The sequence below is a fragment of the Vicugna pacos genome, chromosome 4 (genome assembly GCF_048564905.1).
Source record: "Vicugna pacos chromosome 4, VicPac4, whole genome shotgun sequence".
NCBI lineage: Eukaryota > Metazoa > Chordata > Mammalia > Artiodactyla > Camelidae > Vicugna > Vicugna pacos.
This window is the reverse complement of record NC_132990.1, coordinates 67,404,865-67,693,222: the sequence shown is the minus strand read 5'-3', so window position 1 is coordinate 67,693,222 and position 288,358 is coordinate 67,404,865. Positions and strand designations below refer to the sequence as shown.

The following is a 288,358-nucleotide window of genomic DNA, read 5'->3' as shown; positions in this document are numbered from 1 at the left end:
TAAAATGGGTGAATATGGTACTGACTTAATGGGGATATTGTGGGGATTAAATAAGGAAATATGCATGATTCTTAGGGCAGTTCCTGGAATATAGTAAGTGTTCAGTAAACATTAGCTATAACATAAAAGTTTCAATTCAGGTAACAATTGTATATAACCTTTCTAGCTAGACACAAGTTCACAGCTGGACAAGTAATGTCCATTGGTTCACAGATTTCTCCTTTATTTGGTACAGGCAAATTTCTTGATTTCAGAGATGTAACTTGTGACCATAAACAAACTATATTTATTGGGATTAAAGAACATAGGAATAGAAGCATAGGCCTATAGGGCTGGAAGGGATTTCAGTATTACCTTATATTATCATGTAATAACCATCCCATGCATGTAATTCTCACATGCCAAGCATTTTGCATGTATTATCTCATTTAATTTTCACAAGGACCCATGTGAGATAGGTACCCTTATTTTTATTTTGCAGGAGGGACTGATGATCTGAGAAATCAAGTGACATGCCTAATGGTATCTTTAGTAAGCTGTAGAGCAGAGATGCACACTCAGGGTTTTCTGAAAATAAGATATTTGTACATTCCCATGTGTTTTTCTATTGAAATCTCACTTGTCCATGGCAGAACCAGCTTATGAAACGTCTTTAATGCCAAAAGCAAGCTTGAACTTCATTTTGGTGGACTGAGGCAGGGCTGTCTTATGCTTTAGTACAGCACGCAGAGTGCCTAGGGCCCACAACACTTTCAGGCGCCTAAAAATGTTTCAAGTTCTTTTAAAATCAGAAGAGAAAAATAAACTTTCAGGTTGAAGAAAATGATTTGCTATATAACATCACTATATTTATATCTATATCAACGCAGTTGCAAAATATGCAATGTAAATAAGTATCATATATTACATAAATACATATATCTACAAGCACAAGGCAAAAGTACTCAGACGAAAGTCAGAATGCAGCTAAACTTTCTGGAAAAGTGATAATAGCAGACCAAGTTGGAAGAGGGGAGGTGGTGGCCAAATTGTGAAAAAAGTGGTCACAATTTCTCCCCTCCTTACAAAGGCACTCCTAAGGGAGGTTATGAGGGACAGAGGTGAAACATAGGGCAGAAGGTGCCACTTCCTAGCTGTATGATCTTGGGCAAGTGACTTGATCAATCTGAGCCTCAGTTTCGCCATCAGTAAGATGGGGATACGTACCTCCTGGGGTTGTTGAACCTAGCGTGCCTTGGACCTTGCCGCTAGGTACGAATCGCTCAATACATACATGTTGAATGAAAGCAGTAAATGTGTGCTTAGCACAGTGGCCGGTGTACGGTAAGAGTACAGTAAGAGGTAGCTGCTGGCATAAAAAACTAGTCAAAAGTCCCCTGAGCAACAACCCTAGTCCTGCAAGAGCCAGAAGTACCTCAGCAATCCCTACGCGAACTTGCGCAGAAACTTCCCCAGGAGGAGAGAATACGGGGTTACGCTTGCGCATAAGCACTTTCCTCCAGCCCTTCGGGCGCGAGAGGCAGTGGGGCGGGCTCGACGGCGGCGCGACGAATCTAGAGGGAAGGACTGCGGAAGGGGCGTGGCCAGCAGGCCGGGCCCAGCCATCCTCTTCCGGGCTCCTCCAGCTGCGCGCGCATCATCCTCCCCCCTTCTTTTGTGGTCCGGCCCATTGCGAGGGTGACAGGAAACCCTGTGCAGGGAGCGCCGCCATCTTGGACCTGCCCGAGGAAGATCTTGAGGGAGCTGCGGGAGCAGTCGCCTCGTCCACCGCCACTGTCGCCAGCCGCCTGCAGCTTCTCGGCCAGCCCGCTACCTGCCGGGGCCTCGGCCGACCGCCCCCGCCCCTCTCCCGCTGCATCCGCCTCTTCTTCCTCGTCCTGACGCCCCCCTCCCGCCCGGAAAGCTGCCCAGCCACCAGCAACCCCCCAGGTAACCTAGGCCTTCCGCAGTGTCCGGCGGGCCGGTGCCTCCTGGTCCCGCTCTCTAAGGGCCGGGGGTGGAGACGATGGCGGACCCGGGCCGCAGGAGGGCGGGCGGCGCCGCAGGGCAGGCAATGTCAGGCCGCGGCAAGCCGGGGGTCGGCGGTGGGCGCCACGGCGCCGGGCCTGACGGGACTCCGTGAGGGGGCGAGGGTGTCCCCGCGCAGCGCGCGCCGAAGCCCCGGGTCCTCCCCGCCCAGCCGAGGGCTCCGGGGCGAGGCGTGCGGGTAAGGGTGTGTTCGGCCTCGCCTTCCTCGCCTCCTCGGCGGGACTGGGCTGACTCGACTCGCACCTCCCGCGGGCTCAGTCTCCTTGCCGCCGCTCTCGGCGGCCACCGACCTCCCCCGCCGCGTTTCTCGGTGCGGGTTGCGCCGCCTTGCAGCCCACGAGCCCCGGACGTGGCATTCTGTGGCCCATAGGCCGCGTCTGGCCCCGAACACAAAAGGCGGCAGCAGCCTGCAGCCTCGCCGGCATCTTGGACCGGCTCCTGTGTCCTTGTCGATGTGGGTAGACTGTCTTGGACTCGGGCTGGTCAGGGGTCTAGGGGTCCGTGCTGGCGAGGTTCTAGTTTGGGTGAAGCCTTGTAAGGTCTGTGGTATCCTTAAGGCCCCGATCCTAGGTAGCATCTAGAAATAACGAAGACAAAAAGTTTTGGTATTTCTAAAATTTAAGAGAAGAAGGCCGAACAAGCGTGTTTCGGTGGTTTGCACTTTGCTGTGTGCCAGACACGGATTTAGGTGTCTTTCTACAAGTTTATCTTGAGCCTATTGGTGTTAAGTAGAGTATCTCCGTCTCACAAGTGAGGAAACTGAGGCTTGAAGGTGTGATGTGGCTGATTAAATGATGGTACATAACAAACTGAAGTTAGGCTAGGGCTACATACATGGCTGTTTAAAACATAGCTACACCTTAATTCCTTTATTCTTATGTCTGCATTGGATGACAGCTGATTACTCCTTTATAACCCAGTCTTGTGTCAGACATAACCCTGCCAGTCCTCATTCTCATAACCCCAGAAGAGCGATGGCAAGACCTCCATTTTATATTTGAAGAAAAAACTGGGATTCCCAGAGGTCAGGTGATTTCGTGGTGGTCCCACAGCAAGTGTCAGGGTCTAGATTTGAACTCTTGTAGTTTACTGCTCACTTCATTATTGTCACATCTGCCTTTTATTTAGATGTGGTTATGGGGGTCATATTTGCCCTCGCAATAATCCAGCTCCCACTCCTCCATTCCCCAAGGCTTTGCAAAAAATTTTTTCAGAGTTCCGCTTACGCCCTTTTGTTTTACTTGGTCATGTCTTGAAACGTGTAGTGGTTAGGAGTTTTGGAGGGTTCCCACTCCAGTACTGCCACTTCCTAGGTAAGTGACCTTAAGCAAGTTACTTAACGTCTCAGACTCTGTCCTTAATTATACAGGGGATAACTGTACCTACGTTTTATAGTTGTGAGAATTAAATGCTGTTTAAAACCCTTAGCACATTGCTTGAAATATAGTAAGTGCCCTATTTTGTGTAGAAGGTATGTAGTGGGTGCTTAATATATGTTGAGTAAGAGGAGCATGGCTTTGGAGAGCTGTAGAGTTAGACCCGGGCTTTAACCTTACCTTTCCCTCTAGTGCTATATGACCGTGGATGTATCTCATCTCTGAGCTGGTTTCCTTATCTGTAAAATGAGTTTTTAGGATTAGAGATTGCTTATAAAGTACTAGCGTATATTAGGCACTCAGTGAACAGCAGTTATTGTAAAGATGTAAAACCTTTAGATTTTAATAACTTTAAAAAAAAATTCCTTGGAATTAAAGCTACATATTTAAAAGTTTTTGTTTTTTATATTTCATATTAAACTTTATAGTTGTTGCATACTTCAGCTGTGCAGCAGAATTTGGAGTGTTCTTAAAACTGATTTTTATCAGTATTAAATGTTTTTGTATAATCTTAGATGATACACATTTAGACGAAAATTTCTTTTTTAGAGGAAACTTTTGGTTAAGGCAAGTAAAATATTTTAAACCTAGGGCTATTGAGAGATGCTTACTTCTTTTGTAAAAGCTTGAAACATTTTATGTGGTTAAAAATGCTGGGCATGGCTGGAGACAGCAGTGTACAAATAAAGATATCAGAAATACTATACTTTTTAAAACCTTTTTATTCTAGACAGTTTTAAACATACACAAAGTAGAGCAGTATATTGAACCTTCATATACCCATCAGCCTGTATCAACAGTGATCAGTCTTGTTTCATCCATATATACCTGTATATTTTTTGAGGCAAATCTCAGACATAATATCATATCATCTGTAAATTTTTCACTATTGCTATACCTTTAAATTCTGGTAGTAAGTGCAGGGGTTTTGTTTTGTTTTGCTCCTAAGTACTTTACTTTATGGACAGAGGGGCAGTATGAGAGTACTTTATTTCTTATTCATAGCATACTATCATAATTAGCTGGAAAATTTTGTCTTTCTCTTGACACATAAAGGAATCCAATTTTTTATTTTACATGTTAATGTATATAAACGTGTGACATTAATACCTTGTCAAATGTGAAGTGATTTTTAAAGCGGATCTCAGAAATGAGTGGATTATTTTCAGTGGTTGCATTATCTGTGAGGAAGGGAAATTGACCACTTGTTTTGATTAAATTAGTATAGTAGATTAACTACCAAGTTTTTGTGTCCACTTAACTGACAAATCAAATAGCATTCCACTTTAGTGGGCTTGTAAGCAAACCAAAACACTTCTGTTCTTGAGTTCCATGAAGGGAAGGACAACATACATACATACATTTGATCATTACTGTATTGTCAGAGCCTAGTGGAAGGCCACCTTTTTAGTAGATAATCAGAAATATTTGCACGTTGGAATCACAGAAGCAGTCTATCTTGGCTTACGTGTTTTTTAAACACTGTTTTGTGTATTAAAAAAATAACAATAAAGATCAGAATTTAAATCACCTGGAATATTTTTATCTGGTGGGTTGCTTTTTTTCCTGTGTTGTTTTGACTCAGTTATATAAAAATTACACAGTAACGTCTTATGTTCTAAGAGTAGAATAAAATAACTATGTAACAGTTGCAAAAGGATTAGTCAGACAGTGCATAAGTTGACAACAGTAAGGAGCCAAATCATTAAAAAACAAAAAACACAGGAAAAATACTCCAGATTATTGGAGTGTTTTATTTTGGTTGTTTTTTGAGGCTGATTACATGAGTGATTTCATATGATGTTCCCCATATTATTGTTAAATGTGGAAGTAATGTTGGAAATATTATGAATAGAAGTTTTTGTTTATTCTTGTTTTATATTAGAATTGTATATAAAATGCTTTAAAATATTTAACAGACCTTTGTTTTCTTTACTTTTAATATTTTGGATTATCAGTGAATACAGTACATGTTTATAGTGTCAGTGCAGGGAGATATATATAAAGAAGGTTAATAATTTTCCCCTTCCTTTTTCCTACTCAACCCATGTATTCATTTTCCACAGTTCGGTGTGTATCTTTCTATATTATATGCATACAGGATTGAGTGTGTGTATGTGTTTAAAAATGGGTATCCTATTTCATAAAACTGCAACATGCTTTTTTCCCCACATAAGATCATGAATTCATTTCCAGGTTAATACATATATCTAAATGGTTTTTAAACTAAATGCGTATTATTTCCTAGTAGGGATGTACTTTATTCAGCCATTTCCTTGGGATGAGTGTGTAGGTTGTTTCTATTTTTTTGCTGTAAAAATGCTACTTAAAGTGCACTTGCACCTGTAACCTTAGGGATTCATGGTTTTATTTCTGTAGGCTACTTCTATGTGGGCTTCTTGGTCAAAAGGAAGTCTGGATTATTTTTAAGATTTTAAAATATACTGATTACTTCCCCAAAATATTGTGGCATTTCAGACTCCCACAAGCAGTGTTTGAAAGTGCCTACCTTCACATCTGCATCTACACATGTCAAAACTAGTCATTTATATTTCTGTATAATTTTATTTGGAAGGGTGATTCAGTCAGTACATGAAGACAGTGTGATTCTGTTTTGGCACAATAATGATTAGTGTTTAATGTGCATTTAATAACCATTTAGATCTATATTTATTGGCCTGGAAATAGATCCACGACATTGTTAAGTGAAAAAAAGCCTGTTGCAGAGTTTCATGCAATAACATACCCCATTTAAAATATATTTTAAAATATATTTCTCACCTCAACAGTGGTATGTTTCATGTTCAAGAGATGAGGTTGAGAAATCCTTTGTTAAAGCATCATTAAGCACAGTTAATATTTAAACAGGGCCACCAACAATTTTTCTTTTTTAATATGCATTTAGTAAACAATTTGCTTGACCAGCCAGAAAGTTTAGAACTAAATTTTACATGGGCTGATAGTAAAACTGTTACCCTAAACTTTTAGTGTTAATTATCCTCCATCTTTCTCTGATTTTTATTTTTTGCTTTTATCAGTCTACATTCATGTGTGTATTATGTAGGTATGTATGCCTTTAATAAGTTACTTTAGATAGAGAAAATCATGTTCTTTGGAATCAGACCTGGGTTCAGGTTCCAGCTCTGCCATTTACTAACTTTGTAAACCAGTCAAATTAATGAATTTCTCCAGACCTCAATTTTTTCCATTTTTACATGGACATAATGGTAATAACTCTGCAGAGTTGTAAGAATTAAGTAAGAATTATATGACAGTATAGGGAAAAGTAGTGCAGATCATCACATGGTTTACTCAACAAATGTTAGTTCTCTTCAGAAACATTTTGTGATAGGTATGATATGAATTATTGTTACTAGTTTTATCATTTATCCATATCTACAAATCCCGATCGCAGTGCATCCTCTGAATGTAATTATTTAATACTGCTTATTCAGATTATTAAATTAGAACTGAGTGAATTGAGAAAGGTTTGTATCCCAAAGTACCAACATAGGGTTTCATGGTACATCTCATAACTGTGGAGGAGGCTAGATAGTATAGTGATGAAGAGGGGGTTCTCTGCAGTTAGAGCACTGTAGACTTGACCACTTAGCTCTGTGATGTGGGCATATTACTTACTTGTTGAGTCTTTCCTTATCTGTAAAATGAGGATAATAGTCACTATTTTATCAGGGTAGTAGTGAGGATTAAATGAGATTGCTTGTAAAGTATTTAGCACATTGCCTGGCATATGTTAAGTGCCCAATAAATGGTAACTATGACAGTTGGGTTTGTTATTAGCTTACAAGTTGTTCATCAGGTATTTTAATGATGCTTGTCTGTGTTGTACTTTTTTTCCTAAAGAAATCAAAGGTATTAAAGGAGGTCTTTATATGTGAATTTTATTCAAATGGTTTTTGTAAAACCTGGGAGAAAGTGCATTTTAATCACACCAGTAGCTGTGCACAAATTACAGAATATCACCAAGGGTTTTTAATTAGTGAATATTGTTGTGTTGAGTGAACTCATGTTTTCAGAGTGTTTGAACTAGACCAATGCTTCTTGTTCTCACCAACTCTTTTTTTTTTTTTTTAAATTCTAAGTTCTCAAAGTAGAGCAGAAGCACCCTTGCACCCTTAAGTGATGGGAGAAAAACATATTTCCCCTTCCAAAGCTAGTTACAAATAAATTCATCACCTTAACGTTGGTATATTTCATGTTCAAGAAATGCTTTGTTAAAGCAATATTAAGCATAGTTAATATTTAAAAGGGGCCACTTGAACATAGTTCTACTGCAGAATATGTAATTTTGAGTGAATGCTATCAATAAACTATGGGAGTCTATTTAAACCTCGTTAGTATTTTACCTTTAATAAAAAAAGAAGGACCTGTTGTGTTAGTGGCTAAAGTGCTAAATATTTTTTGCCTTCCTGTCTACTGAAATTAGTAAGTTTGAGTAGTTTTCCTTTACTCTGCTTTTAGAACTTTTAATTTTTAAGAAATTTGAACCAGAAAATTGTGTGGTGAGATGGACACAGGAGGCTGGTGTTCAATCTGAAATAGTGATCATTCTCTTTTATTTGGAAATAGTTTATACTAATTGATGCTTGGTAATTAAAGAAAAACATTTTGAAAATTAGTCATCTCAGTAGATATTTAATTAATGAGTGCTTATGTGATAATTAGCAAGTACAGAAATTAGTACAACTAGGATTGGATTGTAATTTCATGGTTAGCCTTTAGAGCATTTTGAGTAGAAATTGTTGTTAGACAGCATAGTTTTAACATAATAAAATGAAGGGAAGCAAAGTATGTACAGTTAACAACTTTCAGTTAGAAGTGGGAAAGGAGATAGGAAAATCAAAAGGGGAGGAGCTTGAGATAAATAGTCATTTAAAGATGACTAAATAATTACTTTCCCCCAAGTTTGAATGGGGAAAAAGAAGTTTAAAAGAGGAGTTAAAAATTAATTAGAAGAAAAGAGCCTGGGAGGAATGTAGACCAAGAAGTTAATAAGCTTTAGGTATCATTTTTACTATGAGATTATTTTTTTCCCATGTCTTTAGCATCTGGTTCAGAGATATGGTGAATAAATCTAGACCAGTTTGAACCTCAGGATCAAGCTCATTCTTAAAAGATACGAGTTCCTAGTACCTAGCAAATGGGAATCATATTAGTAAGATGTTCAGAATCAGAGTTACTTCAACTAGAAAAACTCCTTTTTTGAAAGAACTGGTTGAGGGAGTTTTCTGTGATGTTGAAGACTGATTATAAATGTTACAACATGTCCCACTTTGGTTGAATGGATTTCATACAGCTAAGTGAGAAGACTGTGTTTGAAATGATTGTCTAATAATTTGCTGTAGTTAACAACTTCCTCTTCCCTAATAATAATTCACTTATTTAATATATGTATTTTTTTCTACAGGTTAAATTTTATTAGTTTTATAGAAATTTTATTTGAAATATGACATTGAGTAAGGTGTTAATTTCAGTAAATGAATCTCCCCAATCATTAAATGTCTGGCTTGTGTGTGATAGTTGGCCAAAACAGTAAAAACCAAATCAAAAAAAAAAAATACTGGAAATCAAAATTTTAAAAATGGGTTAAACCCTTATACATACAAAGAATTTTTGTCTTTCTTTAAGCTGCAGACTGGTTTGAGAATAGATTTTTTTTCTTTCAGTTTTATTGGGGAATAAATTTTACTGAAACTTAGTATCAGTATTAGAATTCACCTCTTATTCTCTAGCACTTGGCACAGTGTCTGACACATTCAAGGCATTCATTTGAATAAATTGAACAAGTTTTCTTTTTAGGTTATTAAAAGTAGGAGAGAAATTCTTTAGGTTGTCTTATCTGAGGGTAAGGAATGGGCTATGATCTTTTGAAATATCTTCTAATACACAAACTTTCAAATTTTACAACCACAAGTAGTATTTTACACCGTTATTTCTCTTAACTCCTAGCATAATATATATAGCACGCATTTGGTATATTGTTAATCTTCAAATCCTTTGTTGGATTGAGCCACATGAAATCGTCAATAAGTGACTTTTTTTTAATCTATAAGAACAACAGTTTCATGTCGTTCTGACATTCATTTGGTTTAGAAATAGTATGATTGCTTTGGATGCTACGCTAACCTTTGATCTAAAGTAAGGTAAAAACGTTATTTTGTGTTTATAAGTTGATGCTTAATTTTTATTACTTTCAGTTATAAAATCAGAGTTTCAAACAAATAGGCCATCAGTAATTCATTTGATCATTTAACAGATATGGGGACCTTAATAAGAGAGGAGGATTATTTATAATGATATTTAACTTAAATTTATAAAAATTTTCTTGTTTGAAGTTTTCCAGAGTAACATTTCTTATTGGATATTTCCAAAGTGAAGTATTAGAATTGTTTTGATATACATGGTTTCTTACATTTCTATGGATAATACATGAGAATATTAAAGCAGCGTTCATCCGAGAGAATTTGTGTATTTGATCAATTTGGGAAATGCAATTTTGTTCTAACTTACTGTAACCAACATTTTGTTTATAGTCAGTGTGCTTTATTTTATATCTCTTTAAAGGATAGCCGTGATCAGCTTGGATAACTTATGTATATTTTTTTCTGATGTAACAATTTTCTTTGTTTTTAGTGCCACCATGGCAACTGCACCGTACAACTACTCTTACATCTTTAAATATATTATTATTGGTAAGTTTATTTAACTTACACTCTTGTTCTCCAGAGAATGTTAAAATACAAAATATTTATATGCTAATATTTAACATACTACCCCAGAAGAAGTGAATGATTTTCTCATTGCAAAATTAAAACTCCTTTGGGGGAGGGTATAGCTCGAGTGGTAGAGCACATGCTTAGCATGAATGAGGTCCTGGGTTCAATCCTCAATACCTCCTCTAAAAACTAAATAAATAAACCTGATTACCTCCCCTCTATCAGGAAAAAAAGACTCCTTTGATAAGATTTACTTTTGCATTACTGATGTACCTTTTGTTTTGTGGCCTTAAGTACTTCTATTTATCTGCGTACCTTTGAAGTGATGTTGGTTTTTCTTGAGGGCTACCAGAAGGCTTGTTAATACTGGGTATGAGATTAATTTCCTAGGAGTGCAGATACATTCCAAAAATATGAAAACTTTCAGAGCCCACTGGAGTCCAAAAATTGATAAAGAGCATTGATTAATTGTGTCATATACATAAAATATAATGGTGGTTTTTCTGTTTAATTTCAAGATTCTGCTCAAATTAAAAGACAATGCTGTTTATCTAAATACAGTTTTTAAGAGCACAGTTGAAAGCACACATATTTTTCTGTCAATTCTTCACATTAGAAGAGTTTGGTTTAATATTGAGCTTTTGTGGCTTTATTGTAATGATTCCTTCACCAGAGGTTGAATTGCTTTTAGTACAGTCAGATATGACATCTGTTCTGTTATGGTTTTCATTTAATGCCATTCTTTTCTTTTGTAGAATTCTACAAGAAATACAAGAAATATGAGATATGATGGGATCTAGTGAATCAAGCTTCCAAAGCTTATTATTTCTACTTGTTATATGCTGCCCTGTTGGTCACTCCTAGGAGTCTTTGACTTTTATGTGTGGGTTAAGGGGAAAAAAAACTATATAAAATGTTGAAAAAGCTTAAATTAAAAAAATACTGTTAGCAACAGTTCCTCTGTTAAAAAGCTCTTCCCAGCTGGTGCCTATTTATTAACATTGTTCATGACTACATTCTATCACTGCTGAAGGTTGGGAGTAGTTGATTTGTGTATCAGTGAAAACAGACCCTGAGGATCTTTTGAACTCATTACAAATTAGGGAAGTAAAAATTTTTAAGTGTTCTAGAAATTTGTGATGTGATACAGTGAAAGGGGTCTAGCAATCACTGCATATAAGGCTGTAAAATTGAGAAATGTAATTACCACTTGAACCGTTTTTTTATACAGGGGACATGGGAGTAGGAAAATCTTGCTTGCTTCATCAATTTACAGAAAAAAAATGTAAGTTCAATATGTAAGCTAAAAACCTTAGTAAATTCTTTATTGTCACTTTCCTGCCTTTTAAAAAGTGTCATTTTCAGCGTACTCTATGCAATTAAATATAGCCTTTCTATATATGTGCACTTGTGTTTTTAGGGAGTAATTTTTTTTAATAGTAGCAGATAAAATGAAATATACCTGCATGTATAGAATGTTGATTTTTATATGCCATGTATAATTTGATTGACTTGTTTAGGTTTTTTGATAATAAAAATGTAAATTAAAAAAATTATAAAAAATAAAAATGTATGCTATAGTATCAAATTTAAGTAATCTTTTTATTGTTCTCTGACTTTCCAAGCTAAAAATTACCTTAGTGGAAATTTGCTCATATATCACTTGCTAATAACTAAATAATAATGGATTGGAAATATTCAAAATGGAGTTCTTTCTACATTCATGACTGGATGATTAAGATTCAAAGTACTACTCTATCTTGGGTGGTAGGGGAAGGGGGTATCTTATTTTATATAGGCTAAATGTAGTTGAAATTGTTTCCATATAATTTAAATATTCCTATGGCATTTTTTTGCTTAATATAATATTTTATGATGCATCCAGCGGTCTTTGTGTCCTTGTACAGGAAGATAATAGTAGGTGTAGGTTTTCAGTGGCCTAATTTTAAAGAAACGACTAATAAGCTTGTCCTATTGGATTAGACATACATAATTTGCCAATATATAATTGTAAGCATATATTAAATATGATTTTCTTTGAGATATTGATAATGTTTTACAGGGTAAGTATTTGTTTGACTGAAAATGCCTAGAGTCCTAAAACTATTGATTGATTTGTTACATGTAATGATTGTCAGAAGGTTAAATAGTATAATGTTGGTATTATGAAGAGTTTATTAAAATCTTTATTTTTAATTAACAGATTCTTTTAGTCCAGGGGGCAGCAAACAACTTGTGGGCCAAATCCAGTCACTGCCCATTTTTATAAAGTTTTGTTAGAATGCAACCGTGCCCATTCTATGTATTGTCTATGGCTGCTCTTGTGCTTCAGCAGCAAAGTAGAGTTGATTTATTATTTGGTTCATTACAGAGGCTTGCTGACCCCTGTTCTAGTCCAGTCACATCTCTTTGACTTCTTACTTCTGTGTTTTTGCTAACTTTTTTTAGTGCAAGCTTTATTCTGTTTATAGCCTTCAGTATTAATAAATTATAATTAATAAATCATTTGATTATCCAGTGCATTATTTCCCCACTAGTCTTACTTTGAAGCTTTCTGGAAGTTGGAATATTATATTGTATTTCTTTTCTTTCCTAACAGTTATGGCTGACTGTCCTCACACAATTGGTGTTGAATTTGGTACAAGAATAATTGAAGTTAGTGGCCAAAAAATCAAACTGCAGATTTGGGATACAGCAGGACAGGAGAGGTTTAGGGCTGTCACACGAAGCTACTACAGAGGAGCTGCAGGAGCACTTATGGTGTATGATATCACTAGGTAAGAAATTAATAATTTTCAGCCTTCCTACTTGAAAAAAGGAAATCTACTTTAGGCACTGTGGTTTCTTTTTTTAATTGATTTAGGCATTCTTTAGTTTGTAATTGTGTGACTATAAATGAACTTATTTAGGCTTATAGTTTCTTTAAATTGCTGTGTGTAAGACTTGATATGTGATATAATATGTTGATTTCCTTTTCTGAAAATGGGTATGACTGAAGAACTTTAGGAGATGCTGGTGGAGCTAATGGAATAATACTGTTCTGAAAAGCAGTATCAGTTGAATTATTTGAGGTGAAATAGTATTTTACACCAAACTGTTCTTTTGACTTCGGCAGAAAGGAGGCACATCTTGAGGAGTTACTCTATTCAACCTCTAGTGTTAAAGTTTACACCTCTTCAAAATAAGGCCAAGCAAAGAATTAAGTAGTTTTCCTAATCCAACATGGTAGATTACAAGTTCTCAAAATTGCATCTGAAGTATTTGTTCATTTACTTAAATTCTTTTTTGTCCTAAAATGGATTGAAGTAGCTCGTGATATTTCATGCAGCAAGATTAAATTTATTTCAACTCTGTTATTTCTGGAAACTTAAAGCACTTGATACAAAGTAACAAAGCTGCACCTTAAATGTTAGACTTTGGAAAATTGTGTGTCACTTCATTAAACTCTTTGCTGTTTGCCTACTGTAAGCTAGAAAATAAACTGAATCACCTTTCATGTTAATGCAAAGTGCCAGTGTAAAGCAGTGTGACTCTTGTCTCACTTTTTTGGGGTTAGGGATAGCAAGTGGGACCAAGCGATAATTAGACTTCCAAGTGTATTTCCTTTTGGGAAATGCTTTATACTGTTTCTTCTTGAAGGGTCACAGTGCACATTAGCATATTAAGACCTTGAGAAGTTCTGTAGTAAATTAACTCTTTAACTTTGTTTAATTTGATGTTTCCTAAGGTTATTTTATTGAAGACACACTTTGGGAAATGCTGCTTTAGAATAAGGATAGTGGATGATTATAAATATAGTGCTTGAAGTTTTACTAAATTTTAGAATTGGATGGTCTCAGGTAAAACAGAATGAGACAGCTTTAACGCTCTTCACTAGAGCCAGGCAATTAGTAATAACATGACCAGTAAATCGTTTTGTGGGAAGATTATTAAAGAACCTGGCTTTCTGTGCAGGACATCCTTTTTTGAGGGAATGCGTTCCTGAAGACTTTGCACAATTAAAAACTCATGCCTTGTTAATAAAATTTAGATATAGTTAGTGTGCTTAGAGTGTATCTGTCTACAGTGTGGTAGTTTGTTTTGCTCGTTGTATGTGTATTTTTTTATTCTAGCTTTGAGATATAATTTATATAGAACATTGTGTAAATTTAAGATGACTTGATATGTGTGTATATTTTGCTTTTAAATGTACTTTTAAGCATAGTAGGTACTTTTTGGTAAAACTTGTGTCTATCTGAGTCATCAACAGTACTCTGCTGGAAACAGCCCAAATGCCCATCAGCTGATGAATGCATAAGCAGATATGATATATCCATACAGTGGAACATAATTCGACCATTAAAAGAAAAGAAACACTGATACGTGCTATAAAGTAGATGAACCTAGAAAACATTTTGCTAAGTGAAAGGAGCCAGACGTGTAAGGTCATAATGTTGTATGATTCCGTTTAAATGAAATATCCAGAGAGGCCAATGCGTAAAAACAGAAGGTGAATTGCCAGGGAATGAGGAGTAAGTGCTAGCGGGTATGGGGTTTCTTTTTGGGGGTGATGAAATGTTTTAGAATTAGAGTGGTGATCATTGCACAACTTTGTGAATATATTAAAAACCACTACATCATATACTTTAATAAGATGAGCTTTATGGTATGCTTGTTATGTCCCAATACAACTGTTAGTGAGAAAGAAAGTACTTTGGGCTTTAGACAAGTACTTTCTTGCTAGAGTGATACTTCATAGTGACATTGATGTTGCAGCCGTGACTCTGATTTTTTTACTTTTTTTTATTCTACTCTTAATCCTTGACATTTTTCAAACTTAAAAGTCCCTGCTTTAATAATACTTTTTATTCTTGACATTAACTCTGATTGTAACAGGGTACTTTCCTAAACTGGCAGCATAGCGTATCATGACAGTTTGGCTATATCAGCTGTTTGACATAGTGTATCGGACCTCCATGCCAAAGTTAGGGATATTTTAGTGCCCTTTTTTTTTTAAGCGCTAGTACCACCAATTAATGAATATTTGGATAATACTATATTTATAGATTTAAGTTATGATGGTAAATTTTAAATTAGTAGTGAAATAATTACCAAAAGCATTAGCAGAAGTTAAGGTACTTGTAAATAATACAGTTTACACGATCTTGATACTGCTTACAAAGAATGTCTAGGTTTTCCTGTTTACCAAAGTGGTGGCTGTTTGTAATTCACTCTTGCTGTCAGCTTTGACGTTTTAAAATACATCGAAATAAGTACTTCTGGGCTTGTGTAAGATTTTGTGTACAAAGCAAGGTATATCTGCTGTGTAAAAGCAGGGTGTGCTAGTACTACAAATACTGAGGAATGATAAGGCTTGTGCTTTTTAAAATTTATATTTGACTATTGCTTTACTTAGAAAATTTTAAAACATTGGGAAAAAGTAGTTATTTTATGTGACCTTTTTTTGACATTTAGGTGGTGATTTGTGTATAATATGTAAAAAGGGTCTGAGTAAGGAGTTCTTTTCAGTTTTCACTGGAAAAGGATTAGGTATTTGGAATATCAGGTTTTATATGAGCACTGGCTGCTGGAGATCATGGAATATATTCATAAGGCTGAAGTCGAAAACACTTTGAGGACATGATGTGTGTCTACACTTGGCTCTGAAATCATTTAAGTCTTCATGGTTTTCTGTTTTTTCACCTGTTCAATGAGTAAGATTAATGTCCTGTGAGTCTGTATAAATCAAACATTTGTAATCTTCAAACTTTTTAAAATTTTGACCTCTTTGGTAAAGTCTAATTAATATTAATGGTATACTTTGTATATTATTGTAAATTATTTGGGTTTGTCTGCTATCTTAGGTCCTGCTAAGCTAGTGTAAATGAACACATGAGTTTTTAAACTCTTGCTTGTTGAAACTAGAGAAGTAGGGCAGTCTGAATCCTAAAATGACTTAACTGCTGATAAATAAACTCACTTTCTAATATACCTGGGGACTTGAATTTCCAGTCTGATGTATTAAATGTCTTTTTAAAGCCATTTTTAAATGCTGTTGTAGTTAGCTTACTCTTTAAGGAAAGGTGAATTTTATACAGTAGTGTGGCTATCTTGGTTTCTAATTTGAAAAATTTAAAGACAGCTGCAAAAAGTGTTTTCTATTGAATGTGTCATTGGTTAGATATTTTGGTACTATTTTGTCCCTGATTTTGTGATTGAAAATCTGGATGATTTAAAAATAATTTTAATTTTTACTTCAGACTGAACATTCTGAGTTTAGAATTTTAAACAGTTTATTCCTGACATGTAAGTGATTACAGAGTTGTTGCTTATTGAGTTACTTATTTAAAAACAGTAGATTTGGCTAGATTTTTGAGAAGTATGTGTTTACATTCAACAGTTGTTCTTTAGAGTAACAATCTAGTCAAATCAGAAATACTTTTTAAAGGATCTGTTGATTAAAGTGTATATTTAAAATATCTGTTGAAGTTTTTTTTCCTATTGAAATGGCAACTGTATGTGGCAGTCACAAATGTAAACTCTAATTTTTGCAGAAGAAGTACATACAATCACTTAAGCAGCTGGTTGACAGATGCAAGGAATCTCACCAATCCAAATACTGTAAGTTAAATGACATCTGTTATACAGAAAATTTAAGATCTAAGTTGACCCAGAAAGGAAAGCCATTTGCTAATAAGTGAGCTTTTTTATATTTGGGTACTAAGAATGAGAGAATCTATTTTATTCTTAAATTAATTGAAGAAAACTTAAAACTCTTTTTCAGTACTAATTACCCCAGGTTTCACATCTTATACTTGGTTTTTGTTCGTTCGTGGCTAAAAAAAAAGAAAGTAATAAATAGGGTGTCAAGTAAAGACTATGAAATCTGAAACTATTGCTTTTTTCTGCATTAGTTTCATAAAATGTTACCATTGGAGAAAATCGGGCAAAATGTATGAGGGATTTCTGTATTATTTATTACAACTGTATGTGAATCTCAGTAAAATTTCAATTAAAAATAAGGAGTTCTACATGCTTTAAAAAATCTGCTGCTTAGCCAGATGGAGAAGATACTTATTTATTGAGATTTTCAAGGCTGGCTGTCCACCATGCTAGGCTCTGCAGTATACAAGAATAAATGTGGGTCCCTGGCCCACAGAAGGTTGTAGTCTAGCAGGGACATTACCTGAGGGTATACAAGTAACTGTATTGAAAAACAGAGTGAAATAGGGTTAGAAATAGAGTGACTGGTATGGCACTTGGGGAAGAGGGTGCCCAGAATGAGCAGTGCCATGTGGAGAAACCAGCTTGACAGAGGAGGGGGTGTTTGAGCTGGGATTTGAGGGTTGGTAGATAAAGTCTGAGTAAATGCTGTAGAGGGTATTCCAGGAACAAATGAGGAAAGGCACAGTGCTGTGACTGACTCCAAGCTTTTCAAGAGTAAGGCCTGTGTCTCACTTAGGTTTGTACCCAGCACCTGGCAGTGGCCTGGTTTAGTAAATATGTAATTCATGATAAGATTGGCTGTTATCAGGGAACAGCAATGTAATTATTATTGAGAGTCAGTTAACATGGTTTACCTGTTATGCCAGGGACTGTGCCTGGAACTTTCACATCCATTATCATATTAAATCCACTGTAGGTATACGTACAGACCTATAGATAAATGTTCATAGCAGCTTTATTTGCAGTAGCCCAAAACTGGAAACAGACTAGATGGCCATCGATAGGTGAATGGTTAAACAGTCTGGTACATCCATGATTGTGGAACACTCAGCCATACAAAAGAATGAACTGTAGATACGTACAGCAAATTAGCTCTCAAGGGCATTGTGCTGAGTGAAAAAAAGTCTAAAAAGATTACATACTGTATGACTCTATTTATAAAACATTCTCAAAAAGACACAATTACAGAGATGGAGAACAGATTTGTGGTTGCCAGGGTTTGTGATGGGGGTGAAGGGTTTGAGTTGACTATAAAGAGGGCAGCACAAAGCAGTGCCTTTGTGGTGATAGAATAGTTCTGTATCCTGATTATGATGACACAAATCTGTACCTGCAGTAAAATTGCATGGAACTACACAACACTCTTGAGAGTGTATCAAACTGATGAAATCTGATAAGGGCTGTAGATTGTACCAATGTCAAGTTCCTGGGTTCGAGATTGTACAATGAGTATGTAAGACGCTGCTGTTGGGGAAGCTTGGCGGAGGGTATATAAGACCTCTCTACTGTTTCATAAACTTCTGCGATTTGAGTAAAATATTAAAAACAAGAAGAAAAAAACTTACTGTATGAGGGTCCTTAGAGGAGAATAATAAAAAGTTAGCCATGTCCTTCCTGTCTTATTTGTGCCTCTTAAAATCTCACCTGATCTTCAGAAGAAAGAACATCTTTATTTTAAGGTCCAGCTCAAATGTTGCATTTTCTATAACTTTGCCTTTGATTTCTGTGTGGAGGTTACATACTTTCTCATTTCGTTGTTCATATATATTGTACCTCTCTTGTTAGCATGCCACTTGATATCTCCCCTTTCATGATGGGAAGCATGGTTTGGAAATCTTAAGGAACTGGGAGAGTAGGCAGTGTTCCCATTCAGTAAACATTTCCTACTTTGAGTACCTGTCCTGTAATGGCCCTGTACTACTGAGCCATTATGACTTTATCTACTCTGATTTTTTTTAAAAAAATTGATTTCCTTTTTTAAGTGTCATTACCTTATTCTTTAAAAGATTAGTGGACTATGTGTGAAAACTTCTTTCCTCAGCGGGCACTTGTCCACACTGATTGAAGAATGCTCACTTTTGTTGTACTATTTAACTGTCCTTGCTCAAGATTTACATTCAGGTCAAAATGGTTATTCAGTTTAAATGAACATCATTTTTTGAAAGTAGGAGAGCCAGGGGCTGTAATTTCACATGAATAAAAGTTAATGGTGGAAATCCCTTTTAGTTGAAACCACCCATTCCTAAAGTATCTGTATCTGTCTCAAACGGGGAAAGAGGAGGGTGGGTTTGCCAGTTGGTGTCAAATAATATATAGACAGAGACAGTTTATCCCCGGCCCTTTGCCAATAAAGGCCAAAATCCTATTTCCCATGATTACACACTTTTTTCTTAGAACTTTTCAGAGCTGCCTTTAACTTTGGCCTAACTTCACTTGTATAAATGATTCCAAAGAGGATACAGGTGTGTGATACTGTGCCTTGAACTCACTGCATATGTGTCCTCCCACCCCTGCTGCCCCCTATGGATACAGTCATTTGTTAGCAGTAGCTACAGACTTAGTCTGGCCTAAGGATAGTGTAGGGGAGAACAGTATTTGAAGGTCACAGTTTGTGTTTTCTACCTGACTTCTAATGTCCTTCTACCTCTGCCTCACTGAGTGACCTTTCACAAGTCCTTGTTTGTCTTACTTGAGCGTTAATTTCCTTTCCTGTAGCTGAAGAAGTTGAAGTAGTTTTCAAACTTTCTGATGGACCCAGAAACTTTTGAAAACCTGATGAAAACGACAAACCTCTTTCAGGGAATGTCCTTGTGTACAGCATTTTGTGTTTACTTTCAGTGCATTCACAGATACCCTGGAGCTTGTCCATGGACCCTTAGCAGTCTTACTCAAGAGAAATCATAATCTTTGGCCTAGACCAGCTGTGTCTCAGGCACATGAAAACAAAACAAGGCTGTTTTGTTTTTGAATGGCTTGAGAGCTGAGAATGGGTTTTACATTTTTACAGAGTTGTTAAAAAAAAAAAGTCAAAGAAGTACATGCCAAGAGACCACAAACCTAAAATATATACTTTTTGCCCTTTTCAGAAAGTTTGTCAGCCCCTGACCTAGGTGATTGCTGAGATCCCTCTTAATGCTAATCGCTTCATGATTGTGTAGTCCTGTCTGATGGATAATTGCTAGTATTTAGTTTCCTTTTTAGGCTCACATGTTTTTTCTTTCAAGATTTTTGGATTTCAGAATTTCATGTTTGATTTAAATGGTTGCTTTTTGTTTTAAGATATCTTTCTTTTGGTCACAAATTAGGTAATAATTCTCATAGGAAATAAAGCAGATTTGGAGGCACAGAGAGATGTTACATATGAAGAAGCCAAACAGTTTGCTGAAGAAAATGGTGGGTTTCTTTTAAGACTTTTGGCTTTTTTGGGTCGCACATGGGAGAATTTCTAAGGATAGGTGGGATTTTGACACTACAGATTATTCAACAGTTTTTTTTTTTTAAATGCAAACTGCTCAGATCTCAAGAATGAGGAAATAAAATGTGTTTCTATTTGAGATTCATGTTGGGGGTAGTACAGTTATTTAATAACAAATATAAAGATTCCCTCCATCTCAGACTCGTATACTCTGTGATAAACACTGTGGCAGGAGTACTGAAGGCTGAGGGGAAACTTTTATTCACATGTTACTGAAGAGAATGTCCTTGTGAGTTAATTTGAAATGTTCTTACCATAGTCTGAATTTTATTTTTAGGCTTATTGTTCCTTGAAGCAAGTGCAAAAACGTAAGTATGGCTAAAATTAGTAGATCATTTTAATTACATTCAGACTTCTCACAGTAGAACCATATATAAAAATGTGTAATGTATATATTACATGTAATGTGTAATATATAAATGTACAATGCTTGCGGCAGGAAGGACAGTCAGCAGACATTTCTTTGCATCCTGTTTCACATTTCAAAATAATTTTTGTTACTTTACCTAAAATGTTATGCCTTGATCATGCCCATTGGTAATCCAGGTTAGTAAATGAAATTGTGTTAATGTTTCAAAAGTGTTTGACTTTCACAACTGAGGTTGAATTTGGCATCTTGGACTCAAGTTTGGTCAACCTGTTCATTTAATACTTCTGATCATGGTAGAAAGCATGACTTAAGGAAATATACAATGTCTAAGAATAATTAGAAGTATAATTCACATTTTCTAATTGTTACCCCATGTCCGTTAATGAACCCCAGGACTCCTATCATAATTTTTTATTCATTAAGCTAAAAATTCCTTTCGGTGGTGAGAAGCTAGCCCCTTCTTATTTAGCCTCATCTATACTCTTAGACCTAAGAGAACTGAACTAGAGTGTGAACATGCTAAGTGTAATAAGAACAGTACAGTTCACGCGTGGTTAACCGGACCATACAGATCATGGAATACTGTTCTGTATGTATTTGGAGATATCATTTCTGTTTGGAATGCCCACTATAGTTACAGAAATGGCCTGTCTTAATTATTATCTAAACATACAGCATTTTAATGATTAGAAAACATACAGTTATCTGAATAGGGTTGTAGAAACAGCCCTTAGTATTGTGTTTATGTGCTTTCCACAGAAAATATTTTCCCGTGTTCTCTTAGCTCAGTCTTCTGCTAATCCTTTATTAGATGACAGTCGCTAAGTTGAAGACATCATGGCAGTTGACTAAAGGTTAGCAAAAGGTTAGTGTGTAATGTCTTATCTTTCGTAGAAAGCTGTGCTTCTCCACTAAAGTTGTTGATTGCCTCTTAGGGGAGAGAATGTAGAAGATGCTTTCCTTGAGGCTGCCAAGAAAATCTATCAGAACATTCAGGATGGAAGCTTGGATCTGAATGCTGCCGAGTCTGGTGTACAACACAAACCTTCAGCTCCACAGGGAGGCCGGCTAACCAGTGAACCCCAACCCCAGAGAGAAGGCTGTGGCTGCTAGTGACCTCTTTGCCGAGGCTCTCATTTGACCTTTCACCTCTGTCTGTTGGAAGCAGTACTTTTTACTGCCTCATTGTCTCCTGTACATCTTACTGGGTTTAATTAAAAAAAAAGAAGAAAAAACAACTCTGTTGTAAAAACAGTTTAACACAATACTAAACTGCTAAACAACTAGATGTAATCAGGTTATCAAAGGCAAGTAGAGTAATAAATCTCTCCTGCATGGTAAATCTAGACTTTTTTCCCCCCGATTGTCCTCGTGATAGGTATGTCACCAATACATGATTTACACTGAGCACTGATGCTGGACTTGATTTTTACCCTTCCCTCTTTTTGGCAAGGCTTTGTCTCATTGTACGGTTTAGTTTGATGATATCTTAAGCCTTTCTACCCATCTTAAACTGTTCAAGTATGTCTGTTGTAACCCATTAAGTTTATTGCTGTGAAATGACTTCTGATGATAGAGAAGGGGTAGTTCTTCAACTCCTTTTGTTTTGTTTTTGTCGGATAAATTCCCTGTTGTGTGGGTGGCATTTTTTCTTGAGGAGGTTTGCTTCTGTCCTAGCCTTGCACAGGGAAAATATCCAATTATCTTTTCTCTTGTGCTTAATTAATAGCTTTATCTTTTTTTTACACCATTTTATCTTTTTCTTTTTAGCAGAAAGTAAATATGTATAAAATTTGAAGGAACCGAACTAACAATACATTCTGTGTATATTATTTTAATGAAGAAAATAAATTGATTACTGGCATTGGAACAGTATAAAATACCAGTTTGTACAGTATGACCTATATGTGACCATGTTACTCCCTTCCATTTCACACAAGGAAATAGACACAACTGCAGTTCACATGTAATACTGGCTCCACCCTTTGGTGCTGGCAGTGTTTGGGGACATTATGCTGGAACGAGCTCCTGGCGTGAGAGGATTAACACTAGCAGATTCTGTTCCATCTTTGCACTGTGGCTTACCTGCTGATTTTCGTAACTGTTCTTGTGCAATCAACAATGTGCTAACCTGCTTTTCTCTCTTTGTAAACATTTTGCATTACAGGCTGCATTTCTTGCCTTACTGTATAGAAAAAGAAAAAAGGCTGGGTTTATTATTGCACATTTTAAGCTTTTATACCTTTATCTTCTTGGAACGGTGAGATTCTGAACCAGACAGCCAGAACCGCAGGTCTGCTGTTAAGGGATTTTAAATTGTGCATTTTTTAACACTACAGTGAAGTAATTTAAGATATCCCTTGTGTTCTTAGTGTGAGGGGCTGTTTTATGTCATGTTGGCATAAATTGTTTTGTAAAAGGGAAAGTATTTGTAACGGTGTGTCAATGTTTGTGCTGATACAAAGTAAGTTACTACTTTGCACTAGGTGGTTTGGCCACTGACAAAATACTGTATTGCAAGGGAAACAGTCTTATTTCTTTAGACAACAAACTTTGTTTTACCACATTCTTCTGTTGATTGATTTTTAATTGAGTTTGTGGTTCAGGCTGGGAATTGAGAAGTTATTTGAAGTAGGATAGGTAAACCTCAGTATATTATATAAAATGCACTCTCAGCGCAACTGCTGTGTTTAAAATACACATTTTAAATCCCTATTTACAGACACTAAAAAATACAGCTTTCTGGGTTGTAAACATGTGGTAGTACCAGAGTATTGTATAGTCATTGTTAAATAAAAGCCAAAACTGGAATGTGCAGAACATAGGATTTGGTTAATTTGTGGACTCATCTTTATTTCTGTCTTTGTTTAACTTTTTAAAAAAACAAGATACCTGGAGTAGATTGGTGTATTCTGTTACAGAACTACAGTCACCATTTTTTGCTTACACTGTTGCATCACGAGGGACTCACCCGGGGACCATGACCTGCTGGTCTGTGTATATAGTTACAAAAACAAAACCAACCAACCAGCCACGGGGTGTAAGGTAGCAATCACAGACTCAGACTGCGCTTGTTCAGTGCAATAGCCCGACTCCCAGTTAGCTACAGTGGGTCTCATCGTTCCTGTGACAGGATTTACTCAGACTGCTGTACCCTTCATTTGATGTAACAAAATGCTATTAATCGAAATATTTGTAAATAAAGTACCTGTATCTAGATTAAATTAAAATCGTTTGTATTATTTTCTGAACTATAATAGAATTTCATATTTTCTTCAGGCAAACAGTTACTTGGCATTAGTTGCCAGTTTTTATTGCAGAATTGCCCTTATTTGTTGTATAAAGAGAAGTCTACATATGTAGCGTATAAATGCGCATCACTGAGTAAGTTGAACTGGTTTTATCCTTGTGTCTGGATCACACCTGCAGTGTTTTTTAGCCTTTTTCAGTGTGAGATCAGCGTATTTTGATGCCTGATAGTGTTCTCCCTTGACTGTACTTGGGGCCAAATTCTGTTACTTGCATGTGTTATCCCCTATAATAAACTTGGGTGCTCAAAACTAGAGAAGCAAATCGTCATATTGTACCATCTGTGCGCCAGATACTGGGCAAGTGCACTTTGGAGAGAATGTGAAATTCTTTTAATTATTAATCCGTGGAGAGCTTACTGCTTGTGTGATCAGCTGCTTTTCTGGGTTTCTCCTTGCCCTCGCACCTGTATGAAGCCCTCCTCATTAGCACTGGTGCTCAGTACTCGGCGTTAGACATTCCAGTATGATGTTCAAGTATTTTTCATGGATAATAAAGTGATTGATGGAGTAACTTTGATTTTTTTTTTTGGTTGGTGGTGCTTACATAATACTAGTTAGATGCAGTAAAGTATCTTTGGAAAGATGTCTTTCGGACCCAGGTATTTAGCTTCACACATTAATTACCTCACCTAATTCCAGAAGGCCAATTTTTGAGAACATTTTTGCCCTTGCATCCATTGTTTTAAGTGTGATCTTTTCATCTAAATGTGTAGTTTAGTTCACTCCCGTTAAACGACCAAATGGGAACATAGAAAGTGTTCATGTGGTAGTTCAGGACAAAAATAACGTTACCCTCATTCAGCACGTGGACAGAACAGGAAAATAAATGTCCCTGAAGGATTTCAGTAATTGTGGACAGGCCAGGTTTTTAAGCATTTTGCTAAGACTTGGCGAAAATGAAACAATGTAAGTACAAAAGACACTACCGAGTCAATTTTTATTTTGAAAGTAGATGTTTTCTAGAACTTGGTGTATTAATAAATTTTATGCTATTTTCATTGTCTTTAATCATAGTTATCCCAAATCTTAATGGTCCATCTCTAGCCAAATAACTTTTTAGGAATATAAACCGCAGTTGGTGGTGAGGGATTGCTCCCTGCTGTATGTATTGTATGTAGTAGTGTACCTTTCAGGGGCCTGGAAGGTCCTTGGGAGTATTTTAAAACAACCTATTACATGTCATTTCATACGCCACTTACCCATAGGACTAACTATATTGCTACACATCCTACTGTGACAGTAGTTGCTATTCTTGTTTTTAAAGAAATAATTATTCATAGACCATGGAGTTGAGCCATTATGGCAGTTCAAAAAATTTTTAAGTCTTAACACAATTTGAATATATCACTGGGTCAGATACTCCAAAGTACAAAGTTCTAATTTTCCACCAAAGAATTTTTGGTTAAGGAAAAGCACCTGAAGTATAATAGTTCTATAATAGGTATTTCCAAATGATAAATTCATTGATAGGCACAACATACTTCAACCTGCAGGCAAAGATGGAAAACCATTTTCTTGAAGGTAAAAATTTAATGGGTTTACTGTAGACATACGAAGTGTGAAGTTAGACAACAGATCCAAATTTATTTTTATCTTTTATTTTCATATGAAAATAGATTTAAAAAATTCAAGAATAACTTTTGGCATTATAAATGAAGAGACTTAACGTACATTTTCTCCCTTTCTAATTACAGATTTTACCAGCTTAGAGATGCAGATTTGCAGTTTATAGGTTCAAGTCAGCATTGGTTTTATGACAACACCTTTCAAAGATAAGAAACCCTCAGCTATCTAGGACCCTGGTTGAAATTGTATATAACTATTCCCATATGTACAAATGACTTACAAAAACCCTGACGTTAATTGTACAAGTGGAATAAGCTACAGTGGGGTTTCAGCATCTGAATTCGCTGGATCTTGATAAAAACCAACTGGCATTCTAAGTATGAAGTTAGTGAGGTAGTAGGGAAGGTATTTCCTCATTTGCGCAAGAAAGTCGTCCTCATCTGGCTGAGCCATTCTTTTTCTACAGTAAGACAAAAATGTAGAAAGGATGCATTCTTGAAACAGTAAAAACAGGTCTTAACTAAATTAACAGAGCTAAGTCATAGCATGATGGCTAATAGGTAAAATACATATTTGAGCACCTCTTGAAAAATGTTTTAAGATGAACCACTGTACGAAATTATCCAAAAGAAAAGTTAAAAGGTTACTTTCTTTAAGGCTATGTAAGCCAGAATTAGAATCTTCTAATTGAAAGTGCTAGTTAAAAGCTCTTTGTAACACGTACCCTGCAAGCAGGAAGCTGGGAATGGCATCAGTGTCGGTAACTGTCTAGTGGCTGTGACGGACCTTGTAGAACTTGGAAGGCGCTCTGACAAGAAGGAAGATAAAACATTAGGCTCAGAAGCCAGTCCCCTAACTCCAATCTAGTTCACTTTTATCCCACGCAGACCTAGATTATGATCCCAGAATCCAAAGTAATTCTAACAGACTCCTTTTCTTTGTGCCTCATCTAGTCTGGACCGTCTTACTTCCGAAGTCACCTACTCTTCAATGCCCTGACACATACTTCCTTAAGGCCTGCCATGAGACCCATGACAGTTTTGGCCTGTAACCAACTTGGGTCCCACCATAGAAGGCCTTAAGGTAATCATACTCAGTCTCGGCTTTGCTGCTAATGAGCTGTGTGTCTGTTAAAGACGCAACTGGCCTTGAATATTCCTGTTACTCAACAGTACAATATACTGCTTTGAGGTACACAGATTAGCCCCAAAGTCCTGGTTTTGTCTATTGCTGTGACCTTGACATCATTTTTCATTTCATGCAATTTCTTTATCTATATAGAGGGATAATTCTTACCTCCCAGGATGTAAAGATGAAATGAGATAATACATGTAAAGTGTTTAGTGCATGCATATAGTAGGCCCCCTGAAATAGTAGCTCTTACCTGACAGTAATACGGTGTTCCTATTTAGCAATTCCATGAGTATATTTCATGTTTCTCTTGAATAATTATTAACCTTATCTAAGTCTCACACAGAAAACTTTTGTGAAATCCAGGGTTCTTTTTTAATAGACTCCGGGCTAAGAGTTCAAACTCTGTGTTCAAACTTTGCTGAGTCTTCGGCACAGCCAGTCCTCTTTCCCCAAGACACAGGGAGACAGACTAAACTGGGACTTAGGTTGGCCTGAGTCTGAAACTCTTTATACTGACCAAGTAGAGGATAAGGAAATGCAAAAGTGGAAGACATTAATAGAATTACCTACATCCCCGTCTGGGCATCCAGGCTCCAGTTCTATTCTATTTCCTAAGTCATCAGCTTATCCTCCTTACACATCTACCAACCGATGCAAGTTTCCTCAGGGACCATGAAAATACAAGGCTTTCCTGAGACAAGTTTCCAGAGATTTGAAAGTAGCCTTCATGTCCCAAGTCTCCTCTAGACTGGGGACCCCAAAGCTTTCAGGTACTTTCCATGTGTCAATCGGACTCCTTCCTTGTGAAGAGCTTCTTCCTACCTGGCTTGGTCCACGGTGAGAGTCCTCTGCAAGGGAAGATTCCGTCTGAGACACACTGGGTGAGGACGTGGAATCTACAGATGTGCTGGTGACCAACTCCCCCAAGGCGTCGACTTGTCTCCTCAAGCTGTGTAAGGTGCCCTCTGTCTGCCGCTTCCCTTTGCTTAACACTTCCGCCTGCTTGGACATACAGTGTCGAAGTTGGGCCTGAAAGTGTCAGGGTAAAACTTAGGGTGTTACTGAGAATGTGCCAGAACTCACAGCTCCCTCGTGTTTAACGCTGGGAAGGCAAATCTGACCATTAGCAAATGGGAATGGCTGCTGAAAATGCGCGTCCTTGAAAAAAGAGGAAAAGGAAGGAGGGGGCGCCTGACGGCTGCTCTCGGCGTGCGTGAACTCTCAGCACTGTGTGGTCACTTACTGGGCCTTTTCCTCAGCCTGCTCTCTCTGCTGTCACAACGCTTCGGATTTCCGCATCCCTGGCCTCCCCATTAAGTTACTACCTCCTCTCCCTCTTTTCTGCCCAGACTTAGAAGGCTGGCTTATACTTGGTGCCTTCAGAGTCTCTCACAATGTAAGTAATCCTCATCCCCACACTACTTTCTGGCTTCCCTGCTGTGCCTCTGAAGCGATTCTCTTATTCAAGTCGACAGCAAGTGCTGCCCAGCAGACCCTCCTGTGACGGCAATGCTCTGCACCTGCCCTGCCCACTGTAATAGCCACTAGTCACGTGTGGCTTTTGAGCACTTGAGATGTGGTAACCGAGGAACTGAATTTCTAACCTGATTTAATTATGACGAATTTACATTTAAACAGCCACATGTGGCTGGAGGCTATCTGATGTCGAGAGCCTCCACTCACTCAATGCTGCACGTGGCTCCCCCAGCCCACGCTGCATGTGGCCAGTCTCCAAAGGTGCATTCTGTCCTGTCTTATACTACCTCACGTTTTTCAACTCCCAGCTACACTCTTAACCCCCAAATGTTTAGGTCGACATTGACCATTACATCCTAGACACTGACTTTCAGCTGCCCACGGACAGGTATCCTTCCCTTTAAACTCAACATGTTCTGAGCCAAACAACTTCCCGCCTGACACCTAAGCCTGCTTTCCCAGTGTTCCCGATCCTTCCCCCAACGGCTGGCCTGGGAGCTTCTTATCTTTATTATTATACCTCTATTTCCTGTCCCTAATACTAAGGTCCTGTCAGTTTTAGTTGCAGCAAAGCAGCATTACTCACAGTATAGAGAACCAGGCTTAACACCAGAACTCATGGTTTGAAATACTGACCCTGCCATTTACTAACTATGTGAGGCCACCTTCTCTGAGCTTCGAATGTGTCATCTATGGAACTGCCGTGAGAGCGGCAACAGAGCGAATGTGACAGCAGTGTGCGAATGTAAGCGGTCTCCCCCTCCCTCCTCGAGGTGCCAAGTATCTCAGAGTGTATTTTTGTTAAAGGGCAACCTTGAGTCGATCTTCACGGTGACGCAGCTTCTCTCGGAGTGCTTCTCCACGCCAGTGTTCATCCTTTTCCAGAGGGAAAGGGAAACATTAAAGAGTCACCGACCACCCCTACCCGTAATCCACCCACCTTTCCCGCCCTCCCCTTCCCCATCCTCAAGTCCATGTTTAGCTTATCTGGGGGAGCTGGGAACCAGATTATCCTTCTGCGAAGTCCAGAGAATAGCTGGATAAACCCTTACCATTATGTGAACATGAGACAAATTCAGTTTTTCTTCAAAAGGTGATGGTCTCTCACTGATAGTGAATGGGAAGTTCTCTTTCAAGCTTTCCAGCCCTCCTTCTAGGTTTTCGTTCCTTTCCAAAATAGCTTCCAGATCTGCTGGTAGTTCTGGAAGAAACTGGTTAAGATTCTTCAGGCTGGTTCTGATCTCATCTTTCACTTCGGATTTAAGTGCCCTCATCGCTTCACTGATTTCCATTTGTCTTCTTTCCAGATCCTTTTGGTTTGCCATCTAAAGAGTGAGAGTCAAACACCACTGGGTAAAGTTCAAGACTTACTTGGAACTGAACTGTTTTATTATTAATGTTTTAAATGTAATGTTTTAAATATATATGTATTTTAAAACCTACAAATGTTAATTCCTGTGATTAAAATTATAAAAGCTTGTGATTTTTCAACTACTCAAATATCTATAAGCTATCAAATAAATGACTTTACTGGCATTTTGATTGGAGCAGCTCCCACTTAGAAAGCGTGGGCACTGTGTTCCTTGAAGGCGCTTTACTCTATAGAAGCCAGTCTCTCTGCAGCCAGACAGAGCTGGGGTCCAATCTCATCTCCAGCAAACATTACCAGTATGACTGAGGGCAAGTTAGCTAACTTCTCAACCTCTGTTACCTCACTCAGACATGAAGATAATACCCTGCATGCAGACATGCGAGAACCAGGTGGTAATTTACATGAAGCACTTCAGTGGTACCCAAATGAGAAAGGGGCCATTTACTGAAACAAAGCATGAGTGATCTTGTACAGGTAAATGCTGGAAGGGGCCTTAGAAAAGAGCTGGTCAAATGTTTTCATTTTATAGGTGAAGAACTTGGTGGTTTGGGCAGACTAGAGGTTTCCTCAGGAGTTAGGGCCTGTTTCATACCTGAGATGACCCCATGTGGCTCCCTCCGTAAGTGCTTAGTGAAGATATTACAGTCATACCTACTGCCAACTGCCCTTCCAAGTCTGCAGAGGCTTGGGGCCTTTAAATAATTTTTTTTTTTTTTTAACCAAAGGGTGTGTGTGTGTGTCAGGGATGGAGGGCGGTTAAAGGCACAGATGAAACTGAATGGCCACATGGGGTCATCTAAAGGACAAGTGTGGCGGGGTCATCTAAAGGACAAGTGTGGCAGGGTCAACCAGGTGGCCACAGTGGTCGAACTAGAGAGTTCAGGAATGGCCGAGCCACTGACGCTGGCCGAGGGACACCAGGGGCGCCTGGGATGAGACTCTCTGTACTGTGTGAGCTGCTCTCCCTCCCTCCGCCTGGCTGCACACGGGCTAGCCACGGTTTCCCCTGGGGTCATTTCTTCCTTTCCCTGGGGGTTTGGCTCTTACACACCTGCATCTGGCATAAAATCTCGTATTTCCATACAGTTCTTTGGGACATGATAAAATTTTATGCTGAAGAACTGCCAGTTTTTTTTTAAAAATTAACATAAAAAGCTTGTTGAACTGAGAGGAGTTTTAAAAGTAAATAAATCCTTTTTTTTTCTCATGGAGGTGCATTTCTAAATTTCAATACTAGAAAAAAAATGTGGTTAATTAGCTTTTCACAAAGAAATACCCCTTTAAAAAGAGCTATTTAAGAAATAGGAAGTAAGCTCCGCCTGAGCCCCGTGGGGCCGCGGGCGCACCTGTCTCTTGAGCTCCGCGTACTCCTGCTGCATCTGGCTGAGCTCCTTCATCAGGCGCCTGGCCCGCGCGTGGTTGTCCTGGGCCACCTGCTCGATAGTTGCCATTTCCTTCTGCATGCTGCTGTTCTCCTGCTTTTGCTCCTAGCACGGGGCAGAAAAACGACCCTGGGGCCCAGCACGTGGAAGTGTGTGGTGCTCGCTTACACACTCACCAGCCCTGTGACTTCATTTCCCATCGGGGCTACAGCTGTAAAGTGGGAATAATCTACCTGCCTTCCCTAGCAGCTGTGGTTCGGCTGGGAGTAAATACGTGGTCAGTCTGTTAGCCTGAAGCCTGAATCCTGGATCGGCAGCATTACCATTGATACAGGTTACTTTCCCTTTCTGAGCCTCCATTAATTATCCATGAAATGGGAACGATGCTCAGCATCAGTGTTCCTGGGAGGATTAAAATCTAGACATCTATGTACTACCTTTACGATCATGTTGCCTATCACTCTGTGGGAAACACACATGGTTGGAAAGTACCATGTATACAGCAGAGCTACAGAGGGTGTCAATTCCTGAGAGGGTGTAAGAAAAATCCATTCCTGCGACAGTCCCTATTGCTGTCTGTACGTCTCGACCCACCATAAACTTTCTGAACTCATCTGAGCACCACCTCCCAAAATGTATTTCAGGGATAAAAGCATGACAGATTGGGCTTCCTGGTTTTACAATAATGGTTAATTAAAGCCAATTTTGACCGAAAAGGGCAGAATGAGAAAAATCTGTAAGCACAGACTGCAGCTGGGTAACAATGTCTTCAGAAGCTTCCCCTCCCCCACACCCCTCCACCCCGCCAGGGAAGGCGTGAGCAGAGGCTGGCTCGCTCAGGGTGCTCCCTGCTCTGTGCTGACACCGTCTGTGCACAGGCTCACCGTTGCAGCCGCACAGACAGCTCCTCCAGGGCTGCAGCCCAGATTCAGGCAAAATCTACCATCAGCTTCAAGAACAAATTAGGCATAAATGCACCAAAAACAGCAATTGGGTTAGGGACTGCGTTGACAGGTAATTAATTTTCTCTACACTGAAGCAGTGTTTTAGTCTAAAGATTTAAGTGCATCATTTCCTCACAAACTGCCAGGGCAGGAGGTACTCACCAGAAGGTTCTTCTCCAGCTGGCTCCGCTGGATCTTGAGTGCTTCCTTCAGGCTGGCAACCTGCTTCTCGGCTTTCTTTCTTTCTGCCAAGAACTGGTTCCGCAAGAGGCTGAAGTCTGCCCTCACAGAGTCCGTCTCTTTCTGGAGAGCCAGCAGCTCACCTGACTTTTCCACTAACTGCTGCTCCCGTTCTGAAAGCTGTCGTTCTAAAATGAGTATATTTAGTAGTTTAGCCCGAGGCCCTGGGCTGGCGGAGGGGGTCGGGGGCAGACTGCACAACAACAGGGCACCCACTCAGACACTTTTCTCCTTCACACAGTCTTCCTAGTCTCCCCTGACCCACACCAGAGGCCCAGAAAACGGCCCAGGTAAGGGTGCCTCTTGATATAACCGGTTCCTGGAGGGCCCGATTCTAAAGTGACAGACAGCTACTGTCTTCCCCTTCGAGTCTCGGAGACCAAAGAGAGTAAAGGACAGCAGCAATTCTGAGGTGCAGGGAACACAGAACAGACTGATGAAATGTTTTTATAAACCTGATTTGAATAAAGGGAAGTACACCAGTATTTCTTCTTCATGGGGGGCAGCACAGTGCAAAGAACACAGGATTGGGAACGGCATGAGCCCTATTCTCTACAGAAGGAACCTGTCCCCTGGTTCAGTGGGAATCGTGCATGCACACACCTAGTGCAGAGTGAGGACTCAATAAAGAATGCTTATACATAACAGGGACATTTAAAACAGACTTTTCTAATCACTCTCTTTAGAGCAACACCCTGCCCAGATTTCACTCTTCACCCCTCTGGCATGGTGAGTGAGACTCAGAATATTTGTTAAATTTCATTTTCACAATGAATTGGTTGGGTCTGATGTATCAAGAGTTCCCAGGAAAAAAAGGAAAATAACATTTTCAGATCCCAAGTCTACTGGGTTCACTCAGGGGAGAACGACATTTTCTGAGCATTATTAAAACCTGAAGCCTAAGTAAAAGAAAACTCATTTATTGATGTGAAAACATCACTCACCCTGGATTCCCAAGTCAATGTCAGTTATGTGTTGCTCAAGAGAGCAAGCAGACCCAAAGGCCAACATCTGTATCTTAGCACCATTCACTATGTCAGATTTGGGCAAAAGTAGAATTGCTAAAATGTTTTTTTGACTGGCTGAGATGACATGGATCATTGCTCCCAAAGCTCAAAATTAATGCACTTTATAGAAAGCCTTTAGAGCACCTTTTGGCACTTGTCTGCCTGAATGTCCCACTTCCTTGAGACAGCATTCTGGAAGGGAGGAATACAGTAAAGTAAAAAGACCTGACAGTCTCGGGATCAAGTCCCATCTCCAGGCAGACAAATTCCCTTCGTCCCTCTGAGCCTGTGTCCTCACCTCACACAGGCTGGGAGGGTCAGACGAGGGTCTGTTTCCCACTGTGCAGGTCCTGCCTCCTGCCCGGGCTATGGCTGGGGACTGGGGCTCCTTCACACATTTACAAAGACAATCAGCAGATCCCACCCACCCCCGCCCCGCAGAGTTCCAGAATACTCACGGGTTTGGGAGAGCTTCTTCTCCAGGGTCTCGCCCCACCTTTCCTCTTCCTGCAGAGCCCGGATGCGCTCTTCTGCCACCAACACCTTGGTGAGCACCTGGTCTAGTTTGCTTTTCTGGTCTGTTATTTCCTTTTCCAGCTGGTGCTGCTGCTCCTTCAGTGTCACTCTGTTGGCTTCTAATTTTTTTTCTTCACCTTCTCTCTCTTTTTGGAGTCTTTGAAACACCTTAATAGAGAACAACCTCAGTTAATCATAAAATAACCAAGAGTGTCCTGAGCGAATGTTCACCAACACTAAAGAGATTCCAGTTGAAGAGAAAGTAGAAAGCAGCCCACGGTGAGAGAATGCGTTCTCTTTATGAAGGTCATCAAGCAGCGACTGGAGAACTATCTGGCCAGTGTGTGAGGAGGGGATTCAACAGGAAATGACACGTGGCCATCAAGACTCTTTATGGGACCATAAATATTAACACCAAGGGTGTCAAAGAGTTGATGTCAAATCCCCCCTGGTCACCCAGGGCGGTTAAGGGAAGCTAGACCCAAGGAGGACGCTTCTCAGCAGCTTTCTGCCAGGGGGAAAGCACTCGCAGGCGCCACGGCATCTCCTGTTACAGAAAATCATCGATGCGCGGTACCTTTTCTTGCTGGGCCAGTTCGGCCTGGTTTTCTTCAATCTCGCTCTGAAGCACTTGCAGCTGCTGTTGTCTTGCTTCCTCTTCCTTCTGGCAGACTTCCAGCCGCCTTCCCGACTCACTCACGTCCTTCTGGAGCCTGGTCTGCTCACTGAGCAGTGCGGCCTGACGCTCGCTGGTACGGAGCAGGTCCTTCAGGTGAAAAAACAAATTACAACTACTCACAAAACCACCTACACTGAGGTCGCCAGTGCCACACCAGCACCTGCTACGTCTGAAAAATGAGAAGCAGAGAAGTTCCATACCCTTTATTTCAACAAACAAACAAAAGCATTCAGAACTTATTTTAATCACTGGCCTCCCTTTTTTAGTACCTAAAAAAATAAGATGAGAGAAGATGTCAGAACCTCAGGAACAGACTCCGTCCCTCTGAGCTTTAGCTGTTTGTCACTGAGGTGGGAATAAACAACACCCCTCCCCCGCCGCCCTTACAGGATTGCTGATTTTAAGAAAAGCTGTGAATAAGCCTTAATTCTGATTGAAAATGAACCTAAAGTCATGGTTTTTTTAAACTATTTGAAGTATTTATACCGGTTAAAAAACTCAGCAAACAAATAAAGTATTTTTGTACAAGTTAGCATATTTCTAACAACACAAAAAATATTCCTAAGAATCTGTGAAGAACTTTTTAAAGACAGAATACTTTAAGTTTCATGTATCTTAGAAACACAGAATCTTAAAAGTAGAAAAGGAAGAGTTTAGATGTTTAATCCAACCTCCAATTTACACAGTGGAAACCTAAGCTCAGAACTTGCTTGAGGTTCTTTGAAACTCAAACTGCAGCACTGACCTCACAGGGCCACACTGAATTACCTAAGATCATCAGATTTTATAAGGGTAAGGAATCTGCTCTGCTCAACACCTGACAAGATGCAGGCCCAGCTCTGGCCATACTCTGCAGCTCAGTGAGTGATCAAATCAAAGCTCAGCCTCCGTAGGCCGCATCAGTGCCCTGGATGAGAGCTGATCCCTCTGGTCCCTGAAGCCCCACAGCGGCTGCCGAGGGCCTGCTGGGCTCTTCTAGCCACCACCTTACTCATTAGCTTGGAGTAAAATGTTGTTTAAATCAAGAGTTTTAGGGCTAAAATAAACTAGAAAATCACTGCTCTGCATCAAAATCTGTGTGTGTATTATATTTGTGCTATAGAAATGGCTTTAAGGGACCTGGTATGACAAGGAAGTGGCCTGGTTGGTTTATTACTTCAACCACCGGCCTGCACGCCTGCAGGATTCTACCAGAAGACCACACGTGCCAGGCTTACCTGCTTCGCTAGGTTCAGACGGTCTTGGACCTCAGCTAGCTCCCCCTGTGATGAGTTGACTGCTTCTCGCTTTTCTACAGAGATAACATTTACATAAAATAAGAAATACATACATATACGTTTTCTAGATTTCCATCGGCACCCTCCCCAAAGTAGAGTGGAAGTGAACTTATACTTACTTCCCTTAAATGTATGGCTAGACCACCCTACCTTGTTAAAGGCCAGAGGAGAAGCCCATAAACAAGCCAGATCTGGGCTCGGAGACCATGTTTATAAAGACTAACATGTTCAAAACTCACAATAAAAAAATTTACAGATAATACAAAGTGTTGATGAGGTACGTGATTTAAAAGCAGGTACCTTTTACATTGCAAGTAGAAATGGAAATCTGGTACAACCTTTCAGGAAGACAATTTGGGAATAAACTTCACATGTACACTGGTTTTGTCACTTACTAGCTGTGTGAGCTTGAGCAAGTCACTTCTTGCTTAATCAAGTCACAAGGAAACTAAGCTTAAGCTGTCGCCTTATCTGGAAATGGGTGAAATCATAGTTGTTATTTCATAAAAATGTTACAAGGATTAAGTGACAAGATGCATATAAAACATTTGCATCATGCCTAGGACATAGTAAGTGCTCAACAAGTACACTGTTAGCTAGAATTTGTAACTGCTTCTAAATAAACAAACATGAGGGTTTATAAAGACTTTGTAATGAAGATGTTACTTGCATCTTTGTTTTTGTTTTCAAAACTATACACACACCTCCCCCAAGGAAAAGTCTGGAAGGATGTGCACTAAATTGATAACAGAAATTATCTTAAGGACTGAGGTCAACAGTAATTTTTATCTTATTGTTTGGCTATGTTTTAAAATCGTTCTCTAAGGAATATGAATTTTTTTTTAAGTTTTATTGAGATAAAACTCACATGCCATGTATTTCACCCATTTAACATATACAATTTCATGGCTTTTAGTACATTAACAGAGTTGTGCAACCATCACCATGTCTAGTTTTAGAACATTTTTGTCACTTCTAAAAGAAATCCCATGCCCTTTAGCATGAATTATTTCTGTAATGAGAAGGCAAACAGTTTAAAAAAGGAATCCAGCGAAAGGAAGAAAGTCACCCCTCTCCGGCTGTCCCGCCTCATACCGTGGAGCTGCTGCTGCATTGCTGCGATGTCTTTGTGCAGCGAGAGTTTGCTCATGTTTAGCTGGTCTAGTTCCTGCTGCAGTTTTCTGACATCCAATTCCAGCTTCTCTAAGTCTGATTGCTTTGTTTTGCTATTCTCTTCTGTAGCTGCTAAAACCCTACAAAACAGGCAGAGAGTAAGTTATAATCTAATAGAAAATGTCCATGCACACACACCGGACAACGAAGGAACACTTACGCTTTTACAACGTAGACATGGAGCCTGAATGATAAATATTAACAAAATGGAAGGCTCTGCAACTCATTTTTAAAAGAAATCTGATTTTCAGCTTTCCGATTAGAACATTTTTCAAAAAGTGACTCATTAAATTGAAGCTTCATGAAAACCAGGGATAAAAACAGGGATAGCACTTAGAATTTCCAAAATCCGAGTGATTTAAATGGATCACTAACTTCAGATAAGTGAAAAGGCAGGAAACACTACTGTACGTATAATAGGATTTGTCCAAAAACCAGATAGGCATAAGCATGCATTCCTTTATGTGCATGGAGTCATACAGTAAGGACTGGTTTTTGTCTGGCTTCTTTCACGAGCATAATTACTTTGAGACTCATCCATCTGCTGTGTGTATCAACACTCCACTCCTTTTTTTGCTGAGTAGTATTCTATGGTATGGATATTCTGTAATTTGTCAATCCATTCACCAGCTGATGGGCATTCAGATCGTTTCCAGTTTTTGGCTATTGCAAATAAAACTGTCATGAACATCAGTGTACGGTTTTTGCATGGATATATGCTTTCATCTCTAGGTATGGAAAAGCTAGAACTTCTGGGAGATGTATACTTGAATTTTTAAGTAACCATCAAACTATTTTCCAAAGTGGTCTTACTAACATTTTATACTCCCACCAACTGCACATGAAAGTTCCTCACAAGCATTTGGTATGGTCAGTGTTTAATTTTAGCTATTCTGACAGGTGTGTAATGATATCTCACTGTGGGCTTTTTTCCCACTGTGGCTTTCATTTGCATTTCCCTAATGGTTAATGATGTTGAGCATCTCTTCATGCGCTTATTTGCCATCCATATATCTTCTTAGACGTCTGTTCAAATCTTTAGTCCATCTGAAAAATTGGGTTGTTCATTTTATTGAGTTCTGAGAGTTCATTTATCTCTATCTCTATCTTTCTATCTATATATATCTATCTCCTGGGTGGGTACAGGTCCTTTATCAGATACATGGTTGTGAAGATTTCCCCCCAAGTCTGTGAGATGTCTTTTCATGATCTCAACAGTGACTCTAGAGGAGCAGAAGTTTTAAATTTTGATGAAGTCCAATTTTATCCATTTACTCTTTTCAGTGTCTTATCTAAGAAACTTTTGTCTAGCCTCAGGTCACAAACTTTTTCCCCATATTTTTTCCTAGAAGTTTTATATTTTGGTTTTACATTTGTGTTTACGGTCCATTTTAAGTTAATTTTTATGTGTAATGTGAAGCATGGATCGAGAATCTTTTTTGGGGGGGCTGGATATGCAGTGCTTTCAGCAACATTTTTTGGAAAGACCATCTTTTCTCTACTTTCCATCTTCGTCAAAATCAGTTGTATATATATTTGTGAGTTTACTTGTAGACTTTCTGTTCTGTTCTACTGATCTACCTGTCTAGCTTTATAGCAATACCAGTGTTTTGATTACCACAGCTGTACACTGTCTTGAAATCAGGTAGAGTTAGCCCTAAATTTCCGTCTTTCTTCTTCAAAGTTGTTTTGGTGTCATATCTTAGAAGTTTTAGATTCTTTTCTAGGTCCTCTGAATTTCAGTATGAATTTTAGAATCAGACGTTCAGTTTCTATTTTAAAAGCCTATTGGGATTTTGATTGTGATTGTTTTGAATCTATAGATCAACCTGAGGAAAACTGAATCTTAACAATATTGTCTGTCTACTCACAAACAAGGCATCTCTTTCCACTTATTTGTATCTTCCAGCGTGTATTATTTTACTTAAAAAAAAATCACAATAGGGTATTTTAAAACATGCCTGGGGGGAAAAACCTAAAATGAAAAACCTAAAAGGAAACTCCAAAATATTCTTGGTGAACTGTATGATGATACTGAGTTTGTGGGGTATTTTGTATTTTTTTTGCCTTTTCTCAATTTTCTGATTTTTTAAATACTGTGTTTCTAATAACTTAACCTTCCAGAAAGGCTCCTAACAAGCCTACTTGCTCCTGCTCTCACCGTTTGGTTTGTGCCAACTTCTTCTCCCAGCTGTCACACTTCTCTTCCAGATCTTCCTTCTCTTTGCACAAAGACTCAACACACAATTGCAATGCTCGGGTCTCAGCGGTTATTCGCTCTACTTCTCGTTTGTCCCTCTCTAGGAGCTGCTTCTGCCACTCTATCTCCCCTTGCTGTCGCAGGGCTGTCTGCTGCAAATTCTCCAACTCCAGTTTCCCCTAAAGCAGATAAAAGAGGACTCAGGCACGCTAGCAGAAGGCTGCAGCTTGCTGTGGGCAAGAACGGCTTTGCTTGTTACCTCCAACACTTCCACCTGAGTCTTCTCCAACTCAGACACTTTTTGGTCATGTTGTAGCTTCAAACCTTGTAGCTCATTGTTTTCAAGTTGCAACATGTCCAGAATATTCTTTAGTTCTAACAGAAATAAAGCATGGTCCACACTATTAAATGAATGCGGAAACATTTACAAAATGAAACAAAGTAATGCTATTGGCTGATACAAGAAACAACAGATAATCAAAAAATACTTGTTGTGCTGAATTAATGGAACTAATTAATTGTATTTTTAATGAAAAAATCCTTTAAAAGTACTGCGAAACATTAATTTGTTAAAAACATTTAAACAAAACATTTAATGAAGATCTAGTTCTAAAAGCACTTAACCTGCCTAAAATAATTTAAATCAAAATAAACAGGAAAAACTTTAAAATCTATCAGCTGAGATTTATACAATTAGATTAAAAAATATTAACCACTTCTTCTGATTACAAAAATATTTGCTTATTATAGAAAATTTGGAAAAAAGTATCCAAGAAAAAATGAATACCCATCACTGTCCTACCAGCCAAAGACAATCACTATGCAGCAGCATTTTGATGTGTTTCCTTCCAGGAGCTCACACGCGTGTGTGCGTGCGCACGCACACGTGCGTGCACACACACACACTCCTGAAAATAAACTGGGACTATACTCCATATTCAGCTTTTATCTATTTTTCATTCTTCTCTCATCAGCATTTTTGCATGTCATTAAATGTCAAAATATGGTTTTTAAATTGGTCGTGTTTCCAAATTGTCATTATAAATTCTGCTGCAAGTAACTGACTCAGTCAGCTTAATTTGTGAAAAAAGGAAATAAAGGTTTATTTCTTAAAAAAAAAAAAGAAATAAAACAAACATTGCTGCAATGTGCATAAATGCTTGTCCTCTCGAGATAAACAGAAATGGGCTACCTGGTTTAACAGGTGTGAATTTTAAGGGCCCTACAGCACTAGGGGCTGTTCCAATTCATACTTCAATCAACAGCCCCAAGTGCACTTCTTTCATCACACCCAGGGCAGCAATGAATATGATTATTTTGCTTTTAATCGACTTGAATGGCAGAAAATATCATATTCCTTTTACACTCAAAAGCTTTTCTTTGATTAGTAAGTAATAAGGTTAAACTTTAAAAGTTTACTTGACCATTTGTATTTTTTCTGTGATCTGGAATATAGACATTTCCAAACTTTGTATCTTTGTTTTCCTTTAAACTTACCAGTTTTATGTTTAGACATTTGCCCTAAAACTACCTGAAGATTTTCTTCCTCTTTTTCAATTTCCTGCTTTATAAGTGAAAGTTGAGTTTTCTTCTCACTAATTTGGACATTCAGTTCTCCTTTCTGAAAACTGAGTTCTTCCAAAAGAGATTTTACTTCCTGTGCAAAAAAAAAAAAAAGGTCAACCTATCTTCACTAAATTATGAATGGAAATTACTTTAAAATCATTCTGTTACTGTTTCATTTCACAGCAATTTTCATTTGGAAACAAGCTCATTTTTTGTGTTTCATGTCAAGAGCAGCAATATATTTTACACTAACATTTTAGTATAACAGAAGTAAGACAGTAACATACTATCTTCATTTAAAATGTATGTGCAGTGTTTACTATGAGCAAGGCGATGTGTTATAGAGAAAAAAGGCTGATTCAGATCCCTCTCCTGCCCTCAAGGGGCTTAGCACCCTGTGGGGAAGTAAGGTAGGGAACATAAACACGATCACGGAAGGCTAGATGCCCCAGGAAATGTGCAGAGTGCTGCCAACTCAGAAGTGAGAGAAACACATTCTAGGGTAAAGGAAAAATTGAAGAAGTCTTCTTAGTGACATGAAGCTGGACCACGAAAATTGGGTTGCATCTGGACATTCCCAGAAAGAGAATTCCTGGACAAGAAATGGTATGAGAAAGGCACAGAGGCAGAAAACCTTGGGCATGTCCAGAAAACAATATGGGGAAAGAGCTACACATGGCAGCCACAGCATGGATACATAACACAACACCAACCTGATGTTACAGAGGAGTCAAGATTTAGGAATTTATATTTGCATTTTGGGGGGAACCAATGAAAATATCTCAAAACAAATCTATAGCACTATCCCAGGACTCTTAAGAGAAACTACTGAAAAACGTACCCTAATGTGATTGCACTTCTCAGTGACTTCAGTTTCTCCCAGTCTCAACGCTTCCTGGAGGTCAGCTTTGGCCTGGACCATGCTTCCCTGGAGCAGATGCAGCTCCTCCCTTTTTTGCCCTAACTGTCTGTCCAAGACAGCCATCTCCTGCTGCTGACCCGCCACCTGCATTAAAGGAAACGAAAGAATGCAAAGCTTGACAAAGTGCTGAGATGGAGGATAAGAATATTTAGTCCAGCTAAAGGTTGTGTGGGGAAATTAGGAGGTAGTCTAACTCTGATTATCCTAGCTGCAAGAGTCAGGAAGGCCAGGCTGGAGGTGCAGGCATAAAATGCCTAAGAAAGGCCGTGAGCTCACATACGTAAAAACACTCAAATCACAGCAAAAACAACAATGTGATAATAGTGACTATCCCTCAGGTTATGGTTTTCAAAGAACTTTCAGATCTGCACCTTATTCCAACTGACAACTACCTTGGCAATGGAAGTTAGGCAGGGATTTTACAGAATTACTCATTCTGTAAATTTAAAACTTACAATTTTGAGGGCAATACATATTCATTTATAGAAAAGCAGAAAACACAGACGTGCAAAGGAAGAAAACAGAAAGTGCTTAAAACCCCCCTTACCAAATGACCGCTTTTGTACTTTGCTGTAAGACTAAAACTTCAAACACAAATGTTCATAAACACATTTAACGTAAATAATCTAAGTGTATCCTGTTTTGGGACTCACTTGTTTTATTCAATAGCATATCGTACTGAATTGAGATTCAAATTGGGTTGGAGTCTTAACCACTAGGATACATCGCCTCATTTATGCTTTGTAGTTTATTATGTATTTTCCAGTCTTTTCCACAGTCCAACGTGTATTACTTTTTACAACCATAACATGAATGTAGGTTTCAAAGCAGGTGAACTGGTTTTTCAAGGTGTCTGCTGCCATACCTGGCTTTTCAGCTTTTCCAGCTCCGCTCTCTTGGCCTGCAGGAGGGTCTCCGACTCTTGAAGCACCTGCAGGTGGTGATCCTCAGTGCGTTCTGCGGTCTCGATGTCTTTCTGCAGCTTCTGCAGCCTGCAAAGCAGGGGCAGTGCTAGAGCAGGCAGGAAGGGAGACAGAGCTCCGTGAAGCCCTACAGAGGCCATACTTACTCTTCTGTCAGTTTCTCCTTCTTCTTGTTTAGACACTGGAAGTCTGAGTCTTTTGCTGCAACTACTTTGTTTATCTCTTTCAAGATTTCTTCTTGCTCGATTTTGTGCTGTTCCAAATCCTTTGTGTCAGCCTGGAGCAATCTAAAACACATTGTTTTATTTCCCTCAGGCTCCTTAGACTTAACATGCATTACTCACCATAAAGCAATTATCATCCTCTTGGAATCAAACTTCTCATTCATCTCACTGAACACACCGATGGCTGAGGGTTTCCACCCACCTGAGCTGCTGATCAGCCTTGACAAGGTTGACCGCAGTTTCCTGAGCTCTCCTTTCTAGCTCTTCAGCATCTTTCTCAGTTTGCAGTAAGTTTCTCTTGGCATCAGTGAACTTTTCAACAGCATTTTTTGCCTAGAAAAGAAACTGTCATTAAAAGCAATTCAGTTACAATACTCTCTCATAGCTACTGGTAGTGTAAACTGGTACAACTCCTCTGGAAAAACAACAAGGCAATACAGAAAGACTGATAAAGAATGTTCATTCACTTTGAGTCTCCAATTTTCCGAAAAGAATTCAGAAGAATTACTACCCAAGAAATGCTCATTGTATACTGAAATAATATAAGATCTGACAAATAATAGATTCAGTAAGTGAGAATGCATCAACACAACAGAATACTATGTAGCCTTTAAAATAAGATGGCAATGTAGAAACATGGAAGAATGCTAATTACACACTGTTGGCTGAAAAAAATAAATTTAAAGTGGTACAAGCACGGTAAGAACAACTATGTAAAACTGTATCTTGTCAACAAAGACAGAAAGGCTACCAAAAAATTAAAACAGTCATTTGACGGTGGTGAGACAGTAGATGATCTTTTACTTAAAAATGATCTGTAATATTATTACATCATTTTTTCCAATTGAAAATATCTACTCAAGTGTCAAATCAAGTGATTTTATCAATATTCCCTCCACATAGAGATTCTTGCTCTATTCCATATATCATCCTGATAAGTAAAACCCCATTAATCTAAGGATGATTTAACTATGGCTGAGAAACAAATATTACATAGTTTTAAAGTCTTTCAAAATCTTCCTATGCAAAATGTGGCAAAAACATTTAAAAAATCAACTTGGTTTCTTTTTCTGTCTAAAATAAAAGGCTCAGAACAATGTCATGAGGGGTCTGAAAACAGTACACTTTGCACTTGGTTGAGCAGTGACTGACTTTCATCCCAAAAACTCAGTGTTGCAGTTGCGCTCAGGTCAGAGGAGTCTCTACGTGAAACTTGTCCAGTAAATACCCCGTGTGAATGCGAGAGTTTGGCCAGCTCCCAAAGAGCCAGACTAATTTTACCACCCTTCCTTCCACTTCAGATGGCTGGTTTCTACCAGATTCATCAGCAAGCGTTGGACAAAACTCACTACACACTCCAGAAAGCCAGCCACATTTCTAAGTAGTGTTCTGTTAATCTTTTTCTATGACAGGTTTTAACACGTCTGGCACATTCCTTACAAAATGCAGCACTTTCTCCTTCCCTCTTCCTCCTTAGCAAGCTGCCTCCCAGAGTCACTGTGGGAGGATGAAGGGGGAGGAGCTTATTAGCCTCAGCCCACTTCCTGTCTCTGCCTACTGCTGGTCTCAGCGATTTTCTTTTTACACTAGTGATTAATTTTTCTCTAGTCCTGCTCACACCTATTTTTTCTCACAGTAATCCAACATGTGACAGAAGAGGGAACTGATCATCCGAAAAGAGATGAGGACGTTTTCCCATTCTTGTTAAAGCAAAGTCATCACTCACAGAATTTCTTTAATAAATCCTTCCTTTCAGTTCCTGGGTAACAGGTTTCTATTTATTTAAATCAACCCATATTGAAATAACAATACAAAAATAATAGTTCCTGAGGTGCTCCATGTGGATATGGGACTTTTTTCACCCTAGAATTCTCATCTGACTGAAAAAGCTCACTTCATGAGGTAGAACTTCAGCTGTGTGGGCTAGTCACCAGCCTCTATGATCTACATCTGTGAACTGGGCTAACGACCATCTTACAGGGTTGCCAGGAAGGTTAAATGAAGTGGTATTTATAAAACAGCCAATGTGTGGTCATAGCAGGGGCTCCATAAAAGGCCACTCCTCTTTCTCTCCAACTTCCTCTGCCTTTAAGACCGAAACCAAAAAATATTTGATTTTATGTCACCATCAACTTGGGGAACAAAGTGAGACTAAGAGTCTTGTGAGGTCCATTGTTGTTTTATAATAATATAAGACTGACTTATTTAACAAACACAAGTATCAGAGTCCAAATAATTTTAAAAAGAGATACACCCGACAAGGAGATGGGGTGTGTTAGGAACTAAATGACTTTCAGGAGCTTTAAATATGCTACTTCATTTAATGTACACTGAACACCTTAGGTTTTCTTAGCCTGAATTTATAGATACAAGCAAAGCTCAGGGACTTAAGTGACTTGCCCAAAGCTCCTTAACTAGCAGAGCACAGCCTGTCTGACTTGGACCACTGTGCTCTTACCACATTTTCTTTCTAACCCTTCCTGCTGATGACAGTGAAGCCATCTCACCCCAAACCACAACCGCACATACTTTCTCTGCTGTGCATGAAAGTTCACTCTCAGCCTCCGCCAGCAGCCGGTCGGCCTCCCTGAGCTCCGCTCGACGTTTCAGGAGGGTCTTCTCGATGCACTCAATTTCATCTACGATGTTGTCATGGTGTTTGAGTGATTTTTCTACTTCTAATTCATCCATAAGACTCTCAACATCTCCATCAATGAAGTCTCTAAAAAATTATATATGCACACATCAAGAGATTTAAAATGTGATAATATACACACTTGTAGCCTGATAAAAAGATGCAGTGATTTTTCCGATTTTATATGAGAAGGGACAGGACAGACAGCTACCCCTGATAATGTTCAAGATCTATGTTTACCTTCTTATTCAACATGACTATTACTATTAAGTACATAACAAGTTAATGTATGATGCAGTAGGTTTCTCCTATTAAATATAAAGATTACTTATATTTTTTTGTCAGCACTTGGTCAAGATAATGCTGACACTTCCATTCTCATGTGGTATAAAAGTAAGGCAAAATACTGCTACAGTAATCATCTGTTCTCTCAAAACTATCCTTCAAGGCCCAGCTCACTGGCTGCCCTAAAGACTACCTCAGCTGCTGCTAGACTAAATTACGGTGACGATACGTGACAATTCAGAAAGCTTAACACAGGATCTGGTACGTCAAGGCTGAAGTCAAAATTACTTGAAAATGGGACTATCTAGGACAGAAAAACATGAAGACAAATTCATCAGCATATTAACAGATTCTTTCTCTTTAAATGAGGGCATACAGATGATTTTTACTTTCATCTCTGAACACTTTTTGTGTTTTCCAAATTTCCTAAAATGATCATTTCTTATACTTTTATAACTAGGATGTTGTTATCCCACTGCCCTATGTATCCCTTTCAAAAAGCTTCACCTCCTCCCCAACATGCACACCTACAAAAATGATATAAGCGTCCCCCAGACCCTCAAACACCCAGCCCCAGTCTTCTCTCAGTCTAGCCTCCGCTTGCTTTTCTTTGTCTGGTCTATTAGTCTCTCTTGTGTTTGCTTCTAGAAGGCAGAGACCATACCTCACTCACCTGTGTCCTCCACAGGTCTCCCCACAACTCTGGGACCTAAGCCAGTCTGGCTTCAGTGACAAACACTGGGGAACTGTCATAACTCATGGTCCACTGCAGAACATGGGCTTCTCCACAGCACACCCAAGAGCAGATACCACGTTCGTTAATGGCGCCTGTGCCAGATGCTGGAGCAGAGAGAGGGAGGCTCGGCTAACCGCCCTCCTGGGTGTCTTACAATACGGTGTGAACGGCACTGTGCCAAAGTCGCCAACCCCAAATTGTGGGAGCCTGAAAAAGCTTTTGTGTAAGAGGGGACCCCCGACCTTCATCTGGAGACACACTGGAGTCAGGCAGGGGACAGGTCGGGAAGCCATTTCAGACAGGACAGTATGTGCAAAGCTAGGGAGGCAGGAGAAAACGTGGTGCTCGGGGAAACCACAGCAAAGTACACAGGGCTAGAATGAACACTGTGCAGGAGAGAAGGATAAAAAGGAGGGGCAGAGTTACATCTCGGAGGGCAGTATATATTCTGATGGGAATGAAAGTCACACAGCAGAGTGCCACGGTCAGGTCTGTAGCCATGTGGCGGGCAGCATGGACAAAAAGAGACTAGACCTGGAAGGCCAGGGTGGAAGCTATTACAATGACCTAAGATGAGAATGATTCGAGGACAGGGCAGCGGAGACGAAAGAAGAGGGCCAGTGTGAGCACTCTCTGTGTGTAGAGTCAGAAGGACTTGGAGAACAGCTGGGTGCCTGGGGGAGTGAGGGAAGGAAGGAGGTAAGGACACCTGGAGTGTTTTCAGCCAGGGGAGCTGGGCAGGATGGTTGTGCCATTCTCCAAGGAGAGCTGATCTGGATTACCGGTCAAGAACTTAGACTTGCACTGTCCACTCCTGTAATCACCATGTGGCTATTAAATTAATTTAAATTAATTTCTGTTCCTCAGTTCCATCAGCCACATTTCAAGTGCTCAACAGCCACATGTGCACAGGGGCTACTGTTTGGGCAGTACAGGTCTAGAACATTCCAAAGATCACAGAAAGTTCTCCTGGACAACACTGACTTAGGTTACCTTAATGAACTAATATATTCAACCGAATTATTAAAATAAATGGCTAATAATTACTTTTGCTGTTGATGTTTCTGGATGGTTCTATGTAATTCTTCTACTTCATGTTCTAAGTCTCTCTTCTCTTGTAAAAGATCATCAATATTATGACGTAGTTCTTCCATTTCTTTCTCAGACTGCCGCTTGGATACTCTCATCCATGGTTCCCGTTTCTTTGATTTTAAATGCTGCATTATGTCTTCCAATCTAGAAACTTCATTCTCCTAAATCAAGAAAAAAAATGCAATCCTGAAACGTCACGATGTTTCCCCTTTTTCCTGCCAAACACTGAAATTAACTGTGGTTAAAGTGGTATCTATGACCTCAAAGTGGTGGTAGCTTACAAGATTTCAGCAGGAAAAGAAAAATTAAGTCAAGCCAATTTCTTCACATGCCAGAGATGAAACTGACAGACCAAGGGAGCCTATAACCCTTCCATCAGTCCAGCTGTGGTTCAGAAACATTCACTAAGCACCTCTGACGGGTCGCCTCTGGTTCTGGAGCTCAGCACCCAACAGAAGACACAGAGGCCCCTCCCTCCTCTGGGCACATGGGAGGGGAGCTGGCTGAGAAGGCCACCTGAAAGAAGAGGTGTGCTGCCTGGGACTTGAAGAAGAAATGAAACGGGAAAGAACTAAGCGGAAGAAATAACGTGCAGATGTGAGGAGGTATATATACAGGTGCACCTGAGTAACTACAGAAACAGTCGGGGGCTGGTGGAGAGTAAAAGAACCAGCTGCGGAACCAACAGGACCGCTATCAACACAGCGTGCACCGAAAACGGTAAGGTACCGCAACTACCATTGTAACCATTTAAATGTCTGCAGTTCCTGGGCAACCAGTCTGACCTATTAAAACGGGCTGGTGGCTAGACACCCAGGTGTCCTTGCTCTTTATCTTCCTCTCGATCCACTGACAGGAAAAGGAAAAAATAAAGAGCTCCCGGTGTCTTGAGTTTGAAGGAGGTGTTTATAATGCATTTTATTTCTTTAGAACCAAAACTGTAAAGTGAGCCAGTGATTAGGAAGTAATTAATCATTTCTTGGAATCTACACTAGGGGAAAAATATGAATACAATAAAAGTTTACAGTTAAATCAAATACAGCGCCTACAGATAAAGAAATGTTATGCAGTCATTAAAATACTGCTTAAAAATACTTGCAAAGCCCTGGGAGAAATGCTTGTAACATTGAGTGGGAAGAACTGAGTACAAAATTATGTGCACAGTAAGATAAGAACTATGAAAAGAAAGAATCATTAATCTCACCACCCAGAGATAATCCCCATCAAAGCCTTGCTGTGTGCTGCTCAGACATGTGTTTACACATAAGCACATACGTGTGTGTGTGCACACACAAACATAAATATGTATGTGTACAAGAACAAGCACGAGTGTGTGATTACACCTACTCATACACATTAATATAGTACTTGTCAATAGAAAAATAAACAAGCTTTTTGGGATACAATCTACTCATAAGTAGGTCAACTCGTTAAGTGTACAGCCTTATTCAGCCTCCCATGGAAGCAGTGTGGATAGGGGCCTCATGTCTCTCTACTTACTAAGTGGTGGTGTTCTGGAACATTGCAATGCAGCACACCCATAGGGATGAGGGGGATGGAGAAGTTGGGGGGTGGAGGACCATATACGATGGGGGCCCCAGCAGGAGGCGGGCCATAAACGACAGTGCCAGGGGTGAGAGGTCGGCTATTGTTGGGCAGAGGAGGAGGTGGCGCATACAGGGCCATGCCCTGGGGAACAGGAGAGCCGTCGGGGAACACGGTGTACATCATGTATCCAGGAGGAGGCACAAATGGGCGGTCCTCTTGGTCATCCAGCTCGCTCTCTTCCTGGCTGTCTCCTCCACTGTCTGCATCTTGAAAGAAACAGAAGAGCGTTTCAGCCCCATTGCTTACTAGGCAAACAAGTTTAGCAGAGAACAGCAGCATTCAGGACAGGATACCAGAGATGTGAAAATAAAATTCTGTAAATGAGGTCAAAAGCAGTTTGAAAGGGAGATCAAAACAGGGATTCAAATTACTTTCATTAGCTGAACTTGAGTTTTCTCTTGTGCCTATCTGTTGGTTTGGTTTTTTCTATCTTCATTCATTCATTCATTCAGCAAGCCTTTGGGTGCCTGCTTCAGGCTATATAAAGGACCAGCAAAGAAGTGCTGTGAGATCCCACAGCCCCAGCAGTTACCACTATCCTGACACACAGCCTCTCTGGTGTTGGCTCACTGACCTGTTATCACTGACGGCAGAGATCCTAGCACACAGCAGGCACTCAATAGCTCCTGAATGAACAAATTCTCAGAAGGCAATATCCCCATTTTACAGACTAACAGTCTCAGAGCAGCTAAATAATTTGCCTAGGATGACACAGCTATGTAGTGAAGGCGCCAGGACTGACTCGCCCCCATGGGGCTCTGGGAGACAGACGTTTAGCACTTCATTTCAGTTGAGCTAATTAATGCCATGATACAAGGATGGAAGCTGCCATGACCCCGGAGCACAGGCGAAGACGCTGCTCAGTCCACCTGGGTAAGGAAGAAGGGAGGGGAGGGGTCCATAAAAGGAGTGCTGTCTGAGGACCTGGGTCTTGTTGAGTAGGAACAGGTTTGGGCAAGAAAGGAAGAAGCAGGACACTCCAAACAGAGGGTTTAAAACATGGAGGTTTGAGAAACATGGCAAGGGTGTGGCTGACAGGTGGGAGAGTGAGGGAGCTGAGACTAAAGGTCACTGGCCAGGACCAGATCACAGAGGGCCTTGCAGAGCAAGCTAAGGAGTGTGGATGGTGTCTTATGCATTTCAGGGAACCAATAAAAAGCTATTAAATAGGTACGAGAAATACAACTTCCTTTATGTGATTGAACTTACCTCTATTTGAAAATGACTTATGTAACCCACTCCTGATGGGAGAATAAACCCAGTATCCCGAAGCAGGTGGGAGTGCGCTGCCTTCCTTCCCATCCTGCCGTGGTTTTCTAATGGGAGTTGAGGCTGTGCGTTTTAGGCTGACACCAGAGTCCTTGGTGGCCTGGGAACTGTGGCTGGAGACCTAAAATAAATAACAGCAGAGCACACTCTCTCTTGCAAATAAAAAGGCCAATATGGAGAAATGTCAAAGTCTAGAGCAAAGTTGAAAAAGACTGGTTTCTTTTCACACATCATAATTCTCACTGTTCACAGAGTGGGACATGATCACATGGTCATGTAAACTGCACAGGTGCCAGCCTGCCTTCTCCCGTACTCATCTTCCCTTATGGTTTCTCTTCTTCTGCCTTCTCCTTGATGGCCCAGCAACCAAGACCAAGGAAATTAGAAGTCTTCGAGGCAATCTGGGGATATTAGTCTCCTGCTGTCCTGGGAGCCTGGCATGGCTTTAGAGCTCTACTCTGTCAGCCTCCCCCCTTCTTCCCAGTCATAGGTCTATCCTCCAAACCTTGTCCAGCTCAGGCTTACAATGTTTTGCTCTAGCCTACATGGCTTCCACCTGCAGCCTGGGTTGTGCCAAGGACGTCTGGTTTCCTTTAGATTTCTGGGAGGAGGATCTCAGAGTGTGCTCTTGGGGGCTGTGATTAAGTCTACACGGCCCTGGGATCCTAGCATGTCAGGGCTGCTTCTCCTGACTGCTGCTGTCAGCTGATTCTAACAGGATGTCACCTAGCCGCCATCCCCCAACCCCCGCTTTGAATGAGAACCACTTACTCTCCTTCCTTCCCACATTCAGGCTGCAAGCCCCGATCATTTTGCTCCCTGAATATCCCTCAGTCTCATCTCTTCTCCAACTCCACTGCTCCAGCTCCGGCTTCTTCTAACCTTCATCTGAATAAGCTCAAACAACCCACACAGAGTTCACCCACTGCAAGTCTAGCCTTCTCACTCTGCCTGATTATTCTTCCTCAATACAGCTCTGATCATAGTACGTGCAACCACAGTTTCCCAAGACCTGCATAATTAAATGCAAGGGTTTTGGGACCCCTTTTTTAAAAAAAAAAAGCACGACCCCAATCTATGTTTCCAGCTTCACCTGTCATTGTTCCCCTCCAACCCTCCAGCCCCGTAAGGCTACCTGCCATGGGTAAGCCACCTCTCCTCTTCCCTGCAGGCTGCTCCTCCCTCCTGAAAGCCCATCCCTCGAGGCTTGCTAAGTACTGACTTCACGCCCCTGCTTGTGAAAACTTCTTTCCTAAACATCCCCATGAGATGAATCCATAGCACCTCTCTGCGACTAGAGCACACAGGTCTAGTCTGTTGTCACATGCCTGTCACTGTTTTGGGATTACACTGGTGTGCCTGTCTTCCTCACCAGCCCACGAGCTCTCTGAGGTATCATGGTACCCCACCAAAGCCTAGCACTTGACTTAGACCTCAGTAAGCACTGAATGAATGTTTGTTAAGATGAAATAAAATCCAGGTACCTATTTTTCTGTCTGAGCCTCTGTATAATTCAACAGCCATTTTCAACACTCTCTGGGCTCAAATTACTTTATCCCCTTACGGGATCCTCATTCAAGGACCCCACAACATACCACTTGAGCATGAACAAGCAATTGCCACATTTCTTGGGAATGTCCTATTTACATCTCACATAGTACAAATACCTATGAACCTTGACGCATGGCTTAGCCTAGCTATGTGGTTCTTGACACCTGATCACAGATTTGGGGAAGGGAACATTCTCTTCAAGAAAATTCAGTACACATTCCCAGCACTACAGACTTCCTACTTTTGATGATGATGGTGGCGGCATAAAGTACCAATAGCCTCGTCTTCTGAAAGGATCTGCCATGCTGCTGATGTAATCGTTCTGATAAGAAACTTCTCTCCGGAGCTCAGCAATTTCTTCCAAAACATTTTCAAAGCCTCCTTTGTTATCTGTAAAGGAAAGCCATTCTCTGAAGCTGGTATGAAATCATCTCCTTCCTTTCTCTCTCAAAATACAAAAGTAATTCTATGAGAGCCAGTGATTTTTATCAGTTCCTCAAAATTGCCTTTTAGCCTGTTCTTTGGTAAAAAGTTTCGTTAACACTTTTTTTTTTAATTGAAGTATAGTCAGTTTACAATGTTGTGTTAATTTCTGGTATATAGCATAGTGATTCATATATATATATATATATATGTAGGACCTTGTTTATTTTTGCTAACACTTTCTATAAAGAAGACAGACATATCCTATTGCTGTTCATTTACAAAGTGGGCCAGAGAAATAGATTTGTAAACATTATTTTTTTTTGAAAATACAAAAATAAATCTCTTCTCTCTTTAAAATCAAGTCCCTTAATACTGCACTTAGATAAAATGTTTTTTAAATTCTTTGCTTTTACTTATTAAGCTAATTATTATGGCTCTGTAAATCAAGCATGGAATTGCTCTGTTAACAGTTAAATAAGTTTGCTAAAAGTAAAAAACAAACAAGATGATTTGATTTTAGAACAACTACAAAATACCACTACCAAAATCAAAGCGCAATACTTTACCAGCCCCAGTGAGGTCTAGTAAATTCCGCAGTCTTCCGATCTCTGTCCTTTGCCTCTCCATGGTCTCATTCAGTTTCTCAATTTCTAGCACCTGTGAGCTTGCTCCTCTGGTACTTACATCTACTTTCTCCATCTCAATTCGAAACTATTGAAAAATCACATATACAAAGTTGCCACTGAATATTCTTTCCCAGATGCACTTATCCTTGCAACTCGATTGCAGTTTTATGATTTTTACTTTACTAATGAGGAACTGCATTACTCCTTAAATTTAAATCGTACTATGTCTGACACACAGTAGAGGATCAAGTACTGACTACTGATTGCACCTCAAAATTCTTTGAGATGTCACCTAACAGTAATTCAGTCTTTCAGCAACTTACAAGGAGGAGGTCTCAGGGTACCAGAACTGACCTGCTCCTCTTTATCCCTGAGAAGATTCTGCAGGAGTTCAATTTCTGCTTCTGCTCGGGTCAGATCCCTGGCCGCTTGCGCTGCCTTTCTGCTGAACCTCTCCGTTTCCTGCAGCTCCTAGAAGTGACAGAAAGGCATCACTGCATTCGCAGGCCGTTCTCTTCATTTCTTTCTTCTTCTCAGACTGATTCCTGTTTTCGTCAGGTCACCTGCCTGGCTATCCCATGCACGTGTGGTGCCAAGTCCCACCTCACCTGTGCTGTTCCCATCACTTGGCAGCCCACTCCGCCCCTCTGTGGGGGCCAGGTGGCAGGGTGCTGCATCAGAAAGAGCAAGGGATAATTTCTTCCTCCCTGTTTTACAGTGTTCCACGGCTGGTGTCTCTCTGGACTCCCATGATTAGATTTTCCCTCCTGTGATCTACTATCTTAATCTCATTAGCACTTGCATCCTATAGACTGTAACTGACTTACCTCAGTCAGGAGTCATAACAACCCTGTGAAGTAACATATTATCACCTGACTGCACAAGATGAAAAGGTTGAGATCTAGAAGGATTATACAGCAAGACCTGAAGTCAGGTGTGTATTGATAGCTACCTCCCTAAGCAAGTCCCTCCACTTTGAGGTAGGGAGACTATGTTTCACTGGACAGTTCCTTCAGGACTCAGTAGAGTACAGGACCCATGGCAAGGCTGTGGTGGGGGAAATAAAATCTTTCGGTCTGAAGAGAAACAGACAACTTTATGATGGTTTATAAAAGAGACAAAGTCTATAACAAGAGATCAATAATATAGGTTGCTATGTTTTTTGACAGGAGCAGCCCAGGTGGGAAACCTGTTCTGTACATGGGACTCACCTCTGCTCGCTCCTGGTTAATTTTCATAACGGTCCCATGAAGAGACTTTAGCTGGTCTTTGGCCACGGTGAGCTCAGCTGCAGCTAGCTTATCAGAGGCGGCCACAGCTTTCTTTAGTTTCTTCAGTTCTTTATCTAAGCCAAGAAACTGCTCCTGAGATTTGGCATCTTCAAGTTTCTTCTAAAACAAAAGAAACATTAATTAAAGCAATAAATCATGTGGTAGCAATGAATTAAGATGTAAGCTGCACAAGGGCAGGGACTCGGTTCACTGTCACACACTCCCTGCCTAGAACAGTATCTGGTAGATAGCAGGTGCTCCTGAGTCATACATAAATAAAAACATCTCAAAACCGCATGATAAACTTAGAATGAAATCGGGTTTCTTATTCAAGATCCTTAGTGATCATAAAGCCATTCATTAGTTGTAAACACATTTCTTGGCATCATCACCAAGTGATGGACCAGCCCCTTGTGACAGCTGAGTCAGGCACTGGGCATACAGTGGTAAACAAATCAGACTTGGCTGCTGCCCTCAGGGAGCCTATGAGAGACACATATCAAACAGATAACAGACAAATGTATAACTAAAATTGTGATTACTGCTATCAAGGGACAGAACAAGGTATTACGTGAGAGGCTAGCAGGGAAGGTGGAGAGAGGGCAGTCAGGCAGAAGAACAGTGCAGGAACACGGTCCAGGAGAAGAAATGGCTTGTGGGAAGGCCAGGGAAAAGCACAGAACTTGGAAATTCTCAGGAACTGAAAGCAGCAGCATGGTGAGAAAAGGAGACAGCCAAACAGGAAAATCACAGGGGGCCTCATAAGCTTAGGAATTTTTTCTTTATCCCAAAAACAAAAGAAGCTGCTGGAGAGAAAAGGAGATGGGGAGGGCTGATAACCCTATTCGTGTTTTTGGTAGAGCATATTGGCTGCTCTGTGGAGTGGGGTCATGAGTGCAAGTGGGAGATCTGTTAGGTGGCCACAGCAGTTGTCCAGAAGTGAGGGGATGGCTGGATGAGGGTGGTGGCACTGGAGAAGGAAAAAAGTACAAATATTTCAGACAGATTTTGGAGGCAGACTCAGTAAGACTTGGGAACTGATGGGATCTCAGTGAAGCATGAAGCAAGTCATTGGCCGAGGCTGGGAGAAGGGCAAGGGCAGGTGTGCAGAGTGAGAAGGTACGAACACTGTAGCGTGGGAGTGAGCGCACCAGAGAAAAGGGAGTGCTGCCCGTGTGCGCTGGCAAACATTTACAGTGCGACCACTACACCTGGGAGGGCGACTGTTTTCTTCAGGAATACTTAGCCATGAGTGCAGGTCCAAAGAAAGTAGACAGCTGCAGTTTCATCATAGAAGATAAAAGGGCAAAGGATTTGAGGATATTTGGAAAAAAATAATGGTGGTAATAGTAGACCATGGAATTTAAGTTGGACAAGGAAGAAAGTAGAGACAAAAGCGTAACAGACAGAAAAGGTGGGGCTGATGCACTGGAATTATCAGTAAGGTTGAAAAACTATCAGCATGAGGGTGCTGACAGGATATGAGGTTATGATCAGAGTGGGATGTTCCAGTTTGTGACTTCAGAGGTGGTTGGTACAATTTCTGAACTGAACAAAGTCTGGGGCGTGACAATGGGAGTAGATGGCTGAGGGGGCTTGGATAAGTTCAAAGAGGCCTGACATTAGAAAAATGAGGAGTTGAAAGTAATATTCCACAGATGTGTCCAACTGGGCAAGGGGTTCTGAAGGAGGCAAACTCATCCCAATAGCATTTAAGTACCACCTAACCGACTCTGAAGTTACTCCTTACATCCCAATTCTCTGCTTTCCATCTATCATGGCGCCCTTGTCTCGGGCCCTTGATTTGATGACATGGATCCAGGTTTTTCTAGGTCAGGTCCACCTCTGGGCCAGCAATGCAGCCAGAAGTGATTGTGGATCGCACTCCTCTCAGCTGGCCTGACTGCCAGGAGCAGGACTCTGACAGCAGGGACTCACATGTCTCTTTCCTGGTCTTGCCCACCTTTTTCTCTAACTCTTGGAGTTGGGTCAGGATTCTCTCCTTCTCTTCATCAGCTTCCTGAAGCTGGAGATCTGTAAGGCCTTGGATTTCCTCCATACTTTTTAGATTTTCTTGTAAATAGTGAATTTCATTCTCCAACTGCTGAATTCTTGCTTCATGTTGCCTCTTGTCGAAATTAATCTGTGAGCAAATCAAGTTTCAAAGATGATTTTTAAGCAAAATATGTTTTGAGCCAAATAAAAACCTTCTAGGAAATTATATTTCATTTTACTAGAGAGTATGAGGAAATGTTGTACTAATGAGTTACTGGGCATGGTTTTATCACAACTGTTCTCTAGGATGCATTTAAATATTTGCCTCATCATTAAAATAATTACATCAAAAAATCAGAGTCTGGCTCCACATTACACTCTAGCAATGTGGCATTATTTACCTGTTAAGAAACATCTCACTTGCTCCTAAAACAAGGACAACACAGTGTCTCAAAGAAGCCTGACTTTGACATCAGTAATCATATTCAGGGTTGAATTTAAGTCACACCTATTTGACTTGTTAGGAATGAAAATAACAATACACTGTATTTACACGAGAAAGGAAGCACTGTAATTTGCTGGGAAATACGGATATTTTCTAAACACTTCCCTCCAGCTGCCTCTTGCCCTTCTCTTACTCTTGCTTCGAGGGCTCTCTCGCAGGCCTGCCGGAACTCTTCTTGTCCGCTTGCCAGTCTCTCTTGATGCAGAGCCACTTCTTCTTGGAGTTTTCTCTCTCTCCCTTGAGCTTCGTCTCTTTCCCACTGGGAGTGTGCAAGGATTTCACTGAACTGCTTCTGCAAATCAGCAAGACTTTTCCCTAAGACATCTGAAGGACTAGGTATGCTGGTAAGGGGGGAAAAAAAGATGAAAGAAATGTGACTTTTTTAATTAAAACCTTTTTTTTACTTACTCAGTTGTTTTTATCTCACTTCTTATACTTGCACATTCTACCAAAACTTTCTACCTTTGACTTGGCAGGACTGAAAGGAAAAGGAACTGTGACTTGCTCTATCTTCCTTTTCCTTAATGTTGTCACTTTAAGTGTAAGTGGCTGTATAGGGAGTGACATTTTATTTTTGATGCTGGATGTTGGGTGCACACATGCCAGTAACACTGGGGCAGGAGTAAAAATTTTTGAGTTGTGTGGAATGGGACTGGTGTCATCTATAGCAAATTACTGCTCATCTGGGTGTAAATCATTGTTTTATCAAATGACTGACTGTTGCCACTCTAAAAGCACAGGCTCCTATCAGGCTAACAATATGTGTCCAAAGAATAAATGTCCATTTCATATATTGAAATTAGCCTCAATTATCTTTTGGTATTTGTTTTCTGTCTAAAATGCATAATGTGGCTCTACTCCCTGACCATATGCAATAAACTTTCAAGAAAGGGTTACTCTTAAAATGTTTATGGCTTTTAAATTAAATAATACTGAAAAGTATAAAAGATTAAAAAAAATCAGTGACCATTTGAATAAAGCAATCTGTGTCTCAATCATGGTAATATGACAAGGGGAAACCTTATAAAAGAAATCAGCCTTTAACGGTGGTTGGAGGGGGTGGGGGTAGGGCTCAGTGGTAAAATGTGTGCTTAGCACGTGCAAGGTCCTGGGTTCGATCCCTAGTACCTCCATTAAAAATAAAAACTTAAAAAAACAAAAAAAAAACAAAAAAACAAAGAAAACCCAGTCGTTGGAAAGGTGATTTTGTCATTGAACCTCACATTTACAGCTTGGCCCACTCTACACCTGGAAGTCTTGATCTTCTATTACCTCATTTCCCCAGCTCCCAATTTCAGCTTTCTCCTTAGCTCATCCACACGAGCTGCCACTTCTTCTGGACGAATCAAGCCATCAACAACATGGTTAAGGTGATTCTGGAAATCTTTAAGTTGATGTTTTAACAGTTTATTGTCATCCTATGGAATAGGGTAAAATGGAGAGGGGCAAAAGTTACCAAAACAAAATTAAAATTACATCTCCATCCACAGCCTGTATTACTTATCATATGATAGCTCTATTCAACTCCTTTTATCAATTTTTAAAAGACCCTTTCCACTAGAGTTGACAATATCTGAATCTATTGATCAGACCAACCAGGCATTATGATGTTTCCCAATGTGATGCAGAAAGAAGTTCCTATGGACATTACTTATGAATGTCTTCTTGTCAAAAATCTAAATCTAAATCTGAATCTAAATAAGCCTCCATATGTGACATAAGAACATCAACACCATGGGGATGCAACCAGCAAAATCTAAACTATGGGAAACTCTACAGGACAAAGACCTAGTTTTCTTTAATGTGTAACAAAGGGGAAAAAAGCAAACCTATAGACTACCATAGTCTTAAGAATCAGGGGGGAGGGTGTTGCTCAGTGGTAGAGCGCGTGCTTAGCATGCACAAGGTCCTGGGTTCGATCCCCAGTACCTCCTTTAAAATAAAGTAAATAAATACAATAAACCTAATACCGCCCCCCACCGCAAAAAAAAAACCCCAAAGTATCAAGTCAACCAAATGCAATGTGTGCACCTTATTTGGATTCTGATTCCAACAAAACACGTGTAAAAAATTTATGAGGTAATCTGAAAAATTTGTATACTTAAGGTATTTGATATTAGGGAGTTATTATAATTTTAAGCTGTAACAATGGTATCTGCGCTTATGCTTCTTTTTTAAAACCCTTATTTTAGAGACACATACAATATAGTATAGTATTTACAGATAATATCAGATGTTTTGGATTTACTTCAAAATAATTCAGCTTGTGAATAGGTGTGAGGAGTGGGGTGTGGAGGGCATTACAGATGAAATAAGACTGGCCATGTGTTATAGATGAAATAAGAGAGGCCATGTGTTGGTAACTTGAAGATGGGTGAGATATACATGAGGATTCATTTTAGTATTCTATTTTTGTATATACTTGAGATGTACGTAATTCAAAGTTAAAAAAACAAAAAACACCTCATAATACTCAGCTTTGCCAATCAACTGAAAAATGGAGTATCTAATAATGAAGCTTCACTAATAGCTTATAATTCTCTGTGAGAGTATTTCTTATATGCTAGCGTATTTTCACTACTAACAAATTACAAACATATCTTGACCCCAGAATTAAATTCAGACAATGCCTCTTTCAAGTAAAAAGAAACAGCTAAAATTTTTCTAAATTGTATAGAAAAATAGTTCTATATCCTATTGATTTTATTCCCCGTGAATAAAATCTACTTGAGTGATTAATTTTCTTCAAACTCGGTATAACACTGTTAACTAAAATGGAGAATTCAGCACTGCAATGAACATGCCTGCCTCCTCTGAAGTCTTTTATCTGTAAACTGTCCCTGTCCTTTGCCCTGAGGCACCCATATTTGGTCACAGGTGATCCGACCCAAGGACAGCCAATCCAGTGTCTAGCCACAAAACGAGTTCTCACTCTCTCCAAAATTTGAGCCAAGATCCAGTACAGCAAGTTGGTATTATAAGAGCTAGAACTGTAAAGTTAGGTCAGATTGGGGCTGGGGTCAATGCTGTGCCAAACACAACGCCCAGAGAGACAAAGAAGGAGAAATGAGAGCTGAGAAGGCCCTGAAAGATGGACACTAGCAAGCTATCTGTCTCCTTCCTTGAGATAGTGTTAGGTTTCAGTTCACTGCAACTAAATGACTCTGACAAAGACTAATTAGAGTTTAACTTGTACTCCTTATCAGAAGGTTAGTAAGCAAAGGACCTAGCTCTAACTGAGTCTCAAAGCATTCTGGAGAGCTGATCTCAGTTTCTACCTTGGAGAGAAGGCCCCTGAAGAATTTATTTTAGTCATTTTCTTTTAGAGATATATCCTGAAGTATTCATGGTTGAAATAAATATGGATGAGATTTTCTTTAAAATATTCCAGGAAAAAAAATGTGGACTAACTGAAACAAGAATGGCAGAATGGTGATAATTGTTTAAACTGTGTAAACAAAAGGGTTATTTTCTCTGTTTTTGTTACTATTTGAAAATTGCCGTAGGAAAAATAAAAAATAAAAATCCAATGAACACCCAACATACACACACACATACACACACACACACAACTCACACAAGAATGGAAAACATGTATAACTTTTATGATACTTGCTTCAGAAGCTGAAATGATTAAATTCTAGGTTATTAAATTTCCTTCAACTTTGAGGAAAAGATATTCAAGGCATTGGAAGATGAGAGAATTTAGTCCTATTTGTCAGAAGCCCCCCACTACATGACTTTTTGGAGCCTTCCCTCAAATCACAGCAACTCAGCTCCTTTATTCCTGGTGGAGTAGAGCAGCTGTCACCTCAGGCAGCCAAGTGGCCGCTGACCTCACAGATCCGGAGAGCTGCATGTTGATCCAGGTACCTGTTTGTTCAGACATCTGTCCTCTCTAAGAGAGTTTAATTACCTGGAAAATCCTGTCCACCTGCTTCTCCTGCAGTTTACTGGGCAGATTATTGTGATAATAGCTGTAAAAATATTCTGCCAAAGGAAACCCTGACAAATGTAAAATGACTGCATTTTTAATAATCCTTTTGAGAAGAGGATTGTGAAAACTTTACAATTCAGAAGTTCAACTGCAACTCACTCTAGTTAAACTCCTAAATCATTACAAAGATATTTCAGTGGAAGAAGAATGCATCAATCTGATAATTTTAGCTCAAACTGGTGACAAATCAACGTTTAGGGGAAATGCAAGGAATTGCTGTCACCATAAGTTTACACAGTGTTCTCTGTTTATTATGGACACTGCCTCCACCTCTTAGCACCATCATAACAACACAAAGGATGTGTATATTAATACTCTTAAAATGATGGGCTCACAAAGGAACAGGGGCTGCGCTACTGTCCCACCCAGAGTTCCTTTTTTCCAAAACATTCATGTTGCTTACTACTGCATGCAAGAGCAGGTTGTGAAGTGTTTTGACTAATAAGGATGGCAGCATCCTTGGGTGTCCTACGTAACGATGTACTGGGAACCAACAAGTCTCTACCTGCAGCTGTTTCAGTTGGGCGCGGAGCTCACTATTTTCTTGTTCCTTCTCTTCTGAGAGCTCGGCTTTTCCAAGGGCATTCTCGAGGGCTTGCTTTTCCTTCTCAAGTTCTGTTTGAAGAGCTGACTGTTCTAACTATTGCCATAGAAAACAAGGATATGAAAACATAAAACAGCAATGATTTATGATCTAAAAAGGCCTAAATAAATTTACATACACACGCAATCCCATGCTAGCTATGGTTTAACAGTAACTTAGTTTTATGTTATTAGAAGCCCAAGGTAATCTTTTCACATGCCTCCTTAAACAATTAATACTTAAGAAAAAGTAAGCATCAAAATTAGCTCAGCCCAGACACACCAAATCAGAATCTCCAGGGGTGAGCCCTTTAAAAGCTCCGTGAGTGATTTAATAATTACTGCTCTTTTCCCTTAGACCAACATTTCTCACACTGTGGTCCTCAAATACCTGCATCAAAATCACTTGGTGCGCCTGTTAAAAATGCAGATGCCCGGACTCCATCAGACTTGATGGGCTAGGATTTCTAGGATGAGGCCCAGGAATCTGCATTTAACAAGCATTGCAAATGACTTTATGTAACTAAAGTGTACCAATCAGAGATCTATAAATCAGAGAGAAGATTTGTTACGCTCCATACTCTCAATGTGTGGTTTGAAGATCAATCCTGGCAGTCTTGATGTCAAGGAGAATGTCCCTTTCAAGACCACACGAATTTGTGAAAAGGCCAGGTTGTTATAATATTTTTGTCAAGACTTATGAGAAAACAAATAAAAGACAATGGAAATACAAAGGATAATGGGTTTTAAGCTAGTAAGGGCTGGCTTAAAAACTCTTAAAAGAAGAAAAGTTATTTGAAAGGAGATGGCATCCAGATATTTTATTTACCATTATTTAAAAATATGTATTTACTGTTACTTTAATTGTTTTCACCTCAGCCTCCTGTTTCCTGTACTCTGATCATGTCAACTAATTTTATAAAACTTGGTACTCTTGAGAAATATAACCCTGACAATTGGCAAGTGGTCATTTGATATCTGATAAGTAAAGAAAAACGAAGTAACATAACTACTATAATAAGCCAGACCTACTTTTATTTCCTTTTCTAACCATATGAATGCTATTTTACATGAATTCCTGGGATTCAAATTATCTTATTTCACTTGCATCTAATTAGGACATATTGACCTTCCTCATGTGCCCGACATATAAAATCTGGGTATTCACTGTGCTCTGCATCTAGTGGGAGAGACGGACAGTCTAAACAGATGATTATCATATACACAATAAAATGCTTTGACTGAGCAGAGGTCAGCGGAAAACCAAAGAAGAATCCTGAACGTAGATTTTCAGTAGGCAGGAGAGGAAAGTTAGGATGGGCTTCCTGGAGGAGGATGCAGCCTATTTGGCCAATAGTTTAAAAAAAAAAACAACCCTGTATTTTAATGTGATCAAGAATATACTATAATTGGCTTCTGTCTGCCTCTCTGCCCTTATCTCTCACCCTCATTCCTTACTCCTCTCCTTGCTCCTGGCAGATTGGAGGCACACTTCCAGCACTTCAGATGCATTATGCTCTCTCTCCTGGCCTCTCTGCCTAGAACATACCCTTTACCCCTCTGACCCCTGCTCCCTCTGCATGGCCAAATCCTAGTCATTCTTCAAGTCTCAGTTGCAACATCATTCCTGTAGAGCGGTCTTCCTCGACCACTCCTCCCCAGCCATAGAATCCTATCCCTTTCTTTCTCCGACACCTGTTTCACCTACTAGACTGTCGGCTTCACAAAGACAGTAAGCATTCCTGTACAATTTCCCTGTAGCATCCATGACACCTCACCCTCCATGGGCAATCAATAAGGATGTATTGGATGAATAACTATTTCTCTAATTTGCAAGCACAATTTAAACCAGTGGATATTTCATCCAACTAAAATAGGAAGTAGCAAAATAAAATTTAACATCAACTTAAAAGAGGTCTCTCAAAGCTGTTTTGAGAAAGAAAAACTAGAATTTATTGATTATCAACTGCTAGGTGCTTTCAGGACCACTGTCTCACTTACCCTCAACATAACCCACTTTATAAATGAGGAGGCATTTGTCAGAGGCTCAGAGCCACAAAGTGATTTGCCCATATTCACACAGGGGTCATATTTAAGCTCAGAATGTCTGACTCCAAAAATATGCTCTTCTCATTGCTCCACATAAATTACATTAAAGTGTTTAATCTTAGATTAAATTAAAGGAAAGCTGACATGCTAAGGCCCAGGCTACTTGGTTTCTAGATAGCTTTATGCTCTTACTTACCTGGCTGAGCCTTGTTAGTTTTTCCAACTCTTCTTTGAGCTGGCTGGCTTCGGCATCCCTTATTTTTAACTGAGCCTCTAGTTCAGCCTCATAGGCACTGAGATCTCCTTGGGTCTGCTGCAGGGATGCATTCACCTCATGCTGCTCCTGGAGGGCGCTTTCCAGCTCTGCAAGATCCTGGAAGAAGTCAGTGTATGTTTAAGTACAGAATCCTTGCTGTGCTGCTTACACATCTGCAAATCATTATAAGTCACTTGAGCACTGTAAACCAAATGCTGGCCAGCCAGCGCTGGCCTGGCACAGAAAGTCTTCATTAGCCGTACGATGAAGCTGCAGGCTGTGTGAATCCACGTTGCAAAACAAAACTCTGACTAAAGGTAATCAGAAAAATCAGTAGGCTACAACATATTTTCCAAAGTAACCAGTTGTGTGATACTTCAAACGTGTCTGAATACATAAGAAGAAAAAAAGACAGGATAAAATTTAAGGGCTATTTTCCATGAGACATTGGGATAAATGTTTTCACACTCATTATTTCATCGCATTCTCACAGTAATTAACCCCATGTTATAAACAAGGAAATGGAAAATGAACAGCTAAGTAAACAGCACAGGGCTGTGCAGCTAATGTGAGATTTCTGACTCTAAAGCCCACACTCTTTCTACTAAGCCACAGTATGTTTACTCATCAGAAGAAAATGGAATAGCATTCTTTAATATTAAGGATGACAGAGAAACTTAAATGAGTGCTAACAAGAACATAAGTACATAATGATTAGCATACTACAGTTCTTTTTTTTTCTTAACATTTTTTATTGATTTATAATCAGCATACCACAGTTCTGATTCATTCTAGCTCATCTTTTTTTTATTATTAAACATTATAGCTTTCATCTATTTATTTGGTATCTTTCAGAATTAGGGGACACTACTCTGGATTAAAGAGGAGGATCCTGTGATAAGAACTTCTATAGAAGAGTTTCTCAATGGGGGATCCCAAAGACCACCTGGCATCTGAATCATATGGGTTGCGTGTGTGAAATGCAGACTCTACATATAACCAACAGAGAATTAATAAACAGAATGCAACAAGAGTTCTTACAAATTATTAAGAAAAAGATATGTGACCCAATAGAACAAATGGGCAAAGAATATGAATAGGGAATTCACTGAAGAGGAAAACTGAAAGGCAAATAAACAAATGAAAGTTGCTTAACCTCTCCAGTCATCAGGGGAAAATGCAGTCAAAACAAGATAGTATTTTGCACAGAGCATATAGGAACAAGTTAAACAAACCAAGAGGACACAATCAGACAAATCTAGAGTGTAGGACACTCAACAGGACTACCAACTGGACTCTCTACACACACACATTCACACACATTCACACACTCACAAGCTATAAAAGACATTCTTGGCACACACAACTGGGGAAATCTGAATATGATTTAAATAACAGATGATACTAAGGAATTGCTGTTAAATTTCCTAGGTGTAATAATGGTATCATAGTGATGTAGGAAAATGTGCTTATTTTTAATAGATGTGTACTGAACGGATGATGTCATAACATTTGCAACTTCCAAACGACCCAGCAAAAAAACAAATATAGCAAAATATTTGTTGAATCTAGAAGAGCACACAGATGCTCACAGAACCATTCTTTTCAACTTTCCTGAAAATGTAAACATTTTCATAATAAAAGGACATCATTTCAAACTCATTAGCAAACACCAAATCTGATAAAATGTTAAACTTCCTGAATTTGATCATTATTCCATTTTTATGTTAGAAAATGTCCTTGTTCTTAGGAAGCACACGCTGACATATTTAGAAGGTAAAAAGCAGGATGTCTATAACTAATTCTCAAATGATCAGAAAAATTTTATATAAAAATGTATATAAAATCATGTAAAATTACACATGAGAGAGATGAAGCAAATATGGCAAAATATTAATTGATGACTCTAAATGAAGGGTACAGTGACTGTTCTCTAAGCTTGAAATTATTTCAAAACTAAGGCTTACCAAATAAAAGTTAGACAACACTAAGGTGTCAGTAAGGATGTAGTGTAATGGTAGCCCTTATATTGCTGGTGGGAATAGAAATTCATATAATCACTACAGATAGTAATTTGACAATATCTAGTGAAGTTGAGGACTCACATAACACTCTGACTCGCAGTTCCACTGAGAACAAAGTCCCCAAGCTCAAGACGTGTGTTACTCTCAACATCACAATAGCAAAAGACTGTAAACCACCTCAGTGTCCTCCAAGAGGAAAATGAGTAAGCAATAAATCTGTGGTCTATACATATAAAGAAATGATACATACATCAATAAAAATAATCAAAGTAGAGCTACATGTATCAATATGCATAATTCTCAAAAACATAAACATGAAGGAAGGAAGCGGCCAAAGAATACACTATGTACTGTTTATATAAACCCTAAAATTATGCAAAACAATACTGTATGTTTATGGATGGATACATATATAGAAGAGAGATACAGGGAAATAACAATCAAATTCAGGATTTTGCTACTCCTGGAAGGGGATATATTGAAGCTTTCAAGTATATCTGCATGTTTTATTTCTTAAGCTGAGTTGTAAGTACACGGTGTTAAGTATTTTTTGATATTTTTATATGCCTGCTAAATTTCATAATATTAAAGCATATTAATTCAAATTTCCAGAGCCAGCCCTACTGAGGGTGAAGTTTGAGAATCTGGGTTCTCCTATAAGATAAAGTTTGCTGCAAACAACTAAAACAGAGCAAGTGAAATCTCCAAATAAATGGCAACAAACTAGGTATGGAAGGGTATAATTTACAATGCTGTGTCTGTCTTGTTAGCTGTAAAATAATGCTAAAATTACAAAGCAACAGCAGCAAGAATAAGAAAAAATTATGTTTTGCTTAATTTTGCTACACAAATAATAAAAAATATGAACATTCAATACAGCATTTGTAATAGCTACAATTTCATATTCTTTAGAATTATCTGATCACAACATTTTTCAGGATTAGAACTTCAGCTAAAACAATCTCCCTTGTCTTAGTAAAGGAAAAATAATGGTTTCAAGTATGTCAACAACTAAAGCTAAAAAGACCCCAAAGAACAAAACAAAAAAAAAAACCCACTAAATATCCACTAACACTTTTGCCACTTCTAATTGCACCATTGCTAACTTCCTTAACTAACTTAATTTGGACATCAACTACTTCTGAGGCCAAGGAAAACAGGTAAGAAGAAACAAATCATACCTTCCTCATATTTTCTGCATCCAAGGCAACTATTTCCAGTTGGTCCCGCTCCTGCTCAACCTCAGTCAATCTCTGCAGCAGGGTCTCTTTCTCATCTTGTAGCCTTCTGCATTCATTCTGGGCCTGAGCTGCCTGGCCTTTGACAGTCCCCAGGTATTCCTGCAACCCACTGATGACACCTTCTAAGTCCTTCTTCAGGGCTTCATTTGCTGCTATCTGGCCTGAGCAAGACGGAAAAAAGGAAGGTGATAATGTATATGAGAAAATGCTTTCAAGATATATAATTACTGTATCTTGTATTAGCTATTTGTTACTTGTTAAGAATGAAATTCTAAGCTTCCAATTATTTCCTATCTTATTTTTCTTTATCAAGATTTAATAATAGTTTTTCCCCATATTATCCATGGTACAGCAGTATTAAGCAGGTATACAATAAAAATAGTATATTCATGGGCATTGCTTATAAAATGCTTAATTCATGCTTTAAAAAGTTTAAAGGAGTAATTTCTAAACAAAACAATGAAAAACGTGCAGTAAAACTGAGTTCTTGCCACTAGATACACAAAACAAAATCACTCAATATACAAGATTAATCTAAGACTGGCAGCATAAACCAGTAACCTGGAGATTTAAAAGAGCAAACCAACCATATATTGGATACCTGTTATGTCTGGGCACTTTATGAACATGACCTCATTTAATCTTTCCCAAAACTAATGATTGTGATAGAAATAACTTGTCCCAGGTCACACAGCTGATAATGGCAAAACAAGGACTGTGGTCTTTTTACACCAAACCAAGGCTCTCATCACTACGGCCTATTATCTTCCTCTCCCTCTAAGTATGGCAATGTCACAATTTAAATTTGCATTGCAAAAATAAATCCTAACATTCTTTCTACATTTTCCTTATAACCAGACACTAAATGTCTGATCTCAATGCACTCTTTGCTCCTGAAAGGATTTTATGCCTTAGAAAAAGACAACCACATGCCAGAATTCAACATGATCATGTATGGACTTCTGGACTATTGAGTGGAATGACCTGACTCACAGAACATCAATGCAACAAAACTAAAATAAATTTTTCAAAAATTTTATTGAACATTTTTGAGTACTTTGTAAATATTTCCCTGTCAAATACTAGTACTAACAGCTGAAGCATATTCAGCCAATATCTGGATTAATGCCTGTCATTTGTCTTTTGTTAACACTGAAATTGATTTTAAATAATAAATTCTCACCTTCAGTAAGCTGTTGTTCAAGGTCCTTAATCTCTTCAGTCTCTTTAGCAATTCTAGAAAGTATCTCGTCCAAACGGCTTTCAAGTTGCTTGTACTGCTTGTTCATAATGTCAAGCTGTTGTTCTTTACCTCTTTTCTGAGCCTTCATATGGCACTGAATAGAGAAAAAAAATCGACAAAATCCCAGATTCTTTAAACTCTTCTAAAAATATTAATCCTTAATAACATTTCTAAGGAAGAATGGAAAACACAATGTAAAAATTTGCATCTACTTTGTCTCAGACTCTTGTTTTCACGTGAGCAGTTTTCATTTAAACCTCATGATAACCTGATGTGGGAATCATCTCCATTTTACAGATGGATAGATTGAGGATCAGGAAAATTAAGTGATTTTTCCAAGGAAACAGCTAATAGGTAATGTAGCCAAGTTCGGTTTTCTTTGCTCTGCATTAAAATGTGTCATTTTAAAAAGGTTTCCAAAAAGTTAACTGATTATATATACATATATCCATAGAAAAAGACTATATTCCAAAATGTTATCAAGGATTATATTTGGGCAGAAGGATTACAGGAATTTTTTTTCTTTTTTATGTGTTTTCTTATGTTTAAAAATTTTAGAATAGACAAGTAATACCTTTGTAATTAAAAAAAGTTACACGTAATTTTTAAAAAGTTTCCGAGGAAAATGAAACAAATAATTCCTTAGAATTCAAGTTTAATATCAATTCCTTATGCAAAGAAACATTTTACTTTTAAGTTCCATAAACTAGGAGTTGAGAGTACCTCAAAGACCAACAGTGATTCTCAAGATGGAGGCCCCTATGGAGACACATCCCCAACCACTAAATTGCCTCTGGTGGAACACAGCGCTTTTCACACACCCACACACCCTCTCACACCCGGAGAGTCAAAGCACTAGAGTGCTATTGTTATCTGAAAGGACTGGATTGTATTTCTCAGGTCTGCTAAGGGAAGGACTGAGAACCAATGATCTAGTCTAACTCTTGCTTTTACACATGAGAAGACTGAATCTTAGATCCATCAAATGACTTGCCCTGATCTCCTTAGGCAACTGTTCATATGGAGACAAAACAATTCCCCAGAGCACCTGTGCCTTCCCACTCACACTCTCACGGCTGGCTCTCATTTGCCCCCACAGGATCACAGGAATAGTACAATAATAAATTAAAAGAAAGTTATCAGGAGAAAGAACTATCTTACAACCCAAACAAAAAACTCCAAGCTTCTCAAGTCTAAGACTCATTTGATTATAAGAGAATATTCTTCAATTTTACACGTCTACTGCCTCCAAAGACAAGAAAGAAAAGTCTCTTTATTTTTGAAGAATAAATGAGAGGCAGTTTGATTGGAAAGTTTTTATTTTACTATCATAAAACTTGATGGAATTCTCAAAACTCTTCTCCCACTCTCCCAAAATACCTATCTGGAACCTTTCTGAAAAGGCAACTGCAGATAAAAGCTTAAATTCTAAGTCAATTTAGGATTTTTATAGCTCAAGAAAGATTTTTACAATCTTCTGCTTTCACTTCTCCATCAATTAATCTTTAAAATTTACCATTAAAACTTCCACTAAAATCTCTTCACATGCAAGACCAAAAAAAATTAGTTCAATATGCAATAATCTGCATTAAACACATGGGAGCAAAAGTAGATTCAGCGATTTTCACTACCGTAGAGCTCACAAAGAGGTACTGTGAAAACAGGAACTTACATCTCTGACTCCACCTCCTTTTTAAGTCCTTTGTACAGAGAAAGAAATGATCGTACCTTAACTTAGAATTCGTCCTGTTAAAACCGAGCCGTTGAGAACAGAGAACTTATGGGCGGAAGGCTTTCTAATTCTGTCTTCAAACTCATGTGCACTTCCCTCTCTGACAGCCACATTTTCGTAAGCGCCTCCAAGACTCTCTAACTTTCCAGCGCTTCAAACCACATTCCTGGCACAGACAGAGCGGCAGCCTAGCCCGTCCAATCATAAGCAGCCTTTGTAAGCAGGCCCCACCCTCTGCGCTTTAAATCACAACACAGGAAGCGCCCACAGGCCAATCACGCACAGTCTCTGCAACAGATTACTGGAGGCTAATTCCCTCCAGGGTACAGATACCTTTTGCTTCCACACGGCATTGCCAGATAGGGAAGAGGGATAAAAATCTCCCTTTATTATTTTGCTCCTGTAATATCTGTGCTTCTAGCTATGAACACTTTCTATAAAACAGGATTTGATTTTTAAACAGTAACTTTTCATTTTGAAAACTAGTTAAATGCTTGTCTGTTGAGAACTTGATGAGGCCTGGCTCTGGGCTAATTTTAAAAATAATTAATCTCTTTAGACCTTTAATTCCTTTGTGAGAAGAGAGTCATTGTACTAGCATAAATATGGGGTCTGCCTCTTCCTAAAAGGGGGACTTTGGGAAATCATTTAATTTTTCTAAATCATTTTCATCTTATGTAAATTAAATAAAAACAAGTACAATGCATTTGGCACTTAATATATTTGCTTCCCATCATATCTCAGAGTCCGTTTACTGTTTTCTAATCTCTCAAGTTTTTACTTCTAACTTCTATTGCTATTCAGAAAGATACTTCATCCGATTAGATGAGTTAATTAAATGTCTGTATCTACAGAAAAATATGCAGAGATCCCATTCTTGATTCTTTCTCCTTTGCACATTTTGTAGCTTAAAATGGGGGTGCCCAACACTGGCCAATAAGGTGACTTTCTGCAAGTTAGAAAAAGATGTTCCTTCTGGTGAACAAATTAAAGAGACATCATCTGTTGCTCAGACTAAGGCTGTAACCCTGAAAAACCCCGAGCCTTTAGGAGTTTTAACAATATCAAAAAGGAAACTTAAGTCTAGTTTGTATGTTTCAACTTCACTAATTCAAAACTTGAATCTAGTTTGTATGTTTCAACTTCACTAATTCGGACTGATTTGGGCTACCTTCAAAACTTGGATGCCTTTCCCACTTCTCATTTAACTCCTTTCTATATGTAATTCACAGAAATCCAGTAAGCATTACACTCTCTATACACCAAGAATATCATAGTCATTTGCTGAAAGCAAACATGTAATCTAGGTTCCAGTTACACTCGGAGATCACACAACCAGAAGGAGCAGCAAAGACACTTTGGGTGGTGCGGCAGGTTCTTTCCTACCTTCCTCGATGCATGCATTCATAAACATAGTGCTGGCCCCTGGGGATACGGTTCCTGTCCTCAGAGGCCTGACATGGGGTGATAAGACTTCTGAACAAATAAATTCAATCATGTAAGATATTATTGACCATACTACATATTACTTAAAATCTCTAATTTTTATGTAATGAAAATTCTTTAAAATCATCAAGATTACTTTTGGTTTCAATTTTAATACTAAGTCTTGGGCTTTTTGTTAGAAAAGACCTTGCGTCTGTGATAATATGGCCACCCCTTGTCAAAATTAGCTGGCTTGCAAAAAATATCTACGATATTTTACTAAAGTGTTTAAAGGGATAATTAAATAACTTGTCAAGCACCTAAAGCAATACAGGTGTATTGTTCTTACCATTTCAAATTCTATGATTTCTCTTAATCCAGAGAGCTTAAAGTTTTTTTTTCAATCTTATTATTCAAAATATACCAGTAAAATAAGCAGGAAATATTTTTATTTCTATCTTATAAATACTGGCTAAAATATAAGCCATTAGTAAAACTTTTCAGACTCCATCATCTAACCACCTGACCACCTATCGCCACATTTTAGGAAGACATATTCTAGAGAAAGGTTTTCTTTTTAAGGATAAAACAAAACAATACAAAACAACAAATAGCTTTAGTGGAATATTTGCATAAAGGATTAAAAACAAATAGAAAAACGACTCTGAGCCTCCTCCACTCTCCCATGTCGCCACCTTGCTCTCAGGGAAGAAGATGAGGCAAGGAGAGAGAAATAGTAAGAGGTTTGGAGAGTACCTTAGAGCAGGTTTCTCTTGATTTGAAATATAATGAAATTCAATGACTTTAAAAAATAAATGTATCATGTATCCACCATTCTACTGAAAGCTACCTCCTTCAAGACCTGGATTCTTTCATTTTAAACAAACACACATACACACTATATATATATATATGTTGTATGTGTATATACATACATACACATGTATATATATAATACATATACATATACACATATTATATATAATATACACATACACATAAACATTATATCACTCAAACTTGTCCATCAAACTAAAAGAGACTCTCAGAACTCTGAGGCTAAAGATGATGAAACATAGTATCTAGAAAGAATGATATTCTAGTTCCCATAGAACAAGCGAAAATCTCTTCATTTACTTACATGTTTTGGATCTTTGGAATCCAGACTATCTATGACTGTTTGCAGGTCCTTGATCTCCTTCTGCTTTTCAGCAATTTCTTGCCTTTGCTTTTCCATCTGCATTTCTAGATCCAGAGCTTCTTGGCGTAATTTATTCAGAAGTTGTATCCTACCACTCAACTGCTTGAAAAGAAATTCTTTCTCTGCTTCTGAAATCTAATACCCCAAATCCCAACAAACAATTAACAGAGGACAGCAATACTGATTTACAAATTTACAGAAAACAATTGTACAATTTAAAAATGTATTCATGCTCTATCAGTTTTTTCTCTAATAAAAGTAAAATGTAGGAGTTACCTAGGCATTTCATTCATATCTTTTTTCAGTTTTTTTTTTAATGGAGGTACTGGGGATTGAACACAGGACCTTGTGCATGCTAAGCATGTGCTCTATCTCTGAGCTATACCCTTCCCCCATACATATCTTATACTTTTATCCTTCCTATATGTAGAATATCTTATTTTATAAAAGTTTATGAAACATAGTAACAGGTAGAAATGAAGTTGTCATCCAAGTATAAATAACAAATTATTAATAATAACCATAATATTAACAGTAGCTGACTTTATATAGCACTTACCCTTGTATTAGCATATTGAGTCAATAGATAGTGTAATGAAAATTTTAGGCTACATTATATTTACTCATTTAAATTATTACTTTTTCTAAACACATTTTGTAAGCATCCATTTACTTAAAAATTATGTACATTATTTATTTCTATCAATATAAAGCTTTGGCCAGTACTGTTAGGAAACATTCTTACTTAATTACCGAATCATTTTTGATATCTCCCTCCACCTCATCTCCCATTTTCAATTCATCTTTTAAGTCCTATCAGTTCTACTGCCAGGTTTACCTAGAATTAGTCTGCTTTCTCTCCACATCCACCATCACCTCCATAGTCCAGGCTATTACCAATTCCTGCCTGTACTAAACAACAACCTCCTAACCACTGTACACATCTCCATTCTCTCCATTTTTCTCATCCCATTTCAATCTCATCAGTAGCCAGAGTGATCTTATAAAAATACAAACAGGATCAGCCACTCTAGTACCTAAAGTCCTCAAAGTTTTCCCATTACATTCAGAATAAAATTCAAACCCCTTAAAATGGCCTATAATGCCTGGCATGAACTTTAACCTCACCTTCTACTACACTCTCCCTCACTCTGCAGAGGAATCTTTAGTCTGAAGTCTGCACGCACTGTCCCCTCTGGCTGAAATACTCTTTCCCCGAACTCAGCCTCACTGGCTCCTTCTCATCCTTTGGGTCTCAGCCTAAACAACACCTCTTCAGAGAGGCCTTTGTGGGTTCCCATGATCTACATCCTATTTATTGTCTCTCCTAATTTTTTTTTCCCTATAACACTAATGTTGTTTAACTACATTTCTTTTTAACTTATTTTTAATTATTTACTGTCTAGTTCCTGCCCACGAGGGAGGAACACATACGTGTTTTGTTCAGTATTCAGGGCCCAAGCCAGTCAGGGACTGCCATATAGTGAGCTTCCAATAAACCTGAATCAATTTCTAGTTACTAAATATTTTGAAAGTAACAATACAGGATATCATTTTTTAAAAGTATATAATTTGAACTTCACATTCTTGTTCTACCTAGTATGGTATGCATATAGTTACCATCATAATTTTGAAATACTGGTTTTTAAAAGCTGCAAATAACTAATAAAACCTTTACATCCTTAAGAACTAAAATACAAAAAACACATCCTTTTTTTGAATTTTCTCCCTATGCAATTACATCATGGGTATGAGCTACTTACTTCTTCACAACACCATCTTTTTGCATACCATATTTTATATCATTTACATTTTTGCTGCTTGTGTCTGATAATGTTCATGGTAGAGATGTCTTCTGGCTCTTAATCTAGGTCCCAGGATCTTAAAGATGGGGAGTGTTTAATTAAATTAGAAGACACATGTTAGGAAGCAGCTTCCCTGGGTAAAACAGACACTTTCATAATAGAGTAGATGGAATATAATATCTTTTTGTATAAATTGTTAAGTAATGTAAATATCTACATACTCTATAACATGCTAATAGGATGTGATCATAAATGGAAAGAAATGTAACTGGAAAATGCTAGAACCATATCTGACTTTGAAATTTGTTCTTCTATAATTAATTAAGCAGCACTGATTTAAAAGATTGCTTTACATGGTTATGAAGGGGGAAAACATGTTTCGTTTTTGGCATTTCCTCTTAGCAATGCTGCTTTGCTTTTACATACTTTTTTAAGTTGTATAGCTTCTTCAAGTTGTTTAAATTCTTCAGTAGCTCTTAAAATTTGTTGTTCTGCCTTTTCTATTTCATCATGCAGTTCTGATAGTCGAGTTTGTGCTGCAAATTTAAAAACCATGCACACAGACACACACAAGAAAAATCTTGAATTCTAAAATTTCTCTTTTTCTTAGCAATACCATCCCCCCCAATTAAATTGTGCAATTATACATAACAGGAATTTTTAAAAAAAATTTCTTATGATGGTTTTCCTCTGTATTACTTAACCTCTAGAATGGTTTCATGCTATGCTATAGAGCTATAATAGATCCTTTTATCTGTAAAAGTCTTAACATAAAAGGGGCTTTACTTGATACTTCCAACATTGAAGAACTCTTTGGAGAGAATAAGGATTTTATTGGTAAATATGCACTTATATGTCACTAAGTTATAATTAGGTTTAGGGTACTAAACAAAAACCTGTGTTAAAGGCAAATGCTTTATGATGGGACTCATTATCAAGAAATTCACCATTGAACAGTCTCTCCCAGCTGGAAGTGATCTCAAATCAACTACTTTCTACCTCAAATTTCTGACTTCTCTCTCCCTCCCTCCCCACCTCCTATAAAACTATGAGCCCCTTGAAGCTAGTCTGTACATCTGCCTGATTCAGTTTTATTTTCCCCTCCAGAGCCTTGCCTATAGTATATGCGCACATGGACAAGGCAGCCTATTTTCTCCCCTCTCCAAGTCAACCTTGCCTTCTATGTTTTCCATTTAGCTGCCAACCAAGGGAAGATGGGCTGCTGATCTCACTGACTGAGATCCCCACAGCAGGCCACGATTACTAGTAAGAAGCATGAACTCAGGTTTGCTTTCTCCTTCCTCCATGTCCATTCAGCTAAGCGGGTAGTGGATTCAAGTTTGCCACTGGGAGGGTCTCTAAGTGCCCCCTTGGACTGATTTATTCCTCTTCATGATTTGCCAGGAAGTGGCAAAATCTCTTGAATTAAACGTTGGGTTTTGTTTGTTTCTTTTTTTTGGTGGGGGAAGAGGTTGAGGAGGTGGAGTGTGGGACAGGTCAGGAAGAGTCACAGGACAGCCTTAGGCCCAGGCCTAAAGAGAGTGCACTGATCCAGCTTATCCAAAACACTGCTTTAGGTTTTGACTACATGTACGGGAAACAATAAAGTGGTACTTAACTTGCTTCAATTATTACTAATTATGCCTTTGAATGTATAGGTCCACTAGTAAGAAGGACCTGTTGGCAGGATGAAATTTAAGCATTCTTGGATCCCCTGGATGCACTGCAATCAAATTATGGTCAAAAATCTCATTCACCATCATAACAGGAATCATTAAAAAATAACCTGCTCAATGAATCACTACTTTGGTTTTGGACTTCCCATGTAAACAACAATATAATAAATAACTCCAGCATGTTTAATTAGAAGAATTTAAAAACCAAATTTGCTTATATATTCAATCTTTTTATATTTTTAAAGAAAGAATTTAACTTTTTTTTAACCTGCACTTATTTTGTTTTCTTTGTCTTCTAGTTGTACGTCCAGTGGCGTATGGGCTGTCAAGTTCACGTGTTCGTTTCTAAGTTGTTCCCCTTCACCTGGCTCCATCCTCTTGATCTCTACTGCCTGGGCACTATCAGTAATGTAACTCTCTGTGGCGAATTCATTTCTCTTGTATCTGGATTTGCCAATATAAGGGCTTTCATCTGGGGCTTTATCAATGTCGATATACTAAAAGCAAACAGATTTTTGTTTAATAAATAACTTCTAAGCAGTTAGGTGACATTATTCATTTTATTAGTGAAGGATATATCACTGAATTGTCTAAATATTAACACCACGTACATAGAAGTTGAAAAAAATATATCATTCTTTTATCTTAGTCTTAATACATACTAAAAAGGAACTAGAACAAAAATTAATCTCAAAAGAATTCCTCCTTCTATCCCCAAAAAGTGAGTTTGGATTGACTGATTAAGGAACTGCCTACAGTTATATAGTTTTTTTTTTTTACAATACTGCTTAATCTCACAAATCAGAAACCTAGGTGTTTTATTTTGGTTTTTTGGCTGAAATATATGTAAAAATCTCAGTTTAATAAATTTTAACAATTGAATTTTTACTAAATACATGATACTGATTGGAATCACTGGATCTTGGAAGTTTAACTGTTCCTGTTGCCGGTGGCAGTTACGGTATTTGCACAAATAATGTGTGACTAGTAGTGAACCCAGTGATTACTGAACAATGTAGGGAGATGACTATTCTGGTTGCTGAAGCACTTTCCCTGGAAGTCTGGATTTAAGGAAGCTGATCAACCATACCCTAGAGTGAGGTTTCCAACTGAGGATTAGAAGGCTGCTTTGGGTTCAAATAGGACAAATATCCTCTTGGGGCTTTTAAACTCTTTTGGACACTGCTTTACCTCACTGAGCCACATAATTCATGGATTCAATCAAAATACATTTACTCTGTTGATATCCTCATAACCAGAATATGGAGTGATTATTGATAAAATCCTTTGAACATCTCTGCATCCTGCCCTCCCCTGCCCCATTCTACGCTAGCTTTAACTTTGGAGTACTATAAAATTAAAATAACTCACCTCTGATGGATAATAATTTAGTGGCTCAAATTTAGCATCAATTTTATAAAAGGCCAATTCCTGTTCCAGTTCATACTGTTTCTGACATGCTCGAGTTAGTTCCATGGTCTTCTGCCTTAGCTATCAGCCCAATTAGATATGAAATAACATACAGATTCAGTAAGTTAATATAAAGGCAAGTTCTAATCATAACTAATAATTAGATTATTAAAACCCCACAGCAAATAAAGCAACATTCAGCATTTTATCCTAATTCTTAAGTATTATAAAGAATAAAATACAAAATTATCATTTCATAAGAGATCACATAAAAGACCTTTGAAGTTTGTATGTTACTTCAGGATACAATAAAAAAAGTTTTAAAAATCATTTAAGTTTGCTTTATCCAAACATGACAATAACTGTGTATCAATTATTTTTAATTAACCAGTCTACTTAGTACCAGCTTCCTGGTTTCCCAATAATTCGTACTAATTTATTTAACTTACTCATGACGGCTTCAAATCACGGATAGAAACGATATTTGGCATTAATTACAAACAACTTAGAAGGAGAGAGAAGGATGAAAACGGGAGCTTGGTTTTAATTGTTGTACTGCTGTGCTGTAACATTTTGGCTAATGGCATCTCAGTTTTAAGTGTTCAGAACCTTATTGTAACAGAGGATAAGGGATGTAAATAAACTCAATCAGATCCAAATATGTAATATTAAAATTTTAATAAAGTAATCCTACTGTAATTACAACGTTTTAGTTATGATTAGAAATTTTAGGAGCTAGAAGAAAGCAAATCACCTAATCTGATCCTCTGATTATAAATAAAGAAATTGAGTTCCAGATTGGTGAACTGACTTGTCAAAAGTTACACATTAGATTAGTGGCATAAGTTAAACATTTTATCAATTACTAGTACCAGCCCCCTTTCTACTAAATTAATCCTTGAGTTCATTTCAAAGGTCCATTAAGTGATTTCTGCCTTTTTTTTTCCTCCAGTGTCTGACGGTAGATACCAGACAAAAAACATGCAGGAAAACTTCATTAATATAAAAATGCAAGCTGAAGAGAATAAAACATAAACAAACATGAACATTTTACAAGGCCCATGAAATCAAAACCGTGCATGATTTAGCTTACAGTCACCTCCTGATTATCCATCAACATGGAAGTAAGGCTAACCTAGATGGCAGGTAATCCTGCTTGAGTACTCATTGCATGCCACTGTGCTAAGCATTTGACATGTGCTGTCTCACTGAATCTTCCCAACTACCCCTATGTGACATTAAAAGTTGCACAGGAAGGTCAAATAACTTGCTCAATTGCATAGCTGGTAGCAGAAGAGGCAGAGTTCAATGCCAAGCTTCCTGAATTCAATCCCAACACTTTGTAATACGATACTGCCTTCAATGTCCTGCTGCAGGGTGTCAAGCACATTACCTGCACTGATGCTTTCACTGAATGCTCACTAGTCCCCCAGTCTCAGAAAAGCAACACAACCAACAGTGTCAACAATCTTGGGCTTCTCTCCTCAAAGATCATTGGCAATGGGGACAAACAAAGGCAAATGTGACTGAACCATGGAGTACATATGGGCTGGTGGCCTCTGCAGGCAAATACAGTTGACCCATGAATAACGTGGGTTTGAACTGAGCAGGGCCACTTATACAAGAACATTTTTCAATAGTAAATACTGTAGTACTACATAGTCTGAGGTTGGTTGAATCTGTGGATGCCAAGAACAGGGGATACTGAGGGCCACTGTAAGTTACATGTGGACTAACCTCAGTGTTGTTCAAGGGTCAACTTTAGTAATAAATACTCTGTACATCTTAAAGTACCTTTGTGTCTTTTACAGCAGTAGGCTTAGCATATAGTAAGCATTCAATAAATGTCTGTTGAAGAAATGCATAAATGAGAGCAAATCAAGAGTCAATGGCCCTGGAAAGTAGGCTCATTCCAGTATTAGCTATGGATAATCAAGAGCTGACTGTAGTTATATTTACCAATAGGAAAAATGATACAAATTCTTTCCCCACATTTAAATTCACTCTCCTATATATGCATTCATTAAAAAAATTATACATACACAAACACATTTCTCAAAAAGGCAAGCCAGTTTCAAAACTTAAAATGTATATAAACATATTAATACAAATTATCATGCAAATCATGAAAAACATAATGTAAAATTCAGCCCTGAACAAACTACCTTTAAGGAAGAATAAAGAATCGGCAGAAAAGGGTCTGCAAGAAACCAAGATAAGGGCTAAAAGGAGAAAGAAGCAAACAGAGACCATCACCTGGAGAAGTCTAGAGAGTGAGGCTGTAACAACATAAGCCGCTCTTTACTGACAAGTTACCTTAGGTAGATATGGTTATGAACACTTGCATTATTCTTATATGGACATATTTTATCATCATTCTAACTATGCATTTCAGATTTACCATCTTCCATGACTTAGCCTGATTCATTTCAAATTATTTTCACATTCATAACCTCATTCAGTTCTCACAACTCTGTGAGGCTGGCAGGACAGGTAAATCATCCTCATTAAAAAAATGAGGAAACGAGAACAGGAGTTAAATAACTTGCAAAAAGACAATGGGTAATATTAATATTAAAGTTACAATTAATATTTGTTGCTGGCAGTTAAATGGCCACAGAAATTTTTCCTTCAATGTTTCTAAATTTCATTTATAAGTTAACTGGCCTGCTATGTGAGAAATTACTTTATGCAATCGGAAAACATTATATAACTATGGATGATATTATCACCAAACACTCTACATAAGATAATGGAAAATGCTTTTCAAATGTAGGCTCTTAGGATAAGACCTAGAATTATTATTTTTTTAAAATGTAGACTAGTCCTTTGGAATAATAAAAGAACAGGCAAAACAATATGAATTTAAGGAAGAAATACAAAATATCTAACAAGTACCTATGCAGTATTCAGCTCTCCAACAACCAAAGAAATGTGAAATTGAAGCAATGAGATTCCATTTTTTTCTATACTATTTACAAGTTCAAAATAATTATCATGTGAGGAAGAAGTGTAATGCAGTTATTAGATTTCTGAGGGGTGCATTAATATTTATCCAAATTAAAAAATTTTAAACTTACAGTGATTTGTGCTAAGGAATTACTACTATAAATGCATAAGGTAAATATGTAAAAATTTTCTCTGTAGTATTGTTTCCAATAACAAAAAAGTGGAAACAACCTAAATATTCATCAGTCAGAGTAGATTAAATAAATCATGGAAGATCCATACAATGCTACACAATGTAGAGTTTGAAAAGAATTTTAAAAATTTATGTGTGTGCACACATGTACATGTATACGTATTTTTTTTTAACTTGGAGCTCTACCTTATTTTGATAGGAACATGACTATTCTACCATATGGATACCCACTGAGGGACATTTTAGTTATTCTCAATATTTTGCTAATATAAACGATCTTGTAGTGACTGTCCTTATATATATGAGTATATGTGTATTTATATACATATATGCATGTTTGTACATATATAATCTCTTCACACATTCTTGCTACCATTTCTACAGAATATATTATTGGAAATATATATTATATATAGCATAATAATAAATATTATAAATATTATATATAATATTTCCAATATATAGGACATAGGATGTGTCCATTTAAATTTGGATAATTTTGCCAAATTGCTTTCTAAAAGCTTTTGCCGATGTACAGTCTCACTAACAATACTGTTGAAAAAAAATACAAACATTTAGGGACAGTCTGACCAACTCCCCATGGTGTAGGGCTTTACCCTTCTCCCTTGTTCTGGAAACCACACTTCACAGAACCCAGCCCAAGACAGCAGTCGTCTTTTGGGCAGCCGTATCATACAGAGCACAGTAACCGCAGCCTGTAAAACCCTTTGCACATATTTCTGTTACACCACATCTTCCCCATTCTATGGTCGGGAAGTTGTGTTTTCAGACCTAAGAACCAGGAATTCTCTATTTCAAGAGAATATAGTCAAAGCAATGTAAAATACAGACTTACCAGTTCATTTTTCGTGTTTAGGTTACTCTCTAGCTCCTCACAGCTCTGTTTCTGTAACATAGCCTCCTCTTTTAATGATTTGTTCAGTTTATCTTGATTTTTAATTTCCTCAAGGAACCTTGTTTGTTTGCTCTTAAGCTCTTCAGTTTCCATCATCTGCTTTTCCAGGTCTCTTTCCAGTCTTTCTACCTCTTCTGCCAGTACAAAGTTAATAGTTTGTTGATCATTATATTTTCTATTTGAAGAAAGGTAAGACTGTTTCTCAAATAATGGCAAAAGAAGTCTTAGAATAGTATAAATATAATTCTACTTTTTAAATTATTCACTATGGGTTTTGGAAAAAAAGACTACTTTGAGCTAGAAAATGATTTACATTAAGAGGTAAGAAGGCAATATCATTTGGATAACAATTTTAAAAGATAACAGTTTAATTCCAAGTATTTAATTAAATTAATGTATTGATAAATAAGGTTTTTCTCACATCTCCCAGAAAAAACATGCAATATTTTATTTGATATTAGTAATTACACTTCAAAGGATGCTGCAAGCATGTTTGCAAAATAAAATACCATGTTATCTTAAAAATCCTTCAAAGGCTTCCTGTTGAGCTTAGGATAGGATCCAAATAGCTTACGTAAGGAACTGATAAAACTTTTCATGTTTTGATCCCAACTCCCTCACCAGTCTGATTTCCAAGCATATCCCACAGTAGCCGTTCTGAAACGATTCCACTTCTTCAGATGTGTGATGCCTGTTCTCACCTGTAGGCTTTTATTCACACCTTTTGCCTGGAACCATCTTCCTCTATCTCCTACCAGCCTATTTTGCATCCTCCAGGTCTTAGTTTTAAAAAGCACTCTGAGAAGCCTGCCCTGACTCTACCTTCCCCAGGTTAGATGTTTCTCAGGGATGCTCTGATGCCACCCTGTACCTCGCCGTGGCCTTTGTCACAGAGGGAGTTGGAAAATGTGATCAAATAGCTTGGCTGTCTGCCTTCCCCACCAAAGCTTTGCACAAGCGGAAACTGTATCTATTCGTCTTCTGGGTCCCAAGAGCTCAGCACCATTAAAGACTCCTAATTAGCATTCAAAGTTGTAAAAGAATCATAAGTATTTCCCCCAACACTGTATTTGTATAATGACTTCCCTTTGCATTATTTATATTTTTTAATGATTCCAAAACATCAACTTCAGGTTAACAAATGCTGAGTTAGGGCAACCCCAAACTAATAAAAATGTACCATATTTATCAAGTATTGGATCAAACCATATGAAACTGCTGTTTTTCTAAGTCATAGTTTTTCTAAGTCTAACATCAATTTCAAATGGTTGAACATATAGGCTCATACCCTAACACTCTAAAATGGCTAGTCCATATCTTCCTCTTTCCTCAAACCTCCCATACTCCTTCTATTTTCTTTCTCAGCTGATGACCTCATATTTCATTGAGAAAACAGACCCCACCAGTGGGAAGGAACTTCCTCATTTTCCTACCATGAAAGTAACAAAACTGCCCACACCTACACAGATGTACTCTCCCTTCTGATGGAGAAAGTGTCCCATCCCTCTTATCAAGAGACAATCTTTCCTCTTTTTCTCTGATCTCATTTCTTCGTCTTCTCAAGGACCAAAAGAACTGAGCTACAATTTGTCTCCCCACTGCACTCTTGAATATTCTGTTTCTTTGATTACTAGCTTTGAGGTTTATTGCCTTCACTTCTGCCCATTTCCTGGTTTCGAAGCTACTGGTGAAATTTTTATTTTTAACTTTAAAAAAAAAACTCATTTATTAGGTACAAAGGGAAAGAAATTGCAGGAGGAAATTTCAAATCTTCACCCAAATGTCCCCTTCCCATTCAGTCTTCAGTCTATAATCAAGCATTTGTCCCAAACACTCCGTAACTGCTCCTGTCAATATCACCATCATGTGTTGCCAGTCCAGAGCACTTCTCTGAGCTCATCCTTCTTCTTCTTCATGTCTCTGTGACATTCAACACAGCTGACCATTTCCCCTTTTGAAATCTTCTCTGGGCTTTTGCAACCCACTATTTCCTGGTTTTCTCCTACCTTGCTGGCCTCTCTTTCTCAGTTTCCTAACTGGCTACATTTTTTGCTTTTCCCAACCCCTGCCTGAGTGAGCTAGCTTATTCCAGTGGAATTAAGTATCATTTCCATGCTAATGACTTCCAAATTTATATCTCTAGGAAAGACTTCTTTGAACTCCAGACTCATATTTCCAATTCTCTTCTCACAGACATTCAAACTCAGCATTCTGAGTTCTCCTATTTCTATAAACGATATTACCATCTAACCACTTACTCAAGCCACAGCCTGGGAATTAGCCAATGCATTAGATGGTGCTGCTGATTCTACCTCCAAAGCTGATCTGCTATTCCACATCTACCACCTAAATACAGGCCACCAACATTTCTTCTAGCCTAGATTACTGCAATAGCCCCCTAACATGTCCCTTTAACTACATTTCACCCTGCCCCAAATCATTCTCCATCCTGCATCAAAAATAATCCACATCATATATAAGCTGGATCATGTCCCATCCCTGCTTAAAAGTGGTCCATGGCTTCCACTGCACCTGGAATAAAATCCAAAGCGCAAACCCCTGTGCCACCTTGCCCCTCCCCATCTCTCCAAACTTGTACTTGAGCTATCCTCCAGTCAGACCCATCTGTCTTCTCCACTAAAACACAAGCTGCACAAAGGCCATTACTTTATGTCTTACTCACCACTATATCTTTAGGGCCAGATGCAGTGCCTGGCTCACAGTACCTGCTCAATGAACATTGTTGAATTCATTGATTTATGGTGTCATTTTCTATGCAAATTTTAGTAACATTATAAAGTTCATAATAAATATATTTTTCTGGATAACTTCTGAAATAAACTCCTCTCCCTCCCAAATTTAGTTTCTAAAAAAAATGTCATCTTACCTAAACTGAATCTCTCAAAAGCTTCCTGTCTGTCCTGAGTGGTTACTGGCTGGCCTTCCAAACTTTCCAGTGAACGGAGGTGAAAAATGGTAAACTGAAGGTAGTGAGGAAGGGTCACAACTGGATTTTCAGCCAGGATCAGAGAAGTCAAATCTTGAAGTGGTTTCAATTTGCTTACATCTTGGAGCTGAAATGATACATAACATTATCATTGGTATAACTGAATGAAAAAATCATGCCTAAGGGAAGTAATAAATCAAGGAAATTGCTATAAACATGGCATGGAACCTATTCATGAAATTCATTACCCAAAAGTAGTGGTTTGAAGGGAGGAACAGAGTCCTCGAGTGTCTATAATGTATCAGGGCAATAGTAGGCATTTTCCATATGCCATTTCATTTGTGACTCCCTCACAAAAACCTATGATTTAAGTATCATCTCAATTTTACAGATGGTGAAACTGAGGTTCAAAGAATTTAGGTGGCTTGCTCAAAGCTCAAAGGTTATATGTGAATGAAATAGGATTTGAATTCAAGACTGTAACTCTGAACCTATTCTTTTCATTATACTGTTTGAACAAATCAAAAATAAAAAAGGATATAAAAAAAGATTTTGGTAACTCTTCAGACAACAGTTATAATTGATGGTTCAAAGAAATAAGGATACGTGGAGATACTCATGGTTCTGAAGTGAGATTTTTAATTTATTCAAAGAGGGATTTTAAAAGGTTGAAACACCACTACTAATAGCTAGTCTAAGTAAATCACTCCCAAGTGGATGTGCATCACTCTTACTGATGTCAATGTCAAATATGAACTGGGATGAGTAAGGCATATGAAGTTAGAAATAATAATATTTATTGAATGATTTTTCTCTTAACCTTTGCTGATGCTGTGTACTATCTAAGGACCAACTACTTCAGAAATATTTGTGGCAAATTTTAGATTCCTGGCTACCTCATCCCATCACCCCACAAGCTCCAAGAACTCCAAGCTGACACTGCGCAACATGGTGTGGGACTTGCGCTCTGAGGCTCTTGGGCTGTCACGGTGAAATGGTAGTCACCTTTCCAAATCTTTATAAAGATGAACTAAGAAAGTATAGACACTGTTAACTACACAGCATTAAAAAAATGTTATTTATTATTACTGGCTTCCACTGGTAAAAGTTTAAGGAATATAACCTTAGAGTTATTTAGTGTTTTTAAAGCTTTTAAAGTATTTTCACATCTATCATTTCATCTGAGCCCCACAACACTTCTGTAAAGAAGGAAGGGTAGAGACTGTTTTCTCCAACTTAAAACAGTGAGTCTTAGAAAGATGAAAGATTCTCCAAAGGTCACAGAAAGCAAGTCTAGACCCATACTAGAAGTCTTATCTTTTGTTTTCTATTCTAAAATTTTAAGTTCTTTAATCATAGTAGGATTATTTTAGTTTTAATACAGATTTAATAAATTGATGTTTTTACTTTGCAATGCTTGTTGAGCATTTAACTGTATAAAAATCACAAGAAAATTATAAAATATACTCCAGAGAAAAATGTACATCATTATCAGATAATGTGAACCATGATAACAAAGTTGCTCTACTATGAAAAGCTAGTGATTAACCTCCTATAACACCTAACACCATAATCAAGATTAATTCCTAAGTCTGAAGAAAAGAACTCTGCTCTAGGCATTCAGTGACCAAGATTTTGGCACAAGTTGACTGACTTTGGGTAAGAGACTTAATCTCTCTGAAACTTTACTTGAAGATGGGAATAAGACAACGGTACCTAACTCATAGAAATAATCCCTGCACTGCCTCCTTAACAAGAGTGTTCTGAGGCTCAAGTGAAATGAAAGATGGGAAAATGCTAAGAGGCTGACTCTCAGTTACCATGGAACCATGCGAAGCCAGGACTGCCTATATCTAATCACCTTAGAGAATACTAGGGTATGTCTGAACTTGATGTTCAGTCAAAGGATCAAAGATGTTAGAAGAAACCTCATTTTTTAAAAACTTCAATTTTAATCTTTTTATCCAACAAGTCCAAAAATTAAAAAAAATACTCTTGCTACTTTGAACAACTTACCGATGATATCTTGTTGCCTTTCAGATTGAGGACTCGCAAAGATTTTAACTTCTTCCCTAACCATATCGGAATATGTTCAATTTCATTTCCTGCAAGGTTTAGCTTTTGCAGATTATGCATATTTTCTATGCCTTCAATTTTGCTGGAAACCAAAGGGTAAAATCAAACTTAGTAACTTAGTAGGTATAATGATAGTGTCTCTCCACTGTATTTTTAAAATAAACAGCCTTGGCTTTATGTAGAGTTACTTTTCATAATTATAATTTATAAACGAGAAGCAAAAAATAGTGGTTAAAAACAAATGTAACAGAACCGCTCTAGTAAACTCTTCATTACTGTCTTTGTTTAGGGATCCTATCTATCTTACTATCAGACTTTAGGATTCTATAAAACAGAAAAGAAGAGTCTGTCCTTGGCATTCCCACTATAACCTCTGTGAAGAGTACCAGTGGACAGCCAGGGGAGAACTGGAAAATTCAACAGCACAGACTACAGCCCCGCACATGAGATGTCCTTAACTATCACCTTAAGTCATCGCCAAAAGATGAGCTATGCCAGTAAGATATGGCTGCCATTTTGAGCTGGTGGACCCCCAGAATGATACTGTATTTACAAACATAAGTATTTTATTCAGAATATTTAAATTAACAAAACATTTATCAACTGTACTGATGAACTGTCATTGATAAAATATTTTCCCAAATTGATTCCAATTTAATTCCTTGATCAATTCTCTATACTGGGTAAATATTTCCAAGCTTCTTTATTTTCAGCTTCATTTTGTTGAAATTATTTTCATCAGGATCAATTTTTTAATATAAACTTTACATTAAGGATTTGATTCATTAATCAGATTTTTTCCACATTTCATTTTTGCCATATTAGAGCTTCTGCTACTGCTAGTTGTTTTGGTTTTTACCATTATATATACCAAGTCTAACGTGGAGGAAAAGTATATAAACATGAAAATTTTCGAGATTTGATAAGTGCATCATTTCACCTTTAACAAGTTTTCTGTGTGCATTTTTAGCCACTGTCAGTTTTACTATGTTTATTTCTCAGAGTAACATATATTATGAAGTGGAAACAAGGCTGAAGTGTATTTCTTATAGCAATGAGCAAAGAATATCAAGATTAACATATAAGATCAAAACATGATGAAATATTTTTAGGATCAAAATGACAGGGTTAAAACATTCTGCTTCATGTAAACTTTCTTAAGGGCAGTTAATTATAGACTGTATCTGGGAAAATTTCCTGTCAAAAATGGAATTAAGATAAAATTTGGTACTCAAAAATGTATCTCCTTCTTCAATAATGCTGGATATTATTCAGTACTTCAGTAATGCCAAAATATGACAGTTATCCTATGTGAAGGACTGGACTACAAATGAACAATGATCCAAGTACCTGCTCTTTCAAAGGATTCTTTCAGTAATGTGGGCAACATTAATCTACCTCTGTAACAAAGATGATGACCCTGCAGTGCTACCCAAAGAAGAATTTACTTACCAGATTTTGTTATATGATAAGTTGAGTTCACGTAATTTCGACAGCTTGTCCACCTTCTCAATCTTCCCTATTAGATTATGGCTGAGATTCAGTATTTCAAGTTTAACACATTTTTCCAAGTTTTCGATATACTAATTGGAAACAAATGAACAAATACTTTATACAACAGATGCTTCGACATAAGCACAACATGTAAGCATGTGCATCAGGGGCTGTTCCGATGTCACCAGGGAGTAAGCCCTTACTGCCTCCCAGACAAGCCCTTGGTGCAGCTCTCCTTGGCCAGGGGTGGCCACTCTCCTCATACCGCCAAACTCTCCTTGCCCCTTGGTGGATGACACTTTCTAATCACTGAAAAACTGAAGCTTAGCCACCAAGAATTCCCCCATCAATCCCTTCATCCACCTCGACTTTTCTATGCCTCTCCCTTTCTCCCCTACTTCCTTCAAAGCTCAGCTAGGTACTTACGCTCTTGCATAACCTCACCCACCTCCTCTCCCCATGCTCTTGCATCTTCAGTCTCTTTCTCCCTTCTGGATCATCCCCTCAAGTTTAAAAACAGTCACTATTCAACAGACATTACGCACTTACTACAAACCAGATGTGGCACCAAGCAATGGAGACATACCAGTGATCGAGACAATCTCCCTGCTGCAGGGACCTATATTCAACATGCTCAATCTCCTCTGTGTAATACAAACCATCTCACACTGAACTTGTTTCCTATCAGGCTTTCATTTTCTCTCTCTTGTCACCACATTCTCACACAAGTTGTGTACATTTGCTCACTCTGCCGCCTTCCATTCACTCTTATCCTATTGGTAAGGCAATATACCTTCCACCCTGACTATGGATTCAAAAAGTTCCCTCCAAGACCCCCATTCATTCATCCTTACCACAATATTTATCAAACATGGATTATGTGCCAGGAGCTGCTCCAGGCACTGGATACATGGAAATACAGTGGTGAATAAGGAAAACAAGGGTCTTGCTTTCAGTCGCAGAGAAAGCCAATTAACAGAGAAATAAAAATTTTAGGCAGTGAAGTATACCAGCAAGAAAATAAAGATAATGTGGTGCGACAGAACGCAAGGCACCAAAACAGCAGATTCTGTTTGCTGTGTTCACTGCAATAGTGCTGATGTGTGGCACAGATGGATTCTAAATAAATATTTGTTGACTGAAAAACATGAGGAGTAACTGAGGAAAAGGTGGTTAACTGCAATTAGGTGGTAAGAGAAGGCCTCACAGAAAGAGAAAGTATATTGAATTGAGACCCTAATATTGAGAATCCAACTGTGTAAACGTCTGGGTAGAGGGAAAAAAAATGCAAAGCCTCTAAAACAATAAACCTGATAGGTTTGAGAAATAGAAGGAAGGGCTTTTAAATTGCCAAACCAAATAACATCTTCCAAGTTTTCATCCTATTTGATGATTCTGTGACATTTTATATCATCCTTTCCTGCCTGAAGTTCTCCCTCCTCTGGCCGCCGTTCATCACACTCTTGGATCTTCTCTTATTCCAACAGCCCCATCAGATCTTTTCATTGGGTCTGTCTCTCCCATGTGCTCACTCTCTTTTTTTGATGCCCCCTCACTATTTCTCCTCTTAATACTAGGCATTCTCCACACTAAGCTCTAAGTTCCCAGAGATCAGAAAGTAAGCTTATTCACTTCTGTATCTATTCCTACAGCCTCACATAATGCCTGGCATAAAATAATCACACATATTTATTAACTTGTTATTTCATTTTCATAACCTTTAAACTCCAGTATGTCTTTTTTCCTTTTTAATTACACAAGACATAAATATAGTCCAATAAAAATTTCAAAACAAAGCATAAAAAGTTCTCTTCATCAGGTCCCCAGGCACATAAAAAAATCTCACTGCTCAAAGGTAACCACTGTTAAGAGGCTAGTGTAAGTACACCCAGACCTTTCTATTCATTTACATCTATATATATACAGATAGGAAAACAAAACTTTAAAAAAATATTTTGAGAGTTTACTATACAAAATATTTTACAATTTGCTTTTTTCATTAAATATACTGGAACATTTCCCCACATTAATACATAGAGCTTTTTTTTTTTTAAGAAACTTGGTAGTACTTAATGATATATTGCACCATAATTTTTTAAAGCACTCCTCTATTGACAGACATTTGTTTAGTTCCATATTTCTATTTTAAATAAGGCTTTAAAACATGACTATAAAGACATTTTTGGGTATGCATGCAAATATTAGTAGAATAGCCATCAAAGTGTAAAGCTGCTGCATTGGTGAATGTAAACTCAGTAAGTATAAAGTCAATTGCTGGATCAAATAAGCACATTTGAAATTTTGATAAATATTACCAAGCTGTTTTCCTAAAATGCTCTACCAATCTATACATTCTCTAAGACCATATGAGAACACCCATTGCTTACACCTTTCTGAACACTGAAATCATCTTTTAAATTCTTGTCCATTAGACACACAGATGGAAAATGGTATCAAACTATTGTTCTATTTCACATCTTTTTTGATATTAATGAAGTGGAACAGATTTTCATGTTAATATTAGCCATTTATAATACTTTTGAAAAAGGACAGTTCATATCCTTTGCACATATTCCATTTAGTTGTCTCTTTCTATTGAACTGCAGGAACTCTTTATATTATGTGGATATTCTTACATGTGTTGGAAACACTACCTGTCAGCTTGTTTTTCTTTAACTTTTTAAAAGATATCGTTCATTAAATACAACTTTTTAATCTTTATGTAAGCCAAATCTGTCAACATTTTGCTTTGTGGTATTAGGGTTGGTGTTTGCTTAGAAGGCCTTTCCAACTCTAATATTTAAAAATATATTCTCCTATATTCTTTCCTGATACATTTATAGTGCTTTTGTCGGTTGATTTTTGTTTTTTGTTTTCATTAAGATCTTCAATCTTCTGGAATTAATTTTTGTGACTAATATAGTAGGTATCTAAGTTTATATTTTTTCCAATTAAAACATTAACTTGGCTATTACAATGTGCTCCTGTTACATAGTTTATGAATAAAGTGGTAAACACTCTAGAACAGGGATCAACAGACTTTTTCTGTAAAAGACCAGATGTAAGTATTTTTGGCTTTGTGAGCCACATAGTCTCTGTGACAACCACTTACCTCTGTTATTATAGTGCAAAAACCAGCACAGACAATATGTAAACAAATATAATTGTGCTCTAATAAAACTTTATCAACAAAAATAGACAGTAGGCTCAATTTGGCCTGCAGGCTGTGGTTTGCTGACCCCTTCTCAAAAGAGAATCAAAATACAGAATAATAGGAGCTTATGAATTTGAAGATGCCATACTTCTGATGTAGAACTTTCACTGGAAACAATCTGCTACAAATTAGGTGATATTAGGATGAAATAGTACTGTAAATCTAACATAATTCTTTAAAAAATTCTAAAGCACATAAAAAGTAAAAACAATGCCTATATTCAGAAATGTTGTTAACGTACCCTAAATTTCTTGCCACCATCTTTAGAAAGTGAAAGGTTCAGAGATTTTACCAAGGCCAAATTGTCTTGTTTAGTAAGTTTTTTAACCAGGGCCTCTGTAATATATCGAACTCCTACATGTGAATCAGCTTCTGAAATTACACAAACAAATCATTATCAGTAGAGGAAGACGTAACTATTTTGAAAAACAAATTGTTTTGATGTTACATAATAAAAAAAAGTTAAGCCATGCAAATGTAAAAACAGCTGGATAGTTCTAATTGCAATGTTTTAATAATAATATTTTACTTTATGTAGCATTTCATAATAATGACAACAGTTATACTCTATAAATATTGTGTACCAAGCTTTGTGCTAAGTGCTTTACATTTTAAAAATTTAATTTGTATAACAAATCTTTGGGGTAGAAATTATTATTCCCTTTTATTAAAAAATTACAATAATTTGCTCAAGATCTTGTAGCTTGCAATCAATGTGCAAATCTAGGACTTGAACCCAGGCAGATGATTCTAAAACTTAACACTTCTAATCATATGCAGCACTGAAGTTTTTAGCAATATTTTAATGTTAGTTACTTTTTAAAATAAACTGGCAGTATTTAGTTGTTTGTTTTATAAAATTCCAATCCAAAGTTCAAAAACATTGGAATTCCTACAAATTATCTTTTCTTATTTTTTTTATGGTGAGAAACTCAAATTTGTTGCTTTTTTAAATACAGAGGATCACAACATATTTTATAGAGATAAAGTACTAACTTAATGGATCACATATCCTGTCCCAAGACCTTCCTGAATATTGCCATCAAAGCTTATTAAAGCCAAGTTCCATTTTACAAAAGCAGCCATAAAAAGAAAAATACTTCCTGGTTCTTTCTTTATGAATCAAAAAAAAAAAATTAATCCTGGGTTCAGATACAGGCTGCAGGCCAAAGTTTCCCTATGATTACTTATAATAAGTTAATATTACATTTATTTTGGTTCAAAAAAATAATTTTTAAAAATTTGGGCCATTCTGGGAAAGAAAATGACTAATATTCTAAAAATATTGATCAAATTAGAAATAATAATGTACCAGCTGACAGCAAGGATATAGTCTAAACTCAATGCTGATACTGTTTATTAATAAACACTGATTAATACTCATGTCAACAGATTTTAATGACTGTGATTTCATGACTTAGCAAAGAAATCACAAAAAGTTTTCTTTCACAATTAACCACATGAAATAGATCCATTTAAAAAAGAATTTATTTTTGAAAACAGATTCACAGACTAACAGAATGCTTTTAAGAAAAAAAATTAAAACCTTGGTAAAACATATATATGTCCCTTATGTGAAAATCGGTCTATCCACACATAAGGAGTTTTCCAATAAGCAGACTGGAATAACCCAAGGGTGGATAACATTTTTATACTGAATTAAGGTGCTCCATTCTGAATTGAACAGATATGCCCTCCCGCTAACCAAGGATGATGGTAATTTGGCACATGAGCTTTAAGGCACTCCCCCACCACAAGAAATGAAGCTTCCTCTTTTTGGAAACTCCCTCCTGACCCTTTTAGACATCTTCACCCTCACCCAGAAGCCACCATCCTCCACTGTCCTTACACAATTTCTGTCAATAAAAACAAAAGGTCAAGTCCATAGTAGCATATGCACTACATGTGGACCAAAAAAGTTCAATATTTTCCATCTCTACTAAAGAATATGTGGTGAAATTCTTAGATTAAAAGGCAATACCTTTATGGCCTTGGTAGTCCAACAGCATGGTGTTTTCACCTATAATCTTGACTTGCTCACACCACTGTTTTCCAGAATGAAAAGGCACAGTCTCGGATCCACTTAAAGGTGAAAGTGACCTAGATCTCATATTGGACATAAGAGATGATGGACTAGAAGAGTGAGATGATGGTGGCATCTTTGCTTTGGAAATTTTTTGCTGCGGTCCTTTCTTCATTGCAAGAATAAAGCCAGGTATCCATCAAAACCTGTAAGAGTTTTCAGTATATTTAACAAGGTTAATTTTTAGAGCTATCAAAACTCTTAAATTAATCTATTTCTAGAATTTTCAAGACTACAAAGTTACAAACTCAGAGGCTACATACAGATGCTAGAACCCACAGTACCACAAGCAGATGGGAGTAGACACTATTTTAAACACTGCTGATTACCCTGCCAGAGGGAAAAGAGACCTCCAAAGGGTCTTATACTGACACATACTCCAGCCATAAGTCTTACCTGTCATTTTGGTTCTCAATTTATTGGACTGAGCTAGTCACAATGCCTCTTCTACCCACAAGGGGTCCTTGTGGGTAGAAGCTGGAAATATGTGGCACTCAGCAGTACTTCATACTGATAAGCACCCTCTCCTTCCTAAAACAGTTTCTGCCTTTGGTTTCTGGGACACCACACTCTCCTGGTGTCCTGTTGTCTCCCTGGCTACTTCCTTGGCCTCCTTTGCTGGCTAAGGCTCTCCTACTCAATCTTTAAATGTCAAAGTTCCTCAAGTCTCTTCTGGTCTCTCTCTAATCTTATGTTAGACAATCTAATGCACATCCATAGTTCCCAGTGCCACTGTATACTGATATTTATATCTTCAATCAAACCTTTCTCTGAATTCTGGACACCTATTCCCAGCTGCCTACTTGGTATCTCATTGGCATCTGGAATCAACATGCCCAAGCTGAATTTATCATTTTCATTCCTCCCTCATTTTCCTCCCATCTTGTTCTTCCTTCAGTGTTCCCTAACTAGTGAGCAATGCTCATGGGAATAAGCTGGAAACCTGGGAGTCATTCTGGATGCTTCCTTCTCCCTTCTTCCACTACCTAACCACTCACCAAGTTTTGTCAATTCTACCTCATAAATACCTCTCAAATTAGTCTACTTCCCATCTCTACTCTCATCCTCTCTAATCCGTGCCCTCAAGCTGCTATAATAGCTTCTCACTGATCTGTCTACAAGATCTCTTGCCTTCCTCCTCCATCACTACATTGCAGTCAGATAGCCAGAGTGATCTATTTAAAAACTTAATCACTCTGTAATAAATGAAACATTTACCATGGCCTATGAGGTCCCCTGTGATATGGCTCTGTCTCTCTAGCTTCACATCTGTCACTGCTTCCCTCAACTCTGTGGGCTCCAGCTACATGGACCCCTACACATAATTTCTCCTGCCACAAATGCTTGTCCTCAGTCTTTTTCTTTTCTTTTTTAACCTTTTACCTTTAAATTTTTACCACCTTAACCATTTTTAAGCACACAGTTCAGTGGCATTAAATAAAGTCATAATGTTGTACAAGCATCACCATCATCTATCTTCTCATCTTGTAAAACTGAAATTCTATACCTGTTAAACAATTCCTCCCAATTTCTCCTGCCCCAGCTCTTGGCAACCACCACTCTATTTTCCATTTTTATGATTTTGACTACTCTACATATTTCATATAAGTGGAATCATACAATATTTGTTTTTCCATGACTGGCCTATTTCACTTAGCATGTCCCCAAGGTTCATCTGTGTTACAGCAAATGTCAGAATTTACTTCCTTCTTAAGACTGAATAATATTCCATTGTATGCATATACCACATTTTGTTTCATCCATCAATGAACACTTGGGTTGCTTCCATGTTTTAGCTATTGTGAATAATATTGCTTGGCCATGGGTGTACAAATATCTCTTTAAGACTCTGCCTTCAATTCTTTAGGGTATAGACTCAGAAGGGGAATTGCTGGATGATACGGCAATTCAATTTTCAATTGTTTTGAGGAACTGCCACATTGTTTTCTATAGCAGATGTACATTTTATATTCCCACCAACAGTGTATGAGGGTTCCAATTTCACCAAATTCTTGCCAACATTTGTTATTTTTTGTTTTTAACTGTAGCCATCCCAATGGGTATGAGGTGGTATCTCACTGTACTTTTGATTTGCATTTCCCTAGTGTTTAGTGATGTTGAGCATCTTTTCACGTGCTTATTGACCATTTGTACATCTTCTTTGAAGAAATGTCTACCCAAGTCTTTAGCCCAAAATAGGGTTGTTTGATTTTTGTTGTTGTTCAGTTTTAGGAGTTCTCTTTATATACCATCTGGATATTAATCCCTTATCAGATATATAATTTGCAAAAATTTTCTCCTATTCTGTGAATTGACTTTTTATTCTGTGATATTGTCTTTTGACGCTCATTTAAATTTTCTTAAGAAGTTGAATTTATCTATTTTTTCTTTTGTTCCCTGTGCTTTTGGTGTCATATCCAAGAAATCACTGCCAAATCCAATGTCATGAAACTTTTGCTCTGTGGTTTCTTCTAAGAGATTCATAATATGAGGTCTTACATTTAGGTCTTTGATGCATTTTGAGTTAATCTTTGTATATGGTATTAAAGGTCAAACTTCATTCTTTTGCATATGGATATCCAGTTTTCCCAGCACCATTTTTTAAAAAGACTGCCCTTTCCTCACTGAATGGTCTTGTCACTCTTGTCAAAAATCATTTAACCACATACAGGAGGGTTTTTATTTCTGGGCTTTCTATTCTATCCTGCTCTGTGTCTGTCTTTATGTCAGAGCCATGCTGTTTTGTTTACTGTAGCTTTGTAGTAAGTTTTGAAATCAGGAAGTGAGTCCTTTAGCTTTGTTCCTTTTTAAGATTGTTCTGGCTATTTGGTGTCCCCAGTCTTATCATATTCATCCTTAGTCTTTCTTCAGAGATCAGCTAAATTGTTGCTTTCTCAGGAAAGCCTCCTCCATGGGGCAGACTAAGTAAAGTACTCAGTTATATATTCTTAATCAACCTATTTTTCTCTCAGATAGTCATAGTTTGCTATATTTATTTATTATTTGCTTAACATCTGTCTCTCCCCTGGACTGTAAGCTCAATGAGAGCTTGTTTTGTTTACTGTCTCCCTAGTCTAGCAAAGTGCCTGACACCTAGCAAGAACTCAACAAATTACCTGTTGAATATTGAATGAATAAATGAAGTTACTTTCTACTCATCCCTCTCCCTCACCCATCAAGACATTGATTCTAGTTCTGAAATATTTCTAAATTCATTTCTATCTTTATAGCCTCTGGCCTAGATCCAAATTTATCATCTCTTGCTTAGACTATTGTGATACTTTCTTAACCAGCTCCAATCTTCCTTTACCTCACCCTCAAATCAATCTCCACCTTTGACTCACTTAACATCATAAAAATAAACAAGTTTGATGGTTCTCACTGCCTATAAGTCTAAATAAACATTTCAGCATCGTACATAGGACCACCACAATCTGCCCAAATTTCTAGCTAACCTCTTGCTCCTCCTCATCATCCTGCACTCCACTCATCTTTTTATCATTATCTGGACACAGCATGAGTTTCTGCTCATGAATTCCTATCTCCTTAAAATGGTATCCTCTTCTTCCTCTCTACCAACTGAAATGTCACTGTATTTGCAAAGGCCTTCCAGAAATCCACTTCCTTCAGGTAGAATTAATAGTTCCTGCTCATTATCACACTGAATATACCTCTATCAGAGAACTTGTCCTACTATATATATTTTTGCTTGCTCAGCATGTAACATCCACAAGTAGAGGGATAATGCCTTATTCATCTCTGAAGTCCCAACACCTCAATAGTAAGTTATGAATGTACCTAACATTTTACAACTAGAATTCAATCTGTGTGGAAATCTTACTCTCAACAGTGTGCATATTCTCTCTGGATGGTACATGGATGCATGTGTGTTTCTGTTGCAGTATATTATACATATAGATAAGTGCACAAATCATAAGTGTGCAGCTCCATGAATTTTTATACAGTGAGTACAAGCTGTGTAACCAGTATCCAGATCAAGAAACAGAATAATACCAGAACTTCAGAAGCCCTCTTGTATCCTCTTTTAAGTCATTAATCCCCACACATGGGTAATCAATATCCTGACTTCCAACACCAAATTTTTAAACTATTTTTACTTTAAGGAAATGAAATCATAGACTATCTTTTATATCTGCTTTCTTTTGTTAAACATTATGCTTTCTATATCATTCATGTTTGTTTCATGCTATTTGAAAAACATCTGATCACTTCAAACTCCCTTGCCTACTATTGCTTGCCAACAAAATAAATTTCATTGAAGTTTAGGTCTTCCAGAAGGAACTAAAGCATTTTTTAATGAAAAGGAACTTAGCCAACTTCCTTTACTTTTTATATAAGAAAATTAAGGTCCAGACTGGTAAACAATTTGGTCAGACACAGTGCTGGCTGGAATAATGATGAGACTCATTTCTCATCTCAAATGAATTTGTAAGTCGAGTTACATAATTAATTAGTAGAATATAAGTTCTATGAAAGTAGAGATATTGTTCACTGATGTATTCCAGGCCTATAACAGAGCCTAGAAGATAGTAGATAATTAATATTCATTGAATATTTTATTCATAGAAAACATGGAACCAATAAAATGCTATTCAGTACTTCAACAAATGGATATCGTCATCAGCAATATTGGTCGTTAATATGAAGAGTCCTAATTTACAAGGTTACGTTTATGCAAAAAAGATTTTCATGATATACAATTGCTCCTACAAGTACATTTAGTCTAAAAACATTATAAATATTATAAATTTGACAAACTTTTAGACCAAAAAAATCTTGTAAGATGTATAGGTCTTGAGCAAGGCTGCATTAACAGTGATCCTATTTGTGCTCAATATTCATAACGCCTCCTGCTCTTACTACTTAAAATGTGAAGACAAAACACAAATTATTTTTTAGAAAAGTAGTTTTGAATCCAAAGATTTTGGGTAGCTCAAATATTAATGCCATACAATTGGTATTAGATAGAAATATAATGGTTTGAAGTGTGAATATCTTCACATGTAATAAATACCCCTTCACAGGTATGTGTATGGGTATTATTTATATAGGCTGGTATTATAAAGAAATTTATTTTTTAAATGGTTAGAACACATGCAATATAAAGGAGATGCAATGTAAAGGAGAGCTGCCATTAATACAGCGAATCAATCAACCAACACTTAGCAGATGACGATATAGTTATTCTAGGAATGCTGATCTTGCCAAAACGTTTCTGGAATTCCTCTTTGGGTCCTGCTTTCAGAATTAATTTAAAAGTCTCACAAGAAAACTAGGGCCATCACTTCAGCACACTTTGTTTTTATTTTCCTAGTTTGATTCTCAACCTTATCATGTGTCAAACACTGTGATAAGCTCTTACATATATCATCACATTAGAGGATTAAATACAACTCTATGAAATATGTGTTATTATCTCCGATTTTAAAGATTAAGAAGTTTAAAACTTTGTTCAGTCTCATAACTAACTGGTTAAGCTAAGACTTGAATCCTGATCTGATTCCAAAGCTCATGACTTCATTATCATGTCACATCGCTGACTGAGTTTTCTGGAGACCAGACCATGTTCAACTCACTCTCTAGGGCCTACCATGGGTACCTTACACAAAACAGACCATAAACAAATGCCACTAAATGACCTTGACTAATAGATGACATATACTATAAAAACAATTCCTGAAGGAAAAACAAAATTTAATACAACAATAGCATCATGACCTCACAATCTAGCTTCTTAAGATGACTAATTTGAAGGAAACCAAACCTGCTACATTTGTTTTTAGGTGATTATTATTCCACAGTTATACAGTACGACATGTTCCACAAATTTATGTCTTTACTTTCTCTTTCGTTTTTTTCATGTCAAATCACCCACATGGATCAGAAAAGCTTCCCCTCAATTCACATAACAATTTATGCCATAGCCACAAGGCTTTGGGTCCTAATTTCACAAGTGTGCTAAGCAATTTTTGTGTCACCATCCTGCCAAGGCAAAAAGTCTCTTAGTAATAGCATTGATTCTGTGCTAATCTGCACTGGTGTTCTTTCTAAATAATACTACACACGAGTTTGAAAGAGCTAAGAGGTATGTGCTTTAATAGTAAAATTTTATTCATTCCTAAATTAAATATAGTTTTCAAAAAGGCAAGAGATTAAAAAAACAAAAGAGGGAGGTACAGGGCCCAGTTATCACTTCTTTACGTCTATGTCTTTCTCTACCCCACAACATGGCGGAAAATAACAAAATTAGAATGACAGTGTGCTACACGCTACAGAGATATGCTTTATATATTTTTTAGTTTCTTGGTTTAAAAAATGCACATCCTGTACTTTTATGCAATGCAATTATTTGCAACCCGCACCTTAATCTTATTTCTAAATTCTTAAAATACTGAGCCATCCTGAATTCCTCTCAGAACATCCTAAAGACGAAGACTCTTTGGGCCTCACTAGACTATCATGAGGTCCTTTACCTCTCCTGATTAGAAAAACTCTTACTTATAGAGTTAAAAAAAAATTAGAATGGATTCCAGAAATCTAAATCAACTCCTTCCTTTAATGAATGTAACAGGAAAGATTAAGTGGTGGTTCCAAAGTCACAATGCATTCCCAGATCCCCTTCCAGGGTTACCATAGCTCTTGTAAAGCTGGGAAATATGATCTCATAGAAGAGCTAACTCAGTGAAATGGGCTTAGGGATTTACCATGCTGGAGAAAGGCTGGCATTATTTCAGAGACCATCACCTGGTGGTAGTAAAATCCTGAACCACAATTTTAAGGGAGAGATGGGGATGTTATTTGACCTAGGCTGTAGTTTGCAATCATATAAACAAACACCAAGCAATAGAAAAGACAAGACAGAGCTGAGAGGTAGGGCTAGAATGTGTGAACGGACAGGATAAAGAGAAAGCAAAACAAACAAAACAAGTCCAAAGCTGGAGATACATTTTGAAGGCCCAGAGGTGGGCCTTCTGCAGAGCAAGAGAAAGCCACTGGAATGATGTGATAATAACGATCATACAACCGGGCATCCTGTCTTTCTCAGACTCAAGATACCTGCCCTGATCTAACAATCCCTTCCATCATAGCTTAGTAGAGACCACAACTCCATGTCTATCTGGCCTTCCCTAACATTCCTAATTTTCCGTCTTCTTCTCTGATCTTTTCCAAATGAGACAAATCTCAATAATCCCCAAACTTTCCATTTCTCTTCCAGCCACTTCAATATGCAAATGTCCGTCCCCATTTCTTGACCTCCATATCCCTCTCCACTGCATCCCACAGCCCTTTAATCGCATCTCAGTACTTTCCCTGTAATTCTACTTCACACAATACCCTCAGACCCATTTAAATACTCTTACTCTCTAAGTTCTTTCAAATACCCTGATTCCCATTCCTCTCTAAAGGCAATTCTCCCATCCTGTGCTTGTCAATCTCTGCCTCCCAACCTCTGCCTCCCATCCTTCCCACAGATTCTGTTCCAATTCCCTCACACAGTTATTAGTCTCCTCCATTTCTCTACAGTTCTTTCCAGAACCCTGCCTCAACACTTCTAAAATCCATCTTGATTTCCCAAACTGCTCAATGAGCAAATATTCTGACATCCTAATCCATTCCAATACTCTGACTTCTGTTTATTCCCCTCTTCAAACAAAATACTCAAACCTCCACCCAACCCTCTTATCTGAGCCCAATTGCCTATCTACTTGCCTTTCCCTTCTAACAACCCAACATCTGTGTCCTTCTCCATCCTATTGACATCCTAAATTCTCCTCTCACATCTCTCTCCATTCTACTCAGGTATCCGAAAACCCAAGCTTCCTATCCCTTTCCATTATTTTACTTACTCATTCAATTTTATTTAGCAACTTTTATGTGCCAAGAACTGTGCTAGGCTCTAAGAATATGAAAATCCCATCCAAGTTATTTTAAATTCTAAATCAGTTAATACATGCAAAGGACTAAAGGACTTAGAACTGAATCTGGCACAGAACGTACACTCAAAAGTAATTAGCAACTATTTTCACAAATGAGAAAACATTTGCTCAGGAAGATTAAGGAACGTGCCCAAAGTCACAGAGCCGGTAAGTAACACAAGGTGGTAGAATAAAGACTTGAAACCAAGTTTTGATTTCAAAATGCACCTGTCCCTTAACCATTATACAACAAAGTATTTGCTTTTCCCCTCCTTTTAACATTTCTTCCCAAAATCCTAACATTTTTCTCCATGTACTGCATGCTGCCCCATCCTATGACGCCCGTCCGGATACCCAAATCATCCCGTATCCCTCTCATTCCCCACAGACATCTGGCTCACCTCAGCCCCTCCCTCCTCCTCTCGGTGGCGAGACGCCCACCCTTCTCGGCGCCGCACCCCCGCGTCCACACCTCCCCACACTCTCCTCCTCTACCCCAACCGCCCCCGCACCACCCTCACCCCTGACCTCGCTTCTCATCCAAACCTCCCTCCATCATCCTCCCCACGCCCGTTCCGGGCCCTCCCCTCCTTCCCATCCAATCCCAATCCCCAGGCACACGCCCCCGCCCCGAATCCATCCCACACTCTGTCCAGGCCTTCCTGCCTTCGCCGCCGGCCCCCACCACTCGGTCCAGATGCCAGAGAACGGCCTCGACCAGGCCTGGCGCTCACCGCGGAGGAGCCGGGCCGAGTGGGCCCGCGGGACCAAACCGGGCGGAGACGCGCCGGTCGTTCCCTTTAGGCGCCCAGCGGCGCGGCGGCCATTTTGTTGTGTTGTGCCGGTTGCCGTGGGGCGGTGCGCGCGGTATGGGCGGGGGTCTGCAGCGGCCACGCCCCTCCCCGGAGCAGGGGGCGGGGCCTGGCTTCCCGCCACGGGGGCTGCGGGCGCACAAAGGCGCGCGGGAGCCCGGGAACCCGCGAGAGGCGTGGTTTCCTGCTTCAGCCTGTAGGGCGGCTCGTCTTTGTCTGAGGCGAGGCGGCCGTCGCCTCACACCCAGGCTCCGACACGCTCTTCAGAGTCTGGACCACTGGGCGACCTGAGGGACCGACGAAGCGCTGTCGCCAAGCTTCCGCACTTCGGTGCTTGGCCTTGCACTAGTATGCCTCGAAGCAGGCTCCTCCTTGCACGGTCCATTTCTGAGGCGAATTCTCTTCTTCAGGGACCAGAGAGGCCAGACGTGGATGGACCGCGGAGCGAACGCGCTTGGGCGCCAGCTGCCACCGAAGTTAAGGGAATGAGAGCAGCCTGGGAGTCCTGGCGGAGAATATTCCTCTGGTTGTGACAGGGCAGCCGAAGCAAGAAGCAGTTGAGGAAATACGGGTGGGACTTGCCTGAAAGGGCTGCATTTCGCCACGTATGTTCAACAGATAATTTAAGAGAATTTAGCAGAGACTGTGCTGGGTGCTATGGAAATCCAGTGAACTTATTAAAATGTTATCACCAAGGGCATCTTCCTCAACTCCAGTCATTCCAAGCTCGTACCCTGGACATGGACAAGGACAGTGCACCATCTCCAGAAATCGCCACTGTAGGCACTATATCTCGTTTATCATAATTCTCCAATCTTAACAGCGTGCTTGCTCAAAAGACCCCCGCGTCCTGAAACTGTTCACTTCGTTGTGACCTCCAATCCCTAGGTCTCAATCATTTTCTCACAATCAGTTGGTTTCTTCATCAGAGAGTTCGTGGTCCATCTGTGTAACACTATTTTAGGCATTTCCTCTCTCCGTGCCTCAGTTTTCTCAACTATAAAATGGGATAATCCTACCTACTTCCTACAGTTATCCTGATAATTACAAAAGTTAATGCATGTGAAAGAACTTAGAAGTGTTCTTCTAAGTTGTTTCGACATGCCCAGTAATAAGTTCTCAATATGTTTTAGTTATTATTAGGCAACGGTTTCCAAGTGGTGCCTCATCCTAAGGCCTGAAAGAGGCAAAGGATTTAATCAAGGAGTATGGGAATGGGCAAGAATTTGCTTGGCAAAGGGAAAAGCTTGGGCAAACCCCAGGAGAAGAGAGGAAGAAAGAGCTTAGCAATGAGCTGGGCATTAAGTAGATCAGTATGACAGCCAAAAATCGAGTGTAGAAGCTAAAGCTGGAAGAGGGGCCTTATAAACCATATTCGGACTTACAATTTTTCCTAAAGACAGAGGATTCAGGAGTAGGAACTTCAAGTGTCTTCCAACAGAGGGCGTTACTCCCCCTCAGATTTATGTGATGCTCCTCTCTCCCCCACTATGCAACACAGAAGGAAGCCCTTGGAGTTGTAAAAAAGGCAAAATTCATGAAAATCTCCACATTTCAAATTGAAGATGTATCCTTCATTAAAAAAAAATAAGTTTAGATGACATTTATTAGTTTGGAATGTGTACATTGCTGAATTTCAGTTCTATTGTTTGTTTGTTTTGACTCTCATTTCTTTTTCTCTTTTACGCCAGAGAATTGGATTTACTGTGTACCTCACTGCTTTGCCCCTCAAAGTCTGCAGTGATGTTCAGGTGGGATCCACTATCAAATCATGGTATGCTGGTGTGTAATTCATTATCAATCTTATGAGTAGCCGTCAGAAATGTACACAAAATCCAGAGGATGATGCAAAACACTTACTTTTCTCTTAAGTAGTCTTCAGCCCCTTCTTGGCCAATTTTCCTCCTTCATCCAGACACAGTACCTTTTGCTGGTGTCTAGCACGGTGAAGGCCTTGGATAGACCTCAGGCTTTACAGCTGCCTGAGTTGAAACCTTTCTCTAGCTAATTTGAATATTAACTGCCTCTCTTAGCATGCCAAAAGAAACTCTCCCCAAAACAGGAGTGAGGATAGGAAAGGATTGAGGGCAACTCTTTGCACACTAATTTGTATTTATCTGATAATATGAAGAAGTTGTTACTCTTCTGAGTTGCATTTTCAATACAAATACTAGCCATGGCAGAATAACCTATCTATCCCTCAGTTATTTTCTTCAAATGATAGCAAAGCTATTCTGTTTGTTTTAACTTCATGTTTCACAATCCAGTTTAATCATTTTGCAAGTTTGCTCTAGAGGAGAATCAGACTAGGTTGTCTGGCAGGGATGATGGCTTCCATTATTGCCATTTCTTTCTGAGACTTGCAAATGTGAATTTGAAAATTAACTGAATTACAAATATATTTTAAAATAAATGCTTATTTTTAATAGAGTATGGTATTAAAAAATCACGTGCTATATCTAAATCCAAATTCTGCACTGGACACCTATGGATATTGTTATGTGAAAATAATCTGACTCTATGAAAGAATATAGGATGTCCTGCCACTGTCTGCAAAATACCGAATTCCTTGGGCTTGGCTTGCAAAGCCCTTGATAATCTTTTCCTCAGTATACTGGGTTTTCTTTTTGTTTTTGTTGTTGTTGTTCATCTCTCCTTGCTCTCTCTTTATTTGTTTTGTCTAAATATAGTAAAACCCTATTATGTGCCAGGTTTGTGAGAAAGCAGTGGTGAGGGAGACAAAGTTTCTGCTCTCAAAGAGATTGCAATCTAGTGGGAAATACAGAAAAGTAAGACACTTTCATAATGGAATAGAGTTAGAGATTTGGTGTTGTTCTGTGTCAATTCATGTGTGGTTTGGGGTCCAGAGTGGGAGAGGCCTACAATGTCCAGGGATTTATAACAACCCTATTCAGGTTAACCTTGGGCTGTTTCCAGTGCCAAGGTTTGTGGAGACACTGTGACTTGAGGAATTTGGGACCTGATTTGTGAGTTTGGATCTATTCTGAAAAGAGTGAGGATAGGCCTTAGGTACTCAGGTCCAAACCAGACCGACTCAGGCAAACTCTGAACTCCTCTGTCTCTAAACTATACCACCTGAATCCAAACTGTTTATCATTCACCTCCCGCAGGCCAGAATGTTGGTCCCATGTGACCAAAAAATATTTTAAGCTATAAATTCTAATAAGTGCCTTCCTAATTTTACAGCTTTTATACATCAATATTTTGAATTTCTACAAGATGGAAAGCCCCCTTTTTGTCCCAGAAGAATTCCAGCTGATACGTATAGATGAAATGACCTAGTTAGGAAATCTCCATTTTGGTAACATTCAATTTATCTGATTCAGACAAGGATAGTTAATAATTACTAAAACCATCATGTAAAGTATTGTTGGTGAATAAGATATTCACCTGGTCTCAAAATATCACCACATGAATTACTTATTAATTACAAAGGGGAAATTACCTTTACAAAGGGAACTGAGGGAAGGGAAACTAAGTCACTTTTTTTTTTGGCTTCTTTTCCAAATCCCATTATAATGATAGTAAAGATATCATTAAAAGGGAATAAATTCAGGATAGCATCAGAACGGGAAGTGAAATCAAGACAAATTTCTAGAAGAAGGAAAGATGAGTTTGTATTGACAGGTAAATCAGAGATGAAATTGCTATCTACATTGGGAGACAGCTCCAATGGAAGTGGGAGACACAAAAAAGCTTCACTCTGCTGAATATAACCCAGACTACTGAATATCACTACATGGGCTTCCTAGAGGCAACTCAGGTTCAACATGTCCAAACTAAACTTATCTCTGTCCCTCCCTTGCAGACAAACCTGTTCCCCGCCCCAGCAAAAAAGTATCTCATATCACTAACTGCTCAAGCCAGACACCTGAGAGTCATCCCTGACTCTTCTTCTCTTTTACTATTCACAACCAGTCACCAAGTCATGCCCCTCAAATAGGACCACTACTGTCAATTCCTACCACCCCATCCTACCATGGTGTCTGGACATGCTGTCCAGAGGACGTACATCTCAACCCTGTCTAGTCAGGCTTGTTTCCACCACTACATTAAAGTTCTTATCAAGATCACCAATGACTCTAATGGTACCAAAACCAATGAACAGTTTTCTTAGCTCAAAAATTAAAGTTCTGGCCGGAAACAAAATTTACTTTATAAACAAATTCCCTATACACTTGGAAAGCTCAATTCCATAGAAAAGTCCAAATCTTTGTAAACCCCTCCACCAAACTCTTTTCTAGAGCTGGAACAAACTGTAAAACTGTTGGATTTGACTATCCTGTCCTTATTAGGAAAGTGTTCCCAAGAGTGAAACTGAGAGAGCAGCAGAAATAAAATGAATGCTTTATATTTATTCTACTAACATTAATTGAGTTCCTACTGTATACCAGGCATGGTATTAAGCACCTTTGCCCCATTTAAAAAGTATACTTATTAAAGTGTAAGTTAAATACCATACAATTCACTTGCTTTAAGTGTACAATAATTCAATAATTTTTTAGTAAATTCACAAATTTGTGAAACCATCATCGTAATCAGTTCCTTCATGCTCATTTGCATGTAATTCCCATTTCCAGCCCTGACTCCAGGCAACCACTATCTACTCTCCATTTGTATCGATTTGCCTTTTCTGGACATTTATTTAACAAGGTTCAAATTTACCCAAGATAGTTTAGTAAAAGGATCAAAATACCATAATGTGGGCAGGGTTAAAGAATTAAATAAAGGGATGATAAATTGCCCAGAGAGTAGAAACTAGATAAGGAGCCATGATCATCTCTTGGACTACAGAGGCAAGAAGAAAGGGTAACTGCTGTTACAAGATGTCATGAGAATTGGAGGTACCACATATAAATGACCTGACCCATTGTCTGAACTATAGGAATTACTTGAGAAATTGTTGTTAATGCTATTAATGTGAATCTAGTCACCCCAACCATATGGGAAACTCCTTGAAGTCAAGGGATATGTCTTGTATTTCATATAGCACCCAGAAGAAATCCCTCAACTTTGCAGTTTCATAGTAATACCACTTAATATTAATGGCATTTCCTCTTATTTAATCTATCAGAATAACTTCTTGAAAATAGCAAGATTACACAAAACTGGAATGTAGTAATCAGAGACAGGGAAACTAAGGCCTTTAGTAATTCATGAACTAAAAAGCTAAGATCACATGAATCCCCGGGAATAATAGCCAGTCACAAACCAAGGACTGATAGTCCATAAAAACCTTCCCAGATTCTTTTCAACAAATTTGTGTAATGTAAAAGCTAGAGAGAATCCCAGATTCAATTATATCATCCAGCTAAACTCATTTCATTTATAGTTTACATTATCATTTTTCAGTCCTAAAAGATAAAGTTATTTTCTTACATAAAAATGGTCAGGCTCTAGTGTTTAGTCATTGGCTCATGGCTGCTTGGAAAGAGCATGGCCTTAGCTTGAAAACTAAGATGGGTCTTGAAGGCATTACCAGGTGCTGGAGGCTGTCAGCTAACACATCCCTGGTAACTGATGGCAAGTTGTTTCTTCAAGGGTAATCTTAACAGCCCACTTGCATGACTGCCACACTGCTGTTGACCACTGAAGACACTATTCTGTTGCCAAAGTGCATAAGGTATGTGCTGAGGGTGTAGGTTCCTGATGGCAACAGTGCTTTTGTTATTTGAGGGAGGAGTCTCCTGAGTCAGGAGGTCCTGGCCTCTTGTCACTGTTGTTTTCCTTATCCAGTTTTATGAGATGTAATTTAGTCTCTTGTCATTGTTGATGCTAATCATCACTGAAAACAATCAAAATCATACTCCTGAGGTCTTGTCTCTCACTGTCCCATGGAGATTTGAGCATTTTTAACCAGCCTGTTATTAGGGTTTCCTGAGGCTCAAGCATAAGTCTATTGAAGCTGAGCCCAAGAAAAGTCAGAATGGTAGACAATATGCTGTTATCAGAATCATCTTCCCAGCTCCATGTAGCTCAGTGCATGAGGTTGAGTTCATCTTAACTCTCTCTTATAATGATTTCTGAGGATGTCTTTAGTAATTAGGCCTTAGCTGGCCTTCACATAGGGTGACATTTAGGTTCCAGCTTGTACCCTGAAAGGATAAAGTGAAAGAGACCAAACTGAATCTTCGGAAGTGGCCCCTTAGAAGAGAACCTATTTCTAGTTCAGTGGTTCTTAGCCTTGGCTGCATATTTAATCGTCTGAGGAGCTTAAAAATACTGATGTCTGTCCACCCCTCCTCCCCGGGATCTTAATTTAATCGGTACAAGGTATGGCCTAGGACTCAGGATTTTGAAAATCTCCCCAGATTATTCTTTAGTACAGCCGAGACTGAGAACGACTACTCTAAAGAAGCTAAAGAAGCATCATTTGGCAAAATCGGCGAGTGAGTTGCTCATTTCAATATGTTAAACTCATCTATTCAGTAAATAAGGCAAATATAACTCAGCTCTGCCTACCAGGTATGGCTACATTTCAGTAGGGGAATCCAGACAAGTAGAATATAAAAAGAAAATGACAGAATTGTAGGGGAAGTGTTGAAAGTCAGTTAAGAATAGAGTTTTAAAGGCAGACACAAGTTTATTATCCTCTTCAAGGCAGATCAAGGAAGCATTCCTAGAAAATATGGTTTTTAAGCTGAGGCCTGAGGACAACAAGTAGGAATTAGTCACATGAAGAAGCTGGGAATAGCAGCTAAGGCAAAGGGAATAGATAAGTTGTGCAAAGACCAAAGATACTTGAGAGGGTATATCATCAGTAGGGCTAGACCAGAGTTGAGCAATAAAACCTTGAACTAGGTGCCACAGCAGAAGGGGCTGGATAAGCTGTTTTAGGTGTTAAATCTGTAGATCAGTTTGAGGCATATGAATAGCATTGTCTTAACAGTATTAAGTTTTCTGACTCATAAACATGGGATAGCCTTCCATTTAATTAGATTTCTTTAATTTCTTCAACATGTTTTATGATTTTCAAAGTATAAGTTTTGTGCTTCTTTCATTAAGTTTTTTCTCAAGTATTTTATTTTCTTTGATGCTGTGGTAAATGGAAATGTTTTCTTAATTACATTTCAGTTTAGTCATTGCTGCTGTATAGATATATAATTGATTTTTATATACTGATCCTATGTCCTGCAACCTTGCTAAACTTATTCTTTGTTCTAATTGGTTTTTTTTTTTAGTGGGTTCCTTAGGATTTTCTATATGCAAGATCATGTTATCTGTAAATAGATATAGTTTTACTTCTCCCTTTCCAATATTGATGCCTTTTATTTATTTCTCTCACCTAATTATCCAGGTTAGAACCCTCAGCATAATGTTGAACTAAAGTGACAAGGGTGGGCATCCTTACTGAATCAACATGCTGTACACCAGAAACTAACAAAACATTGTAAATCAACTATACTTCAATAAAAAAATTTTTTTAAACTCAGTTATTGGAAGAGGTAGGAAAAAAAAATGGGAAGCAGGCACCCTTGGTTTTTTTTTTTTTTTGGTTTGTTTTTTTTTTCCTGATCTTAGGAGGAAAACATTTAGTCTTTCACCATTTTAGTATGATATTAACTATGGATTTTTCATAGATACTGTTTATCAGATTAAAGAAGTTTTCTTCCATTTAGTTCATTGAGTTTTTTTAATCATGAAAGAGTGTTGAATTTTGTCAAATGCTTTTTCTGTGTTTGTTGAGATGATCATGTGGGTTTTGTTTTTTACTCTATTAATATTGTGTTTTACATTAACTGATTTTGGGATGTTAAACTAACCTTGCATTCCTGAGAGACATTACACTTCATCATGGTATATAATCCTTTCTGTGTGCTGCTGGATTTGGTTTGCTAGTATATTATTGAGGATTTTTATATCTATATTCATAAATGGTATTGTTCTGTAGTTTTCTTGTCTTATGGTGTATTTGGTTTTGGTATCAGGGTAATACTGGCCTCATAGAGTGAGCTGTGAAGTGTTCCTACCTCTTCTATTTTTTGGAAGTGTTTGAGAAGAATTGTTATTAATTCTTCTTTATATGTTTGATAGCAGTTCACCAGTGAAGCTGCTGGGGCCCAGGCTTTTCTTTGTAGGTAGTTTAAAAATTGCTGTTAATTGAACATTTAGGAATACGTTGTTTAATTTCCACAGATTTGTGAATTCCCCAAATTTCTTGTTATTAATGTCTAACTTTGTTCCATTGTGATCAGAAAACATACGTGATTTCAATCCTTATAAATTTATTGAGGCTCGTTTTACAGCCTAGCAGATGAACTATCCTGGAGAATGTTTCATGTGCACTTGAGAAAAATGTGTATTCTACTCTTGTTAGGTAGAGTGTTCTACAGATGTCTGTTAGGCCTAGTTGATGTATGGTGTAGTTCTAGTCCTCTTCTGCATAGTTGTTCTATCCATAATAGAAACTATTATTGTTGAATTATCTATTTCTCCTTTCAACTTTTATTTCTCCCTTCAGTTGTCAGTTTTTGCTTGACATATTTTGGGGTTCTGGTGGTAGGTATACGTCTGTTTATAGTTATTATATCTTTCTGATTTATCTATCATTATAAAATCTCTATCTCTAGTAATATTTTTTGTTTTAAAACCTGTTTTGTCTTACATAGTATAGTCACTCCAGTTTTCTTATGGTTGCTGTTTGCATGATATATCTTTTCCCATCCTTTTACATTCAACCTATTTTTATCTTTGAACCAAAAATGTGTATCCTACAGCAGCATATAGTTGGGTCTTGTTTTTTTATTCAGACTGAGGTGTCTGTCTTTTGATTGTATAATTTAATTTAGTCACATTTAATGTTATAATTGACATCCCTAGATCTATATCAGCCATTTTTTTTTTTGGTTTCTATATGTCTCATGTATTTTTTCTTTCTCTATTCCTCCTTTGGCTTTCTTTTACATTAAGTGAATATTTTCTAGTATTAGCATTTTAATTTACTCTGTTTTTAAAAGTTATTTTCTTAATGAGTGCTCTGTGGCTTACCATATACATCTTAACTTATCCAAATATACTTCATAGTTATACTGATCTAATTCCAGTGATACATAGAAATGTTACTCATGGAAATAGCTGTATTTCCTGTTTTCCACATTTATGCTATTATTATTATATTTATTATCTGTGTATATATTACAAACACACCAATGCTTTGTTATAATTGTTACCTTATACAATTAAAGTTTATTAAAAAGTTGACAAAAGAAAAGAGAGCATTTGTAAAATATGTCATTTAAATTTGATTTATGCCATTTAGATTTGATTATTCCATAAAAAGTCCTGATCAGTCTCAAAATGCAGTATTTAATCGTAATTTTCATGCATTTAATTATTATTTCATTTATCATATATACAGAAGTGGCTGTAAAATATATAAGTAGAGCTTAAAGAATAATAACATAATTAATACTTACATATCTACCACCCAGGTTAAGAAATGGAAGCCTTCTGTGTACCCTTAATATGCCTGTTCCCTGTATCATTTCCCACCCTCTTTCCCAAAGGAGGATGGCTTTTATATTAATAATTCTGACTTTTATACTAATAATTTCCTTGCTTTTATTTATAGTTTTTCCATGTATATGTTTATCCGAAATTAATGTAATGTTTAGTTTTGAGTAACTGAGTAGAAAGCCAAACTTAGCTACTTAAGGAAAGGTCAAGATTGCCATTATTAGATGAAGGACCCCTAGGGTAGATAGGTGTATGGTTTCTGGATCATAACCTGGTTTTATCTCCAGGGTATGTACAAGAGCCATTTCTGAATATGTCAGTATACATGATCATGTAGCAAGTAAGTACATAAATCACTGCTATAGGGCTTTGCTAAGGAATAGTGCAGATCAGGAACAGAGAGCAGGAATTTCATCAGAACACAATAATAGCAAGCCAGATACAGATAAGAATCTGGGTCAGTCTCACGTGGGCATTCTGACCTCAAATTAGAAAGATGCTATAAGAGCAGTCTGAATCTGGATAATCCTCAACATATCTGTCCCTTGAGTCTTGCCTGCTTTAAATGTTTGGGTTTTCCTATGCATCTTGTGCACATCTGTCATCCTAGACTTTCCCTTCACTACTCTATCAAAAATATCCTTTTGCCTCCCTCTTTCATTGGACCTCCTATTACCTGTATCCCATATATTTATTTTCTTGGTTTATTCTCTTATTTTAGTAGAGCACATTCTCTGGTGGCACATTAAAATAGGGTATATAGAAGGCAATTTTTTTTAAATCTTGCATTTTTAAAAATGCCTTTTTTCAACTCTCACACTTGATGGATAGTTTGGTAGAATACAGAATTCTACATTAGAAGTAATTTTCCTGTAGAACTTTGAAGATATTTCTCCATTGTCTTGTTTCCCATGTGGCTGTTGAAAATTCTAATTCCTAATCCTTTAAACTCCTAATCCTTTATATGTCATCTCTCTCTCTGTCTTTGGAAGCTAGTAAGATCTATTTTTTGTCTTCAGGGTCTCAAAACTTCCAAATGATGTGCCCTGCTATCAGTATGTTTTCATCTTTCTGCTTGGCACCTGGAAGGTTCTCCCGATCTGATAACTCTTGTCCTTCTGAAAAATTTTCTTAATTATTTCATTGACAACAACTCCCTCCATTCTTCTGTGTTCTCCCTTTCTGGAGCTTTCATTGTTCATCTGCTGTGCCTCCTAACCTGGTCCTCTGATCATCTTATCCTTTTTATTTATTTTTTTCCTATTTACCATCCCTTTGTCTTTTTGCTTTACTTTTTTGGAGATTTGCTCAACTTTATCTTCCAAAGTTTTTTATTTATGCTGTCATGTTTTTAATATACAAAAGCTCATCTTGTTCTTTGAATGTTCCTTTTAATGGATTTTGTTCTTGCTTCGTGGATGCAATATTTTCCCTTATCTTTACAAGAGTATTCATGAAATTTTTTGTGGGGAAGGGGAATAATCTTCTTCACTTTGCATAACTTGTTTCTCCTCCAAGTTTTCCCCTGTCCCGAATGTTTTATCTTTATATTTTATGTTAGAGACTTTCTTTAGATGTCTGACAATTCTTTGATGTTTGATCTGTTATGGGGGAAGGAGATCTTCAGAAGTTCAGTTTTGAATATGTTAAGTTTAAGATGCCAATTAGATATTCAGGTGGAGATTTTGAGTAAAGCAGTTAGATATACACCTCTGGAGTTTAGAAGAGAGGTCCAGGGAATGAAACTTAGGTGTGTTGGTGTATATTCAAATCCATGCAATTGGTTGAGATTACCTATGCATAAATGTAGGTAGAAAAAGATAGAAAAAAGGCCTGAATCTTGGAGCACTCCAAGATTTAGAGGGAGAGTTTCCTGCTGAAGATATAAATTTAGAAGTCATCATTAGAGAGATGGTATTTGAGATAATGATTTTCCTCCTCGTGAGGATAACTAAGGGAATTACAGTTTGTGATGATAACTAAAAATAGTCAAGTAGTTCAAATGGAGAGCTTGATAAATTCTGTATCTTTGATAGAAATACAAGTAAGTACTTTCCTCATTTTCCCTTTAAATGCTAAACCATACAGCAATCTACTGATTTTCAACCAAGGACCATTTTGCCCTGCTCCCTACCAGGGGACATTTGTTTTCACCACTGACATCTAGTGGGCGGAAGCCTGGCATGTTGCTAAACAGCCTACAATGTACAAGGCAGCCACCCAAAACAATCATTTACCCCCAAATGTCAGTAGTGCTGTGGTTGAGGAAACCTGATTTAACCTCAGTTGTGCAATTTTTTCTTCCCATTTGTCACAAGACAGGGGAAAATCTCTAAAAGTTTCAGTATTAGGGAATGTCAAATGTTTGTGGCCGATTTTAGTTATATAGTACTGATAACAGTGTGAAATTTGACCAGGAACTTTTTTGGCTCCAAATCTTTGTCACTGCATTTGTTCCTTCATGGTGATAATGTAAGTCCATACATAAGACTGAGTACAAACCAAGAAACACAAATTGTCCCCTTGTGGCCAAAGTTTTGAATCCTGTGTGACAAGAGTTGACATAGGTTAAATATGGCCTTGAAATAAAGTGTGTTTTTCCTTCAGATGGCTTCAGTTACTGAGACAATTGGCCAAAAATTAAAACACAGCAACAATCAATCTCATCAGAGATAAGAGTATTTCTGACACTCTTGGTCTGAAAATGTTCTGGACTGAATTGATGCCAGACTTATCAGTTGCACCAGCTGCACTCCAAAGTTATTTTTACATTAAATCATCCTTTTCAGTACATTTTTGCCTAGGAATTTTCCTATCATTGCTTCCGCCTAATATGGATCAGACAGTGGTTTAAATATTAGCCAACTGGCCCCAGTTCAGAATAACTTCTTGCAACAGCATATATGTCAGCAACATCACTTCCATGAGACTGTCCATTCACTATTCATACAATTCCATTAGTCCAAACAAACTGATGAAGTCTAGCTTTGCAGTTATGAGGCTCCTGTGCTTTTGTTTTTAAATTTATGCTTCCACCAGGACAACATAGTGGAGAAGAGAATCCCCCAAAATGGAGTTGAAATGATGTCAGGAAGGGGGCTGGACGCTGGGCTGCCACAAAATGACATATGTTCACTTCATCTATCTGTCAGTGATCATGTTATGCTGGAAAATTTTTCCTGTGTCCAATAAAATGTGCCTTTTCTGAATAGCAAAACAAAAATCTAATGATTTTATGGTAGATCATTTTTAAAGTTGCTATTGTAAACGAATGTTTGACATCTCAGACTTTCATCAATTTCTGCTTGCATTTTAACTTTAGAGAATAGTTTTGCTAATTCTTTGCATAGAGTGTAGAGAACACTTAGGTCATAAAGAGCTATCAACATCCTCAGAGTGAGGGCAGCAAGGTCAAACTGTCCTTCATTTCCCTTCTAGACTCTTTAGCATGGCATTCAAGACCATACACAATCTGCCCTAACCATCCTTTCAACGTCATCTCCCTTGGCCCACTGGGTGATGCATTCATTTAGTCATTTATTTGGCAACAATTTATTGAGTGTCTAAGTGTCTTTTTTAGGTGCTGTGATAACTTCTGGGTGTATCCCCATTGTATACGTTAGACCCAGTACCCATCCTCATGGAACTGTAGTCTAGAGGGGAAAATAGACAAGTGAAGGGCAATTACAAAACTCATCACCCTAACCACCAGCCATCCTGACTACACCTAGAAACGTAGTTTGTGATGGGTCTGTGCGTGCAATTTGAATGCAGACTTGAGGGAAGTAAGACAGTAATAGCGTCCTACTTTCCTTGCCCATGTCCTAGTCATTGGTGGGTCATTTCTAGTCCAAAAGTTCCTGGAAACACTTCAGCATTTGGAAGTCTGCCTTGGGATTTCAGATCTGCTCTAAAGTGGATCAGTACAGGCCTCGTGGGCATGATTCAAACTGGACTCATTCTGGGAAGCCTCCAACCGGTTACATATCTGACACATTCCATGCTGAGTCAGGATGATAGTCCCCTCTCATGCTCCTTAAATCTAGAATGGTTTCCCAGAGACAGAGCCTGAGTCAGGGACACACTCTCATGCAAGTGGTTTATTGTGAGACTTCTCTCCAGAGAAACCTGCAATCAGTGAGGGAACAGGACAGGAGAGAAACTAATCAAAGATGTGGTTTCGACCAAGGCCTAGCCTCAGCTTGATCCCATGAGGGACTCTATAGCATGAATGGTACCACAAGGTTGTCCCACCTTGAGGCAAGGGAGCCAGTCTGTTGTACCCCAGAATCAGTTAGTTATTGACTATAGGCCAATCCCAGGGAGAGGATGTAACTTCCCAGGCATTTTTGGGCAGGCTGTCTCCCATGTCTGAGACGAATTACCTGGAGAAGGGAGCAATCAGGAAATGTTACCAGTCAATGCTTACAGCATCTGTAGGATGGGTACACCAGGCCCAGTAAAGGGGATCTGGTCAGGGCATCAGCTGTATCTACTATACCTAGAAAATGTTCAAGACCAGAGCAGCCTCCAAATGTTTTGTATCTGTGTCCAGTTTTGAAACATTTTCCTAGGGACTCGCATTTGGGTGTCTTCTCTGCTTTACTCATCAAAATCAAGTTTCTCTGCTTTGAATTCCAAAATTACCTGTGGACATTAAAAGGTTATCATCTCAGTTCTTAGGTTTCCTTCTCAGTGACCCTACTATCTGACATTAATAATTAACCTGAAGACTTATTTAACCAAATTCTTCAAGCTGAGTTCACAAAAAGGAGGGCAGTTTCAAGAAAGGTTGTATCAACAGTTTAATCCTAACCCAGCCATGGACATTGTAAGCATAGTGTGTATTTTTTTCTACTTGGAAAGAAGTTGGGGACAGGAGCAAATGTAAGTGAAGGATCCTATTTTAATTTGCAATGTATTTTGGTTGTGTTTTTATAGAAAACAGAATTCAGTCAATGCCACATGAAATTAACTTTCTAGTTCTGAAAACTCCAGGGGAATTTCCTCTTTGTTGTCCAGTGTTATTACCCTGTTTTTTAGTGTGTGTAATTTGTGACCTAGCATGACTTATATTCTAATACTCTATTTTCACAGGCTGTTACCCTTGCCCTGGGTAAGAGTGATTTACTGATTGGTAGTTTGATTAAAAATTCAAGACAGAAGTATGACCCCTATTTGCACTTTTTATAGAGGATGCTATTAAACATTGCCCTGCCTGCAACTGATCAAAATCATTTCCATCTGTCTCTTTGAAATTTCATCCTTAGGATGCTTGCGGAATGCTATTCTGGCTTTATCATAGATAGTAAAATTTTGAGAAATAAAAACACTGTTGGGGGAAGGGTATAGTTCAAGTGGTAGATTGCATGCTTAGCATCCAAGAGGTCCCGGGTTCAATCCCTGGTTCCTCCTCCAAGCGGAAATCAGTGAGGAAACCTAATTACCTCCCCTTCAGGAAAAACATATTGTTAAATATAAGAAACATTGCTAATTTGAACTAAGTGAAAAACATTAAAAATTATGTTGTATTAAAGATTGACTCTAAATTTCACTGTTTCAACAGATATGTTGTCTCAGCACCTAAAGTATTCTATGTTGGAGCCTCTGAAAATGTAGTAATTCAAGTTCAAGGATACACAGAATCTTTTCCAGTGACCATTGCTATTAAAAGTTATCCTGAGAAAAGTTTTACATATTCTTCTAGCCAAGTTTATTTATCTCCAGAAAATAAATTCCAAAGCTCTGTGAACTTAACTGTATGTATTCTTCTTGTATTTTCTTTTATATACCAAATATTTCTTTGTAAAACATACATATAGATGGTGCACTGGTTCTTTTTACATATCTGGATAAAAATGTGATACATCACACTATTAAGTGAGTTCACTAGTTGGTGAGAAATAAGGGTCATATGTTTACACATGTAAGTAGATGGGAAATGTTAAATAGAGAATCTGCTTCTGATATGGGGGCAATGTACAGAAATGTAAATTTTTTTTTGAGTAAAGGTAGATTTATTTAGAGAGATACACACTGCATAAAGTATAGGCTGTTTCAAAAGGCAAGAGAAAGGCCATGAGGTGTGGGGGTTGGGTGCTCAGGTTAAAGTAAAAGTAGGTCCACACTCCACAGACAGAGTACAGGCTGTCTCTGAAGAGGAGGGAGAGAGAGAGGTGGCCCAGAAATGTAAAATTTTGAATGAAGCAGATAAAGGTGAAAAGATTTGGTGACATGAGTTGAAAACTAAATCAATCAACGCATGTACTTGTTTCAAAATTACATGATGAATACTAGAAAGAGATAATTTAGATACTTAAATTTTATGTATTGGGGGAAAAGAAATATATGTAGAGAGAGACATAAACATAGGTTTGACTCTGCTGATTTAAAAAAATTCAGAGAAGTGAATGGAGAACATTTTGAACATTTGTTTTCCTGAACTATATACAACATTCTAATCCCATGCTTTTCTAGAAAAATTAATTTTTTTCCCTAAAATATGTATCTACCATAGGCTTTTAGTACTTTGTGTTTGGACTTCAAACAAATTTTCTTTGAAACAAATTTGTGAACAATGTTCAAGAAAAATTAGAAATAATTTAAATATTAGAGACATGTCCACAACTCTGTTACTATAAAATATACTTAGCATATGCAATTTATTTGAAGACAGCTGCATACTAATTATATAATGACCAACAGACATGAAAAACATTAGCAAAAGAAAAGTTTCAACTTTCAGAGTAAGTCCAAATATAACTAAATATAAGATATCGTGTTCATTTATACTGCTACATGATAAGTCATGTAGTCTATTCTCCACCTGACATATGAATCCCCCCATTCTCCCACCTCTCCATTGCTGATAAGCTTTTTTTTTTTAACAAGAAGTTTATTTAAACAACAAGATGCTTGACTTGAAGGGAAAACTATCTAGGATTCATTTCTTTTAGAGTAATTTATCCCTACTTAAAGACAGATTGCCCTACATGTAACAGCTATGTACAAAAAAGTTATAAAATTGTCCTTGGTTTTACAATGATAAATGAAAAACATTAAAATTCTCCAATTGAACAAGGCATGCAAGGATTTTTGTGTTGTTCTTTTTTTGTTAAACAGTGAGTTCAAAATAACTTACTGGAATATAAAGATAAGAGCTGAATTAGCATGCCACTAATGGAGAAAGGGGGTATTTTCACAGAACCAGTACTTTTCCCATCCCATCTCCATTTGATGTCGATCAAAACATACCATTGGCCATTTAGTTTTAAAAAAATGCAATATGCTTGTGCACATACACCAGTTACTTTATGTACAATAAAGGAATGGGGGAAGGGAAATGAAAGAATAGAGAAAACTATAGTAGTCAGAATGTGGTGGAACCAAATTGCCATCTTCTAATTAAGAATGTCTTCTTGGTCTGGAGCAACAGAATTCTGGAATAAAGTAGTAGGTTCCCTTTTTAGTAGACACCTCCTGTCTGCTACTGAAACACATCAATTGTATCTTCATCCTCCATTTCCAACTGTGCAGGTGTGTGATTCCATCAATTCGGAATTTGATCTGCCTCATTGACAAACCCTGTCTTTCACAATAGGCTTTCATTAGTTTATTAAGTGGTGTATGCCTCTTAATCTTAAACTGCACCACAGAACCATCCTGCCCCGCCACCTTCAAATTAATATGATCGTTGTTCTCAGTCTTGACTCCTTCCTTGGGCTTTTTGTCGGCCATGGCGAGCGCCGGAGTCTCCTCAGCTACCGCTTCACAAAAGAGGTACCAGGTCCGCACCAAATGAGCTGCTGATAAGCTTTTGAGTTTTTTATCCTTCTTAATTACTTTTGGTTATTTTGTCTATTAAAAGTTGAATTTTTTCAGTGATTGTCGTTTTTAATAGACATTTATGCTGGATCAATATTTTAAAAGTAATTGTTTCAGACTAAATTTGAAAAGAAACTACAAAGGTGTTCCTGGAAAAATATATTTACTGCTCTATTTTACAGATTTTTTTATGTTTGTTGCCTACACAGTTATTAAAATCATTTTCATAAATACCTAAAAGATAAATGCTTTTATTATCTTAATAGTTATATTAAGATATAGTTAATAATGTATAATTAATTAATAAAACGATAATTAATAATAAAATTATATTATTTTTCTTAATTATATAATATTCCTCCATTAATTTTTTTCTTTTAAAATTTTTCCATTAATTTTTTTAACAGATACAACCAAAAGATTTATCTGGAGAACCAAATGCAGTTTCACATGTATATTTAGAAATTGTATCTGCTCATTTTTCAAAAGCAACAAAAATTCCACTACGCTATGACAATGGATTTCTCTTCATTCAGACAGACAAACCTATTTACAATTCAGATCAGTCAGGTATAATAAAGAGGGAACTGAATTTCTGGGGGGAGGGAAATGGGATGGCCTGATTAATGGTATTGGGACAAGTGACTTATCTTGTGGGAGAAAAATGAAATTAATTCCCAACTTTACACCATACACAGAAGTAAAGAGCTGACAAGCTAAAGGTTAAATTGTAAATTATAAAAACAAAGTATCAGCAAAATATGAGTATAATTTGGAGGTAGGAAAGACCTTTCTCAGAATGATGCCAAGGCTCTTTTCAAAATATTTGGAAAAAGAAAGACTTAAATTGATGTATTATAGAACTTAAAATTAATACAGAGGCTGAATTTTAATTTAAAAATCTCTAATTTTTAATTTTCAGTATCTCACTCTACAAATGATCATTAAAGGTGACAGTGATGGTGATGATGCTAACTAAATAAGCATCACCTGATAAGATGAAGTGGAGATAATTTTAGCAACAGGTCAAGGTCCCTGCCAGTACACATTAACCTGACCTTAGAAACTCAGAACTGTTGCTTAGACACCTGATCAGAAGAAGACTGTGTGTCTAAGGAGCAAGGTAGTGCCTGTGAGGTTTCCAACCTCTATGCATTCAAGTACTTAATTATATCCTGAGACGTGCCTGCATCTTCCTTCTATTAGAGAATGCTTCATTGGGTTCTTTTGACACAACGTACTGCTTATGTTCTTTCTCTTCTACTCTATAATAAATTCAGAAACTAATGAGCTGCCGTCTTTCTTAACTATCAGTGGTTTAAAAATACAAAAAGTTGAGTAAATATACAACTTAACAAGTTGAATCATATTTTAAATGCATAAAGAGAAATATTTAAAAGAACCTCATTCAGGAAATTTTTTGTGAAAAGAATATTTTTTCTACTTTAATATAAAGTTCACATTCGCTATCCTAATTCATCTTTCCCTGTAAACTTAGATTTTATGTTTTGACCTTTCTTAACTTTATTTTTAATTTCATGGCCTGCATGTTATAGGGTTATTAATATTGTTGCCAGATCGTTTAGAGTTGCACAGAACTTCCAATAATGACAATTTTTTTTCTTACAGTAAAAGTTAGAATTTATTCATTGGATGAAGACCTAAAGCCATCGCAAAGAGAAGTTTCCTTAACTTTTATAGTGAGTATGCCACTAGTTTAAATCAAAATTTAACTTTGGTTATTTTCATTATATGAATAAAGAATTTTCCTTATTATAACATTAGTCAAATGTGGCATTAATTTATTCACTATTAAACACCAGCGTTTATTTAGCATCTATTGTGGATACAACCTGGTAATTTTAAACTTCTATTATCCTACCCGACAATTTTTCTGTGTAAATTTAATGTTAGTTGAAATACATTCTGATGGCCCCATTAAAGAACACCTTTACATGACTCCATCTCTAAAGTGAGTCAGTTAATTAGTTTATTTCCTCTTGCTCTTTGTGAAGCGTGGGCAGATGTTTTAAGTATAAATTATGGTACCCATGAACAGTGCATAACATGTATTATATTGTAATGACAACCTTATAGGATCAACATAATTATATCTCCTTTTTATAGATGAACAGGATAAGGTTTAGAGAAATTAAGTAACCACTGAAGTCATACCAAAAGTACTTAGCTTAATCAGGGTTCACATCCAAGTCTGTCTTTCTCCAGAGCTTCAGCACTTAGCCTCTCTTGATTTAAATGGGGGATTAAGGGGTGTTTCCCTCATAAACATTTGAGTTCAGAATCTAAGCACACAATGCAGTAAACCAAGTAAGGGACATAGGACCGATAGCAGGCCAGCTTGAAGGGAAGGGAGCTGGAGATGATTACGAAATTACTCTGGAGGGAGCCACAAAAGGATAAGAACGGATCCTGAGCTTGGTCTGAAAGGAAACTTGGAGAGGGTCTGATAGAGAGAAGCTGGACCATGTCTCAGGTGATGTGCAGAAGGAACAGAAGTCTGGAGCCAGGAAGAAGAAAAATGTGGAGATGATCATGACAGTGACTTGGCCACAGCAGGCTGGCCTGGAAACACTTCCAGGAGAAACAGTGGCAGACTTGGTGGATTATTTTACGTTTGAAAAATTGTGGGTTGGACAGCGGGTTTAGGTACCTCATTGTTCTCTTGGTGGAGTTCCCCATGGAGAGAAGCCATTGAACTGGTTGGAGGCTATTGTTGTGGCATATCCCAATGTGTTCAGATTTGATCTTGAAGACACAGAGAGCCAAGGAAGTCTTTGGGACTTGGCATGACATCATGAAAACGGTGTTTGAAGATTATCCTGGAGGTCCTGTTCAGGAAGAAGGGAGGTGGAGGAAAGCCCTGCTGGGAGTTTACTTAACATACCCTAAATATTTACCATACCACTTCTGTCTGTTGAAAACTTGCCTTTGTGCCTTAGAAATTAGTCTTTGTTAACAAGCCTGACCAGTTGACAGTCATCACCTTAAATCCATATCAACATCACATGTGCTTAGTTTCAACAAAGTTTCTTAGAATTAAGTGAATATTTCTGTAAGAACTATCAATTAAATATTATATTTATATGTGACTTCTGTGTTTATAGACTGTTTTAAAAAAAATGAAACTTGTTTTTCTTTTCATTCAAAGGATCCAGAAGGGTTAGAAGTTGCCGTGATAGGAAAAAAAAATTATACTGGAATTATCAGTTTTCCTGACTTCAAGATTCCATCTAATCCTAAGTATTTTAAATGATTTGTTGGTACAGTTGTTTCTCTCAAAAGCAGTTGGGGTCACTGGGGTTATTGAACAGTCTGATGGAGCCATCAACATGTGACTGAAAGGTGCTAATGTAAAGAAAGTTTGGTTCTGGCTCTTCTCCTCAGGCCCAGTGAGTGTCCTTCCTACCTAAAGAAAGGTGGCATCTGCTTGGGTTCTTCTGCATTGAGATGGGGGCCACATATAATACTGCCAGCTGTAAGCACCATGCTAGTCTGCTTTACTCACTTTAGCGAGCACCTTCCATAGCAGAGTCCAGGTAGTAGACTCTGTGGGAGAGAGATTCTGCCCCCCAAATGTCGAGAGTACAATAGAGGAGAGAGATAAAATGTACAAATGGAAGTTGTCCACTAGCAGTATTTAATATCCCATAGAGGCTTTGGAATTTTCTCTGACATTTATTCCTAGAATTTGGAAGATATATTGAGATATGAATTGAGACTTGTATATTACATAATGCCTTGAAAATTTAACACTTCAAAGCAGCAAGGGGACTGATACTATGGATCTCCTGCTATGTGCCAAGCACTCTGCTGGGTCCTGTATCATTCCCATTTTCAAGATAAGGAAATTAAGGCTCAGAGAAATGTATAAGCTTGTTCAACCACATGGCCTTTAAATGGTGGAGCTGAAAAGGGGACCCAGATCTGTCCAATGATCAGATTCATTCTTGCTCTTTCCTTTTACCACATTGTCCCTCTAAAACTGGCCTTGGATTGTAAAATTTCCAAAAGTATAAATTTGCATTATTTTGATAAATTTAACCTGATCAAATGGTCCTAGAAATGAAGTCTTGATTTTCTGGTATACTATATAGTATATTATATCTATTAATGTGTTTAAACCTCCATATTGTTCATCAACTACATAATCAATGCCTTTAAATTCAGAAATATTTTCTAGCTCGATATATAATTTTATATAATAGAAAATGAATCAATAATATGAAAATAAATTTCAGTGTGCTTACAACAACTCTTCTTAAAGTTGATGTTTTTGTTTATAATTTAAAACCTCTTTCAAATATGGTATATTAATTAGGTGGTACATAAACTGAAGCTGCTGTCAGGGTTATCTAAGGCAAGGACTTTGGAGCCAGCATGACCAAGTTTAAATCCCAGCTCCACCACCTATTAGCTGTGTGTTCCTGGGCAAATTACTTCACCTCTCTGGGCCTTATTTTTCTGATAATAAAATGGAGATAATAGCATAAGCTGTTCCCTAGTATTTTTGTGAGAATCGAATGAGTTAACACATGTAAAGCACTTAGAATAGTGCTTGGTTCGTACTAGTGCTTATCTGAATACTAGCTACAATCATTGAACGAATTAAAGATATATTATTTGGTGGTATTTAAATTTTAAATGTGTTGTTTTCACAGATATGGTTTATGGACAATTAAAGCTAAATACAAAGAAGACTTCACAACAACAGGAACTGCATATTTTGAGATTAGAAGTCATGGTAATTTCCCATGAATTACTGAGATTTCCAATGTGTATTTTTAGAAAATTGCCCTCAGTAATTTTGTAGTCCCAGAGAAGTGATCTAGAAATGGTCTAGGTTTTCACAACCACTTTATCCAGGCTGAAAATGAGAATGCCCCCCCTGAACCCCAAGCCAGTGCTCCTTCCCATCAACCCTAAAAATTGATGATGTGTTTGGAAAATTGCAATGTTTGGGAAAAAACATGGTATACTTATTTTGGAAATATTAATTGTACTAATAGTTAAGTTATAAATAGTCCCTTCTGTTCATTTCTCATGGGAGCTTACTGGAATATTAATTTGTTTGCTCCCATGTAAATTTGTTACTAAGCTATTTAAACCATATTTTCTGCCCACCAAGTTGATGGGGAGGCAGAGAGGTGTTTACAATTAGGAGAGAAGAGCAAGTACATGTAAAAAAAATTGCGGCTAAAGCCACAGCAACAGAATACCCTCTGAAATAGTTAAACTCAACTTTGGAGTTGCTTAATAACATTCTTGGATGCTGTTCATAGTTACAAAGTCCTTGCTCTGTCTATTCACCAGTACACTGGAGGGCATTTTTCTCTGACACAGAGAGAGGCAGCCAGAACAGTGAGACACGCACTTTGCCCTTCTATAGTCAGCCCCTCACCACCTGCCCTGGTCACCTTGGAGCCAAGTGTTCCTTCTTTCTGAAGGACAGCCTTCTCTCATTGGGCTAAGCATCCTGCAGGGCAGTGCATAATAAATAGGATTGTGAAACCTGGCATCATTTCTTGGATGGGCATAAGGAAAAGCCATAGCCTTGTAAGCAGTCAAAAGTATTATTTGTGAATTATAGTTTCAAAGAGATGGAAAGTCTAAAAGCTTCTTTTGTTCTAATTCTCATTTTGTAAGAAAGTTATTTTCTACAGCTAATAACAAGAAGATGTCTTTCCTATATGAGAGTCTGAGATAAATGCTCGTATCTTGGACACTGAATGGAAGAGAATTGCTAAACACAAGATGCTAAAGAAGCAAGAAAATTTCAATATAAGAAACATTTATCAAACACTTACATGAAAGGCACTGGGGGAAAAGGTTTACACAGATAAACAAGATCAGGACTTGTCCTCATGGAGCTCATACTTTGACAGTAACCCATATGCTTTAACAAGGACATCACTGCTGGAGCAGAGATGAGATTGGTCCCTTCTGGGAGGATGAAGAGGTTTCCCAGGGGTATTGATGATCCTCATGGTCAGGTGGAAGGCCATCTATTACTGAAGTTGATCTATCTCATTTTACCAAAATTTCTTGTTTGAAATACAGTTATAGTTTAAACTGTATATAATTTTTTTTGCCTAGGTTTATATTCAGTGAAACCACACTTCTTTATCTTAGTAGAACCAGAAAACTTCTTCATTAGCCATAAAAACTTTGAGGACTTCAAGATTACTATAAAAGCTAGGTAAGAAAATTATTATTTTCAGATTCATCTAGCCCCTGAATGGCAAACAAATTTCATTCAAGAGTCAAAAATGACTGATTGGTAGTGCTTGCCTGGGGTCCTATGTTGAGAAAGACTCTGAGATTCAGTGTGGAAAATACTGTGATTAATATCTGCCATAGCTGTGGGAAGTGGCTTCAAGGAGATTTGCCTGAAAGTGTATTTGCTGATTCCAATCTTACTGTTGTTTTACAACCTGTAAGCAAAGAATCCTAAAGATTAGAATATCATAGTGACTATTTGGGTGACTACAACTATTTAGGTGTTAAAAATATGATATGAAGGCATTCACTTTTTATTTGTGACCTAGTTAATATTAATTATCAAAAGTGATTATGGAATTGATTGAGCAGGCCCAGAAATCACACTTGGAAAACAAGCTAATGTGAACACTGATTTGCCTGTTTAATATTTAAATAGGAAAAGTTCCTATTTTCCTTTGACTCAAAAGGCAAATATGAGTCTAAACTGAAAATAACTTGCCTCCAGTACATATGGGGAGGATGTGATGTTGCCTGTTTTGCTAAAAGGAGCAATGGGGAGCCACACCATGCTGTAGTCATGGAAGAAATGTGGCCCCTTACAAGTAAGAGACCTGGGTCCTAAATTCTCCACTAACTTGCTATGAAATTAAGCACTGTGAGAAGTTGAGCAAGTTCTTTTTGTTCCCTGGAATTCAGTTTCCTCATTTGCCAATAGGAATAAAAATACCTACCCTACCTCTGCATCTGCAGAGTGGAAGGACGAAATGCAATACTGGACGTAAATACTATTTCACAAGTAAAAAGCAAATTTCACAGTTATATTTTATCTGTGTCTCATTACTATAATTGCTTTACCAAAAAAGAGGATAATTGTATTCTCTTTTGACAGATATCCTTATAATAAGAATGTAACTGAGGCTAAAGTTTCTGTCTCTTTTGGGATAAGAGAAGATTTACATGACAGTATAAAAGAAACGATGCTTGAAACAACACAAAAAACAGAGGTAAGAAAAAATCAAGCTATTTTCATAGAAATGGAGAATTGGGGGCAATTCACCAGAGTATAGAGACTGAAAATGGGCTTTCAGCCCCAAGAGTTCATGGAACTAAATAGAACAAAGCAAGGCCAATAATACTTTGGACTTCGGGAAGTTCCACTGACAAAAGCAGAAAAGTTACAGTGATATTTGTCTTCAAATAAAGGCTTGAGTTTGCAAAACCTGCTGCTAAAGGAAGTTTTTATGGATGTGGTATCCTGGACTTGAGATAAGGTTCTGTCAGATAAATAGTGGTACCCAAATTATAGCCTCAGTTTCTGAGCAGGATGAGACATGATTATGAATCAGAGATTTTCAGTCCTACCCAGGATTATTTCTCCATGGTCTGAGGCTTCAGACTTAAAAGAAATGACCTAAATATTAATCAGTAAAAAAAATAACACCTCATAGAATTAAGTTTATGCTTTAAGCTTACGCATGTAGTAGCTATAACTAGTGTCATTATCAAGTGAAGATTTTGCAGGCTGATGAAAGCAGACTTTATTCTCTCTCAGTGAATTCTTCTCTAATACTACAGTTTCTATCTTTTTTGTTCCCCTTTCAAAAATAGCTGATCAATGGAGTTGCACAAATCAATTTTAATACTTCAGAGGCAATTAAAAAACTGTCCTATCAAAGTCTAGAAGATTTAGATAAAAAGTATCTTAATATTTTTGTGAAAGTACAAGAAAGTACAGGTGAGTTCCAAACTAATCTATAAATTCGTTTTTCACAGCTCTTTCCTATTTCAAAGTTTGCATAGAAATGTACAACTTGTTATTGATGCAATGTTGGGCAAGTACGGTTGCCAGATATGCTCCACCAAGTACTGTCCACCAGCTTTGTGCAGAGGAAATACTCATGAAAGACATCTTTCTGTAGTGATGACCCCCTACTCCTGTATGCAAAGGATAGCCTTTTATGTTATCAAAAAGAAAAGGTAATGCTGGTACCAAAAAATTTTACCTGCAACAAACAAATGATGTGGTAAAATTACTCACATTATGAGAGCAGCCCTGAGTCAGTTGAGTGTTTGCTTACATGTTATTAAATATTTAACACATTTATTCTACCACACTACCTGGTATTTGTTTAAATGCTGCCTTGTGAAATCCCACCTATTTCACAAGTGTCTCCTCTCACAAGATTATTGACTCGTTGAGGGCATGACGGTCTGCTCCATTATTTGGGGGGGGGGATGTGAAGGAAAGTGATACGACAAATGGTCTGGAGCAAGACACTATAGTTGAAACTGATGAATGGGTGTCTCACCAACCTCCTGCAAAATGCGCTTTACTGGTTCATGGAATGGCCAGGCTCTTTCAGGGTAACCATAGCAATCATCCAGACTTAGATTAATAATTGCATGTGAAATGACCAAAGAATGGATGAATGACTTGTCCTTGTCCAAATAAAGAAATACAGAAGGAGAAAGTGGGCTTCTGTGCAGTTTAATGTACTCTCAAATTGATACCTGTTATCCCATTAGGTAGATTCTTCCAAGAAACCAAAGCAATTGATGTCAAATACATCCGGTCTCCTTACACACTGGATTTGGTTCCTACTTCTCTTTTCCTGAAGCCTGGGATTCCATATTCAATCAAGGTCAGATGATTAGAAAATCTAATATGGTGCGTTTCTAGTCTGTGAAAGGACATAGAAAAAGATCTGATAGGTCTTGCTCCTATGTGACCTTCAATGGAGACACTTAGATGGAGTATAGAGTGAGGGGGTGACAGATAAGACAAAGCAATCACCAAGGCTGTGATGAAAAGCAGCAGTCTAGATCCAAACCTGGTGATCATTTCACCCAATCCATGACTTATGTACAAGAACACAGCACAGTGCCCTGTTCTTATTAAACATGTAATAACTATACATTGAATTGTATGTAATTCGTGTCATGTGTGCCTGGAATGGTTAAAATACCTTAAGAAGAGAACCATGTTTGACTACGGAATTAAGTCCCACCCAGTTTTTGCTTGGGACTGAAGGAGGGACTTATTTTAGGGTTTCCCAATTGTAAAAGAATCAACATTAACTATTGAAATGAATTTGGTCCAATAGGTGCAGGTGAGGGATGCCTCTGCCCATTTCGTTGGAGGGATTGCAGTAACCTTGACAGCAAAAACAATTGATAAAACTCAGGAGAAGAGAGATCTGGATCCAAGAAAAAGTACAACAAATTATAGTGATGGAGTAGCTTCATTTGTGGTTAACATTCCCCCTGATGTGACAACACTGGAGTTTCACGTGAGCCAAATTCTCATTTGTTGCATTTTCTAATAGCACCTCATTCTGTGTGGTAGCAAGTACACAGGAAAGATGGGGGAGATTTTATGCATAAGTCTAGTGAATTTCTCTAAAGCTCTTGACTTGTAGGCTAAAGAAATAGAATTTAACGTATTGGACATCACATAAAGAATATGAGTCTGACAATTTTGTATTTAGGAAATAATTTTTTCTTCTTATGCTAAACAGCGCTATTCAGATCTGAAAAATTTAGAACAAGAATTATCAATGAAATATAAGCACACAAACAGTATCTTCTCTTACCCATTATTTCCAGCTTTTATCATTTCTCCCTCAATTCACATACTAACTCTTCTAAAGAATAGCCTGCATTCTCTTTCTCCTCCTCCCTCATCTTCTCAAACTACTAAGATCTGGCTTCTGCCCTTCCCGCTCCATTGGGACTACTCTCACTTGAGCTGCTTGTCAAGACCATTGGATATTTTTTAGTCCTTAACTTTCTTGCCTTCTCTAGACAGTTCACACGGTTGACCATTGTCTTTTTCTGTAAACAATCTGTTATGGCCCCTATTTCCTTGCTTTTTATTTTTCTTCTTTGTTCTCCTCTTTATAGTCTCCATTTTGGAGTATTAATTTCTAGCTTGCTCTCTAAGTGAGGGTGATCCTCAGGATTCTACTCAGAAGTTCCTCTCTTCTTACATGACACCTTTTTATTTGACATATATTCTCTGATTCCATCTGTTCCCATAACTTATGCTGAAGACTCATCCTAAACACTCAAGATCCTTATAGACACTGCTGTCTCTGTATCTTTTTCCTGCTCGTTCAAAGAAGCATAAACATTGCTTTGTCCAAAACTAAGGCCACCTGCCAACCTCAAACCTAAACCTCCTCCTGGTACCGTTTCAGTGAATGGCTCCACAGCTACCCAGTTCCTCACTCTCCTCCTAAGCACCCTCCTTGCTGTGCAAAGGGGATGGAATGATTTTTTTCAGATACAAACCTGATCTCAGTTGACCGTGTCCTTGGCTCCCCTTTCTGAATTCATTGCTCACCACTCTTTCCATCATGTCTCAAACTAGCTGCACTGGACAGTTTGCAGCTCCCTAATGCCCTGCTCTCTGTTGCCATAGGCCTTCTAACCCACCTCAGACTCTCCTTCCCCAGTTCTTTATTCCCTGACTCTTACTTATTTGGAGGTCAGCTTTTAAGTCACATTCCTCCAAGGAGCCTTCTCTAACTACCCTCTGCTAATCGGGGGAAGTACCCCTTATAGATTTCAAGTCTCCTGAGGACAAGAGCTGTGTCTATCTTGTTCACCTTTGTGTCCCCAGCAATTAGCATAGTTCCTGACACATACTAGGGAACAGAAAATATTAATTGGCTAAATGCATATATCTCTTCCCAAACCTAACAAGGGCCAAATGCCATAGCCTCCCTTTTCTCTAATAGCATATTTTCTTTGTTCTTTTGTTCGTTTGTTGTCATATTACCTTCACCAGCAAATAACATCTAACTCTTCAGCTTCAAGGAAAGCATAGATGGTTCTGGCCCTTGTTCGAGAACTGGTACAGCAAGACTCATATATTTGTGAGTTCCCCATGACCCTGTACTTTAGCATCAGCACCTGTCCTTTTCCTGAGAAGTAGTGAAATTATTCACCACTATTTCCATTCACACCCAACATCTCTATTAACTTCTAAGAATTGCCAGATTCCTCTCCACATTTTCCCTCTTTTCAAATTCCTGGTTCCTGCCAGCCTATGGCAGAAGGAAATGAGTCAGTAAGTTGGCATTTCATTTAAGAAAGAAGGCCAACACTAGATCTCGGATCTTTTCTCTATTTGACCTCACTAGATTCTTCTACAATAGCCTAGATTTTCATAGTTAATTTCATTATTTTTTAATCAGTTGCCTTTCTGTAGTTACTGGATAACATAGCTCACTTTGCTATTAAGGCAGTGGAATGCTAATTTGCCTTTTCATAAGATGTTGTAAAGCCTGAAGATGTATATAAGGTATATGAATATATTCATACATGTCAAGCACTTAGAACCAGACCTGGCACTAAGTGAATGCTGAAGAAGTGCTAACAGTTACCACCACCACCACCACCACCACTACCATCGTCATTATCATCAGTAATGCAGTTAAGCATCAGTGTGTTACATTTTTTTTACAATATCTTCTTTAGGTCAGAACTGATGACCCAGACCTCCCAGAAGAATATCAGGCCAGCAATGACTATCAAGCAGTGGCCTACTCATCACGAAGCCAAAGCTTCCTTTCTCTTAGCTGGACAGACAGCTACAAGAGTTTGCTTGTGGGAGAATATCTGAGCATAACTGTTACCCCTAAAAGTCCATATGTTGACAAGATTACACACTACAATTACTTGGTAAGTTCAATAATATCTTACTTGCATCTAGTCCCCTACTTGCAGCATTTTCTTTTCTTATGTAAATAATCCTTTTAATGATTCCTTAACTGACACAAAGCAGTAACCAATGGATACTTAGTGAATGAATGAATGAACTTACATAAAACTTCATATAGTCTATAAAGCACATTCACAAATATCCGCTAAACAGAGCCTCAGAACACCTCTTTGAGCTCAGCAGACAGTGGAACAGACTTGGAGACGTCCAGTGACCTGCACATTCACAAGTAGTTAGTAGTGGGTTTAGAATTTCATTCAAGATCTTCTGACTCCTAGACAGATATTCTCTCTGTGGCACAATGCCAAAGGTATGATCAGAGCCTCCATTCCAGACTGGTCAGGGACCACAGCAATGTTTTGTGCCCAGAGTTTTACCAAGCACTGGACTGCTAGGCCTTGCCAATATTCTTTAATATACCTTATCTACAAAAGTAAGAATTTAAGTCCTGTGCTCAAGAATGGATATAGTGATTCTAGGCATTGTTCGTAGCTGTTTAAAATACAAACTGGCAATGATGGCAGCATGATATATTGGAAGAGGTATGAGCTTTGAGTCAACAAGATCAGGGTTCACTTTCTTGATAAAACCATGTTTAGAAGCAAACATCTGAATGCAAACAATCCAAATTATCTTTCCTTCAGTGACTGATAACATCTTGTTTACTAAGCCCTTGGTTGGAATAAGCAATAACCTTATTGATTCTGAGAAAGGCACCTTTTAAACTAATGGGACAGTTTGCATCTATGGCTTGAACTTCTATAACTACTAAATGGGATTAATAAAACCACAATACAACACAGTGAGGATTGAATGTCTTCATGTATAAGTGCCTAATACATAGTAGATTCTTTTTTCCCCCACCAATATTTAAAATTTAATGCAATATCCAACAAAATCTAAACCCCCTTTTTACATTGAACATGATTAGTTGCTTCTAAAATTTTGTTAGATCACAGTAGCATAAAGATCTCAGACATACGAATAACATAAAACAAGGCAGTATATGGAGAGAATGTATAAAACAAATAGTGGAACATGGTATATTCTTGATGAATATTAATCCCCTTTATCTTTTTCACCTTCCTAATTACTAGCCCAGCGTTAGAGTCACTCTGATGCATATTTGTTGCTGTATATTTTTAGATTTTGTCTAAGGGCAGAATTGTACACTTCGGCAAAGAGAAGAAACTCCCAGGTTCACCTTACCAACATTTAAACCTTTCTGTGACTCAGCACATGGTTCCTAGAGCCCATCTCCTGGTCTATTATATCGTCACAGGAGAGCAGACAGCAGAATTAGTGTCTGACTCAGTCTGCCTAAATATTGAAGAAAAGTGTGGCAACCAGCTCCAGGTGAGCGATAAGTACTCTCCCCAGCCCGAGTTCCTCTTGAAGGCCTGTTTTATCTCACACTAAGACACTTGCTTTTTCAACTAATTTTAGATCCATCTGTCTCCAAATAAAGATGTGCACTCTCCAGGCGAAGCTATATCTCTTCTTATGGAAACTCAGTCAGAATCGTGGGTAGCATTGTCATCAGTGGGCCGTGCTGTATATGGCATCCAAGAGAGAAGCAAAAATCCCATGGAAAAAGTTAAGTAGGGTGAATGCTGTGGTTACTGATGATTGGCAGGTGTTGCAGCCAAAAGGCCATTACAGTTCTCTCAGGGTTCTGTGGGTCAGTCATGGGAGAAGGATAAAGGAAAAAGACACGATTACACCACTATCTTCTCGGCTAGATTTAAGGATAATAATAACAGCTGACATTTATTGAATGCTTACTAATATGCTGAGTATTTTTGTAAGATCCTTAAATCTATTATCTTATTGTATATTCCCAATAATCCTATGAGATACATAGCAATAATAAAGATATGTAAAATGCATTAAGCCCTTACTAATGGAGTTCCCATATTATCAATGAGGAAAACTAAGATATTGGGTGACTTAGACATTCTGCCTTGTGTGAAATCCCAGCAAGAGTAGAATCAAGTGAACTTGTTATTCTGAGTTACCCCTTTTAGTTAGCCTTTTAAGTATATAAAAGATAATTATCCAGTTAAATTACTCTTCAATTATTTTGTATTATGCAAACACACTTAATTGAGGAATATCCTCAGTGAAATGCTAAAATGTAGTTTTCTCTGGGAATAAATTAAAACACACTTAGAAACAAACTTTCAAGTGCAACCAATTCCAGACTATCTTCCTTTCAGTGACTGATGACACCATGTTGTTTACTAAGCCATTTGCTGGAATAAGCAATAACCTTACTGACTTTGAGAGAGGGTGCCTTTTAAGTTAATGTCTGAAATTAAATTTAAACTTCTTGCTCCTCCAGAGAAGGGATATGATTGAAAATACTAGGGTTCTGGTGAGCTGAGTATATTAAATCCATTGGAAAGGTGATGGAGAGGGAAGCAGAAAACAGGGGAACTATGTGGCTACCCATGAAAACTGCAGAAATCATGAATACCTGTCTCCCCTTTCCTGCTCCTTCCCCAGCAAAGTGCCTGCCTCCCACCCACCAATAACCCATAATCACTTTAATGGGTCATATGGGTCGCGGTCACTTGCTTTGATGAGGAGCCAACCCTCCTCAACAGAAACTGATCTTCCTTACCATTTCTGTGCTCTCCTCTATCTTGGGTGGAACAGTAAAACATGAGATCTCATCTGACTCAGAATTTAGGAACTAGAGCTGGTAAAGGACCCTGAGGGGTAGTGAGTATTTCATTTACCTATTCGTCCACTCATTCAACCACTCAAAGGATATTTTATTAGCTAATTTGATGTACAAAGCTTCAAGACATGAGAGTGTAAATTGTTTTAGAACTTCCATATGAATGTTACATGCTTTAGGCTTGCTTAGCTCTTGGGTGAATTTTTGAATAGCATATATTTGTAGACTCATGAGGTGAAAACTAGGGAAATGAAGAAAGGTTTGGGAAAACTGGAGAATTAGATTTTACTGTTTAATAAGTGAATGATTTGCAACTAACAATATCCACAAGTCAGTTATTCACCATTACAGCCACTGAATGTTGTTTTGGCATGGAATGATTTTCTTTCTGAACAGGTACTTCAATCTTTAGATAAAAGTAACCAAGACTGTGGAGCAAGTGATGGCATGAATAATGCTGAAGTATTCTACTTAGCAGGACTCACTGTCCTCACCAATGCAAATGCAGATGACTCCCAACAGGATGGTAATTAATTGTTTTCAACCAACTAACCTGAATATTCTTGTTAAGAAAATACACTGCTTTTCCTGGATCCACACTCAGTCTCCCTCAAAATCCTCACTGCTCTCACTGTGTGATTCTTTTTAATTAAAATTAAATTTTTTTATTGTGGTAAAAACACTTAACATGAGATATGCCCTATTAACAAATTATTAAGTGTATAATATGTTATTGCTGACTATAGTCAAAATGTTTTACAGCAAATCTCTTGCACTTATGCATCTTGCTTAACTGAAACATTATGCTCATTGGTTAGTAACTCCCTATTTTCCCCTCTCCTAGCACCTGTCACCTACCATTTCACTCTTTGATTCTATGAATTTGATTGTTTAGTTACCTCATATAAGTGGAATCACACTATTTGTCTTTCTGCGTCTGGCTTATTTCACCTAGCATAAATCTTCCAAGTTTCATCCATGTTGTTGCACGTTGCAAAATTTCATTCTCTTTTAAGGTGAGTAGTATTTCATTCTGTGTGTGTATATGTATAGTATATATATAATATGGAAAATGTATATATATACATACACACACAATGGAATACTATATGTGAATGTGTTTATGTGTATGTATGTGTGTGTGTATATATACATTTTCTATATTCATTCATCTGTTAATGGTTATTTAGGTAGCTTCCACATCTTGGCTGTTGTGAATAGTGCTGCAGTGAACATAAATTGCTAATATCTCTCTGAGACTCTGATTTCCATTTTTTTTTTTTTGTGGATAATTACCCAGAAGTGTGACTACTGAGTTATATGGTAGTTCTGTTTTTAATTTTTTGAGAAATTTCAATGTTGTTTTTCTAGTGGCTGCAGAATTTTGCATTCCCACCAATAGTGTGCAAATGTTCCTTTTTTTCCACATCCTCTTCAACACTTACTGTCTTTTGTTTCTTTGATAATAGCCATTTTGACAGGTGTGATCTCATTATGGCTTTGATTTGCGTTTTCTTTATGATTAGTGACACTTGAGTATTTTTTCATAGATATATTGGCCATTTGCATATCTTCTGTGGAGAAATGTATAGTCAAGTCCTTAATTCACATTTTAATTGGGTTATTAGTTTTTATGCTATTGAGTTGTAGGGATTTCTTATGTATTTTGGAGATTAATCTCTTATCAGATATATAGTTTGTAAGTATTTTCTTCCATTCTGTAAGTCTTCTATTCACTCTGTTGACTGCTTCCTTTGCTGTGCTTTTTAGTTTGATGCAATTCCACTTGTTTATTTTTTGCTTTTGATATCACATCCATGAGATCACTGATAAGACCAATGTCATAAAGCTTTTCCCCTATGTTTTCTTCTAGGAGTTTTAGAGTCTCAAGTCTTACATTGAAGTGTTTAATACATTTTAAGCTGATTTTTGTGTATGTATACAATAAGAATCCAACTTCATTCTTTTGTATGTGGATATACTGTTTTCCAAACACTATTAGTTAAAGAGAATATCCTTTCCCTATTGTGTATTCTTGGCATCGTTGTTGAAGATCCTACTAGATCCTTTATGCGTGGATTTATTTCTGGGCTCTCTGTTCTGTTCCATTAGTCTACATGTCTGTCTTTATGTCAGTACCTTATTGTTTGATTGCTGTAGCTTTGAAATATAGTTTGAAGTCAGGAAGTGTGACACCTCCAACTTTATTCTTCTTCCTCAAGATTGATTTGGCTATTTGTGGTCTTTTGTGTTTCCAAATGAATTGTGGAATTGCTTTTTCTATTTCTGTTAAAAAAAATCATTGGGATTTTGGTAGAGATTTCATGAATGTGTAGATCATTTTGGATAGTACAAATATTTCAACAGTATTAAGTCTTCCAGTCCATGAACACAGGATGTCTTTCCATTTGTTTGTATCATCTTTAATTTCTTTCATCAGTGTTTGTATCTTTCAGCATGCAAGACTTTCACCTCCTTACTTAAGTTTATTCTTAAGTATTTTTTATGCCACTGTAAATGGGATTGCTTTCCTAATATCCTTTTTGAATAGTTCATTGTTACTATATAGAAATGCAACGAATTTTCCTTGTTGGTTTTTCTTTCAATCCTGCAGCTTTACTGAATTTATTTATTAGTTGTAACAGATTTTTATGGAGGAATTTTTTTCCTATATATATGATCATTTTGTCTGCAAACTGGGACAATTTTTACTCTTTTTTCAGATTTGAGTGTCTTTTATTTCTTTCTCTTGCCTGATTGCTGCGGCTAGAACTGCCAGTGGTATGTTTAGTAGAAGTGGTGATAGTGGGCATTCTTGTCTTGTTCCTGATCTTAGAGGGAAAACTTTTCAGTTTTTCAACAGTGAGTATGATGTTAGTTGTGTGCTTTTCACATATGGCCTTTATTATGTTGAAGTTCTTTTCTTCTATTTCTAGTTTATTGGGGGGTTTTATCATGAAAGGGTGTTGAATTTTGTCAGATGCTTTTCCTGCCTCTATTGAGATAATCATGTAGTTTTTTATCCTTTTTTTTTTTTTAGCTAATGTGATGTATCACATTAATTGATTTTCATATGTTGAATCATCCTTACATCCTAGGGATAAATCTTATTTGGGTCATGGTGTATGATATTTTCCATGTGTTGTTGGCCTCTACTTGCTATTATTTTGTTGAGGATTTTTGCACCTCTATTCATCAGGGATACTGGCCTGTAGTTTTATTTTCTTGTGATGTTTTTGTCTGGCTTTGGTACCAGGGTAATGGTTGCTTTATAAAATGAGTTTGGAAGTGTCCCTCCTATTAAGTCTTTTGGAAATGTTTTTGGAGGAGATGGATTGGCATCAGTTCTTTTCTAAATGTTTGGCAGAATTCACCAATGAAGCTATCTGGTCCTGGGCTTTTCTTTGTTGGGATATTTTGATTATTTATTCAAACTCCATACTAGTTATAAATCTGTTTATACTCTCTGTTTCTTCATAATTTAATCTTGGTGAGTTGTATGTTTTTAGGAATTTATTCATTTAATTTCTTCCATGTTATCCAGCTTGTTGACATGTAATTGTTCATAGTAGTCTCTTATGATCTTTTTTATTTCTGTGGCATCAGTTGTAATGTCTCCTCTTTCATTTCTGATTTTACTTATTTGAGTCTTCTCTCTTTTTTTTTCTTTGTCTAGCTAAGGGTTTTTCAATTTTGTATATCTTTTCAAAAAAACTCAGTTTCATTGTTTTTTTTTTCCCTATTTCATCTATTTCTGCTCTAATCTTTGTTATTTCCCTCTTTCATCTAACTTCGGGCTTAGTTTGTTCTTATTTTTCTCATTCCTTGAGATGTAAAATTAGGTTGGTTATTTGAGACCTTTCTTCTTTTTTAAATTAGGCACTTATCACTATGAACTTCCCTCTTAGTACTATTTTTGCTACATCCCATTAGTTTGAGCATGTTGTATTTTTGTTTTCATTTGTCTTGAGGTATTTTCTAATTTCCTTTCTGACTTCTTCTTTGATCCAGTGGTTGTTCAAGAGCATGTTGTTTAGTTACCACATATTCATGAATTTCCAGTTTTCCTTCTGCTGTTGATTCCTCATTTCATTCCACTGTTGTCAGAAAAGATACTTCGTATGATTTCAATCTTCCTAAATTTGTTAAGACTTTTTTTTTTGTGACCTAATATGTGATCTATCCTGGGGAAAGATCTGTGTGCCTTTGAGAAGAATGTGTGGGTTCTGCTGCTGGTGGGTGGAATGTTCTGCATATATCTGTTGGGTCCATTTGGTCTATAATGTTGTTCAGGTCCTTTCTTTCCTTATAGATTTTCCATCTGAATGTTCTATTCATTATTGAAAATGGGATATTGAAGTCTCCTACTATTATTGTACTGCTGTCTATTTCTCCCTTCAGTTCTGTCAGTGTTTGTTTTATATATTTAGGTACTCTGATGTTAGGTACATATATATTTATAATTGTTATATGTTCCTGGTGGATTGACCCTTTTATCATTATATAATCTCTTTTTTTGTCTCTTGGAACAGTTTTGACTTAAAGTCTATTTTATCTGATATAAGTATAGCCACCTGTGCTCTCTTTTGGTTACTTTTGCACAGAATATGTTTTTCTATCCCTTCACTTACACAAATATAATTCTGATAAGTCTGTCAGTACTCTACATAAAACCGTTCACCAGCTTTGAACTACCTCTACAGGAATAGAGTCTAAATAGTTGGAATTAAGCTGCCCCAAGATCTTCTTTGTGGTCTTTCTCTCTCCCTTTAAAGACCCTGTCCTCAAACCTCCCTTGTCTCCTTGGAGCACCTGAGAGGAGCCCTTGTTCTGTCACACCTCCACCTGGCGTGACTTTTTCCTTGAATTTTCCATTAAAAGCTCAAACTTCACCTTCTCCCCCAGTGCCCACTCCCAAGCTGGCCTTGGAGAACTGACTCCTCCCCTTGTGTTAGTTTACTAGGGCTGCCATAACAGAGTACTACGGGCTGGGTGGTTTAAACCACAGAAGTCCTTCCCTCGTGGTTTTGGGGTCTGGAAGTCCAGTGTTAAAGTTCCAGCAGAGCTGGTTCTTCTAAGGCCTCTCTCCTTGGCTCACAGATGGCCACTTTGTCCCTGTGTCTTCACACAGTCGTTCCTCTGTGTATGTCTGTGTTCTAATCTCTTCTTATAAAGACGTCAGTCATATTGGATTAGAGCCCACCCAGTGGCCTAATTTAACCTTAATTACCTCTTTAAAAGACCTCTCACCAAGAATAGTCACATTCTGAGGTACTAGGAATTAGGGCTTTAATACATGAATTTGTGGAGGGGCACAATTAAACCCCTTACCAGTCCCCATGTACTCAGTATGGCATTGTAACATCAATGGAATAAACCCCGATTTCATGTCTTTAGAATTTGGAAATATCCCTTGAGGATAGGGCCTGGGTTTTCCTGATCTTTATGTTCCAACTGGAAGAATGGAGGCACTCACTAAACATGTTTTAAAGAGATGAAAAAACCACCTTAAAAATGTTATTGCTTTTTGTCTTAACATATTTGAGCTTTTTGAGATAATGCTTTTGCAAAGAGCAAATAATGACACTACTACCAAGAAATATGCTGATTCTACTCATGTACATCCCTGTACTGAAGGACTGTGTAGATCAGAATTGTTGTGGAAACTTGAACACTATTTTGGAGAAAATGTGCTCCGTCCAGTCATCTAAATTGATAATTTAAACAATTTGGTGGAAGCATTTATTCTGAGGGATGTTCTCTTTGCATTTTTTAGCAGATGGATTGTTTAAGAAAATTCTCAGATCAAGAAGAAATTTGGAAGAGCAAATTGAAAACCTAGGTAATCCAAAGTTTCATGTTGTTTTCAGAAGTTATGATGGAATAACCCAGGATCTGCTACATTTTTTTCATTCTAGCTAATTGCTATAGAGCAAGTGAAAAAGTTCTGTGGGCACTTCCAGCTTTTACTTTCCCTGGGGGTAAATCAAACTGGGTAAATTCACGCCTATTTATTTAGCATAGTCTTGACCTAAAGGAAATAATTACCATCATAGCCATTCTCTATGGTTAGAGCCAGTTTTTAATTGTCTCACAGATTTTACTCTCCATCAGAGTAGCTGGCACAGCAGTTAAATGCATGGCTTCCATTAAATTTTCACAAAGCTAGGTCTTATGAACTTTAGGATGAAATAATAATAGCTAACATTACTTGTGCACTTACTATGTGCTGGTACTTTTAAGCCTTATAATGAAATTTTCTGTTTGAAAACTCATCCCAATCACATGGAATAGTTACTCTTATTCCTCCCATTTTCCAGATGAAGACATCAAGGCACAGAGAAATTAATCATAATTAACATGCCCAACATCATGGGGTAGTGTGTGGCACAGCCAGAACTCAAACCCAGATCAGACTGATAGTAGATCCCACTGCACTGGTGACCACTATGCTTTACTTGACACTTTTCCTTGGTGTATTAATATTCAAGACCAGTCCAGATTATTTGAAAGATGGCTCTTAAATTTCAGGTACATTATTAATAATGTTAATGATTGGGAGAGTTACAGATACTGTGTAATAATAATAATAATACTAACAACAACAACAAAGTTTTCCCCCATTTCAGCAGGTGCTTGCCAGGACAGCATCTTTAGAAGACATTACATAAAGAACTATGTCTTTACAATCAGAGACTAGATTTGGGTCTTGGCTTACTGTTAATAGCTATGTGATCTTAGCTAAGTTACTTAATCTCCCCAAGCTTCAGTTTTTCCTTCTGCAAAATGGAGACAATTTCTCTCTGCCTTGCAGAGTTAGGAGAATTAAATGAGGACATGCAGGTAAAGCGCTTAGCTCAAGAGAGACTGAATAACAGTCATTCAGAAAGCTTTGTTCTTCTTAAAGCCCCTTCTCACCAATGTCACACTCTAACGTGGGCCAGACAGAAAAATAACCATTTAACAATGGCAAAGTGAGTTTTTGAAAACTGAGCTATGACTAGGAGAGGTGGCCAGAGCTTCTGTTCTGTGGTCTGGTGGCCTTTTCACTTCACAGTTCTGCCTCTTGTCTTCAGCCCTGGCTCCACCCCTTAGCAGCTGTACCCAATTAGTCAAGTCTCTTTTCTCTGCACCACTGTTTCCTCATCTCTGAATGACAGAGAAGGACATGATCAATTCTGAAGTCCCATTCAGTGGTTTTCGAGAAAACAGGAGGACAACCTAAATGAAAGCGCTTGCTCTTTTATTCACCCACTCAGGTTTGACTGTCTTGGCCATTTCCAAGTGGAGAATGACTGTTTGAGGGTTTTGTAACCAATCATAGCCCATGAAAACATGGTCTAATTTTAAAAGCCCCAGTGATATTTTTGAAAGGGTAAGACTGAGGTGGACGTGATGACTATCTTCAAGTGTTCAAGGAACTGGTGATCATGTAGCTTTTTCTTCACAAGAGGATTAATGCCATGAGTACACAAAAGTACCAGTAAAAGCAGTTTTCCATTCCAGGAGCTGTTCCAGCAGGGGCTGGTTGACCACTGGTACTAGATGGGGTGGGGCAGGGGCACCAGGAGGAAGTTGGACCAGAGACTCTAAGTTCAGCCCTTAGACTTTGAATCTGTACTTGGCTAAGAGCAGTTGTATTATCATCTCAGCATCCACATTCAAACACAGCCTGATCCGGAAGTGCTGTTACCACGGAGCCTATCGAGGGGAAAAGACCTGCGAGGAGAGAGCTGCGCGAATTACCATCCACCCAAAATGTGCCAGAGCTTTCACTCAGTGTTGCAACCTGGCAACTAAGCTGCGGATGGAGACTTACATCCTTGTAAACATGAGAAGGCGAGGTACACGTGAAAACTCCTACTCCATGTGCAGTGCAGTAGAGGGTACCAGGCAGTTTGTACTGTCCTGGGAAGAAGTACTTCTAGACTTGGTTTAATGTAAAAAGGTGAAGTATAAACTCTGGAAGTTCCACTCTAAAAAGCAGAGCAAGCAGTGGTAGTAACACTAGTTTGGACACCACTAGTCACAGCTTTGCCACTAGCTCACGGCATAGCAGTTGCAGGTCAGTATTTTTTATCCTCAAAGAGCTAATTTGTAATATGAAGATATTTGACTAAATGATTCTGTGATACTCATTTTGTGCATACGTTACTGGCCACGCATGATACTTAAAATCTTGCATAAACATTTTGAAGAATCAAAATGTTATCTTTTTTTAATTGAAGTATAGTCAGTTTACAATGTTGTATCAGTTTCTGGTGTACAGTGTAATGTTTCAGTCATACATATACATACATATATTCATTTTCATATTATTTTTCATTATAAGTTACTACAAGATATTGAATATAGTTCCCTGTGCTATATAGTATAAACTTATTTTTTTGTCTATTTGGTATGTAGTAGTTAGTATCTGCAAATCTCAAACTCCAAGTTTATCCCTTCCCATACCCTTCCTCCCCTGGTAAATAAGTCTGTATTCTATGTCTGTGAGTCTGTTTCTGTTTTGTAAATAAGTTCATTTGCATTTTTTTTAGATTCTACATATAAGTGATACATATGCAAAATGTTATTCTTGATTTTGCCACAAAGCATAGCCAATAAGAAATAGTGGAAGTAGAAACAATCCCAGTAAGTATATGTAGAAACAAATTTCCTTAGTTCAGTTTCACATGGTTTGTGTGGAAAATAATGATGAGTACAATTTATTAAAATTTTGTTTAATTTTAGTGACCACTTTGCAACCTATTGTCTTTGGTTTCATCTGAATTATAACAAATTGTGGGGAAAGTCTCCTATAACTTATGAACATATATAATATATATTTTTTCATGATTTAAAAAATATGTGAAAATAATACAACCTACAGGCTTAAAAAAACCCAAACAATAACATTTAAAGGAAAAATCAATAAAAAGTATAAAAGTAAGTATTTAAAAACCTCTGTTAATTTTCTTACACTCCCCCTGCACCAGAGTGTTAACTGTTATGTACCGATTTCTAAATGGATCATATTACATAAATGTTACATATACTTCTGCAATGTTAAAAATACTAAAAAAAAAAAAGATTAGCAAAATATCACAGACTTATTTCCACATATGTACAAAGAGAGCTGCCTTATTCTTTTTAATGATTATATAGTATTTGATAATATTTATATGCTTTGATTTATTTAACCATTGACACATTAATGGGTATATTGGTTTCGCAGGGCTCTCGTAACAAATTACCACAAACTTGTGGATTAAAACAGAAATGTATTCTCTCACAGTTCTGGAGGTTAGAAGTCCAGAATGAAGGTGTCAGTACAGTCACACTTCCTCCAAAGGCTTTGTGGAAGAAGACTTCTTTGGCTCTTTGAACTTCTCTTAGTTCCTGGTATTCCTTCGTGTTTCTTGGCTGATAGATGCATCACTCCAGTCGCTGCCTGTCTTCACGTGATCATCTCCCCTGTGTTTCCATGTCTTCTTTTCTTTCTCTTTTAAGAACGCTTTATACCTTACATGTAATAAGGATACCGTATAAGGATTTAGGGCTCACCCTAATCCAGAAGGACTCATTTCTTGATTCTTACCTTAATTACATCTACAAAGACCCTATCCCTAAATAAGGCCACATTCATAGGTACCAGAGCTAGGATTTGGACATATCTTTTCGGGGGCACTGTTTAACCAGCTACACTGGGTATTTACATTGTTCTCAGATTTTCAGGATTAGAAAGTCTTGCAAAGAAGAACATACTTTTCTGTAAGATAGATGTCATTGTCATAGGTAGGATTACCAAATCAGTGAATAGGCACATCTACAAATTAGACATGTACTTAAAAATTGCCTTCTAAAGAGATAGTACTGATTTCCACTTTCACCAAAACTGTGTTTAAAGCCTGGATCTCAGTCCCCTTGCCAAAATGGGATATTATCCATCTATAATTTTTGCCATCTATAATTGATGCATATGCAGTATCTCATTTTATTTAGCAAGTCGATTCCACGTAAATCAACAAACCATATGTTTACATATGTTTATTGGCCAGTGATATTCCTTCTATGAATTAACTTTTTATATCTTTGTCTTGCTTTGGCTTATCTATGTTTTGCTTATCATTTTAACGGCATTGTTATACATCATGGAAACCAATCTTTGTTACAAAAGTTGCAAATATGTATAACATACACACATTAAAAATATGTGCAACAAACACACAAATGAAATATGATAAATACGTTACAAGTATTTCCTCCCCCACCATTGGTCATTTAATTTTTGTTTATAGCATCAGGAATACTTAATATTTAGGTGGCCAAATCTATCTAGAGCTTCTGGGATTGATGTCTTGATTAGAAAGCCTTTTCTCACTCCAAAGTTACAAAAATATTTTCCTATATTGTTAATTGGTGTCCTTTTTTTCTTCTTGAGCAGACTTACCAGAGTTTTCTGTTAGCTTTTTCAAAGAAAGAACTTTTAGTTTTGTTGATGACATCTATAATTGTTTTCTAGTTTATTGCTTTCTCCCTATAAGAGAGTGTGAAGTATAAGGTAAAAATCCCTGACCCCACTACCCACCTGCTTTCCAAGATATTGCTGTTGTTTATAATTTTTATATACTTCCAGACATTTTCTCTGTGCAAACATTTATATCTATGTATCTATACCTATATATATTTTGTTTTATACCTATGGGCTATTACCATTCTACACCTTGCTTTTTACACTTAATAGATTTTAGACATCTTGAATCAAGAATTTTATTTTTCTAAAAGAATATGAAAATGAATACATATATGTATATGCATGACTGAGACATGGTGCTTTACACCAGAAATTGACACATTGTAACTGACTGTACTTCAGTAAAAATAAAAATTTTAATTTTTCTATTTTGATATCACAGAAATTAAATGTTTGACCAAATTCTTTAGATTTTTAAGTTAAAATTTAACCGTCATGATTTAACATATAACTCTTCTGTATGTTATGTTTACCTTGTGTTTTTATATTTCTGATTTAGGTTTATTAAAGACAAACATAGAAGTTGTAAGCAGCACTTTTTTAGAAAACTGGTTATGGAAAATATATCATGTCCCTAAAAGGTATTCTAAGACTTATCTTTCTTTTCCTTAGGAAATTTTTTAAATACTCAAATATTATAAATAAATGGTCTGATATTCTTCAAAGAGTTTCTTTGATAATTAAGGATAGCACTGACATTTGATCAACGTTAATTCATTTGGTCGTTGGGTTGGTTTTTGCCTTGGTACTCTGCAGGATTAACTGCAGAATTAATGATCTTTGCATAAGAATGAAAATTCACTTACCTTGAACTTTTATGGAGCATGTAGTTTAGGGCAATATGTGGACTTTGCACTTCTATATAATTATTTCAATCTTTGTAGACAGCTCCTTTGTAACAAACACTTCAACAATGTATCATCCACTTAAGTATGCATTTCCAATGCTATTTATCTATATAACAAATAAAAGGAGGTAGTATTTTCCTCATATAATAAACACACACTGTAAAACACTGATGATCTTTAAGGCTTGGGAAACGATCAGTTTTTGTTCAGTTATCATGACTTGTCCGGTGCACAACAGCCTCCTTTACTCTCCTTGACTCCAGCCTCCTCCATGTCTCTGCTCCAATTCATTCTCCAACCATGGCTGCCCACATGATTATATTAAAATCCAGGTCGGATCATGCCGCTTTCCCGCGTAACACCACTTCTCCATGGCCTATCAGGCAAAATCTATGTAGATTAAGACGCTCTCATGTAGGGCTCTTGCCAACAGCTCCTGCACAACTCCCAGCCGCCCTTGCCGCCATCCCCTGTTGTGTAACTTTCCGCACTAACAATACTTGCTCTTTGCAGTCTTCATGCCCTTTCCTGGAAATCCTCTTAACCTCTCACTCCTGACAAACTGCACTTCACATTTAGCAACCCAATTCAGACACTGGGTTCTCCAAAAGGTGGCCCCCAAAGAATTTAATTCTCTGCATTCTCACTACAGTTTGTATATGCTTATATTGAAGTACTTATTACCCTCTGTGATAATGAACTCGTTTACATATTTCTCTCCTCTTCTTGAGTGAATTCCTTAAGGCAGGCCCTTTGTTATTTACCCCCGTACTTGGTCTTAGGACTGTGCCATGCACATGATAGACATTTACGAAATGTCCACTGAAAAGATAAACTAATGGGCTTTGGTCTTCTGAAAATTCCTTTTGTCTCAACTGTTTTTGTATACTTTGCTTTTCTTAGTAGGGTTCACTGAATATAATTTAATTTTTATTTAATAATTTATTACAGTCCTTTTTAGTATATAAAAGTAGGGCAATGAAAACCAAAAAAAAAAAAGGGGGGAGTGTATATTAGGTTGAACCATGTCTTTGTTCATTTGGGCTGCTGTAACAGAATACCACAATCTGGTTGCTTATGAACAACAGATTTATTTCTCACAGATCTGGAGGATCTAAGAAGTCCAGGATCAAGGCACCAGCAGATTTGGTGTCTGGTGAGAACCTGCTTTCTGGTTCACACATGGCTGACTTTCGCTGTAACCCCTCATGGCAGAGGGATGAGGGAATTTCCTGGAGCCTCTTTTATAAGGGGACTAATTCCACTCATGAAGGTTCCACTCTCATGACCTAATCACCTCCCAAAGACCTCCACTTCCAAATACCAGCACTTTGGGGATGAGAGTTCAACATATGAATTTGGGGGTGGGGGCGAACACCAACAGTTCAATCTATGGCAAACCTTATGTATCTGCCTGATCCAAACATTCTTGACCTACATGAATAGCAATTTCATGTGGTTCATCCTAATAGATGTACAGGCAGTTGTTCTGAATATGTAAGAGGCCCTTATTATCCTCTGTTCTTTTCTTAACCATATCCACACCTGTGTCCACTGATTTAACTTTATTTCTTTGTGATTTGTCTAAAGAGCCCACAATGGGAAAAGCATAAACACTCTGATTAATAGGAGGCTGTGTTAAATTGGTGCCAAGTTAATTAAGGCTCACCTGTGTTTGACAGCTATAAAATATTTTATTTTCCAGGCATCAGCTAGAGTTGATACTACCTGATTTTCTAACTACCTGGGAAATTCAAGGTATTGGCATTTCGAATAAAGGTAAGCAGCTAGAATGATATACTGAATTAGGGAACATCTTGTTTGTTACGTTTATCATTTTATTGACACTTCACCCAGAACTTTGATGATAGCATATTTTAGACTCTCATCATAACCTAGGATAAAGAGAAATATCTGTGTCTTTGAACATATTTTTGTTTATTTAATGTTTTTATAGGCCATCATGTTGTGAATAAATGATTTCAAGTTCCTGCTTTCCTAAAACCTTTCTGATTTGCTGGGGGTTTGAGGTGGGGGATAAAAACAGGTCTCATTACTGAGTTCTCTCCCAAGTTATGGGTAACAGTGCAAATCAATACCATTTGTAAATTATTTTTAAGAATATTTATTTGATTTTTTTCACAATTCAATATTTTCACCCACTAAATGGGTTCCATAATCATTAATGGCCTTTTTACTACATTGAAAAATATGTTTGGGAAAGACTGCTGAAAAACCTATGCAACTTTGTAACCAGAGCACTAACAACAGCAACAAAAGAACAACAAATTCGATAAAGTTAAGAAGATATTAAGCAAATTCATTATTAAAACACCATTGGAGTAAACACGATGCTTTATCTTTAAAAAGAAAGAAAAGCAAAGGTAGCTTGACAGATGGTGTGTAGGCAGGGCTGAGGTGGCTGAGTTACGAAGACAAGAAAAGGTACACACATCTAGGGTAGCTGATGGCTAAATTGAGCCAAGAAGGAAAAATGTAAGGTGAATGGACTTTTGTCATAGTGCTGTAATTCTCATTTGTTCACTGAATTTAGCTGGGGAGTGTACTTCCTGTTTAGCTGCTATTACATGGTGGCAAAAAATTTTAAAGTGCTAGAAAAAAAATGCATGTGAATCAATGGGATGCATTGCTGCCATTCCCTTACTTATCAGTCATTATGAACTAAGTAACATTCAGGCCAGAACAGACTGTGTAAAAAAATGGTGTGGAATATAATTAATATTTTTACCATAGTGCCTTAAAGGAAGTTACTCTAGGGCTAATGGAAGTTACTTCCTGTTTTGTTCTGGGGTTTTGTTGTTATTTCTTTGCTGTTGTTTTAAGTTCATGAACTGTTGTGGGAAATCTGAACATTGAATTATTTGATGATACTAAAAAATTACCATTGTTTTTGAGGGTAGGGTTTTAAAAAAGGAAATTATTGTTTTAGAGGTATAAACTGAAATATTTATAGATTAAAATAATGTGATGCTGGGATTTGCTTCAAAATAATTAAGGGAGTGCTAGGTGAGGTGGGTATCTCCCTGACTAGAGGGGAGATTTTGACCATCTTGTTTGCTGTTGTTATCTGCACTGGCTAAAATAGGGGCTGGCCCCTGGTAGACTCTCAAAATATTTTTTTTATTTTTTTATTGAAATATAATCAGTTTACAATGTCATTGATTAGGGAAATAAGCACCACTAAGTAGAACTTTCAAGAAGAGAGAATATAGGGGGAAAAGCAAACTTAATATCATAGTTTTTCTTTTCCACAAAGTAAAGAAAATGTAAGAATTTTTGAGAAGATGAAGCTCTCTAGGAGCCCCTACTACACTTCTGTGCCCTGCTGTCTCTTGCAGGTCTGTGTGTGGCTGATGTGCTGCGACTGCAGGTGCAAGAAGATGATTTCCTGACGATAAACAACGTTACAAGAGTCAATTAAAAGGAACAGTCTCCAACACAAAAACTCCAGGAACTTGAGTAAGTAGGTAAATGTGTGGCAGTAGAATCAATGGCTGAGAAATCTGATGGAAAACTCCCTGCACACAATTCACTTCACTTCAATGTGGAGCGCTCTGAGCACTTCCCGTGGGAAAGGCTGTAAGTTTCAGAGGGTGAGCAAGAGGAGAGACACAGAAGACTCAAATTGTATATGACTAATCTATCATCAGGAAAGCTGAATGGAGGCTTTGGTGAGGATAAGTTCAAATTTTTGTTGGTAATGATGGAAGATGAAGAAAGTCTTCCCTGGGTAAACCCATAGAAACACAAAGTAGGCTGGTGGTTGCCAGTGGTGGGAGTGGAGTACCTGTTTAATGTATGAGAGATTTCAGTTTAGAGCGATGAAAATATTTTGGAACAGACAAAGGTTAGAGGTTGCACAACATGGTCAGTGTACGAAATACCACTGAATTGTTCATTTTGAAATGGTTCATTGTATATTAGTGAGTTTCACCTCAATACAAAAAATAAAGAGGTGAGGAATGGAAGGCTACTCCTCTGTGAAAACAGGAAGGTTGGCAGATAAAATCATCAATTGATGGCAGAGCCAAAACTAGAACTTTGGTCTTTTGATTCCCAGGCCCATGTTCTTTTTACTACAAAAAAAAAATTGATTCCAGATGCTCCAGACCACCAAACTGGTCTTGAGTTAATTGTGCTAAGAATAGCAGTGTGTTTAAAATGAATGTGTAATTCAAGAATTCAGGAATTAAAATCCCAAACTCCAGTCTGGAATGCTCACATAGTTAATACCAGTTTATCTCTCAGGGCTCCACTTGAAACCATTTTTTCGAGGAATCTTCTATGGGCCCCAAGCCCAAGCTCTAATAGAACTGTTACTTTCCTTCCAATCATTTATCTCAAGTTTATCATTACACACTCATAACTATGTTTATTTACTTAATGTCTTTCTCTCACACTTACAATATCTAACAATTACTGAGGAGTTACTCAAGGTCAGATTCTGTCCTAAACTTTTTATGAGAATTAATTTGTTAATTCTCACCACAACCCTATGGAGTATTTTACTTGCTCCTCCTTTATAAATAGGGAATCTGCGGGACAAAGCAATTAAGCAATTTGCTTAAGGTCAAGTAACTAGTAGCAGAATCTGATTCCTGAGTCCACATAGTGAAGCTCCCTGAGAGAGTGGCTGCGTTTGCTTCCTCAGCAACTGGTACACACTAAAGATCTGTCAAATAAATACATGATTTGGATTCTAGCTCAAGAATCTCTCACATTTGGCTGTTTGGCTCTGAGCAAGTCACTTGATCTCTCTGAATTCAACATTTATCTTAGACACCATGTTTAGAGTTATAAAAACCCAAGTAAGATTATGGATGTGAAAACAACTTGAACAAAAATGAATTTTTAAATAAAGACAAATGCACAGGATGACAATGTAAGTATGTTTCATAAAGTATGTTCTTCTAAATACTTTATCTGAAATCCTCATTTGTTGAGTACATGTGGGCAGAAATTGTCACTTTTTTCCCCAAGGTCAAAGTCTTAAAGTGAAATATTTAAATAAATTTCTCTAAGAAGTCTGTATTCTTTTAAAAGAGAATACTCTACACAATACTCTACACTTCCAAAAATAATCTTTGGTAGTTCTGCTAAAATTCAGCAAAATGCTTCAAGCATTCTATCCTCAATATTCATGATTATCAAATGGAAAAGATGAAAACACTTTGTTTCAGAGACTGCAAACCAGCATTAATTATTTCTTTCCTCCTTATTATCAAAACCTGAATTTTAGCTGTCCACATTTCTGCCCCGTTTCTCTTGAAGTTGTGTACAGCCAAATCCCAAATCTCTCAAGGAAATGTAAATTGTATGGGTCTTCTAGGAAGGCTTTTCAAAAGGGAGAAACGGATCCCTTTTTTGTCCTCTTTTTTGCAGCCCTCAATTCAGAAACAATGGTTGGAGCTCCAGCAGCCACCTTGGACCACAAGGTAACACTGAAGATGGAAATTAGCATAGTGGAACAAAACGATAATAGCTCCTGCTTTTGATGACACATGGAGCTGCCATTCCAGCCTTGGTCTTCTTTAATGTGTGAAAGAAATAAATGTTTATCTCATTTAAGCAACAGTTATTTTGGTTGTCTGTAATATACAGCAGAACCTAATTCTAATTAATATAAACTAATTTTCCTTCACTGGCCCTGCCTTGTTCCCCCATCATAATACTCATCACAGTTTTGTGTAACTGCTTGTTTGATGATCTGTCTTCAGTGCTAGACCCAATCTCCTTGAGTACCTTATCTACTTCCCCATTGCTGCCCCAGCCCCTAACTCAGTGTCTGGTACATTTTAGGTGCTCAGTAAACATTTGTTGAATGGATGACTGCAAGAACACCTAAATGTCAATTCTCTCACTTTCCCCCTCCTGACTCCCTTTATATTTCATCCCAGCTGCCAAGCTTCTCCATCTGATCGAGCCATCTTTTATCTCTCTCAATCCCAAAAGACAACCCAACAATCTCTATCTCATCCTAGCACCTCACCCCCCACCATTCCCATCCCTCTCTACCACATCCCTCATCCCCAAGCCATGGATGGCTGGATGCACTCCCACTCACAAGGGTCCAAGATTTGACTCCTAAAAGGAAGTAGGAAAGCTGGGCTCTCCAAGCACACTTGAAGCTAGATCCCACCACACAGCACCTGGGGCTGGGGTTCCAAGGGCCCTGAGGGAATTCCAAAAGGCAATTCTGTGCCTAAACCAGAGCCTTACCGCTCTTGAGGTACTCCTTAGCCATGAACTGGGCCCTCGAGTGAGGGGCCCCTCTCACATGGAAGAACCCACTCTCCACCTTGCCGGAATCGCTGTGGTCTCAGCTCCAGGATCCATCCCCAGGGCCTGGCACAGTAGCTGCTTAGATGAGGAAACCTGCCCAGGCAAGTGGAGAGGCCATCAGAGGTGTCCAACTCAAGATGCTTTGCTTCCTCCTCAGAAAGTGGAGAGGAAAAAGTCTTCAAGAGCCCCTACCCTTACCCTAGCCAGATCCCATCCATCATCCCCCAAGGTATGATTTTCCTAATGGAAAAATGTAGAACTCTCAGAAGTGATTCTGTGTGTTCTGGAGGCAGGATATTATTAAGATACTGAGTACACGTAATATGGGATTTGGCATCTATTTCTCCTTCCTCATATTATATACACCTTAATCCTAATCTTTAGACCTCTGGCTTCTCCTTGGTCTGGTAAACCTAATACCCTAGTCTCTTTCTTTTTTTTCTTTTTTTAGATAATATTTAAAAATACATATAATACAATGTTTATCATTGTAACTATTCACAAGTATACATCAGTGGTACTATGTACATCCACAGTGTTGTATAACCATCACCACCATTTATACCCCAAACTTCTTCATCATTCACAACAAAAACTCTGTACCCATTAAACAATGACTCCCACTGCTGGTCTGTTTCTTGATCATGGTCTCTGCCTCCATCTTGGCTGTCCCCTCACCTCAGACTTGTAACTAGCTCCTACCTGTTTGCACATAGGCCTTCTTCATTCACCCTCCTGCCTGGCCTTCTGAGGGATGCGTCCCAGGATTACCCTACTTTAGCATCATTTGTTTGACTCCTGATACTCTACCTTTCTGGTCTTGTCCATTTTTGAAAGTACCTTATAGATGCTGACCGCCAAAATGAATGCTCCCCAAGTGTCTAGAGGTTAGGACATTGTCTGCCCTACCCTTGGGAACTGACTTATTTTTGGGTCGTAACCCCTGACAATCTGTATGTCTGCTGAAAGTAACCAGGCTGTTCTATACTTCTGACAACTATCTCCTTCCAAGCACTTCTACCTCCTTACCAGTCCCCTCCCAGATTTTACACCCTTTACCCCTTCCCATCCTCCTGTCCTCAGTCCTTGTATGTCTTCAGGAACCTCTCTAACCTTCCTAGAGCCAAGGCCAGCAGTTCAATGTTACCTATTATATGGCCTCTTAAAACGTTCTCATCTTCTTGACATTCTTTGTCGCTCTGCCAATGCCTTGTCCAGTGCTATTTGAGAAGACTTCATGTGATATGTTAAGAGACTTGTCCTTGGGGTCAGGTATGAGTTCTCTCCTGGCTTAGCTACTCCAGAGCTGGTGTCATGGGCATGCAAACTGTGCAGTGGCACAGGGCCTGGCACTCAGAAGGGCCCTACACTTAATTTAGTTCTTTGTTGTTGCTGTCTTGAAATTATTCATAATTTTATCTTCAAACTTGTGTCTTATAAGCAAAGTCTAACGGGACTACGGAGCATGCATGTGCATTAGCGGAGATGTGTGTGATTCATATGTTCACCATTTCTTGCCACCCCATTCCCATAGAGCATACATAGCACCCCATGAACACAGTGTTCCGGGGGACCCACGAGGTGCAGAAGTTGAGTGAGACTCCAAGCGAGTTCAACGTGAGTGTGTCAAGTGTATGACTTAGTAAGCAGGAGCGCTGACAGCCCCTAGAGGCCACATTTTCCATTGGAACCAGAACTTTTTGAATGCAGAAGGTATTCAAAGAAACGCAAATGACCGAGGAAACTCATCATATTCTTTCTTTTTTTAAATTATATTTTTATTTATTTATTTTTCCCTTAACAGAGGCCCTGGGAATTGAACCCAGGACCTTGTGCATGTCAAGCATGTGCTTTACCACTGAGCTATGCCCCCCATTCCCCACATCATCATATTCTTTCTTGTTCTTGTTGCTACCCTGCATTAGCCAACTACTTACACTAAATGTGATGACAGAGAAGGAAAGGGAACGATGGGATAACCCATCGTTCCTTTTCCTTTCAGGCTTCCCTAATTCATCAGCAAGCAAAGGTAGAGAGTGTTGGTAGAATACACACATATCAAGAAGTAAAATAAAAACAGTTGAGTTAGTTTTGTGCAGTATTTCCACTGTTCTGGGACGAATGAAATATATATGCATGCAAGAGCTATGAAATATGAGTTACATAATTTCAGTGATTCTACATACAGATTAAATACTCTTACATTTTCATTTAAAACCAACATTGCATAATACAAAGATGAATGGCAAAATTCATGTCATTAATTCAAAATTTTAATTTTCCTTTACTTAGAACGACATTACATAGCAAAAAAACAGAAAACAAAAACAAAACTACCATAGCAAGTTGAAGAAGAGACCACAGCAGAAAGGAAGAGGCTTTATATTTTTAATACCTTTAACAGCACTTTCTTCTTGCTTTCTGAACAAGCAGCTCTACGTTTTCATCTTGCACCGGGATCCTCAAATTGTATAGATGGCCCTACACAATTCTGGGTTTGGGGAGGGTATAGCTCAAGTAGTAGAGCATGCTTAGCATGCATACTGTCCTGGATTCAATCCCCGGTACCTCCTCTAAAAATAAATAAAAATAAATAAGTAACCCTAATTATCTCCCCCCCCCATTTTTAATTATTAAAAAAAAATTCTGGGCTGGATTACTTGCTTGCTTCCTTCCTTTTAACCCTTTCTAATCATCAGTTTCTTTGTCTGTAAAATGGGAATAATGTCAAATCATGCCAACCAGCATAAAGTGGCCTCTGCTTCTGGGTGATCATTTTATTCATTTCTTATCTAACTTCCATGGAGATACCCAGAAAACATTCTGGGGAGGGGGGTATTCTATGAATAAAATGGGGAAAAGAAAATTATATGGGGGGGCGGCAGACTAAGCCTTTGAAAGATTTAGCAGTGATGTGGGGAAAAAAATCCAGTGAAGTTTTTTGATATTTGCCCTTTTTCCCTATGAATGGAGACTTGCATGTTTGCAGGCAGAAAGAAAAGAGTTGGTAAAGCAGGAGAGAGAAGATGCTAGAAAGAATGATAAGAACTCCTTATACGGTTATGTGATTTTCGATGCTCAGGGATGTCACATTTCAGCATTTCTGTGAATAAGCCGAAGCAGGTGTTACCTCCAGGAATCGAAGAAGCTAGATCTCAGAAGAGACATAGAATGGGAAGCCAGGGTTTACCTTGGAAAGGTGTTACAGGTTAGCACTGGCATCAGCACCAATTATTCCAGCCTGCTTGGGATGCTATTCTTACTACCAGCAGGTGGCGCTCCAAGCAGGCCTCTGAGCTCACTGTTCTTTACGAACTTAAAGTGCACTTGCAAATTAAACTTTTTTTTATTGAAGTATAGTTGATTTACAATGTTGTGTGAAGTATAGTTTCAAGTGTACAGCATAGTGATTCAGTATTTTTGCAGATTATACTCCATTATAGGTTATTACAAGACAATAGGTATAACTCCCTGTGCTATACAGTATATCCTTGTTGCTTATCTATTTTATACACAGTAGTTTAGGCCCATATGGAAAGGAACTAAGGCCTCCTGCCCAGAGCCATGTGAGGGAGCCACCACGGTGGTAAATTCTCCAGCCCCAGTCACGCCTTTAGGTGACTGCAGCTCCAGCTCACAAATTGATTGCAAACTCATATGAGAGAACCCATGCCAAAATTACCCAGTTAAGGCATTTCTGAATTCCTGCCCATTAAAAATCGTGAAGATAATTATTTATTTTAAGCCACTAAGTTTTTCTAAACAGTGCAACGCTTGTGAAAGCTCCTTGCATTCACTATCACCAGTAATGGGCAATAGCCCATTAAGAATGACTTAGCTGGGTAGTTTTGGCTTGGGTTCTCTCACGAATTTGCAATCAAGTGTTAGCTGGGGCTGCGGTCACTGAAAGGCGTGACTGGGGCTAGGAGATTTATCTTCGTGGTGGTTCACTCACATGGCTCTGGGAAGGCCTCAGTTCTTTTCCACATGGGCCTCTCCATAGGCTTCTTCAGTGTCCTTACTTTGCGGTGGCTGGCTTCCCCCAGAGCAGGCAGTCTAACAGAGAGCAAGTTATGAAGTGCAATGTCTTGTATGCCCTAATCTCAGGAATCTCACACCTTTGCATTTGCCATATTCTGCTGGTCAATGGGCCAAGCCTGATACAGTGTGGGAGGGGACCACACAAGGCCATGAAGACCAGGGAGGTAAGGACATTGGGGGCCGTCTTGGAGACTGGCTACCACATCCAGCCACTGGATGAGTAGATGAGTATGGATGTGTTACCAGTATTAGAATTAGGTAAGAAAACTTACGTTGAGCAAGAACTAAGATTATCTGAAAAAATGTGGGACGGTGAAGCCAAAGAGGGGATTAATGGACTGAGCTTCATTCTTTAGAAGGTCTAGCATATAGAAAAATAGCTTCAGAGAGGTTATAAAACTGAGAGATAAAGAAAAAGTGGGCACCTTCTTTTATTTTGTCTCTTTTTGTTTCCTCTGAAAAAAATGTCCTTCACTACATTCCATCACAAACACTTGATTTTCTCTTTTGGCCTTATTATTTTCCACTTTCTCCACATTCTCTTCTCAGAAATCCTCCCCTATTCCATTACTGAGATAGGAATTTGCAGTGGCCTTTTGGGATGTGCTATCCCAACGCACTCCACTGGTGACTCACAAGAATAGTTTGAGCAATACGGTTCTTCTTGATCGTTCTTCAGTTACCATTTGGGATTTAAACAGAAAATCATCCACTCTTGGATTTGAACCACTGTGTTCCCTAGGGCATGGTTTATGCAGTTTTTCTCCAGGCTCTTACCTTCTCTTACCCCCGCCTTTCCAGTAATCTCCCCAATCTGCTGTCTGCCTGGTTGCCTCTCCAGCCGGTCTCAACCCAGCACCCTGTGAGGAATGAAGAATCAGATGAAAAGTCATACTAGTGCTTCTCTTGTGTCAAACCTATCCCCATCTCAGACCTTTGAACCATCACCTGGAATGTACAGGAGTATCTAATAAAGAATCAAAAAATGTGTGGGCCAGGCTATATATTCTTGAAGAGTTTATCATATGGAGAATCAATCACAGACAAAATAGCTGGAGATGGTGTCAAAGAGAGCGTAAGACTTCAGTAGGGCTTCGTATCTCTCCCTTCTTTTTCCTACTGATTCCCAACACAAGCAAATTCCCATCTCTGCAAGTTACTAGATGCATTTCCTGAGGCATATCACTATATTTCTCTGAGCCTCAGTTTCTTCACTGGTCACGAGAGGTCATAACACCCTTCAGAATGGTTGTGAAGATTAGAGACAGTTTGTGTAAGTTAACTATCACACTACTTGTGACATGGAGCTAATAATTGGTAGCTACTGTGTTGTCATTATTTGGATAAGTTCTTCGAAGGTTGGGAACATTTTCTCCATGTCTGAATCTCATATAGCACAGGGTAAAATGCAATGGAGTTTGTAGGTCTTGTTAAGATGGTGAACTAACTTTTATGACCTTTCTTCTTCATCATTAGACCTATTCCTGGGAAGTAAGAAAAATGCTGCAAACAATATCTTGAGGGTCAAATTGAGGTAGCATTAGCAGGAAGGTATGTAACCACCACAGTTTCTGCTAGACCTAGATTCTCCTCTTTGAGAGGTAGAGAATTTGTATAAAAACCAAAGACTCCTCCAAAGGTCAACATTTTAAAATGTAGAGAAGAATCCATCTTTGAGCCATGTTTAGTTTTTAGTTAAACACAGTTGAGAATTTGTAAACTGTTGAACTTCCGTTCTATCAAGAATCTTTGAGATCCATCATGTTTTTAAGTATTTTCTATCAGAGAAACATGCTGGTGGTTTGTAAATGCCATTTATTAATATTGACTCATAATACAAGCAAAAAATTTCCTTCACTTCAAATACAAATGTTATCTATGATTTTTGAGTGTTCTCACTTTCTCCTAAAGGTCTTTTCCCGAAAATGATGGCAAAAGTACTTTGTTTGTTTTAACTTGACCTATCTTTCGCAACTCAGTTTAATTATTTTACAGATTTCCTTCTGGAACAAATGGGTCAGACAAGAGTGCAGATTTTTGCCATTTCAGTAACATATGTAAGAGACATTGTTAGCAAAATTTGTGCATCAAATTTTCTTTTGTGTGCCTTTTTATCCCCCAATGAATTCAGTACGAAAGTGTTGGTAAAACAGAACCTTATTAATTCAAAAGAAAGAGTGCCAATGTGACCATAAAACATCTAAATTGTGGGAAAATGTTTAGAGGAATCTGTTTTACTTTTTTAAAATAGGGTAATTATTATATGCTAAGCTAGAAATGAGTTCTAATAAAAGGAAGATGGTAAATAAAAACTTTCTAATGAACATAAACCATCGTAAAAATTTTAAAGGTAAAATTTAAATTTTATTCTAAATTCATTATTAGACTCATTTGTCATAGGAAGCTTTGTTTTTCTTGAGCTCTTATATTAAAATAATTAAAAACCTCACTGAAAAGTGTAACATGAGTTAATTTTTTGAAAAAGATATTCTGTGCCTGAATTAATGCAAATTTTGAATTTGTGGTGTATGAATTAATAGATATTGGAGGATATTCATTCCCTACTAAAAATGAATGTATTTGATTGGTCATTTTTTTCCTGAAGAATGATGCCAGCAGCCTCAGCATGATGTTTTCACTGCCAGTCACAGTCTTTTCTCTACTTCTAGACTGAGACAGACCAAGGAATTATTCCATAGACCCCCTTTGCAGATCTGTCTTATTCTTTGGGCATCCAGTGCCAATTTCACTACTGTTCAGGTCTTCTCTAGAAATATCACTTCATCAGCCCTGTGTAAACCAGGCCCAGTCTAAAATCACCTCAGTTTGAAAGTGAATCCAGGTAAGTCTCCATCAGTATCAGAGAGGATCTACCAGAGGCATGCTCTCAGATGACAAAACATCAGAGCAGTTGCCTGGTCCAGAGACGAAAGGTAAAGACAGTGTGACTTACTGATGTCTAACTTTGAGCCATTTCACCCTAGTGCCAAACTCCCATGTTAGAATCCTTTTGTTTGAATTAATCAAAGTAAAATCTCTAGGTGTAAAGCCCTATAAAATATCTCTTCCTTTTATACCTGGGCATTAAATGTTGTTTCAGTTCCAATCTTACTTTTCCTACTTAGAAGTCCCTCTTCTTGCCATTAATAATTAACCAGTAAACCAACTTACTCAAATTCTTCAAGCTCAGTTTATTTAAAAGGAGAGTAACTTCAGGGAGGTTATTCCCATGGTTTACTACAACCTCCAGCATGGGCATTTGGGGCATACTTTGTTTTTTAATCTTCCTGGGGAAAAGTTGGGGCCAGGAACAAACGTAAGTAAAAGAACCCATCTTCATTTTTCAATGCATCTTATCGATGTGATGAGTGAAAAAGTAAATTCAACAAACTGTGTTAATTTGTAAATAACTTTCTTCTTCTGGGAACACTAAGTGAATAGCCTCATCTCTGAATAAGAAAGTCACGGAAGCTTTTGGTTTGATGAGTGTCTAACAACATGTCAGTTTTCGGGGATTGTTATTTGTAAAAATTTACATAAGAGATTATTCAAATTCCTCTTCAAAAAAGCAAAAAATAACCTCAAGATAATAACCTTTCTTAGCATTTATTGCTTATTTCTATTTAGTGCAGAAATTTCCTTGTGATTTCATGTACTGAACATTAGTAAAGCAAGGGCTACTTGGGGATCAATTCTAATACTGTGATTTGAAAAGCTTTTGTAATTTCATCTAAACCTTATTAGTTAATTCTTCACAAATTTTGGTGTTATTGAAATAATGTACATTTTAAACTATATCTTTAAAGTATGGATCTCATATCAAGAAGTAACATTTTAGTGCTGAAGAGGAACTGGAGAGAATCTAATCAAATCTACTCATTTCACATAAAGGATTAATTCAGATAAAGTAACTTGCCGAAGGTCACACCACTAAGAGAGACAGACATAGGGCTTACATTAAGGATTGCTCTTTACTACTTCAGTTTTTTCCATTTTGTCATAAATGTATATATGTAAGTATGCAAAATATGTTATAAATGTAAATATATACTTAGATGTCATAAATTTATAGCACTCTCTTACCCCCGATTTGATTTTCTCACATGGCACAATCACCCCATTACCTAAATAGTTTTTGTTCATTTCTTCTTGAAAGACAGCCAACTGAAGCTCAGAGAGATTGGATTATATGACTTTAAATTAGTGGTAGAACTAAGGCTAGACTCTGGATCCCATGATACTGAATTTTTCCTACTACTTTGTACTGGCCCTTAATAAGCATCTTCTCTCTTTCCCTGAAAAAGTGAGAGTGTACCATTTACAACATGGAAATCAATAAATTCAACTGACTGATGCAACAAAAATTATTGAGCACCAACCATGTAATAGGCGCTGAGAACGTAGTAGGCGACATAGAGCTTGCATTCAAGTGGAGAAGAAAATGATGAATAAATGAATGAACCAAGAAATGAATAAATAAATAAATAAGGTCAGGTACCATGAATAAAAAATAAATAAAGGGGAGGAAGATGATAAAGAAATGATGGAACACTATTTAAAATTGTGGACGGGGTGATGGGGTGCAGTGGGGAGAGGGCATAGCTCAAGTGGTGGAGCTCATGCTTAGCATGCATGAGGTTCTGGCTTCAATCCCCAGTACCTCCTCTAAAAGTAAGTAAAGAAATAGACCTAATTATCTCCCCCCCCCAAAATAAAATAAATATATAAAATAAATAAAATAAAAATAAATAAATAAAAGTGTAGACAGGGAAGTTTCTCTAAGGAGGTGACACTCAAACAGAACTTGAGGGAAGTGCCAGAGCAAGCCATCCAAATATCTGGGGAAAGAACATTCCAGGTAGGGGCCAAAGTTGCCTCTCTGTAAGCTCAGTGGCCATATCCTGCACAACTATTGAAAGAAAATAAGAAAAGTATGAAATTCTTTATGTGATAGATTGTGCCACTGATACATCACTAAGGACCAGAATCTGTATGAACGGGTGGTCCTAGAGCAATATTTTAGGGAGTTGTAAACATGAATTATTTTATATTTCACCACCACCACCACCACACAGATGATCAAAATCAAAACAATACTAAACTGAAAAACGTATAACTTCTAATAATACCAAAAATAAAACAGCTTTTCCTCTCCTAGGTTTCTCTTGTAAAATTCTTGGTAAATTCAGTTTAGTCTAGTAATTGTAAGTGTTAATTTAGGAAACAGGCTGCTTGGATTTGATTCCTAATTCTGTAATTTAATAGCTGTGTGATCTTGGTTAGGCAAGTTAATTATCAGTTTCCCCTTCTGTAAAGCTGGAGTAATAATAAGACCTTCCTCACAGAGTGGTTGTCATAACACAGTAAGATAGATAGATAGATAGATAGATAGATAGATAGATAGATAGATAGATAGATATGCTTAAAATAGTGCCTATCACTGAGTAAGCTTTCCGTAAATGTACCTTATTATCATCAAAGTGGAATTTTTCTCATTTTCTGCTGTTCCTGGGTAAGCACGTGGGGAGCTGAGATGATGGTTACAAGTCTGGAGGTTCTTTCCCCCTTTTTACAATTTTCCTGTAAATGCTTCCAAATTAATTGTCATGTAGGAGAATTGCCAGTTGCTTTAAAGTACTTAATGGCTTCCAAATTAATTTCATTGTTTTTAAAGACTTGCTGATGTTAAAAGACTTTAAATGTCGTAGTAATGTTGACAGGAGCCTGCAATAATTCTGCCAAGTGGGGTGGCCCGTGCCCTCCAGACCTGTTAGGCCACTTGACTTACTCAGTCACGTTGTGGTGATTGGAAGAGTGAGAGCAACATATGACGATTCACTCCTCTCTCTATTAATAGCACATGTAGCTCTCACTATTCCAATGAATACTTTTGGGATATATAATTAATAACCTAGTTTATATTTGTATGTTTTGTTTTTAAAAAACAATGAAAATCCACGCATTTTAAATTTCTGTTTCAAAAACTTATGTAGATTCAATTCTTTACAATCACATGAAAAATAAAACTGAGGGAACAGCCCGTCGTTGCAAACATAGTTTGTAACCTTGACCTCAGTGATACACATAACAACAGAGACTGAGGCCTAAATATAAAGTCCTGCCTCATTCACTTATAAGCCATGTGACCTTGGTCAAATTAACCTCTTATCACTTGTAAAATAGGAATAATAATAGTTTCTACAACTAGCCTGTTGTGAATATGAAAAGAGTTGTAAGTGCTAATACAGCCTCTCAGTTACTACTATCATTATTGTTGTAATATTGTTATTATTTGTTCTTCAAGGACCTCCATTACTACTTTAATTTTTATGCATTCCCCAGGTCACTGTTATTCTATCCTTTTCTTTTTCCACTCGCTAGGATAACACGATACTTCTAAGATTACTTCCTTTCAACTAATTCCGTGAACTTAATGAATCATAACATTCACTGAGTACTAACCATGCTAGGTGCTTTCATATACCTATTCTCATTTCATCTTTACTGCACTCTGGTAAAGACGGTGATATTTTCACAGGTAAATTAAGTCTCAGAGAGGGCTAGTTACTTTACCATGGTCACTCAGCTAACAGGTGGCAGAGCTGAAATTCAGCTTCAGGTGCCTGTGACGTTTTTTCCTTCATTGGTCAGAAATATTGACCCTATTTACCAGTAAAATTCTTTCTTTGTTTCAGTAGCTCAGGGAAGTTGCTCTTACTACCTCTCTAAATGTTACCTAAATCTCCAGCTGTATTTCTCAAGTCTTAATTCCAAGCTATTTCTTCTTGGAAACTATACTGAAATTGTCGTAGATCATAAATAAATTTTTATTTTAAAACATCATTTTTAAGTTTGAGAAAATGTGCCTGTTTTAAATTGAATCTCTCAAGTGAGATGGAAAAAAGCCAGAAGTATTATAGATTATGTCATATAAAGATACTGATCCTTCTCTTCTTCTGTTTCAACAGGTATGTCATCTCAGCACCTAAAGTATTCCGTGTTGGAGCATCTGAAAATATTGTAATTCAAGTTTATGGATACACTGAAGCATTTGATGCAACAATCTCTATTAAAAGTTACCCTGACAAAAAGTTTACTTACTCTTCAGGCTATGTCTCTTTATCCACAGAAAATAAATTCCAAAATTCTGCACTCTTAACAGTACGTATTTATCCTTCAGTTTCTTTATACGCATAGAATATTCTCAATAAAATATGTATCAAATTTGAATATTGATAACGTAGAGATTTGATCATTTATACCACTCTGCCACGGTGTAATTATTAAATGATGTCAGTCACTTATTATGATACGGGTGAAAAAGAAAATTCTAAATAGGAGAGTTGTGTCTGCTTTTGGAACAATACCTGCAAACTTTAATGTTCTTATTGGAAAATAAAATTGCATTAATGTGAACATATTTGGAAACAAATTGAAAGCACATGTTTACTGTGAAAATATAAATATAAATATTCATATTGACCTGTAATGCATTGCCTACAAAAACCTATGGATGCCTTGAACATTTGTTTGTTTAAACTCCAATATCCTACAATTATAGCTTCCAAAACTATTAGTTATTGATAAAGTAAATAGCTCTCATTTACAACCATAGTTAACAGAAAGAACAACTTGTATCAGATAACTTTTCCTTTTGTGAAGATATTGTATAGCTTGGTTAGAGAAGTGCTTGTACTCACTTCTTACAAAACTAAAAATGACTTTTATACTTGCTTTTATTTATTCAAGTGAAAAATATGGTTTTAAATTCTTACATAAATTCAAAAATAAAGAACCAAAAAATCAAAGACTGCTAGACTAGGAACGGTCTCTGAGGTTCATTTAGACCAATGTTTCTTTAAAGTGAGTTCTCGAAAAAGAAATTAAAATTTCAAATTGTATAAAGAGCTTAAAATTAAAATTATATTGATATTTAGCACTTCAAATTTATAAATTTTTTAATTTTATAATTATATAAAAGTCATAAGCATAAGAATATTATACTTACTTTTTAGGTCTTTACACAGTTAAGTAACATTGTAAAAAAATAATTTTTTTATATTATAAATAAAAAAAGTCAACACTGAGAGTCCTCCAGAACTTTTTATTCTTTAAAAGGAGTCTATGTATTACTTAAGTTTGAGAAATACTGATCTAAATAAATTCTAATCAAATGTGGGAATTCTTTCATTAATGTTTTTGATAGTAAATGTTCTAATCTCTTAACAAGTACTTCCACTTATTAGGTTTATTAAGAATTAAAATTCATTTCCTGAAAGTATTATTTTCAGTAGACACTTTTATCTGATGCCACTAGCCATACACATGTGGCTATTACCTTTAAATTTAAGTCAATCAAATTTAACGAAAATAAAAATTCAGTTCATCACTCATACTAGCAACATTTAAAGTGCTCAAATAGGCACAGGTAACTAGTGGTACCATGTTGCACAGCATAGATATAGGCCATTTCCATCATCACAGAAAGGTCTATTGAACAGCGCTGACTCAGAGGGCTAATTAGAAAGATAAATTTAGGTGGGGAAATCATAAATGTTGATGCATATCTTTAGCATTTAGCTTTCTCTCAACATTACGATGTATCTTTATTTGCTAATCGTTTGATGTTGTGCCAGGGTCTTCTCTTGGGTCCACTGATTGGAGCGGCAGATCTTATTTATGTGTCACACCTTTAACGAATCATTTGTTCTGCAGTTTCTATTTCTTTCAAGTGGAGAAAGAACTTAGACACTTACAAAGCAATCTGACTATAGAATCTTTATAGATCTTTACTGTTTTCTAAACTTTTATAGTACTCTTAAATATCTAATTCCACGTGATTGGTTCTAATTTTATCCTATTTTTCCAAAGCCTAAGTTTCCATAGAAGCACTTTTCTTTCTTCTGTTACTTTTTACATATTAAATGTGCATATCATGCAATATAAAGCAGATCATTACAATTTCATAGACAAATTGGAAAGCATACAGGTCAACCCATGGGAACAGAAAGATGGAGATACAACACAAAATGTCCTGAACATCAGTAAGGATGTTGAACCAAGGGGATGGCGATCGTGGGCTAACTCAGCAAGCTGGTGAAATGAAAGTTTAAGAGAGTGTCTATAGTAATAGTTTCACTAAATGCATATAAAATTGGGGGCGCAAGGAACCAAATGGATTTTTAATTGCTTAAAGCTAAATGGTGATCATGATATTTGATATTGACGGGCTTTGGGCAAAATTTATTTACTCTTTTGGCTCCTATACTACTTTTTAAATAACATGTCTTGTAACCTTAAAATTATTATACTCTTCTCCATCAACGTTGTCTTTTACAGATACAACCCAAACAATTGTCAGGAGGACAAAACCCAGTTTCACATGTGTATTTGGAGGTTGTATCAAAGCATTTTTCAAAATCAAAAAAAGTACCAGTAACCTACGACAATGGATTTCTCTTCATCCATACGGACAAACCTGTTTACACTCCACACCAGTCAGGTAGAGTATAATGTGCTTCTTTCTCTGGGAGGAGAGGGGTGGGATTGACACTCTACTGCAGAGCTTTTTAATACTTGACTTTAAGCGGAGACGGGTTTCTGACTTGCTCAAGGGAGTCTCAATTCCCAATTAGTTTTACACTCATAAATATTTTAATTTTAAATTTATATGGAAATTGCTAAATGAATAATTTAATGGAATTTAATTTTAAATTAAAATTGATTTTAAATTCATATGGAAGTTACAAAAATCAACAATTACATTGTCTACCCCATCAGTTATTTCCATGTAGGAAAAAAGCTATTTAAGGATTGTGAACTGTAGTATTAGGTCTTATCATTAAAAAAGTCTTAGGTGTAATTGCAAATATAGTTCTGGCAATGGGAAAATAATTTATTATAGAGCAATGTTCATTTTAAAAGTTCTATTAGTTTAGGGCTAATCCTCAAATTCAAAAAACAAGTCAAACCTTAGGGAATCAGATGATTCAGCAAAGAATAAGCTAAATTGCAGAATTATATGGGTATTAATCTTCTAAGGGGGTCTACCTAAAAGTAAGTTCCTGTTAGAACATTGTTTCATATTCATGGTTTACCTGTTAGAGGGGAAAAGAAAGGCAGGATGGCCAGTCAAAACTATGTGATTGAGGGATGACTGGATTTATTACCAATAAACCAAAAACACAGAAAAGTATGAATGTTGTCCACATATGTTCACGTGCCTGCAAGGTCTTCAATTCCTCACTCTCCTTCTCTCCATCATTAACTTTTGAGCACATCAGAGATGGAATTATGAGAGAACTGTGTGTGGAAGGGAGAGGTTATGGAGTTTCCATAATGATATTATTGGTGAAGGACAGAGGAAGGGAGGCAGGACCAGCCAGCTTTGCTGAAAATCTTTCACATAGTGCCTAGTTGCTAAGTGTTGGCTGATGATGATGACAGTAGTGGGGTGGAACGGGCCTGCACCATTACCTTTTCAGCAGGAGCACCTGCTATAATTATCTCAGGAAGGCAAGGCCTAGAGGGTGGGGTATTGCTCTCGGCTTAGACAGAATATCACTGCCAGAATATTACACCTCTTGATGCCAAGAAGATAACTTGATATACAAGGAGGCAGTCTCTGCCCATAAAGTCGGGCCCTTTTAAACATAATCATCTGCAGAAACAAATATATCCTCATCCTTGTCCTCCTAAGTTACAGGATGTGCCATTAATTGGGTCCTGTTGGGTCTTGCCTACTATCTAGTGTCCTCAGTCTTTGTTCGATAAGTAGTCTGATACCCCAAGCCTGGGACCTGTCTTAGCTCTCAAGGCTTTCTCTAAGAACAGCCTCGTTTGTTATTTCTTTATCAGAACATTCCTGTAAGAAGGTGTGGTATCCTCATCTACTCTAATCACAGAGGAAAACTAGAGAACTTTCCTTTGAACTTTGACCCACTAGGGAGAGGTAGTGAAGTATAGTGGTTAAAAGCAGAATCTGGAGCCAAATTGTCTGGGTTCAAATCCCAGCTTGGGCTGTTATTAGCTCCGTGACCCTGTGAGAGTTACTCAGTCTCTCTGAGCCCCATTTTCCTCATCTGTAAAATGGAGATAATAATAGAACTTACCTCATACAGTTGTTGTAAGAGTTAAATAGATTCCCACGTGTAAAGCACTCAAACACTGCCTACTACACAATAAGCACTAGGAAAGTATTTTCATTATCATTTAATCTGTGGAATAGCACAAAGCCTTATTTACACAGAAGAAAAAGAATTATTGAAAAGTAATTCTTTTAAAAATTGATTACATCTTGCTATTTATAGTTCTGATGTCCTGATCCATGCATTTAATCTGAAGATCCTTGATAGGTTTTTAGTATAAGCATCTTTAGGATAGAGATGTAAATCTTCAAGGCTTTATAGGATAAAGGACTTTGTAAAGTATTGACCAAAATCCTTCAATTTCACACAGCCTGTGTCCTGCCTTCCCCTCCAGCCTCATTGCCCACCACGCTTCCTGTTGTCTGTGGACACCAGTCAAATTGACCTCTTTACATTTGCTTTCTCACATCATTTCCCCATCCATAGTAAGGCCTGAGGATCTCTCCCTGGTTTATTCATGCCCCTTTCTTGCCTTGTTAACTCCTGTTCAGACCTTATGTGTCATCCCACAGAGGGCAGCCTTCTCTGCTTCACATCTCCCACTACACTCTCAGAAAGCCAGGCAGTATCCTTTGTAGCCCTTCCCATCCCTGAAATTTCACATTTACTTGTGAAGTCTTATGTTTGTCTCTCTCCTGCACTCCATTAGAGGACTTCTATGTCTGATTTGTCACCACCACATCTCTGTGCCTAGCTTAGTATCTGCACATAGAAAGCAGTCAATACATTTTTTAAAAATTAATAACCTGTATCTTTGGTATAAAAAATTCTATTAATCTTGCCTTTGATACACCATTGCTGTGAAGACAAGATTAATTTTCTAACCTAACACAAACTGTGTTAGAAAGTGGACAAGTGGTAGTCATAAAAGTAATAAAAATAAAATAAAAATAATAAAAATTTATTGGTTAGTTATTATATGCCAGGCTATGCACAGAGTCACACACTGTGAAGCAGATACCAGCAGTCCTATTTTCTAGATGAGGGAATTAAGGTCTAGAGGAATTAAGTCTCCTGCTCAAGGTCACATTAGGAAGTGGCAGAGGCAGGATCGAAACCAAAGTTTTGAGCTCTAGGGCCTGAGCTCTTAACTTTTGTGGTATACTGCCTCTGGCAGCATCCCAGTGATACTCAGGCGTGGACCAGGTGTTCATAAGGCAGGAGGGAGGAGGGAGGGGGGAGACAGGGTGAGGGAAAGAGTCTAACAGACTAGGAGGATTTACTGAGCATTTTGCTTTGATCTTATGATCTTAGTGAAACCAGTTTTAGAGAGCTTTATGTGTGGCTTCTTATGTAGAGCTTTGCATAAGACCGACACTTTAAAAGGTTTATGACATCAGTTCAATTTTATTTTGTGGTTAAACTTTTGGCCATTTTGAACATTAGCTTTATAAAGCATTTGAGCATCAGTAAAACCCTAGAGAAACTATAATGTCCTTGGAAGGAACTAGATCAGCATGTGTCAAGCAGCTATGCATTAAAACTTAAGCAGATGCATTTTTTTAAAGGTGGGGATCCATTAACTGATGGAAAGAAATGGAAGAGAACTAATTGGTATTGAGCTCTTGCCATTATTCTTTTAACAGTGAGAGAACAATTGTAGGATCTGGCTCAATAAATACAACAAAACCATACAATTCAAAGCTGTCTTTAGTAACAATAGGAGATAATTGGGGGTCTTGTAAGAGTGTGTAATGTCTGACTCAAACTGCCTAACTTTCCATTAAAAACTTAAACTTTAACATGAGAAAATTTATTATACTCCCATATAACCATATGGTAGACATCACTATTTTGTTACTTAATAATGCATATGTCTGCAAAATAACTTTTTCTTTCTTTTAAATATGGATTTTCGTGTATTGACTGTGTATTGAATTTTTAAAATAAGGCTCATCTCTTTTAAGGGTGATTATTGTGAAAAAAAATTCAAAATACCCTCGTGCTTAGCAAAGTTTTTTATGATCTCAATTATTCTTACAGTAAAGGTTAGAGTTTATTCACTGAATGATGACTTGAAACCAGCCAAAAGAGAAACTGTCTTGACTTTCATAGTAAGTATGTTATTTAAGTAAGTATGTTACTTATTTAAATAATACTTTAACTCATCTTCTGGATGAGATACATTGTTCCATAACCCTGCCCTAACACCATACTAACTCATTCAATGTTCAGGAAATTGTTATTGAACACCTTCTGTGAGTATAACATTGAAGGTCTAGCCGTCTGCAATAGACACGTGTAAAAATCTCATGCAGATGAAATCTCAACAAGTTATGATTTTGAACTAAATCACTTAAATACATCCTTTGTGATTTTTTTCTTAAAGAATACCCATCAATCACTAAGAATGAATTGTCTATTGTGTATGAGATTTTATAATTTGAATAATGCAAGATAAAGAACTACAATCTGTGGCATTTTTATACTTAAGGAACTTAGGGTTTAGTAACTGACATACAACACGTGAAAAATAGTCCTAACCTGCCTCTTATCAGCCATGATATACATAACAGATGATACGCACATGTACAATAAACTCCCGTTTGTGTCACAACCCTACACATCTTTGTGGGGGAATAACTCCTCATGTACTAGCAGCAGGTGTATTAGTATTGGTTCTTCGCTATAGGCTGCAGTACCTTTTCTCCTACTCAAAAAACCAAAACACAGAAGACCGTAACTGAACACAAGTGAAAAAAAGAGTATTAATCAAGAATAACCTTGAATCCCTTACAACTTGCAAAAATCATGAACCTTTCACAGACTTTAACATCTGACTATTTTATAATGAATTCCTTGAGAAACATCAGAGTGTTTCAAGATTGTGGTTAATAATTATTGATATAGACTGTAAACTCTGGGAGTCCAGAAAAGAGATCAGGGTGGCAAAGGGAGGCTTAAGGAGGAAGTGAGATTTGACCTGGGCCTAGAAAAATGAGTAGACTTTAGATTCACCGCGAAGATGTTGGAAGATTGCTAGAAAAGAAAAGACAGGGAGCAGAGAGGCAGAAGTGAGCGGGATAGGGCAGGAAGAAAGCAAATCTGCTTCAGGAGCAGTGGGAACAGAAAAGGAGATTTGGAAGTTAGAACAAGGCCAGGAACTTGGATGAGCAGACTTTGAAGTTAAGACTTCATGTGGCAGGTTGTAGGGGGCCACTGTAGATTTACTGCAGGGGGCTAAGACAAAAATGGAAGGGAAACTGGTAGTCATGAGTGTTACTACAGTGGAAGTGGAGGAGTGCGGAACAAGGGAAACATTTTGGGCTCTTGCAAAAACCTAGATGCAGGAAGAGGTGTGATATTGGCAGCAGAAGCAATGCAGAGAGGCCTCTCAGACTGCCTGAATGACAGGGTGAGGAGAGGATGCAAGTAAGAGGGGCTTTGACAGAAGTGAGGAAGCTGCTTTACAGACCTGAAGATAAATATCAAACCCCAAAGCGAATTTACCAGTTGATAACTGTCCTAAAGCTCTGAGTCTTTTCCTCTGAAACCCAAGGTTGGAGTTTAGGAGAACAGATTTGCATACATGAGTAAATTCTAGAGACAAAACCAAGCTAGAGTATAAACCAAACAAAACTATACAGTAGGACAAATGATGCTTGAGCTCAGAAGAAGGACTAACTCGAGGAGAGAATGAGGGACAATACAATCCTTTTCTGGAATAAAATACTGGGTAAAACTTTGAGCTGGGCTTCAATGAAAGGAATAGACGTAAGTTTAAAAAAAAAAATAATGAATCACTTCCCATGTAAGAAGTAGTAGGATGAGTTAAGCTATAGCCTATGGCAACAGGAAGAAATAAGAAATGAGGACAATGAATAAACTGACTGATGTGAGAAGTCTGGAAGAGAACTAAGGAGTGTTGGTGTCAGCTCAAGAGCCCTTTTTCTCAATGAGAAAGTAGTAGAGGATGCAGGCAGATCCCATCTCCTGCCCTGCTCCGTGGCTGAACTTAAGTGATGCAGAATCCTGGCTTCACACAAGAGTGGATGCCAGGCTTCCTGTGTATGAGCTACCCCAGGAAGAGAAGACTGAGGACTCTAATCCCACCACAGAGGGGGTCAGAGTGCAGGAACTGTACTGAAAACAATACTCGAGAGAGATTATCTTAGAAGCACCATGCACAGTGGGCTGCAGGGATCAAGAACAGCTGGGAAGATATTTGGCTATGATTCTAATTCTTGTTCAAAATAGTCCTTTATAACTCAAAAAATACCTTAAAATCTCAACCATGAATTTCACAGTCACAGCACATGGTAGTAAATTTCTGGGTTAAGGCCAAAATGCACCTCCACATCCAGCCCATAGAAAGTAAAAAAAAAAAGACAAAACCCTCACTTCAATAATTTTCAAACCCACACACAAAAGGAAGTCTATGGGAAAGCTTTCAAGTTTGCTTAACCATTTTTAGTGTTTTATCAAGCTCAAAACGTCCATATTGCAGTTAGAAAATGTATAGCTAATAAATACATTTTACAGCATATTTGCTTAGGAAAGCTTCAAATGAACAGATACGAAATTTAGATTCAGGAGTCTATAAAGCAAGTTAATATTTGGTTCATTATAATATCAGTTATTGTCATATTTATTTTTTTTTCATCATACAATGTAGAGTTGAGTCTCTTCTACATAACTGAGACTAGGATAACCTGAACATTGATATATACTTTTTCTTTTCTTTCTTTCTTTTTTCCTTCTTCTTCTTCTTCTTCTTTTTTTTTTTTTTTTTTTTTGGTGAGGCAGGAAATGGAAGAGGACGAAAAAGAGGAAGGGAAGTGACTTAAATGAATCGTATTTGCCTTTCACAACATTTAAGTGATCTTCCTCCCTCATAGTTAACTTGAATACATGGATATTTGTTAGTAAATATTTCTGTAGATCAAAGACTATATAATCAGTTAATTTTAAAAATGTGATATATGTGCTTTGAAGTTGTTTGTTCTTATTTAAAGGATCCTGAAGAATCAGAAGTTGACATCGTAGAAGAAAATGATTACACTGGAATTATCTCTTTTCCTGACTTCAAGATTCCATCTAATCCTAAGTATTTTAAAGTATTTGTTACTAAAGTTTTCTCTAAAAAGCACATCTGGAACTTTGATTGTGAGGCAGATAATCAGTCAAATGGAGCCACCTAGTGTTAACAAACAGAGTAGATGTGAAAGCAATGAGGATAGGCAAGCTCTTTTCAGCTCTAATGAGAAGCTAGGCTGTTTCTGGCCAAAAAAAAAACAAACCATAAAACAAAAACAAACCCCCAGTACTTCTCACCAATGCTCTTTATGTATAGAAATTAAAATTTAGAAGAGGTAAAAAATAGTCTCCAGGCCTTTTTGTTTTCATCAAAACTGTCAACCTTCCACCCTTCAAGGAATCTAATAGCCTATCAGTCTAAAAGGCTGGGGATTTCCTGTGCCTTGCTCTGAGAGTTATAAAAACATTAGTCTCCATAGTTTTTACTGTATACACTACCAGAAGGCAAATTGCAAGAGGGAGGGCGTTATTAGAGTCATTTCTCCCATTTGGCCTCATGTTAAAAGATTAAGAACATGTTTAAACAGAACCCAATATGCTAAACATTTAGTGAACACATTCCTGGTATTTGCAAAGTACAACAGGAGTGAGAAATTCAAAATGGAAATGAAGAATCCACAGTCCTTGCCTCCAAGGGCTTAGAGCAGCACAGGTAAGATAAGTGTGCCTATAAATGGCTACAATGCTACTTTAAAGCAAAAAATTTTATGGTCATTTTTGTTCTGCTCTCCAGAAGGGAGTTTGCAGTTAATTCACTATACTGAAGATTTTCTAGAAATTTGGATGAAATTTGGGGATTTAAATAAATTGGATAAATTTTAAATTGTGTAATTCCTTAAAAATATTGCATGCTGTAAAGCACAGAATCGATCCAATTATTTTACAGCTATTATCATTTCTCCAACTTCATCCTTATGCCATTTGCCCCATGACAGATTATGTCAGCCATGGTATCCTCCCGTGACCAGTACTTTCCTACCCCAGTACCCTTGCACGTGTTGTCCCCTCTGCTTAGAATGTGTTTCACCTTGCTCTTCACAAGGCTGGCTTCTCCCATTCTTTAGGGTAAATGCTCCCTTTTTAAACAGGCGATCCCTGGATGCACCACCTAACATAGTCTGTCTCTTCCTTTTACTCTTGTTTATTTTCTTCGTGACACTTTTCTTAATTTTGTAAGCATTTATTTATTAATTTGCCTGTCTTCTTATTCCCCACTAGACTGTAAACTCCTTGAGGATGGAGGTCTAGTCTTTATTGGTCACTGTTGTATCTCCAGCACTTCAACATAACAAGCACTTGATAAATGTTCTTGGTGTTATGATGAAGATGAACATAATATTAAACTTTTTGGATTGCATAACTGATATGCAGGATAGATATTACTTTTCCCATTACACAAATGAAGTTAAGTAATTTGTCTGAGTCCAATCTGCCAGTAAATGGGAAAGTGGGAATCTGAACTCCCATGGAGTAATAATTCTGTGAAGACAGGGTCTCTTCCATTTTGTTTATTTTTTATCTTCAGTGCTTAGTCCAGTTCTCAGTAAATATTTTTGAATGAAGGTTGTTAATTAAATCAGGTCATTTTCCTCTTTAAACAAACCATAGTTTGTCCCCAACCATAATTTCAATTATGTGACATGTGAGCTTTATCATCTGGATGAGCTTGACCTGTATTATATATTTCTAGACATTGTTATAGATTTTCTACAACAGTGTGAATTTTAGTATTATCAGTATAATTAAGCTCCAGGATTAGCAAATTCTCAAGTATCATAAGCTCTTCAAATCAAAACTATTATACTAAGATAAAATACCTGAAAAAAATCACAATGTATGCAAAATTAATTACCAGACAATTTGTGTTATCCTGAAAATGCTCAGTTTTTTTTGTTTACTGCTTTAAAATCTGTCACAAAAGCAAAAACGTTATGTAGGCTATATATATATATATACATACATATATATCTTTACTTACTTCTCCCTCTTAAAAACAGAAATTGATTAGATTTCCTTTGGGTGAATCAAAAATATTTGACTACTTCTTTAATTTTGAATACTTTGCTTCCGTAGATACGGTGTGTGGAAAATTAAAGCTAAATATAAAGAAGACTTTTCAACAACTGGAACCGCATATTTTGAAATTAAAGAATATGGTAATTTCTGACAATTTAAAGTTTACCTATGAAGAGTTAGTGTTTTTCAATAATTCTTTTCATGAGTGAACTTAATGCAAAATCACTCCCAGATGAAGATGAGGCAGCTTGCGGGTGTGGTTAGAAGTACTGGTTGAGGTGGGAGGAGTGGTGGGTGTCCAAATGCCTAGGCTCTAGTTCTGGCTGCCCTCGTTAACCTTGGCCAAGCACACCAGCCTCTCTGGACTTGTGTTCCTCACCATACAGCCCAGTGAGACCTAGTCCTCTGTGGACTCAAGGTCCTTTCCAGAATTATGATTTCAGGAGAAACTTAAACAATCCAGCTCGAGGTAAGATTAATAGATGATTTACTCAAGTCATTACAACCAATTAGTGACAGAACAAAAACATTTGGACTTTCTTACCTGAAGTCCAGTGCTGTTTTCCTTTTGGCTCATAAATTCCTAATACTTATCCAGAAATTTAGGATATTCTTATTTTGAAATCAGTCATATTAATGGACTAATAATTAACATATAATAGCTTAATTTTTCCATTTCTTGTAGTTGTTTGCTAGAGTATTTGTGTGCTCTGATATAAAATTTAACTTTCTCTTGCTTGAAGTCATTTTTTATTCTCTCAGGAAACTTCTACTAATATGGCAAATAAATACACGAATTTTAACAATGAATATACAAACAGTGACAAAACAAATTTATTATAACGAAACTCAGCTTTAAAGATTATGGGCTCTAAATAGCATACACTTTTAAGTGATCCCCCTTCCTCCACGTGTTTTTGCTGCTTCTGGTGTGTATCTAAAATTCATCCACCTCTCATTATCTACACCCATCGATTTCATCACCAGGCTCCCTCCTGGACCTCTGCAAAACCTCCCTAATTCCTATCTCTGCTTCCAAGCTATTCTCCCTTCATATTAGCCAAAATAATCTTGAAATGCAAACCTCTTCATGTCATTTCACTATTGAAATGTCTCCAACATCTTCTCATTCCTACCTCTTCTTCAGCCTCATTTATACCACTCTAGTAACGGTGACTTTGCATATGTGTCATCTACCTACAAAACTTTTCCCCTCCCTCTTGCCTAGCCAACTCCTACTTGCCTTTCCAGTCTCAAGTGAAAAGCCATTTATTCAGAGAACTTTTCCTTAAATTCTCTTAAATTCCTAAAATTCTTGGGACAGATTCCCCGTACTTATTTATATCAGTTTACATAAGTGTGGTTTAGATATTTATCTGTTTGCTTATGCCTGTCTTCCCTGCTTGACTATGAACTTATTAAAGGCAAGGTTTGTGTCTGTCTTGCTATCTGGTATGTCCCTGTTGGTAGGAGTGTGCAGGCTACATGGCAAGTAGGTATTGGATGAAAGGATGAAATATTTTCCTCTACTTCATATCCTGGAAAGAACACATCCACCTTGACCTTTAATAACAGAGGAACGCAGCCCAGAGCAACAAATTGCATTGCTCTTTTACTTCTGTCTTTCACCATCTAGAAAACACATAAGCCATATCTGAAGCCAACTAGCTCGTTTACTCTTGTGTGTTAGTCTTTGTCTATAATATCAGGGTCACCCAATCACCCAATTTTCTAGTAACTGTTGCACAGGTTAATTGAATTAGAACCTGTAAACCTTAGTACACAGTCTGAGTTAGTATAAAGAGAATACAGTGCCATTTTGACAGGTGAAATTGTTTTCCTTTGGGCAATCAAGATACCAAAGATATAGAAAAAAAAAACAAAAAAACCAAAAGCCTCCTTCGTTTCTGCCCTAATATTTGATTTTGCATGAAGGTTGTTTTTTTGGGGGCTAATTGTAAGCTGTCTCTTATTGACTAAAGTGAGAGTTTTATGTTGGAATTTGGAGCCTGGATGGATTTTATCTGCTAGACAAAAAAGGAAATGTTAAATAAGAATTTTCTTTTTCTGTTTTCAAGTTAATAAACATTTGTTGAGCATATATTTATTTACGACTTATGAGAAGGATAAGAGGGGAGCCACACAAAGACAGAGAATAGTCTTTTTTTGTTTCAAAGATCCCATATGCTAGTGGAGGAAATAATCAATTGCCTATAATAAGTGCTGAAATCAAAGCATAAGCAAAGTGCTTCTAGTACATAGAGATGGGATGACCTCTGATTGGTAGAATGGGAGGCTTCCCAAAGACGTTGTTGATGATGATGATGATGATGATGATGATGATGATGACGACGACGACGACGACAACAAAGTGGATGCTGTGTTGATGTCAGAGCTTACCCAAATATACCAGAAAGTACAGTTGGTTGCTATGTTTTAAAGGCTACTCTAATTTAAATGGTAATGTTGCCTCTTCATTTTTCTTTTCAGTGTTGCCACATTTTTCTGTCTCAATAGAACCAGAAAACAATTTCATTGGCTATAAGGACTTTAACAATTTTGAAATTACCATAAAAGCAAGGTAAGAAAGGTTTTTTTTTCTTTTTCAGATTATCTGGCTAAACTGAATGCTAGCTCTGGTGATAGTTGCCAAGAGTGAGATCTGTGATTTTTTTCCATTTCTATTGAGATAAAATTGATATATATCATTGGGCAAGTTTTAGGTGTACAATGTGTTGAGTGGATACATTAATACATTGCTGAGATCTGTGATTTATTGATGATATCTGCTACGACTTTGGAACTGACTGAGAAGACATCATGCCTATAGTTTATTTGCTCATACTAATTCTAGATGGTTCTGATTTTACCTTTGTTGGCTATTCACTAGCAAAACAAAATCCTAAAGACTTAACTTCAAAACATATGTTTAGGAACCAGCATGACTTAGAATCTTGGGACTGCATTATGAAGCCTTCAATTCTTGTCATTTTTTTTTTAATGACTTAATCAGCCAGCTAATGCCGCACAACTACTCCAAGATCCAGTGCCACAACCATTTACGAGTCAGCTGGGCAATTCTGTGGGCTAGACTAATGTCAGTGGGGCTCATCCATGTGCCCACAGTCAGTTGGCAGGTCAGCTAGGGGCCAGCTGGTCTAGGGAGGTCTTACTCACATGACTGGCTGGCAATTGACTGAAGCTACAAGAATGATTGGAGCATGTGTGTTTCTCATCAACCAACCAGCTAGCCTGTAGCAGCAGCAATGCTCAAAGAGAAAAAATGGGAGCATAAAAGTTCTCCTGAGGCCTACACTTGAGACTGGTGCGACATCACTTCCACCATTATCTTTTGTCCAAACCAAATTACAAGACTAGCCCAAGAGGAAATAGATTCCCCTCATAGCCTTTGCACACAAGGAGCTGCAAAGGTGGTGGACACATGCGGAAGTGGATAATTCGGGTTAGTTTTGCAAGCAATCTACTGCAAAAGCTTAGGTCATTTAAAAATGACAATATAATGTAGCTATTAATAACAGTAACCAATTTATACAATTCTATGTCAGACACTTTTCAATGCACTCTATGTATATGAGCTCATTTAATCTTTATGAAAACTCTATAAGGTAGGCACTATCACTATCCCCACATCACAAATGGAAAAACGAAGATACATACGTGGTAAGTAATTTACCCAAGATCACACAGCTAGTAAGCCACACGGTCTGTCTGGTTCCAGAATCCATGTCCTCAAATGCTACCCCATATCGCCACTCTAATTAGCATTTATTCCTCAAATTGAGTGTTTGTCACTTAATCTAAACCAACATAAAATGCTCACTTGACAGAAAATCATAGAAATTGACATCTTTTAATGGAGAGGCTTACTTTCTCTGTTCAAACTACGAATAAGGAAAGTTAGCTCTTGCTATAGTATTTGCTATGCAGAAAGTTTTCTTTATTCTTCTTTAATAACTAAACTAAAAAGGGAATATTGCAGTTAGAATTTTTAAAAGAACTTATATAACTCTCATTGGACATGCTGCTTTTAAAGATATAAAAGAAAATAGGGAGCAGCTCCCCAATGGTACCAAAATCATTGATGAAGTAACGTGTCTTGTAGGAAAGGGCCCCAGACCTGACTCTTTTGATGGCCTCGAGATCAGTGTTTTCATCTAGTACATAGCAATAAAAATCCATTCTTTGGCTTTATCATTGTAGCTTTATGAGGATGAAATGTAATAGTGGATGAAAGACGCTTTACAGTGTATCAAGTGCTTTATGTAATTTTAAATTGTTACCTTTTATCCAAATTTTATTATTGTAGTCACGTTAGTAAAACAATTTTATGGTATGATTGTTCGACAGATATTTTTATAATAAAGTCGTCAACGAGGCTGAAGTGTATATCTCTTTTGGAATAAAAGAAGATATAAATGATGAGCTGAAAGAAATGATGCCGAAAGCAATGCGAAACACGATGGTAAGATGTTCCATCATACCTAAAGATGCATCATGAATGCTAGCGATGGAACGTTACTGCAGAATCATCTAGTCCAATCCCTCATTTTATATAGGCGTGGAAACTGAAGCTTTAAAATCCTCCGTTGGCTTCTCACTATCCTTAATATTAAGTTCACTTTCCTTGGCATCAGCTCCTCTCTCCAGCCTATCTCCCACTTTCTTCTCCCTTGCCCTGATCACTCCAGTTTCTCAAACTTACCCTAGTCTTTCTCACCTCCAGGTCTTTGCAGAACTGCTCCTTCTGCTTGGGAATGCCCTTTCCCTTTGTCCTCTTCTGCCTCTTCTTTGCCTGACAAATTCCTTCTCATTCTTTGTCTCAACATCAACACTCTTTCTACTCCCTCAGGGCTTGAGCCGCTCTTAGCAGAGCGTGTTTTGCATTTTATTGCAGTGGTTCTCAACCAGGAATGATTTTTACACCCCTCCTCCCCGGGACCTTTGATAATGTCCAGAGACATTTTTGGTTGTCACAACTGGGGAAGAGGGTGATACAGGCACTTAGTGGGTGGAGGCCAGGGATGCTTTGAAACTCTTACAGGGCACCGAGCAGTACCTCACAGCAAAGAATTATTGTGTCCAAAACGTCAGTATTGCAGGGTTGAGAAACTCTTCTTATTGTAATGGTTTATTTACTTCTCTATCACTCTTTCCATGAAACTCTTTGTGGGTCTGAATCATTCTCATTATATGCTGACAGCCAGCCTGGTTCCTGGCAAATAATAGGTGCACTATAAAAATTTATAAGTGAATGAATTCACAATGAAGTCACTGGGAATCTATCCGGCCACAGCTAAGAGCTAGTGGCTGCTGGAGCTCAGAGTCCTGGCCCCCTCTTCCCTGTTTTCGTGTTCTTTACGTTATGCTGCAGATGATAAGGGCTCATGTCATTCTGTTCTCTACTGTGTATTCACATAGTTTTACCATCAGTTATTTAGCCTTTGCTTTTTCAAAGGACAGTTTTATTTCTTCAGGGTATCAATTAAATGCCTCTATTCCATGAAAGATTCTATGCAGGACACTGAGATTTAAAGCTACATAAGACAAAAATTCCTGGCCTCATGAATCTTTTCAGAAGAAAAGATAAAGCAAAATCTATTTAACAGTTGTAGTTAATAATTAATATTCTGTGACTTAACTGTATGTCCTTTTACCTATTGTATGTTTTTAAATTAGTGTTTCAATATCTAAGCAGCAAAGTACAAATTAAATACCATAGAACCCTGTTATGATTAGTTAACTCATCATTATGATGAGTTAAAAGCAAGAGTAAGCTGAGACACCTGGAAGCGTGACAGTGTCTCAGGGATTGGAGGAAGGCACCTTTTTCAGTTAGTACACAGAAGACCAGCTGAACCAAATGAGGTTTAAAACGCCTCCGTGTCTATGATTCTAAACAAATAGATTAAGAAATAGCATTCTGGGCTTAACTGTGGACTCAGCTATTCCCTTTACGGGTGACAAGAAAGCATTCCTCTGACATTTGTCTTCAATTGAGAGGTTAGTAAAGGCACATTTTGTTCATTTTCTTTCTCGTAATTTCTCCTCTGAAATAACTTTTTCATTTTCCTCCTTTAAAAAGTTGGTAAATGGAGTTGCTCAAGTCACATTTAACTCTGAAACAGCAGTTAAAGAATTGTCCTATGAGAGCCTAGAAGAGTTAAACAACAAGTACCTTTATATAGGTGTGACCGTCATTGAGTCTACAGGTAAGTGTTTATTTTTAACTTTCATAGTTACGCAGCATACTAAAGGTATAAATAATGTCTACAGTTCTTTCACACCTTATGTTCTTTCATAGTAAATTTTATTTTTTATATCATTAAAAACTGGGATTAGAATATGGCCCTGCCACTCTCCAGCCGTTGGGTCCCTACTGCTTCAGTGACTAAAATGGAATAATTCCTGCGCAGTTGGTATCCCAGGCAACGCTGCAGCCTATCGGGCTTGGTCACCTGGCGCCCCAATTTTCTCACCTGGCAAAAATAAAAAATCAAAGAGATTATGCATGTAAAAGTAGCTGATAAAATACTGTGCAAATGAAAGTTATTACTACTATCATGGTTTTCATCTCCTTAGCTGTACAGTGACAGAGTTGAACTAAATGTATCTAAATCCCTTTTCTTCTGTAATGGTCAGTAGTTCTACCTAAAATTGGAAGTAATAATGTTTCTAAGATGGATCCAATAATAGTATATACCTCGCAGGATTATGGTGAGGATCAAAGAGTCAATATGTGCAAAGCACTTAAAACAGCTCTTCTTCCTCCTCCGCATCCTTATTGTTCTTGCTTCTCCCTCTTCCCGTTCCTCCCCCTTCCTCTTCCCCTCCCTCTCCTCCTCTTTGTCCTCCCTCTTTCTCCTCTTCTCCTTCTCCTCCTTCTTTCTTCTCTTCCTTTCTCCTCCTCTTCCCCCTCCTCTTCTTCTCTCCACCGACTGCTTTCTTAGCATTCCTAACACTTTGTCTAGTACTCCCAACCCCCACTCCAACGGTTTTTAATAGTTGTTAATTATCACTCCAAGTTGGATCAATTTGTCTTACTTCTGCTATGTCTTGTTTACTAATGTTCTTTATATTTTCAGGTCTATATTGAACCCCCAACTAACCTTGAACAAATAATTTAACCACAATGAGTCCTTTTTTTTCCCAATAAAATGAGTGTTAAACCAGGTAATTCCTACAGCCCCTTCCACCTCTTTAAATCCATCCTTCTAGAGTAGCAGAAGGAAGAATTGAGGTAATTTACTGAGTACTTTGTATACATCCGATACTCAATAAATGTAGGAGAATGATGGTGATTTTATACTCCTTACCCTAGCTTTTGTTTTTGACATTATTTTAATGTTTCTTTCTTACTTTTATTTTTCTCTATTCACTTCAAATAAATTCAGTTTAAGCAATGTTTATTAGCTCTTCAAAGAATGCTGCTGAACATGCAGGCTTACAAATATCAATGATGCATAATCTCAGTACTCAAGTGTGTTATAGACTAGCTTCAGCTGTAAGGAAAGCAAACAAAGAATTCTGTTATAAGAAGGAATTCCACATGTGCCCTAAGGGAAGTACTTAATGCTGCTGACCTTCCGAAGAAGATGAGCTCCTAGATGATTGCTGAGCAACCAAGAATGGTGTCCTGAAGATGATCAGTCTTGTCTTAAGGGGATTTGAGGCAGGGATTGTAGGCAGGGTGAAGTGGGGCACCCTTCATAGAGAGGACATACCAAGGGTGGGAAATAAAGCTTGATCTCTGAGGATAGCAGCTTATTCAGTTGGCTGAAGTATAGGATATAGATGTTGGGGTATTAGGGATGTAATATTGGAAAGGAGTTTGGGGATCCTAGAGATTTGTATATGATTCTTAATAGTTTAGCTTAAGTTTTAGCTGAAGGGTAACACCATTGGGGGCTTGCCAGTAGACCCTCAGAGTTCTCTCTATCTCAAGCTCTCTTTTTATGTCTTCTCCATTTCTCTCCATATCCATGAGCTCTAAAGGTAAACTCCATGTAATGTTTAGTCTCTGGCCTACCCTTTCCTTCTCTCCTTAATCCTTTATAAATATTTAACTGAAACTCACGCCACTGGCAAAAAGTGGTGTCTCTTCCTCAGATTTCTCCTCCATCCAGTCGTATTGCTCTACTGCTACAAGGGTCATCTCTACACACAAGCCTTGTGCCCAAGGCTTTGGAAACTCCTGAGAAGAATTTAGACTCCTCTTTGCACTGCCCCTCTGAACCAAAACCCAGGTCCTACTTGCTATTGGTAAATGAATGAATGCAGGAATGGCATGAATGAATGATTGAGTGAGTCTGTAGACATACGGAGACAAAATCGCTCGCCACACAGATCAGTACATGCCTAAAAAAGGTCAACATAATCCTTGTCATTTCTTTAGGTGGATTTTCTGAAGAGGCAGAAATTCCTGGCATCAAATATGTCCTTTCTCCCTACAAACTGAATTTGGTTGCTACTCCTCTTTTTGTGAAGCCTGGGATTCCATATTCTGTCAAGGTAGATGAGAGGGTCGGGGAACTGCTGAATGTGACTGTCTTTTTCTGAAAACGTAGGGGTGCCAAACGGGGGAAAGATGACAAAGAAGCAGATCACAGAGGGAACTCATTCTGCGAAATCTGCCTTTCCTGTAATGCCATGGGATCGGGGTGGGAAACTGCAGGCCAACTTCAACCTTGGGAATGATTTCAACCCTTAGGGCAAGTATCAGTATGTAGTAAGATATCCTGTGTTAGGCATTCCCTAAATAACGTGGCATTAAATGATACGTAAATAAAACCCTGAAAGTCTGTAGTTCAAAAACTAGTAATATTTAAAGTTATTTGGCATCATGTTCTTAAAATGTCTTAAGATGGAGATATTATTGCTTGAAAATAGACCCCTTTCTCTCATTTTTTACTTCCTGTGTATCTCCGAGGGCCTCCTCTGTGCTCTTCACTTTGCACTCTCTTCGGGCATAACTCTGTCTAAGACAATCTCATCTCTCTCTACTGCTCTCCAGCCTTTTCATCTCGACACTTTCTGTCTCTGACTCTTTTCTCTAAGTTTTTTTTACTTCTTTTTTCCTTTTTAAATATTTTCTCTTTGTCATCCCCTTTTCCTTCTTAAAATGCGAATAGCATGGAGTTAAAACATTTATTTAACTTTTTAATTATATTTTATTGTATTTAGTATTCTATATTTTATTATATATGAATATAAAATATGTTCTATTATATACATGTTTTATTATATTTATAAAATGGAATTTTTGTTCCCTATCCTTTAGAAAGCTAAAGTAGAATTTTTTTTATTCTTTAAAGAGGTGTTGCTTTTAAAAATCAACTTTAGGATGATTAAAATGGGTTACTTATTACTTACTGTGAGTCACTGGTTTTAAGAGAAAAAAATTTACCAAGCCCCAAACAAGCTTTAGACATGCTTATAACTTCTTACATACATGTATTACATATTTAATAATATATAACATATTATTATATAATACATATGAAAATTTATAATATATATAATACATAGTAATATATAGTATAATAAAATATGAACTGTCATTATGCAGAATATATTTATTATTTTAAAATATCTTTTATATATTTCATATGACATATAAATATAAAATAATATAAAACATATCTGTGGAAATTCTATATGACCATATATATGGTGATGCAAGGTAGAATTTAAGGAGAAAAAAATGCATTTTTTTAATTTCTCATATCCAAGAGAATCATTCCCAGAAGTAATTGCCTCATTTTCTCCTTTTTCCAGTTCTCAACCAATTGAAGAAACACAGAAATTCGATAGCAGAAGACCTTGTCACATTTGGCAGATCTAATTAGAATGATATTTAAATTCTGAGTCTTCTTGATAAACGGGGGAAATCCATTCAAGAATGATTTAACTAAATAAGATTAAATCTTTCTACATATAAGTTGAGAACATGCTTCTCTTTACTGAATTAAACATGAATAATTTATACATTGGTGGGGAGGAAGGAAAATCATTTCAGAATTGCTATGCTTTAAAAGAAGTGATGAGCTGTTGAAATGAATTTGGACTGTTCTGACAAACAGGTGCAGGTTAAGGATTCTCTTGACCAGTTGGTAGGAGGGGTCCCGGTGACTCTGAGCGCACAAACTCTCGACATAAACCAAGAGACATCCGACTTGGAGTTAAAGGAAAGTGTAACACGTTCCAGTGACGGAGTAGCTTTGTTTGTGGTGAATCTCCCATCTGAAGTAACGGTGCTGGAGTTTAACGTGAGCTGAATTCTCCTGTTAAATTTTCTAGGACAGTGTGTACTTTTGACTTGTGTGTTTTGGCCAATATGCAAAACAAATGTGGCAGATTTTGTACATGAGTCCAGTGAACAGTTCCACACTTCTGCATCCAAAAAACAAACAAACAAAAAGCACCAGAAGCAATCTGCTAATCCATTGAATGGTCCTTGAGGAAGATAAATCTATCAGTATTTTATTTGGGATGAATTATTTTCTCTCACATCAGTGAGACTGTATTAGAATCGAAAAGCTTCAGAACAGGTATGGCAGTAGGAATCAGTTGTAGGAATAGTCTCTTTTCCCTCCCCCAACTTTTAATCTCTTTTCAGGGCCACAAACGAGTCAAATGTGGAAGCCTCTCTTTTTTTCTAGTTGTATGAATCACTCTACCTGAAAGGTCACTGAATAGTCTCCTCTCCCAGCAAATAATATTTAGGTTCCCAATCCTAAATTATAAAAAAAAAGAGTAAATTAATAATGCATGTTAATGACCCGAGTATGCATATATTCACCATCATCTACTGAGCCCTTACAAAGTGCTAGTCATCCTGCTAAAGCTTTATGCAAAATACATTTAATACCCATTTAATCAGCTCTATGAGTCAGAGAATATTATCTTTGCCATTTTGCAACTGAGGAAACAGAGGCTTTTAACCTCTCCTATGGTTAAATAACTTATCCAGACTTAATGAATGGTGACTTTTGGATACAAACCAATGCATATCTCTCTGGAGCACGAGCTATTAACCCCTTTGCTGTCGAAGGCCGATAATGCTGCCATGGTATTATTTCTGCCCCACTCTGTGTTTGTAAGTCCTGCTCTGTGCCACTGTCTCACGATGAAATTGGACCAGAGAGTCTGTGTGATGTCCATTCACAACTCCTGTTCCCAGTCCTCAAGACCTCCCCACTGCTACCCTTCTCTTACCCCCAATTCCTGCAATCCCACCCTATAAGAAAAGGAGTCCCAAACTCACCATGACACTTCAGGAAGGGTGCCAATATTTGTTCCAGGGGCATCTTATTCTCTTCATCAGACTTTCCCTGATAATAGCTCATATTATCCCAATGATTGCCCATAGCCTTTGTAAAGTCACTTGATACCATAGCTGAACCTACAAACGTTGGAGTAATGGAGTATTTTTTTTTTCTCTTTAGCATTTGGCATTGTTAAATTTAGAAATTTATAAAGCAGAGGATTTAAAAAGTGTGTTTCATGGAAGACATTACACCACAGTCCAAGTGTTTTGTTTTATTTTTTGTTTTTCACTTTTTTCCTTTTCAGGTCAGGACCCAGGACCCAGATCTTCCAGAAGAAAATCAAGCCAGCAAAGATTTTCGAGCAATAGCGTATTCATCTCTCAGCCAAAGTTACCTCTATATAGACTGGACTGAAAACTATAAACCTTTGCTTGTGGGAGAACATCTGAATATTGTTGTTACCCCTAGAAGTCCATATATTGACAAAATAACTCACTATAATTACTTGGTAAGTGTAATAATGACAGATTTATATCTGTCTATTACCCCACCTGATTTTCCTTTGCTTATAGAGAAGCATTAGAATGATCCCTTTCTTATGTTCTTACAAAGCGCTTTCCAGAACATCACCTAATTTGTTAATCAATTTTTCAAAAGCCTTTGAGACAAGACCTGATTTACATGATCATTTCACAGATGAAGAAACTGAGAGACAAAGAGGTTAAAAGACTCACCATGGTCACTCCAGCTTGGAAGAGGGAGATTGTGATTTGAATGGGGAACCTCTGACTGTGTGATCTGCCTTTCACAGAAGAGAGACTGATTCCTCCAGAGAGCCTGATTAAATTCTCACATCACCTCTTTTCTACTTCATAGGCAAAGATTACATGCTTAGAAATTAAAAAATAAATGAGGACCCTAGATCATATTGACTGATGAATAATTAGGTGGCCTGTTTATGGACTATGTACCAAAGCTTTATACGCAGCCCTGCTCTCTAAGGACAATTTAAGGGCTGTCTGAGGACATTTTGGCTTCATATGATTTGTAGTTTTGTTAACCTTAAACCTCCAATTTAGAACCTAATCTCTGCTTTAAAACTTAATTACCAAATAAGATGCCCTCCACTTACTCATCAATATTTTTTAATCAATTAAGCAAGGAGATGTTAATGACAGTGTGATGACTTTAAGCAGATTTGGGGTCAAATTTTAGCTCTCTGATTTCCTAGCTAGGTGGTTTTGTACTAAAATCAGTACGAGATTTAGTTAATTCCTGAACCTTAGTCCCTTCATCTGCACAATAGGGACAGTATTCCTATCCTTCTGATTAGTACGGGAACTAAAGGAGTTAATTAAATGTGAAGCTCCTGGTCCATATTAGGCCCGTACAATGTTAACTTTCTTTTTCTTTAACATAATTTCTACTCCAGCTCCAAACTCCATCCTGAAGCAAAGGTTGTGTTTTTGTAACTATCATTGCTGCTGCTGTTTATTTTTAGATTTTATCCAAGGGCAAAATCGTTCACTTTGGCACAAGGGAGAAACTTTCAGATTCAGCTTATCAAAGTGTAAACATTCCAGTGACACAAAACATGGTTCCTTCAGCCCGTCTTCTGGTGTATTACATCGTTACAGGAGAGCAGACTGCAGAATTAGTGTCCGACTCAGTCTGGTTAACTATTGAAGAAAAGTGTGGCAACCAGCTCCAGGTGAGCCACATATCATAAGTCTAAGTCACAATCAAATTTTCTTCTGAATTGGGGGGGGGGGCTGTAAACACAGCTATCTGTGAAGTTTTGGGTCATATAAATGACATTTTTTTTTTCAAATGATCTTTTAGGTCCATCTGTCTCCAAGTACAGAGGCATATTCTCCCGGTGACCATGTAACTCTTAATATGGCAACTGAGTCGGCCTCCTGGGTGGCTTTAACGGCAGTGGACAGTGCTATATACGGAGTGCAAAAGACAATCAAGAAGCCCCTGGAAAGAGTTAAGTAGTGCACGGCCTTGGTTACTGGGATTGCCCTATGCAGTGCTTCACAAAGTGCGGCCACTAGGGTAGGTTGTGGGAAAAGAATTTAGGGAAAACTAGACCTGCTTTTCTATAATCTACTTGAAACAGTTCTTAGGAAGACAAGCCGTCTTCACATTAGTCTCTAAAGCCCAAGTCTATCCTTTTTTGCTTTTCCAAGTACGGAGTTAAGCACTTTAGAAACACATGACCATGACAGTAATTACATTCATGGGGCCAAAGTGCCGCTGATTGGGAGGATTTGGAGATTTGGGAGCAGGGGGCTTTATAGTAGCAGCACCAGGGAAGAATGGATAGGCAATCTTGGGGGGGTGGGGGGTTGTTGGTTTGTTTGTGTTTGTTTCTGTTTTGGGGAGTTTGGTTTTCTTTTTTAACTTTCATTAAAATCTGTGGCTGAGAAGAATGTGAAAATGATTCACTTCCCCTAAGTTCCCATTTATCTTGGCTATGCTCTGCTACTATTTTCTAGGCTTGAATTTCTTTGAAGAAGGAAGAAAGAACTGAGAAACTATTTAGTTAAAAACATTCAGAAAGGAAAAAACATCTAGGATCAAAATTGAAACTGGAAAAAGCCCCCTCAGAAAAGTTATCTTTTAGAGAACTTAGAGCCTAGAGCCCTCTTCCCAAAAATACAAGAGATTGTGCTCTTTTTTTTTTTAACCAACTTAGAAATGAGCTTGTTTGTTAATTCACTCGTTCGTATATTCACCCACTTCTTCTTTTTTGGACATTATATTGATTGCAGTATGCTTTCTATGCATAAAACAGCATGGGTCAATTTCTAAGAATCATGAAAGTTTAAGACTTAGTTCTCGATTTAATTTTGAAGAGGTAAGCATTTTTAAGTACAAAAGGACAAACTAAAGGAATGAAGTTGGGAAATTTGGTCTTTGGCCATTCAATAAATGAGTGGCCTGTGTGTTTCACAGATTTGTTATAACCATGTAACAACTCATATCTTTAATTTTTCAGAGAAATGATCTCTACATCTAAACTGGCTCAACCTATTCAGATTTTCACCTTTAGTTAATTCCTAAGAATTATTAAATTAACTAACTACCTTTGGACAGGTATTTCAAACTTTAGAGAAGAGTGACCTGGGCTGCGGGGCAGGTGGTGGCCACACAAATGCAGAGGTGTTCTACCTGGCTGGACTCACTTTCCTCACCAATGCAAATGCAGATGATGCCCAAGAAAATGGTAAAACACTCAGCAGTTTTTGTTTATTCTTGAAATTGATTACTCAAATTTACATCGATCATCTGTCTCCCAGACCTCATTTTTGTCCCTCCTCCATAATATTCTCTATGCTGATCTTAGAATGACGTGAGTAGGTAACCCCCCTGTATAAAAGGTTTCATTGGCCTTCAAAATAGAAGACAAATTCTCTATGGTAATACTCAAGGCCTTTCATGATCTCCTCCGCACCTCTTTCCAACTGTGTCTCATTCCACTCTACATGACCTTATGTTTAAGCTAACAGAACCAAGTGTAGTTATTGGGTGGCACTGGGTCATTTTTCATCTTTGTGCTTTTCCTTATCAGGACTGCTTTCCCTTTTAGTAGCCTGGAGAAGCTAGTGGACGAATCATCTCCTCTTAAGAGGCCTCCTTTGATAGGGAGAATACTGGAGGGACTAGATAAATCTTTATAAGTAATATAATCACAGTACTTCATTGCACATTCTTACGCTTAGTTGCACATCTTGTCTCAGACACTCCATTGTGGGCTCGTTAAGGGCAAGGACCCCATCTTAATCATCTTCTTTCCATGGTTTTAAAATTGTTCATAATTATACTTGATACTATTATCTGTAACAATATAGCACAAAAAATAATTAAAATAGCATACCTAACAAAAACTTTGCTCACTTAGGCTTAGATATTTCTCTTTAATCAGTGGATCAAAAAGGTTGCAGAACTCAAAGCCAAATTCAGCTCAAGCAAGTCAAACTATATTGCAGTAGATTGTGAGCTCCTCTAAGATAAAACAAGTCATATTGAGATGTGTAGTGCACATTACCTCATCGAAAGCAGTCAGTATTGAATGAATAAATGATTTGTGAATGTTTTAAAGACTTAAATAATTTCATGAAATTTTCCTTTTTTTTTTTTAAATTTTATCTCCTTTTTCCCCTTCCTTCTTCTTTATCTTTTTAAAAACAGATGAACCCTGTAAAGAAATTCTCAGGCCGAAAAGAATGTTGCAAAAGAAGATAGAGGAAGAAGGTGCTGTAAAAGTTTCATGTGGTTGTCAAAAAGTTATGATCATATCATTCAAAAGCTGGAGAAAATGAAACATTATCTAATTTCTCGTAATTCAAATAGAATGGGTGAAAAGAAAGATGTGTACAGATATTTGGCTCACTTCCCTGAGAAAGATTAATCCAAGTAAATCTAATAGTTCATTTGCCATAAATTTAATTTGAGGAAAATAAATCTTTATTATTTCTATCTCTAAAATATAAAAGATTAACTTTCATTTGTCACAAATATTTCCTGTCTGCAAACTTCATCTAGTAATTAAAATCATATTCTTCCATTTTATTCTAACAAAATCCAAGATTTAATTAACTTTGAGGTACACCTAGAAATCTATCTCTTCTCTTGCATACGTTTAACAGGTAAGTGTATTTTGGATTATTTTTGGAGAAATAAGCCCAATAGAAATTATTTTTAAATAATTAAATGGAGATAATGATCATTGACAATGTTACAACAGAAAGAACATTGAACCTGAAGTCAGTGACCTGAGTTCAGTAATAAGGATGTTTATAGTAATATAATAATACTTTGCATTTGTACATAAGTCATTTTAATTATAGGATATTTAGCTTGAAGAACATACTTGCATAGTGGTGATAACTATCTTCAAATATTTGAAGGCTTCTCAGATAGTTAACTTACTTTACTCATAGGGTGCCGAACCCAATGTACCAGTTTCAAAAGTTAGTATTTAGCTTAGTTACAGGAAGCCCTTCACCGTTTTGTGTGAATCAGAATGAACTACCTTATGAGGCCACATTCTCCCCATTCCTAGGGTAGTTCCAAAGGAGGGCCGGTCAGTCAACTAGCCGTGGCTGTTGTGAAGAGGGGGTTCTATGGCAGCAGAAAGCAAGTATCCCTCAAGAGCCCTTCTGAGCCTGAGATGTTATGACTATGCATAATCAAGCATACTTGTATCATTGCCATTTCAGCTGCCAAGTACAAACATGTGATGGTGAAGAAATGTTGTTATGATGGAGCCCACCGTAATGATGATGAAAGCTGTGAGCAGAGAGCTTCCCGGATTACGTTAGGCCCAAGGTGCATCAAAGCTTTCAAGGAGTGTTGTGCCATCGCACAACAACACCGTTTCAATGAATCTTATAAGAATATCCAGTTGGGAAGACTACGTAAGTTAGACATTTTCTATCGGAAAATATGAGGAATTTGGTGTAATTTTATGCTGCCAAGAAAGGCAGTTTTCATGCTCTACTTAAAATGGAAAGTAGAAAAAATAACTTGTAAATGTTCTTAAGAAAAAAAATTGTTATCATTTTGGGGAATCAAAAGACAGAGCAGAGTGCACTAGTCCATAGTCAAGACCCAGGGCAAATTTGAAGCTGACTCATTCTACAAACATGAATGATTATTTATCCTTTCTGAGCCTCCACCTCCTCATTTTTAAATTAAGAAGCTTGGGCCAGATGACCTCCAAGATGCTTTCGAGTTCTAAAATTCTATGGTTCTGTGACATTACAACCGTTAAAAATTCTGTTTATATCTATACTGACCAAATATATAGCAAAAGATTTCTAAATGTGGCTTAAGTTTAGGTGTGCCTATATAAAAGTTGAAATCTTATTTCAATTTCAACTACAATATTTGTTTTCAGAACTTATAAAATTCTCATTAACATGTTTTCAGAACTTCTGGGACTTTCAATTCATTTATGTATAATCAAAACAAACAAAAGCAGAATGATAGAGCTTGTTTCATAATCTGGTTGTTTTGCTTAAGAGTATGTCTTTTTTGTGTGTATTTTTAAATTTCGCATTCTTTTTTTATTGAAGTATAGTCAGTTTACAGTGTTGTGTCAATTTCTGGTGCACAGCATAATGTTTTAGTCATACATATACATACATACATTTGTTTTCATATTCTTTTTCATTATAAGTTACCACAAGATATTGAACATAGTTCCCTGTGCTAGACAGTGTAAACTTGTTGTTTATCTATTTTATATATAGTAGTATTTGCAAATCTCCAACTCCCAATTTATCCCTTCCCATCCTTTTTACCCCCTGGTAACCATATGTTTGTTCTCTGTGAGTCTGTTTCTGTTTTGTAAATAAGTTCATTTGTGTCTTTTTTTTTTGATATCCCACATATAAGCAATACCATATGGTATTTTTCTTTCTCTTTCTATCTTACTTCACTTAGAATGATGATCTCCAGGTCCATCCATGTTGCTGCAAATGGCATTATTTTGTTCTTTTTTATGGCTGAGTAGTATTCCATTGTGTATAAATACCACCTCTCCTTTATCCAGTCATCTTAACAGTATGTCTTAAATGCCATCATTCTGAGTGATATATTTCTGCAGAAATAAATTCTTATTGCCATTTACTAAAATCAGATTATTAGATATATTTAGGTTATATTCAGATTTTTTGCTTATTGCAAGAAGTATTTTTTCATGAACAATCTAGTATATATCCATTTTTTATTGTACAATTTTTCAACTCTAATCATCTGGTTTGGCATCAGCTACATGAAATTCAGCCTCTGCAGCTCTCTCCTCTCTGGTTCTCTGCCCCTGTTCGAGACAGCTTGGTCTCCCAAAACTCTCATGTGTGGCACTGCAGTTCTGCCAGGGTCTGCATGGGTTCCTCTGTTTGCCCTGAAGCCTGTAATCTGCCTTCAGACAGTAAACATGGACAACTTCAGGGTTCACCTAATATGTCCCCCTTCTCTGAGGGATCATTGTCCTGGGTCACTTAAGCTGTAATATCTAAAAACGATCATCTCTGGTTCTAGATTTTTAAGGCAAAGGGTAACTCCAGTCCCTGTGAGTGCATCTTAGACAGAAGCAGACATTCTTTCCATTTTTATAAAGGAAATATAAATAAATTCCTGAGGTAAGTCAGAGAATCATATAAACCTCCCTATTTTATAATAGAAAAACAATTATTGCAGTTTTTAAAATATAAATTACTTATACACTGATCAGTATTATGTTTAATTTCCAGAGCACTAAACATTTAGCAATTTAAGAAATAAATTATTGAAGATACTTTTATGCTTTATGCATTTTGTCAGTGCTGTTAGTGGAGAATTCCTAAGGCCTTTATAGTTATATTTTGAGATCACTGTACAAAATGTTTCATTGACCTTTCAGAAAATACTTGTTATTGATGAATGTCCATATTTTAAAATTTAGCTCAGTGAAGTTTATGTTGTTTTTCTATAATCAAATATACTTTTTTTCCCAGAGATAAAGGCCCTTTTAGCAGTAACCAAACCAGAAATAAGGAGCTATTTTCCAGAAAGCTGGTTGTGGGAAGTTCATCATGTCTCCAAAAGGTATTATATTTCTTTGACATTCCTCTGAAAAATGTGGGAAAATGCAAATATTATGACCAAAAATCTGGAAACTACCCATTTCCCAAAAGTTTATTTAAGAGTTAAGATGATACTACTATGGGGTCAAATTCTGTTTTCTTTTACTTTTAATGTGTGATTTGATTTGTTCTAATAATTGGTTCCAGGTCATGATTAACACTTGGGGAAGAAGGGTAGTATTTCATTTAATTTCACTCCGTTTCAGTAAGCCTTTACTGAATACAATGTATGCTATACACTGTATTACGCAGCCATTTTCATCCTGAAAATCTGTACTACAAAGCAAACGTGGATTAATGAGGAGAAAGGTTCTTTTCTCGTTAAAGTCCTTTATTCAACACATGTTTATGGAATGCCTACTCTGTACCAGGCACGAAAACAGTGATGAAAACTGCCCCGTCCCTGAGTGTCACCCATCCTCAGATCAGGGGCTCAAAGCATGGGCTTTCCAAGGAGCAGTCAAGGCAGGGAGTTCAGGGCCTGGAATCAGTCTTCTAATGGGTCTCCTTGTCTCCACCCTTGTCCCCTATAATTCCTACCCTACACTGCTGACATTGCCCCTCAGCTAACACTTCCCCTTGTAAACCTTTCCACCAGTGTCCCCCACCCTACCAGTGACAGGATGAATCACCCCTCCCAAGGAACTCTGTTGCATGTATCACACAGTATAATAATGGCCTGTTTACATTCCGCATCAAAATGTAAATACCTCCAGGGCAAGGACTAGATTCAGATTAGTTTTATATCCAGGACCTGGCATGGGGGCTGGCTTGTAGAGACACTAAAATAAATGTTTGGAATCAATGCACACTGCCTCTGAACTTTTTAAAAGCTTTATTGTTTGAGTTATTACAGTGAATTGCAATTTATGTACTTAACGATTTCTTCCACTACGCTGCAAACTGCTGGAGAGCAGGACTGTATCTAAGAGTGCTGTATACTCAGTATTTAGTGCTGTACTTGACACGAAGTTGGTGGACAATAGCTGTTTGTTGAATGAAATAAATATATAAGCTTGATCTTAATCAGAAATGTTTAGTTATGTCAACTTTGTTATGAGCAGTGTTAAGATGCGCTATTTTGCTTCCCTGTTTTATGACATCCTATACAATAAACATATTTTTCCTTTGACTTGTATGCTTTGAATTTGCAGTGTTTCAAAAGCATCCTTCTGAATCTGAATTTTCGTCATACAAGTGAAATATCTAAAAGCATAAAATGAGGAGAGTTACTAAATACATTTTTCTTGCTTGATTTTTCCTTAATACCTATTGTGATTTTGTGTCATTGCGATTTTTTTCTTTCTTCTAAGGTAGTATGAAGCAAAAATTCTGTTAATGAATGCTGTCAAGTTGGGTTAATCAATGTTCCACTGTAATTTGAGTATCATCATTTTAAATTTCAGAAACCAGTTGCAGTTTGTGCTACCTGATTCTCTAACTACCTGGGAAATTCAAGGTGTTGGCATTTCAAATAGTGGTAAGCAAGTTGAAGTTATATATATACTCACATAAGGAGTGATTTCATTAGCAAAACGTAGTTTTTTTTTGTTATTGTCTATTTTAGTTTACCCAAGAGTTAAGTGGTGTCATTTATTAAATATTATTTTGAATGCATTATGAAAAGACTTGGATATGCCCACATCTTTGATCACATTCATTTCTTCTTTTGCTGTCTATTAGCCATCATTTTATAAATGCTGATATGAAGCCCCCATTTTCCTTTGCTTTTGCTCAGTGACTAGAAGATTGAGTAGAGTTAGAGACAAATATATGATTTCTCCTCTGGACTAATGCCTTTTTGTGGTGGTTTAGTGCAGATACTTTATAAATAACTTCAGTCCTGGCTTGTTTGTCTGTTTGCTATTTTTTGTTCCTGTAAATCCTGGTTTCCAGAGTCAAATTTTAAAACCCATTAAATGGAACCAATAATGAATATCTAAAAAAGAGATTTGGTGCTTTAGTTAATAAACATTCTCACGCCCTAAATAAAATTAAATATTTGTTGGACAAATGAAGTTTTCTGTTAATACCAATAATTATTGAATGAAGATCAATGGTAAAAGAGTAGATCTTAAAAGTTCCCATCACAAGAGAAGATTTTGTAGTATGTGTGATGGTGGATGTTAACTAGACTTATTGTGGTGATCATTAAGTTGTCCACTTGAAACTAATACAATGTTATACATCAGGTATATCTCAATTTAAAAAAAAATCAGTGAGTAGAAAATTCAAGGACATGAGGTGATAAGGCATGAGAAAAACATGACCTAACGTTCCTTTTTCCCTGAAGCAAAGCAAATCTGAGACATTTTAGTACTAATAAGGCATTATAGGAATTCCCTAATATGCTTCTACTTTGCGCTGAAGGTATATGTGTTGCTGATACTCTCAAAGCAAAGGTGTTCAAAGATGTCTTCCTGGAAATGAATATACCGTATTCTGTTGTACGAGGGGAACAGATCCAGTTGAAAGGAACTGTTTACAACTATAGAACGTCTGGGATGGTGGTAAGTAGGTATTTATGATATGTTCAAATAAATGGAAAAAAGGAAGAATTCTCTCATTTTCTGAGAATTCTATGAATGGAATTATCACATACATAAAAAATAAAAACCCCACACTCAGTGAAGGGATACAAAACTGAAGAAGAGTTAAGATAACTATTCATACAAAAAGTCCTTAAGGTAATCAATGTGCTGTGGAGCTCAGAGAGAGATGAGTTCTCATTTGGTTTATTCAGCACCCTGGACTTTGAGTTCCTTGATCTCCTTACATCGAACAGCACTTTCCTTTTGTCCATTTTAGCCATTTATACTCATTTTCACTTTGCAGACCTTGTCATCCCCTCCAAAAATTTTATTTCAAGCATCTCACCAACTGACCACAACCTTCTACCCAAGTCCTCCTGACTTGTTACTTTGTAGCTACAGTTCTACAAGCATCATTGAATCTTCCAACCCATTAACTCCCCTACCTTTTTTATTATCCATTAGCCCTCTCATGCTTATGTCTTTATTGTTCAGGTTAGAATTCATAAGCCATCATTATATGATTGCACTGATCCTAATCATGTCAAGTCCCTTGATCCCCTTTTGCTCTGGTGTTTACACCATGAAAAATTCCAACCATGGTCAGACCCATCATTTGTCTTCTTTTTGCCAACACACTTCTAAAGAGAATTATACATCAGGCTGACTTAAAAATCACAAGCACAGAACTTTATATTGGAACTCAATGCAGTCCAAAAATCTGACTATATTTTTTTAAATCTCTAATTTCATTCTTAGACATGAGTGTTTAGTGGTCTCCAAACATTTTGCTTACATGTCCCTAAATTTTTTTGGAAAAACTAAGTACCCTATTGGCACATTTTAAATTTGGCATCTAAAGTTTTTCATCATAAAGTTAAAAAAGTATATAAGCAAATCTATAACTTTGGGAATATTAAGTATTGATATTTTTAAAATAAAGCTTTCATATCAAACTTTTAAAGGTATACAGCAGAATCTAAATACCATAGCAATCCATTTAAAAATACCCAAATAAACTCTTATTAACAGCAGACTATATATATCACTCCTTTTTATCTGTGAACTCATATTTCATTCCATTCTCCTAGTGTCATATGTATTTTATGCTTGAATATTTTCTGTTGATCATGCTATCATACTTTGATGTAGACAAAAATATGTACATACTTTGAAATTGAATTATTTTTAAATTTTATGATTATAAGACTGTGTCAAATAATTGCTTGCTGATTTAATTTAAAATGTATTCAGGCATTGTTCTGATTTGTAAACCTATGTAAGGGAAACTGACCTGCCTACAATATTGAATCTTTTACATTCCTTCATCCTTTTGCTTTATGTACTAGATCAGGGTCAGCAGTGTGTGAGCCTTGGGCCGAAACTGGCCTGCTCCTTCTTTTTTTATGGCCTATAATCTAAGAATGTTTTTCACATTTCTAAAAGTGTGGGGGTGGGGAGAAGAAGAAGAATGTTTTATGGCACGTGAGAATTGTATGAAATTCAAATTTCAGTGCCCATAAAGTTTACAGTCACACTCATTTGTGTAGGTATTATCCATAGCAGAGTTGAGTGGTTGTGATGTAGACCACGTGTAATGCTTTCATTGCATTGCACTACTGCTTGGAGCACCACAAATTGCAATGACACAATTATAGCTAGACAGTGATGTGTCACACATCTCATGGTACTGCCATATTTTGTCTTATTTTAAATTATCAGTGCATTGTTCATCATACCAAAAAACAAGAACATCTGTAATATCTCGGTTAATTATCTATTAATTACCTTTCCTGTTGAGTACAGACCACACTTTCCTATTCCTTCACACCTAGTAACTTTGCATTGACCCTTGGACTTTCTTAATGAAATGTTATAGATTCCCTTATGATCCTCTGAATAGCTGACATCTTGGTTTGTGTGTTTTAGCAGGCGATTGGCTGAATCAGTCTCAAACTGAAATCTCAGTTCCGTTCTTTTAGTCTTCGCTGGGATGCTTGGAATCTGTGCTGTGCATAGTTCAAGGGTCAGCCAGGTTTAAGCAAAGTTTATACACTGAACTCAGAGCTTCTTCACTTTTCCATTGTGTTGGCTGCTCCACACTCTGTCTCCTGGTTCTTCAAGCCAGTAAGATGGCAGATTCTACCAGAGCTTTAGCTAATCCTCAGGGAACTAACAGTGACTGCCCTCAGGTTAGAACAGGCAGGACCCTTGCCCAGTGTCCTTCCCTTCTTCTGAGTGTCACCTTCTCTTCCACCCTCTAGTGCATTCAGGTAGTTTTTTTTTTTAATGCATATTTTGTCTTGAGTTTATAGTCATTATTTGCAGAAGTGTTATCCAGTTGGAGCTACTTGGCTATTTCTGAAAGCAGAACCACTGCCAAAGTTTTTTTGTTTTTTGTTTTTTTGATATCAGTTTCAAAGTTCATTTCTAATATCAATTTACTAAGGGTTTTATAGTGAATATAAGTTGAATTTTATCCAATGACTCTTCTATATCTCCCCTTCCCCACCCAACTCTTGCTATCCTGGGGGAATCATAGGCTTCAGGTGACCCAGTAGGTTTCTTTAACTCCTGCCCACCCTGGTTGTTGTGTTTCCCAAGAAGATAGTTAAGAGCAAAAAGGAATTTGCCATTTTTGAGAAATTCCTCAAAATTAGTCATTGAATGTTGGCACTCTTTCTTGTTTACTTGCTTGATTTATTCTGGATCTCACAGATTTATTCTTTTGGGTGTAGTTCTGTCAGTTCACTAGATTTTGAAGAGCAGATAAAAAATATTCACTACTTGAGCCAGAAGTCAGTAGGTACCATTATTATCCCCATTACAAAGATGAAGAAATGGAGGGGTCAAAGAGGTCATGCAATCTGCTCTGGTCACACAGTAAGTGGCAGAGCCAAGATTTGAAACTTGGTCTTTCCAGAGCCAGAGCTTGTCTGTAAAACAAGGGTACAAATAAGAAATTACTAAGAGACAAGATTGGAAAAGTTAATCAGGCACATATTAGTTAGCTGGGCAGGGCCTTGAATGTGGAGATGGAGTTTCAGTCTTTCAAAAACCATTTGTTGAATACCAAAGGCTGACCTATAAGTCACAAAGATGAATAAGACACACAGAGTGCCTGAATCTGGGGCTCCCATGTCTAAAACACAAAAAAGAGACGGTGTAACAAATGCTATAACAACAACACGATCAAAGAACTTCAATAGCGTTGCACCTGATTTAGTGGGTAACAGTCTAAAGAAGGTTAGATGTTTCTGAGTCAGTGCTGAGCTTTCTAGACATCCTACCACAGTGCTAAGCTCTATGGCAACTTGTGTGTGTGTTTTAGAAAATCTGAAATGAGCTTTCTCTTTGGCCTTAGAATCTAAGGGATTATTTAACAAGTATCAGGAGAGAATTTGTGTCCAGACAAATAGAGTCAGGGCATGCTATCTTACCATAATGTGTTTTGATGTAATTGTTCACTGGTGATATTTCAGTTCTGTGTTAAAATGTCTCCCGTGGAGGGAATCTGTTCGTCGGGAAGCCCAGGCATTGACCCTCAGGGGAAAAGTTCCTCCAAATGTGTGCCCCAGAGAATAGAGGGCTCCTCAAGCCACGCAGTGACCTTCAGCATCCTTCCTCTGGAAATTGGCCTCCACAACATCAACTTTTCACTGGAGACTTCGTTTGGAAACGAAATCTTAGTGAAAACATTAAGAGTGGTGGTAAGAAAAACATGCTTTTTTCTGATTGTTTCAAAAGCACTTTTTTCTTTCTGGAAAAAAAAGTTATTGTCAACTCATGCTTAACAGATTCAGAAAGAGAGACAGAGAGAAAGTGATAACACAGATGTAACAAAATGTCAACCCTTTGGGGGAATCTGGGTAGAGGTTATCTCGGGTATTTTTGGACTATTCTTATAACTTTTCTTTAAATCTGAAATTATGTTTTTTAAAATTTCAATAAAACAGTGATACTTGCTTACTGTAGAAAATATGAAATACAAATGTTTTGAAATCTGTACGAGACATTATGCTAAGTCCTAGAGCTACAACAATAAAGAAGACACCAATCTATACATTTGTAGTTCAGAATTTACAGTCTAGAAAATTTTCCATTTTGTAAATGAGTTAACAGGCCGAAAAAAGAAAGAAAACGATCATTTCTTAAGTACTGTTTACCCACGCAGTCTGTTGAGTGTTTTCATGTTATCTTATTAAGATTCTTGCCAAGATTCTTAATGACAGAACTGGGCCTTCCTAGATCTTCATTCTCTGAGTTTGTTTGCAGCCATGAAATTCACTTCAGTGAACATGCATGGACTTACTTTGTGCAAGCCACGTTCTGTGCATCTTTGCACAGTGGTTCCATGCACAGACTCTGGAGTCACACTGACTGAATTTGCATCCTGGCTCCACCACTTCCTAGCAGTGTGACATCGGATAAGTTTCTTTTTTATTTTTCATTGAAGTATTTGGATAAATTTCTTGATTTCTCTGGGTGGTGCCAGTTTCCTCGTAATGATGAATCGGAGTAGTAATAGCACCTATTTCATAGAGTATTCTTGAGGTTAAATGACCTAATACATACAAAGCACTTAGATCAATTCCTTAGCTTATAATAACTTCTATTTAAGCTCTGATTATCATGCAAATAGCGAGAAAAATCTTATTCCTGCATGTATGCATGTGAGTATTTTAACATACTTTGCCTTCTCCAGGAAAAAAAAAAGATTTTTTAATTGGAAAAGTAGTCAAGTTGATCCAAGCATTCAGGTCGTATAAATTTAATTATGTTCTTAACTGAATGTTTTTTGCCTTTATTTTAGCCAGAGGGTGTCAAAAGGGAAAGTTTTGCTGGTATTACTCTGGACCCAAGGGGTATATACGGTAGGCAAAATGATTTTGTATTTTATATCTTGTCTTTTCCTCTAGAGAGGTATGTAACCTGAAACACTATTTTTCAAAATGTTAATTGTCTACAATCAGAAATATCTACTTCTTAGTTCACTACCATTCTTGATAGCACATGTTTTATTATAATCTGGATGGATTTAGAACAAAGAAAAATAATCCCATTAGCTTTAAATGCAAAGAATTGAAATAGTAATAATTGTATGACTTCCCTTATATATTAGTCATTTTCTATCCATCACAATAATAACTTGTAATATTTTCTTATAGAACCATCAATCCAAAGAACACCTTAAAAAGTCATTTCCATGCTTATTTAACATGCATTATTTGAAAACACAAAAATGCTGATTAATTACTTTAAAAAGCCATTTCTCATTGTACTTACTTCCTTGCTTTGCCTTCAATTGAGATACTCTGAATCTTCTCAATGTTAGAATTTTGCAAACATTTGAGTACTTAATCAACGACTAAATACATATGTACTTATGAAATTTAGAATATGCTCAGTCAATTTTGTTTTGCAAAAATAGACAGACTTCTGTAGTTCTTATTAAATGGTTGAAATTTACCTTCGTGTTGCATTGCATCGTTTTTTTTTTCTTTCAGTGATACAGCAACTTTCCTTACTAATCAAGACCATTAGACTCTGCCATTTCCTCTGGGAAAGCAAAGAATTAAGACATTTACATTTCAAATCAGCTGAGTCTCATACACTGAATAAGGATGACTTCAACAGATTAACAAAAAGAAAAATCCATCCTATGTACATATATCCACATGCAAAATTTTTTCTCTAATTTTATCTTCACTCAGACCTCCTCCAAGGCTGTGAAGAATCTATGGAGAGGGAGATTACAAGTTCTGAGCTTTTGGCCTCATGCAGTTACATCACACCTCAAGTCGCTGCATCCTTTGTCTTTTCTGCCTCTTCACCCTTATGCCTCCTATTCTAACATTATTGCAGACAGCTTTCTAAAAGGCCCTGTCTTACCCATCGTAGGTGTGAACATCAGGGCCACCAGATGGCAATTATCCTTTATCTGGGAATACATCTCTCCATTAAAAATCTTGGTTAAAAAACTCTATACCTCTTTCCAGTCTTGTCATATGACTTTTTCCACTTACCATTTTAGATAACTTAGACTCAGACAGCTTTGTTACTTTCCAGAGTGCTAACTAGGGTAAAGATGACAACCAATTCTGTCCAGTTTATTTGAGATTTTATTAAATACTTCCAATACATGTATATTGGAATTGCTATACCAGTATGATACCTCATGGAGCTTTTTTTTTTAAAGGCTAAGATGTATTTGGAAAAGTAAACAGGCAATAATGTTAGAGGAAATCTAAGATAAATATCAGTGAGGGAGAAGGAGGTATTGGAACAAACTGTAAAGTAATAGTAATTAAAATTGTGTGACATCATGGGGAGGGCTTAGCTCAAGTGGTACAGGGCATGCTTAGCACGCACGAGGTCCTGGGTTCAATTCCCAGTACCTCCTCTAAAAATAAACCTAATTACCTCCTCCCAGCCCTAACTCCCCCCAAATTAAATAATAAATAAATAAATAAATTTTAAAATTGTGTGACATCAGCTTAAAAAGAGACTAAATACAGAAACTCAATACTCAAGACGACCCCTTGCCTTTGGTTCCTACTTCCTCTCCCTAACAAGCTCTCTCCTGCAATTCTTTTCATATCTGAGATACAGAGAGTTCATTTCCTCACCTCTCTCACTTCTGGCACACCCTCATCCCTGGTCAGGGCAGGCCCCTCTCATGTTTTATTTGCTTGGTAATATGCTTGGTAAATGTCTTTGAGTAGAGAGGTAAGGTTGTATATGTGTATGTCTTTATTTATTTATTTATTTCCTTATTTATTTTTATTTTTTTAAATTAAGGTAGAGTTGATGTACGCTACTTTTAAATTAAAGCATAGTTGATGTACAAGGTACAGGTGTACAGTATAGTGATTCACAATTTTAAAGGTTATACTCCATTTAAATTATTATGAAATATTGGCTTTATTAACTTTGTTGTAGTGTATGTCTTTTTAAGACGTAAAACGAATTGTGCTATAGATCCTGTTCTATTTCTTAAGTCTTTCTCTGCTCTTAATTCACAAAGATATTGTTGTGTACTTTATCCTATTGGTTTTACAGATGTAAGTTTTAAATGTTTTCATCTCTCTGGCATCTACTTTTACATGTAATGTCTTGATCACCTTTTATTAGGATCTCTGACGAGGAGTAAAATTAACTTCCCTTAGTTTTAGCTTTCTCTTCTGTACATTTTCCATCTGGTAGAAAAGTTGCTAACAAGAAGTGAAATAGTCTAGGGCAAGTACCAATGGAAACAAGGGTAGAGGATCAAATTTAGATAATCTCAAACAACCTACTGTCCTAAGTACCAAATAATGAGCACAGACTGTTTGCCAGGCTCTTTGTCTATATTGTTTTTACCGTCACAAAAACCCTTTGAGGAAAATATTATTACCTTTATTTAACTGATGAGCAAACCAAGGCTTAGAAAGACAAAGTATCTTGCCCAGTGACACATCTAAAGTGAGCTCTTTCTGAACTCAGTGCTCTTTCAACCACACTTAAATGCTCTTAAATGTCTTCACTGGGTTTAATTTTAACATCATATCCTCAGCATTTGTTAAAGGTTAATGAAGAAAGAAGTTACCTGAGAAACATTCCTATTTCTTCTGCAAAGCCATGTGGTTTGCCATAAAATGCAAAATGTCATTTTTTTTTTAACATCTGCCATGTACCAGGGACTGTGTGGGACTATAGCAGTCTAAAAGAGATGGTTCCTGCCCTCAGAAAGCTTTCTTAGCAGGGTAGTGGGAGGGGGAGTCTGTCTGTGGTGACGCCGTGGGGTCTGCAGTAAAACTTCCTGAGTTCAGATGCAGCTTCACCTGCACTAGCTCTGTGGCCTTGAGCAATTTGCTTTCTAAGCCTCAGTTTCCTCATCTAGAAAATTAAAGTAATAATAATAGACCTAGTACACAGGGTTGTTTGTGAGGATCCAGTGTGACAATGCATTTAAAGAACTTAGCAGAGTGCTTGGTAGTCTACCAGGAGAATGATAAATGTTATCATTTTTATGAAATAAATCAATGGTTACAGTAGAAAATGCTCTGATACAGGCATGCTTAAACTCTGTTATTGTGCAGAGAGGGGAAAGTGTCTCATTTAGACAGAGAGGAGAAGGTGGAAAGAATTTCAGGGCATGTTTCCCAGTGGAGCTAATCTTCACATTTCTTTGACTAAGGAATTACATGTTAGTTATTTTTAGGTTTCAGTTTCAAGAACAATTGTCTCTCTTTGGACAAAATGGCATGCTGCCTTTTACTGGTGAATAAGATTTTTATAACCTATTTGTTTCCTGCTTTTAATGACCAGGGGGCTTACAGTCAAATTTAATGCTTTATTTAAAGAGATTATATAAGCCTAGAGTTTGATAAAAATCTTTGATTATTTTTAACTTCCCTTTAAACTTTTAATATCGTTATTATAGAAGTCTTTTACTTTAAAAAGTTCCTTGAAGGTAGATATATTATAAATAATCTGAAGGTAGTCTTCCCTCAAGAACTCTGTGTAAATCTAATGATTTTCTTTTAAATTTCAGGTGTTATTAGCAGACGAAAGGAGTTCCCATACAGAGTACCATTAGATTTGGTCCCCAAAACAAAAGTCGAAAGGGTTGTGAGTGTAAAAGGTAAATTAACAAGTGCCATTTTTATTTCTTATTTCGTTTTGTGTTTCAAACAAAAATCAAATATTCTCATGCTTACTTTATTTCTCCTCTTCTTTACTCAGTCTCATTTACAAATCCACCTCCAGGAGTACCCTGTTCCTACTCCCACCTTCATATCCCCAGTCACTCTTCCAGCTTGATTCATGTTCCCATTGTGGAGGCTGGGGGCTGTTGCTGGCCCAGGGACTTCTCTTAAATGAAGGTGCAGCTGCTTCCAGACTTAAAGGACTTTCCATGATCCTAGTGGCCAGTCCTGTTTCAGAGAAGGCTTTAGGACCTGCAGATGGTCCCAAGAAAGCAGCGCTGCTCTACTAGAGTACCAGTACATTTGCAGAGTGGTGTCATTAGTGGGTTTTATCCCTGGTCTCCAGCCTTTAAAAACTCAGTGACGCATCAAAATGATAGAATGTCCTGACTACATTTTATCTCAGGAAAACCTTGGAATCACAGAATGTTAGCACTGGAAAGAACTTTTTAAATCATGTCCAACTCTGTTGTTTTTTATATAAGAAATTGGTTTGCCTAGGATCTCATGATGAGGTATAGACAGAGCCCTCATGGCACTCATGGAGCATTCACAGTTCAGACTCTTTGCTTTACTTTAGGGATGCGATTGAATAATAGAGTTTATAATATCTAAAGCCAACAAGTTTGTGTGGCAACTAGTTGGCCATGTCCTCTATGCTATAATCTGCCCCACCGTATTACACCATCTTACCTTCATATTACAGTGGTATTTTTAAGCCTGCCTCTGGTGTTTCTTTAAATCCATCTTCCTAACTAGATCCTTTTTTTTTCCTCTCCCCAGTTCCAAGAAGAAATTCAACTGCCTAGACAAAAAGGAAAGGATAGAGATGTTTGCTCTTATCTCTATTTAAAATATACTGTTACTCAGACATTGATAGAAATTTGATTGTATCTACTTTGATTTTTGTTTGTTTGTTTCAGGACTGCTTTTAGGTGAGATCATGTCTGCAGTTCTGAGTCAGGAAGGCATTGATACCCTTACCCACCTCCCCAAAGGGAATGCAGAAGCGGAGCTGATGAGCATTGTCCCAGTATTCTATGTTTTTCACTACCTGGAAGCAGGAGATAATTGGAACATCTTTTCTCCTAAGTCATTAACTCAGAAACAGAACCTGGAGAAAAAATTAAAAGAAGGTAAAAAAAAAATCTATTTCACATACTGTACATTAAAATCTTGTGTTTTTTTTAAACTAATAGTTTAATTAAATGAATATGTAAGTTATTAATTATACAAAAGTTTAATTGTAAAAGCATTTCAGCCACACACACAAAAATCATGAGATGGACCCTATTACACAAATAAATACTGTTTGCTATAGCATTTTGGCTTAACTTACTAGAATTCCTGGATGAGAGACAAGACACCTGCATTCCAAACGCTACAGAGCACTTCCTTCCTTCTTGAATGAGCTCAAAATGTTCTATTTGATAATTCCCAATTCAAGAGATTCATATACTTCCTTAGAGAAGTTCAATGTTGGACAGAGCACATGCTTGCCGCCCAGCAGCAAAGGAAGTTTGCCGTTCCCAGAGGCTAGTAAAGCACTCTGAGTAGACACGGGGGTCACTGAAGCGCTGTGTTCTCTTCCTGGTGCCTCACAGGGATGGTGAGCATCATGTCCTTCAAAAATGCGGACCATTCTTACAGCATGTGGAGAGGCGGAAGTGCGAGCACTTGGTAAGTAGAAGGTTTTGACTTGCATTTTCATATGGTAGTTAATTAACTAAAGAACAGCAACCTTAATGGAAACTCTGTTCATCTAGTTGCTCAGGCTAAAAGCCAGGTCATCCTCCACTGCCATCTTTCTCTGACGAGCCACATCTGATCCAGCAAATGCTTTTGGCTGCAGCTCCTTCTCACCCATCCCAACACCCCATCATGATCCAAGCCATTCTCATCTCTTCCCCAGGTATCAGCATGGCTGGCTCCCTTACCTCCCTCAAGTCTTTACCAACAGTCACCTTCTCAGTGAGGCCTCTATTAATCATTCTGTCTAAAATCACATCTCATTCCCATCCCAACACTTCATATTCTTCTCCTCAGCTTTCCTTTACTCTTTAGAATTTATCACAAACATTCTTACTTACCTCACTTACCATTTGTCTCACCACTAGAATGTAAGCACCTACACATAGTAGGTGCTCAATAAGTACTTATTAGGTGAAGCATAGTAACTTCCAAAATTCTGATGATTCAAGGGAAAGAGAGTCTGAGCTAATTAAATTCACATGGCAATTTATTTTCAAAAAACATTGTCATGCTTTGACAAATATTTAATAAAAACACTGTGACAGGTGCTTTGTAGGTTCTACTGTATGACACACTTTTAAGACATTTACAATCTGGAATAATTGACTTTTAGATTAGGCCTTTTACTACTGAGAGCCCCCAGGATTTCATCCTTGACCCCCTTATTTTCTGGAATCTCTCCTTGTGCAGTCTCATCTTTGCCTATGACTTCCATAACTTCTAGGCAGATGATTCCCTAATCTATATCTTGAGGCCTAACTTCTTTCCTAAGCTCCAGATCCGCATTTCTAGGGTCCTGGGAGCCAAAGGCCCTTCAAACACACTCTGGGCCAGATTCATTGTTTTGTTCCTCTGTTCCCTCAGTCAGTGCATAACAATACTCTGTACTTTGTCTTCTGCTGACCAAGTTTGACTCCTCTCTTTCCTTTTAGCTCTACATCCAATTAGTCACCAAGTCCCACAGATTGTACCTTAGAAGTGGGTCTAACCATGTGTGAATGGCACATTTTAAAAGACACATAGACTCCTGGAGGATAACACCCAGGATGCAGGGAGTGGGGGTTGATGCAGACCGGAACCACCACAGCAGGAGCTGGGAACGAAACACCTGGAGAACAGAAATCTCCACAAGAAGATGTGATAGCCTCTCAGGAAACCTCTAGAGCTCTGAAGAGTTCTGGGCTAGACTGAGTGGATGGTGTTCAGTCAGAAACATAGAGCGCTTGGGTCCCACCTTACCTCCAACTTCATAAGTTCCTTGAGAGAAATATATGTATAGAAGAAAATGGCCAACAACTGAATACTTTACAAAAAAATTGAGGAAGATACAAAAAGTACAAAGAGTGATATTCATTTTTAGAAAAGAAAATTAAAACAAAAACTTTAGAAGGAGGGAGTCAAGGGGTCTGAGGCTCAAGGGCATCTGGCTCCTGGGCTGCTGAGTGAAGGAATCAGAGGGGAGGAATGGAGGTATAAGAGGCACCTTTGAGAGACGTCAGTAGAGACTGAAATTGCTTTTAGACTAAGTAATCACAAGAATTAAAGCTTCCTTGTGAGGTGGCAAGTTCTGCATCAAGGGCATGGCACAAGGGGAAGCAAGATCAACCCTCCCACGGATGCTGGGGAAAGGGATTTAGACCTTGACAGGGATTTAGACTGGATAGCTTATGCACATTTTACAGTCTGGAATTTTATGACTTTGCTCTTCCACATCTCATGTCCATGGGCCGGTGCTTTGACTCAAAACTATTTATTTCACCATTATTGTCTTTGACTTTAAGAGAGTAATTTCTTTATCATCGGGCATCAACTTGCAGCTTAGGTAGGATAATGATGTTGTAATCACAGAAGATGTGCTGCTCACATTTGACTGTTTGGGGAGGTCTTCCTAAAATCTTCCCTGCCCTTGTAAAATGGTGACAGCTTACTTTGGAATGGCATGTTTTAAAGTGTTCTTTTCTTTTAAAGAATAAACACCGTATGAACTAAAACACACTAAGTTGAAAAATAAAAGGGATTCAATATCTAAATGCTTACTTACTTGATTTTGTCTTAAAGGTTAACAGCTTTTGCTTTAAGAGTACTTGGACAAGTAAATAAATATGTAGCTCAGAACCAAAATTCAATTTGTAATTCTTTATTGTGGCTGATTGAGAATTGTCAATTAGAAAATGGATCATTCAAGGAAAATTCTGAGTATCAACCAATAAAATTACAGGTAAGGAAACCAAATGCACAGGTGAGCCATGGTTTTATTTACAAGTTTGAGCTGTGTTCTTATCCATTTTAGGAGGATGAAGAAGAGAGGGGGAAATATATGCAGTCCTGCAAAAAACTTCTATTGAGTACAGGCAAAGAATTTGATGATTCGGGGTAGGTCAGATAAGAGAGATTTGATCTAGCATAACAGGCATTAGTGGGTCACAGTGCATAGGCACTAGAGATCTCAGGAACATGTAAAATGTACTAATTTGTCCACATATGCTTGGTATGGAATCTGCACCTGAACCTCAGAGCCTCCCCACAGGTCTAGGCTGCAAGGTATTTTCATTTAAATGAGAGGGATCCTATTTATACTCTGTTAGAAAGAGAGATTGGGGTCAGTTTATTTAAAATTACAACAAGGTGTTATTTGAAGTTGAAATACCCTTACATACTTATATGCTTGAATTACAAATTGGCTCCAGAGTATTGCTACAACAGCTTCTACTCCTTAGAATGTTGTTTCTGTTTTTAGGATTCAACAGCTTATATTTATTTATTTTGCCTGCCCCAGTCCAAGCCCTTTCATATCAGGCGTGAGCAGCCTCCCTGGCTGACAGGGGTCCCGGAGTGACCCTCTGCTGTGCCAATAACAGCTTAGGACCCCAACCAGAAGCGGGAGCAATTGACATCATCTAGGTGCTGTTTGAAGAGTAAAATACTCTTCTTAAGGTCCCACCCATCCATCCATCTATCTGCATTCATTCAACAACCATTCACTGAGCACGTAAAACATGCAAGGGTCTATTTTAGGCTCCATGGGGGAGGAAAAGTGGGAAGGATGGACCAGAGACTATCCCTGCCACAAAAGAGCTCGCACACTGATCGGGAAAACGGGTTATAAATACTAACAACTCTAATCAAGCTGTAAGAGTGTGTGTGTGTGTGTGTTCATATATTTGTTCAATAAATATGTATTGAATGAGTACTAAGTGCTACATGGAAGGGACATAACAGGTGTGGTCACTGGGGCCATGGAGGCCACAGTCTAGCAGAGAAGTCAGACACTAAGTAAGTGATTTCCAGTGTGTGATACTGGCTAAGAAAAGGGATAGATGGTTTCTTTGAAAGAAGGAGATCTAACCTAGGTTGGAGGAGTTGGGAAAATTAGTTGACCAGGCTCCTGAGAGCTAAGTAGGAGGAGGGCAAGAAGAGTGCTCCAAGTGGAGAGAACAGCGTGCCTGTTATTTTGAGGTGGAGAGAGAAAGTGGTTCATTGAAAGAGCTGGAGCCGAGAGGGCTGAGGGGTGAGAGGCACAAAACAATGCTGGAGGGGTAGCTAGAGGTCACTTCGTGGAAGGTCTTATAAGCGTTGCATTGGAATGTCACTGCCCTAAGAGGAAAAAATATGGGAGCACAGAGGCAGAAGAGTGCTTTGTAGAGGAAGTGGCATTTTACCAGGGTTTTGAAGGAGAGGGTGAACTTGAACATGGCGAAGAGATGTGAGGTGGAGCTGTGGGGTGGGGAGGTGGAGGAGGGGAGAGGGAGTGAAAGCTTGTACCTAAGACCTTTGCGAAAGGGCAACGACGCCGACAGGAGTGCATGAAGGGAGAGGGCGAGACGGGGCCCAAAGTGGACACCAGAGCCCGGTCATGTCACTCTAAGGACAGCACTTCACTCTCCTTTTCAAACATGTTTTATTTTTAGGGTACCTTGCCTACTGAAGCCCGAGAGAAAACCTTGTATCTTACAGCCTTTGCTGTGATTGGAATTAGAAAGGCTTTTGATATATGCTCACTGGTGGTAAGTAAGAATTTTCTTTCTCCAACACTCCTTTGTTTATGCATCATATGCATGGGCAGGGGACTTGAAAATACCTTTAACTTCAGTACTGAAGGATTTCAGAATTGTGATAGATGTTAGAAAACATCTAGTCCCACCACTGGTTGACAGTTGAGAAAACTGAGGCCCGTAGGAAAGGTGAACCTCGTTGTCCGGTGTCATAGGCTATTGAATCGTGACTTTGAAACTGGAACTCATAACTTCTAACTGTGATAAAAACATGACTCTATGTCCCCTGCTTCCTTCTCTTACCTCTGCTAAGTCTTAGGCCAAGTATGTGAGTGTCATTCTACAACCTGGAATACAGAGCCTTGAGACACTGTATCATGAAACCACCGAGAGTGCTCCGTACCATGTTTACTGCCTTGGGTTGGGCTGTCTCATTTCCTTGGAAGCTGAGGGGAGAAGGGAGAGGATCCACTTAAGAGGATCAACATAGAAGGTGCCAAAGGTTAACAGAGATGAGACCATGATCTGGGAAGTAAATTAGACCTGTCCTTCAAACCAGCCTGCAGAACTGAGATGGACAAGCCCAAGGGGATTTGTAAGACTTGAACCACAAAGTTGTTTTCGTTGAGTTCAAGAGAATTGTTTTTTATATCTACATATAAAGTCAACAAGACAAAATAATCAACCAGGACCAGTTCCCAGGGGCCTAGAGGAGCAGTTGGCAGCGCCTGGTGGTACATGAGTGAGAGACGGATGGAGCTGGGAGAGACGGCTCCAGGCAAGGTGTTGGCCACCTTGCTTCCTCCTCACCCATTTTTCCAAAATAACTATTTTCATTGTCTCAGAACAAAGTAATAGAGACTATTTTCCCAACAATCCTTAGGAACAAAAAGCACTTTGGCAGTTTGGCTCTTTTTCTCTGCTCCTTATAGTTTTATTTAGTAAAGCTCCTTTTGAAAATGTGAATCTGTCTCAGCTATGCTGGGGAAGAATGAGGAAAGCCACGCCTGAGCTTGGTGTTTCTTCCCAGAGGCTAGGTCTGATGTGGGAAGCAGAAACTAAATGGGAAAACCTCTACAGAGGAGGGGAGGATTCAAAAGCAAAAAGCTTAACCCAATTTGGACAGTCTCATTTTCATTTTTGAGGTTATGCTCTGTTCTTTCTCCCAGGGTTTGCTTCAGCCAGACACCATCCATTTCCATTAGGTCACTTCTCTTTCCACCCTTCATCCTTCTTGTCTGCCCCAGGGTGCTGCAACCCGGGAGTGGTTCCCATCAGTTGACAGGTTGATGCTTGACAAAGAAACTTAGTTGTCTTCTGCTCTTGTTTCCAGAAAATCAGCACAGCTCTAACAAAAGCTGAAACCTTTCTGCTTGAAAATACCCTCTCGACCCAGAGCACCTTTACGCTGGCCATTGCTGCTTACGCTCTTTCCCTGGGAGATAAAACTCACCCACAGTTTCGTTCAATTGTCTTAGCCCTGAAGAAGGAAGCTTTGGTTAAAGGTATGACTCATTCCTGACATTTATTCAGCAAGCGTCGACTAAGCATGTAGCGTCTGCTAATTCTGGGAAGGGGCGGCGTCATGCAAGGTGGAGTGAGAAACAATCCCTGCGCTCAAGGAACAAGCCGTCACAGTGCAGTGTGATAAGCACTGTTATTCATGGATTTATTTACTCCCTCAGCACATATCTATGCAGTACCTCCTATGCACCAGGTACTATATTTTAGGCTCTGGAGATGAAGCAACAGACAAAAAAATGATAATCATCATCATAATCCAGGCCTTCATGAAACTAACATTCTAGCTAGAGATAAATATGATAAATAAGTAAAACACTGCATATAGTAAATAGGTTAGTGGTGACTGATATAAAGGAAACTAAAGCAGGGGAGGGAGACACAGCCAAGGGGGCAAGGTGTAATTGTAGATGAGTGAGGTGAGGTGAGGCTTAACCTCACTAAGGAGATGGTATTTGAGTCAAGACCTGAAGGAGGTGAAGAAGTGAGCTGGTGGCTCTCTGGACGGGTGTTTCCTGGTGGAGAAACAGCTTGTGCAAGTGCCTGAGGTAGGAGCATGCCTGGTGCTCCAAGAAGGCAAGGAGGCCAGTGTGGCTGGAGAGCAGTGAGATGAGGGGTAGGAAGTGATGTCAGGGAAGGGAATGGTGAGGGAGCGCCATGTAACCCTCGGAGGTCGTTGCAGGAGCTCTGCAGGACTCCTGTGACAGTTGTGCGACATACAAAGCACCCAGGCAAGCAGGTGAACTGAGGCTGAAATCCAGCCTGTGCTCCGCTCCCCAAGTCATGCACCCCAATTTGGGTCAGCTTCTACTCAGAGCAATGTGCTCCTGTCGCAGTGACATCAAGGTGCTGTAGGCACCAGTGGGAGCCTCAGAACCTTGCCTTCTACTTCAAGTGAGAAGGGAAGCCATTGAAGGATTTTGAGCAGAAGAGTGCATGACCTGGCTTATATTGTACCAGGCTGACCGCAAAGGGACATATTTCATTTTGAAGAATAAAAATATTGCTTCCTATGGATCATGAATGAGGAAACAGAGAGGAGCATGGGCCATTGGTCAACGTGCCTATTCCAGCACCAGCATGGTTGGGCACTTCTGAGCCCTCTCCTGACTGAGGTTTCCTAAAAGTTTAATAAATCTTACATGAGGTTCATCACTAATCTACAAAATTTGACTTCTGTCATCATTTAAAAGTGACTGAATCTTAACAAATACCTCAAAACCCACTTGTATAATACTTTTTAAACAACACAAAAGAAATGTCTTGGGTATTATAAGAAATGGATCATAAAGTCATAGAATTTAAGAGCTAGAAGGGAATTTAATCATTCAACTAATGTTTGAGCTGGATGTATCTTTAAAAACCCAGCCTTTCATTCTAAATGCAGCCTCCAGGAGGGAGGGCTTTGGACTTTTTGTCCAAAGTTGTGCAAATAATGGAATTCTGCATTGTCAACGGACACATCAAAATTTTGACTAATCTTCAAAAATGATTTCCAAATATGCTTTACTATTTTTTAAAGATTATTGTTCAAAAAGGACTTGTGACAGCTTTAACTTACTAGAGCAATAATTAATTAATTAATTAATTAATTAATTAATTTAGAAGCTAATTTATGGAAAGTGCTGCATATATGACATTGTCTTTAGTGTTTTAAACTGGGAGTAGGGAACAGAAGACTAGACTAAGGCTCTGGGTGTAACTGCATAATTTCCAGGATGTAGACTTTATTCCAACAGGGAGAAAAGTGCTCTAATTTATTTTGTAGTGTCGATAATGACAATAAGCCTCTGTATGTGTTTGGTGCTTTCTGGTTTATAAAAACATTTACATTTGGTATCTCACTTGATTTTCACTGCAAGAAAGAAAGTGCCATCTACACTTGAGGAGACTGAGTCCCACAGAACTAAAAGAATTTGCCCAAGTTGACAGGCTCAATTAGTAGCAGAGTAGAGACTGGAACCTAGGATTACTATTCCCAATTTTTTGCCCTTTGCGCTCTACCATACTACCCCTCCCTAGGAAACGTGGACGTTCCATGCTGATCTTCCTAAATAAAGACAAGCGGCCCTGTGTTAAGGGATCTTGTTTTGCATTGGTCACCTTGAGAAAGTTCTTCTCACAAAAGAGCAGGAAGCTTCTGGAAACCAGAAGGCCACTACCAGAAGAAATGTCTAGAAACCTGCTAGAATTGTTATGCCAAATCCACATCCTCATCATATTAACCAGTGTGATTTGTTGATGTCCAGGCAATCCACCCATTTATCGCTTTTGGAAAGGTAGTCTTCAACAGAAAGACAGATCTGCACCTAATGCTGGTACAGCGCAAATAGTAGAAACCACGGCCTATGCCTTACTTACCAGTCTGAGCTTGAAAGAGATGAATTATGTTAACCCAATCATCAAATGGTTATCGGAAGAGCAGCGGTATGGAGGTGGCTTTTATTCAACCCAGGTAACATTTCTTTGTCTTGTTTCATCCTCCAGGAGACATTTTTAGTGCCTCCCACACCACGTTCCATACTCCTTGTGGCCTCCATGCTTTTGTCACCACACAGGCAAACCACAGATATGAATAAATGACTAGCATCAAGAACCCTAAGAGATTATCTGCACTGACACCCTCATACAGAGGAGGAAGTCAGCCCCAGGAGAGTCATTTGGAGAGTTAGTGGCAGAGCCAAAATCAAAACTCGTGTCTCGTGACTCTAAGCTCAGTACTTCCTTTATGATTCTTAATTACCATGAAGGGCTAGAAAGGCTATGTTAAATCCTATGTAATAAACAGTAGCTGCCATGCAAACCAAGGTACTGATGTTCCCTTCCACAAAAATAAATAAAAGCAAGAGCAGTTCTGGTTAATATGTTTATCTGTCCATGTACTAATGTAAACTCATTTGAGCATGTATATTTTATGTTATAACTAACTATTATGTGGATGTATAATACACATCCATATTCAAGTTTATCTCACGTGTTAGCATCTTCCCTGTTCCCTGGATGTTTGGGCCATGATGGAGTGTGTGTGTATACGTATATAAAATTTAGGGCTAGAAGCGTCCTTCAGGGTGACTTTAGCGATCGTCTAATCTGGAGGGGCAAATGTGTTTTTGTCATGAGTATGACTGGAGGCTTACTTAGCAGAAAAGAGGGCCCCATTCATTAGCACTGGCTGCATAGACACAGAGAAAAAAGGGTAGACATGAATTTGATATCTCTGATCTAGTCACATTTCCTAATTTCATAGATGAGGAAGATGAGGTCCAGAAAAATAAAGTTCACCCATTTATTCCCTCAACAAATACTTGTTGAATAGTTACCATGTGTGCCTCCTCAACAGAGAGGATGCCAAGAAAGATACACTGCTTGCCCCTGTGAATCTTACACTGCAGTGGGGGAGGCCAATGATAAGCTATACATAAAAGTACTACAAACTGAGGTGAATGCTCTACAAGGCAGAGGGAGGAACATTAAGACAGAGTGATGGGAAGGGGGAGCTTCTTTATGGCTTCACTGTAGAGGTATTTAAGCTGAGACCTAAGGTTGAGGAGATGCATAGTCATGGGAGGAGCTGGAGACATTCTGCAAAGAGCAACTTGCCTGAGGTCATGCGCTCAGGACGGTGGAGAACTGGGACCTGAGGCCACACTTCCGTCCTGTCCCTGCTAACAGCAGCATCCCTCCGGGGCAGGGAGAGATCTTCCTTCCACCTCCACAGGGACTCTTAACCGGTTTCACTCAGTCAGCTGGAGTTTAACCTCCAGGCAACGCTGACTTACACTCTCATAAGAAAGGATATTTGTAAAGAGGGAGCATGTAAGTGAGTAAACCTATTTTTGTGTCTTGCTGATTGTCGGTAGGATACAATTAACGCCATCGAGGGCCTGACCGAGTATTCACTCCTGGTTAAAAAACTCCGCTTGGATATGGATGTCAAAGTTTCTTACAAGCATAAAGGTGACATCTACCAATATAAGATAACGGAGAGGAATTTCCTTGGAAGGCCAGTAGAGGTAAATAAAGGACTTTTTATAATATTTTATAACTGGATGGGACCTTTGACATCATCTGCTCCACCCTTCTTTTACAAACATAACTCTTCACTCCCTGAACATACAGTGAGTACCTACTATGTCCTACACAGGGATGCCTGCTCTATCCTGGGCACTAGGGGTTCAAAAGTAAAGCACAGAGAACCCTTGTGCTGTGGAGGAGACAGTCATTTAAACAAAGAGTGAAAAATAAGATCTTTGCTAGGGATGTGGAAGGACTGAGCCAGGCTGAGAGGTGGGAAGAGTTTGTCAGAGGTATCCGTGTGAGCTGGTTAAATCTGGAAGAATCAGGAGTTAGCCAGCTGAACAAAAGGGACGAACATTCCAGATACAGAAAACAGCACACATGAAGGTTTGGCAGTAGAGTAAGAGAGAAGACGCATTAGGGAGCCTGCCAGTGGTTCCACCTGACCCCAGTAACACATGCAGACTGTGGCCACGTGGGAAATGGCCTGCAGGTCCCCTGACAGCATACCCCATGTTCTTCGCTACTACTGGATTTTTTAAATTGAAAAACCTTGACGGCCAATGAGAATTTCCTAAAGAAAAAGACACATCGGAAAAACTAGGCTCTAAATTGAAAACAGTAGCTGTCGGTGTATAGCTGCTAACACATGTTTTTTCTAATGACCACATTTTAGATTATTTTAAGGTACATTTAAATATACAAATAACTAGAAATAGTTCTTACTGTCCATATCCTATAAATCTGTGCTTATGAAGAGTAAATAAGCATGAGAAATGATATTGAATGCAAAAATCTTTCCAGGTGCCTCTGAACGATGACCTTGTCGTCCTCAGTACTGGACAAAACAACGGCCTGGCTACAGTGCATGTGAGTATTTCCTGAAGAGCCAGCTTGATTGGGGCTATATGTCGGCTTATACCAAGTAACATAAAAGAAAGGGACTTTGCCACAGAGTTACAGAAATTTGGGGTTTGGTAACCATGACTAAGGTAAGAGTCATTTATCATTCTTTCTAGCTATCTTGGTAGCTGTCCCCACAATTTCTTTTTGAAATTGGCTTTATTAACCTTTATATGCATGTAGTCTGTGTATTTGTGGAATTTATATATATATATACAATTACACAGCAAGATAAATAATTTATATATTTTTATTTATGTATACATACAACATATATGCATGTACACACATGCATACCAATTTCTGTGGTTAGTAACAGTCATACCTCATTTATCCAGCATCACTGCAATTTATGTATACATGGAAGGGTTTAAGTTTCTTTTATTTTATCTGTAGATTGCATGGATACACATAAACAGCTTAGAAAACTTGTGACTGCCAAATGGCTAAAATAAAATAAACTACGTATTCTGAGCATAAATTCACATCCTATTGGCTATTAATTGGGTTCTCTAGTCCATGTATTCCTTCAAAGACTGTTTATAAGGTTGCATGAGGGTGGGGGAGATGGATTGTCCACTTTTCTGTCACTTTTAGTTGCTCTCACTATACCTACTTTTGGCAGCGCCCCTGCCTTTCTCCATGCACACCTATAACTGCTTGTTACCACGATGGTTTGTGGGATGGAGAAAAACCAGCCTTTGTGGCCTTGTGGTGTTATGCGTAAAATTAGAGTGTACAGGCACAAGGATGAACGTCTTTAAAACTTTTCTGTAGTCAGGTGCTCAGATTTGACTGCACGGAGTTCGGACCAAGGTTCTGCCTGGCCTGAAATTGTTTTTTTGCTTATTTTGGGCTTCTCAGCTATGTTCCCAATTGTGGAGTTTGCTGAAAGTCCAGCTGCTGGGAAAATGGGTCTTTAATATGCACCACCTGCACTGGATGATGAAAACACTTCAAGCATCCATTTGCAGCAGCACTAACACCTAATACCTTTTCCACTCCCCATTTTAAACAGAATCTTGTTTACTTGTTCCTGATACAGGTAAAAACTGTGGTTCACAAAACCAGTACCTCTGAAGAAATTTGCAGCTTTCATTTGAAAATTGAAACCCAGGATATCGAAGGTAAAACAGCAGGATTTACACTGTAATTTTGAGTAAGTGTAAAGAATGCCAGAGAGCTTCCCTGATTAGGAAAAATGTGCTAAATCAAAACACAAAATTTCCCTTTTTTTTCTTAATTAAATTCTGTATCAGGTTGACATCTGAGTAAACATTACTGCCATTGTGGGGGCAGTGGGTAATCAGATTTACTTATTTATTATTTTTTTTTATTTAACAGAGGTACTGGGGATCAAACACATGACCTCGTGAATGCTAAGCATGCCCTCTACCACTGAGCTATACCCTCCTCCCTTTTACTGCCATTTATTATAATAGAGGTTACTTTTGAATAATAGTTGTAAATTGATATTAAATAACAGCAAGCTAAATGTATGTACTCTTGATCCAGAAATTTTTTGGACTAAAAATTACTTTCAAGACTGTAACTAGTTGTAAAGCCACAGAAAGGTCTAATTTCAGAACCTTGAGTTTCTGTTACTTTTGTGTGTCAGCCTTCCGTTCCTGGGCCCTGAATTTCTCTCATCACTCTGTTGGGTTTCCAACCCTTATTGTTTATGTATTCCAAGGAGTCTGGCAAATGCACATTTCTCTGCCCCCATTTTCAACTTGGTTTCTTCAGGACGTAGGATCTTTTCTTAAAGTACCCTTCTTTTCTCTACCCATGGCCCTCACATCCCTCTTCTAGTGGGTTGGTTCTCTCCTCCAGGTCCAGAAGTAAGTCCATCTGCATACCCTAGTCCTCCCTCCTCTACCCTTGGCCCCAGAGTCAGGGAAGTCTGCTGTTCCTCTGCCCTGATAACTTCTGTTTGTAGTCCAGAGGCCTGTTTCCACAGGAAATTTCCAACTACTTGAGAATCCAGGCATTAGCTCTTCCTCCCTGCAACCTCCCCCAAACACGTTACCAACCCCTATTTACCTAAAATAACTCCTTCCTTAAATTGTAAATTTTTAGAAAGCAGAAAACTGTTCTAATGATTTCAAGACTTCCTAGGATTGTCAGTAGGCACGAATCTCCATTCAAGTCCCCCGAAGTGCCAACTTCCAAATCACAAATCATCTTTGTGTGTTCAGAGACCTGCTCTTTTATGATTCTATTCTGAGAGGTTCCAGAACAGCTAAAAACAGTTTACACTTATTTCTGTTTGTTTGTTTGTTTGTTTGTTTGTTTGTTTGTTTTGTGTGCCAGTATCCAGCTATAGCTACTCGGACTACAAGCGCATAGTGGCCTGTGCCAGGTAAGCCTATTTCCTGCAAAGGAAGTGTCAGTTTCAAGGTCTCACATCTGCTATAGTATTATTTCTTCAAATCTTTTTGAAATTTTAAGAATGTCCAGAAGATGCAAAATTGTTCACTTTTAAAATATGGAACATAACTTGTATTCTTAAATAGCTATCTACTGCCCAGAACAGCTTTGTTTTGCTCATATATAGTTTTCCCTTTCTATTTTGGCCCTCTTCTAATTCAAACATGTAATAGTAAATGTTTTGTCTTCCGGAAAGTAGAGATATGACATGTAAGTATTAGGATAAGAAAGAGCAAAAGATTCTCTCAGAAGCAACTTCCACTCTCTTAAAAAAAATCACATTCACCCAGCAAAATCCCTGGCTGGTGTCAGGCAGCCAGTGGTTCCTAAGTCAGGATGCACATCAAATTTTGTTGGAGAACTTTTAGAACCACCCAAAACTCCGACCTTGCTCCTGGAGGGTCTTCTAAGGGCAGCCCGGGTCCCGGGTTGAGAACCACTGACACTGAACCCTTAGCAGACGAGCTCCAGGCCTGAATTAGCCACTGTATTTGTTTCCTACTGCTGCTGGGTAACAATTTACCATAAACATAGCAGCTTAAAACAACCCAGATGTATTATCTTGTAATTCTGGAGGTCAGAAGTCCTAAAATCAAGATGTCATCAGGGCCACAGTCTTCTGGAGGTTCTTTGGGAGAATCCAAGTTGTAGCTTTTTCTAGATTTTAGAGGCAACCTGCTTTCCTTGGCTTGTAGCCCCTCCCTCCATCTTCAAGGCCAGCAGCACAGCATCTTCCAGTCTCTCTCTCTGACTCAGACCTCTGCTTCCATCATCGTATCTCCTTCTCTGACCCTTCTGCTTCTTTCCCTTATAAAGACCCTGGTGGTTACACTGGGCCCACCCAGATAATCAGGAGAATCTCCATAGCTCAAGATCCTTAACTTAATCACATCTGCAAGTCCCTCATGCCATATAAGGTAACAAATTCACAGGCTCAGGGGATTAAGAGATGGACATCTTTGAGGGCCATCATTCTGCCGACCAAAGCCACCATCCTAAAATACTTAGGAAACTATAGGTTTTTGAAAGTCTGTGTATACACCTTAGTGATCACACAGAGTGAATAAGTTAGTGGCAGAGCCAGGACTAGAACACGGGCATCTTCCTTCTTCTTTTCACTACCACTTTAGTACCTCCTTGTGTTGTGCTGTGTTCTATTTCCTTAACACTTCCTATTCTCAACAACAATGATTTCTATGGCTGGTATTTTGTTATTTTTTCTTATAATAACACATGATACAAAGCACTCAGTATGGATAACTTACAAATTCCATAGAGTTGTGTCATAGATTAGAGCTGAAAAGGATTTTAAGGCCAATATAGTAATTCCCTTATTTTAGAAATAAAGAAACTGAGACCCCCAAGAAGTGAAGTAACCTGCCAAGTTCTCACAAAGTTAGAAACAGAGCCAGGGCCTCAAACTCCAGACCCTGATGCCCAATCTAGTATCTAAACCACCTCCTTCTAATCACTGTAATCTGAGACTGCTGACCTCAAAGAATAGCACATTGTTTCTTACCACCTCCTTCTCAGCCATTTCCTAGCCTTGTTTGTGGTCCTCAGCCCAGTCATTGTCGGGATTCCATCATCAGCTAGCCTGGCTCAAAATCCCTCCTTCCTTCCTTGGCCAGTCTCTGCTCTCTGTTCCCCCTCACACACCCTTCCTCACTTCCGAATGCCTTTCCATTAAGGTCACCCTTTCCCAGGCAGCTCCCTTCCTGCCATTCCTACTCTTGAGTACCTTCTTCTGGGGGAAGGAGACATGATCACCATTGAAATCCATAGCACTTGTCGCAGGGAGGTATGAGCAAACTTGCTGTGGGCAAAGCTAGAATCAGTGTATGGGACCTACAGGGAGGCACCCAGACTCTGACAGTGGAACTGGACACCTATGGGGCAGCCTCTGACGTGAAGGTCATGTGACCTTCAGCAAATCAGCTTCCTTCTCCAGGCCTCTTCTGTAAAGCAAGAATATTGGACTCTGATCTCAAAGTGCCTTTCAGGTCTAACGTTCCACAGCTCTGCTATATACAAAAACACTCTCATCAAAAATTTATTCACTTGAATTCATTGATAGGACACCTAATTCCAGAATGTTAATATACAAAAGAAAGCAATAGAGATGTAATATTGAGTATTCTATCCCTTGGTTTTTATAAACTGGGGATGGAATGTTCAAAAAAAAACAAAAACCAGGTGAAACATGGTTTTGGCTGTGTGATGCTGAAGTTAGGTTGGATTAATTCCAAATGTTACTATTAGTACTTATTTATGTGGGAATTCTTTGCCGTCCAATATTCTCTCTACTGATTAAAAAAAAAAAATGCCAGCATGCAGTTTCGATGTTCAGAGGGTCTCTTTCGTGTATTTAGCTTTTTATAGCTTCTCTATTGTATTCATAAGAAAGAAAAAAGGATTTCATTTCTCTCCTTCCCTCAGAACAAAATGCCTTTGGGAAAGATTGCTGTCTTTGGCAGCAGGCAAAGGGCTTCTTAAAAGGAAGGTTTCTGTTCCATGGTTGAAACAGTCACCATGGCAACCCGTCATCAAGGCTCCAGCAACTTTTCATAGACACTCTCCACTCAGGAGGCCCTTTTCCATCCTGTTGACAGAGTATTTGCATCTGTGAGCAAGAGTTCTCTGCTCCTGGTGACACTCACCCACCCAATCTCCCAATTAGGGAGATGCTGGATGTCGTATTTCAGTTCCAAGTTGCCTTATATTTTGTTCTAAATTGTTAATTTGATGAAGAATGGGGTTGAGTTTTTATAAGCTAGAAATTTTATAATATTTAAATTTTTATGGTAAATGTTACATCTAAAACTTCTAAGAGGGTCTGCTTTTTATATGCTCAATAAGATGACTGGGGAAGAGAGACCCCTTGCCACCTCATTAACTCAAATAATACCCCCCATTTCACTCTTACTTATTCCTTAGGTGAGATCAGTTCATTCTCCCCCTTATGAAGCCTTCTTCCCAGGCTCTTTCTTTAATCCTGACTGCTCTCTCCAGCTCGCTCTCAAATGTTCAGCTGCCTTTCTTGAATCTTTAGTTGAGGCTGGAATCTGAAACTCAACCTTTGCCGAACCACACTCCTGGCCAGTCCCTACCCTACCAACCTGCTCCTCTTTTAAGTCTCCTAACTCTGCTTAATTGTAGCATTAAGTCTCTTTGCCTCTCAAAACGAAGACTTGGAATTATAAAGATAAATTTAAAACATAAGTTTATACTTCTTCAAAGTTAATTTTCCAAATAAGAAAATGGGCTCTGGAAAGGAAAATAACTTGTGGAAATCTCTTGGCAGAACTGGGATAAAACCCAACTTTTCTGATTCCTCCTTTCAGTCTTCTTTTCTCTCATACCAGAAACACAAAAACAAAATAAACCAGGCCTCTGCTTTTACCCCCTTTGCCTGTCTTCTTAGCTTCCCCACAAGCACAATTCCTAGACAAAGGATAATCCTTGAGACATCTTCTTAATTAAGTATTTATTGTGAAAATTTTAGAAAATAGAGGAAAGCATGGAAAAGAAAAGAGATAATCACACTTATAATCTTATCATCCAGAGGAAGTAACTGCTAACATTTTAGTATATTTCCTTCCAGTCTTTTCCTGAACATGCTTATTGAATCTCTTTCCAATATACGATTAATTTTCTTCTTTGAATATGCTCCATTAGAAAAAGAACTAAAATGAGAATCAAGAGGCTTATGCAGCTCTGAGGGGAACTAGTCATGTGGCCTTCAATAAGTACCTTACTCTCATCCTCAGTTTCCTCTACTAGCTACTTAAAAGCTTGGACTGAATGGCTTTTATGATCTCTTCAAGCTCCAGAATGGTGGCCCATTGACCAGTCAGTGAATAAAGAGTTGGAATAGATGATGACTCAGAGGTCTCTTACAATTCTAAAATTCAGATATTGCAACATATATATCACAGAAAACCAAATAAGGGGAGACCTAAGTCAGAAATTAAAGCCTACCAAGGGTTAGAACCTTTTCTTAAAGAATCTTACCCATTTATTTATTTCATTTTCTAATCTCTAATTTATTTTAGCTACCGGCCCAGCAGTGAAGAATCATCCTCTGGGTCCTCCCATGCAGTGATGGATATCTCTTTGCCTACTGGAGTCAATGCAAACACAGAAGACTTAACAGCTGTAAATGTTTTCGTTTAAATATTTTTATGGATGCTTGGTTTTCTTTGCTGCATTATTTTACAGACAAAGCTATTTCCTTTCATTCTAATACATCACTTTCGTTAAGTCACCCAGAATATTCTTTTCAAACCAACAATCCACCTAAGTTTTTATTTTTCAAAGTGTAGTGGGGGCATATACTTGCATGGTCTGAAACATACAAGTGCGTATAATGACATGTTCAGACTTTTTCAAGAGGGGAAGCTGCTCTTCAGTGTCTTTAAATAGTAGATTGCATCCCCATGATCTAACATTTTATCATTGGGTGAACACATTTAAACAAAAAGATCATGAAATTAAATTCAAGATTTTCTCTTTGTTCCCTTAGCTTGTGGAAAACGTGGATCAGCTGCTGACTGATTACGAAATCATAGATGGGCACGTTATTCTGCAGCTGAACTCTGTAAGTTCCACTTCTCACCATTCTTCATCGACTGTTACTATTCAGAATTTACAGGCTAAAATATTACAAGTCTCTTCTCCCCCGTAATTTTCTTAAACCTTGAATTTGTCAAACAGATTCCTTCCAATGAGTTTCTTTGCGTGCGATTTCGGATAGTTGAACTTTTCCAAGTTGGATACCTGAGTCCTGCTACTTTCACAGTGTATGAATACCACAGGCCAGGTAATCAGCTCTGCTCTAAAATTTCTTCAGAGGACTGCTTTGTATTCATTAAGGGGCCTGTATAAATCCACTAGAGGCCTGCAGATGTTATATATTGCCTTTCTCAGGGCTCATTCTTCACAAAAGTCCCCGCTTGAACAGACAACCCCTGCATGACATTAAGCAAGTTATGTCACCTCTCTGGTCCTCAGTTTCTTCAAGTTTAGAATAACTGGATTAGAATGCTCCCCACTTTTAAGTTCTTTGCCTCAAGATTATCTTTGGTGTTCACTTTTAACTATTCATTGCATCTCTCCTTTTTAGAGAAGACTGCTTACCATACTATTTCTTTAATCCTCCCAGAATCAATTTCTGCTGCATCTATAGTCTCATCAGATTTTGCAGAGAGCTCTGTTGTAGCAGTTGTCACATTGCATTGTGATTATTTGTTTGCATGTCTCTCTCTGCAACCCTAGACAGAATGTTTTCATCCTTGTGCCTCTAGTAACTAACAATGTGTCAGGTACATAATGTGTATCGATAAACGTTGAATGAATGATTCCCACATTTGATCATTCAGTCGCTTCTGAGACTTTTAAGTGATCGGAGAGCTCTTTGGTTCACAAGACTGAAGACTTCACTTTGGACACTTCTACTTGTTCCAGAATTCTTAAAGTGAACCAAACTCTGACACCCATTCATTCTAGTTTTATCTCCTGAAACTGTGTAGAACATACTTAGCCCTTCTTATCCTTGAGCGATAGGAAAAAAATCATATATATATCATGATATATATGTGTGTGTGTGTGCTTTTTTATTCTCCAGCCTAAACGGTTACCAATTATATTTCTTTCAATAGACTCCCATGCAACATTATTTCCTCTCATCCATTGAAGCACCAGATATTTTCATTCGAAGAAATGAATATTGAAGAGTAAAATTTCAAGCACAGGAAGGGAGAATATTTTGAGGGTGGAGGGGCCCACGTTTGGACAAGCAATTCATAATTTAGCTTCCCTGAACTTTAGCTACAAAAAGAGAGTTTGGCATAGGTGATCTCCAAGGCCCTGTGGGAGAGACTCATTGACAGTTAAATGTGTTGTGGGTTCATCAAGCAACGTCTTCTAACTACTTTTCCATTGCGACAGATAAACAGTGCACCATGTTTTATAGCACATCTGATACCAAACTTCAGAAAGTGTGTGAAGGAGTAACATGCAAATGTGTCGAAGGTAAACTTCATTTAACGTGTTTAGGCTGCATGCTTGTTTAAAGCAACCACTCATAATCTGGGGCTAATCTGGGGTAAACTGTTTGACAAACTGTCATTTCTCAGAATAAGAAACATAATCTCATCTGACTGAAAGCTGATACCTTGAGCACTGTAAAGCTGCTTCCCAACAGCTCCTGAACAACCCAGTACCGTACAGAGGCAGAGGAACACCATCCAGATGGTTGTTGGATGTCAGAAGCATAACACAATGTGATAACCTCGTCTTTTTAGTGAAATAGAACCACAGGGTGAGAGAACAGAGGCTGAGGACTGAGCCACTAGCTTCTCTTTCTTTCCCCTGGTCCTTCCCAGTTAGTGATGTTCTCCATTCCGTCTTTTGTAAATCCAAGGCAGCCTTATTGGTCAAGGAAAAGACCCAGAACTCACCAATAATCAACAGCTGACTCCGTGAGGGTCTGGGTTGGTTTTAGGTTTATTTTGTTTTTCAAAATCCTTAACATTTACACGTTTCTTAGGTACTTATTACTCCATCTTATACCTGGAAATCAGTCGAGTCATCATTTTGGTCCCTTCAAGGGACTTTTTATTATATTCAAAATGGGAAAATGTGGGGTGACTACCCATTCTAAGAATAAGTCTCATATTCAAGATTTCGTTTTTCTTTGTTTTTGTTTTTGCTTAATATTCTGTTTCACTTTATGAAAGAGGAGAAAATGGACAGGTCTTAGGAATCTGTTATTTGTAAGATGATATTGGATCGTCTCAGGGCTGTTAGAAAGAACCTGTGTTTATTCTCAGAGAGTGTCTGCTTCCTTCCGTTAACCTAACTTGTACCATTTTTCACAAAATCCAGCTGACTGTGGACAAATGCAGACAGAGTTGGATCTGACAATCTCTGCAGATACTAGAAAAGAAACAGCATGTAAACCAGAGATTGCGTATGGTAAGTTCAAAAGTTCAATATATAGTTCCGTTAAACGTGGCATTTTATGAATACACGATCAGTTAGGAAGATCTACAACTTTACACAGTGATTATATGGCTATAACATTCCATGTGTTCCCTTGAAGGAAAATGCCATCAATTTTCAGCACTAACATGCAAAGTTATTTATCCTTCTGCAAAGATTTGTGACTTTCATTAGAAATGATGGGAGTAAGGTGCACATGTAGCCAAGACACTTTATCTCAATAGATTCTTTTGAATGAAAGGTGCTAAAACACACTCAAAGAGAACATTGGAGAAACCGCAGGGGTATAAGATTTCACTTCTGCGTTCTTCCAGTCGAGCAGAGGCGGAGACAAAGGTGGCTCTTGGGTATGGTTGTTTTCCAAAATCCCTCCAAAGACAAGGTTAAAATATCCATACTAACTAATTTTTAATATATGCACAACTGCAATCCATGTTTGAGACTGTCTCCATTTCAAAAGGAGCATTTCCTTCTGGTTGTCCAGACCTCAAAGCTAAATCAAATGCTAAAGTCAGTTGTAGTCTTGTCTCAAGTTCCTTGTGGAATTAGATCCTTTATTTTTTATCCATTGTTTCTAATGTTTATGTCTGGCTTTTTTTTTTTAAGAGACAGTGAGCAGGTTGAACACAATTTCAAATCTTTTCTTGAAAATTGGTAGTGGTTTTTTTAAAAATTAAAAATAAGTGCAGTGCTTTTCAGGTAGCATTTTGTGTTTACCAACTGCTTTCATGTATGTCTTCTCATTGGTGTCCCATAAGACCCCTTAGAGGTAACATAGGATTATCCTTATTTTACCAGCGAACAAACTAAGATTTTGGGAGGTTAAATAATTTGTTCAAAGTCATGCAGGAATTAAGTAGTAGAACTAGGATGCATCTTGGTCTCCAGTATTTTTTTTTAACTGAAATATAGTCAGTTACAATGTGTCAGTTTCTGATGTACAGCATAATGTCCCAGTCATATATTTGTTTTCTGGTCTCCAGTATTATTTCCATTGTATTACACTGAATTTTGTTAATGGAAGTACAGCCATAAGAATGAATTTTGTATGGCTCATGCTCTTTCTTCAAATTCATCTTGAGTTTTAAAAAAATGAATGCTAAAAAGCTGCCTAACTCAGCCAAGATCCACTGCAACTTTTAAAATACATTGAGACTTGAGGAGAATACTATATTGTTTAAACAAATTTTTTTCTAAAATTTAGAAGAACCAGATTATTTCCTTCTTCATAAAAGAATTATTTTAACTCTTAAATATAAGAAGTCTATTTTAACACAGAGAGTAAATGCAGTCTGCATTTAGTTTATTGCATTCAAGAAAAAACTTAGCTGGCTTTTGGAGCTAATGAGCTACAGGTTGATGCTAGAATAACAGAATAGAAACAAATTTAAATAATTTTGTCTCCTCCACCTATGCCCACAGTAGGTACATTGCCCATATCCATCATAAAGACTTAAGAGCATGAAATTCAGGACATTCTTATCTATTTTAAGCCATTAATTTACACAGCCTTTAGTTCTGCCACAGTGAGTTCATTCATTCATCTGTATATCTTGCTAGCTAGCTAGGATCTCAAAAATGGACAAAAACATTTAGGTCATTCACTTCACCCCATCGAAAGCAAAAATAAGAGAATCTTTTCTCAGACCGCATAGAAGAGATGGGTCCCTCCAAGCTGGTTAAGAACTGAGGTCAAACATACCATGGATTGAACAGTGATACCTGAATGAAGAGAAAACAGGATTGAGAATGTCTCATGTCAAACAGCTGCCAATTCAAGCAAAGATGAGTCAGAAAACAGTCCTATCAACATCCAAAGATCAAAGCCAGAGGTGGTATCCCAGGAATCAAAGCCAGGGAACCGGGAGGCTCACCTGGCAGGCCAGAATGAAAGCAAAGGCCTCCTCTGTGCACACAGAGAGGGAAGGGGCTCTTAGTAGTGCCCCATGGGTGCAACTCCACCAATCTTTAAGGACCAGAATCTGAACTCCACATCTAAGGCTTATTTTGTTTGTTTTATGTGCTTCTGTCTTTTAAATTAATGTTGCTCTTACCCTAATCAGCCTGTTCTATACCAGTGACCAGGGCTCATGATTCTAAGTAGAATGAATCATTAGAGATGTGTCCAATAGAATCACACTGAGAGTATTTGGGAAGTCTTCTTGGTAGAAATGAGATTGACCTTAGGGTGCCCATAAGAGCTTGCCAGGCTTCAATTCTCATTTATTTGACAAACTCTGTCTTCTGTTTGATATGGCATTAGTGGTATTAAGCATGAATTATTGTGTCTCTGTGTGTGTGTGTTTTTTTTAACCAGCTTATAAAGTTAAAATCATAGCCGTCACTGAAGAAAATGCTTTTGTTAAGTACACCGCAACCCTCCTGGATATCTACAAAGCTGGTGAGAATTCATTCATTCATTCTTTCATTCAACAAATGTTTAATACTTACTATATGGCAGACATTATATTCAACACAGAGGATACAACTTGAATAACACAGCCAGAGTTCCTGCCTTCATAAAGCTTATATTCTATTTGAGGGGACATAATTTTTTAAAAAAGGAAATGGAGAGATAAATTAAACAATTATAAATCATAAATATATTTGAAACAGACACAGGATTAATGGGGGAAGCTCCTTCAGTGTGTAACAGCTGGCGTCTTTTAGGAGTTGATATTAGGAGTTAGCCATTCTCAAAGGGGAGAGTAAAGGAAACCAGAGAGGCAGGAGCCGGGTCATCAGGGGTTTGTAAGGCATGGCAAGAAATCTGGATTTTATTCTAGAAGTCCAAAGGGAAGCTAATAAAAGGTTTTCGGTAGGTAAGCATTTTCTGATTTATGGTTTTAAAAGATCATTCTGGCTTGTATTGGAAGGAGCCAGAGTTGAAACAGGGAAACTAGTTAAGAGCATCTATGAAGTGCAAAGCCTTACTTAGATGCTGCATGAGTTTTGATAGGATAAATGAGCTTAAGTAACCAAAACAATAGAATGAATTCCTGTTATGTAAAGTAACACATAAAACAACATTTTAAAATATGTTCCCTTTTATTCTCTAAGTAATCTAAGCTACAAATATTATGAAACAGCTTGTCAAATAATGTAAATTGTAACACAAACAATTCATTAAATCATGTTTAATTCCAAATAAGATTTTTTAATTTTAGAAATTGTCAGTGTTATTTTGACTCACTACACGATGCCTAGTTTGAGCTTTAATTTGGCAACAAGGAACCACATCAAACTTTTCCAGTTAATCTCTATTGAACTGATAGTCATTACATGACCTATAGCCTCAATAAGTGATTTCTCATAATAGCAACAGTATCATTCATGGGACTGAACCCTCTCTCAGTCTCTGCTAAACCAAGAGTAATTACATTCAAATGTTTCTAGTCCTTTGATACCATCTAACGTTTTAATGTATTCAATATATCTCTATTATCAGCAAAATTATAAAAACAGTTATTGAAATGTCATGTTCAGTTTGCCTAATTTTCTTAGTTTTTAATCGCCTTCAATCCTCAGAGTTTTATAAACACCATTGACAAGGTTTCAGTATTCACAAGTTTTACTAAACTTAAAAGTGTATTATATTTTTTGCTTTTGTCACTAAAAGCAAAAACATTTGCATATTATTAGCCTTTCTCTTAAATTGATATTTTATTTTGTTTTATATCAAATGACAGATCATTCTTCATTTGTAACAGCTCTTGCTTCATGTTCATACTTCCTTTACTTATTTATATACAATCCATTTTATCATTCATTCATTAAGCTGTCAGCTTATTAAAGCTGAAACATTTTTTCTTGTCTTTTTCCTACAATACCTAAACATTTTTTCTGTAATACCTAAAGATAACATTGACATAATTGCTAGAATATCATGGGCAAATCACTAAAAAGTAGATATATTCACTTTCTAAATGTGAACTCCTGTATCACACTATCTATCTAAATGAGTCTGTCGGACTTGGTACGACCTCTAACCCGCCTCTGCACTTCTAGCACTACTGCCTGCCTATCAAAATCCCAGTATTTTTCCAATTTTTATTATTGCAATTTTTAAAGCCCTTCACATTATTACTTAATTTTGTCTAGTGTGTATTAGTAGTATGGGGTAGTAAATAACAAATTTATGAGAACAATATTTAAAGTGATTTTAGCTTCCTTGTGTCTTTGTATTATCCAGAGACACTTGATAGGTAGTAGGTGCCAAACTGAAACAGCTGGAAACTTCGGGACTTTTGCTGAAGCCCCAGACTTCTCCCTGGCATTACATTTGCACCAATTAAGTGTTCATATAAATATTTTTCATTGAAGCCTTTTTGCTCAAGCAGTTTGATATCTTGTTCAGTTGTTCCTTCCAGGACCTTGAGATCAACAAAACCCATTAAGCCATCTTCAAAGTCTCCAGGTTTTCATTTTAAGTTATTTAAAACATGTTTTCTTCTAAATAGTTGATTTTCTCAATAATGATTGAAATTTTATTTTATTACCTTATTTGTATTTTCCAAAAAGCTGTGTTCTCTTTTCCATAGAAAGGTATAAATTTTGCAGTAAGTAGGGCCATAAATCTAAATTGTGACAATGTGTTTACATTGGTTTTTCTTCTCCTTTGAAATTCTATCAAATATTTCAAGTCTGAAAATATTTGAGTATTTTTAACTATACACTAGAGTTTAAAATTCGAACAATACTTTCCAAATTTTTCTTTGCTTGATCAACACTCTTGACAACATTTTTTCCCCTGGTTTTTATTATTTCAAATGTTTCATGATATGAAGTTGACTTGTCATATTATTTTATTTTTTTCTCATTGATGCACAAATTTTCTTAATTCGAAACATAATTGCCATTCTGACAAAAAAAAGTGTTTAGCACTTTGATCTTTTCACAACCCAGTTTTCGAGCCCTTTTTGCATTCAACATTCACATCATAAGCAATAATAAGCCATTCCTGCTTTTCATCCCAGAAATACAAATTACTTACTTTGTGTCAATTCTTGCATAGTATCAAAAGACAGTCCAGACTGGTCTGAGTTCCCGGCAGCATCCGATGATTCCCAAGCTGAAGTTCTTTATCAGTATCATTTCTTCTTTGTCCTCCTGTCAGTTCAGAGATTCATACTCATGATATTCAAAAAGAAATGTTAAGAAAATTTTGCATACTTTATCTTTTCATTCTGGGTGTTCATTTTTAATATATATAGATTCTGAATTCATATAAATATTGAAACACCCCACACACAGAAGAATTGCTGATCCCTAACAATAAACCAAAATAAAGACTAAACTATTTAGAATGAAGGGCAGCGATGTAGTTCAAGGATAGTGATACTATTGTCCTATTTTTGGTGTTTCTCCTGAAACACAAGGTGCTTAGAGCTGGTGAGGATATAAATGAAAAAAAAAGATCAGTGATTGTTGAAACTGAGGTGAATTAATTATTCTCCGTTCTGAATATGCTTGAAATTTTCCATAATAAAAAGTTTTTTTTTAAATAATGATAAGGCCCCACGTCGCCACACTGCTTGCCATGACAGGGCTGATTTGGCAAGGAGTGCTGGGAATGTTGTTTAGATGTCACTGCAACAAGAAATCAAGTATTAAAGGTCACCAGGAGAGCCTAAGAAAATTAGCTTGAGCTAATGTGGGTGTGCTGGAATTTATGTTACTAATTAAAGTTTACCATCTATGCAGTTACTATTATATACTATTTACCAACAGGTTCAGAAGTTTTTCAGGGTTTAATAATTAGGATGACTCTGCTAGAGTTTAATAACTGGGTATCAGCCCTCAGTATATAGCAGTGAATTCCCTGTCCTGGCCTCAAGAAGTTTCCAGCCCAGCAGAGGAGATAGGCATATGCAGTAAAACGCTGTGATAGAAATTCAAGAAGTAATTTCTATCTATGGAAGTAAGGGGAAGACAGATACTTACAACAAAGAGCATCAGGGAGTGTTTACTGGATGCTGTGAGAATTGAAGATGTGTTTAAAGATGGGTAGACATTCAAAACGCCAACATGGGAAGGAATGCATTCCAGGCAAGGGAGCCAACTTCTTGGCTACGTTGGAGTTCTTTGGAAATCCCAGAGTTACCCTCCTTAAAATTTTCCATCTTTCACATGCCTTGCACTTTACCACAAAGTTGCCCACTGCAGCTACCAAATCCTTTTTTGTTTTGTTGTATAACGTATGGAGGGAGATCAATACCATTCAACTTGAGGGAGGTTCTTTTAGTTTCTGGTTCTACAAGAGTCATAATGAAAAGCATTCATCTAGTGCTGTGTTCAGAGCACTAATCATATATTAACCCATTTAATCTCACAACAGGTCCACAGGGTAAGTTTTATTGTGATGCCCATTTTTTGGGTGAAGATCTAAGCCTCATTTGTCTAGGGCCACACAGCCAGGAAGTGGCAGAGCTGGGGGTTAGCCTGGAGAGCCTGATCCCAGAGTCTGAAGTCTTAATCACACAGACATTGCCTCTCTCCAGTAGCTGTTAGCCTGTCGATATAAGTGTAGACTGAATAATAAATAGCCATGAGGAGCTGGAATGAGCGGAAGAGCTCACAGTTGTGACATTGTCACAAGAACCTGATAACCTGACGTGTGTGTCTCTCAGGAGAAGCTGTTGCTGAGAAAGACTCTGAAATCACCTTCATTAGAAAGACAACCTGTGCTCATGCTGACCTGCAAAAAGGAAGACAGTACTTAATTATGGGTAAAGAAGCCCTCCAGATAAAATACAATTTCCATTTCAAGTAAGTCACCAATATTTTGGAGTCTTTGATCTTCCCTCCAAAACTGAGTACAATTTATTCTCTTTTTAATTTTTTTATTGAAGTGTAGTTGATTTGCAAGTTTAGTTTCAGGTGTACAGCAAAGCAATTCAGTTATACACATACATACTTTTTCCCCAGACTTTTTCCCGTTATATGTTATTACAAGAAATTGAATATAGTTCCCTGTGCTATATACAGTAGGTCCAATTTATTCTTAAACACACCACATGTTTCTTATGTGCCTAGCTGTTAACCAGCAAGCCACTAGGAGCATAAATGAAATAAGGTAAGTTTAATACCTCAGGGTAGCTGAGGACTCGCTTGAGGGTAAATCAATTCAGTGCCTCAGTCTGAAGATGAATCGGGGGTGCTCATTGACTCCCTCATACCACATCTGTTCCCTCAGTGAGTTCTCAGGCTGTCCTCTTTGTCAGGAGGACCGTGCTTAAATACACATTTCATTATCTGTCTTTGAAAAATGGACTTTGAAACAGATGCTGTTACTGCCTTTAACCACGGGAGCCCCAAGCAGCTTCACGGTGCTCAGGGTTTTGTGGGCCTTCCTAGGGGGAGGCCAGTCCACAAGAGCGTGGCTGACAGCCTGACCCCTGGGCACCCGAGCAGCCCGAGCACAAATGAACCCAGCTCTTCTCTATTTGTGGCCTTCATCACAAATGCTTTTTTTTTTTTTTTTTTTGCGTGATTCCTTGGCAGGTACATCCATCCTTTAGATTCCTCGACCTGGATTGAATATTGGCCTACAGGCACCGGGTGTCCATCATGCCAAGCATTTTTAGCGAATCTAGATGAGTTTACTGAAGACATCTTTTTAAATGGCTGTGAAAACGCCTGAAGAAGGTCAGCTGCACACAGTTTTCACTGTGGGCTCCTGTTGTTGAAGTTTCTTCCTTTTTTTCTTTTTCTTTTTTTCCACATTCACAGCTGGTCTTATTCGGAAAGCTCATTCTACTTAGAATTATGGATACTTGCTTTTATTAGCGAACAATTTTAAGAGCAGTAACTTTCTGAAATAACATGTCCTTGGGGGCATGGAGACAGACACTCATTCCAAGGTTATCGGACACCAGGAGCAATAAATTGGAACCCTCCTAAAATCTACCACTCAGGAATGTTTGCTGGGGACGAAAGAATAGCCCCATTGAAATGTAGTATCTTACAAAAACATGGCCTTTGCTTGAAAGAAAATACCAAGGAACAGAAAACTCATCATTAAAGCCTGACTTTGCTTTCAAAATGTGCGGAAAAGCATGTTATTTTATGCTAGGTCAGCTTCAACTACGCAAAGACAGGCAAGTTGAGAGAGGTGGAGAAAGGCAGCCCTGGAGACCTGAGAAGGCCTTACCTCAGAGCCCTCGGCAACCTGAGAAGGTAGGAGGCTTTGTCATTGCCCCCTCCCCTCCTGTTGCCCTCTCCTTACCCCCATGGGGACCTCTCTACTCCCTTCCCGTCCTCCCAGCACATACCCATTTCCCCAGGAACTTGCTCTTTTGCCAATAATTGCTCTGCTGGAGGGCAGGCCCCAGTGCAGCAACCTGGTGCAGAGAAACCGAATTGGAATTGGGGGACTTTTGTTCTAGCTCTAACCAGGGCTCTGAGCCTCCATCTGGGGTTTATAAAAGAGGATTTCTAACAGGAGGTTCATTTTTGAGTGACATTTTGCAGCACTTTAGATCTTATGAAAGAGTTCTCACATAAATTCCCATTTAATGTCTCCAGAATCCCACGAGGTACAGGAATTGTTATTATCCCCATTTTATGGATGAGGACATCGAGGCTTAGAAAAGTGAAGCAATTTTCCCAGCCTCATAAGGGGCAGAGTGGGAGACCAAACCCCAATATTGTGATCTCTCTTAACGATATAAATACCTCCCTGTTCCACCTTACGGCACCATCACAGTGCTTGTCGGGTTAAATTTCCTAAGACCAAGGCAGGATGCAGTTGAAGTTTCTCAGATATAGTTTAATAGGCCCCACTGAAATATCACAAACTCTGGAGGAAATGGCAGCAGTGACTGAAATGCAATCCTTTTTTGAAAAATCTGCACTTTACCAGTTAGGTGAAACTACACAAGGCCTTGCAGTGTGCCTCGTAAGTTAAACTAAGATTTTCCACTTCCAGGAACTAAGGATTTATTTTTGTTAATGTCAAAACTCACGTTGTAGGCACTCCCTTGGCAAAAACAACCGATGTGTCCAATATGCCCAAACTCTCTGCCAGTGAGGGGTGAGGGGCCCCTCCAGAGCGGGCCTGAAGTGCCTCCCGTCACCTTACTGATGGCAGCGGGGCAGGACCACTGCAGCACCCCCAAGGCCCCAGGGTCTCTGAGCCACTGGGTTGCTTTCTGCTTGAGCTGTATTTCAAACAGGTCAGCCACAGCGGCCTAATTAACCCACAATACAGCTGAGCTTCCAAACCTCAAAGCAGGCCTTTGTGAGTTAGCCTGGCTGCCTTGAGAAATCCACCAGCATCTCTTCAGCCAACTCCTATGTACTTAAACATACTTCCCTAGTGAGGCTTTCATGACCCTCTGCACAGCTGGGGCCCCTCCTCCACCCTGCACTTCTCTTCCAAGGCTCTTGCAATTACTGACTTAATCATGTATAGTTGTTTGTCGGGCATGCAGCTTCCTGGCTCCACTGTAAGCTCCACGCAGGCACAATCTGCGTCCTTTCTCTTCACCACTATCTCCCGTGCCTGGCACTACGCCGGACATGTGCTAGGGACTCAAGTGTTTGTGGTTTCCCCATGAGTGTGGGGAGTCAGAGGACCTGAGTTCTAGTGTGACTCTGCCCCGGCAGGGATTTGGGGCAAGCCTCTTCATCTTTCTGATGGCCTGTGAATCAAGGGAGTTGAATACTCAAATGACTTTTATCTAGAGCTCCAGGAAGATGGTTTGTAATCTTATGTTGTGAAACAGAAAACAAAACGACACAGGCTTGTAAGCATCCAAATGCTGGGTATGTATTTCTTCCTATAAGTATAAAGGGAGCTCAGAGAAGTGAGTGTGTGTGTTGGAGGAGCTTCCAGAGGCTTCCCGGAGAAGGACGGGCAGGATTGGGGTAGGTAGAGAGGGGCAGGAGGGTCTTTCTGGTTGAAGGAAAAAGCTTAAGGCGGGTTTCCACTGGGGGTAAGCAAGATGATTTTAGGTGGTACAGATGAACATTGTTCAGTTTAATAGATACATGCTTGTTTTAACATGTACTAGAAAAAATATATAACTAGCCCACCAAAGCCATGAAGTAAAATTTTCTTTGAAAATATATGTATTTGTCAAAAAGTCTATCCAAGGAAAAGTTTTTAATAAAATAAAAGTATAGGTTGTTCTTAGGGCAAAAACCATGAAGTTGGCATGTACACACTTGAAGTTTAGGAAACCTTGTCTTGAGAAAATATGTGGAATTGACAATCAGCCAAACCCGAGGCAGGCAGCCTGACTCCTTATTTCTCAGTGAGGGATTCTAAGCCAGAGTCATGCTCAGTTATACTTTCCAGCCCCTGTGATGCTAATTTATTCAGCAACATCCAACAAATATGTACTGACCATCGTAGTCCAGGCCCGATTCTAGGAGCTTGGTACCTAGATCCTTGTCCTTGTGGAACTTAGATTCCAGCTGCAGGAGACATGCAGTAAATAATAAAGTCAAAAATTAGGGGATCAACCTTGAATGCTAGAAGGTGATAAAAGCTATGGGGAAAAGAAAAGGCAGAGCAGAATAAGGGAGATTGCGGGTGGTCGAGAGAGGGGTTGCAACTTACTAGGGCGGCCAGATCAGGGAGGACTTCAGTGAGAAGTGAGATGAGCAGAGATTTGAAGGTAGTGAAAGAGTGAGCCATATGGAGTGTTCCAGGCAGGGCGAGCACATCAGGCCCAAGCTGAAAACAAGAGCACACCTGGTATGTTCCAAGAGGAACAGAGAGGGTGGTATAGCAGGTGCAGAGTGAGCAGAGGGGAAGCAGGTGGAAACAGGGTCAGGGAGGTCACAGGGACAAGATTATGCAGGTCATGTATGGAGTGTTGGTTTTATTCAGAGGGAAAGGGGAACCACTGCAAGGTTTGGAGCAGAGGAATGACATGGTCTGTCTCACCTTTTAAAAGGATTACACTAACAGTTGCGCTGAAAATGAGGCAAGAGTAGAAATGGACCAGTTAGGAGGCTGCTGCGGTAACTCAGGCAAAAGCGGGTGGTAATTAAACAAAATCGATGTATTGACTCTGCAATAGCGAGAACGCTCATCATGGCAACCAGGGAGATTCTCAGTCAAAGGATGTTAGAAAGAACTTGTTATAGGATTTGGGCTTGTGGTGGATTTTTGGGGGAAGGTTCCCAGTGAGCTTTGCTCTGGATTGGTTGCTTTCAGGAAGCAGGGGTAATCCTATGATTGACTCTCATCTAACTGGGAGGAAAAGAAGGAGCAGTCACATTAGCCAGGAAAAGGGGATATTTGGTCATTTTTGTGGGTTGGATTATGTTCTTGTTTTATTTTCTGCTCAAACATGATTATGGAGAAGGTTTTTTTTTTTTTTTTTTTTTTTTTGTCTTGATCCGTTTTGCCTGATGTCAATGTTCTGTGACATCAGACATGGAGAACACCACGGCCTGGCTCTGAGCACCAGGCCAGCTGCAAGGGACACCAAGGCCCAGCTCCCAGTCCAGCTCCCAGCTGACAAGGGCTGCTCTTCCCTTTCACAGACCCTTCCTCCTAGAAAATGTGTGCACACAACGCACAAATTTGTGCTACTATTTCAGAGGCCCCACTTGAAAGTCTGTGCATAGACCTCATGGCTGAAAACCTCTGTCTTAGAGCTGGGCATTTAGCAGCCAGATCTGGGAGGTTTTTAGAGACACGAAGCAGCTCTGGATCATGTTTCTGTGGGTTTTCCCAACTCCTGAAAACAGATCAATTCGGCATGTTTAATGTGATGTGAGAAATTTGTCACCAGGGCCACGATCTTTGACTGGGACATTAAAACGTCCCTGTATGCCTCTGAATCAGAAAGAAAGGAAGAAAGAAAGTGAGGAGGAGGAAGGGAAAAAGTGAAGGAGAGGAGGTGGAGTGTGGGAGGAGAGGGAAGAGAAAGAGGGAGGGAGGGACGGACAGAGGTTATGTTTTAAGATGAGATCTCCATTTCTGTGAACCTTCTGGATTCTTCTCAGCTGGCAGAGTCCCCACCCTGACAGACATGTTGGCAGAAATGTATCTGTTCCTTGGAACACAGTGTCCACTCCTTCACTGTTTCCATCATGATAATCAGATATGTGTATATTACGTACACCATCATGAATTATATAATTCCAAAATGTCCAAGCCAGGAAAGACCTAGAGCTTACCTCATCCAATTCCTCCATTTTCACCTGGGAAAATGGGCCCAGCAGAGTGGCTTCTGATGGTCACAGCGCAGCTCAGTGCAAGGACTGGGGCACAAGCCCAAGGCCCCTGACTCTTGTGTTTCTTCCACCACCCAGATGAATGGAGGTTTACGGAGAAATCCATTTGGGCTCCTTGCAAAGAAGCATTTCTGATAGCCTGAGCTGTTCAGAGATAGACTGTCTGTCCGGGAGGGACCAAGTTCCCCATCACTCCCACCTTCCAGGAATGTTGCAGGAGCATCAAGGGAGGAGGTTGGCACCAATGTGCCCAGTATCCCTGCAGCTCTGAGAAGCCATTAGAAGAAGGAAAACGTCTGCTTTCCTTTCTTAAGCCTCCATTTTCACAGCTGGAAATAATTCCGACTTAAGAGGATTTCTGTGAGACTTAAGTGAGATAATACAGACTATGCATGTAAAGCGATGAGTACGGGGCCTGGATGATAAATGGAACTTGCTGTTGTAATAACACAGCCCTGGCACACGATAAGGGATGAACTCAACAAATTTCTTGCCTGGCATCATGCTGATTGCATTCCATGGATTATCCTGTCGACATCTCACACCCATCCCGTAATGACTGTCATCACCCTTGCTTTCAGGAAGGAAGCAGCTGAGGCTCCGAGAGGCTAGGCAACGTGCCCTAGGTCTCATACCTTCATGAGTGGTAGGGCCACAAACCAAATGTGCATCTTTGGGGATCTGGGAGTCATGCTTCTAACCTCTGAGCTGATGGCCTTCTCACACATGGGAAGGGTTGTAACTTTGCCATTGTGTAATCCTGGCAATGTCTCTGCCTCCCTGGGCTTCAGCGATGAGTGTGTTCATTAGATGCTCTGACCTGTCACCTGTGCTAGGACCACAGGTGAGGCCGATGAGGGCTCTGGATACCGGGGTAGTGGGAACACCAGTACAGAAAAATTAAGGAAGAGGGTATCAGAAATACACTTGATAGATTTGCAAAATGTGTCCTGAAATCATCTTTCACATGGTTACATCAAATCTATAGAACTCTGAGTCAACTGGTCCTCCTTCCTCCCCTCAAAGGACCCTAATTTGCCAGTAGAGTTGATTTTTTTTGCCTTGTGAGCCTCCTACAAGAGTCATAAAATACTGAAGTTAAAGATCCCCTAGAGATCATCCAATCAAACTCTCCCTGCTTCACAGATGAGGAAACAGGCCAGGGAGGAGCAGGGACTCACCAAGGGGCCCACAGGGGAATCAGGCCTGGAACCTGAGCCTCAGGTGTCTCTTCCCTGCATTGGTGCCTGGGGTCTCCTCCCACCGGCTGCGCCTTAAGGGCGGGTGGGCAGAGCCAGAGCCCAGGGGTGGCGTCCAGGGCTACCATTGCTAGCAGGTGAGATGAGAGAAATCAGAATTGTCCTGAAAAGAGGGGGATTTTGCTTGGCTGGAGCTGTGTGTCTGTGTCTGTGTGTGTGTGTAAAAGACAGACACAGAGAAAGGAGTCGTTACCATGGCAAAGTGACAAGGTGAAGAAGTAAGACCTGCCCTGGTTAGGGACTTTGGGAAAGTTCCTGAAGCTCTCACTTTGCCCCTCTATCCAGTGAGAGCAGGATGAGCAGCCTTGATGGGCTGTACGGAGTAGAAATGATACCCATGTGCCTGCTCAGGGAGCACAGTCTGCGGTAGCCCGTGGCAGCCAGCTGGCTGCGATCTCTCACTCCCACAGCTCTCTGTGCCTCGGTTCTCTCTTTTGGAAATGAGGTTGTAATTTCTCCCAACCCAATGCACAGGGCTGTTACAGGATGAAATTAGATCAAACAAGTGAAAGAACTTTTAAGCTGTAGAATTTTGAACATATATGGAAATGGCATTAATAATCAAAAGCATCTTTGTCCTAAGATACCACAGGCAGAGACTGCCTAGTGTGCTCTTATGAGATTGGGAAAGGGTCCACTGTCTTAAAAAACAATCTCCCCCAGTGCCTCAAATTTCCCCATTAGAGCTTCATTCCTTTGGTCCTGTATGCTGGCAGTCTTAGAGCAGAGCTTTGCAAAAAATGCTGGAATGCACATTCTCAGGCCCCCCTCAGACCTGCTGAATCAGAAACTCTAGAAGTGGAGCACTGGAATCTATATTTTAAAAAGATTGCCAGGAAAATAGGCACATTAAAATTTAAGAAGTATTGTTTTAGAGCTTGTGGAAACTCAGATTCTATTCTGTAGGTCTGGGGTGACCAGAGATTCTGCATCTCCCAGGTGATGCCTACCATGCTGGTTCTTGGACCTAACAAGGTCCTAGATTGTTCTATAAAGTCAGGGATTCTCTCGTGAAGGGAAGCAACCCTTTAACAGCCAGTACTTTAGTTGAGAGTCATTGTGCACAGGGCCTTTCAGGGTTGCAGAAAAGACTGAGGGATGCAGGGAACTAGAGAAACACAAGGCAGCAAATGGAAAGAGGTCTTAGGAAAAAAAGAGGAGGGAGGAGTTGCTAAAAGGAAACTAGACTCTCGTCACGGAATGTGGCCAGGGCAGGTCTGAGCATCAATTAATCCTTTTACTCACCAAGTACCAGCTATGTGTTAGGCACTGTGTTATGTTTCTTACGTTCATGAGCTCAATTAATCCACAAAACCAACCCCAGGAGGTTGGTACAGGGGAATAAACTGAAGAACGAGAGATTGAGTGACTTGCCCAAGTCACTCAGCCAGGAGGTGGTGGAGCCAGGACTTAAAACTCAGGCAGCCTCACTCATTAGCACTAGACTATCTCGCCTCACACTTGGTCTCTGCCCTCGGGAAGCTTACAGCCCCGCGAGGAACACGGGTGAGGACTGAAGATGGCCCACACTTGCATGATGCCTGTCATGGGATGATGCTACATTCCCAGCATCTTATATTCAGCTGCTATTTTGGTTCTCATAGCAGTTCCACGAGACGGGGGCAGGGCAGTGCTGGCTGTGTGGGCAACTGCAGAAAGCAGGTTCCTCTGTTCCTGTTGGCTTATGTACAGAGGTACTTGTATCACCCAGTGTGCTGTGTCCTAAGCAGAAAGCTCTAGTCCAGAAATAGCCTTGCAAAGGGGCCTCCGGAACTGAGTCCAAGCCCCACTTTGTGTCCCCAGCTTCCACTCCTTCACTGCTTCCCAACCCCGCCTCCAGGATGGGTCTCGCGTACAGCACACCTGCGTGTGCTGCCCCAGGCAGGTCTGTGAGGCCTGGCTGCTACCCCTGCAGACAGGCTCTGGGTCAGTTGGTTCATCACCACTGCTGCTGCTACAAGCCCTGACCCATCAGAGGCAGCAGCTCTGACTCTCCCCCCACTTCCAGCACATGCTCTCCCTCCCCCCCTCCCTCCCTCCCTTCCCCACATACCAGGAATCACTACCTCAGAACTTGGGATTCCAAAGATTGCCTAATGGGAGGGAGGGTGTAGCTCAAGTGGTAGAGTGCATGCTTAGCATGCATGAGGTCCTGGGTTCAATCCCCAGTATCTCCTCTAATAATAAATAAACCTAATTACTACAAAAAAAGATTGCTTAACAAATGAAAACTGACCCAACATCTTTGCAAACCTATTTGACAATACATTTCAAGAGCCAAAATATGTCTCTATTCCTTGATCCAATAATACTCCTCCTGTTAGATTATTTATGTAAACTAAATTCCAAAAAGCAGGGGGAAAAATTTGTACACAAAGCTCTTCTGTGCAGGATTAATTATTTATTCAATAAATATTTATTGAGTTCCTCTTGTGCGCCAGACACAGTTCTAGATAGTGTAATCAAGATAAACAAGGTCCCTGCTCTCCTAGGGGTAATGGGGAGAAAGACAATAAATGTTGACATAAATGAGAAAAAGAATCTATTGACTAAATTCTCTGCAGGGAATTAAAATAAAGGTCTGCGGTTGAGAATAGCTGGGTGAATGCTCTTGATTGGGCAGCCAGGGAAGTTCTCTCAGATGTCACTAAGTAAGATGATATTTAAGCTGAGATTCTCAGGCAAGAAGGGGCAGCTCTACGAAGGCCCAGAGGAGAGCATTCCAGAAGGGAGGCTAGTGGTCCAGGAAACTGCAAACAGGTTGACATAGCTGGATGGAAGAAAGCAAGTGATGGGAAATAAGGTGGGAGGAGTGGGAAGGGCCAGATCAATAGGATTTTGTAAGCACGGGTGAGATGTTTGGATCTGATTCAGTAGAGAGGACTAAGCAAGGCGGGTGAGACCACATTATAGCCAAGAAAGGAGCAGGAAGACGAGTTGGGAGCCATGGCAGCTGTCTTGGCCAGAGGGCATAGCAGCTTGGACCAAAATGGTAGACATGCAGATGAAGAGACATGGATGGATTCTGGATATTTTGGAGGTTGGGCTGAAAGAGTTTGCTGAAGGAATTGGGATGGGTGGTGAAGGCAGAGGAATCAAGGATTAGTCATGGACTCTTGGCTTGAGCTGCTATGGGTGCCATTTATACAGCTGGGGAAAGCAGGAGAAGATGCAAATTTAGGGAAATAAGGAAGGAGGATGTTATGGGTTGAACTGTGTCCCTCCCACAAAAATATGTTGAAATCCTACTTCCTAGAACCTCAGAATGTGGCCTTATTTGGAAATAGGGTTGTTGCAGGTGTAATTAGGCAAGTTAAGATGAGGTCATACTGGAGTAGGGTGGGCCCTTACTCCAGTGTGACTGGTGTCCTTAGAAGAAGAGGGAAATTTGGACACAGAAACAGAGACACACAGAAAGAACATAGACACTCAAGGGAAGCCAGCCTCATGAAGATGAGCAGAGATGGGAGTGATACGTCTGCAAGCGAAGGAACACCAAGAACTGGCAGCTGTCATCAGAAGCCAGGAGCAAGGCGTGGACATGGTTCTCCCTCGGAGCCCTCAGAAGGAACCAGTCCTGCTGACACCCTGCTTTCAGACTTCTAATCTCTGGAACTGTGGAAGAATAAATGTCTGTTGTTTTGAGCCACCCAGTGCATGGTAATTTGTGATGGCAGCCCCCAGGAAACTAATGCAGATGAGAATAAAGGTTTCTGTGGGGAGCCGGTGATGTTTGAGAAGGCTTTTAGACATCCACATGGACATGGCAAGTAGCAGTTGATGTATGAATCTAGAATTATGGTCCATAAAGTAATGTACTATTCGAGTACTTCACGTGATGTATTAAACATGACACATAAAGTAACAGCCTAAACAAGGGAGAAATAATTACATCAGTGGTGGCACACGCATCGCACGAAATGTTACGCTGCCTCTAAATAAAATCACTGTAGAGAGGAGGTAGGGACCTGGGAAATGCTGATGATAATGTTTGCCATGCAAAGGCAGTGGTTACCATTATGTAATAACTGTCTGTGGACGAGAGGCAGGTGTCACACTATCTGGGTTCAAGTCGTGGCTCCAGCTCTTCTGAGTGGTCTGGGATAAGTGGCACGTCACTGTCTCCTGCAGGTTTTGTCTGTTCAGTAGAAGAGCAGCACCAGGGTGATGGACACAAGGCTGAGTTGCAAAGTGCTGAGTTGGCCGAATAAAGAGGCAATCACAGGAGAAGAAGAACTAAGCAAAGAAGACTTCCTGGAAGAGCTGACCTTTGCAAAATAAATGCACAGCCTGGGGCAGAGTGCTTACTACAGCCCTGGCCTGTGGCAGCCTCAAGGGGTAGACTCGGTAAAACCTCCGACAAGTTGCTGTCTGTGAACACATCTGTGCTGGAGATCCTACCACACGCCGAGTGTTCTGATTGCTTTTCCGTGTCCCTCCTCCATCCCACCGTGAGCTTCTGGAGGACAAGGGTCAGAGCTTGTTCTTCTCTGTATCCTTAAGCAGATCTGGCACAGCGGAGATAGAAGTTAAAGTTTATTTCATTTAACAAAACTACAGAATCAGAATTTAATTGTCACGCAGGAACTAGCAGTAAAGGCACGTAGACATTGAGTCCCTTGACCTGTGGACATGAAGCTCCTTTAGATCCCCACAAGGCAGGGATCTGAAGCCTGAAGCACAGCTGAGTGTTCAGGTGATGGTTGAATGGCTTTATCTGAGGGGAGCATGGGGACTTAGTTGCTTTGGAAGAAGTGATCAAAGTAAACACCACCAATTAGAAAAATATAATGGAAGAAGACAGCCCATTTTACAATAGTAAATATAATCAATCCATTGAGTAAATAAGACTTAAAGTATGTAATCATAAATCAACTTTATTTTGCCTCTCAACCCCCTCTGAGAATTTATTTGGAGGAAAGGGAGAGAAGCCCTTTTTCTGCCCTTGAATGAACACTCAAGCATTCTATAACTTAGCTGATCACTCTTGGAAATAAAAACTCCTGTGATCACTTTAGTCACCAAACTCTTTTATAAATCAGTCTCATACAAAAGCAAAATCCAAATCTGATCTAAAGTTCAATCTTTTCTCCCAGTCAGGGCTTGCTGCAGGTGGGACCCCTATCGCTGGGAACTGGGGGAGAGGTGGGATGGACGGCTGCTTCTCTTTCCCCAGACTGCCCTCCCCCGTTTGCCGACTCTGACCTCTGACCTCTTCAGGGCGAAGGGGTTGGTAGTGAGGAGAGGAGGACAAAGGAGAGCTCTTAGTTGACAGCACTATTGTAAGATGGCTTTAAAGCTGACTCTTGTGTGGGCACGTCCATGGAATTTTCAGACACTCCCCCTAAGCTCTGATGTCCTCTCACCCTTACACAGGCATCACACTGCCTTGTATCCCATTGGTCACCCCTCCTGCAGCCCTAGAAATCCAGTGGTACCATCAGTTTGTCCCCCTATTGAACAGACCTAACAGGCCTTCACATTAGTTCTTCCAGTGCATGGTCCATTTCTAGTCCTTGGGAAAGGCATCCTTTACACAAACCAACTTGGGGAATTCAGGCTGGTCTGAGCAATGCCACCTCTCCCTTGTCTTAATGGTCTAAAATGACACCCATCGCTCATCCCTTCCATTTCTCTGGTGGCTGTCAGATGCCAGTCCACTGTATCTCCCCATCTCAGACCACAGGAGACCTGCACCAAGTCCTCTAAGTAGACTCCATGAAGTTCCCTTCTCTTGGCCTGGGAAGGGGGAAGCACAGGAGCTCTCTCCAACACTTTTGATCTCCATTCAACCCTAATCTTCTAATGCCATAGCAGAAGGTCTCAAGGATCTTTCTAGAGCACCACTCTGCTGGGTGGTATAAAGGGTTTGGACACAGGCAAATACACACATTTACACGTGCACACATCCATGCCCATATAGGGGGATCAGAGATGAATCCAATACTATTTCTCAGCATTCTCAGGCTGTCAGGGGGACCAGCACCTACATCCATTACCACAGGCAGGATGGTTCCTATTGGGCACAGTGGAGAAGGCAAATTCTGAGCTGGGTCTCGAAGAATGACTTAGATCTGGATAAGCTGAAATGAAGTCCTCGCAGAGAAGGGTCATAATGGGAGCAAAGGCTCAGCATGAGACGAGAGGGAAGTGTGTACCAAGACCCCTGGGTGGCTTACTGCAATGAGACAAGTAGAAGATAAGGCCACGCCAGACCAAAGATGAACAAGGTCAGGGGCTTGGATGTTTTCCTGAAGGAAGTGAGAAGTTTTGAAGATTTGGAAAGGGCAGCAAGATGGAGGGTTGAGGAGGGCAGTGACTAATTCTTGGTGAAATGTGTTCTTCATTTCCTTGAGTCATTAACCAGGGCCCCATTAAGAAGAAAAACAAAACAAAAACCTTCCAGGACCTGCTTTCTTTTCCAGGAAAACCCTTGCCCTTTGGAACATCTCATGAATTCAGTTTATAAAGACATCCAATCTTGTTTTTACTGTTAGTTAAGGGGCCTTGGCACAGCTGCCAGTCCCAGGACCCTCCTTCAAACTCCGCTTCAAGACTGATGGGGCTGTTCAACTCATCTCCCAATGCTGCCCTCTGGAAGAGGCTGAGGAGAGGGGTTTCTTTTTATGAGCAGCAGGGTCAGGGAAACCTTGTCTCGATGAGCCCAGCCACCAAAGCTCCACTGCGAGCCCACTGGGAAAAAATCCAGGAGGCTGCAAAGCGCAAAAACAGCAGGTTTGGACTCAGTCCCAGTTATCCCCCTTCTTTTCTGATCTTGAGACCTCATTCAGCCTCTGTATCTTAATCTGTAAAGTGGAAACAAACCTACCTCACAAGGTTGCTGTGAAGATCAAATGAGAATTTGTCAGCCTAACTAGCACATAGCAGATGCTCAATAAATATCCCCCCTCCTCGTTCCCCCAACATCTCTGTGTCTCAGTTTCCTCACCTACTTAATGTGGTAGGAATTCAAGGATAAAGTTGAATCTGACGAAGTTCCCAAACCTCTGCCATCTGCCCCACACAGAGGCCCTGGGGAGAGCAGAGGGCATTTCCCTGCCGTGTCTGAGCTCTGGAAGCTATTTCTTCTTTTATTGTTTTCAACAATCAAAAAAAAAAAAAAATCACAGAACCACTTAGTAGTAGCGCGCACTGGCCCACACTTGGAGTGAGCCCATACCCCGCAACCTCTCCCCCGTACCACTGCCTGACTCAGTTTCTCCATCTGTAAAGCGGCTGTGTCTGGGACGTACCACTGCCTGACTCAGTTTCTCCATCTGTAAAGCAGCTGTGTCTGGGACGGACGCCCCTCTCCCCTCTCTGCAACTGCCCACGAGGTTGGGAGGACGGTGCCCAGCAGAGGGCGCTGTGCGTGCAAGCTCCCAGCCAAGGCCCCTGGGGAAGGCACTGGGCCAAGGAAAATTCTAGTGGAAAAAACGAAGAAAGGATTCCAGGTTTATGAGTCCCAGACTTTGAAAAACAAAACTGCTGAGTTGTCTCCTGAGTTAGGGAAAAAGAACACCACAAGCCTCAAGATTTCCAGGAAACGATTTGTGAAGGCTTTGGGCAAGGCTGGCAGGAGGACTTGGGGAGGTCTGGCTTGGGATGCTGCGGGAGGTGGGAGATGGGGGTGGGCCCGCGCCTGTGGGATCGTGAGTGTTAGGGTGTTTTGGGGCAGTTCTGGGGGTGGAGTGACGTGACAGTGAGGGTTTACATGTGTCTGCCTCTGTAAGTGTGTTGTGTGCCTGTGAGCAAGCCCACAAGAATTTATTGAGCACCATCTGTATTCCACTGGGCAGTGACAGGCGATGGCGATGCAACAGCAAATAAAACACAGACCCTGAACCCCTAGGGCTGAGTTAACTGAGAGATGCCGGGTAGCAGGCATTTCGGTTCAGAGTGCAGGTTTCGGGAGGCGACTGTGGGGCAAACACTGGCTTTGTGGCCGGGCAGCCAGGGAGTCCAGCCACTTACCAGCTACATGACCTTGGAGATCCTCAACTGTCTCCTTAGCTGGAAAGTAAAAACAGTAAAAGGACATCCTAGGAGCTACCAAGTGTGTGTAAATGTTTGATGACTGGTCTCTAGCAGGTGTGCGTGGGGTCTGCACCTGGATAAGTACCAACTGTGTGTAGAGTCCCTTGAGCTACCAGCAGGGCATCAGCTCACCTGCTTAGGTCGGGTGTGTGACATTCCAGGCTGTACCAGAGGTCGCAAGGTGTGGAACCGCAGACACGGTTTGTGGGGATACTCATTTGATTAGGGTTTGTTTTTTGGCTTACAAAGTGTTCTAAAAATTAAAAATTGCACATGAAAATCCAGGTGGTCAGTTTCTCTCAAAACCTTGGAAGATCTGGCCATCCTGCAAGCATTTGCTTGTGTGTGCCTGTATGCCATGGTCTCTGCTTCCCAGAGATGTGTCCTTTCCAGGAGTACCCTCCCTCCTGGCGGGCCTCCAGGCCTGTCCTTGGCGGGATTCCAAGGTCGCTTGGGAGGGCTCGTGTGCAGACACATTCTCTGTGAACAGAGAAGCAGGACGGGGCAGGAGCTGGTGCCAGGGTCCTGGCCTCCTCAGGCAGCTCCAGTTTCAGCAATCAGAGGGGCTGGAGAGAGCTGTGGACCCTACCCAAGGCTCTCTGGCTGTGTAGCTGGATGCTGTTTCCAGAAGATAGCAACCAAGGATGGCAGCCAGACAGACTGGTTTTTCTTGTCTATTGGATTTTGCATTTTAAAAATGCCTGCATTCTAGCTCCAAAATGACTGAGATAATGATCTCCCCAGAAAGTGTTGCTAGATGTCTATACTACAGTTCTTCTAAAAATGAGCAAATAGGCTTGTGGGAGAAGCTAAAATGTATTTTCAAAAACATTTGGGGAATCCACAGATGTGAAAGTTAGGATTAATATATTCCTAATATTCCTGGATCCACTTAGGATGGCAAGTCAATCTCTCTGAATAGATATTTATTAGTGTGCAAGAGACAGGATGGGCAAGGGGGGCCTACAGAAATGAGTATGCCCTGCTCCCTGGCCCTCAGGAAAATCAGTTTTGTGGAGAGCTATCTGAGGAGAAATAAATGCAGGAACAAGAAAGGACAGGGGTTTTATTGAAACATTTGGGGACAAAAGACAACAGAACATAGAGGAACATGTCTCTAGACCCCTGACATACTGTGCAAGCTCATTCCCCTCCCTGAGCCCCTCGTTTCCTCTTCTTTAGACAAGAAGTTCAAAAGAGGTAAGTGAACACCAACCCCACACTCGCAATCCCAGCCCCCAGCTTGGCTATTCTTTGAGGAAACACAGGCTGTAGCCCTGGTTCTTAGCCTATGACTTCCTGCCCGACATTCTTGCTCCCAAGTCTTGGCTTGTGCTGGGAATTCATCTGGCTTGAGCTCTGAAAGAAATCCATCAGAGGAGGTTTTTCACATTGCTTTCTCTTGAAAAAAAGAAAAAAAAAAAAAAAACTTCAGGCATCCAAAAAGTCCAGGCATCTAGTGGAAGCTTCCAGCATTCATTAGAGGGGTTCCTGGTCCAGATGGGGAGACCAGCCCCTCAACAGGTGGGAGAGTTGTACCCCTTCCCCAGCACCGGGCATTGAATGGTTGAAGAGTTTGCCCTGAAGGCCTCCTCTGCAGTCATTCTCCCACTCTGCAGATAAGACAAATGAGGCCCAAGGATGGGATGGACTTTACCCCACAGTTCTGAGGGTCAATGTTAGAGGCAGGTCTCCTGATTGCTGAGTAAGAGCTCTTCTCACTGCCTGATATTTCTCTCTCAGGCTGAGTCCTCGGGGCAGAGTGAGATGAGGATCCCTAGGCTGCACCCCTCCCCAGCTGGATGCTGCCTGCTTTGGAGCTAGAACATCGCCTAATTCTTGTTCTGCTCCAGCCAAGAGTCTGGGAAACCCAACCACACAAAGGTAAGTGTGAAGGAAGAACATTAATTCCATAGCCCAGCAAAAGGCCTCGGAGGCCCAGGAGAGTCTTTAGTGCCAAAGTCCATAATAGAAGAAATTTGACATGTAGCAAAACCAGTCTTTTAGAACAGGGCACGCGGGTGGCCAGAAATGGCAAAGAGAAGCAGCAGGTTGACTAGTATTGACCCATAGTTGTCTGCCTTCATCATTATTGGCATCTTAAGAGCTTGTCTTTATCAAAGGGTCCATCTGCCAACCTGGACCACGTTACTATCCCCGTGGGTATCACTGGCACCCCCATCACAAATTGAAATCCCCACGGCACCTTCAAATATACTGGCCAGTCCCACACGTAATTGGAAAATCCCTAGGGACAGCTCTGGAGCCTACACTTCACAGAACTTCTGAGGTACTTAGTTTCTTTCCTTAAAATCTAGAAATCTATTGAGATAGGGAAAATCACCAGATACCGAAACTCCTTTTAAAAAAGAACCTCAGATTTCACATTTTTGCCAGAATGCTATCTCTAACTTCACAATACCCTGAAAAAGGCCAGGCCAAGGATTCTTAATGAATGTTTTGTGATGACAGTGAAATCATCATTAACAGCTGCTACCGTAAGTAAAAATGATCATGGATCATGCTCTGTGTATTAGTTACTCATTCAACAAACATTTAATGACTGCCTCCTCTGTGCTAAGTTGGGGGGGGCGCGGGGAAGAACAATGAAGAAGTCAGACATGGCTTTACTTTAACACTTTAAATTCATTTAATTTCTTATATTCATATCATTCACAGAGTCTAGTGTGGCAGGGAAAAAAAAAACTTGTAAACAGGCACATTTTGTAAGTTGCCAGTCATAATAACTATAGTAAGAACCAAGATGGAGATTAACAGAAGGAAACTTGGGACACATGAAATCATCACACCAAAGTGGAGAATGTGTACTACAAGCTATAGTTTCCACAAGAGCATTTGGTGTATTTCTTTGTTTTGTTGTTGATATCAGCTGTGTGTGAGTTACCCCGGGGAGGTATTGAATTTGGGTTAAGGAGCCTGGGACCATTTGGTATTCTAGTCGACTAGGTGACTGATAACCTGCAATCATCTGTTTAATGAAATTTCCTGATTCTGGAATCAGAAGTCATCAGGGGAGATTAAGATGATGCTAGCAGGAAAGCCGTTCATGAACTGTTTTTACTAAACACAAGCTGTGAACATGACAGGGTCAAAGGGTGCAGCTGGCAATGAAAAGAAGAAATATAAGGATAAAATGGAGAATGTTCGGTACTTATGAGTAGAGGCCATTCTGGGCCCCACATTTTAGGGGTTGTTGACAAACAGAAGCCGCCCAAATGTCTGATGTTAGCTGGCTGGATCCACTTACCCGGTTCATTCACATCTCGGATGCAGCTGTGCTGAGACCAGGAGCCGGGTCTGCCTCACTCACTGAGATAATCTGGGGCCTGGCTTTTAGCCAAACACACTATAAATGTTAATAAGTATGTGTGGGGTGAAGTCAATGAACATCTCTGTAGTAACTCTGACCCAACCCCATCCCCTCACCCCTCCTTGGAGCCTACTTCCACCCAACACGGAACTCTAAAATTCCTTTTCTCCCAGCTGGCCCTCAGGAAGGCCTCCTCGTGACCCTCAAATGGAAGTGTGGGTCACAGTGACCTGGCTCCTCTCCTCTCCTTGTCTTTGGTTTAAAAAAATGTCAAGAATTAAGAGGCTTGAGGATACGCCAGCATATTGGACTGCAATAAGGGGTCACTTCACCATCTGTACCCCAGGCCTGGATTTTGTAAACTGAAAGGGATGTGCAAATGATCCCAGGGAGTTTCTGTTCCATTCTTGTCACCTGAAAAATGAGGAAATTGAGGCCCGGAGCAGGAAAACGACTCTCAGTTTGCCTGTGAGGAACCAGGTGAGACCCCAGCTTGGTCTGAATGCACAGAATGTGACCCTGACCAAGTTACATACTTAACTCTTGAAGCCTTAGTTTTCTCATCTGGAAAGAAGAAGTTAGTTTTCTCACCTCTTCTTACTGAGCTTAGTAAAGGGAGCAAGGCATGTGATGTGCTTAGAGCCGTGTCGGATATTAAATGAAGTGCAGCCACTATTATTGTCACTTTTGTTATTTTTACCACGGCCACTGACCCCAGTCCTCCAGACGCTTAAGCTCCAATCTGGTCCTGCTCCCGCACCCCCACTCTAATGACCGGGCCAATGTAACCTCTCTCTCTTCCAATGCCCATCTGGACTATAACACATGGAAAGGCACAGTTGTTGGAATAAAGGTTGAAAGGCTAGGACAGCAGAGGCAAGCCAGCCCAGGAGAGGATCCTTGTTTTCACCTCTGGGACCTGGGAGCATCTCATAGGTCCATGATTTTTAAACCATGTCCCTAGAGCCTAGAGATCAGGATGGAGAAGAGAGACGCCCAGCGCACAGGTTCCCAGCTGCCTGCTCCACTTCACAGAGCGTCTCTGCTTTAGCTGGTTTCTATGTGTGGGCTCCAGGTGAAAAAGCTTTCAAAGACATAGTCTCACAGCTAATACAAAGTTTGAAAAACCCAATGCATTCTATGGTCTTTAAGGTCATTTTCCACCAAAAACAAAACTATGGACTATTATTTCTTGAATTATTACTTAAACATTCACTTATTTATCTGCACCCCACCCCTATACCCCAAACTGCTTTAGTGGCAAAAAGCAAAACAAAACAAAACAAAACAAAACACAAGCCTCCTGACTCCTAGCCCAGCACTTATTCCAAAATATAAATATATCCTCCAAAATATCACTACAGATTTCAGACAGGAGCAGAGAGAAGGGAGACACAACTCGTTTCATCCCAGGACTAAATTGGCAGGGCTTTGTCAGTTTTCACCATTTTTCTATTCTGCATTTTAGAAGGGATTAAAAATCCCTCCTCTAGGAAAGAGGGCAGGCCAGGAGGTGGTCAGACACTTAGGGGGGCTGTCACAGGTGCCCTGCCATCTTCAATGCAGAATGGCTCTCAAAACTTCATTCTCCAGAGTCCTCCTAGCCATTCAGTCTTTAGCTCCTTGCAGGAATCACAAGCTCAAAAGGTTCCAAGGCTAGCAGACAACTTCATTGTCCAGAGCCTGACAGCTGAAGGACTGGGGCAAACCTGGAGAATGGAAACCTTTTGATGCCTCTTAGAACAAGCAGAGCAGATGTGGATGTGAGAGGGACCACGAAGGCTCAGACATTCCCTACTTCCCTGTGTGTGTTTCTTTTTCCCCAATCATGGCCCCAGAGTCACACCACCAGATTTTAAGCCTTAGCGAGGTGGACTACTTTTCTTCTTAAATATATTTTTGGAAAAAAAATTTCTACTGGGTAGAGATGAGTGGTCTTCAAAAGGTTTCCATTCCTTTCTGAGTCAGGTTCAGTCTTGTTGGGCTCAACTTTCAATTTCTGCAGCCTTGCTGTCCCCTGAGCGCTCAGAGGTCCTCTGGTGATGCCCCCTCTGTTTCAAGAGACCCCAAAAATAAGCCAAGTGGCTACAGATAAGTTTTTGGTACTTTCCAAAATTAAACTATTTCCCTTGGTAAATTTCCACCAAATGAGCTCATTAATCTGAAAACAGGATGTGGCACATGAAGAGAGTAAGGTCAGGTTGCCTGTTTGCTTACACTGGCTTGGGGCGGAGAGGAAAGGGTGGGTGGGAGAGAGTTGGGACCAGAGAATGGCTTTTATAGATCCCAAATCCTTCCTGGATTGGACTGAGAATTGTCGAATTTTTAAATCAGAGACTCAAAGCTCTAAATCCTTTTCTTATAACTGAAAGTGACCAGAGAAGCCACCTCTGGTCCGCCTCCCACAGATTGCCTGTATTGGACGTCCCTGAGACTCTCTGCTTGTCTGCAAGCAAGTGTCGCCCCTCCAGGTAGGACCAGAGGCTGGAGGACTCTGTCCTGCAGCATCAGCTTCTCAGTCAGAAGCTGGGAGCTCTGCCCCAGGCGAATGGGAGGCTTAAATATACCCCAGGTTAAAAACAAACAAAACCAAAAAAGTAAAGCACAGTTCCCAACTCCAGCTGGGTGTCAAGACAAAAAAAAAAAAAAATGCGACCCTAATACATACAGAATGTAATGGGTGTCTCTGAGTAACTAAACCAAAACCAAAACAACAAAGTAGTCAGCCTCATTCTTCTCACAACTAACAGTCCTGCAGAGATTAGGTCTTGAAGGAGGAGCCTTTGTCAAATTTGCAAAAATAAAAGTTGGTCTGTATCTCTTCAACAAAAATTCTATCCCAACACTAAGTTCCATAACTATTTTGATTGATTACACAACACTCATTGCGAATGAGTGGCTGTGTGTTTGTTTAGGCGAAATCAGGAACGGTTCCCGAAAAAGACCAGTTTTGTAAAAGCACCGTGCCTTCGGAGCCACTTTGTACCATCTCTTGCTGATTGCTCCAACCCAGTAAGCTTGGACGAGCCTGGGTCTGCGCTAGGATATTGGCAGGAATCCAAGAGGGCTGAGACGGCTTTTGCTACTGCTCGCCCCCACTTCACGCGGGATTCAGGCAGGCGGGGGATCGGGTGAGGGTTTAAGTCCCAGGTCTATGTTCGTTTATTCTGCGAACATTTTACTGAGTCCCATCCATGCGCCAGAAACACGCCAGGTAGCGGGTCAGTTCCCAGAGGAAAAACAAACCCTGCGAAGCTCTGGATCTCGCCCCGGCCTCAGTTTCCCCATCAGGGGAGCGCGCGGCCTGCCCCCAGGGCAGCCTCGGGACGCGCGGCTCGGGATGCAGGAACCAGTCCCGGGCCTGCCCGCCCCGCTTCCGCCGCCGGGCTACGTCCTCGCGCCACCGGAAGCTCCCGCCGGGCCGCGGGGAGGCGGCGGCGCCGAGGTTGGTTGCACTGCACCCCGCCCCCACCCGCCCCGGGGCTGCTGTGGGTCCCGGCCCCCGCCCCCAAACTCCCCCCCCACACCCCCCCGCCCCTGCCGGGGCCGCAGGGCTCCCGCTCGCTGGGGCGGGGGCTTCCCAAGAGCGGGCCTCCCAGCGCGCCGGCGGGACCCGGAATCGCCGCTGCAGAGCCTGCCCCCGCCCTTCCTGCGGGCTCCCGGGGCACCCCCTGGGGTCGCTCATCCGTGAATAGTCGCGGGCGCTGCTCTGGTTCCAACGCTGCGCTCACATCTTGAGATGTGGCGGGGGATGTACCGCCCTTGGCGGGTGGAGTGGGGCGTAGGACCGGGGCTGAGGGGGCACGGACAGGCCACCGAGCATCACTGAGTCGGACGGTGGGAGGGGCTGTGCTCGGGCTGTGGGACGCAATGGGATCGAAAATCCGGGCGCCCAACCCCGTCCTGGGGAGGCCCAGGGGACTCCCAGGGGAAGTGGGATCTGATCCAGGAGCACTTGGAAGGGCAAGTGGAAGGCTGGGGAGATGCAGGTGCGCGGCGCAGAGAGACTTCGCGTGTGGGGCCACGGAGATGGGGCGGATGAGAAGGAAAAGGGGCCTTGGAGAGGAGGAGGAGCAGCCAGAGAAGTGGGGTGGGGGGGACTCGGAAGGGATGCGGGAAGCCTTAGCAAGGGACGGAATTCGAAAGGCGGGGCCAGGAGGTGTGTCAGGTGATGGCCACAGGGCTTGTTGGATAGAAACTGAGACAGGCCCCAGACATTTGGCAACTTCAGCCTTGAGAACCACGGGGAGATGGTTCTGTGCTGCTTGGAGTGAGGAAGCGGAGCGCCCGTGAAGACAGTATTTTCTGGAAGATCTACCAGGAGAGCGTGTAGATGCAGGAGAGGAATGTAGGATGAGAGTGAAGAGCGTTTTAAAGCACAATGTGTGGTCAGAGCACAGGCTCTGGGTTCTGGGAGTCCCCACTCACTATGGGTCCTTGGGCAAGTCACTGACCCTCTTGGTGCATCATTTCACACATCTGTAAAATGGAGATGAAGATGATAATACCTGCCTCATAGGGTTCATGTGACATTAGATGAGATAGTGCCCATGAAGTCCCTTAACGCAGCACTAAAAAGTAGTGCTTATTATTTTTCACTTTTAATTATTAGAAAACTTTGGGTATATTTTGATGGTGAGAGGAAGGAGATGAGAGGCATTGAAGACATGGGAGAGAGAAGGAACTAGAGAGAAAGGGATCCAGAAATTGGATGGAGAGATAAGTCTTCGGTCTGTCTGTGCCAAACCAAGGGAATGAGGGGAGCAGATGGGGATGCAGGGATGTCTGCAGGTTTGGGGGATGCAGTTAAGGGAATGGCTTTCTGATAGTCTTTTCTCTGAAATAGGCCTCAGGGTCATCTGCTGAGAAGACCAGGCCAGGACTGGCTCAGGTAAGGGTGGACGTCCTGATTTCCGCTGTAGCAGCAGGGTCAGACGCCACGCCCTCTTCGCCAGCAGCCCCTGGCAGCCCCAGCCTCACTCCAGGGAAGGTGGGCAGTGAATTTATCTAGAGTCAGGACAGCCTCTGACCTACCTTGTGAGGCTCAACTCAAGTTGATGGATGTGAAAACACTCTATGAGCATAATTTACCATTTTAATCTTTTTTCCTGATCTTGAGGAGCTGGAAGGGCTGTGGCCATCATCAGTGTCAAAGCCTTTCGAGCACTTCACTCGGGTGGTGTACCATGCCTCACTTTCCCCCATGATCTCATTTAGTCATCACCACAGTTAGGTAAAGTAGATATTAATATTACCCCCATTTTACAGATGCAGAAACAGGTTCAGAGAACTTACTGATCTTGTCTCAGGACCCACAGATAGTGATTGATGGGCTCAGGATCCCAATTCAGATCTGCAGGCCTCAGACTATTGTGAAAGTGTGCACAGCCCCTTCTAGTAGCCCAGCAGGATAGAAAGATGTAGAGAGATCATCTTTTCCATTTGATAGATGAGAAACCAGAGGCTGGAAGCTCTGACCTCCATCCCAGGCTCTAGGCTCCACCAGGCTGTCTTGCTTTCCTTTCTTTTTTTTTCTTATTTGTATTTAAAGTTTTTACTTTTACACAATTTTTAAAGGTTACTTTCCATTTACAGTTATTACAGAGTTATTGGCTGTGTTCCCAATTTGTACAATACATCCTTAAACCTATCTTATACCCAATAGTTTGTATTTCCTGCTGCCCGCCCCCATGTTGCCCCTCCCCCTTCTCTTTCCCCACTGGTAACTGCTAGTTTGTTTTCTCTATCTACAAGTCTGCTTCTTTTTTGTTATATTCACTAGTTTATTGTACTTTATAGATTCCACATGTAAGTGACATCATACAGTATTTACTTTCCCTGTCTGACTTAATTCACTTAGCGCAATACCCTCCAAGTCTATCCAGGTTGCTGCAAATGGCAATTTTTCACACCACATCTTCTTTATCTATTCACCTGTTGCGGACATTTAGGTTGTTTCCCCATCTTTGGCAATTTTAAGTGCCTTGCTTTTGTCTATTGTATGAGAGGAAGAACACAGAGCTTGGAGTCCCATAGACCTGGTACTAATCGTTCTCCACTACCAGGGGTTGTGTGACTTTGGACCAGGCATCTTGCTTCTCTGTGCCTTTCCATGCCTATGGACTTCCCAGCAGGTTACTCTAAGGAATAGGAAGGAGAATGTTGCCTGGTGCACAGTAGACGTGTCAGCAGCCATGGTTCCCATTCAACCAGGGATCTGTGTCCCACCTGGCTGCTGAGACCAACTCCCTGTGATCTTGTGTTTCTTTAGACCTTTGTTCTCCCCAGGGCCGGGAAGTGGTGGCGCCTGACCCGAGTCTGTGGCTACCTATGACTTCCTGAGTGGGGCCGTGGTGGGAGGGCCCTGAGCAGTCCATTGTCCTGGGGCCTTGGGCTGCAAAGGAGGGGAGGGCTGGGTGTCACCATGACTGATGAAGAATGCCACAGGCAGGACTAGGCCACCAGAGGCCTCTGGTTGTCTTGGCCATGGGGGTCCTGGAATTTTAGAGCCCAGAGAAGCCTTGAAGACACCCTGTTGCATTTCCTTTTTTCACAGATGGGGTAACCGGGACTCACTGTGAGGAAGTGACTTTTACCTGAGACATTCTGGACAGGACAGAGCTAATGCATCTGGAACTTGCATTTTTGGACCTGCGTCCAGAACCCTGGGGATTTCCACCAGAGCAGTGAACATCCCCACTGAGAATTCTGCGCTGCTTGGAGGTCCCAGGGAACACAGGCAGGTTGCTGGCTTTGACTCTGCCCACGTCCCCGGGGAGGAGGTGGATGAAGGAAGCCTGAGGCTGTCCGACAGGGGAACTCTGACAGTGGTTCCTGAAAGTTCGTGACATCGTTCTTTTTTCTCTCTGACTTGCTCTCCTCCTCCCTCTCACTCGAAAGAATGACTGGACACTCCTAGAGCTTTCAGTCACCATCCAGGGGATTTTTTCCACCACAAAGGGTAATTCCTGTCCCATCCCTGCTGTGACTCAGCTGTGACGTTGAACCACACAAGGCAGTGAGAAGATAAAGTCATCAGACTCCTGCTCATCAGAGAGGGTGGCCCGACGCAGACTCCACGGGGCTGCTCCCCTCCCCAGAGGAGCTTGGACAGGCCCCCTCCTCAGCCAGCCTGGGACCCCGGCATGGCCTCTGGCTCAGCCACCAGCCCCCGCTCGGCCCCCGATGAGAACGAGTTCCCATTTGGGTGTCCCCCCACCGTCTGCCAGGACCCACCAGAGCCCAGACCCCTCTGCTGTGCTACATGTCTCCCTGAGAACGTGAGGTGAGGGGTCAGAGGGGCAAAGGGTGGGTGGGAAGGAGGTGCCCGGGAGGGACCCCTGATGGGAGGCAAGGATGAGAGGAACTGGGGCTATGGGCAGGTGACTTCACCTCTCTGGCTTCGGCTTCCACGCTTGTTCCTTGCAGCCCCTGATGCTGCCCCATCTGACTGTTGGTGGAAGGAGAAGCAGCCACAGAAAGAAGGCAGCTCCCTCAGCAGAAGGCCGGCTAGGGTGGAGGGAGAGTATCTAGGCCCAGCTGGGCTGCTTACTTACTGTATGGCCCGTGCAAATTGCTTAATGTCTTGAAGCCTCAGCTTCCTTGTCTATGAAATGCCTGCAAAGTGATTTTTACCTCCCAGGGCTGTTACAAGGCCCAATCAATAACATTCCCCAGGTTTCTTGTAATAATGAATATCAACCTAGTTGTAAGTGACAAGCTGCTGTACAAATATATCTCCTTCCACAATGTCACCCATCACTTCTATTTGCTGGGAACGCTTTTCAAGGGGACAAAAAAAATCTAGTATATTTATATATGTACATGTTTCTATGTATGTATCTGTAAAATCTAAAATAGGTATCAATGTGTAAGTAAATATCTTTCTGTAAAATACACATGTTTTCTGTATGTATAAAATACTTATGTAATGCAGTCCATTATTATGTATTAAAATATGTGTATGTTTACATTTAAAATATAAATAGAGAGGTGTGACATCCATACAGTCTTCAGCATCCCATCTTAAGCAACTATTATGTACCGACTGTGTGCCAAGCACTCATTCCTTGTGTCTTCAGAAGAAAGATGGATACTATTAGCATCCTATTTTACAGATGAGGACAGTGAGGACTAATGGAGCGATGAGATCAGTTGCCCCAAGTCAGTTTCCTGGCAAATGTATTCTTGAACTGCCGTGGGCCCCTAGCATGACCTTTCTTGGGGCTTTACAGTTTCAGAAGGTGGGGAAACTGAATCAGGCAAGCTTGAAAAGTTCAAATGCTTTGACAAAGGAGGAGGCGGTGGGAAGGAGGGCAGCGGTGGTGGCAGTGGTGGTAGAAAGGGCAAGTCGGGGGAGGAACAAAGCTGGACAGCTGTTGCCGTCAAGCTGAATGTTCTGGGTTCATCTCTGGCTTTTGCCATGGGTCTCTTGGCTTCCTTCTTCATTCTTCCAAAACCAGGGAAGGAGCCGACAGGATGTCGGAGGGATCCAGGCCTGAGGCCTGAAGAGCTCTACCAGCCCTGCCCCTGCCTCACTCTCCCTCTGCCAGTCCACGTGTCGTCCGAGGCCTCATTCTCCTCCCTGTAAAATGGGCCTGACCAGTGGCTCTCCCCAGGGGGATCAGATCACTTGGGGGCTTTGTAAAAGCACATAGGCCCATGTGTCACCCGAGTCAAAGTCTGGCACCTACTCATGGTTAAGAACTTCAGATGACGAGTTCTCGGAGGCCCTTTCTTGTTCTGAGAGGCCACAGTTATCTGTAACTACTAAAAATAAGAGACCAAAATCAAACAGAGGAAGCCAAGAAGAGCAGATACAGCCATACATCCACAAACCCTTACCTGAACCCCTGGGCCAGGGTGTATTTTGGAATTCAGAATTTTTTCAGATTTTAGAGAAGCAAGTCAGTCAGTGCATCACTATGTAATTCTTCCAGCGGGGTTTGGAGCCGCACCTTATAATCTAGTGTGTGAATATTTCTGCAATCCAACATAAATATTCACACCAAATGGTATAAGTAAGGGCTGTCATAGCCTTCAGTCACTTCAGAGCAGGTCTGGCTGCCAGAGAAGCTCACTGCAAACTATGAGAAAACATCGGGTGCCCAGTGCTTAGAGGTCTGGGGGGGGTGGGTCTGGGATCGTGGAACTGTGTACTCACTGGTATCAGCCGCCACGCTCAGGCCTGGACTCCTGGAGCTATGGGCTCGGAGGTTGATGCCACGGAGTTGTGAATGCCTCACTCAGCGGCATTTGTTCATGTGTCCCCAGGAACAGCGAGGATCGGATCTGCCCCAAATGCAAGGGAGACGATGCCCCATCTGAAAGCCCAGGAGGCCTTCTGTCTCAGGACAAGGTACGTCAGCTCTGCCAGGAAAGACTGTCCATTGTCCCCATTTGCCCAGGGTGAGGCCTAGCAGGTATCTGCCTGCATCGTCCCTGGCAGGCGCCTCCCTCCTTGTTTTAAGTCTAGACTGAATCTGGTTTGTCAGCAGTGAGGAGACTGATGTTCATGGTGGGGAAGTGACTTGCCCAAGGCCACCTGGCTGTGCTGTGACAGTTTCAGGATGAGAACAGCAGTCCAGACGGGGTCCACAAACTATGGGCTATGGGCCCAACCCAGCTGGCCACCTGAGTGTACAGCACAGGAGCTAAGAATGATTTTTATATTTAAAAGGCTTTAAATATCAAAAGAAGAATGAGATTTTGTGAGATGAAAATTATACAAAATTCTAATGCCCTGGTTCATAAACAAAGTTGTGCTGGTTCATAGCCATAACTCACTCACGGATGTGTTGTGTGTGGCTGCTCTGCCCTGGGACGGCAGAGGTGAGTGGGTGCATCAGGGTGCTCACAGTATTTACTTTCTGGCTCTTTACAGAAAAGGGTGGCCAGCTCTTGATCTAGACAGTTCTTTCTGGTCCTGTTTGCTCATAGACAGGGACAGGCCATCCTCAGCTCACTTCTCTGGCTCTGCCAAGCTGTGCTTCCAGGAATAAGAGGCAGCTTTGGAAGTGTGAAGGGCCAAAGAGACATCTTCAGACACCAGTTTAGAACCCCAGCCCTTCCAAGTTGAAAGGACCCCTGCAGGTCGTCTGTCCAGCCAGCAGTTCCCACATGCCGACCAGCACTGGTCCATTCCCACCAGTTCATGACAAAATGATAAAAATAAAACATCCTGAGGGTTTTTTTAAATAAAACTAAATTCTTTTCATTTATGGAATCAACCTTTACTCTGAGATTATGCCCCTCCCATATGTGTCTCCGTATAAAGTAAATGATTGTGATAGTAGGTGATATTATTTGGGGTAAAGCCTTTACTTGATAAGATAAAAAGATGGCAATCTTTATGTTAATCTCCTAATTTAAAAGCGAACAATCTTGTATTGGTTCATAAATCCAAAGCTATAAGAACCGCTGCTCTAAATCTAACCCCTTCATTTTATCCGTGGAGCCCCAACACCCACGGGGGAGTCTCGGTACAAAGTTCCCCAGTGACCAGGGTCTCTCCAACTCGGCCACCTGTACTGTCCACACTGTGAGGCCCCCGGCTCCTTTCAGCTGGAGCTCCCCCACTGCCCAAACCACAGCCCAGGGGTCAGGAGCCTGGTGTCCGGGGATGGCTCTATAATTCAGTGTGTGGCCCTGACCACGCCTATGCCTGTTTCTCCACCTGCAAAATGAAGAGGCTCGGTTGACCATGCAAGGCCTTTCCAGCACCTGTGACGTCCAATGACCAGTCAGCGGCTGGTGGGGCAGTCCTCCCTCCTGCTGTGAAGCCAGAGGCAGGCAGGTCTCCACACCTCCTTCTCCACTCTGGCCCCTCTCCTCCCAAGAGTTGGGGAACTTCCTGTCCCACCCAGAGCTGGTTCTGAGGGCTCTCCTGTCCTCTTTTCAGTAGCCCCTCCCCCACAGGCCCTCAAGGGAGAAATAGTAAGGATCCAATGCATTTTCCCAGAACCTGACACTCTACAGTGTGGTGAGAGCTAATAAGATAAACTGACCTGTGGAGTAACTTCCCGAGCCTCCCTGTTTGGGCATCCTTGTGCTCTGTTGGGCCAACATGTTCCACCCTCAAAAGGGAGGGCATGGGTTAGATGCCTTCTAAGGTCCAGAAGGTACCAAGACTGTTGGTTTGAACTTGTTTCATTCTTGCCTGTTAACAAAATTAATACAGATTCATTGTACAAATATTAGGTAACATAGAGAAGAGATACTTTAATACCTCTCAATCCAGTGGCCTTAATTTGCTCATCTCTGTTAATGTGAAATCAGATGAAAGTGGAAGTGCTCTGATTAAAGGGCAGCCTGGAATCCTGTCCTTTTCGTTACCCCACTTCTTTCTCCTGTTCCAGCCCCTCAGGGACTCTGGGGATTCCTAGGGCCCTACCGAGCGCAGTTTGAAACTTGCTGCATTAAACCAAAGGAAGTCACTTTAATGCTGGAATTACAGGCACCGGAGCAGGCAATAGAGTGGGAGGGGGTGCTGCCCGATGCAGTCATCGCTGTAACCCCGGTGGAGCACTGCGGGTGGGGTGAGCCAGTGGTCTGACACCTGCACAAAGCCACAAGTGGAAAGACCAGGGACTCCTCCATCTCCTGACCCGCTGGGAACTTTGTGGGGACTTTTGACCAAAGGAAAGCAGCTGCTTATAAATCAACACTTTGCATACATGGAGATTCTGAAGTTTGTGCATCTGGGGAAACTTGGGGAATGGAGTTGGGGTGGAGGGGCCAGGCCAGAGACCAGCTGAGCGGAGCCCAGAGGTGCCCATCTTTGCAGAGACTTTCCATGCCATCTGCTTATCAGTTTGTCCTCATCCTGTGACTGCATTAGATTAATGTCTCTCTAAGAAGTGCTCAGAGCCCTAGACTGATTAGCTAATGCAGGAAGCAGATATTGAAGGATTACTGGTGACCTAATTAGAGACTTGGTTCTTGCCTGGAATGACCTTCCTACAGGAATGACAGTGAAGTGGGGGACGACCCCGTGGCTGGGAAATAGTCAATTCTGTGTGCCTATGACCCGATGAATGGGATTGCTTCCCTCATTCTCTTCCCTCTGAGGCCACTCAAGATGGCCAAAAGCAGGCTGGCATTTATTGCCAGTGGCTTACAAGAATGCCTTAAATTATCGTAGAATCAGAAGACAACAGGAGGTCAAGCTGTCTAGTCCCATTTCCGTTCCGTACTGGATTCCTGCCAGGTGGCTTTATGTCCTTACAGTGACAGGAAACTCATTAGTCCATGAAACCACCACTTCCACCATGGGGGACTCTCACTATTGTACCATTTTCCTCTCTATTTGTACTGAGCTGAAGTCTGTCTCCCTTGGAGACACAAAAGCCAAGTCAGCCTCCTGTCCCCTGAGTTGGTCCTGCATCTGTGGAAAGATGCTGACCACATCCCTCTTGAGTCTGTCCTCAGCCTCTATGCACATCTGTGTCCTTTGAAGTACGATGCCTGGAAATGAACCCCCCAACCCTTGCAATTCTGAGATTGACAATTGTATCTGTAACCTTGCCGATCCCATGACATCCTGTGTCATGGGTGGTGGTGACACCCCTATTTCACCAGCAGGTAATATAATGAGGTTCAGCAAGGAGGTGTGCCTGGACCAGTCATATAGCAAAGGGGAGGCAAAGTTAGGCTCCCACTCCTGCCCCCTAGGCTGCTGGCATCTTCTCCTCTCTGCTGCCTCCAGATGGTGGATCACCCCCAAATATTTTATGCAGATTTAAATACACAGTCAGCCTTAAGTGCTGGAATCCACAAAGTGCTACAGAAACAGGAATGGGCAAGACTACTTTCAACTAAGAGAATCAGGCAGGACTTCCTGGAGGAGGTGGCAGTTGAGCTGAGCAGTGGTTGCCAGAAGGGAAACCAGCTCAGATATGGAGGAGGGCAGGAACTGGCAGGCAGAGGCAGACAGACTAGGTCCACCCTATCTGTGTAGAGTGCCTCTCCCTCAACATGAAATGAGACCCAAGGAGAAATAGCCCCTCCAGGCATCCAAGGCCTCGGCCAACCTCTGTGCACAGCATCACAGCATGGGCCTTGCCCAGCACGTTGCAGACTCTCTGTTCTGTGCAGTGGCTTCACGGAGGCGGCTCTCATGCTCCTGGCATCCTCTTAACACTCACATTCTCCGAGGCCCATGGGACCCCAAGTGGGGGCCCCTTGACGGAGCCCTCTGCTGACCCCACCACAAAGGACCTGGGTAAGCAGGGCAGCCGGGAACACCACGCCCCCCCAGACTTCTCGGACGTGGACAGAAGGACAAGTGTTCCCTTAGGGCTGGGACTTTGTTTTCTCTGTTTCCTCCCCAGAGGAAATTCCACTGCGAATTTTATTTTTAGCGATTTGCAAGCAGCAAGGCCACTCACACAGGGGCCGCTTGTAGCACCAGACAGCACAGGCTTGGCCCAGGACAGTTGCTGCGTTCTTCCTCTGCTACCCCAGCCTCAATCCCTCTCCTGTCCCCTCCATCCCCGGCCTTCAGATGAGGCCACCATTTGGTCAAGGTGAAGACTTCCTGGTGGGGAGGAAGGACCCTAGATATAGACCCCTGGCCCCTGGCCTCTACCACACCTTTGCCCCAAACTTGCATTGCCTCCTGCCGGTCACCAGCCATCCCTGAGCTCCAGCTTCCTCACTTCCATGAGAGAGGCAGCACCTCAATGCCCTGACCGCCTCCTCGTGGCGCTACAAGATCCGGTGGGGCCGGGCTCACACAGGTGCTGAGACAAGCCCTTGCAAGGTCTCGTAACTGGGGGATGGAAGACCCAGAGTCGATCGGCATCTCACATGGGCACACTTGGTGTGACCGGGATGAAGCTAATCCCGCCCTGCCTGCCTCAGAGAATTACTGCAGGGATCCTATGCGATGCCATGCGAAGATGCTCTGGTCCTGTTTGAATATAGATGCCTTTAGTGATGGTCTTCACCTCTCCCTGCCCCCGAGGAAATCCAGTGGGAAAATAGGGTTTTATAGAATTAGCTATTGAGTTTGAGATGTAAGGATTAAATGAGATGCACGTATGTGACAGCCACTGGGGGAAGAAAAAGATGTCCCAAAGGCAGTGCTTAATCCATAGGAATGATTAGGCTAATAATCATACTACTGTTACTGCTAATGGCTCACATTCATGGAGCCATTTATGTCAGGCAGAATGATGCTCCCTGAAGATGTCAACATCTTAACCCCCGGAACCGGTGACTCTGTTACCTGACATGGCTGTGTTAGTCCGCGGGGGCCTTAACAACGTACCGCAGGCTGGCGGGGCGTGAACAACAGAAATTTATTTCCTCACAATTTGGGAGGCAAGAAGTTCAAGATCAGGGTTGGTTTCTTCTGAGGCCTCTGTCCCTGGTTGGGGATGCTGTCTTCTCTCTGCATCCTCACATCATCTTCCCTCAGTGTGTCTGTGTCCACATTTTCTCTTCTCAGGACATTGGTCATATTAAAGTAGGTCCACCCTATTTAACCTCATTTTTACTTAATTACCTCTTTATAAAGACCGGTCTCCAGGTACAGTCACATTTGGGTAGAGGGGGTTAGGATTTCCAAAGATGAACAGGGTGGGTGGGGGGAGGACACCACTCAACCCATAACCATGGGAAAAGGTAGATGTGATTAAATTAAGCATCTTGCAATGGTCCTCAAAAGAGGGAGACAAGAGAGTCAGAATAAGAATGAGATTGGAGGATTCTCTGCTTTTGGCTTTGAATATGGAGGAAGGGACCACAAGCCAAGGAGAGGAGGTGGGCAGCCTCTAGGAACAGGAAAAACCAAGAAAATAGATTCTCCCCTAGGGCCTCCAGAAGGAACACAGCCCTGCTGACACCTTGACTTAGGACTTCTGACCTCCAGAATTGTAAGCTATAAGTGTGTGTTGCTTTAAGCCATTAAGTTTGTGGTATTTAACAGCACAATAGGTCACTACTATCAGAACTTACATTTTGTCATTTAATCCTCACTATAACTCATTAAGGGGAGAGTCCTATTTTTACCCCCATTTTGCAGATTTGGAAACCAGGACATGATGAAGTTAATAACTCTCCCAGGCCACACAGCTAGTATGTGAAGTGACAGAGCTGGCTGCGGAGCCACCCCCTCACCCCTGTAGCACTCCAAGGAGTGAGAGACTGAATGATGGATGGTGGGACTCTGGGCAGCCTGGCTGGCCGCTGACAGCCTCTCGAGTCTCCCCCGCCCCTCCTCTGCTGGCCATGGGAGGCTGCTCCCAGCCCACACCCATCTCGCATGGTGATAGGGATGTCCGCTACCCCAACACGGCACTTCCTTCCGCTGCACAGACACAGCACCCCGAGGCTCCACTGCCAGAGGAACACGTGCCCCTCCACCTGTGGGTGACTCTCAAGTCCCACCCTTGGTTTTTATCACTTTCACCTTTTGACTGCCCCCGACTCTCTCGTCAAGCTTATACCCTTAGAACCGCAAAGGATTCAAATCATGGACGGATGTGTAGGGAGTTTCGGGGACTGAGGGGTCACCCCTAGTGCCGTCACCCAGGAGCCAGGGCCTCACCAGCCCCAGGCCCTCCTACGCTCCCGCAGGGTGGGAAGCTACCTGCTGGGAGAGACTGTATCCTCGGGCACTTCCCAAAGCCAGCGCGGTCTCCCTCCACCTCCCGGCACAACATCTGTTTTCTATTTGTTGGGAACAACTTGTGCTTGAAGCCCAGGGCAGTGGGGCAAAGGAGGGGGTGGCCCTTTGCTGGGCTGTGCTCTGTGTCCCAACCAACTGTCCTCATTAAACCAACAGCTCTTGCTTATTTTACTTTTAAAGAATAATAACCTAGTGTGACTTTCTATTTGCTTAGCTCAGAAGACCTCTGTCCTTCCCTCCTTTCATCCAAATCTCCCTTCACATCACCCCAGGAGACTGTTCTTAAAAACAACAACAACAACAACAAAGCTCTTGGAAAACCAAGATATTATTGATATGTAATAAAAATTCACTCATTTTAAGCATACGGATTGTTGAGTGCAATCCTGTGACCTACTGTCAAGAATGTTTCTGCACCAGAAAAAGCTTCCTTATGCCCCTGGCTCATCAGTCTCCCTGGCTGCAGCCCCGGGCAGCCGCTCGTCTACTTTCCATGGCTAGCATTTTGCCTTTTCTAGAATCTCATGAGAATGGAATCCCAGGATGGAGTCTTTCGTGTTTGACTCATCTCATTTAGCATAATGTTTTGAGGGCCCTCCATGTTATTAGTATTTAGTCCATGTGGTTCCTGAGAAATGTCCCAGAGTAGGGCGGTACCACAGCTGGTTCATCCAGCCACCGGTGGATGGGCACCAGGATTGCCTCCAGTGTGGGCCTATTATGAGTAAAGCTGCTGTGAACATTCATGTACACACATGGACATATGTTTCAGTTTCTCTTGGGTAAGTTCTTAGGAGTGGATTGTGTGGGTTGCACAATGACTTGATGAGCATGGTCTATAGGTAAGTTACTTTACAAGTATGATTTACCTTTATGAGATACTTCCATAGACTTTCCCAAAGTGGCTGCACCATTTTGCATTCCCACTAGCAACATATGAGTGTCCCAGTGCCTCCATGTCCTCACCAAAATTTGGTATCATCTTTCTTTTTTAATTTTAGCCATCTAGCGAGTGGACAGTGGCATGTCATCATAGTTTGCATTTCTCTGATGACTGGTGGTGTGGAGCAGCTTTTCATAGGCTTGTCATTTATATATCTTCTTTTGTGAAGTATCTGTTCAGGATATTACCCATTTTGTATCAGGTTGTTTGCCTTCTTATTATTGAATTATAGGAGTTCTTTATATATTATGGACATAAGCCCTTTCCAGATACATGTTTTGGGAAAAAATGCTCTCCCAGTCTCTCCTGAGCTTACTCTTGATAAAAGATAGTGATTTGCAATGGGAAGAGCCCTGGAGTTGTGCCACTTCCTAGCTATTCCTTCTTGGGCAAATCTCTTCCCTTTGGTGAGCATCAGTTTCTTCATCAATAAAATGAGAACAAAAAAACCTACCCTGCCATACTCAAGTGTTGTCAGGGGCCCTAGGGAGAATTGTGTCCATGAAGGCATTTTGTAAACTTTCCAGACCTATGCCTAGTATTGTCCAGTTTCTGTTGACTACTTGAGACCCTTCTGTGTCCCTGCCCTCTGGCTCTACATTATCTGGAAGTGAGGGCAGTGCAGGACAAACATGCCTCCATCAAGGATGGACAAGGAAGGATGCAAATGGGAATTGTGAGCATAGTCCCATGGGCTTCAGGAGGAAGGAGGCGCTTGCACATGCAGCCAGCATGTTTTGAGTGATTCCTCTGTGCCAGGCATTGCCCCCCAGTGCTGGGAACACATCTGGGTCCCTCACAGAGCCTGCAGACCAGTGGGCCAACCAAAGAGTGAGTGGTGATTACAGGTCTGGGTGGAACATGTCCTTCCCAGGGTCACAGGAAGATCCCTGATCCTGTTTTGAAGGAGGATCACAAAAAGGCTGAAACTCAAAAGGTGGAAAGAAGTCAGCCAGGCAGAAGGACCAGCATGTGCAATGTTTTGTGGCCCAGCCCAGCTCATGCCTGGTGGATGCTGGTGCTTTGCAGAGAGCCACTGGGATTCCATAACACCCTGTGACATGGTTATTATTTCCAGGATCACCCCGAGGTGGCTGAGGCTGGAGTTGGGTGCCCCTTTGCAAATGTTGGCTGCCCCTTCAAGGTAAGCATCTGGGTGTGAGAAAGGAGATCTGTTCACTGCAGTCCCAGACCTGTGGTTCTTCCCCACTTCAGCCCCTCTTGGATTTTCCCACAACATCAAGCTACTTCTCTGGATATCCCTTTCGTGACTTTCCCAAGCAACAAAATCACTGGTAAATCATCTCTGTGCTAAGGAGAGGCTCTTCTTAATGTCTCACCTGAGCATCGTAGCATCACTAAAATGACCCCCCAAAACTCTGTGCCCCTCTCCATGGTCCTGAATCATCGCTGCACTCAAGGGTAGGGCAGAAGTTTTGCTCTAGAGGCTAGGATGCACATGGCTCACCATGGGCATGTCTGATGCCAGGGTCCTCCCAACTCCTCTTACTGTACATTTCCCCTTTGCCTGGTGAATAGATATGACTTCCCTTAGCAACCTTTGGTGGCAGGACTCTCCACTGCTCCCTGGTTCTCCCTCCTCCTCCTCTTCTGTTTTCACTGATCAGCTCTACTCTCTTGGCAGGGGAGCCCAAAGCTCATGCAAGAGCATGAGGCCACCTCCCAGGTCACCCACCTGAACCTGCTGTTGGGGTTCATGAAACAGTGGAAGGCCCAGCTGGGCTCTGGCCTGGAGTCTGGACCCATGGCCCTGGAGCAGAATCTGTCAGACCTGCAACTGCAGGGGGCTGTGGAGGTGGCTGGGGACCTGGAGGTGGACTGCTACCGAGCCCCGTGCTCCGAGAGCCAGGAGGAGCTGGCCCTGCAGCACTTCATGAAGGAGAAGCTCCTGACCGAGCTGGAGGGGAAGCTGTGTGTGTTTGAGAATATCGTCGCCGTCCTCAACAAGGAGGTGGAGGCCTCCCACCTGGCCCTGGCCGCCTCCATCCACCAGAGCCAGCTGGACCGCGAGCACATCCTAAGCTTGGAACAGAGGGTGAGCCTAGGAGGCAGGCTTGCCTTCCAGGCAGCTCACAGGGGTCCCCTTCACCCCATCTTTTCCCCAGATCAGTGGACCAGGCTTCCTCCTAAGCATTCTCCCTGTTCAGAGCATTCACAGCCCCATATCTCTTCTGTCTCCCAAGACCTTCTAGGAAGAGGACTGAGTTGGCAGCTATAGTCAAGGTCAAACTCCCCCATCCAGTGCTTCATTTCCTTTGCTTGAACTCCTTCTGCAATAGGACCTTCCCTCCCCAAGCATCTCATTCCACTGCTGGACACTCTTCACCACTAGAAAGTTCTCCCTCCTACTGAATTAAAGTCAGCTTCTCTGGGTCTTCCCTGCCCCGTCAGGGCCCACAAAACGTCTGACTTCTAGTCCCCACAGAAGCCCTTCAGCACGAGCAGTCAGGAATAATTGCCTGCCTGAGTATTTCCTTCTCTAGGCTACATGCCCCTGCGCCTTCACCCCTTCATCAGAGCACACTGTTTCTTGCTCTCCTCATATGTGCTGGTTCAAACCTGTAGGGTTCTACACACTCAGAGCGGTGGTCCCAGACCACCAGATAACCCACTTACCTGGCAGTTCTTGGCTGAGCCAGACTGTCCCCTCTGTTGTTTCAGAGCTCATACTTCTCTTAATACAACCAGTGACAAGGCTCGTGTTGCTTTTACGGGGCAGCAACATCACGTAACCGCTTCACGTTGGGCTAGGCCTGGTTTTTAGCTTCAGGTCCACCATTAACTTGCCGTGTAGATTTGAGCAAGTCACAGGACTGTAGCTTTTCCATCAGTAAAACTGGGGATTCAGTTTTCTTTAAGGACACTCATGTCCATTCCTGACTTCCCTACGTGAGCATACCCAAGGACAAGCTTGTATTATTTCAAATGTCAGTGGGGAAACCTACCAGGAGAGCCAGGCGAGGGTTCGAGTGATCGAGTAAAGGCTTTATTTATGTAACTCTCGCCCCAGGTGGGAGTGGGCTCCCCGAGGGCAGTGGCCATGTCTTCAGTTCATCAACCAATTTCCTGGCTCTGCTCTCTATTTTTCCTCCCCTGGGGGTAGGTAATTATGTTTATTCATTTACTTATTTATTTGAATGGCAATACTGGGGATTGAACCCAGGACCTGGTGCATGCGAGGCATGCGCTCTACCACTGAGCTATACCCTCCCCCCGGCTTTGCCCTTAACATACCAGGCACTGTGCAAGGCGTGGACACAGATAAAATGAGCACAGGCCCCGTCCTCAATAGCAGACACCACGTATCTGGTAGGAAAGGCCGGAAAATGTATCTCAGACTGTCGTAAGGGCTCTGTATGAGTGTGGATGGGAGAGAGAAGCCAGCTGCGCTAGGGCAGTCCCAGAGGATGGACTTTGTTAGCCAGGTTCCTGACGGGTGAGTAGGAGTTGGCCAGTGAAGGAAGGGAAAGGGATTCCAGGCGGGAGGGACGGCACATACAGAGGCAGATGCATGGGGCTGAGGGAGGCAAGGTCGGGAAGGCATGTTTTGGGCATTTCTCTCTCTCCATCCCGCCATCCTCACCCAACCCTCACTCTGGCTTCTGGTGTCCCTGGCTGAATGGGCTTCCCTGCGCAGGTGGTGGAGTTGCAGCAGACCTTGGCCCAGAAGGACCAGGCTCTGGGCAAGCTGGAGCAGAGCCTCCGCCTCATGGAGGAGGCCTCCTTTGACGGCACCTTCCTGTGGAAGATCACCAACGTCACCAGGCGGTGCCACGAGTCAGCCTGCGGCAGGACCGTCAGCCTCTTCTCCCCAGGTAACACCCCTGCCGCCAAGGGTGCACAGAGACCAGCTGGGGGAGGCAGGCCCCACGGGGCCCAGGAAACAAGCAGGGAGCATGGCCAGCTCTGACCGCTGTGCTGCATCCATTCAGGCCTCCTGCCAGGTGGAAGTCATTGGAGAGGGGTAGGCCCCTCCCAGCTCAGCCATGTGGAGCAGAGGCTGTTTGCACCAGGCAGGCCTCCCACCTCCCCTGAGCATCGGTCATATCCTGCAACTAGGAATAAAACTGTTATCTAGTTTGTGTGGATATCGGTGGTGAAAGCGCTCTGTGAAGTGGAGTTTGTGCAGGTGAGAGGGCAGCAGAGAACGGTTTTCACAAGTGAATACCGTGGAGCCCACCCTCAGAGAGCAGGGGTCTGAAAAAAGACAAGCGGGGAGCTACGTGAAACGTGCATTGGTGTGCGATCGTGGGTAGCATGAGTAAGGAGTGTGTCAGCTGGGGCAGTTCTTACTCAGTTCTGGGGCACCCGGGCCTGGCGCGATGTCTTGCATAAAGTAGGCAGTTACTCTGTTGATGTTTCTCTTAACTATCTGGTACTGCTTATGTAACAGTATCTGTATTTGCGCTCAGACCTGTGTGCTTTTCCCCTCGCCTCACTGCCTCACTTGTGTGCGTCTAAGTAAATGACTGGGTCGTTCAGGAGGATTTCTAAGGATGACAGTTTTAACCACCGCTCGCATCTGCCCCAGCCTCAAACCCTTCCTCTCCACCCACCCCGACACACCCAAGGCCAACAGCACTGGGGTTAAGAGGGCCATCAGAATTTGCCCCACACCGCAGAGCAGACCTGAGTCCCAAAGCCAGGCCCCTTTCCTCGGGAACAGAGGCTCCTACCCGTAAGCTTTCTGGCCTGGCTTCTTTCCAAAGAGAGAAGAAGCAAGCAGTGTCTCTGGCTTCCTGTTCTACCAGAGTGTGAGGGGCAGAGATGAGTCAGACTGCCAGCCTGTCTCTCCTCTGCTCCTTCCTGCCTGCGCCTCACACCCTGTCCCCACTCAGCCCCTCCCAGAGGGGCCCTCATGGTGACAGTCACTGGAACGCACACTCAGCTGCCAGGGAAGGAGTCCGCAGGCCCCTGTGCTTAATCACTAGGGGATGAATCACTCCAGGGTCTTTTGCCAAAGGTGGCCAGCAGAAGTGGGAGCCGCCCCACTCACCCCCAGCCTCCAGAAGACCCCGGCCGCTCGGTCTAGTGCAGCAGAAAGGAGTCAGTGTTGGGAGGCAGAGGGCCTGGCCCATAACTCTGGCTCTGCTCCCAGCACACTGTGAGACTGTGGCCAGCCACTTCCCCTCATTGGGCTTGGGTACTGACTGTAAAATGCAGGTTGGTTAAATCAAAAGTGTGATCCCAGGGCCAGCGGCACCACCATGCCCTGGTAAAAATGCAAATTCTCAGTCCTCACCCCAGCACTAGTGAGTCCGAAGCTCCAGGCGTGGGGCCGGGCAATCTGTGATTCTGATGGCCAGTGATAGCCACTGGGCTGGGTGACCTCCAAGATTTGTTGCTCTATGATGGAAAAGAATACTGGGCTCCAACCCCAGATTTCTTAGTTTTGAGCCACTGACCTTGAGCGTGCCTGCCAGTCCCCTTTTCCTCATCTGCAAAGTCCCGCACTCCCCAGCTGAGTCAGTGCCGACTCTGGCTTCTGCATTTCAGCTTTCTACACGGCCAAGTACGGCTACAAGTTGTGTCTGCGGCTCTACCTGAATGGGGATGGGACGGGGAAGAGGACCCACCTGTCGCTCTTCATCGTGATCATGAGAGGCGAGTATGATGCTCTGCTGCCATGGCCTTTCCGGAACAAGGTATGGGCCTGCGGAATGCTGTGGGTGGGGGCTGGAAACTTGGGTCCTGGTCCTGGTTTAGCCATGAACTTGCCTGTGTGACCTGGGTCAGTCCCTCACCCTCTATGTTATGTTTCCCCTTTTATAAAATAAGACCCTGAGTTCACACCTAGTGGCCAAGTCTCCCTCCTGCATTGTGAGTCCAGGGGCTAAAGTGCCCACACCAGCGCCCCTGGAAGGCATGTAAAGATGAAATTCACTTGGTGAGGTGAATAAGGAAAGCTTCCTGGAGGAGGTGCTGTGGGGCTCACCTGAACTGGCAGCATTCTCAGAAAAAGAGAAGGAGACAAGTACTACTGTATACCTATTAGAATGGCCAAAATCCAAAACACTGACAACACCAAACGCTGGTGAGGATGTGGAGCAACGGGAACTCTGTCATTGCTGGTGGGAACATAAAATGGTACAGCCACTTTGGAAGACCGTTTGGCGGTTTCTTACAAAACTAAACATACTCTCATCTTGCCGTGTGACTCAGGAATCACATTCCTTGATATCTCCCCGATGAGTTGAAAACTTAGGTCCCCGTTAAACCCTGCACACAGATATTTATAGCAACTTTATTCTTAATTGTTAACACTTGGAAGCAGCCAAGATGCTCTCCGGTAAGTGAATGGGTAAATAAACCGTGGTACATTTAGACAACAGAATATTATTCTGCATTAAAAAGAAATAAGCCACCAAGCATGAAAAGACATGGAGGAACTTGAAACACATATGACTGAGTGAAAGAAGCCAATCTGAAAAAGCGACATACTGTGTGATTCCAATTATATGACATTTTGGAAAAGGCAGAACTGAGGAAACAGTCAAAAGATCAGGGGTTGCGAGGGGTTGATGGAAGGGAGGAAGAATGAGTAGGTGGAGTGCAGAGGATTTTGAGGGCAGTGTAAATACTCTGAATAATATTATAGTGATCGATTCATGTCCTTACACATTTGTCCCAACCCATAGAACATACACCAGCAATGAGCCTTAATGTAAACTGTGGACTTTGGGTGATAATGTTGTGTCAATGTAGGTTCATCGATTGTAGCAAATGCACTGCTCTAGTGCGGGATGTTGATGGTGGCGGGGCAGTGTAGGAGCAGGGGATATGTGGGAAATCTCTATTTTCCGTTCAATTTTGCTGTACACCTTAAAAAAAAGTCTATTAAAAATGTTTTGAAGGGTAGGGTGGGTGGCTAGGCATTCCCTGAAGGCGAACAGCAGCAGCAAAGGGGTCGGGGAGGGGACGGGTGGGTCAGGGGTCCAGACCTCAGCTGGGAAAGCAGGTGGGGCCGGGGCAGGAGTGCCAATGTGGTCTGGATATGCGTCAGTAGTCAGTGGTTCCCATACATGAGGTTTTAAAAATACCAAAATACCAGCGACTGGGTTTCACTACCGTACATGGTGAGGCCTGAGCATTAGGATTTTTTGAACCTGCCGAGGGAATTCTCAAGTGCAGCCAAGTTTGAGAACCACTGCAGTGGGCCATGGGAAGCCACTTCACGTCCCAGTGGGCGTTTCAGTGCCAGGGAGGAGGGTATGTGTCACTTTGAGATCATCGTCTTCTCAAAGGCACACAGAGCCCCTGTGCAGACCTGACGTTCAGTTTGTGTCTCAGAGTGTTGACTGCCATCCCCTTCGTAGAAGGCCTCTGCCTCGCCCAGGGGTTCCCAGCTGCGGTCAGACATCTCAGAGTGGGAGGGGCAGGGTGGGTTATGGAGACCAGCCTCCTAGTCTGTGCTTAGTCCCACCTTCCGCCCCCAACAGCCAACCACATTGACAGTGGCAGTCGAATTCCCCACTTCCTGTTGGATAGAACACCCGATCCTGAATCATGGGACCACCTGAAGCCTGCTCACAATACCTGGTGCTTCCATTTCCAGACTCACTATATGTCCCGTGCGGTCCTTACATATTTCTTTGACTCCTGTTCAGTGTGAGCTCAGGGCCAGAGGGGCTGCATGGGTGGCAGACACAGACCTGGGCCCTGACGTCCCACCGGCCTTCGCCCCCAGGTCACCTTCATGCTGCTGGACCAGAACAACCGTGAGCACGCCATCGATGCCTTCCGGCCCGACCTGAGCTCAGCCTCCTTCCAGCGGCCCCAGAGCGAAACCAACGTGGCAAGTGGCTGCCCGCTCTTCTTCCCCCTTAACAAGCTGCAGTCGCCCAAGCACGCCTACGTGAAGGATGACACCATGTTCCTCAAGTGCATCGTGGAGACAAATGCTTAGGGCGGGCAGGGCTGGGCCAGCTGCACCTGGGTCCCCAAGAAGCACCAGCTCAGATGGGGGTCTGGCAAAAATACTGAGGTCCTGCCCTTGGCACCCAAGATCCCAGGGCACAATGATGGGCTGGGGTGGCATGATCTGAGCAGGGCGGACAGACTGACTGTGGCTGGCCATCTGCTTTGGGTGGCAGGGCCTTGAGCTGGGCCCACAGAGGCAGAGGGTCCAGAAGGAGGCGGTGCAGGATTGTCCCTCCTGCACTGACCAGGCAACACTGGAGCCCCCCACCCAACGCTGGTCCTGAATGTTGAGGTGGCATCTGGCCAAGATGCAGAGGGCGTGGGAACCAGCGTGGGCATGGATGGTGAACTGGTGGTGTAGGGCCTCAGCAAAGAAGCTCTTGGGATGAGAATGCCTCTGCAGGCCACCCTGGAGAACATGCTTGCTGTCTTCCTGCTTGAGGTCAGAACCGGGACCGGGGGTGGAAGGGACAGGGTGCCAATGTGAATTTCTCTGTCTTGCCCTGGACTGAGTTCCCCACCACTGGAGGTGATCAAGCAAAGCCAGAGTGCTACCCTGGGTGGGGTGGGGGGAGCGGGCATCACACTGAGGGGTGGATTTGAAGACCTTCAAGGTCCCTTCCAGCCTAGAAAATCTACCTCCAGGCCTCCTGGGCCAGATGCGGCTCAGGGCTGCAGCAGTACTGGAAACATTCAGGAGCCTCATGACCTCCAGGGTCCCGGCTCACCATCAGTACCACCGGGTGGGCTGAGCTGGCCGGCACAGCACCTGCCACCCCAGGCCTGGCTGCTCTGTTTCCCCACAGTGCACGGCCACACACAGGCCCCGCATCCTGCGTTCCCCTAGCCGAACTCGCCTCCACCTCCTCCAGGTGAAACCGGGGCACCGAGCTTCCAGGAGAAGCCAGGAGTGTGGAGAAGGAGGAGGCACAAACTCCACGCTCCCCACCTGGAGGCCCCACCCTTGGCTGTTTCCAGAATCCCATGTCACCTGATTAACCAAGCGACGGTTCCAAGGTCTCTGAGCCATCAGCAGAGGTTGTCCTCTTAGAAATGTATAAAACCAAGGAAAGAATTTATTCACTCTCTTTTGCAGTTTTCATGAAGGGTCTGGTGGTGGGAGTTGGTGGTAACTTGTGAGCTCTGGGTGGTGCTGCCAGTTTTGCCGGCAGCATCCAAGGCTGGCGTCCTTGGGGGAGCATCCCTCTCAGCCGCAGTCTTCTGTCTGTATCGGGGGAGGGGGTGCCCTGGCCTCTCTGGGTTCTGTGACCTCACAGGAGATGCTGCCCGGGAGAGGCTGCAGAGGGAAAGGCGGGGGCACCGCTGCCCATCTGCCTGGCCTGGCTGTGGCCCACGCTTGTCTTCTCACTCTGGAGGCCCTTCCCGCCACAACCGATTCCTGCAAGGACCCTCACCTGACTTCCCAGAGCCCCTGAGACTGCACGTTGCTGCTCAGAGCCCCAGGGCAAGCCTCTGCTCCCCTCCTCACCAGCCTTCCTGCCGCTTGCTCTCCCTTTACTAAACTGAGGTTGCCGTCGCTTCACTCCTCACACCCTCAGGGTTCTCATCTGTGAAATGGGCCAGCAGCCCTCTCGAGCCCAGTGTGTGTGAGGATGACCCTCACGTGAGAGGTGAGGGAGCGGCACGGCCCAGTGGGCTCAATAGATCAATCAGAAAACCCAAGCCACCCTTAGTCCAGACCTGGTACCCTGGTGTGCCTCAGCCTCTTCGCTGAAAAACCCAGGGAAGCATCCTCCCGGGCCCTGCCCAGCTCACGGGGTTTTCACGAGGCCCAGATACAAGACTGCAGCTCCAGTGCTTTGTACTGTAATCGCATCTCGCCAGGCGTGATCGGCCTCAAATGTGTCAGCGCTGCTGACAGCCTGTCATGCAGGCTGATCTGCTTCCTTGATGTGTATAGATAACAAGGGGAGGTCTGGCCTAGCAAGTTATGGGAACATCTGTCCCAAAACTGGTGTCTTGGCAAAAGACATCATCCCTCCTCGCTGAGCTCAGAAGGGGCTTGTGGGACAAGCACTACTAGGGACAACTATCACTCTGTCCCTTTCATTGCTCGTATCTGATGGGAAGAGACACACACTCTTCCAACAGTATGAGCCGCAGCTGTTCTTTCAGCAAACTTTATTGAGACCTACTGAGCTGGACCCTAGTGGGTGGGGAAAGGTAAGACGTGTGCCCCACCCCAAAAAACTCTTAGTCCAGTGGATGAAACAGATACATAAGTAGATCATTGAAACTGATACATAAGAGAAGCTCAGCGAAAGCACAGGAACCCAGATTCATTGAGTGAAGCAAAGAGGGCTTCCTGGAAGAGGTGACATGTAAACTCAGGCTTCAAATATTTTGAGATGCAGAGGATTGGGGTGCAGGGGAGAGTAAAGACCCAGAGATGGGGAAGCAGTCTTAGATTCAGGTAGGGGCTGTGAGGCGGAGGAGAAGGCAGAAAGGTAGGATGGGCTGAAGCACAGAAGACATCAAAGGCAGTTTCAACTGCCCGACAGTGGCAGCCCTGGGAGGGGGATTCCCAGATTACCTGCCTGTGACCCTTTGGGCTATTAACAGCAGGATGAGATAATGATTTGAAACATTTACTAATTTATCTTACAACGAAGCCCTTTGTTAAGTGCACCGAACACCTGACATCTCACCTCTTAACATGTGATTCAAGGGGAGGGGAAGGCAAGATGCAGGCAAAGCCACTGTTTCACTGGATCCTCAACTCCCTACCCAACCCATGAGGCCAGAGAGGCCAGGTGCCCTGCCTAAGGTCAGGAGGGAACAAGGGAGGCAGCTGGAATTAGAAGCCAGGTCTCTTGTTCCTTTTGTGTCTTCAGCCAAGATAAGGTCCCAGCTTCATGGGAGGCCTTGGGGGACAGTAGGTCCCTCTGCTCCCAGCCAGAGGGCCAGCCCCGTAGGAACAACGGATGTCACCCCGACAGTGCCCGGAGGGGAATGTTTGCTCTCACCCGATGACACACAGGCCACCTTGTTGATGTCCTCAGGTGATGGTTGGACCACCCTGAGCAGTAAAGACAACTACTATTTATGCCTTTAATTGCTCATTTCTGATTGTAAGAGACACAGAATCGTGGTGGGAAAACTGGGTAGTATAATCATCTGGGCTGGTGACATTTCTTCCTTCTTCGGATCCTTTCCTCAACCCCTACCCATCTCAAGTCATTTTCCTCTTTAGAAAATTCGGAGTTTGTGGAGCTGGAGAGGTTATCCTCGATTACTGAGGAGGGCCCAGTGTCATCACAAGGGTCCCCCTAAGAGGCAGCCAAGAGGGTCAGAGTCAGAGGAGGCAAAGTGACGACGAAAGCAGAATGGGGGAAGGTGCGACAACAGAAGCAGATGTTGGGACGTGCACTCTGAGGATGGAGGAAGGGATGGACGATAGATGGCTGGACTGCGGGCAGCCTCTGGAAGCTGGAGAGGAAGAGGAATGAATTCTCCCCTACAATCTCCAGAAGGCACACAGCCCTGCCAGCACCTTGATTTTAGCCCCATGAGACTCATCTCAGACTTCCTAACCTCCAGAACTGTAAGATAACAAATCTGTGCTGTTTTAAGGCACTCAGTGCTGATGCGTTAGAGCAGTGGTCAGAAACGAATACCGCCCTCAGCAGGTGGCCACCCTCCAAACTGAGATGAGGTGTAAGTTTAAAACAAGCACCATAAAAAAAATAAATAAATAAAAAATACATAAAACAAGCACCATATTTCAAAGACTTAGTACAACAAAGAGTTTATTTCCTTAATATTTTTATATCGATGTCATGTTGAAGTGATCAACATATCAGATGAAATAAAATGTAGGAAAATTAATTTACCTGTTTCTTTTTTTAACGTCAGTATTAAAAAAAATTGACAGTTACACATGCAGCTCGCATCACATGTCCACCGGATAGCCCTGGAGGACTCCTCATTGCCTTGGAGAAGGAGCCAGCCCCACCCCTCTGTTGCCCCTGGGGATGGGGCCTTGCACTGCAGAAGGGAATCAGCCCACCCACCCCCCACACAAATACACTCTGCAGGTGGGGGGCCTTGGTGATGGGTGAGCGCCTGGCCCCTCCCCCCCACTCCCATCTGCCTGGGCTGAGCCTTGCCTCTGGGCCAGCCAACGTCCCTGCAAGACGTGACTTTTATTTTTAGCAGCTGTACTCACTGCCTCCGCATAGCTGGCTCTCAGACCTGGGTGTGGGCCAGCCCCAGGCCTGCCCTCTCTCTGCCAACGGGGGTCTCAGGAGAAACCGACTCCCTGGCACCGGGGGCCTCTCAGGGCATGTAAGCCATCCTCGAGGCATCCTTGCAAGTAAGTACTATCAGAATCTGCATGTTCTCTGTGCCAAGGCTGAGGCTCAGAGGTCTCTCCAAGCTAGGAGCAGGCAGAGCAGAGTCTGAGCTTCCTCCCCAAGGCCTGACCTGCCCAGAGGCTCTGGGCCGTTGCCAGGTCTCCGATGGCCTTTCTCTGGAGCATTTTTCTGCCTTGGAAAGTATTCTTTTTTTTTTGTAGGGGAGGGTAAATAGTTTTTATTTATAATGGAGGTACTGGGGATTGAACCCAGGACCTCGTACATGCTAAGCATGCGCTCTACCACTGAGCTACACCCTCCCCGCCTCAGAAAGTATTCTAAGCAAGAGAAGAGGAGAGAGTGGAATTGGAAGGAGGTGGGTAGGTGGATGAAGCTTCGCTTCAGGGTGTGCAAGGGACATTTCCCAGTGCAGTGGGTCTGAATTCTGAAAGGATGCGCGCACATGGAAAAGCAACACAACATGAAAACCAGGACTGCCTTGTGCTTAGAACTCAGGTGCCTGCCTGTCTCCTGGAGTGCTGTGGCTTGGCCTCCCCTTGGCCTCCGTCTCGTCCACTGCACGATCGGCATAAGAGGGCTTTGAGCACTAAATGAGGGCATGAACAAGAGTGCCAAGCGCAGGGCCGGGTGCTGGGGGTCCTCCGAAAATACCGGCTGTTGTTACTTGCCAGCAGCTTGTGTCCTCTCATCAAAACACCCAACAGCTCATGAGCTGTTATCACCACTTAACAGTTGAAGAAACTGAGGCTCAGGGAGATGAGGTCACCCTTCAAAGTCACACAGCTAGTGGGGGCAGAGCTAGGTAGCTTACGGTAACAGCTTTAGTAAGATACGATTAAGCTGTAACTCACCATGCAGTTCAACCATTAAAAGTACACAATTTAATGGCATTTATGTACGTATTTTTCTTTCTTCGGCGGAATCCTGAGACAGTCTATGGTCTAGAAGATTTGTTTTTTATTTAAAGTAATGTTCTATTTTCTAAATATAAAAAATTTTTAATGGACAAAATACATAATTATTTAAAATAATATAAAGGTAGCGTGCATTTTATGATGAGTAAATTATACTTCAATAAAGACACTAAAATAATCATATAAAAGGGATAGCTGCCCATTCAAAGGGAGGCGGGAATACAGAAAAGCATCTCATGACTCAGAGATAACTACTAGTAACATGGTGGTAAATTTCCTGTCAGATACAGATATATAGACATACATATCAGATACACACACATAAAATCTCCGAAATCGGGATAATTTGTGTATATCATTCTTTATCGTTCATTTTCCATTCCATATGATTATGAACACTTTTCTATACCATTAGAAATGTATGAGAGATTATTGTCATGGCAGTGTTGTATTCCATTGTGTGGAGGAGACAGGTGATTTGGCTGTCCACAAACTGTCAGATAATTTAGCTTTTTCCACCGCGATAATCTTGACAAGCCTTTGGTGGTGCCTCTGATCACAGCCGGAGGAGATACGCTTAGAAGTCCTGTGCCTGGACTGAAGACATGAAAACTTTTAAAACTCTTGATACATACTGAAAATTGTTTTCCAGAAATGATGTGCCCATTTAAACTTTTTTCATTTGTCTTTTTGTTTTTTAGATTTCACATAAAAGTGGTATCATATGGTATTTTTTTTCTCTCTTTCTGGCTTACTTCATTAGAATGAGACAATCTCCAGGTCCATCCATGTTGCTGCAAATGGCATTATTTTATTCTTTCTTGTGGCTGAGTAGTACTCCATCGTGTAAATATACCACCATTTCTTTATCCAGTCATCTGCCAATGGACATCTAGGTTGCTTCCACGTCTTGGCTATTGTAAATAGTGCTGCTATGAACACTGGGGTGCAGGTATCTTTTTGAATTAGAGTTCCTTCCCGATGTGTGCCCAGGAGTGGGATTGCTGGATCATATGGTAAGTCTATTTTCAGTTTTTTGAGGACTCTCCAAACTATTTTCCGTAATGGCTGCACCAAACTACATTCCCACTAACAGTGTAGGAGGGTTCCCTTTTCTCCACAGCCTCTCCAGCATTTCTTGTTTGTGGATTTTTTAATGATGCCCGTTCTGACTGTTGTGAGGTGATACCTCACTGTAGTTTTGATTTGTATTTTTCTGATAATTAGTGGTATTGAGCATTTTTTCAGATGCCTGTTGGCCACTTGTTTGTATGTCTTCATTGGAGAAATGTTTGTTTAGGTCTTCTGCCCATTTTTTGATGGAGTTGTTTGTTTTTTTGTTATTAAGTTGTATGAGGTGTTTATATATTCTGGAAATTAAGCCCTTGTCAGTCGCATGATTTGCGAATATTTAGATTTTTTTTTCAAACAGATCCTCTTTAAATCAGCACAATTTTGTCCCCTTTTCAACAGCAATAACACTCTGGAGCCACAAGGATCATTTAATGGATAAACATTAACAAGTTATTTATCATCTGTGAACTTCAATTCCCTTATAAATAAAAAATGGAAATAATGCCAATATATAAAATAACTATCTGCCTTGTTGAGGTGCTACAAGTATTCAATAAAACAAGATATTTAATATGAAGTCCAATTTCAGAGTCTCTAAGAAGTGGTAGTGTCTTTCTCCCACTGCCTCCTTGCTTCACATCTTACTGCAATGGCTACAACTTTCAGATCAATGTTGTATAAGAGTATTGGGTTTTATTCTTCATTGGGTTCCTAATTTTAATGGGAGGGCTTCTAGGGTTTTATCCAAAGAGTCTGTTAATCAAACCATCGTGCCACTATAGCTGTGACATAAACACAATGTGAAACTCACAGAGTTTCTAATGCCTTGTTTTCTTAAGCGGTTAGTTCCTTACTTTACGAGTTTTAGGAACTCTGGGATCCGAATGAGGAAAAAGCCGAGGAGGTCAGGGCAGATCAGAGCTTCAGCGGGGCTTCCCTCCCTCTGGAGCTTGGACAGTAAGACTTGGATCTGGAAAACTTTAACCTTCTTTCAGATTTTGATCAGCTCCTTGCTGACTGTGTGACCTTGGGCAAGTCACATCACTGGCTCTGAGCCCAGCTGCCCTCATGCGCAAAGCTGGGTGACAGTCCCTGACCAGTGGGGTGACGAGGGTCAGCTGGGATGACGCATGTAAGTGAGGTCCTGACATACAGGGGATTCCCAGGAATGTTAGCTGAAGCTGAGTGGTCTGGGGGATTGTGTGCTGGGTTTGTTTAAGAGAAAGAATCCTTAAAACCTTCTACCAATAAGTTGTTTATGAGGTGTTCACTCATCAAACCCTGCTGACATCTCTGTTTCTGGCGCTGGGCTAGTCTCGGTAATCTGTGGTCAACATCCTAGTCCAGGGCAGTGGGGGAGACAGACAGTAAATGAGCACAAATAAATGTGCCTTCCCGCAGGGAGCAGCTGACGGCCAAAGTCTGTCCCCTGGCCCTGGGTTCCCCCGAGTCGGCCAGGCCCCCCAGCACCCGCAGCCACGTGGAACGCATTGAGCAGCTCTTGCATTCCAAACACACAGTTCTGCTCTCCCAGGCGCCTTTTCCTGGACCATGCCAGGCTCTCTGCAGGCAGCCAGGGCCTCAGTGCCTGATAAGAGGGCCTCCCACAGCTGCCTTCCAACCCAGCACAGCCAAGGCCAGCTAGGGGAAGGGGTGATGGAGGCGGGAGGGGGTCGTGGGGTAGGCGGCCGCTGGCGCTCAGTAGCTTCTCCCTCACAGCCCCACCAGGGTCTTGGAAAGTGGCCTGAGAGAAGGGGCCAAGTGTTCCCCTGGGGCCCCGGTGCATTGTTATAGAAAAGTAGTAGAAACATTTAAAATACAAGTCCTAAGGTGGGCATTCAGGCCCCCACCAACCTTTCTAATCAAGTTTCCCTTAACTTTATCTTACTTCTCCTCCTTGAGAGAGTCAGGGGTCTCGGGGGCCGTGATGGGTTCCGGGCCCCTCACAGAACAGCGGCAGCTCCGAGTTGACCCCCCTTGGTGGGTCTGATGAATGACTGGGTGAGGGGTGGCGGAGTGCCACCCACACTAACCTCATCTCCCTGAAGGATGCCCTCTGCCGTAAGCATCAGCCTGTTCACAGAGGAGGCACGGAGGCTCGGAGCTGGAATCCAGGCTTTGCCCTTCCCTGCACTCCAGAGGTCTGCAAACTGGCCACACACCCAAATCAGCCTGAGGGCTTGTTAAAACAGAGGGCTGGGTCTACCTTCACGCTTCGGAGTAGAGTAGAGCTGGGGTGGGGCTGGAGAATTTCCCAGTTGATGCTGATGCCCTTGGTCCAGGGCCACACTGTGGGAACCTCTCCCTCCACAACGGTGCCCCCCCTGAATTAATTTTCAGTGAGAATTAATTAGGGAGACCTTGCATTCACCATCGGCCACTTTCCATGGCACGGATGTATGATGAACTGCCTTCCTAATACTGATATTAGAGCACTCTGATCCTGACTGTCCCGCCCTCAGGGGAATGCCCCACCCACCACCGACTCTACGTTCAGTCCTCTGGGTGCATCTCCTGGACACTGCAGGATACAGACTTCCTAAAGTAGGGGTGCATCCATCAAACAGTGAGGGCGAGTGATTGTTGATGTTAAATTTGCTTCCTTCAGTGGTCACCGGGAAAAGGGACAGTCAGAGCTAAAGATGGAGCTGGAAGGCTTGGAGAAAATTGACAGAGGCATCCACAAAAGGGATGTACAGGACTAGGACTGGAGAGGTGAGTGATGGGGGAGGCAGGACAGGGTCTGAGCGTGCTGGGGAGAGTGATGGGCAGCTGCAGCCTCGGACAGGAAGCTACCTGCCATCACCGCTGAGACCAGGGGTCCTCAGGGCACGGTAAGCAGAGAGCTGAGGAAATCGGGAGCTTCTCGGAATGCATTTCCACCTTATTCCACTGGTAGGTACATGTGGCTTCTTTTTCAGAGTCTAGCCAACTTGAGCAGAGCAAGAGTACCCTTGTCCATGATGCCCGCCTATTAATTAAGTTATTAAATAATGACATCAGTATCCAAGGATGTTTTTATTATTAATAATCACAGCTGCAATTTATTAAGTGTCTATTATGTACCAGACACTTTGCATACAAAACCCCATTCAGTCCTCCCCCACAAAGCCCATAAAGTGGGTGCTGAGATTATCCCCATTTTTCAGATGAGGACACTGAGGCTGGGAGGGTTTAAATAACTTGGCCAAGGACCTAGTCGCTAGGAAATGACAGGGCTACTGTCTGGCCATCTCTAAACGGTCGCTTTCCACTCTGTCGTCTTGCCCCTCATTTCCTGAACACCTGCTCCGTGCATGGCCCTGGGTGGGACCATAGATGAATCATTCAAGTAGTCATTGATTCAACAAGCTTTCTTTCTTTTTTTTTTTTCTTGTTGAACACTTGCTATTTCATATGGGCTTCTTTATGTATAGCATGCCTTATTCCAGAAAGCACTTAACAGAACTTCTTGACTTGATAAACAAGAGAATAAAATGTTGAAGGTGTGGTCAAGTGATGGGTGACAAATGGAAAACGGAAGCTAGAAAGGCCAGAGGAACCCAGGAATGACACAGGCGGACAGAGGGCAGATCTTGAGGCCCTATGTGTTATAGGAGACAGGCCCCAAATTGTCCTCTGAGCTTTCTAACCCTGATCCTACGAGGTTCAGTGTCCATAAAATACCAATGAATCCGTGGGGGAGGTGAACGAAACACTCTCCTGAGCCCTGAGACCAGAGAGGCCTTTTCCTAGTGAGTGGGCGTGAGGAGCAGGGAGCAATGTCCCCAACCAGCGAACCGACTGCACGTACAGCACATGTCTCAGGGGCTGTTTCCTGTGCCCCACTCCGTGCTGGCCCAAGTCCCAACGCAGCTCAGAGAGAACACAGGGCAGGGTGAGCGCACCCCCCACCCCTAGTTAATCCACAGCGTTTATAGGAAACATTTAGAGCAAACTGGCAGGCCCCCGGCTACGTGCAGTCCTCAGGTAAGCTCTGTTTGGCCTGAGATGTGTACTTAAATTGTTTGGATTCGTTGTCAACTTTAAACAGGAGATTTCACTTAAAAAGCCAGGTTTTGGCAGTCTATTAAAAAAAAAAAAACCTGCACATGAGATTTGACTACAGGAGGCCCACGTTCCCTAAGGACACAGACTGACCAGAGCTGAGCAGTTTTCCGATGATCCCTCCACGGCTCCCTGAAGGCCCTTTTTGTTTTCAGCTTCCCTACCTGGCTTTGCACGTCACGGTCACCGTCACCGGGAGCTGGCAGCCTGTTTTAGGGCATTTAGAATTGTGTCACGTTAGTGTGCGTCGGTAGCAACCAGCAACTGGTTTACAGTGCGGGGACCCAGTGTGGGGTGGGGTTCAGGCAGGTGGCTTTCTAACAAGCTATTGTGGTGCAGGGGGTGAGGGTCTCTCCTGAGGGGCCCGGGGGGCTGGGTGGGACCTGTGGGTGATCGTATAGCTGCTCAGCATCCAGATAAACAAATGGATAGCGTTCCTTTCAACACCGCTTTTGGCAAGTCCAGTGGGGCTGTGAGTTCAAGATCATATTCCCTGGCAGGTGCCCAGAGGGCAGCTCCTCTGAATTGCTGGCGGGGTGGGGCTTGGGGGGGTGAGGGGGTGGTCCTGAGTCAGATGCTGTCAATCACAGCGGTGCTCACCCTTGGCTGTACGTCAGAACTGCCTGGAGAACTCTTCCCACGCGTCCTCCCCCACCCAGGCCCAGGCCACCTCCCAGACCAGTTAGATCCGAGTCTCTGAGGAGAATACAGGCACTGGCATTTTAAAGCTTCCCAGGTTAGCCCAGCGATCTGCCAGGTGTGAGCAGCAGGGCTTAAAAAGGAGCTCGCTCCCTGGGCCAGGCTGGTGTCAGCTGTAGAGATACAGAGATGAGGGAGGCTCCCAAGAGGGAGGAGAGGAGAGGATGCAGGCAGGCCAGTAAGTGGACAGTCAGAGTAAGTGTGATGAGTCCCCAGGGGATCCAAGCGGGGCACCTAAGCCGGCGTGGGGGCTCAAACTCTCCACACCCCCTTCCTCCGGAGGAGAGGCCTGGGCCGAGTTTGGGGAATAAATACCATCCAACCACGTTAAGAAGAAGGAAAATCCCGGCCAAAGCCGGGGTACAGTCCAAGGCTCTGAGGCCCGAATGGAGAGGGGGAGGGAAGGGAGCGGAAGGTTGTCTGGCACAGCTGGATCAAGGGGAGGGAGAGGGAGTAGGAGAAGAGGCCACAGACGTGGGAAGGGGCCAAATCACAAAAGGCCTCGCATGCCAAGCTAAGGAGATCGAACTTGACCCTGAAACTCAGAGGAACCTCTGGAGGTACATTTAAGTCCAGGAGTCATAGGCATGAACAAACACATCATGGGCTGGGGTCATCAAGGAGGGCTTCCTGGAGGAGGTCAGGCTTGAACTGAGGGAGGGAGAGATGTGGGCATTTTAATCAGCTTGCTTTAAAACCCTTCCCTCCCCCACGCCCTTCAAAACCGTTTGAATCACAAGCTGCCTGTGTTTAAAGACGTGTTTGTTATTTGAAGGCTGTGGTTTCTCTTCAGCAGATTCTGGGCCCCATCCTCTGACGAGGAGCCAGGAAGGAATGAAGAACTCATCCTCTTGCCCAGAGAGCTAATTATTGAAAGGCCGTGGGCCTCGCCAGGGTTTACGGCGTCACTGTTCACTATCATGCAACAGCTCCTCTTTTCTCACTGGTCAAAGTTTTCAGTACGTTTTTATGGGCTGCCCCAAAGCCAGCTGGAAGCTTTTTTTCCATAAACTCTCCCTGAGACAAGTAGCCAGGTTTCACATATTAAAATGAAAACGTCAAAAGGGTTGTTTTAAAAAAAAAAAAAAAAGGACGCCAGCTCATGTGTGAGGCCTCAGCTCACAAAACCTACGTTGAAGTCCAACGGTATCTGCCTGGTTTTTATCACAAAGCTGATGGTTACGTTAGAGCGATGATAGTCATCATTGATCACTTGCTTATTTGTTCACTCACCACTTCCTGGGCATTTACCGGGTACCAGGTTTGAGCTGGGCACCAACATGACAAGGTGCCTCAGGCACGATTGCCCCACCCCCACTGGGTTCGCGGGCTCAGAATACTTGAGGGTTTACAAAGTGTTTGCACGTGCAACTTTGTGATCAGTGTGTGCTCTTATTATAGCCATTTTTCAGAGGAGGAAATCGAGACTCCTAGAGGTTAACTAATTTGCCCAGAGTCACATAGTAATAAGGGGTAGCACCTGACCTTGGGTCATCCACTTTCAGATCCAACGTTCTGACCACCTTGCTCCTTTTTTAAGCAACAACACTTGTTACTGGCTTAAGTTGGACAATAGCTCCAAGGTGTTTAGCTGCCACTTACAATCTGTCCAGTATCTACCCTCACCTTAGAACCCTGGTTTCTCTTCTGAGGGAATTCTCCCATTGTGAGGAAGGGGAAAAACTGGCACCCATCTCCCATGGCCACCATCACTAGCTAAGCCTGGTGAAGCCAAATTCTTCCTTAGCATTTCCTCCCGCATGGACAGTGGGCAGATCCACATAAAATATAACCTCCGCCAATCAGATACTCATTCCTGGGACTGACTCTTGAGTGAGTGGTGAGAGGACCCTTGGAGGTCAAAATGACTCTCAGTAGAGGATCCTGGATCAGACTGTGCCTGCCGCATTCCCTTGGCTGAGCTTCCTGCAGCTCCATGGCTCTGCCCTTTGTCCAAGACTGTTCCCCAGGCTCTTATCGGCTCTGTGAGCCCTCACTATCGTCCAGTAGGTCCCTCCTTGCTTAAGATGGCCAGGGATAATCCTGGTTTCTTGTAACCGAGAATTCAGGCAGATAGATACAAGGTCTCCATTGTATTTACAAAACTAGCAAGAAATAACCACCTCCCATTGGCTGTCGGCATTGACCAAGGAGATTCACCCCAGGAAAACCATTTTTGAATGCTGTGAAAATGTGGGCACAGCCTCTCTTGTCAAGGCCTGAGAAATAGCACAGCGAATACACCCGGTTGTCCAGGCTGCTGCCTGCTGCCGTCAAAAGCCAGGCATACTCTCCTGCTCCGTGTCTCACCCCCGGGTTCGACCCCCTCAGCCCTTCAAGCTGCCACTGAGTATGCTCCTCTGTGATTCCATTCCCATCTGGGTCCTTCTGGCCTTTTAAGGGTCATGAGTGTAGAGACAGAGACTGGAGTAAAGCCCACAGGTGTGG

At 40.1% G+C, this 288,358-nt stretch overlaps 5 protein-coding genes and 1 pseudogene across 9 annotated transcripts; 4 read left to right on the top strand and 2 right to left on the bottom strand.

Moving 5' to 3' along the window:
• The first annotated feature begins 1,656 nt into the window (after nt 1-1,656).
• Nucleotides 1,657-23,921, top strand: RAB14 (RAB14, member RAS oncogene family). Its single transcript, XM_072960036.1, has 8 exons — nt 1,657-1,929; nt 10,059-10,117; nt 11,373-11,426; nt 12,741-12,918; nt 16,675-16,741; nt 20,152-20,239; nt 20,599-20,629; nt 21,627-23,921. The coding sequence occupies exons 2-8, from the start codon at nt 10,066-10,068 to the stop codon at nt 21,802-21,804; spliced, it is 648 nt and encodes a 215-aa protein (XP_072816137.1). The 5' UTR covers nt 1,657-1,929; nt 10,059-10,065; the 3' UTR covers nt 21,805-23,921.
• Nucleotides 23,922-25,584: 1,663 nt separating this feature from the next.
• Nucleotides 25,585-101,911, bottom strand: CNTRL (centriolin). 4 transcript variants are annotated; one of them, XM_072960030.1, is made up of 45 exons: nt 101,787-101,911; nt 93,014-93,261; nt 91,274-91,404; nt 87,777-87,907; nt 86,265-86,406; nt 84,189-84,375; nt 81,242-81,435; nt 79,409-79,465; nt 77,205-77,324; nt 76,102-76,330; nt 74,584-74,693; nt 72,293-72,487; nt 67,935-68,088; nt 66,692-66,912; nt 63,427-63,603; nt 61,105-61,239; nt 57,875-58,020; nt 56,736-56,943; nt 56,066-56,245; nt 54,043-54,222; nt 53,186-53,302; nt 52,772-52,916; nt 52,021-52,169; nt 50,169-50,349; nt 48,852-49,165; nt 47,307-47,512; nt 45,133-45,325; nt 42,806-42,936; nt 42,526-42,666; nt 42,322-42,448; nt 41,376-41,540; nt 40,466-40,625; nt 39,228-39,343; nt 38,930-39,147; nt 36,691-36,848; nt 35,536-35,609; nt 34,217-34,405; nt 33,582-33,807; nt 32,039-32,244; nt 30,897-31,037; nt 29,231-29,503; nt 28,992-29,054; nt 27,525-27,731; nt 26,293-26,376; nt 25,585-26,028 (listed from the first exon to the last, which is right to left on the bottom strand). In XM_072960030.1, the coding sequence occupies exons 2-44, from the start codon at nt 93,228-93,230 to the stop codon at nt 26,320-26,322; spliced, it is 7,071 nt and encodes a 2,356-aa protein (XP_072816131.1). In that variant the 5' UTR covers nt 93,231-93,261; nt 101,787-101,911; the 3' UTR covers nt 25,585-26,028; nt 26,293-26,319. The 4 variants fall into 4 exon arrangements, with proteins under 4 accessions (XP_072816131.1, XP_072816132.1, XP_072816133.1 ...); XM_072960031.1 differs by having other exon boundaries at nt 72,293-72,451; XM_072960032.1 differs by lacking the exon at nt 79,409-79,465.
• Nucleotides 101,912-118,806: 16,895 nt separating this feature from the next.
• Nucleotides 118,807-119,138, bottom strand: LOC102544063 (small ubiquitin-related modifier 2 pseudogene; annotated as a pseudogene).
• A 13,552-nt stretch (nt 119,139-132,690) lies between these two features.
• LOC102539096 (complement C5-like) lies at nt 132,691-150,778 on the top strand. The gene is made up of 8 exons (XM_072960035.1): nt 132,691-132,729; nt 134,232-134,345; nt 139,596-139,661; nt 141,472-141,663; nt 144,835-144,916; nt 146,889-146,962; nt 148,543-148,663; nt 150,587-150,778. Exons 2-7 carry the CDS (start codon nt 134,267-134,269, stop codon nt 148,623-148,625), a joined length of 576 nt encoding a protein of 191 aa, XP_072816136.1. The 5' UTR covers nt 132,691-132,729; nt 134,232-134,266; the 3' UTR covers nt 148,626-148,663; nt 150,587-150,778.
• Nucleotides 150,779-158,754: 7,976 nt separating this feature from the next.
• Nucleotides 158,755-256,887, top strand: C5 (complement C5). Its single transcript, XM_006205564.4, has 45 exons — nt 158,755-158,843; nt 162,496-162,688; nt 164,867-165,029; nt 168,658-168,728; nt 171,630-171,721; nt 173,785-173,867; nt 176,218-176,308; nt 178,096-178,210; nt 179,831-179,957; nt 182,141-182,256; nt 183,828-184,013; nt 185,320-185,523; nt 186,517-186,726; nt 186,858-187,007; nt 188,121-188,250; nt 189,216-189,278; nt 190,247-190,444; nt 192,527-192,617; nt 194,062-194,135; nt 195,026-195,165; nt 198,669-198,896; nt 200,000-200,060; nt 203,723-203,812; nt 204,800-205,012; nt 205,481-205,556; nt 207,687-207,846; nt 209,537-209,632; nt 210,954-211,125; nt 213,391-213,596; nt 215,002-215,154; nt 215,963-216,028; nt 217,107-217,188; nt 218,375-218,423; nt 222,547-222,649; nt 223,017-223,091; nt 223,208-223,313; nt 224,441-224,524; nt 225,380-225,469; nt 227,814-227,897; nt 232,126-232,264; nt 233,000-233,674; nt 248,734-248,874; nt 249,388-249,488; nt 255,168-255,212; nt 256,878-256,887. The coding sequence occupies exons 1-41, from the start codon at nt 158,779-158,781 to the stop codon at nt 233,136-233,138; spliced, it is 5,034 nt and encodes a 1,677-aa protein (XP_006205626.2). The 5' UTR covers nt 158,755-158,778; the 3' UTR covers nt 233,139-233,674; nt 248,734-248,874; nt 249,388-249,488; nt 255,168-255,212; nt 256,878-256,887.
• A 579-nt stretch (nt 256,888-257,466) lies between these two features.
• On the top strand, nt 257,467-278,628 carry TRAF1 (TNF receptor associated factor 1). 2 transcript variants are annotated; one of them, XR_012072246.1, is made up of 8 exons: nt 257,467-257,606; nt 259,595-259,679; nt 267,977-268,042; nt 268,544-268,954; nt 270,557-270,734; nt 272,416-272,564; nt 274,607-275,281; nt 275,712-278,628. XR_012072246.1 is itself a non-coding variant. In XM_015240372.3 (7 exons), the coding sequence occupies exons 1-7, from the start codon at nt 257,467-257,469 to the stop codon at nt 274,823-274,825; spliced, it is 1,248 nt and encodes a 415-aa protein (XP_015095858.1). In that variant the 3' UTR covers nt 274,826-278,627. The 2 variants fall into 2 exon arrangements, 1 of the variants encoding a protein (XP_015095858.1); XM_015240372.3 differs by having other exon boundaries at nt 274,607-278,627.
• Nucleotides 278,629-288,358: the final 9,730 nt, after the last annotated feature.

Coding starts and splice junctions, on each gene's coding strand:
- TRAF1 (XM_015240372.3), top strand. CDS start 257,467: ATGGCCTCTGGCTCAGCCACCAGCCCCCGCTCGGCCCCCGATGAGAAC. Junction 268,043..268,543: donor ATGTTGGCTGCCCCTTCAAG/GTAAGCATCTGG, acceptor CTCTCTTGGCAG/GGGAGCCCAAAGCTCATGCA. Junction 272,565..274,606: donor CATGGCCTTTCCGGAACAAG/GTATGGGCCTGC, acceptor CTTCGCCCCCAG/GTCACCTTCATGCTGCTGGA.
- LOC102539096 (XM_072960035.1), top strand. CDS start 134,267: ATGAATAATGCTGAAGTATTCTACTTAGCAGGACTCACTGTCCTCACC. Junction 134,346..139,595: donor AGATGACTCCCAACAGGATG/GTAATTAATTGT, acceptor TGCATTTTTTAG/CAGATGGATTGTTTAAGAAA. Junction 141,664..144,834: donor TGTAAACATGAGAAGGCGAG/GTACACGTGAAA, acceptor TTTCTGATTTAG/GTTTATTAAAGACAAACATA.
- RAB14 (XM_072960036.1), top strand. CDS start 10,066: ATGGCAACTGCACCGTACAACTACTCTTACATCTTTAAATATATTATT. Junction 11,427..12,740: donor TCAATTTACAGAAAAAAAAT/GTAAGTTCAATA, acceptor CTTTCCTAACAG/TTATGGCTGACTGTCCTCAC. Junction 20,630..21,626: donor CTTGAAGCAAGTGCAAAAAC/GTAAGTATGGCT, acceptor ATTGCCTCTTAG/GGGAGAGAATGTAGAAGATG.
- CNTRL (XM_072960030.1), bottom strand. CDS start 93,230: ATGAAGAAAGGACCGCAGCAAAAAATTTCCAAAGCAAAGATGCCACCA. Junction 77,325..79,408: donor TTCTTTATTCTTCCTTAAAG/GTAGTTTGTTCA, acceptor TTGGGCTGATAG/CTAAGGCAGAAGACCATGGA. Junction 29,055..29,230: donor TGTCTCATGTTCACATAATG/GTAAGGGTTTAT, acceptor CCTCTGGAAAAG/GATGAACACTGGCGTGGAGA.
- C5 (XM_006205564.4), top strand. CDS start 158,779: ATGGGCATTTGGGGCATACTTTGTTTTTTAATCTTCCTGGGGAAAAGT. Junction 189,279..190,246: donor AAAGAAGATAGAGGAAGAAG/GTGCTGTAAAAG, acceptor TTGCCATTTCAG/CTGCCAAGTACAAACATGTG. Junction 222,650..223,016: donor ACACAGAAGACTTAACAGCT/GTAAATGTTTTC, acceptor TTGTTCCCTTAG/CTTGTGGAAAACGTGGATCA.